Raw genomic sequence first — 216,819 nt, 5'->3', positions numbered from 1 at the left:
GGTGCCTAAAGTACTTGCCCTCTTGCCTAAAGCACAGCAAAGTTAAAGGCAGCAAAAGGAGCTATCACAGAGTCATAGATACATCCTGGGTTGGAAGAGGCTCACAAGGATCATGGAGTCCAGCCCCTGGCCCAAATTCTTCCTGAGCTCTGTCAGGCTGGTGCTGTGCCTATTCCCTGGGGAGCCTGTTCAGTGCCCAACCACCCTCTGGGTGAAGAACCTTTTCCTGATACCCAACCTAAACCTCCCCTGACACAGCTCCAGCCATTCCCTTGGGTCCTGGCACTGGTGACCAGAGAGAAGAGATCAGTACCTGCCCCTCTGCTTTCTTATCTAAGAGGTTTCGTGGCATTGCAGAACACCTCAGTAGTGGTGGCTAAAGCTTTGCAAGGAAAGGGTTGCACAGGCTCATGGAAAACAGCACAAACTGTGCCTGCTCACTGCAGGAGCCATTGGGATACAGCAGCTCCTTCAAAAGACCCTGAACTACTGTGGGCTGGGAGGGTGGGACCACTGTCCTTCCCTTTCCAATACTTGTTTCCAAAGAATTTATTACTGTCTCCTGTCAGAGATGAGGTGCTGATGAGGTCCTGCTTTTTTAAAGATGATAATAGTTATCTCTCTAATTTATACAAGCCCATGAATACAACCTGCAAAACAGAAGCAAGATCTCAACAGTTTCTTGCCACCAATCCTTTGACTAAAGCTGATTTCAGTTCAAAAAAGAATCAGCAGCAACAACAACAACAAAAGAAAAATAAGTTCAAAGTACTTGACAACACTTTCCTCTGTGTTTTAGAGACACAAAGTCCAGGGACCTCTTGCACTAGACCAGGTTGCTGAGACCCCAATCCAGCCTGGCCTTGAGCACTTCCAGGGATGGGGATCAATAACCTCATGTGGCATTAAAAAGGGGGGAGTAGTTACTGGGTTAGCAGGGTGTTAAAATAAAATCTGAGTTTAGTCAGTGAGACTCAAGGCTCAGTCACACTTGGACAGGTTTGCAGTCATAGGAATGGGCCAGATTCCTGTAAGCAGCTGAATCTGCTCCTGGTTTTCACCATTTCTGGTGTTTCAGGAAACCACCTGTATAGCACATCGATACTTGGCCAGTGCTCATTTGCATACTGTGTAAATACAATTGTTTGGAAACAATTCTCTTATTTGGAAACAATTCCTCTCTTGCAGGGATCTGCTCCCTATACCCAACTGTTGAATCTAACCCCAAAGAAAGAAAAACTGTCCATGGAAACTGAGTCCTACATAGCAGAGGAATCCTCTGGTTCTGAAAGAGCCAATGGATTGGAATAGTGGCAGTGCCAGGACGGAGTAGATGCCTACCACTTGAGCTGGCCCTTGAGAGGTGCCTCATTTTAGCTCCTTGAGCAGGGAAAGCACTTGATGCTCTGAGCAGGATCAGGCTGAATGGAATTGGACTCTGTGATCTTGAGGATCTCTTCCAGCCTAGTGATTCTGTGTGAATTTCACATGTCCACATCATTCCTTCCTGCCCTTCACCTACCAGTCATCCCTTCCCATCTCATGTTTGATGAGGAGGAACAAGGTCCCATCTTTGTTTGTTTGAGGATAGTGCCTGGTGCCACAGCCTCCCTGAGGAGCTGGCTCTGCTTCATCATTACCCTGCTGTTTCTGTAGCCATTTACACCCAGATTCCTTCTCACTTGCAATGTGCACGTGTCTCAAGTGTCTGGAGTAGACCAGCATCATGTCTGCTCTGCTTCCTACTGCCTGCTCTTCTCCAGATTGGAAGATTTGGCAGGCATTGCTCTATGAGACTTCCACCTTCTCCCTTACCATCAGGGTGGGGCACTGCAAAAAGATCAACCCAGTCCAGAAAGGGTGACTTCAGCAGTGGGAATGAAGATGGGAGCATCACATACATTCTTTGGGTCATTTTAACCTTTTCCCTCTCATTCTCAGAGGGCAAAGCAAGCTCTGGCCCTCTGTCCTGAAATCTGTGATCTGAGTCATCAAATTCCCTTCTGCTGTAACTGCTGCCTATTTTCTGGGGGTGGAAAGCCCTGCTAGCTCAGACCTACCAGTGCCACTTGGCAGCCATGGTAATTTACAGCAGCAAAGACTCGTCTGCAACCTGTCAAGGCATGATCTCCAACTTCATTTGAAATACTTCTGCTCCTCCAGATGATTTACTGCTCAAGCACAAGGTGGTCATTTTATCTCTCTTCTCTTCCCCCTTGGCCCACGACAGCCTGGATCCCAGGCACAGACTGGATCCCCCTTCCAGGGTGTCGTGGAATGAGGGAGATAAAAGCTACTCCATTTTTCACCAGCCCTCCTGAGCAGTTCTGCTGGGAGGTGACCACGTAGCCAATGGCTGTGTCCATTTTGCTGGCACCTCCAGCATTTTACACCATGTCTGAGTCTCAGCAGGCTCCCCACGCCTGCTAATGGCTTTGCAGCCCAGCCAATCAATTGGTTATTTATGGCAGGCATGTCTCAAAACTGTCGGGTCAAGTTTTCCTACCCTGATGTATTTTGTTCAGAGGAGCACATAAATCCTCTCCTGCCATTTGCAGCTTAAACCTCCTGAGTGTGAAGCCAGCGGGTTAAAGTTTCCAGCAATAGTAGCAAACTGTATTTTAAAGGGTTGTTCTCCTGACTCTTAGGGACTTGGGTTTTGTCTGAGTCATGAATCAGCTCACACTGCAAGATTTATAGGCATTAAACTCTCTCTTTGGTGTCCTTTAGCTCTGGAGTCTGAAGTCATAAGCAAGGAAATTGAGACTTCTCCACTGTTCCAGTGCTTTCCTGTTTAAGGTGCTCTTCTGAATGGTCACGATGACATCTTCATTAGGTGCTCTGAAGTGAGATACAGAATTCCTGCACTTTCAGTCTGGTGCTGCTGCACCAAAATTCACAACCTGGTGAATGGAAGAATGAAGGACTTGTGTAAAGTGAACTCTGCATTTTGTTATCAAGCCTCTAAAGACTGTAATGTTCCCATTTCTTAGAGCTGGGTTAATCTTGGTGCCAGAGTAACATGAGTCACACACAGCCACAAGGTTTCCCAGTCCTCAGGACCTTCCAGTCACAAAGACTTCCCAATTTTGAAGGTTTAAACACCAACCACTGAAGCACAACTATAGCAGCAACTACCATGCACGAAGGGCATCTTGGATAGCATGGGGTAATTCTTGGGCACACTCTTTGCAAGTGGATGAGAAAGGATCACAGTCAACTTTCTGTTCAGCCTACACTGGTATCTTTTCAATACATCTGCATGTTTAGAAATTAAAAAAATGGCTACTGTAAAATGACGTGAGGGAAATTATAATAAACCCAACTTCTGAAGCTGTGCTACATTTCAGGGATTTGGAAAATAATTTGCTTACAAAAAGAAACTAACTTAATGACACAAAGTGAAGGTTTTGGCTGGTCTCATGGCAGAAAATAATTTTCCCTGTCAGGATGTAAGCAGCCTTGGAACTGGTAGCATACTGCAGGCACACCTTCAGCTTTCAACATTTCTAATGTTTGAAAAATATTATCTGACAAATCAAAGCTCCTCACATGGCCTTGCTCACAACACTTAAAATTAAATTTAATTCAACAAATTTGGACTGATACACAAAATTTCATGTGATAAAAGGAGGGGTTCCTCTCTCTGTTTGTGGCTGAGATCCTGTGCAAGACAGCATGGGACTCATCTTCCTTTCCCCAGAGCTCTCAGAAGAACATTGCTGCTGAACACCAGTGAGTGTTGTAAAAGGACAAACATGAACAGGAATCCAAGCTTAAATGGAGGAGGAGGAGCCCTGACTTTTCTGAGCTAGCTTAAAATATACTGAATCTGTGTGGACTACTGGTTGCCACATGATGGTGTTACATATGTTCCTTTAGGTCCGTGTCTGGGAATGATGAAGGCCCATGTCCTTGTTGGCATCAGGAATTACTTCTGCTGACAAAAAAGAACAATTTCCACCCAAGATGACTCAATATTTGCAAGGCTTTGTGGCATTTCTCTGTTTACAAACGGAGACCACTTAAGCTCAGCAAATTTTTAATGCATGGGCATTTGTGAGCACAAACAGAAACTAATAAGAAGATATAAACACCAAAGTGTTAACCCTTGAGTGACCTCTGAAACAGCCGCGTGGGGAATGTGGGGCTTAAAAGACCATCTTTTTGCGGCACTTCAGTGGGTGATTTGAGGAGTATTTTCAAAGATGAACAGGCCCTTGTTAGAGGGTGGCAGTGCACAATGCATGCACACATTGGAAAGCCCTTGGTGAAAGGCAAGGGAGGCACTTGGGGAGGCTGGGAGAAGGAGGTGCCCTGGCTGGGCTGGGGTGTTATCAGCCCCACGGGGAGCGGCGCTGTGGGTGGTGGAAGTTTTTGAAACCATTTTCATCAACACATGATTAAATACTTATTACATGAGTCAGCCATACGGGCTGCATTAAAGCAGTGAACTCAGAGGAGTCTCCTCATCTGTTTATGAAATCCATCTGGAATCACGGATGGCTCAGGAGAAGGAGCGTGAATGCAGCTCAGTGTGACAGAAGCCCGTTCCCCTCCCAGGAGCCTGCCTGCACCAGCACATGCTGCACTCCTCGCTCCACACTCAGGGAAAAGGGCTTTTATTTTTCTTTCTGCACATTCCTGGGCAAAGAACCAAGGCCTGCCATGACTTTGACAGTGAGACTTTAAATATACCCTGTTGGGATGTGACACAGGCACCTTTTTCTGGTGGCAGGATATAACACAGCTTTAAAGAAAAAAAAAAAGTAGATGCAAGCTTTTGCACTGGAGGGAAGTATACCTTGAAAGGAATGGCTTAATGAACTTTAACCAGCCTTCCAAGATCTTTATTAGTTGCCCCTTTATCAAATTAAATTCACACTGTGCTAGGCAGGTTAAGTACTGCAAGTTGATGTCATGTGCTAAGTGCCAAAGTAGGCTTTAATTGGCTGTTTAAATGAGAAAAGAGATCCTGCTGTGCAGCACATGCATGTACACAGACTACACAGAGGAGCTCAGCTCGCACTAAACAAGGTACCAGATTTTTCTTAAACCAGCTGGGAAGGTTTTGCTCCATGTGAGTTTGAGCCTTTTCTCTACCAGGACAAATAAGTAAAGGAAAAGTTGCACAAAGGTCCCTAAGCTCTGTCCTCTGGGTTAAAGGTGACACAAGGTGCCTATGGGTGATGTGCTTCAAAGTAAGCTGGATGAGATGCTCCTTCCAGGAATGTTATCCCATGGAATTACTCAGAATTAGCTCTTTCTGAGGAAGGCCTCCTGCTTAACCCGGCAGGGTTTTAATAAAGGTTTTTTGTACTGGTCACAGCTCAGTTTCATCCATCATGAATTAGTCACAGATGTCACCAAGAGTAGCCAGAACAGTAAAGCCCAGATGGAGACGAGCAGGTCACCTGTCCTGCAGAAGGATTTTCATCTTAAAAACACTTTACAACAGCAGCAGCGGTGACTGCAGAGTTAAGATTACAGAACATGGGGGGTCCTTTACCTTCCCAGTGGGAATCTCTGGCCTCCCAGGAGGAGCAGTTAGTCACACATGGAGAAATCCTGCTGGCATTGCTTGTGTGGGACCGTCCAAGGCAGCTGACTAACAGCTCTGCCCCTTTGTGAGAGGGATGAAAAATGAAGTGGTGGTGGCGTTTCGTACTCCTGTGGCCCAGACAGAACAAGGGTGAAAGTGCTGCTGGAACTTGCTAAATTTGAACAGTTGTTTTCTGTTAACACATGGCCTTAAAAATGTGATTTGAGAAGCTTGTTAGAGAGTTAGTGTTAACATCTAGTCCCAGTGCAATTGGGCCCAGCTGGGCGACAAGCCTCGGGAGCATCCTGCCTTCCCCATCCAGCTGCATCCTCCTGTCCCTCTCATCAGCCTTTACTTGATCTGCCATGGTGGCAAGCTCCAGGGCTGCCTGGGAACACTCTCCCTGCCCATCCTGACCCACGGGGTGAGAAGCTGAACCCTCAGCTTGATCTCCACAAGATCTGGGGCTGGGGAGCAATGGCACTCAAGCACTGGTGGCTGCTGTTTTCTGCTCTCCTGGGCAGTGATGCTGATGGTGCCTGTGGGGCTTTGCAGCAGCATCATGAGCCACAAATCTCTTCCTCCTTTGTTAAGCATGGAAAAAGCAATTTTCCACTGATAGAAAGCCTTGCAGTAGGTCCTGCTCCCTTTCTCTCTCTCCTCTCCTGCCCCTGCCTTCCCTCCAGCCCTTCTCTGGTTTCCTTCCAGCCTCTCTCATGTCCCCATCCCTGAGTTTACCTTGTCCCTCTCTCTTTCCTACTGCTTCCCCCATTAAGCTGGACACTTTGGGGAACTCCTGTCTCCTCTCTGCAGCTTGCAGCTGATTTGCTGTTTCCCCCCAGGGATGGTTTTCCTAGGGCAGCAGCCAGCACAGAGGTGCAGAGGCTTCCGGCACTCGCACTAACCTGCATTCCAACATTAAAGATAATGGATACAATGGAAAATCAATGGAGAATATGTAACTTTATCCCATTCATAGCTTCATATTGCATTACACCATGGCCTTCAGATACATAAAAGTGATATATGGCTGAACTTGGCAGCAGAAAAGAACTCAGGAAACAAATATCTTCGGTAAGAATCACAGTCTAGGTATAACTTATACAGCAAATAGGCCTGAATATCTTCTGGTATCCATGAATTTTTGCTTTGTAATTATTTTTCAGTAATATGCCAGAGTGTAAAAAATAAATCAAGGCTTTGTGCATATTACAGATTTCCCCTGAGTGAGATAAGAGAGGGAAAGAAAATGACTTCTTGACTTTCCAACCTCAGCCATATGCCAAATCTGTCAGAAATGCTGCTTTTTTTACATTATATCAGTGGAGGAAATTATAGCTGCTGTTATCTGCCCTTTGGTCAGGAGCACATTCTGCAGCTTGGCTAATGGGCCTTTGTGGTGCAGCCACCTGCACTTTTTCGGGGAGTTCATCTAATTACAGGGTAGATGAGTCAAGCTGCATTTCCTATGGGCTGTCTACAAACATAGGAAGTTATTAATACTGATTAGCTGAAAAAGTCCAGGTCTTCTCCACGACGTTTCCTGGCTAATATTAGACACACCTTCTGTGCTTGAAGGTGTGATGGCTGATAAGAACCAGTAGTGTGGCCACCGAGGTTTTATGGCCGTGGGTGCAGCATGGGACAGACTGTCCCAAGAGGGATTTTTTCTTACACCTTTGGATACATTTGAGCAGACAGGCTGGAATGAGAATAGGAAACTAAAAGGAGAGGGTACAACCCTGAATAAAGTGATGTGCAAGGCTCTTAGGAAATGGTGAGGGAGTGGCATGATGCTGCCTTGCCTTGGTGCCTGGCAGCAGAAGACAGTTATTGGGAAATTTTCTTTTCACTAGAAAGAAATATGTCCTCAAAGGAGAGCAGAAAGTTCCTAGGCAATGTTGTTGTAAGACTTGAGATCCTTGTTTTGGAAGAAGATGAAAAGAAACTTGGCTGTTTAATGAGAATTAAACAGCTGTAGCCAAGCTCTAACAACAGGCACAATGGAGACCTACTGGGGCAGAGGTCCCTGCACGACCCCTGGGAAAACCAGGGTTTGGAGACAGACAGAAGGCCACGTGGCACAGAAGAAAGAGATGCTGAAAGGTCTATTTTCAGGTCATCCATCAATCTGCAAATCTTTGCTGAGCTGTTTGCTGAGCTCTCTTTCACCCTGGGCTGGCTCCTCCGTGCAACCCCCCAGGGCCAGGGGCTGGTGGTGGAGTGCCAGTTTCACCCTGGGCTTGTGGGGCTCCCCGGGACTCCCACACCAACCTGAGCCATGCCCCTTGTCATCATTCTGTGTGAAGAGAGGGAAAAGGGGATGTCCTATGGCCCAGAGGGTGGAGAGACAGGAGTTTGGTGGTGATGGGAAGCTCAGCTCGTGCCTGTCCCTGCCTGAGCAGTGCCTGTGGCTCAGGGACACCTGGCCCAGCTCTGAGAGGCAGCAAAGGGGTGGAATAACGAGGTAGCACAGCTGGCCCTGCTGTTGGCAATGGGGACTTCACTGGTGTCACATGGGGATGTTCAGATGATAAACCAGAAGGCAGAAAATGAGACAGATGGGTAGAGTTATGGAGATTTTTCCAAGTCGTGCAAAGGGGAATACTGAACACAGCCAGAAAATTCTTGAGATGTAAGTGATTATACCTTGGAAAATAGGTAAAATAATAATGTCCCAGCAACCAGGACTGAGAGCCAGAAGAACAGAGATTAAATGCTTTAAACATTCACTAAACAAATCTTGTATCCCAGATGTCTTGATGTTTTATCTTTTGATTTATTTCACATTTGCAAGCCACAAAAAAATGGTACGTGATGGTTTTTCCTTTTCAGTTCCCACTACTGACCTTACAAAGCTTGCCAAGTGTGGAGAACTTCACAGAAATCAAGAAGAAAAAGCTTCCTGGCTGGCTGGATTTTCCATTGCTTTCTCAGCTGTACCACAGTGGCACCTCTGATTTATTCTGCAACCAGAGGGGACAACTGGGCACAGCATGGGCACAGGGGATGGGGAATAGTGGTGGGCACAGGGGATGGGGAATAGTGGTGGGCACATGGTACCACTGCTCTGGAATCTAAGAAAAATTGATTTTAGGTGGAAGGGCTGTGTTCTCCCTGCTCCCTGGGTAAAGGAGGAATGTGTTTGGCATTGCATAGGCATAATGGTGAAAGGTGAGAAGCAGGCTGCAAAAAACCTTTCCTCCCAAGGTCCCTTGGGTTTATATTCTTAGTCAGAGTGCATCATACAACAGGAAATTATGCTTCCTTTCTCCCTCACTTTCCTGGGTTTGATTTCAGCTCCTCCTGTGTGGCACAGCTAGTACAGGTAAAGTTATTTTACAGTATGAAGTCGGTGCCTCTCCAAGTAATTAAACTAATGTTTATAACATTATCCCCTGTAAAAGGGATAAGTGTTATTCCCCCATTTTACAGGTGTGGAAATCAAGACAATTTGGCCATGGTGTTGAAAGGAAATTATGTTGAGCTCGTGGCATTGAATTCATGTAACTCATCCCACTCCTTGACTGTGGATCAGAGTTCAGAGAGTCATCCTCTATAAATATCTGCCAGCAAGTGTATGTGAAACATAAAAAGCCTACCCTTCCCTCAAACTTTGATTCAGTCTAAATGGATCCTTCTCATACCTGGTTTTACTGTATTCGGTCTAAAAGCCCATAAATAGAGTTACACACAGAAACTTTGGGGAGAAGATTGCCAGAAATAAGGCTTCTGCTGTTGGAGGCTGCTAACCTGTGCTTTTCATGTCTCAGTTGCACATGAGATGGAAAATCTGAGCTGCTTTGGCCAGAAGCTTATCCTGGATTCAGATTCTCTTTTTTTCCTCATCTCAAACAGTATGTACAATTTCTGCACTACTTTGCCATACAGAAAAGCAAGATTCAGGAGTTTGGCTTTGATGATCCTTGTGGATCCCTTTCAGCTCAGGGTATCCTATGGCTCTATAAGGACACTCCCATGTCTGATTGATGGAACTGGGATGGATCTGATTTATGAAATAAAATGACATGTACAAAAGTAGGCAAAAAAAAGAGGCAAAGAAAAAAATCGGTGAGAAGCAACATTCAGGGAACCATTAAAACCCAGAAGACAGATTTTCTTCCTTATTGAATAGTTTTTGCCCAGGAACATTCTAGTCCTAAAGCAAATCCAGAAACTGCTGTGAGTTTGTGACATAATTTGTATCTTGAGAGTTCACAGAAGATTGCAACAGGCTGAGATGACATTTAGGCAGCTGAAGCCACATCCACCAAGCTGTTTTGCAGGAAAAAATACCCTGCCTGGTGGGAATGTTGTGCTGTTGGGTGGCAGAATGCATTATTATTATTAGAGATGGCAAGGATCTATGTGGCCTTTGTGCTTGAAATAAGAAATTTGCAGTTTGCAGCTTACAGGCTGGGCACTCCTTTGTTTGCTGGCTTTTGTATTGCCTGGGTTTCTGTGTGTGCATATTTCTGCTAATGCAAAAATAGAGCCTCTTTTATTGCAACATTTCACAGAATTTTTCCAACATAAATGAGCCAGTTTCCAAATCAAAAGGATAAACCCTGATGAAAAGTTGGCTTCTGAATGTGAGATTGTTCATTGTCCACATTCCGTTGGCTTTTAAAGGAATAAAAAGTATTTCTATAATGAAGAGAACTCATATTTTAAGGGGGTTGTAACCATTCTCTAGCAAATGGTAAAAATTGTGTCAAATTGAGGAGGGTGGGTTTTTTCCACCACTTTTCCACCACTTCTGGTTGCTTTATTCTTGCAGAATGCAAAGACTCCCAGTGAGTAGGATGGAAATGCTCAGGAATGAAAAAGATCTTTGATTTCCAAACTTCTGCTCATCTTTGAGGAGATGCCAGGTCTTGTGTTAGTGGTGACTTTGTGAATGTAAGAGGCATCTTGCTGACCTGGAGGCAGAACCTTTGCTCACACACTGATGGCTCTCATGGGCACAGCCAGGTCCCATCTGCCAGCCCTGCCTGCCCAGGGTGATAGAAATTACCTCTGCAGGTTTGAACCCTGATTCCTCTAAGATTTTGTAAAATGGAGCCAGCAAAACTCTTTAAGGGGTGTTAATTCAAAAGTCCCCACCTGCTTTTGCGCTGATTATATATATATATATATATATATATATATATAATATATATATATATTGATTTCTCATCTGTGGCAGATAGAGGGAGAGTCCCAACACCCTGCAGTGCTTCTACTGGGCCATTTGTTCCCAAAATGAAACCAGCAAAGTCAACAAGGTAAGCAGTGCTTGGATTGTGCCTCAAAGAAAGAAAAGACATGAAAGATGTTTGAGCAAGGTTCTCCATGGAAAAAAATTACTCTAACAGAGAAATCCTTAACTCTGCATGAGGAGAGGCTGAAATCCAGCCTCTTTACCTTTGCAATTCCTGCTTGACCTTGTTGTGGCCCTTCAGTGCCTGAAGGGACCCTACAGGAGAGCTGGAGAAGGACATGGGACAAGGGCATGGAGTAGCAGGACAAGGGGGAATGGCTTCAGACTGACAGACAGCAGGATTGGATTGGATATTGGGGAGAAATTCCTGACTGTGAGGGCAGTCAAGCACTGGGGAAAGTTGTCCAGAGAAACTGTGGAGCCTTTTCAGCCTTTTCCTGGCAGTGTTCAAGGCCAGGCTGGAGGGGATTTGGAGCAACCTGGTCTAGTGGAAGGTGTCCCTGCCTTCCACCTTGGCTCAAGGATTTCTGGCAGCTGGGATGGAGGATGGGAAGCTGCCCTGTGCTCTCACTTTACCACCCATCTCTTCCAACAGCACCCCTGCTGTCAGGACTGACCAGCAGAAGGTGAGTGAAGTTTTTATTTAGTTATTTAGTCTAAAAATAGATTGATGTAACCTGCAAAAGGCTAAAAATACAATCTAGAAAGAGAGACTGATGTCTTGTCTTATATTCCTCCAGTTACATAGTGCTGGGTGATGAAGAAGATGATGATGCAGCAAATTAATTCCTGATTCTGCAAGTGCTTTTGAGGAGCTGAAAAATTGCTTGGCTAAGGTGACAGAAGGGTCACAGGGGACAGTGAAGTCAGCCTTCTTCATGTAGGAGCTGGAAAATTTGGCTAAAGTAAGACATTTGTAGCACTTTTTTGTACCCATCAGTAACTCAGAGGAGTTTGAATAAGGGAAATAATTTGGGTTTTTTTCTAAAATAATGCAAAACTGCACTGGGATGGGAAGGCTTCTCAAAGGTCTTTCTGCTTAGCTCAACATTGCAGTCTAGAAGGCTGACTGGGAAGGATGGACACACATGGGTTTCTGAGTGTGGACCTGAGCAGCCCAGCTTTGATGCTGCTGCAAGATTTACTGCCAGACTGAGGAGAAAAAGAAAAGAAAAAAAAAGCTGAACTATCAAGGTTTGTACAAGTCCTTGATAAATAGTTGGGCACCACACTAACCTAAGCTGTTCTGGGGACAGTCAAAATTTGAAGTGAAGGAAAAGGAAATGCCCTACTTGAAAGGATAGAGAAGCAGAAGAAATTGACTTGAAACATTGTTCAAACCCCATAAAACAAGAAAAAACTGAACTGGCATAAAAAGGATGAGAAGGAGTTCTCTTACAGCCTTTCACTTTGCAATTTAAGAAAGAAAAATTAATCCTGGCTGCAGAAAAAGCCTTTAGCCTTACAAAATAATCTGGAATAGAATTTCAGAAGTTCCCAATACAAACTTCTCCCCCAACAGGTGCTAGAGGAGGTGGCACAGAGCTGAAGAGCCAGATCAGGGAGGAAAGTGCATCATAGTTGAGACCTGCAGAGAGGTTCAGGGAATCTGGGCTTTTGTGGGGCAAGTGTGGATTCCCACTCATTCACTGAGCATTTCTGATAAACAGCAGGATATTACAGAACAATGACTGTGAAACATGGCTTTCAGAGATGTGAGTGTGGAGGGGCAAAGAGCTGTGGAAAAAGCAAGTGAAGTTCTCTAAATTGTCCTTGGACTAGTGGCAGCACAGGGCAGTGCCTCTGAATGGGAAAGCAGCAGTGTAGGACAATTTCTGAAAAGGAACCAGGATCTGTTTTTCAGATCTCATAGAGGCACAGGTGGTAAAACTGATCCAGGTACTGTCAGAAATAAGCTCATTAAACAATCACTCCACTGACTAGGAACAGAAGAAGAGGCTCTATTTACAGCTGAGAAAATGGATTAACTGAGCATAATTAAACCTGAAGGCACAGAATTATTTGGTTTGGAAGGGTCCTTAAAGGTCAGCTGGTTCCTTCCCCCCTGCCATGGGCAGGGACACCTTGGACAAAGTTCAGTCAAGCCCTGACCTTCACCCAATTCATACCATGAAACAGGCTGACAGCACCAGTGAATGCTGGAAAATTAAACTCAATCATTTTAAATGCTGGATGTTGCTTGTATAGAGATGATGTTAAGAACGCTGTAGTGAATTCAGGTGGGCTTTTCTTATTGGATCTGGAAAAATAGTGGTGGATACAAAAGGCAGGAAGATAAAAGCCCTGCCCTTAGAGTATGAAAAAGCTTGTACTCATTTAAAGAGATGGCTTTCAGCTTGAAAATGCACCATCCATTAATAAAGAGGGGCTGGTGGTATGTGTCATTTGTCCAGGGTGTTGTAGCTACTTGAAATCCTGATGCATCCAAAGTCTTTGAAGGGGAAGTCATAAACTTTTTAAAAGTGGTTTGTGATAAGAAATGTGAGGAGCCCTGAAAAAAAAATAAGTTTACCTTTCACATACTGTGTGGGAGAACACCAGGGATGGAAAAGTTATTCAAGTTAAGGCATAGCCACAGAATGAAACAACTGGGCATAAACTGCTCAGGAATAAAATTAAATTGGAAACTGGAAGGAGTTCAGTTCTGGATATGTTTTTATAGGAGAAGTGAGAAAGAGTTTATGAAAGAGACAGCAGATACTAAAGAAAGAATAATATTCCTCAGGGACTGTCTCAAAAGGCAGATGTAACAAAAACAAGCAGGAAGATTCAAATCCCCCCAGGAGGTTTGTACAGGAGAGAGCTTTGACTGAGCTCGTGGTATGAAAGCATCATGACACAAAGTAGAGGCTCCTGACTATGGTTGTGCCATTTCTAACACGCCCACAGTCCTTTCCTCTGCTTGGTGTGGACCCAGCAAGAGGCAGGAGAAGATGGGATGCTGTTCCCCTGGAAAACAGCCTCCAAAGGGTGTGTTTGGTCTCAGGTTAGGGCTGGTCTCAGTGCTCTCTTCCTTCTGTAGTGAAACAGCTCCTTCATTCAGTGGCAACCAAAAAGAAACAAGAAACAGAGCAGAGCACAGGGCAAATAATTAAAAACTGAGTTGAGAGGCTAGAAGGATATAGAGACATTCCCAGGACATTTCTATTTCCTATGATAAAGAGGCTGATGCTATTTGATAGAGAAGAGTGGGCAAGAACAGCAAGGGATAAAGCAAACATGAGGCACATCCTGAAGAAGGACAAAGAACAAAAGGTTTGGGGCAGCGTGGGGGCAGCCTCCTGCTGTTTGATCCCATCACATCCTGGCACAGAGGGATCAGTTTGCATTTCCTAAAAATAAACAGAATGGCACGGAAGTGGCATCTGAGCACAGCTCAGCATATGTGTCCTCCTGGTGGAAACACCCCAAACCATCCGGACCGAGGGAGGTGACAAGACACCCACGTGTGCGCACACTGCAGCTACAGCTCTCCAAACATTGATTATTGAAAAATCACATGCTACAGAACTGTCCTGAACTGCAGCAAAAGCAAAACCCATTTGCTTTGAGCTCCTCTCCAAAGAACTTAAAATCCATCACAAAAAAGGGTGCTAAAATAGGGGTTCCTTTTATGGTACAACAGGTTCTTGGTTGTAAGGCAGGAATATGAACTTCAGATTTGCCAAACAACCTGGAATTCCTTAGGTTTCAATATTCCCACTCTTTCCTTTGAACAGTCATTTCTTTTGATCCTTTTCTGTACCTCTTTGTTGCATTTCAGCTTTTGATACCACTGGAGAACTTCTGTGTAAAAAGTGAATTCTGAAGTAGTCTCAGAATATGCTGAATTTCTTTACCCTAAAATTCACAGGGGGTAATTCTTGTCCTCTGTCCATGCTGGCTCTAAGGGAATCTTCTGCATTTTGAATGACAACTCCCCAGAAAGTATTTTTCTAACCCCTCACCCAGAAACTTGGCCCTGAGCATGTGAAGGAAGACTTTAGATTCTTGGTAAATTTGGGATCACCCTATATTGAATCTTAGCCAATATGTTTTCTGGGTGTGGGAAGGATTGCAATTGTTTCTTGGGATAAACCCCAAGCAGTGCACATGCAATGTTAAGAAATGTATGCATTGATCACGGACTTGTATCTGAGTTTAGAAACCAATAAATCATGTAGCATAAGCCAGTAACCTTATTTCATGTCATATTCCTGAATGTCAAAGCACAGAATGGTGTCATGTCTTTTTTTATTTGTTCCCAGAAATTAGATTTTACTGATAATCCAAGATATAAATGACTGCTTCTCCTTAGAAGCCACTGTGACTCACAAGATTCATATATCTTGAGAATTGCACTTAAAGAGCTGTTGAATAACTTTAATGCAGACATGATAACCCTCAAGTCAGTGGCCTGGAGAAGAAGAATTCAAGCACATTTCATGGGAGTTTGTCACTGGCTAACTAAAATCCCAGAATGTTTTAAAACATCATTGTTCAGGAGGGGGTGACTCCCAGTGGCTGCCTGGCCAGCCTCAGGAAAGAATGTGTTTTGATTTGGTTTTTAAATGCCTGCAAGGTTTAGCTGATGAATGCTTCTCTCATCTGTGAGGAAGTTCCCCCCTTTTTTTAAAGCTGACACGGAGCAAGCTGCTAAAATGAACAGAGGTAAACTTTACAATGACATCAGCTTTTTCCTCCTCTTTTGAAGCAACTCGAAGTTGATAACTGTGGATTAAATTATGGAATCTGGGGGTTTTTTTCAGCACCCAGAACTGCAGCTGAGATGGGAGCAGGATGCAGGATTCCCATGGCTTTTCTTATGTCAGTGCCTCAGGGCTCAGACCACCTGCACAGCACCTGCAGGCAAATTATTCCAGGTAATTAGCCTGAAGATCTCCACTTGCTGTCAGCCTCCTCCCTCATTCATATCAAATGCTGAGCTGTCAGAGGGACTGTGACAAGCATTCACCATGAATGAGAGGGCCTCTTCTTTTCTCCAGAGCTGTACTGGAGGATTTACCCTGTTCCCAAGATGGACAAAAGTCTTTAGAATACCACCAGCAACTACAAATGAAGTATCTCAGGTAACACCAAAGTGCTGATATTTTGAATTGATTTCTGTTGCCCCAGTTTTGGTCTGTTCCCATCTGTGACACCATTCACACTCATGGGACTTGGAAATTGAGGCAGAGGGAGGAAAGTACCTTGGGGTCAGCAAAGATGGGGCACTGGAGGCCACCAGATCCTGGTGCAGGGAAGTGTGGCAGAACATGCTCCTGTGTCTCACAGGTTAAATCCTTCTCTGCTGCAGAAGGAACAACCAGCTCAGAGGGTTGTGTATAGCAGCAGTGCCTGGCAGGGTGCTGAACTCCCATGAAATAATGGATTTTCTTGTGTTGGACGTTGAAATGCTGTGTCCTTCCCTCTGGTACTTTTTCCTCCATTTGAACCCTCTCTCAAGCTCTGGCCTGGAGGGCTCTCATTGTCCCCTGGCTCTGATGCCTCAGGATTTTAGCTTTTATATTTTTAAAATTCTGTACTGCATTACTCTAAACTCCATATGAAGTGTTAATTAACTGTCTTCACATTTTGGTCAGACAAAACAATCCCTCTAGGCCTGAAATCCAAGGACACCCTACTGCCTCAGGCCCCAAAAACTATAAACAAAAGTTTGAATTGAGGGGGAGCAAACTGGGGGTGTTTGACTTCATTACCTGAAGCTGTAATTTGAGGATTAACCCCGATGTGTAAATGGACCAAGCTTAAAATTGTCTGAAAACCTGGTGGCCATCATCCAGCTTGTGTGAGGCCTCTGGAAGGCCTCACTGCCCAGGGTGTTCCTGTTTGAGGGCCTTTAACAAATCCCCACTTTATTCTCTTGATCTTGTCTAGCCTCTGTTCTAGGAACCACCCCAAGGCATCGCTGTGCCAGGGGCAGGTGTTGATCCTGGCACTGTGTGATGGAGGTGACCTCCAGAGGTCCCCATCTGCTCCACCCAAGGAGACACCGAGCTCTTGGGCTGCCTTGGGAGATGCTAAGGCTGTGTCAGGCCACCAGCAGGGACTGCCCCTGGTTGTCAGGGCTGCTGTGACCTGGGACAAGGGCTTTGTAGCCTGGGCCTCATCATTCCAGTGGCCAACAATGCTCGTGGTGTGGGCTGGCAGCTGCTGGCAGGGGTCCCTGTCCCCCAGGCGTGTCCCCTCACACATCCTGTGAGGAGCTGCTGTCTCCTCCTCGGGCTCTCCCCACAGAGGAGTTGGGAGATGCTTTTTTCTGTCCTTTAGAACCTGTTTGTGCATCTCTTTTGGGGAACATCAGGTTTCCCTGTTTTTCAGTCTTGTATCTCTCACCCCTCCCTGACGCCTTTTGGAAGGGAAGGTGTGACAAGGTAGTTTCAGGTAGCTCCAGGGTTTTTCTGCAGTGGCACCATATGGTGATTTTTCTTTTTTTTCAAGAAAAAGAAATGTTTAGAAATATGCCCAAGCCACAGATTTCAGATCAGGATACATATATTTTTTAAAATACCCTAAATTTGGGAAGTGCTTGCCCTAGAGCAACTGTTGGACTGTCTTCAGCCTTCTAAAATAGCCCTGCCCAAAATCCAGACTCTGAACCCCGCCCTTTAGTCTCATGTCTTACTTAAGCAAAAGGGGAAATAGAAATAAAATGTCATTTTCTCTGATATTTTTGCTTCAAAACACTTATACATTTTTTTAGTTTTGCTTTCTTAATGATTCATGTCTGCTAAATAAATGGGTTTTTTTGACCTCTTTGCCTTCTCAACCAGCAGTTTTCCAAGTCTTGGCTCTCAAGGGTTAAGGAAAGGAGGCCTGAGAGAAACTGCCACTCATTAACTGCAACAGCCAAAATCCTTGAAATTGCTATTGAACTTGGAACCTTGTGTGCTATTGTTCTTCTCTCCTCTGCTGGAGTCTTGCATGATGGTGGTTTGGATGGAAACATTTTTGGGCAGGTCCTTGGAAAAACAATGGGAAAAAGCCCTTCTAAACCACCCTGTGAAAGCCAGCAATGGCAACACTGACCAGAGCTCACAGATTTAATTTTGTGCATCTGGAATTGAAAGGAAGCTTTCTCCCAGCTTGATGGCAAAAGTCCACCTGTGTGTCAGGGCTCAGGACCAAACTCTTTCCAGGCATTAAGACTAAGTAATGTTGCAGAACACCTTTCCAGGTGACAGGATTTAACATCAATTTTGGGAGACCGTGTTGTTTTTCAGCCTACCAGTCAATCTGATTATCATTGTGAAAACATAATTTATTACAAGGTGTCTTGAGACACCTCTCAAAAGTATCTTGAGATACTTCTCCACCATTTTTTCTGGTACCTGTAGTGAGCACAGTGGATGCTGTAGAACTCAGCCTGAACTCTGAAATCTTCTGCTGGATGTCTGCCTGTAATTGCTCTGAAGAGGACACAGAGAGAGGAAGAGAACACAGAGAGAAAAAGAGAAGAGAAAATGAGTCAAAACTGTGTTTTCCCTGGTTCTTGGCCACTGGCAAGCAGTAGTGGGTTTGCTTGTGTGTTTTTTCCCTACTTGCATGCAGTGGGGCAGCCTGTGAAATGGCTTTGCCGCATTATTTCAGCTTTAGTAAGGTGTGCAGCTTGTGATCCCTCAAAAGAACTCTACTCTCTTTGTCTTTGTGGAATATTTTTTGAGCAAAGAGGACTTTTGGACGTGGCTCAATATTTTTCTTCTGGGCCAGTTATGGTTTCCTGGCCTTTCCAAAAGAGAATATCATACCCATGTGAGTACTGGTGCCACACAAACCTTGTTTTAATTAAGATGATCACCAGATTCATGTGAATCCAACCAGAAATGTGGGACAATGTCCCATTTCTGCCCTCTGGTTTACACAGGCTTGTTTTCCATAACACAGAATCTCAGGAACCAAGCAGGATGTACCTGCCAGGAGTGGTTTGTGCTGCTGAAAACACTTTTTGGGCAACCTCAAAATACTTCTGTTGGGACCTTTGAAGGCTGCTGTGCTCTAGAGAAGTAATCCCCAGCTCTGTTCCCTATGGAGCAGCACTCCAGCTAGCTCCAGCAGAAATGCACTCCCAGGCATGGGATAGATAGAAATTTCTTCCCTCCCTCTTTTATCAGCCACTGCAACAGGCACAGCTCAGCTACAGAGAGCTCTGGAGTCTCAACTGACCCTGGATGAACCTTGTCATAAAATAATAACAATAAAAACAATACAGGAATATGAATCCTGTAAATCACTGACCTCTTCTGAGAGCAAACTGGATCTCTCTTAACATTTTTAAGATTCATTTAGTGCTGTCTTTATGGCCAGCTTGTATGTCATCATGGCATGGGCAGGTCTTCAGCTGAAATAAATCCCAGAGCCTCCACTAAAACTGTCATTTCACTTTTGATTTACACTCTCCTGAGTGAGACAGTCCCTGTGCTATTTCTATTCAGATAAGGAACTCGAGAAAGTTGTTATCAGAGCATATAACACTCTAATTATTCTGACATTGGAGACAGATTAGAAAGCAGATCTTTGGAAGCCTCTGGAATTGGACTGATGCTCTTTGAATTGTAAATATCTTCTGACTTGCAACTGTGATTGCACTTGCAAATTTATCAGGCTCCTAATGTTATTTCAGCATGCCTGAATAGCTGATTTTATTTGCCTGCTTTGTGATTAATACTAATGGGAGCAGACCACAACTTCATGCTGTGTTTCTATATAGCAGAGTAATTACAGACCAGGCTTTGAAAATACATCTGCAATGCAGGTATTTCTCAGGCAGGTTTTTACTAGGGGATATGGCCACTTTTTTGCATGTATACTGACTTTCCATGTGTTTAGAGCATGCAGGGAGTTTGATTATCCCTTAAAGCATGGCCAGAACACCTGTCAAAATACCACTTCTGTTCTTGGAGATTAAGAAGTAATTTATTTCTTGCCATTTGTCAACTTATTCTTAGCTTGATACCCCTGTCTTGTATTTGATATGGACATATCTGTAGCTGACAAATTCAATTTCATGATAAACCTGACAAGAGCATTTCTGACAGAATACAGCTCTGGCTTGATCATGTGTCTGGACATGAGAGGAATGGTAAGAGGGGAAAAGGCAGCAACCAGAGAAGGATCCAAAGACCTGAGCTGCAGCCAGAGATGTGCTTAGAGCCCAACCTAGAGAGAATAACACAGAAAAGGACAAAGAACATGGGGGAGCAGCTGATTACAGTAAGACCAGGTGTTGTCCCCACATGTTATTCGATTCCTGCTCTGCTCAGAGAAACTAGATTTGGTTAATAAAAAGGATTTGAGTTCATAAAGATGTTTTCATCATTAACTTTGAAAAATAACTAGAGTGAATTTATACTCTTAATGAAAACAGCCAGTGAGACCCCCCCAAACCCACTGAACTGCTGGAAGACAGCACTGCAAGGACCACACAGGGCTTCAGCAGCACGGGGTGACTTCACCCCTGTTCCCTTGGACCTTTCATGGATGAGCAGAACGGCCGAGGAGAGGCTGAAGAAAACCAGCCCCTTCCTTCCCTGGGTGTGCAGCCCCTGCCTGGAGCATCAGGGAGCAGCAGATGGGGTGGGGAGGGGAGCCAAGGAGCTGCTGAGCCTGCTGAGGTGTTCCACAGTGAGACGTGCCTGGCCAGGATCACCCAGGACATGTGTCCCACCACCGAAGCAGGGGGGATAGAGATCCTTGCAGGGACTAGACAGGGAGCTGTCTGAACACATGGAAAAGGAGCATGATCCCTGGCCTGGGGTTGTTGATAATGGCTAGAAATGCTCATTTTAGAAAATGAGGTAAGTGTGATGTTACTAGAAAGTGGAAAGCTTCCAAGGCTGATCCTGCGTCATGGCCCTGCTGCTCTTCAGCTTGAGACCAAACACTTGGGGCAAGCTTTACCCTGCAGCAAATGTTGACTGTGATGCTGTGATCCCTCCCAGGAAAGGAGGGTTTGTGATGGAAATGATGATGGAGTATGAAGTACCATGGTGCTTTATGAGCAACACAGCTACAACAACAACCCCCATACCAGTAAATAGGAAAAAGGTCCTCTCTGTCCAGGTGGGGAGGCAGGAGATATAACCCCACTCTACGTAACACCAGAGACTTTCCAAATCCTACTCCAAAGCTTTTAATCCCTTCAGTCCTAAACTATTCAAAATTACATCATCATTTCCTCCATTTCAGACACAGCTTTGCCCCTTCTGCTTCTTAGCTGCAGTGCAGCTTAATAGGACTCATACTTCTTCATCTTAAATGGAAAAATATATGTCAAGGCAAAACAAAGCACAGTTTCTAGATCTCCACAGGGGGCAAGGGGGGTGTCCCATAAATCTGTGTGTGATTAAAGGCAGCTGCAGATTGACATGGACAGTTTGAGCTTGTCACTCCCTTGATGGATGGCTGTTGGAGCAAGCCAGCAGTGGCAAGCTCATGACAATGAATTTCCTGCACTTCCTAATCTCATTGCTGAGGACTGGGAAATGGATGCCTAATCAGCCCTCTATTGGTAAGGCCCCTAACCCAAACCCCAGCACAAGCACTGCAAGTTTTCAGCCTGGCCATTTATTCTCAACTCTTTCAATCTCTTGTTTCAATAGCAGCAAATGTGGAGAAGGACAATGAATTCCTTTCTGGTAACCTGAGAATACCGGCTAATGGAAAAAACAAAAACTGCTCTGCAACTATATTAAATTTTCAGGGATTTTTCCCTCCTGCCCCCAACTGGCTGATGTTAACATTTTTTCCAGTGTCCTTGAGATTGCAGCAAACAGCTTGCAGGGAAAAGAAAAAGCAAACAGCTTGAACCACATCCTCAGTTGGCACAAACTGATGCAGCTCTCCTTTTTACACCAGCTGAGAAGCCAGGGTACTGCTGCTTTTATATCAGATTCACAACAGAGTTGCCATCATAAAAGTAAGATATTGAGATGAGTTTTGCTCCAAGTGACATCATAAATTTGTGGGGAGCAGGAAATGTCTTGGCAGAGCTGAATGGGGTGCTGTGCACAAAGCCCATTTGGCACCAGCAACTAAACCCAGGATCCATGGGGATGTATCCAAGGACAGAGTCTTGCATTTTGTCTCCTGATTTTATGAACATCAGACTGATCTGTGTGCTTAGAAATGGAAGTAGGAAAAATAATGATGAAACCACACATCCAATATGATGGTTGCAATTCTGGTTATCTAGCATGTTTCACTATAAAAATTGTGTGATTTAAGAAGAATGGAATGGAAGGGAATGGAATGGAATGGAATGGAATGGAATGGAATGGAATAGAATAGAATAGAATAGAATAGAATAGAATAGAATAGAATAGAATAGAATAGAATAGAATAGAATAGAATAGAATAGAATAGAATAGAATAGAATATTTCAGTTGGAATGTACCTACAATGCTCATCTGGTTCAACCATCTGACCTCTTCAGGGCTGACCAGTGAATTAAGGGCAAATGTCCAAATGCCTCCTAAACACTGACAGATTTGGGGAATCAAACACCTCTCTATGAAGCCTGTTCCAGTGTCTGACCATCCCCTTGGTAAAGAAATGCTTCCTAACGTCAAGTCTAAACCTCTCCTGGTGCAGCTTTGAACAATTCCCACATGTCCTGTCACTGGATACCAGGGAGATCAATCAAAATTTTCATACAAAGAATCACAGAATGGTTTGGGCTGGTGATATTGGTGTCCAGCAGCATCTGGAAGGAGGAGGAGGCACCTAATCTGAGGTGTGAATTTAGGAACTTTGCTGCTGGGCACTAGGGATTCTACATAGTTTCAGGGTGTGAAGTTTATGAAGTTTATAGGAGTTTGGGGATTTCAAGTTTGGATTTAGATACAACTTCCACATCTCTCAAAGGTGCTGTAAATACTCATTTTTTCTGGGAGAAGAGATTTGGAGAGCTGCAAGTCTGGGGCTTAAAATGTGCAGAGATCCCAAGTTACCAGGGATGTACTGATGTCAGTAAAAGCTAAAACAAAAGAGCCTTATTAAAGTAAAGAGGACAACTCCAATGTGCTCCAAAATTCAGTATTTGCTAACTGAAGACCTCACAGTTTGCATTTGGGGGACTGAAAGTTACTCCATGGAATTTGGAAGCCATATTTTCAGAGGTGAATTTGAAAGACAAAACAAAGGTAAGAAACCTACAAAACTGCTGTTTTGTATAAACTTTACTAGTAATTGCCTTTTGAGCAGTCTCTCTCTCTCTTCTGTATTTTAACAGAACCACAATACATATTCCAAATGGCTGGAGTATAAAAAAAAAACTTTGGCAAAAAAAATCAGGCTTGGCAGCAACTTGTTTCAGGACTTTGAAAATGAGATTAATGAGGAAGAAGGTGTTGAAAAGGGGGCCAGAGAAGATGGGGATTGATGCTAGTGTAGCACAGACATCCTTGTACCACTTTTCAGGATTTTCTGCTTTAAATTTGTTTTTGCATTATTCACCTGGAAAGGGAAAAACCCTTAAGTTCATGCACTTCATTGGAACACACTGCTCTCAAAGAGATATGTTTGCTGTTTTCACATGGGAATGGTTTTTACTTGGCATCTATTCTAAATTCAAAACTCATTGGGTCAAACTCCTCTGTGTTGCAGCCTTCTCAAATTGCAGGATTTCCAGTCAGGATGCATTTGGCCCAGTGTGCTCTGCCTGTTTTGGCTTCCATACATTATGAGATGGTTAGTTCCATATCCCCTGAAGGATTATATTCTTCCTTGGGCCCAGAGCCCACTCAGGTCTCTGTGTTTCACTAAACCAGACTATAAACAATAGGTGCAAACCCTGCACAGGAACTTCACTCATCCTATCAATACATTCCAGGCTGCCCTAGGAAAGGACAGATTTAGTGATGGGCTTGGTGTGCCCTTCCCAGTCATAAAAGATCTGAGGATGGAGTCCTTCTACACAGCTACCCTTAATTTGGGGGATAAAATCCTGCCAAGCCCTTCAGCACAGTGCCCATTGAGCAGTGCAGTTACAGCACCTGCACTGTTCTGCTGTCTGGGAAACATCCTGCACGTCAGCACCTCCAGCATGCCCAGTGCTCAGCTCCTGCTGGGAATCCTCCAAAGCAAACTCCTCCATTCCTCTTTCCAGGGCCACACATTCCCTGTTCCTGAGCTGCACAGGGCTCAGGCAGTGCTGCCCCCATCCCAGCACAGAGCCACTTACAGACAGATGGGCAGAGGGGAGGAACCTGGGGCAATGGTTGTGACTCAAACATCACCACACCACCATGGAATTCTTTCTGTAGCACAACACTACAGATCCCTGAGGTATAAGGAGGAGAAGAGGACCACAAGCCAGGGCTGTGTGCCTTGCACTCTGTGTACATGACTTTTCTGAGCTCGCCCTGAAGGTTACAGCCCAGAAAGTCTGAAATGAGCCTCTACACTGAACTCCCCCCAAATCTCCCTTGGTCATGCAAGTCTGGAACGGCTCCAAACACTTGGGAAAGGAGAAATAACAAATAAGAGCCTTTCTGTCAGATTTCATCACTGTCTGATGGGAAGTCTTCATCAGGATCAGAAACAGAGCCTGCTGTGACTGGGCTTCTAGACTGGCACTCACAAGAAGTGTGTATGAGGTCTCTGGGCATAGTTTTTCTACAGCCTTGAGTAAATCCTCATTTCTCCTTTGCAGGAAGCATTTGCAGCTTGTTTCTATCTCTCTTACCCTGGCAGACTCGAAGGTGCTTTGTCAAGGCCGTGGTTTGGAAAGTGTTAAGCAAATTTGGCCAAGGCCCATAGATGCTCCTGTAGCTCAAGGCAGGAAGAGCAACAACATTTAATGAGATTTTCCCTCAGGAATGGTGAGGAAGAGAGAACCTTTCTGGAGCTGAACACTGCCATAGTCTGCATTGCTACAAAACTAAACTGAAGTTCAAGGTAAATCTGGTTTCTTTTGTTGTCTTTATTAAAGGCAAAAAATCTGATAACTTCTAATAAGTGCAAATTGTAAATCTAAATGACTTAATCTTCATAAAAAGACTGGCCTCCCATCTGGGAGTAGCCTGTGCAGTTTTCAGTGTAAGAAACAGGCCATAACCTCTCCATAGGCAATACAATTAATAAAATAATACAATTATGCTAAGCCAGTGCTGATGATCATTTCAAGGGATAAGTATAGTTATTCTGGCTTGCAAATAAAAAACAAAAGTAGTTGAAAGTTAGAACATAGAGCAAATGGACGACTCTGAATCCTCCCTCTATTGTTAAACTGTACAAATCTATTGCTTTTCTAATAAATATCCCCAGTGCAGAGCATTTTCTTGCCAATATTTTCAGCAGCAGAAGCCAAGCCAGAAGGTTCTGAAACCAGCATATTGGCATGGGTGGTTTTATTTCTCCTTCTTCTAATATACCATGGAATCTAGTTAAATATTTTTCCACTTCTTACTTCTCTCTGCTTCTTCTGGAGAAAATGTGAGTCCTATTTCCTCATAAAAATATCTTAGCAGTTGACAGGTTGGGTGTCTTTGATCCTGAAATGTTTTTGGATGATTTTTCTCCCCCACTTTGACTTTGTAATATAACGCTCCATAAAAAGTATATGCATATATGCAACTTTAAAAGGGGATCCTTATTTGAAATTAAACTTTTACACCAATTAACCTCCTCCCAGTGCTCTATAAAGTGCAGTAAAAACAGTGCTCTTACAGAGACCCTTGCAATTCTCAGATTGATGCCTCCCTGGCTGTGGAACCCAGAACATCTGCTTTAAATTAGCTCTGATGGAAGGTCTACTTGTAAATGCATGACTTAATCAGCCTTACTAAAGTAAATGGCACATACTGTAGCAGAGGGTGCTTCAGAGTCAGACTCAAACCTGTCTTTCTTTTGAAGCAGAGAGGGGGGAAAAGGGGGGGGGGGGTGCAGAGGGGGCAAACTTTAAACCAAAGGCGATTTCTTTTTTTTTTTTTTTTTTTTTCTTTTACGAGCTGACATGAGCAGACGTGTGGCTGTACCATAGCCAGTGTAACTCCCAGCACCATGTGCAGCTGTGCAGGGCAAGCCTGCCTTGCTCCTCCCCATCCTCACATCCCCAGGCTTTCAGACAGGCCCCATTTAGGTGAAGGCTGCAGAGAATTCCATGGAGGAATTGCTGGGAAAACTCCTCCTTTGCCTGAAGGCTCTGAGCATCCCCAAGAGTGCCCAGTTTGTCTTGAGGGAAATCTAAGGGCAGCTAATCCAGCCAAGTTTGCCCAAGGATGAGTCTCCCTGCATTGCCCAGTCCCTGCTAAGCTTCCCTGAGCAAAAGGAGCCATGGGCTTCCTGTTGGCTTTTAACAGTGGGGTTGTGAAGGGTGAAGAGTTGCAGAAGGTCCTTATGAGGCTGAGTGGCTGGGCAATAAAGTGACAGATGAAATTCAGTGTATATAAACAGAAAGTGGTGCATATGGGGAAAAACAACCCCTAGATTCATTATAAAATGATGGGCTCTGAGCTGACTATTATGACTAAGAAGTGAATCTTGAATGAAAACATCAGTTCAGGGCTCAGAAGACACCAGAATAAAAAAAGGGTGAATTGAATGTTAGGAATGATTAAGAAAGGAATAGAAAACAAAACAAAAATAAGTTCATTACTTTCTGTAGGCATGGGTCATCCACACCTCAAATAATGTATAATTATTTCATAACATAAAAAAAAAAAAAAAAAGCATGTAGTAAACAGGAAAAGTTCTAAAAAAGGGTAAAAAGTGTGGTCAAAGGCTTGGAATAACTTCCATACAAGACATGACTGAATCTGGAAAAGGGACAGTTTGGGAGTGGGGCTATGACAGAGATCTGGAGTACCACAAATGACAAGGAGGTGTTAAGCAGGGAAAAACTGTTCACTGCCTTTTCCCTGGAAGTGTTCAAAACAAGGCTGGATGGGGCCTGGAGCAACCTGGTCTAGTGGAAGGTGTCCCTGCTTATCACAGGGGGGTGGAAATTGATGATATTTGAAGTCCCTTGCAACCCAAACCATTCTGTGGTTTTTCCAGCACAAGAACAAGTGGCCACAATACAGACCTTGTAAAATCCAGGTTAAAAATAACAGGAAGTTTTTCTTCACACAAAGGTAACAGAGCTGTGGAATACCTGCCAGGAGAAGTTATGGATGCAAGAAGTTTAATGATGTCAGGAGAGGATGGTGAGAATTTAGAAGAGGTAAGTAGGGTAGGGGATTAGTAGATAGGACCTAGAGAAACAGAGGAGCAGGACAGCCTGAGCTGTTTGAGTGCCTGTCCATCACTTCCTCCAGCCTTTGGTCAGCATGGTGGTGCACAAAATGCTGAGCAGAGGTAAATCTGGTTGCTCAGATCCAAAGAGATTTGGATCTCAGCATCCAAAACCTGTGAGGATGTTCCCACTCACTTTCTGCACTGCAGACCACACCTCCCACCCCACAGATGGATTCAGAAATCCTTCTGATACACCATGCTACCAAAGGGCTTAGATTTTATTTCTTCTGAAAGGAAAGCTCTGCAAGCTCAGCTTGTGCAAGTTTGGCAAGGCAGCTTTGTCTTCCCTTTCCTCTGTTGAGATGCTTGGGACTCTGAATTACTGAATTTCTCTGGACATTGCAATATAAACACATGGTTTCTGTGAGAAGCCTCCTCTCCCTCTGCTGACTCCACCCAAACCAGGATGAAATCAGAGTTCCATGGGAGCTTTCAAACCCCAGCATTTCCTGGGGGCCTGCTCTCTGCTATCATCCATCATTTCTCTACAGCACATTTTTAGATGCATTTGTTACAAGTTACTCTCTGACTACACCCTTTTGAATGTCATAAATCTCTTGCCTTTGGCCTGCCTGGACACTGCCCAGCCCTCCCAGTGCCATTACTACCAGCCCTCCAAAAATGCAGAAGACTGAGTCATACCTCAGGAAAAGATCTGTAATTGCCCAATTTCATGTTATTTCTTTTCCATTAGAAAGCCAAACTAGAGGTGACCATTTACATTTTTGGGGTAATACATATTCTAAATAAGGCCTTGTTGCTGTTTTCTTTTCATCCTCTTCCACTTCCTTTTTGGTTTATTCATTATATGTGATTCTAAAAACCCATTTATTTAGCATTGGTCTTTTAGTGTTAGAGAATGGGAGACATTGATTGGTAGTTGCTCATGTGAAGTTGTTTAAATAGTACTTTAAAAGACATTAAGCAACATTTCAAATCAAAAACCACTCAGACACATGTATTTGGAAAGATACTGACTAGACTCATATTTCCTGTATTAAAATACTTGTATAAAAATGTGTTCTTTTCTGATTTATCAAACAAGCAAATGACCCTCTGGAGAGTTTCTGGTTCAGACAGGAATACCTAAGCAAAATCTTGGTGAATCATTTGAACATGCTAGAATTTTTCCATATGAAGGCTATTATAAATGTATCAATATTATGGTGTGATCTTATTCAATACATGCCTGAAATCTGTATCACTGCAGTGTTGGCTCTGGAGATTTAAAAGGAAAAATGCAGACAAGAACCTCAAGATGTATGGACAATATCAATTCCTTACACAAATTTGGTTTGTTACATGCTGACAAAATGTTTAGCTGAAGTTACCTCCTTAGCTCAGCACCATAAAATTTAAGCTTTAATTGTAATTTAATTATAATTTAAGCTCTTTTTCCATTTCACATAATTGTTTTGCACATTTAGGAACAAGAAAACACTAGGGTGAGACCCACTGAGCAGATCTCAGCAGATAATTTGACCCATCTGTAGGATTTAGGACTAGGTTGGGAGATGTCAAAATATTTTAAGCTATTTAAAAGTCATGTGTCTAATTCAGCCCTCAGATATAGATGCATTAAAAAACTCTGCCAGATGTTGTAAGAAAGGCAAGGAATTGTGGCAGACATGGGAAAATCAGAGAAAAAAAGAGAGGGAACAACGTAGGGATTTTAGTTTAGACCAAGAATTCAGGTCCTGGTTTGAAACCCAAGGGGATGACAGAAAGATTCCTGTTGTTCTCAAAAGCTTTTGGATAGTATTTCCTAATTTTGCCTAAAAAACATTAGAGGCAGGGAAGCACTGAGATATCACAAGGGCAACATTTGCTGTGCCTGATGCAGATTAAAAGGATTTTAGCTTAAGCCTGAATAAAGCTGAGAGAGAGACTTCTGGATGATAAATATGTGTGTATGTGTGTGCATGAATGTACACACATATTTATAATGGGTTTTATGGAATTTCTGTCTCCCTCTGAAGCCAGAGAGGAGCTTGCTCCAGCCCCAGAAGTGGCCAGCCCAAAGGAAGGGTGATGGGCTGGATGAACTTCTGGTCTCTTACCTGCTCAGAAGGAGGTCAAAATGAATCCATACCAACCTTACAATAAGACTGACAGAGAGAGGAAAAATCCCTCAAAATATAAGTTCCCTGTGCTTCAATTTTTACACTGTTAAAGCACTTCCATAATCCATAATCCATAATCCATAATCCACACATTTGAAACACCAGTAGATTTTAGATACTTTAACAAAATATCTCTTTTAAAAGAGATTTGTTTCAGGACAGTGAACCAGACAGCACAGAAAACATCTCAGAGAGCAGCTGAAGGAGCTGAATTAGAGGAATTGATAGTGCTACCTCCACAGCAGAAGGAATTTCTGAATTCAGGGTGCTGTGCCCCACCATGGATGGAGAGAACCTCTCTTATCCTGTGGGGAGGATTGAGAAATGAGGTGGGAGACTGCACTTCCCACTTGGGTCCTGCTCAGGGCTTTGCATCGTGGTCTGGGCAGCTCTCTAGGAGTCAGGATTGCAAGTTCAGCTGGGTGGTGATGGGGAGAAGGGGTCTGCTGGCCAGGATTTCACAGTTTTTGCTCTCCAGGTAAAGTTTTAACATCAGGGAACACAATTACTTTTAACAGGCACAGTGGAATCGCAGCTAATCCCATGCAGAAGTCAGATGGGATCATTATTTCTCTTCCTTCAGGTTTTTGGGGCAAGCAGCTCCTCCCTTGTAGTGTCAGAGCTGCAATAAACTCAGGGCAATTTGTGGCTGCTAGCAGCAGCAGAACAGCATCACCTCCATCAGTGTCCACAGGGGTCTCTTCCCATGGGATTCACATCTCCTGCTTGTCCATCACAATGGGTTGTTCCAGGGTGGCTTCCTGGGTAGGGACCCTGCTGCTGCTTTTTCAGGTTTGGAGTTCATTTGAGTGTCTACCTTGGGTTAGCCAGGAAAACTGTGCCAGGGATTACATACACTTTTCTAGCCAGCAGTGAAAAATGTTCCTGTATGGATCTTTGGGTTTCTGTGAAGGCAAGGCTGGCTGGCCACTCCTGGAATGAGTGTTAACCACAGGATTTCACTCAGACTGTTCATAGTGGAGAGGCACTGTGGGCCAGATATCAAATGCCTCCCTACAAAAGAGTGTCTCCAGTAATTGTTGGTGCCAGATGTGATGGCTTGGCTGAAATATCCTGAGGTTCTGCATCTGACAGGGGTGTTCCTGGATATCCCTCATCAGTTGATGTCTGGTTATACCCACCTGCACAGTGATCTTTTACTCTGTTACTGAAATATGAGCACATCTAAGTCCATGTGGGTGTGTGTCTATCTATGTGCTTCTGCAAGTGTAAGAATTAACTCCATTGCTGTATTTCCCTTCCTAGGAAGGGCTGATATCCTGCACTTAATGACCATCAGGAATTTATCTTACTCTGCAGCTTGAGAAGTCCAGAATTATGAGGTATAATTTGGGACCTTCAAGGTCTGTAAACCATCAAATATTTCACTGTTGTGTTTGTTGTTCTGCATTTGCCTTCCCTCATAGAACTCCCTGCTTTCTCCTGGTTCAAATCCATGCTCTGGTGTCCTGGGCTAAAGTATGTCAACTGTCTGTGTGTGTGTGGAGTGAGTGGAAGCTACTCCAGAGTTCCCCTTTCAGTGAGAGGGCTTTGAGACAGGAACATAAATCTTTGAAGTATGTGTTGAGCCAGCTGCTGCATCATTTAAAAATAGTCAGGTTGGTGCCAACAAGACAGATTGCTCAACTTGGGGGCCATAAACAGAAATCAAAGGCATACATTAGCAATGCCCCAGAGTTTGTGTGCTTCCATGATGAGCCCTCTGCCCCTTCCAGCACGTATGTGATGGTGTTAGAGGAGAGCCTGCTGTCACTTCTACCACAGATCAATGTCACCCAGCCTGGGAAGGTGCTGTATGTTGAGGGCTGTGGGAAGGGGGAAGATATTTTCTGACTTTTTGGGTTAGATTGCAGCCAGTTTTCTCAGCTTCACAATAAAAGACAGGTTTTAAGAGTCCTAATAGCCGCAGCAGCTCAGGTGACCTGCCATTTGGGTATTAAATACTTGAAAAGGGTCAAAACCTATGAAGTGGTCAAAGGGAACAGAAACAAGGTCAAAAGTTTAAGCCATGATACAGGGTAGGCAGGGAGAACTCATATTTTAAGGAGTCTAGACAGCATATTAGCAGAGAAAGCTTACTGTGTTGTATTCTGTTTAGGGGAGTTTTCCATAAACTGCAAAAATTATTAGGAATGCAGCAGAACCAAAGTTTTGCTTTTCCCTGCTGCTGTGCAGTTTTATGTTCAAAGAGCATGGCACCTACACACACTTAATTCAAGTACAAAGGACACAGGGCCTTAGGGAAAAAGACGAAAAAAAGAGTTTATTTAAGATGGTTTTTCCTGCTAAAAACCCTCCTATATTAATTTATGTATTTGTCTGGAGACAGGTATAACCTAGATGTTGGTGCTTTGTAGCACATTTATGAGGCCAGTGCAGCACTTGGGCACCTGTGTTTTTTATGTTCATGCATATATATATTTTTGTTTTCTGAATGAAAATATGCAGTCCTGATTCATCTGCTTTACTCAGTTTGTTTCAAGCTTTTCTCTTGTTTTCTCGCTGAATAAAAAGCAAAGTATGTGACATTTTCAGTCCATAAATCTTGCCTGCTCTGGGCTAAGTTCTGCCCACAGCTCTTATTCACAGTGAGTTCCTCAGGCCAACACGTGCCCCAGGGCAGAACTTGGACCTCTGAGGCTACCTGGGTAGGTTCAAGGATGCAGGCTTGGCTTGGGACTTGGGCTCAGCTCAGGGACACCAGCTCTGTGATGTCACCTCTGAGATTTTGGGGGAAGCTGCTTTTGGTGTCCCAGGCTCCATGGCTCTGCTCCATGATGGTCCTGGATTGAAACACACCCTTTATTTTCTTCAGTTCCCACCCGTCCCTGCCCCTTTGCATCCCTACAGAAGTGGAAATGATCATTATTTTTGTCTGACATGATTGACAGTTCTTTAAGGCAGGGAACCCTCTTGTTCCTTTGATTCATTTCTACAAGAAAGTAAAATTGTCTCAAATATTCTGTTAAAAGTAGTGGCTTCAAAAAATTGATTATGGTATACCATGCAGTTAACTTTTATTAGCTCTAATCAAGGAGTTCTTCCTCAAAATAATGTGAGAAATACTCTGCTTACCCTCTAGGGTCACTTGCAGGTAGTGAATTAAAAAGGGGGCAGTGAATCAGCTGCCCAGAGGGGTGCACATCTAAAACAAAACTGTCAGGATGGTTTTATGCAAAACACCTCAGCTATTCCAGTTGTGTCTCACTTGGACTGATTCAGGGTCTAAATTGTGAATTCAATGTCCTCATGAAGTGGAACCTCCTTTCTGGGCTCTGGCCTAGAAATCACCAGCATCAATCTCACATTTTGAGAACAGCAGCATTCTTTGGGAAATAATTCTGAACCTTAGATCAGGAGTTTAAGATGTTGCAGTGGGATTTTCAAAAGCCCTCTTTGGAAGCTGTGTGGGCCAGTGCAGAGCAGTTTTGTAAAGCCCAGGGTAAGTTCTGAGCCATGCTGCTCTCCTGCCTGCAGGTGTTCACTGAGGCTGTACTGAGCATCTTGCCTAATCTTGCAAGTAAACACTGTAAAATCAGGTTCAGTCTGATTGTGGCTGGGTATGTGTTTTGTAAAAGTGAGACCATGAGGAGAGAGATCAGGGAGAAATATTGATTGAGAAAGGCAGAAATATTGGGAAAAAACAGAGGAGGGAGCAGTATGAAAGAGCAAAACAAGGATAGAGAAAAACTGTTAATTAACAATATTATCTATATGAAGTAGAAAAGAGTCCAGCCAGCACCAGGGTTACAGGATCCAGATCTTATACAAATGTTATAGAACAGCAAAAGAGTCTTTTGCTGTAATGCAAAATATAAATTTGTATAATATTGCTTATGTGTGGGGGCTTCAAGCATCACTGAACAAAACCCAGCAGCTCTCTGCCAGGAAGATTGCTGGGATCTGAATCCCAAACAGGATTCATTGCAACTGAGCTGAGGTGCTACAGGTCCAGTCACTGGGATGGGCAGGCTGAGTGCCTGCCAGCTCAGAAAGAAAAGTGAATTTTCTTCCCAAGAGAGTCAGGATGTGTGAACTTCTAGCAAGGTAAGCTGAGGAAATTCAGATGGAGCAGAAATCTCCCTGTGAAGATGAGCTGAGGGAGGATTTTTAGCAATGTGCACTGATGAGTCATTGCAACTTCTATTAATATAATTGGCACATATGTGAATAAATTCACATGTGCTCCTCTGGAAAGTTAGCTCATGAGATCAGTCAGCAATAATAAACCAAGAAGAAATGCAGTTTCATAGAAGCAGTGACCCATGGCATTATTTTCCAGGTATTTTGGAAAGAAAAGGAACTACTTGGTCTTTTGCAGTGGAATAAACAGCCAGGTATCTCAGGAATTCTCTTTTAGCTCTTCACAGGTTTTTGCAAGGGTTCCATAGAAAAGTTTGCTGGAGAAATTAATGCATTCTCTGATTTCTTAACCTGTGGTGTGTAGATCCATGGCCAGGTCTGGGAAAGGAAATCAGCACAGCACCCTGGGGGTCAGTGGAGCTTCAGTCCCCATCGAGGACCTGCCCATGCTCACCAGGAGCTGCATGAAGCCCTTCCCTGTCCCAGCTAGTGTTAAACACCAGCACCAAAATGCAGGGCTGCCTTTCCCCCACACTCTTTTAAAAGTGTGAAACCTGCTGCCTATTATGCCCTTAGCCACCCATTCATGGTTCAGACACCCTTGAGTCCAACATTGTACAAGAAGAAACTTGTATTTTCTGAACAAAAGCTGCTGCTGCTCTTAGGGTGGGACTTTCTAGACTTATGGGTTATCCTAATAAAACCCAGGAATGTTTTAAAGGCAGTAGCATTAGAGACCACCAACTATTTTATTGTTCAAGCCTAAAAGAAAAACCTGTTGTACCTGAGACTGACCCTGTAGCTGTTTCTTTGAGCAGGCTCCTCAGAAAAGTAGAAGGGCTGAATTTTTACAAGGGCATTAATGCATTATTTTAGATTGCATGAGTCTGGATATTTACACACAACCACACAGTAAGCACATGAGAAAATCAGCTGGATTTGGCCCCACCACCACCTCCTTTTTAACACAGAATACAGGAGAAACAATATAAACAGAGAGGAGCAAATCTTGCCTGTTCAGCATGGCTATTTTTACTTTTCTAGATGTTTGTCTGTCCTGTCTTCATCAGTGTAACATAGGAGCAAAGCATGTCTAAAATACACCAAAACATGGATCCTTCCTCACACTCTTCCCATGAAACAGACCACAGCTGATAAACAAACAGGGAATTTTGCAGGCTGAAAACTGGGTCACCTAAAACTGAAAACCTGAAACACCTCAAGGTGGCTCAGTGACAATTTCCATTGACTTAAATGGACTGACTGGATCTGGTGGATCTGGGTTCCCTTGCCCAAGACTGTTTGAGAAGGTATCAGGTAATGTGAGAGCCAAATCCCATCATTTATTTCAACACTTCTCCTTCTGAAGGTAATTAAACAGGTGATGTGAAGCAAACTGTGGCCAGTGGCTCTTTGTCCTAAGCATGTGACTTTTAATTTTTGGAAACACTGATGGCAGGTTTGCAGATGGTACCTCAAATTAAATTCAGTGATCCAAATGTCTCATCTGGAGTTCCTGGATGGTCCCATGGCTATGCAGAACTTCCTTCACTAGCCACAGCCTTTGCCATTAATTTTAGTTTGGTGATCACTGTGTTAATATTTAATAATATATTCATAATATTTAATATCTAGAATAATAGTTAATATTAATAATATTAATATTATTATGGATGTTAATAATAATATTAATTATATAATGATTGATATTTTATATTCATATTATACCATGGAATGCTGTCTGTGGAGGATGTGAACATCTAGTGCAGGTTTTTATGGATGGAGATTTCATTCTCCAAGCTCTTGCCCTCTCAAAGCAGCAATGCCCAGGGTTTCTCAGAGCAGGGTGAATATGCAGCTGGGAAGATCTGAGCCTTGCCATGAAACTCGTGTAGCCCTGACACTTGGGATGCTTTTCCAAGGGCCAGGCTTTCCAAGTCCCAGACAAAGAGCTGTTGTTCAAAATACACAGAGGGAACCTGTATCTCCCATGGAACCTCCTTTACACCTCCCAGTCCCCTTCAGTATTTGTCTGAAGTAGCTGTCTGCTGACAGGGGAGGCTCCAGGAACTGCTCTGAAAGAAGGCCTACAGCTGGCTCCTTGCCTTGCTAGTTTAGAGGAAAATTCCTGCCAGTTTGTCTGGTTTTAAGTTATATTTCAAATAAGAGGAAAAAAAAGTTTTGAAAGTGTTGAATACATTTTGGGCTTATCTTAAGTTTGACTTAAATTTAAATGAAATGCTTGACATGGGATTACCTCTTAAATTGTCCCTGCTTGATTCCACCTCCACCTAAGAGGGAAGAAAATCAGACACAAAGAAACAGGGATTGAGATCCAGAGATTTAAAAATCAGCTGCTGTGCTCAGTCCAATATATTCCCTGACCTACCCAATGGTTTCTACTCCTGCTCACACACAGACAGAATTAATTCATCCCAAGATGCAACTGTGCATCTGTTTTATATATTTGACCAGTCACTTCAGAAATATTTTTAACTTGTGGGGAGCATTTACAAGTGTAAGAGCAGGAAAGGTGACAAATAAAGGTGAGAGTATACATTTTCCAGACAAGAATAAGGAGACATAACAGCTATGGACAAAAATCTACTTCTCTGTGATCCATCCTGTAATCCCCAGCAGGGATTCAGTGATTTCACCTGGAAAGTATTGGGAGGTTGTAAGGAAATCCTGCTTGTTACTAGGCATAGGTAGCAGTCAGGTTGTCTGCATCCACAGCTGCAGCAGCACAAATTTCTGCTGCTTGGGCTGAAGGTAATCTCAAGATGTTGTGGAAATCAGGCCAGCTGCTATTAGCTGCACATCCAAACCAGCACATGACAATATGCAGTGGTAGACAGGAATGTACAAGGCAGGATAAATTCTAAATAAAGGACCCTGTGACCTTCCAGACAAGTTTTTGTTTCCCCAGGTGAACCTTTGCCTTCTTTCCTACTAATGAATTCTGAATCTTTCTACTAAAAATCAAAGGTGGTGTCCTCCCTCTGACAGCAAATGGGTCTTAAAAAGTTTCCTGACTTTATTTGCCCTCACATAAATGCAAGTTGAAGGTTTCTGTCTGATCTGAGCCCCTGCTCTTTCCCTGTTCCTTAAGCTGACAGGGATTTCTCTTTCCTTCTAATCCAAGGATCCCCACTGGCAGGGCTGCAGGAGAGGAGAGGAGGCTGGCCACACAATGCTGGAAAGCAAACTACCTCCAGCTTCCTCCAAATCCCCTTCCCAGCCCCAGAGGAATGCACTCAGGAGGCCAAATGTCTCAGGAAGCAGCTGCCACACTAAATACTTCTAGCTGGGGACTAGTCCTGAGAGGGTGGGAAAGTTGAACTGGTTTGGGAAATGTGGTGAAAGCCCCCAAAAAGGGGCTCTCAGCAGAGAGCTGCCCCCCAGCTGGTGTTTCAGGGACAAGGAGGAGATAAGAACCCCCCTCACAGTGCAGAGCCAGGGGGCTTTTAGCACTTGATATGTCAAATCTTGCTTAGGGTAGATAAGCAAAATCACAGTGCTTCCCTTCTTTGGGGCTGGGAGGTTTTTTCCTCCTCCTGAAGGATGACAGTCCATTTCATGCAGTTTATCCAAGGGTGCAATGTCAGGAAAAGATACCTGCAGTCATGCATTTGAGAATTGTGGAGGTGCAGGGGGATTGGAAGCAAGCTGTAGCCTCTGAGGTTGTGCTCTGGTGCTCATCCCAACATGCACAATGTGTGTGTGTTACAAAGAAGAAAAGCTGATTGTAGTCATGGCAGCTATACTTCATTTTTAATGTCCTTGGTTAGTGCCAGTGCAAATGTTGAGCTGAAAAAGGCAATAAAAAACCTTGATTCAGCATAATTATACCAAACCTAGCTTATTCTGCAATTACCAGAATTTTCTTTGGAAATGAGATTTATCCTTTGCTTTTCACATTTCTTTGGATAGATGGTATGACTTGGGAGGATGGTCATCACTTTTATTTTTCTGGAACATAAATTCTTGTAAAAAAACCAGCATCTCCGTTTTAGAGAGAAACATCAACAAATCTTTTTGTGAGGAGGGGATGAAATCTTTGCAAGGTCTAATGCTCCTAATCCCCGAAGTGTTTTAGGAGGAGCAGACCTGCTGCCTGCAGTGTGTTGCAGGCAAGACCGACCTCTGCAGGACAAAGTAGGGCAGGTCTGAAGAAAATTAGGCTGAATGTATCTTGTAATGGTACCATTAAAAACTAAATGTTCTCCCATTTTTTGGAGAAAGTCTTTCCTCCTACCTATTTTCTCGAGTCAAACTCATAGTGTGAGTTTACAGGAAGGGGCAGGTGAAATTTCTGTGTGAGCTCCAGCCCTCCCCAAAGAGGATTTCCTCTGCTCCCACTGATGCACAGAATGACTGTGAAGGGCAATAAAATCTTGCCACTAGCTCTGCTCCGGGTGAGAAACTCCTTGCAAAGTGCTTGTCGGGGCCTAGGACACTCTGCTATGAATTTTAAAAGTTGCACAGTGGTGGAATTCAGCCTAACACTGAAAAGGGGATTAACATTTTTCCAAGACCCCCAGGACCAAACTGAGATGGGGGGACAGGATGTGTGTGATGTGTGTGGCAGATTGGAAAGTTTTACATGCTGAAATTGAGTTTAAATAACTTTTTTTTTCTTTTAGGTGTCCTGGATGAAAAAGTTGCCTTCACTCTTTTAATGGCTGCTCTGGTTCTTTTCCTTCTAATTATTTGCCAGCACCAGAATGTGTTGCTCTTGAACAGTCATCTCTACAGATTCTTTGGAGACCCCAAAACAGCTGGATAAAGGCTCCTAAGCCTAACAATTTGCTCAGTGAGCAGTGGAACTTGTGACTGCAGGCTTCCTGTGCCCCTGCAGTGAGGGTGCTTTGGTGGCCAATAACACCAACATCTCTGAAAGGGGCTGCACACAGCATGGCTGATTAAAAGGCTCTCTGATGGCTGATTAAAAGGTTCTCTGGTGGCTGATTAAAAGGTTCTCTGATGGCTGATAAAAAGGTGAGCTCACACCATGGTTCTCCTCCTCTCAGGAGTCTCTGATGCCTGATGGGAGAAGCAGGAACTCAGTGTTTGAGTCCTCAGCCCTGCTGTGAGGTTGGGTGGGGATTTGGTGGCCAGACAGATTTAGGAGCTGTACAGGGAGAGGACAGCAATGACTGCTGAGCACATGTGCACACATGGAGGGCTTTGGTGGCCCTTTGACTGCCCCTATAAACCCAGCACCCCTCACCCTCTGTGCTCCCTGCAGGAGCATTGCTCCTCTAGCTGTTGGTGGCACAGGTAATTTCATGGCTGGGTGGTGAACTGGTCACACCTGGAAATGTGTGAAGGATTGAGTCTAAGGTTTGGGTGACTAAGACTCCATGGTTTATCTTTTTTTTCACCCAGCACCATTCCCTCCTCTGCTTTGCTGGACAAACCCTTCCTGCAGAGGCAAGGGATGGGGTGAGGGGCTGCAAATATTTTGTTTTCACATTGGCAGCACCTGGTTTAAATGCACACTGAACCACAGGCACAGACAGCAGGAGAACATAACTCTTCTTTCTTAAGAAAATAAACCTAAAAATATCTATTAAAAACCCCACAAAAACTGGTGGGTTTGATACCTAGCAGAGGAAGAATAAACATAAAAGCAAAGGTCAAAACATGAAGATTTGATTTTCCAGTGACTCTGACTTACACACAGAGATATTTCTTTTTGCAAGAACAACAAAGGGAGCAGACAGAGCAAAGAGGTTTTGCAGCTACACCAGATTCTCAAATATAGATCCAGGCATGAGAATTTTAACAAAAATTTCAAATTAGCATGTGAAAATAGCAGTGGGAAAGTCATGGCAAGAAGAGAACAGTCCTGAGGAGATAATCACACCAAAAGCACTGCCTAAGGATGCTTAAACTCCATCAGCTGGTACTGGATGCTGTTCCATGGAGGATGTAGGCTTTCTATGAATATTCAACAGCTTTACTACTGTCTAAATGTCTAATTTTCCATTAGATTTTTGAGCCCTTCTAACTTTTTAAAAGTGACATAATAGCATAACTGAAATTCTGTCTCAGATCTAGGGGGGTTGCATGTCCTGCTTCTGGCTATGGGAATGTCAGGGAAAAGTCCTGTGCTTGTGTAATGCAAGAGATCTAATTTGGTTATCACAATGATTCCTTCTGGCCTAAAAAAACCTGTAAATGTATCACTGCCTGGGCTTTGGATACTGAAAAAAACCCCAGGTTTTTGTTGAAATGGAGTTTGTGAGACTTGTTTTCTAAGTGCTGGAAAGTTCTCAGGTGTATTTTGTATGTGGAAGAGCCTTGGTTGCTGCTTCTTTTTGTGGTGGAGTGGTAACTTTAATTTCTGTTCCAATTCATTGTTTTTCAGAGCTACACCTGGCAACAAAGACAGACTGGTTCTGGTTTTATGTCCTGTTTCTGGAACTCTGCAGAGTTTCAGGACTTGAATCTTGAATCCTGAATGGAATCAGGAAGATCTTAAGTCCTTGCTATTATTTCCTGTTCCCTATCCCTCTTGCTGTCTGTTCTTGTTCTTGCCATTGCTGAAGCTGCACGACCTGGGAGAGGAAGACAAACTCTCTCCCCCAAAGGTCTGCTTGTTTCCACTTCACATTATATTCTTGTTATGACCATCAGCACCCTGCATTTGAGATGCTGAATCTGCACTGTGCCATGGCAGGTGGCTGAGAAAGAACTTGTGCACAAAATACTATTTTGGGAAGAAGTGTTACTTCAGGTAGAACAAAAATGAAACTCTGAGCACAGGGATTTCCCCTTCCAAAGGCATCATTCTGGAGTTGGAAATCAGGAAAGCCAAATCAGGAAAGTGTTGTGGCTGGTGATCATCTGACACCTGCCCTGCCATAACCAATGCAAGGGAGGAACATGGCAGTGCAATGTCCACCATGACCTACAATATTCCTCATATCCCTGCTTTGTCCTTTTACTTAAAATTTAATTACAGTCTTAGCTACTATTCTGTAATCTCTGTGCTGCAGAAACACATTGGAATTGATAAAAATGCCTGTATTTTTTGACTGAGGCAATGTAATTGATTTGGAGCAGGATTTTGTTTGATTATAGCCCAGTCACTGGACTCTTGAGCTGTTTCAGTTCCCTGCTTGCTTCCAGGAGGCTTTCATTTTGAAAAAGGTCAGGCTCTGCTCCCCAGCCATCTGGCTTCAAGCTCTTCAGCATTTTCCTCTTAATCCCCTTCTTATGCAAGCCCAGAATAAAGGAGTTTCTTCCAGCTCCAGATAAGTAGTAGCTGGATTTTTCTCTCCCAGTTGCCAAAACTGCCACAGTTCATCACAGGAAACAGTCCAGCTCCACACTCTGACCTACTGGACCTTGGTTGAGGTATTTGGCCTGCAGGTCCTACTGTGTGGGGGAAAATGAAATTACATCTGCAAAGCTGGTCACAGAAATCAAAGTTTTCTTTGCTGAAGCCACAGCATTTTTGCTATTTCACCAGAAAGTTTAAACCAGCACTAGTGAAACGGGTCCAGGTGAAGTGCCTACAGTGCACTCATCTGTTCTGTGCTAATATTCTGCATTTCTTTACAGTCCATGGAGGGAAAGGCATATGGAGATTGTGATTTGTCTCATCCAAGATGTATGAAGCTCTTCAGGTGAGCTAGACCTGGAAGTGATGAAGCTCATCTTCATTCTCTCCAGTGATTAAAGAGAGCTTTAAGTGGTTACAAAGCAGACCTCTAAGTGCAAAATCCTTTCTGAGTCCTTAGAGAATTAAGATGTCTGAAAGTCTGAACTCTGTTGATTTCAGGGTTGTATTTCTTTCACCAGGTTCAGGCTGAGTTCTGCTTGCCATGAGCATCTTAGGGTGACTGTAAAAATCAGGTGTTGTAGCTGTGACATTATTACCATGAACTGTAGCTCAGAAATGCTCCAGATAAACTGAAATGGGATTTCCATCAACACCAGGCAGGGACAAGTCTCTTTCCTTTCCTCTTTGTCTGCAGGGAGGGCAAAGGGGAGCAAACCATGTCTTTTGCAATTCAGAACTGAACAGCCTCCCCTTGTGTCAGCGTTCCCAAATGATTTCCTTGTAGAACAGTGGGATCTCATGGAGCAGAGGATATTGTTTCCCCCACATCTGTCTTTTTCAAACCCACGTCATCACAACAGCAAGCACTTGGTTTTAGTGACCTCCTGTAGCCACATTTGTGTCTCATTGTGGAGGGAAAGGATTTTCCTCCCTTAGCAGGTGGACATCTAGGTGATGTCTCACATTCCATCTCCTCAGAGGCAAGGACTGCAGAACAGGCATCAGGAAGGCAGCAGACTTCAGGCCTCGGGAGAATCAGCCCATGTTATTAAACCTGTGCTTTTTCCTCCCTCTGCAACACTATTTTTCAGCCTGTGGTCTCTGTGCCTCTGGGAGTCTGTAGAATGCTCCAAGAGGTCCATGAAAAACAGCTAACAGGAGCAAGGCTATTGTCAGGAGGTTTAAATTCCCTATACAAGGATACATACCTCTTTTGGAGGGAAAAAAAGTAAAAATAGGCAGCTTGTAAATTGAAAACTGTTGAAAACTGCAGCTCTGCAATGTTCCAAGGAATAATTTTTCTGAACACTTAGATGCATGAAGGGTCAGAGGGTGAATTATTCCAGCCTGGTGGTTAGCAGTTGCTTTAATAATAATTTAAATATTTTGTTCAAAAAGGAGAGGCTGAAGACTTCCTACCTCTGAACATCCTGTAGTGCAGGAATTAGGAAAATCTCTGGGAAAGTGAGAGGCTTGAATTGGGCAGGGGAAAATGTTGAAAGCTTAGCACATGTGTGGGGAAAATTCCCTTCTCCTCTAAACTGGATACATAAAAGCAACCTTTCCACACATCTCCCTTCCCAGTGTTTTGTGCTGTGTGGACTCTGGTAAATGTTTCCTTGTGGCTGTACATGTGCTCAGTGCTGGGGTGGTGTCCTGGAGGAAGAGGCTGTGAGGGTGGATGTATCTTCTTTTCTCTGCCAAGGTCAGGATTAAATGCCCAAGATGGAATTTCTTGTTGGGACTCAGATGTTTGTTGGTTCTTATCCATGTCACAGTCTCACAAAGCCTGAGTTCTACAGCCCTTCACTCTGACAAACTAAAATGGAGCCCCATCTCTCTCTCTACAAGGTCTTTTAGGGATAAACTGTCCAATTAAGAAATGACACTTCAATTATTTTTACTTTTAATCCAGTAACCAACCACCCTTGCCCTGCAATGTGGACTTTTTTATCCACTTACACAAAACCACCCAAACTCATGAAGGAGAAAGTGAAGAAGAAGGAGCAGCCTCCACCCTAAAACCTCCATCTTGCTTTATATATATTGCTATATTCTAAAACCTTAAAACTCTAAGTTTTCCACCCTGTGATATTACACACTTCTATTCCAACTCCACTCCACAATCCCAGTGCTATCATTCCATTTTGGAAGGTTCTCCACGGCCTCAGGTCAAATGCAGTGTTCTCCTGGGGCTCATTGTGTGTCAGCACAGAAATTCTGGAATTCTCAGCACCCAGGGGTCCAACAGGTGGGAGTGCAGAGGTGCAGCTCCACTGGCACTGCTGGAAGTCTGGGTTTGTGGGCTTAGCACCAAAAAGTCCTTTGAGATTGAGCCTTTTGTGGCTCACTCAAGGCCACAGAGGTTCTTGGCAAAGAAGGGGTGTGAGCTCAAGTTTAGCAAATTTAACACCAGTACCTTGGCCACAGGGCTGTGATGTCTCTGTTAACACAAGAGTAGCAGTGACCAGATTAAGGATGAGCAAGAGATGCTTTTATTCCCCCAGAGAAGTTAAAAAGAGAACCAGCACATGGCAGTGGTACCACCAGGGAAATTGTGCCAAGGGAGGAAAGGGGGAGGACAAAACCCAGTGTTGGATGTGGAAGCAGAGGTGGGGTGCAGAAAGAAATGTAAGGTTGGATTTACAAATCAGGGGTTGGTAAAAAATTGATTTACCAAATCAGGGAAGGGTTACAAAGAGGATCACTGCTGCTCCATGATTTCCACACAAAGTTCAGAGCATCATAACAAGAGGCAAGGATGGGTACATGGCTCTAGTAGAAATGACACTCAGTTTAAAGAAATGGATCAGCTTAAAAGAATGAACAGCTTCTGACTCCTCCAAAGAGCTGCAATTGAAATCAATTACTACTTCCTGAGGGCTTTGTCATACTCTTCAGATATCCTGAGGATCCATAATTTGCTTGTTTATGGATTTTTACCATAAACAAGCATTGAGAAACATGTTTCTTATTGAGGTTGTTCATGTGCTTTTTCCCCTTCCCTCTTAGTCAAGAGAATTTCTGTTCACACAAATGGGAACAGGAAGGGAATCTGTCATGTGGGGAAAGGCAAACTTCCCAAAGTCCACAAAACTCAAGACTATTAACTTATTTTGGGTATTTAGAAAACAAAATGTTTACTCTCACAAACTTGTTTTGCCTGTAATTTAAACTCATTTTCTCTCCCATGCCATTTAAGCAGATTACATTTCAAAACCAAACAGATTTTCTAGGGAGCCTGCTTATGTATTAAAGGAGGCTGACAAAAGCAAAGCAGCCACAGATCAGTCCTACAGAAAGGATTTCTGCATGCCCTGCCCTCATATTTTCTAATATTTCTTCTGTTGGAAAGCATTTCAGATTTTTTGTATTACATTAAATATTAAATTATGCATTAGATAAATTCAATAATACACATTAAATAATTATAAATTTGTATCTGTTGTATTTATTGCTTGCATTTCTTTGTATTTTTTGTTTGTATGTATTAAATCCACTGAAGCTTCTGGTTGTTTCTCTGCCTTTCAGTTTATTGTGTCTCTGTCAACTTCTCCCAGCAGTGCACATCTTAGTGAGAAGTTATGCTCTGCTTAGAAAACATGAATCCAATAATATGGAGAAGGACTTTCAAACCTAATTTGTTGACATTGTCAAAGAATTTGGAAAATCTGGAAAATTTCAAACTTTAAGGTCAAACCAGCTGAGAAAGCAAATATTTAAACATGCTAAATCTTGGAAGATTGTGAGTTATTCTTCAAACTTCCCTTTCTTGCTGGTCTCACTTTGATGCTTAAAACTGATTCAGTTTTGCAGGCAGGGTACTGTGAATGGGAGTGAGATTCCTGTTTGTCTTACAGTGACAACCAAGCAGCTGGTAATGATAAGGGGATTTTCTATTACAAGTCAAGAGGTGCTGGAGGGAAGAGCTGAAGTTGAGCTTTCAGATCCAACTTTCCATGTTCTGACAGTTGTGTATTTGATTTTTCAGTGTTATGGTTTACTGCTAGCCCAGAAAGACTATAATGAGAGTTCAGAAGCACAGTGAGAAAATTGGTTTGTACCAATGGTCCCTGAAAGTAAATAGCATGAAAACAATTTGGCTGCAGTATTTTAATTGAATTTAACTGAATTGAAACACTTTATTTTTTAAAGAACAGCACCATTTGTGTATCTTCTAATTTTTTAACCCACATGCTGTGTTTTTGTGCTTGTTGTGTCTTCTAAGGAGTTACATTTTATTCCTTTATCTATTCAGATAGTTTTTGAACATAGCACTCTCAAAAAGCTCAGGGTGGGGGGTTCTGAATGCAGTGATGAAGAACAAGTCCCATGGAAACCTGTGGGTACATTCCCACCCCATGGAGATGCAAAGTAGGTCTGGATTCCCAGTGGGTCTGAGTCAAAAGCTCACAAAATCATTCTGAGCTTTTCCTGTGACTCCAGTTGTCTTTGGCTCATGTTCAGTGAATGAGGAGTCAGTTGACTTGTAATCCTGACCCCAACTTATTTTTATTTATTATGAGTGGACACCAGCTGTTTCTTTGTTGTCTGGAATATACTGTGTGCCCTTGAACTTTGACATCTTCCTTCCAAGAGGATGATTTAGGCTTTGTCCAGGGTCTGCCAAACCAGCAGGCTACCCCATACTTTTGGACTTCCGACAGACCACGAGGGACCAATCCCCCGCCTCCCTTTGGAGTGCTGCATAAAGTGAAATAAGGAAAACATAAATGAGGCCTCATGGAATGGAACTATTGATGGACAGGGCCACAGCTTGTGTGCTACCTTTGCTGAGATGTTCAATTAACAGTCCTGTCAAGGAGAACCTGGCTTTGGTCACTCAACCTTACTTCATTTGAGTTGATAACCCTCAATATCCAACAGTGGGATAAACCAGATTCCTCAGCTTTGTTTGTTTTGGCCTACCGTGTCTCTTTATGAGGAAAATGGTCAAAGTAAAGTGCTTCCTCTGTGTATTTTGACAGGAAACAGTACTAATATGCTTTCCTTTTGTCGTATGCCTCGCTCTTTTCTCCTGGTGTTGTTTAAATATTTTCAGTGCAATGACATATTTATTAACCCACCACTCTCTGCATGGGGTAAGACTTTGATTGGCCCATCTGTAAAGACTCTCGGTTAAGGTGGTTTTTTCAGCGAGAGTTAATAATATTACTACTATCCACGTAAAACTCTGAGACAATCTCTTTAAAAATGGAGCACATTTATCTAAAACAGCTGGTTAAGAGAGCATGAGGGCCCAGCTAGAGTCGGCAAGGTCGGGGGTCAGGGTTAACACCAATCTCTCTGGAACTTTGAAGCTGACATTTTACAGATTATATGTGTCTCAGTGCACAGTGGGCATGGCATATAAATTGGTCTTAGAGGCCCCTATTTGTTCTCTGCATTTTTATGAGCCTACAGAGTTGTTCTTTGAAGCAGCACACACAGAAAATAAAAACTCATTTTAATGTTGTGGAACTATTTGCAGTAAATCATGTTAACATCCTGGCTTTTCTTTAGAGAGATGCAGGGTGTTTTTCCATGTTCTTGGGTGCTGTGATTGCCTCTGATTTAATCCTGTAATTTTCCTTCTAATCTCACTTCATACATCTTGTCTTCTCTCCTGTCCCCACTCTGGTGTTTGCAGAGTTCTCCTGCGTGCCTGGCTGGTTTTAAGCTCCAAGGACACCTTCATTTTGCTCCATGCAGTGACTTAATTATTGTAAGTGCTTACTCCCTCCTCTATCAAAAATCTCCTGGCACTATAAATCCCTTGCTATTGTATGGCACTGCAGCCTTAAAAGAAAGCATCTGATTTCAAAGAGACCAAGTTCCATTCTGGAACTAATTATATCATTTATTTTATGATTTTTTTTTTAATTGCTAGGTGTTTTAACTGGAAAATGCTGAATTCTGGAGAGCCACAAGGAACAGACACTGTTAACAGAATCTGCTGGAGGTATTTTAGCCACCTAATTAATTTTCAATAAATGCTTCCAATAGGTAATTTGCTTCTGGCCAAATGTAAATCAACTGGAGACAAATAGGGTTAAAATTGGAAATGTGTGATGGGGACAATGTTTATGGACAAAATAACCTGGCACTCCTAGAAATAACTTGCTGACAGTAATAGAAAATTGGACCACACAGATGCTAACAAAACCTGAACACTGTGTGTCACACGGCCCTGGCAGAGTTTCTCCAGCTGGACACACAACTGGCTCCTGTGTGTGGGTCTCACCACACAAGGCCTGTTTATCCTAATCCTCCTTTGGAATGGATTGGGAATGACTCCCCTCAGTCCTCCTGTACCTGGCATCCTTCCTAAGGTGCCTTTTCTCCCTTCTCTTTTGCAAAAATTGAGTTTACCTTTCTCTTGAACCTCCACAAAGCCTCAAAGACACTCCAGACAGTACAAACATCCTCTGCAGAGCTCCAAGGCCCCTAAGAGTCATATTTTCAGAGGTACATAACAGGTGAAACACAGACAATTGATGAATAAAGTTTTCTAATTTTTTAATTAATAATGGTACTAATCTACACCATCTTCTGAGATAAATTTAAAATTGCATATTTGCTTTTTTTAAAAAAGTTTCCTCACCCCTTTCACCTATTTTTCACTGCTTCTAATTCTATGATAAATCCAATTGTCTTCTCCAGAAAATGAAGTCAGTATCTGTCCCTTCCCAAAGGGGCTGGTAAAGAATTATTTTGTACTTCCCAGTATTTCCGTGCAAGGAGGTCCTTGGACAGGGCTGTCCAATGGCCAAGGTTCCCCAAGAAACAACAAACTGCCCAAGTTCCTTCCTGCCATTAAATCCAAACTGGAAAAAGTCTGACCTGGGCAGAGATAGATTCTTTATCCATGGAAACCTTCATCTGAAAAGAGAAGTGTTAAGGTTTGATGCCTTTTTATTATGGATGTCAAGTCACTCACCTTATAATTTAGAACAAATTAGACAATTTGGTTCAGAGACAATGACAGGATTCTTGCTACTTGCTCCTGGTGTGCCTGTGGGTACTGGGAGTGAGTTCAGAGCAGATGCCAGCTGCCCTATGAACAGGGAAATCTCCCAAAGCTGGTGCTCATGGGTGGACCAGCAGCATCCCTAACGAGATGTGGTGGAGCTGCAGTGACATTGCCATCCTGAAAAACAGGCTACAGATAACTCTGTGGCACGAGGTGTGACAAACATGGGCTGCTGCCAAATAAACATAAGGACAAGGAGGTGTTTGGAGCTGTTTGATTGCCCTTCTTGCTTAAATCTTGAGCATCTTCTGAAAGCAAAACTCAACGTGTGGGCTTGCAACTTTTAGGAACTTCTCTAAACATAAAGGTGACAAGGCAAATTATGACAATTATCCTGCAATTTTCCTACTCTCTGTTACTGAAAAGGCACTCAGATGATCTCAGCATTTTCCTAATTTTAATGGATTTAGGTCTGGTCATACCCTATAGGTAGGATCTCTGTCAGCTTCAGGAAAACGGCTTGGCAGCAAGTTTGTTGGTTGATCTAGCAAATCTTTTAACACTGTAGACTCATGAGGGGGTCTGGAAAGTCTTGTTCATCTTTTTGAAGTCCCACAAAGTTTATTTCTGTCACTTTTATTTTGCTGTGATGGCCAGTGTATGGAAAATGGCAACATGTCAGGCTCCATCCCTGTCTCAAGCAGCCCCAAACAAGGCTGTGTGCTGGCTCCCACGCTGCTTTCCTTCTTTTTCTTGGCTGTGCTGGTGCAGGCATTTTGCTGACACTGAGAGAGGAGTATTTATTTAGTTCTATACCAATGGAAAGTTTCTCCATCTGCAGTGCTGCTCATCAGAGATCTGATGAGGGTTGTTTTTTTTTTTTCAAATGGCTCAATGCTGGCAATGTCTTCAGTCAAAGACATTTTCTCAGTGTCCCTTTTGTCTGAGCAGGCAGACGAGTGGGTTTCATGACTGGACAACAGGATGGGCATGTCCAGCCTGCTCCTGCTTCTCTGCAGTCTGGAGAGCTTTGCTGGTTTGTAAGAATGCTGTCACAGGAGCTGCCCAGCAGATTAACCACTGCAAGGCTTTGTGTTTTGGCTGTGGCCACACCTCTCTTTCAACACTGTGCAACTGAGCAGTAATGACAATGTCTGCCAAAATGTCCAGCTCATCCTGTTCCTTCCTCCTTGTAAGACACACTGTTGCTCCATCAAAACCCATCCTAAAGAGCCTCTATGCTTTGGTTCCACCTATCTGTGAGACTGTGTGGTGGGGTGAAATACCTAATGCACAAATCCTTTTATATTGACAAATTGTTCTCATTGAAAGCAGAAAACGCCCAGAGACCTCACCATACAGCTTGAAAATTGTTAAGGAAATACTTTATGATCAAAAAAACCAAACCAGCTGTTCCCATTTTGCTGGGGTAATGCAAGCCCAGCTGGAAAGTGAGCTGGACTGACCCCTGCCCTGAGGAGGCAGCAGCCCACAGCAGAGCAGGGTGGTGGCACCAGTGCTGTAACCATCTTTGCAAGAAATCCTGAATTGTACAAAAACAGAGCACCGTTCCTTGATTTGATAATTCTGCTTTTCCCACATCTAGCTACTCTGAAGGCTTTTGCATTGCTCCAGTTTCCAATGTACCTGTCCAAGCTGGGTGTGTCCTGCACTCAGGGGTGATGAAATCAACGTGAGTTTCTCTCATTTTTGATGAGATAACAAGAAAGGCAGGTAAGAAAATTCATCAGGATTGTGCAGCTTGATGCAGAATCCCAATACAAACAGCTATTTTAGATGTGCTCCCCAGAGCAATATTCTAAAGTAGTTAAAAAACTTGGTAAAGGAAATAACTGGGCACAAATATGTTGTAAAGATGGGGACAGATTCCCAGCTGGCCTAAATTTCTGTAGCTCTGCTGAAAACCAGTGGAGCCTTTTCATACATTTCTATACTGGTGTTTCAGCACACAAAGCTGTCATTTTTTGTCCATCATTAATTATGAGCTGTATTTTTAAAATTCATAGTCAGACAAATAGTTCTGTAATTAACATTGTGCCTAAACATGCATTTAGGGTTGCAGGAAGAGGGACCAGTTAATCTAAAGACCAATAAAAGACCAATTCACATGAGGAAAGAAAAACTGATTCTGCATGGCATTTTAAGAATATTTTCCTTCTGTATCATGAAATAGATTGATTAATTAACCCTGAATCACATTTAATAATCAAGCAATCAATTATGTGTTCCAGGAATTCAGATTTTATGACCCATCTCCCTATAATAGCAAATTACCTTTACTAACTGTGTTTAAGATGGAGTTACCATAAATTTTTTTGACTGCTAGAAGAGCTGATGGTCATAACATCAGACAGATCAATCAGTTTTGTATAATAATCTTGAATTTTGGAGGACAGTTCTACTCCTAGAATTCTATTAAGATAAATGACACAAGTTTTCCTTAAGCCTTGTTCTACCCAGTAGTACAAGCTAGTTAATGAGGGACTTAGAAGTTGCTGGAAATACTTTATTTTTGAGTTTATGGACATTTGATACAGTGCTGAATCCATATATTGCCTTTAAATCTAAAAAGCATAACAAAACTCTACATTTTCTGCATTAATCTAGATGTATTTAATTAGCAGTAAAGCACGAGGCTGGGAGCCAGGAGGTCTGGGCTGTAACTGCTGTGGGGATCCTTTGCAAGCCTTGCCTTTGCCTGTCACCTGGGAATAAAAGTCTCTCCAGGGAGCATTTGCCACAGTGGAACTTAATTTACTGATGTTTTTAAAGAGCTTTAAAGGACTGAAATGGGAGGCACAGGAGAAATGAGAATTGTGAGGATCTATTGTGCATCCCAGGACCCTGGCAGCTGTTAATGATGGACACATGGCAGAAAGTTTACAGAATAGCTTAGATAGCCACATATTTGGGTACTTACCAAACACAAAGCTTGTTCCTGCTGAAATCAATGGAAGTCCTGTGCTAAACCTCATGAAAGCAAGACCAGCCCTTGTTCTCTGGGTCTGTGTCAAAAAAATGGTGCAGACATGTTGGCATAAAATTTTCCCACCGGGACTGCCTTCATCACATTGAACTAGAAAGTGCAAAGGAAGAGGGAAGCAAGATATGTATCTCTTTACATGAAATGGAATTTTATTTTTAATCTCAAGACAGGCTTTTCTTGATTGCTGTGCACAAATTTGTTTTACTTTGCTATTGCCAAATTTCTTGAGCTACTGCCAGTCGTAATTCATCTGAGCTCCCATGTCGTGATTAAACACGTTGAGTGACTGAATGAAGATGGGAAATGCCAGTGCACATAAATCACAACAGGCTGCCAGTTGTTCTCCATTTGTTTCCTCCTGCTCCTCCTCACTGTCTCCCAACTCCCATGATCAGTGCTGTTTCTTGATTGCTTCACTCACATGTGTCCTCATCCTGCCTTTCTTACAGCTTCGTTTACAAAAAGCTTCTCTCTTGTTCTGCCAAGTAATCCTTGTTACTGGGGAAAGCCCCTCTGGAACACTCAGGTGAGTCAAATCCAGTGCCTTCCATTAGCATTGCAGGGATATGTCCACATCAGTGTGAAAAACCACCTGGAAAAACCCATCCAGCCTGGCATTTCAGCCACTGAGAAATGCCACTAATCCACATCTCTGTTCTCATGGTTCTATCTCAGCAATGGCTCCCAGCCCAGCCCAAAGAGTCCTAAACTCACAGCCAGTGGAGGAAAGTGCACAGAAAACTGGGGCTACATTTCAGCCCAGGCTGATGAAGATGAAGAATTGTGCTCTGGGCTCCTGGCAGCTGTTTCTTCCTTTGGCAGAAGGTCACAAAAATGATAAAAGAAAACACCAAAAAAATGGTAAATCACTCAAGGAAAACTACATCTATTATGTTTTGTCCTGAACTGTTTCATTATAATCATAAACTATAAGGTGTTAAAGGGGTTAACAGGCTCTCAACTCATTGTCAACTAATTATCTTTAAGGTGTTGTCATCACATACTAATCGCTGGGTGAATGCCAGTCCCACCACGGGGAGGTGCCCAACCCCAGGGTGACCTTCTCTCACCTAACAGATGCTTACTTCATTAACTTCAACCATCACTTGCACGGAAAAAAGCTTTTAGGGGCTTTCATCTTTTTAAAAGGGCAGGGGAAAAAAACCCTAATAAACTGGTAGCCTGGTTAGCAGTAGGGGACAGCTTTAGCTTCAGGCACCATGGGTGGCTAAGATGTATGAGAAACAGATGTAAGGCCTTTGGTGATAGGTCTGCACTTTCTATTTATTGACAAATGAAACAGGCAATAGAAGGCAATTAAAAGCCAATGATTGCACACAAACAGTGCAAACCACAACAGCAGAGAGGAAAGAAAAGCAACAGCACAGTGCAGCTCAGCTTGTTCAGGGCCAAGTGACATCGATTTGGGAAGCAAAAAATGTGAATTCATTGCAAAGAAAATGTTTTGAGTTTAAAGCTGAAGAGGTTTGATAGTTGTTCTTGCTTTTGTATTCTGTTTTTCCCTAAGGGCTGCCCGGTTACAAGGTACTTCCCAGCTGTGGGACTCTGGTTTTCTTTCTGGGGTTCAAAGAGGAGCTTTAGTATTGGTTTTAATTGATGGAATGGATAAGAAAGATAATCAAATGTGAACAGACAGCAAAGGGACAGTCCTTCATTGCTGTGACTGAGTGTGACTGTTTTGATACCAAACTTCAAGTCTGACAACCTCTCTATATCTTAATGTTTTCTTAACAGGCAGCTGAGACCTGGACATGAAAAGATAAATTCAAATTCCTCTACTCAGGAACTCCAGAGAGATTTATCCCTTTTCATCACAGATCTTCTGTCCTCAGGAAATCAGCTTGCAGGACAGTTTATCTCTGAAAGAAGTCGAGGAGTGTGTGTTCTGCTGACCTCCCTGATCCCAGAGCATTCAGATCGGGAATGCAGGGAAGAGGGGATCTTCTTTGTGGGCATTTTAACAACCAGACCTGGGATAACACCTACTTTTCACTTAATATGATGAAGGTGCAAATCCATAGGCCAAATTTAAGCGAGTCTTTATTCTGCAAACTATAATTTTGCACCAGAGGCAAGGAGAAAACCAGCAAACCCTCCCAGGATGATGTTACGGCCGAGCAGAATCTCATTAAAAATCAATTCCTCATGTCCATAAAACAAGTTTATTTTATCTTGTGGGAGCATGCTGTTAGCACTCACACAGTCCCATTGTGTGGAATTCCTGCCCCTAGTTGTATGCCAAACTGCACAGTGTACCATTAACAAGTTTCAATTTTATGCTAAGCTTTTCAATATTTTTGGTGTCATTAACCGCAGGTTCTTTTGCCAGCATGTGGTGTCTTATAACATATGTTATTAATAGTGATGACATGTTTAGGTTCTGAAGGTTTAAACAAGACCTCCAATATTTACATTTATAAAAGGGGGAAATGATGAGAGCAGGGCTGCCATTGGCCACTGAAGGCTCCAGCTGTGCAGGTATTCATCCTAACCCTCACAGGTCAAGGCTTGCTGGCCAACTGTTACAAAAACATAATGCAAACCACATTTTATGAGCACCACAAGACAAGCCAATACATGTTAATTATCTATTAATCTGCCCTTTTTGCAGAGGGTAACAGGAGGGACATGTGTTTGGCCTGGTGCTTTGCAGAACCCCACCCACCCAAGGCCTGCAGGGATGATGGCACCTGGGTGATATGGGTGCCATGGGCCCAGGTGTCCTAATCACTTACACTGCCTTAACACCACAGGATAGCCAGAGCTGGAAGGGATTCACAAGGATCTTTGAGTCCAGCTCCTGGCCCTGCACAGGACAGCCCCCAAAAGTCACCTGAGAGCGTTGTCCAAACACTGGGTGAACTGTGGCAGAGCTCAAGATGCTCAGCAGCTCTTTTTCTCTGAGACCATGCCATGAAAGCAAGGTAAAATACACTCACATCTCAAAAAGAGAGGTCTGAATTGATGGATTTGATGTCTTACTGCAACAGGTTAAGACTATGCATGTGCTCAGTAAATAGTTCTGCTGACCTGTGGTGATTTAAACTTCTGTAACTTGATTGTGTCTCTGGGCCTTTCATCTACAGGGCTTTTACATCTCTCCCTTTCTGTGATCTGGTTGAAAAATGGCATTTGGGATTTTTTTAGGCAATATTGTAATTAATGAATAATGGTTTCATAATAATTTAGAAATGTCACTTTTGCAAGCTATGAAGAAAACATCCTATGTTCAAAGTATTGCTAATCTTTCATGTGTGTGTTTGGGAAGAGAGGAGGGAATTGCAGTCCTCAGTACCAGACATAATTAGGATGATTAGTCAGGGCTGACTACACTGTAAATTATAGGGAGCAAAGAATGGTGCTTGAGTGATGCTTTGTGGTGCTAGGAAATGATTCATGTCTAGGAAGGATAAACACAGAGTCTTAAATGAATTATCATATACTGTATTTAGTTATAGTGACAGAAGGAGTCTAATTTTCATTTTTTTAATTTATGGTGCACCTAAGATTGCAGGCTTAGGATTTTCAGAAGGACACATCCAGCTCTGTTTAGGCAACCAACTAATTGACTTTGTTTACTTGATTAAATTTCCCTTAGAAATTCCAGGGGCATTGGTTTAGGTTTTTGGTTCCCAAAAAAGTACAGGGATGGAAAAATGCTGCACAAAATGGAATTTCCTGTGAACACAGAGCTGCTGTGTTTGTAACAGGGTAAGTGTAGGCAGCAAGGAAGTGATGGGCACAAATGTGCCTGAACAGAACCAGGCATGGGCAGGGGGCATCCACTTCTCATTCTTTACATGATGATTGTGCTTTTTGCGGCAGTGATGTATTTGCTGTAACCTCAAATGCTTCAATTAAAATACAGGTGATTAAAACTATGACATGACCTCACACTGCTGTCTCTGAAATGAGTGGTCATAGAGCACAGATAAGGACTTGGTGACACATCACTTGTTTGGGTCACCAGGGAGCCCGGGTCTCTGTTCCTCAAACCTGTCTGGGCATAGCAGATGTCATGGTCAGTCAATTTATTTTATTTTCCCATTATTTAAAATCAAAATTTCACAATAAATAAAGTGAGGGATAAAATAGAGCTGAAATTATCCTCATGGTTTTGTATAAGGAAAGAAGCAGAATTACCTGACACATCACATGTTCCCATGCCTGTGCTTTTGGCTTCCATTCATCCAATAAAAGTTGTGTGAAATTTTTAGGGAATTTCAACCAAATCAGACAAACAGAAAGAAGATTTAAAGTAAGGATTCACGGGGGATTCCTGCAGGTTTTATGGAAAGTGATGTCTGTGTAAAATGAAAACTCCTTTCAGTACTTCAAGGGAGCTTATAAAAAATGAGAGTGACTTTATACACAAGCAGATAGAGAAAGGACAAAGGTTTTAAACTAAAAGAGGAGAGGTTTAGATTGAAAGAAATTCTTCCCTGTGAGGGAAGTGAGGACCTGGCACAGGATTCCCAGAGAGGTTGTGGCTGCTCCATCCCTGGAAATATTCAAGGCCAGGTTGGATGGGGCTTGGAGCAACCTGGGATAGTGGAAGGTGCCCATGGCAGGGGAATGAAATGATCTTCAAGGTCCCTTCCAACCCAAGCCATTCTGTGATGATTCTGTAAAAGATGCAAAGAAAAGCTCCCCCAGAGAGAGAGAGGCAGCAGCACAGCTCCTGCTGTACTGACAGAAATGGGAAATACCTGTGAAACAGTCACACTGAGCACCCCAAGAAGTGAAGAAGCCTGTGCTGGAGCTCTGATCCAAGCATGAGACACAGCCACAGGTTTCACAAGTTATGGTGTTTACAGAGCCCCTTGACTTTAGAACCCCATCCCCAAAAATTAAAATTCCTTTTGAATTCAGCATCATAAAATAGCATCTATGAAATGGAATACTTGCAGTATGGTCAGAACACTGAGGAGTGAATTCTACTTTGTTTTAAAGGCTTGTTTTTATGAGTTCTCTCAAAGGTTACACACAGAAGAAATAATTTGTTGTTACAGTTGTTAAAAGTCAAGAAAAATCACCCAAATTTCATTTTATTTCTAGTTAATGAATTTCAAAATAATATTTATTGGAGTTTTTCAAGGCAAATGGGCAAGTTAGGCATGCATCTCCTGCTGGCTTTCAGTGGGGACTCAACAATTCACTGCCATATTTTTTCTTTAAAAATCTCCTCCACCACTATGCAACTATTCATTTAGGCAGGACTGATTTTGTATAGAAGAAATGCCAGAACATTAACACAACTTGTAAATAACAGAGGGCTCTGCTGGGTGGTGAAATAGGTCCTGCCTCACCCTGCTGCAGCCCTCTCACAACAGCTAACCCGGGATTCAGGCATCCAGCACTGGGAGTGCAAATTGAGAAATGCAGCTGGTGACTTTTTGCTTCATTTTTATTTTTCTCCTCCTCTGAGAAGTCTCCAGCTAGAATTCCACAGCAAGGCTCCCTGCAGACAGCAGGAGCAAAGGAGTTGGTGGGGTAGGAAAATTTTGGAGAACCAGAATGATCTGATCTTCAACATTGATCCTCTTGGTTCATATTTATTTCTGGTTTGGGAAGTGTCACTGCCTCTCTACAGCATCTCTTTGAGGTTACCTGTGGAACTCTTTTGAATTTTAAGGGTCTTCAAATTTCTCCATCTGGTGTCACAAAGATGGGATGGCACAGTGCTGAGCCCAGGAAGGCTTGGAAAGAAAGTGTGACCTGGATTTGGGTGTGCCAGCTGCTGCTGGGACCAGGAGTGTGTCCCTGGCACTGAGCTGCTTCTCCCACATCCTTTCATTCACTGGGCTCAGTGGGGGCTCTGCCCTGCTCCCAGCCTCAGCACAGGCTCTTGCCTCTTCCCTGACACAGGGTTTACAGCACAGCAGCTGAACAGCCTCAGGACTGGTGGCTTTCCTCCTCTTTCCCTAAAGATACCCTTTCCAAGGGCTCTGCCCATGCAGGTCACTGTTTTGGAGGAGCACACAGAAATTTGGGTTTTGCAGCAGGTTCTAAATTCAATTATTGCTTTGAAGTCATTACAGTAACCAACACCAAAAGCACAGGGACTCAGATGCACTTCCCTGCTTTCCTCATTTTTGGGAGCTCTTTGGGATCAAGGCAAAGTTCTTACTGGCTCTTTCTCATTCTCACCACATCTTGTCTTCAGGACCTGGGAGCCTTTTCTGCTCCTCTCTTGCACACTCTCCTTATCTCAGCTGGTCCTGAAACCAACATTCTTCAGGAAAAAGCATCTCCTGTTTCCTGCACATGGTGTCTCTCCCAGATCCTACAGTCCCTTTGGTCTCTTCATTTGCAATTCCCTGCCACTGTTTTCTGCTATTCCCTCTCTTTCCAGGTGGCCTCAAGCAGCCTCCAAAGTTATCCAGGCCCCCACCTGATGATCAGCAGCTGACTCTTCTTCCCTCCCAGTCCCTGAGATGTTCATCATACTTAAGCAGTGAGGCAGCAGCTTTCTCCTTGTCCATGGCTGTTGCAGTGGAACAGACTTTTGGCAGCATTGAGTGACCCCTTTTTTTATTAGTCCTGTGAAAAGGCACTAAAGTTTCTCTCATCACCTCCTGTGGATTCTGGGACACTCTAAGCCTAAGGGAGCCAAGAAAGAAAAAGATTCCCTGCTCAGAGTAGGTTTTGTAGCCTCTCAGACATGCAGAGAGAGTCCCAGAGAGCAAGCAGAATTCACAAGCTGTGTGTGGAGAGATTGCCCAACTTGTCACTTAACATGAAATTTTACAGCCTTTCCCTAGGAACGTATATTACTTTAACAAAATAAAAAGACTTTCCCCTTATCAAGCATTATTCTTTTATATTTACAGTTTGCCTGACATACAGGAGTAATATTCCATGGTTTGCTACAACTTGTAAGTTTATGGCCCTTCTGTGGCAGATCAGACTAAACATAATTCATTCACAGCTACTTAGTGTTCTGGGAAATAAACCCCTGAACTTAAATAACTATAGTGTGACCTCTGTAAAATATTATTTATGGGTTAAGAACTGTTATTATGTACATATCAAGATATGCCAAAGGTTATAAAACAAACACTAGTCAGCAAACTGCACTGTTTACTGGCCAAGTCACTCATGGCTTGCTTTCTGGTTATAGTCCTACAAATTCTGTAAATGGAGAAAAAATGACTTGGCTGCCTTGGTAATTAGAATGAAGTTGAAGCTATTGACCACTAAGGATTCGATAACAAATAATTCTCTGTCATAAACAAAATGCCAAAATATAACCAAGCAATCCAATGGAAGCACATGGTGTTTTCCATTAAAAGAACAGTGATTGCCACAAGGGTGCAGCCACTGTCCCAGTCAGCAGGGAATGACAGCCCTTCACCCACCACTCATTTTGTAAATCACTCAGGAGAAAGCTCCAAGCACACATGTGATGTCTCCAGAAGGGAATTTCAGGTTCTGCTTTTGATATCTGCCATCCCACAGGGGCTTGGGGAGCACGTGAGGGTGTACTCATTGCTCTGCCTGTTCCTGTGTAATTCACCTCTGTCAGAGCACATCTTGTGCACAAGGCTCCTGAAATGTTTTACAGGCAGGGCTGTGCAGACACATAGATCAGAAATGTTCATATCAGTCAAAACCACATCATATAATTTTATGTGAGAAATTTGTCATGGGTTATTTCCCCTTCCCCTTACTCCCCCCTTCCCCCCTAGGTAATGGTAATAAAAGAAAAAAAAGACAATAAAGGTTTGAAGGAAAAAATTAACCACTAACTTTACCTGAACAAGTCACATTTAATGTCATAGACAGACCCTTCTATCACTTTTTCAAACAGAGAAGTTCCCCAGGAATGTCAAAGGGATTTTAATAATTTCTGCAGTAAGGACAAAAGTAAGTACCTGCACACAGGTTTTCCTGGCTCTCACAGCAAGTCCAGTAATGCAGCAATGCTCAGCTCACAAAGATCCCTTTCAACCTGATCTTTAGACATCAGGTTTGTTATTAACTTTTTTTGTTTGTTTGTTTGTTTGTTTGTTTGTTATTAACTATTTTCTCTTGTCTTCCTCCAAAACTACCACATAAGAGAGCTGGTACCAAAATAGCCAACAGCCCTGTGGTTAGGACAACCCCTAGAGATGGTGAACACTGAGATTGATGTTCTTTTGCAAATTTTGATTTTGCCCCTTGGTGTGGCGCATCCCATGAGAGAGCCTGCTGACCTTTCTCTGCTGACCAAAATCCCACACTGGGCTGAGCCAGCTTTTCTCCAGGGAGCTGGGTGGGAACCAGCACCTTTCACTGGAATTTTTCAATCCATTTTGTTCAACAGGTCTCTTCTGCCCCACTAGTTCATGCTTTTTCCATAGTGTTTGCACTGAGGGACCTCAGTCTGTTGCATTTCTAACATTTCCTTCCTGACTCAATCCCAGTGGCAGTGACTCTGGGTATTTACATAAACACCATTTTCCTTGGATTGAGGCTGCTGAAAGATCCCAGTTTGGCAGCAAGGAGACAGCAGGTCTTGCACCAATATGATGTAGAATGGGATGAGTGAGTTTGCTGCTATATGGTCACTTCTGGATGGAGTTGCATGAATTCCAGGGTGATGTCCCTAATGTGGGTGGAAAACTGGCTGTGAGCATGTGAGCCAAACTGCTCACTAAATCCCTCTGAGCTTCCCTTAGAACATGGGAAGTGCAGACTTAGCCATCCAGGGATATGGGAGGTGCTGGAACTGGCAGAGTTTGAAGAGCTGGGTGTATTTCCCTTGAAAAAATGAAAAGAGGTGGCATAGCCAAATATTTGGTTCCTTTTGCTAGGTCACAGGTTAATGTTTACTCATGCTCAGTGTGTAAACACCTCCTGAGACCTGCTTTAGTTCAGCTGCAGCAGGACTGGGGGGCCTGGCTTTCAGAAGGGCTGTGCATCCATGTCTGCATCCCAGGAGGAAAAACCCAAACCATGGGGAAAGCAGGGCACTCTGTGAGCACAGAGCACCTGAGACAGTGTGAGCCAAGCACAGGGACCCTGCCAGGGGAACTGGGTGACCTGTGTCCTGGTCCTGGCTCTGTCCCACCTGCAGGGTACTCTCAGGCCACCACTCTTCCTATCTTTGGTCTGCTTTCCTTCTTCCCTTATGCAGTGTCTGTTTTGATGGCAAGCTCTGTGGGACAAGCTGTGTGTTTCTCCCTAGGTGTTCACCCAGTTCCTACCACAGGGCAGTTCTGTGCTTATTTCACTCCCTTAGGGCATCACTAAAAAGCAAATAACATGAGAGATCTGAACATTTTTGCTCTTATGTATATAATAAGATTAAATATGTATTTTACATGTGAGCTCCTGCAGGTCTCCTGGGTTTTTTTCCTTTACACCCCAGAGTAATTTTTGTTTTTGATTGCACAGGAGGCTTTAACATTTATGTCCTTGGAAGAGCTGGAAGTTGAAAGCACAGCCCTGTGCTGCTCAGTGCAGTCCCAGCCTGCCCAGGGGGCTGGTCTAACTAACCAGAATCAAATTAAAGTGCATCATAAAATTACAGCATGCTTTTCTGTAAAGTTTTATTTTCACTTTCCTGGGCCTGGCCTTCAGGTTTCATTAGGAGCAGTGCTCAGCAGAGCTCCCTGTGGGCTGAGGGTACCCTCTAGAGGAACAGGCACTGGCAGCAGTGAAACACAAGGATGCTCTGTCTTCCCAGGGGCTTTTATTAAGGCTGATGAGAAATTAGGGAATATGAAATGCTGAGTCTGGATCCTGCCCATTTGTGCTGCTCACTCATGGCAAGGGTGACAGGGTGCAGGTGGTTTTAGGGGTCACATTTAAAGGGAGATGTGTGCTTCTTCAACCCTCCCAAAATCTGGGGGGTGTGGTTCCCAGGCCTGGTGGGAATAATGCAGTGCAAAGAGGGACACAACACTTGGTGTTTGCTCCTGTGCATAGTGCTGGCAGAGAATCATTTAGGTTGGAAAAGACCTTTTAGGTCATCAAGTCCAACCATTGTCCCAGCACTGTCAAGGCCACCACTGATCCATGTCCCCAAGTGCTACAGCTAAAAGTTTTTGAATGCTTCCAGGGACTGTTATTGTTATTCCACCACTTCCCCAAACAGCCTGTTTAGGGCAGCTTGACCACCCTTTCAGTGAAGAAAGTGTTTCTAATATCCAATCTAAACTTCCTCTGGTGAGGCCATTTCCCCTTGTCCTGTCCCTTGTTCCCTGGGAGCTGAGCCTGGCCCCCACCTGGCTCCACCCTCCTGTCAGGAGTTGTGCAGAGCCAGAAGGTCCCTCCTGAGCCTCCTGTTCTCCAGTCTGAGCCCCTCCAGCTCTCTCAGCTGCTCCTCATCAAACTTGTGCTCCAGACCCTTCCCCATCTCCATCCCCTTCTCTGCACCAGCCCCTCATGTCTTGTTGTGAGGATCCCAAAGCTGACCCCAGGATTTGAGGTGTGGCCGTGGTGGTCCCCTCAAGGATTATTCTCCAGGTTTATGGGATCATGTAGGCTGAGCATGACATTCAGGCTGTCAGTTCTCTTCAGTCTGGCCAGCCCTGCTGGGAAAATTGCTTCCACTATCCATGGAATGGGGTAGGTCTTCCTGAAATGAAATCCCACTTTATAGGAGGAAAAAGCATTCTTTTTTTATTTGAATTTTTGCAGCCCTTCCCTCTTCACAGGGATATTCTTTACATTCAGATCTCAGCTTGATTCACTCTCCAGTTGGATCTGAATCTTCACCCCCCCAAACAACTGGAAGGAGTGACTTTTGTAAGCAAAGGCATTGGCAACACAGCTGGTTTCTCACAGAACTATGGAGAAGCTGACAGTATCTAATGACAGCACAACATGCATGCAAAATAATGCTCCCATTCCATTCTCCCCTTGCAAATGCCTAAATTTTATATTCCCGTTGCCTTGCTTTATTGCAGTACTTCAGAGGCTCTTATTCGGTCTGAAAACAAAAGAGGCAGCTCCATCTAGAGGTCTCTGACCAGGGAAGAAATCCTGATTTTCACAGCTCTGCTCTTAGGAGTTTCTGTTGATGCAGCATTGTGTATGTGGGAGTGCTTTCTCCTGTTCAGTGTGGCTTTTCCTTCTGGTTTCTAAATGTTTTATAAGTTCTAAGATTTTTGGAGCAAGGTCTTGAAGTTTTAGAGCAATCATGAGCTATTCTTATTTCCCCAGCTTATTCAGAGTGAGCTGCAGCTCAGCAAGAGCATCCCTGTGTGTAGCTGGCTGCCTGAGTGCAGAGTTTGGGACAGAAATGGGATGGTCAGGGAGGTCCTGAGCATTGTTTCTCCCTGATTCTTTACAGACATCTGAGAATTTCTCAATGCAGAGTGGGAAAGAGCTCTGTGCTCAAGCCTGCACTGGTATTTTCTGGCTGAGTGCACACCCTGATACCAAAGAAGGGAAGAGTTCCCCTGTGGGAACCACCATGGAGTTACCTGACATGCAGGTAACTTTTACTCATAGGTATGCACCAACAGAAATGTTATTTTAAGTAATTAAGAATCTAACAGTCTGACTCAAAGGGTCCTTGGGATGGCATCTTCACATCCCAGAGCTTTGGGCTTTACTGAGGTTTTAAAGATCTCAGTAAAGGTGCACAGAGAGCTTTTTCTCTTCCTCTCAGTGATAATTAAAGCAAAACCACGGAGATACACCCCCTGCACAGCACCTCCCAGAGTGCAGCCCTGCCACAGCACTGTAATCCTGCACTGGGGGTTGTGTTGGGGTTTGATTCTGAACCAAGAGGACAGTTCTTTGTAATGGACTGAAGAATAAAAATCAATATTCCTTAGATAGAATTCAAAGGTTAATAATGCCCAATACTTCCTACATGCTTCTTTTTCTTCTGATCATCCAGTCCAGGTAATTGCTCCCTTCTACCTCTGAGCATCCTTCATCATCATTATATTTTCCATAGTATATTCTCATCAGAGTAATTTTAACTCCATTATTCCTAACCCTTTCCTGCTGCCTTTTCTACTTCCATCTGTACTATAGGTATTGAAGATGATAGATGTTGTTGTTGCTAGAAAAGGTACAGATAAATAGAAATTACTGGTCAATGCCTGCATTTCAGTAGAACAGAGTTCAGCTCTTGAGAAAGAATATGCAGTTCTTGGCAGATGGGATTTTGTTCTACTGAGAAAAAAGAAATTTTATGAGAGACATGGCAGGAAACTGAAAGATCAGGCTGAGTCTTGACTGAAAAAAGAACTTTGAGACTTGTTGATCCTTTGCCAGTGTTAAAAGAGTCAACTCAGTTAAGTATTCTTAGCTAATATAATGAGTCTACAACATGTAGTCATAATAGCCCCATAACATTATTACATTTATTTTTTTTCTCCTCTTTAGTCTGCTTAGTGTTAAACAATGTCTTCTATTGTTTTAGCTCAGCTCATAGCTCAGTCTTTGGAGGACTTAAAAAAATGCAAAGTTAAATTATTCAAGAAATTAACAACACTCTACTTCTAAAGGAATACCATTAATATTAGATAAACATTGCAGAGAGCAAGGACATCTTTACTAGATCAGGCTGCTCAGAGCCCCAGCCAGCCTGACCTTGAGTGCTTCCAGGGATGGGACATCCACAGCTTCTCTGTGTCAGTGTTTAACCACCCTTGTTGTAAAAAAAGTATTTCTTATATCTGATCTAAATTAACCCTCCCTTAGTTTAAAACCATTACTCTTATTGCAACAGGGTCTACTAAAATTTTGTCCTCCCCATTTGTCTTCCACGCTCCCTTTAAGTATTAAAAAGTCTCCCTGGAGCCTTCTCTTCTCCATGTTAAACACCCCCAACTCCCTCAGCCTTCCCTCACAGCAGAGGAGCTCTGAGCAGCTCCACGGCCTCCTCTGGACCATCTCCAGCAGCTCCACATCCTTCCTGTGCTGGGGATCCCAGAGCTGGATGCTGCACTCCAGGTGGGCAAAGACTCTGGGATCTCTTCAGTCTTTGAAGAGTCCTGCTGTTCCTAATGGAAAATCCCAGGATTTATTACGTTCCTCATGGAAAATCCCAGGATTTGTTATGTTCTGAGCTGACCAGAAGCTGAACGAGGCAGAGATGCTCTTTTATTCTACCCCATTTCCAAAAGGTAAAGAGAATGCACACACCTGCCAGTCTGGGGCCATTCCCAGCAAGCCTCTGCTGCTCCAAGGCATAAAGTGCACATCCCTGGGCTTCTTAAATACTTCTGAACTTCTTGTCCAACTGGTTCTGTTGCACAACATGTTAGCACGTGCTGGCTTGGGAAGGAGGGTGGGAAGGAAGTTGTTATCAGAAGCTGATAGGAGGGAAGCTGTACCCCAAGTGCCTTGTTTATAGACAGGAGCAGATAAGGTGACTCATGTCTCTCAGTCCCCAGCACTACAACATCCCCCTGCTCACACCACGTGAGACACAGGCATGAACATACACAAGAGCCTTTAACCTCTGCCCCAGGGATGACAGAAGCACTTTTTAATCCTTGCTTGTACAAACCAGCAGTGTCTTTAGCCTGTTATTAGCAAAATCTCCCACCTTTTCCCCCTTGATACTGGATCCATTGGCTGCCACAGCATCTGAATGGGCTTGCAGGTAGCACTGGGCTGATGTAATTTGACAAAATTTGAGGTCCATGCTTGTCCTCTGACCACTCTGTGTGTAGTCAAACCATGACAAGATCCCATTTCACAAGCCAAACAGGAACAGGGTTGGTGAGGCACCTCCAGTGCAAGGCATTCAGACACTGCATCGTGAATGACTTTATTTGGAGGAGTGTGACCTCTCCTCTTCAGAGGGTTAAGCATCACATGTGCCACCAATACCCTGTGCTGGTTGTGGCCCTATGTGATTGATCCAAGCCCTTAGTGAGCAGGTTGGATCACCTGCACCAGGGGTGCCTTTGTAGGAGAGAACAACTTCAAAAGTGCCACTAATAACTGCAGTGTGCTAGGAAGAGACCAACAGCTCAGAAATGGAGTTATTTCAATACCATTAAATACACCCAACCACACAGAGGGTAAAGCTCAGTCATCTCACATATCTCCACCTCTGGAGTGCTGATAGCTGTCTTGTAACACCAATTGCACCAGCTGGAGTCCAGGAGGTGGTGTTCCCCAAGAGCACTAAGAACACATTTCTGGGGGTCTCCTCCCTCATTTGGGTGCCATGGCACTGCAGGTTGAAGAGCACTGCTCAGACTGCTCCATGAAAGCCACTTCCATGGCAAGCTGCTGCCAGGCCTCATGGCATTTTGACACTGGTGGTGTTTTCCCATTGCTTTGAACTGCAAAAAGGGGAAGAAAGCAGAGAGAAAAGTGGATCAAGGGCCTTCAGCATTCAAAATGTGGAAGGGAAGGGCTTTGATATCTCAGTAATACTGGGCAATATTCCTCACGTGCAGGTATTTGCAAGATTGTGGCTCTAGGCTTATTTGTCAACCACAAGGCCAGAAGAGAACTGTACAATTATCTGGACTAAATGTTAATGAGGGACAGAAAGCATTCCCCCTTAGTTGACACATCAGTCCCCATGAAGAGGAAGTAAAAGACATTTTTAAACTTGAATGTTTTATTTCAGTAGATTAGAAAGAGAAAACCATGAATGAAGCAGAAGATTTTCCAACCTCCAGTATACAGGCTACTGGATCTTTTACTTAAATCTCATTATTCAGCAGATGGGTAGAAGCTGCTGCCCAAGAAACAAATACAGAAAAATCAGGAAAGCAGAGGGCACTGCAGATACCTGGTGCCTCAGAGCTCTGTGGTTTAGAGGAGAGGTTTGCTGGGCTCAGGGGTAGGGGGCTGGCATGTGAACTGAGTGTCCACATAGATGCCTTGAACCCATCTCTGAGCATGTCTGTCATGTTTGGGAACAAGTGAGAAACTGAATTATAAATAATAGAGCAAGACTGCTGGGAAAGAAATAAACCCCAGTAAACCAGAACAATCAGTTTGTTTTCCAGTGTTTCCTGTACAAGTAATAAAATCTAATAACTGAGTTGCTGTTAACAGTTAATGACCACTGCATTTGTTAATGGACCCAGACAAATGAGAGCAGTTTAATACAACAAACAGGCCATTAGCTGTATTAATGGTTGGCTTGCAGGAGTTAGAGCTCTTATAAACTATATTCTGCAGTTTATAATACCAGCACTTTATAAAATGACCTGGTGTTTTCCAAAAAATAAAAAATAATAAGGATCAGGTGAGCTACAATTTAAAACAATTTAGTTTTCCAGAAAATAAAAAATAATAAGGATCAGGTGAGCTACAGTTTAGAAAATCAGTATTCATGGCAAGTAGGAAAAGCTGATATTAGGCTATGATCTCTTTTTCTCTTTTGCACTGGAATAAATCAGGATGAACAGCAAACCGACAAACCAGGCCTGATTCTTCTCTAGCTTAAATGAGTGGCAGGTTTGCTTTTGACTTCAGTGAGTGTTGGATTGATCCTATAATTATTATTATTATTAGAGAGGAATTTGATTTTTTTTTTTTCTCTTCTTCTCCCTAGACCACAAATGATTCCACATATGGGATATTCAGTCTTCAGCAGCTGTCATTGTTTAAAGGTTTAACAAGCAGTCTTATAGAAAGAACTATAAAAGGGAAGTGGTATAAATAGACTAAAATTAATAGAGGAACAAAATAGAGTTAGTTCCTACTTCAATTGCCTCTACAATTCTCCTAATTTTTGTATTTTTATAGTGTATTTAGCTGCAGTTTCAGTTACAAAAAGTCTCACTGGCACTTTTTGCAATGGTAGTTGTGAAAGACAAAATTCTTCCATTGGTTTACAGACTCACTGCTGAATGTAACCAGTGTCTGGTAGAAATTTAATGTGGAGACATTTAAGACTTTGCCCTTAACTTGCCAAATGAGGATGACACTAAATTGTTACAGAATTATAGGTTACTGGGGAAGGGAATAAGACACAGTTTGGTAGGGGGGAAAAATGGAGATTTTTACAGGGTGCATGAAATTTTTGTATATCTGTAGTGTGAGATGAGGCCAGGCTTAAATCATAATGTTACAACAGGACTTGGTCAAGCTCTTTGGTTTTGTTTGTGGATCTGAACTGGAAGTTTTTCAGACAGATTCCCAAAAACATAAGAGGGAAGTTGCATAAACTTATCCTTAAGGTTACTGAGACCTGAAGGAAGAATGCAGGACTAAACTTTGAGAGTTGTTCCCATCTTTGGCCATTCACCCACCTGCAGGGAATGGTGCCTAAGCCAGCTTAAGGAGGTGTCATTCTTCAATTGCTTACTTAGATATGGAAATTACAGTTCAGAGGAGCATAGCATGCTCACTGTGTCCCTCCTAGATCCATCATACCTCAGCCATGCTGTTCCATGTCCTTCCTGTTGATTCCTTTCAGCTGCCAATTTGTGGTTTAAGACGTGCCCGGACCAGGGTTTATCTCATGGTCAGTAGCCACTATTAAGTCTATCCTCCATTAACACCTACTCCTGGATAAGGCTGTTTATATTTCTGGCCTCCATTTTTTGCAAGGAACTCCAAATTATAACTATGCATTCTGTGAAAAGGCATTTGCTTCTCTATGTTTTTTAACCTCTGACCTCAAAACAATTTTAGGTGTCCTCTAGGTCTTGGCTGGGAAATAATGAAAACCCCTTTCTCATTCATACAGCTCATGTGGTTTATGATTGTACAGATCTTGCTCATATTTTCCTCTTCATTCATTCCTTCCCAGACTTAGAAATATCAAGCTAGGCAGTCTCTTTCCTTCACAACCATATTTTGTGCCTTTCATCACCTTTGTCATCTTTTTCTGTGCTTTTCCTAGATCTATTCTGCATTTTTTGAGATGGAGGGAGCTGCAGGCTTGCACACAATAAATGGTATGAGTGTGTTATTTATACAGTGCCTGAGTGACAGTTTTGACATTGCTGTCAGTTGTTTCAAACAATTACCAATAGTCTACTTGTCTTTTTGATTGTTGGTGAGCTTTAAACTGAGGTTTTTTTTCCAGGGGGTTTTCCACTACTACACTAAAGCCTTTTCCTAGAGTGCCAGGTTAATAAGATTGCCTGGAGCCTGGCTTGTTTATGCTGTAATTTACCCATAATTCAGATTGCACAGCCTTTCTGCTTTATTTTCTGTTTGTTGTCACTGCATGTCTCCCACCACTCTCGTACTCAGGCACATCAGGAGATCTTCTCAGTGGGTTCCTTGAACAGCTCTGTGCCATGGGCTGACTGCTCAGGGAACCATCCAGCTTGGCAGGAAGCACTGGGAAGAGCTCAGCCTCCCTGAGCACTGGAGGGCACAGAATGAATCACCCTGCCATGCCTGGAGCCTGATCCCCAAGGTCCTGCTGAGGAAAGGAAGAGAATCCACACTCCTGCAGACCTGGCTGGCCCCCAGAGCTGTGCAAGGAGGATCAATGCAGCCATCACCAGATGGTGCAGCTGCATTCAGCCTTGCAAGGTCATGGTGTGCAGGGATGTTTTGATTCTTGGACGAAAATACCTAACTGGGGATGTTTTTCCACTGCATGGATGTCAGGAGAGTAGGCAGGGTAGGTTCTGACTTCATGTCACTGCTCAGCTCTCTTTGAGAACAGGACATTTGGGCTTTGGCTGGGAGTTCAGAATAGGGGTGTGTTCAGATGCTGTTTGAGATGATCTGTTCCAGACTGGTTTGAGTGGATAAACAAAATTAATTAGATTCACATCATATGAGTCCACAGGATTGATTTTTTTTCCTGCAGCAGCAAACAGGCTTGCACTGCTGTTCACCAGAAATACTTAAAACTGTGGCTCACCTGCTTTTTTCCATGAGTTTTACAGTACTTGCTAGGATTATTTGAAGTCTGGGTAGAGGAATCACATTATCACATGAGATTCCAATGAACCACTGTATAGAAAAAGGTCTTTAAGTCCTCATTCCTATTATGAATGAAATTCCACCATGGCAAAGTACTTTACCTTGTGTGATTAAGCAGAGGAAAGGAGCCTTTAACCATCAGATTTTTGTCTTCTCCCTGTTTCTGACAGTAAATATGTGAGCCAGCCATTACTTCTAACAAGTAGTGCTTGGGGTGACTTTCATCTCTGCCTGCTCAGGAAACTGAGGAAAAGGTCAAGAGAAATTTTGACAGTACTATGGCAGTCTCTGATTGATTCATGTTTATCTCTTAACTTAGTCTTCTAGTGCCAAGCATTCTTCACTGCTATTGAAACAAGCCCTTTGAAAGGGCTCTAAGGAAAGTAAAATCTATATTTGATGATTTGGAATTTACAGAGTGAGTGCTCCAGCCTTTCTAAGGCCTTCAGCCTTATCCTTTGGGTACCCATGCTGGGCGCTTTAAAGTTTAGGCTGTCTTTAAACCTTGTTTGCAGCCCTGAGTGAGTCCTGGTGAAGTTTTCTAAGAGTTCCAGGTTGCCCATGATGGTCAGCATGGATTCTGCCCTGGCTTCAAGGGACAGCTCGTAACTCAGAAGGACAGAAGTGGTGAAAGTACAAAATGACAGATAGTGATCTTCTTGAAAAGGTAAATAGGGGACTTTTTTATTTTATGGTGTCATAAAGAAGTGGTGAATCCAGACATAAAAGCAGTAGCAGATACACAGCTGATACAAGGAAATCTTTATTTCTGACCAGCTCACTGCTGTGGGGATACCAGAATCCAAGAAGGTACAAAGATTAAAACCAGGGAAAATAAAATCACCTAGAATGAACACAGCTAATGCTAAAATGCATTTCAGAAGGAAATCAACAATCAACACAAAAATCCTAAATCTATAAGTCTTTTATGAGAAGAGAGTACTCTGTGTTTACTTGGCCATACCTGCTGTTAAAAGATCTGGAGCCAGTCACTCCTGGAAACAAAATCCCAGAACCTGGGGTGGCAATTTCTAAAACTGAGCCTGTATTCCTCCTCAGGATGAGCTGTCCTAACCAAGCTCAAAAAAATCTTAAAGACTTGTCTTCTCCAGTTAATAGTGACAGAGCAAGGAACTTAGAAGCCTTGCAAGGAAACCTGTCAGAAGTCTGATTTAAGAGTCTACAAGTTTTTCTGGCAGAACAGTTGCTTCCATGTGAGGAGTGATCACATTACTGAACCTGTTCCACCTGCTCTCTCCAGAGGAGGCGATCAGAGACAACCTGCTCGCTCTGATGCTTGGAGGGAGCCTTGGCTTGGTGCTCCTGCGAAACCTGGGAGTTCTAGAAGAACTCAAGGGGGGCAAGCGAGGAAAGGGGATGGGAGGAAACAGAGACAGTCTGCTAGGGAATGTGAAAGATGGCAGAGCTGAGGTAGGAGAAGTGGTCTGGGAAAGAAAAGGAAAAAAAAAAAGAAAGAAACGCATTAAAAAAAAGGCTGCAAGCTGTCAGCTACACTTGGCACCATCCAGCTGAGGTGGGGTCACTCGAAGGACCGCATCTTAGGGAGTGCAACTTAATTCAGATGATGCCGGCTGAACAATGCCACCGGGAAGGCAGGATTTCATTGTTCCCTACCCAGTTCACACCGCTTTGCTCTGAAATCTACAAAGCAATTAAAACTAATTAAATTCCGACTTTATTAAGTGCGATCAAACCCCCGAAGACAATCCACCCTAAAACCAACCCTGCACGCCGAGTGCCAGGCACGTTAATCACCCGCAATTAACCCCCGAGCACATCCTTGTGTTCTCCGCGCACGTTCTCCCGGCGGAGCGATGCAGGGAGGCGGCGCTGCCCAGGGCGAGGTGCGGGGGCAGCGCTGCTCCGGGTCGCTCCGGTCCCCGTGCAGCCGCCGTGGGGCCGCCGGTCCGAGCGGCGGGCGCAGCCCCAGCCCTTCCAGGGAGGCGCTGAACGGGGAGCCCCGGGGGTTGGAGTCCCTCGGGGGTGTCCCTGATCTTGCCCCCGGGGCTGTGTCCCCTCTCAGGGCAGGGCAGCGGCCGCTCCTCACCCCACGCCGGGGGCTGCGGGCCGCACCTCGGCAGCGCAGCGCCGGGCCGGGCCGGGCCGTGCGCTCCACGCCCGTCCCCGCCCTCACGGCGCGGCCCCGCGGCTCCTCCCCGCCCGCCGCCGCCGCCCCACGCCCAGGTGTCCCCGAGCCGGATCGCGCAGCTCCCCCGCGGCTGGAGCAGCCCGGGCCGGGCGGCGGGGGCGGGCGGGGCGGTTCCGGAGCCCCGGCAGAGGCAGAGCTCGGGGGCGGGCGCGGTGGCGCCGCCCGGCCCCCTGAGGAGGCGCGGCGGGGCTGCGCCGGGCCGGCAGGAGAGGCTGGGTGCCTCGCCCGGCGGGAGCGGGCTCTGGCTCTCCTCCCGGCTCCCGGGCGCCCCGGGGGCGCGGCCATGTCCGGAGCCATGAAGTTCAGCGGGTACCTGAAGGTGCGGATCGGGGAGGCGGTAGGGCTGCAGCCCACCCGCTGGTCCCTCCGGCACTCGCTCTTCCGCAAAGGCTACCAGCTCCTGGACCCCTATGTCACCGTCAGCGTGGACCAGATGCGCGTGGGGCAGACGAGCACCAAGCAGAAGACCAACAAACCCACCTACAACGAGGAGTTCTCGGCCACGGTCACCGACGGCCATCAGATCGAGCTCTCCGTCTTCCACGACACCCCCATCGGCTACGATGACTTCGTGGCCAACTGCACCTTGCACTTCCAGGACCTGCTGCGCTCCGCCGCCCCCAGCGACACCTTCGAGGGCTGGGTGAGTACCCGTCCGGAGGAGAAGCTGGGAGAGCTCCTCTGGGAATGAATGAAGGGCACTCGCGGGGCCGGGGCTTGTCCTTGCATGTCTGTGCCGCAGACACGCAGCCCGGTGTGTGTCTGCAGGTACACAGGTGTGTTCCTTCACGCATCTGTTTGTGTCCCTCTGCCTCGCATATGCTCAGGCTGCTGTTCCTTAGGACCCTGAGGACCCTCAGCTGTCGTAGCTTGAGGGTGAGGACGCTGTAGTGGAGGGCTGTGAAGTCTCTCCTCGTGTTTGTAAATGAACGGAGACAAGACATGTAGTACATAACTTGCAAACGACACCAGCAAATTCACACAAAGGTGTTCCTCCCTCCTTTTGCTCAGCACACAGAGGCGCCCTTGGAGACTCAAATACCTGTGTTGGATGTATTTCTGACCAGCTCTACACATGCTTGCACAATAGTTTGATGTGTGCATGTGGATTTCTTTGACTTCTTAGCAGAATGGCAGGACTAGTCTTGTGTCTGTTATGTACACCGCTGCTCGGGGTCAGTGCAGTTTCACTCTGAGCTAATTCTAGGTTATTTTCAGGTAAATGTCACTTGTATGCAGCTCAGAGAACCTCATTTATGGATTATTCCTGATGGTGTCAGAAACAGTACCGTCTCTAAAGTTGTACCTTTGTTTCCAGTCTTGTAAAGGAGGATGAGGTGACTGCATTGATCCAGACAGTTTGTTGGTAAGAGTTAGTTTAATAAAAAAAGGCATTTATTCTGAGTAGAGAAGGCACAGAAGAGCTGAGAATGTTCAAGGCTGTGACAGGTATAAACTTTTTGAGGCCAAGAAGTTCAGGATATGTGGTCAGATAACCACCACAATAAAACCAGATGTTGAGGCTGACAGTGTAGAGAACAGATAAACATCTTGATCCTATCACAGGGGAGGATGCTGGGACTTTCTGCTCTCAGCCAGTGTCTGTGGCTGAGGTGTGATGCTACACCTTTGGGGTGATAACAGGCAATGATTAATAAATGTATATTGGGGCCATTTAGTTAGGTACCTTATGGATAGGGGTGAGGTTTGTGCAGTGGAGGTGTTCTCTCTCAGACAGTCCCTGATGCATTTTTTGGGTCAGACAGTCCCAGCCTGTCTGAGAGAGAACCAATGGCTTGGCTGAGGTGTTGCTCCTGACAGCCCAGCCAGAGCTGAGGGCACGGGGTTTGCCTGCTTGATGCATGCCCAGCTTCCCAGGCTACCTGTGCCCCTGGAAAGTATCTGCTTTGCTCCTGGGATTTGTGCTAAACCAGGTTGAAACATAGAACAGACCCCCACGGGCAAGGCAGAGGAGTGAGCTATGTGGTTTTGAGGGTTTTTCTTGATGTTTGAGTTGCTATTGAGAGAAGCCCAGTTCTATAAGGAAGCTGGAGTCCTGGTCACATTGGAGCTGGTGACATGTGGGGTGGGACTGCCCTGCTGCAAAGGTGGTGGCCTTATTTACATTACTAAAATACCTCTCATAATACTGCTGCAGGTGTGGATGCACGTACATTTCTTCCACTTAGTCCATCCTGCAGTGCTGATTTTTAGGGCAGATGCAGAATGTGGCCTGAAATACTCATCTGGTGGTGAGGGAAAAGTTTCTAATCCTTGCAGGATAGACACGTGTTTTATGAACTCCTGTACCTGTGAGCTGATGGGTGCAATGGGGTGGGAAATCAGTGAATTCTTTTAACTGAATTGATGTGAACTGATCTTATAACTGGGCATGTAGACAGAGGCTAAGAGCTGCTGCTCTCCCTTTAAATTAATGTCTGAAACTTACAGCTGGGGTGGATTTAGTGGGGAATGAGCAAATGTTTGCCTTCTGTTGCCTTTCTCTCTCCCCTCCCTTCTGATTTGCTTTGTTAGCATCTCGCATAGCGTGCAGCCTGGATCACATGATGACAGGGAACAGCATCTTGCCCTGATAATTTAATATGTCTTGATAAATCCAGCAAGGCTGTCACGGGAGTTTGTGTAATCAGAAGGAGAGGAAATGCTGGTTTGTACTTACCCAAGGTCTATGAGCTGCTGGCATAGTGTGAAACACCACAAGGAAATGTAGATGATTTGAAACACCTCCACTCCAAAGCCCTTCATTTCTGTCCTTTTTCCATCCCCAAAATAAAAGCCCAGATAGGCAACTAAGGAGTGAATTGAGTGAGAGGAAAACCTGGCTTATGCTTACTTGGCTGTGCACAATTTTTCATTTTGATTTGAAATAGAACTTTTATGTTCAGTTTTCAGAGACAGGTAAAACAGTATTTTGGTAAAATCCAAGTGATTAATAACAGGCAAACAGGGAAGTTGGCTGCTTCTGCTCCCTTAGCTCTCCTCCTGAGAGGAAGCTGTCAGGAATTACCATGGCAGTCTTGGTGTCAGCTCTCAGGCTCATGCTGCTCTGTTTATAAAAATGGATTTTTTTCCTGCTGGGAAAAAAAAAAAAAAAAAGAAAAAAGCGATTAGTTGTAACATTGGTCAGCACCTTTTGTGAGAACTGTAGGAAGTTTCAGTGAGAGGCAAGGAGGAGCAGTTGGTGTGTAAGAGTTGGTGCTTCCCAGATGACTGCAGGTACATCACTGCAATTATGACCTGAACACTTATGCAGATGAGTAAGTGTATGGACATGAGCTGTCTCATCAGTAATGCTTATACACCTGAGTCATCCCACTGGGTGCTGGGGCAGTGTTCTCTATTCATGGTTTGCTTTAGAATTCATGTTTCAGAGACTTCGAAACTGACCCTTTTCCTTCTAACCATTTGGGTTGTTCTCCAAAGTCTTTCTAGTAAAGACATTAGCATGGTCCGGATATCTTCTAATTTGCGTGTTAGTTGTTACACACATTTGACTAATTTTCCACTGATCAAATTTACAAGAGCTTATTAACTTCCAAGATCCTTCTTGCTGTTTCCCCTTTCTTATATTGACTTGTCAGGTTTCAGCAAAGTAGTTTTTATTAACATTGTCAATTAAATGCCATCGTGCCTTCAGTGTGCTGTAACGCAGTCACAGCTGAGCACCATCTCCCCAGTGCCATGTTCTGTCTCTGGTAGCCATTTACCTGTGTGGGTGTGAGGTTGTGCAAACCTGAATGGTTGCATTTTACCCAGGTGTGCATGACCAGGTGCAGGGAGGGAGCTGAGCTGCCTGCTCTCTGGAGCTGTTTGCTGAGATTTACATCGGGGTTGAAACTTGCCTCTTGAAAGCATTTCATTTTGCACTAGCCTGTGCTAGGATCTTTTTACTTGACATATGCACCTTTGAAAAGTATTATCTCCTCTTTGACTGTCTCTGAGTGCAGTATAGAAAGCGGTCATATATCAGTGAAAGAAATTGAGTACTCAGTGTAGTTGAAATGGGAGATGTTTACAATACCTAGGATTATTCCTGAGTTTTATGTAGTAGCCAAAGTAATTTTTAACCTTGGGGAAACACTCTTTACAGATACTGAATGACATTGTTACAAGGGAATTATTTAAGCATGATTGTAAAAATTGTTAGTCCCTGGGTGGAGATGCCATAATTTGTAAGACTTTAACAAGGAGTAGACATTTAAACCTTGATCTTGAAGTAGCAGATCATGAGAGTACACCGAAGGAAATCACATAACAGATGGGCTATAAGATTAGTGAGCCAGTCACAACTTCCTGATGAGTTTGTTGCTCGTGTGCAGGAAGAGATTAAGGCAATTCTTGTGTGTTCCTTCACTTCAGCTCTTTTGCCTGTATCCTTCCCCTTTTTTTTTCCTTAATTGTTTTACCCATGGTCACATACAATTGTATTTGTTGAATGTGAAGTCCAAAATTTGAAAGATAAGTCATTTTCTCTCCAGAGCCTCATGGCCATGGCAGAGGCAGGGTGCTGCAGGTCACATATAACATGGTTGCTGCTTCTCTTGGCTCCTGCTCGACTCCAGAGTTCTTCAGGTGGGCAAAAGTTGCTTCAGGAAATCAAAATCCTTTATAGCTCTTGACAGAGAATTTTGTGGTGCAGTATTTTGTGTCTGCCCAACTCTGCAGAGATAAATTAAGCTTGTAGAGGTGGAATAAGTGGTGCCTCCATCCACAGGGCAGGAGCAGGCTGTGGTGAAGTCCGTTTGACTTCTGTTTCCATGCACACAACATGTGCATGGAAACAAAGTGCATGCACATGATATACAAAGTGCAGATCTCTGATCTCTGTGAAGGTCACAATGCATATTATTTAGGCTTGAGTAAACTGAGCTCCTTCCCTAACTTTTTAGAAGCCTTGTTTCTGTAATTGTTATTACTGATATGCAGTTACTGTATTGCATGGGACTCCTGGAGAGAAACACCTACTGCAGAAGGTAAGATAGGTCTGAAAGCTATTGGAATTTCAGCTTTTCTTTCTTTCCTTTAGCATAAATTTGTCCTTTGGCCCTATGAACAGATCCCCTCAAAATGCCAACAGACACCCATGCACCATGACTTACCTGTGAGTGCCCTGCAGCCTAAAACTAAGTGATAACTAAGGGAAAAATTGTTGCTATTTGTCAGGTGTTTAATAGTCTGTGGGGGTGTGATGCTAAAAACAGTTCTGATCGAGTCAGATGAGACAGCTGACTGTCACAAAGAGCTGTACACGTACTGCCCTGTTTCAGCATCAGAACTTGAGGTATTTGGAGTCCTGTTTCTTGCTCCTCCCTAATAAAAGGCCTGGCTGGCAGCTGTGAGAATCCTTGGAGAGCATGGGCACTTTGCTTGAGAGTGTTTGGCTGGGAAGATTTGACCCAAGCATGAGAAGAGCCAGTTTCCAGTGGCTGGGGCCAGTAGGGAGGTGTGGGACTGGAGTTCATGTCCTGGCTTTGAACTGAGTGGCAGCAAGATGTGGGTTTGGCTCTCAAGGTTTTCTGGGGGGCAGCAATATGGGCAGTGAAGTGACAGTGTTCCTGTCACCCTCAAAGATTCTGTCACTGCATTCATCAGGGACTGTGGCTGAGGTGGAGTGGGGGAGATTCTGTGCCTGGGGCAGAGCCAGAATTGCAGGAGTGCAGGACAAGGCAGGACAGAGTCCAGGCAATCAGGTGCTGCAGTGACCTGGAGGGAAATGGTCACATGGGTAGTGAGTACCCTTTGGGTACTCTTGCCACCAAGAGCAGTGGCAGTCACCTTGAGGTGACTGGAATGATGTACTGGAGTACTGCATCCATTTCCCCAATAAAAGAGGAACATGGGCTTTCTGGATGGAGTCCAGAGGAGGCCATGAAGATGCTCAAAGGGCTGGGGCACCTCTGCTATGAGGATAGGCTGAGAGAGTTGGAGTTTTTCAGCTTGGAGAAGGCAAAAGGGAGGCCTTACAGCACCTTCCAGTGCCTAAAGGGGCTAAAATATAGCTGGGGAAGGATTTTTGACAAAGGCATGGAGAGACAGCACAAGAGTAATGGCTTTAAAGTGATAGAAGAGAGATTTAGATTGGATGTAAGGAAGAAGTTTTTGACAATGAGGGTGGCACGGGTTCCCCAGAGAAGCTGTGGATGCCCCATCCTGTTCAGTGTTCAAGACCAGGCTGGATTTGGCTTGGAGCAACCTGGTCTGGTGGAAGGTGCATGGCAGAGGGTATGGAATGAGGTAGTCTTTAAGGTCCCTTGTGTTCTGGGATTCTATCAAGCCTTTGTTGGTGTGGTTGGCTGGAGTGGGGGGCTGACTTGGATGCCAGGGGTACCTTTACATTGCTGCTGATGCTGAACCAGTTGAAAGCCCTGCTTGGAGGGAGAAGAGGCAGCCAAGGGCTGATACCCACATTGCCTTTGGTCATGTTAGAAGCTCTTGAGAAGATGTTTGCAGACCTGCACCCACAGCCCTGGGAGTGCTTTTTGCAGAGAGGCTGTGAGGAGGAGGAGGAGGGGGCAGCAGGGTGACCGCAGCACCAATGAGCCCAGCACCCCAGGAAGCTCTGTCCCCAGCCCAGCACCCTGCTGGCCCCACTTCACCCTGTTGGTGGTTTATATTTATTTTCCCCAGGTCTTTTAGTAAAGCACATTTCACCCAGGCTGTCAGAGGCTTTTTGTTTGGAGTATTTTCTGAGTAATGATTTGGTTTCTGGCTATTTTGAGCTTATAGGCAATAAACTCTGCAGAGCAGATCGTCAAGGGGGCCATTTGAGCTATTGAAATGCCATTAGAAAGTCTACTGATTTACAGGGTAATTCAATATGAAAAACATATCCCTTACTGAAGTGAATAAGACTCCCACCCTTTCTTCACAAACTATCGAGACTCCTTTGATGTTTTAGGCTTTAGCTATTGTGCTTTGCGAATACAGCCAGGAAATTGGGGGCCTTTTGTGTAACCATGGAGAAAAAGATGAACAGCAGAGTTGCCACATGAAATGAGTTACTGGCAGCTTTTATAAGGATTCTGGATCAGCCATTGCACCTTCTTGCCTCCCAGATTTCATCCTATTTAAGCATGCAGTTAAGACATGTCAGACCATGCTGCAAATTTAATTTCTTCTGGAGACAATGAGCAATCTTTGCTCTGATTGCTTGCTCCACCCCTGTGCTATTTGTAGGGCCGTGCTGGACCCAGGCTGGAGTCATGGATAACTAACCTGGCGCCGTGTCCTGGTGGAGATCACCACGTGGCTGTTCCTCTCTCAAGCCATGCCCTTCTGCTGGCTGCTTGTGAGGGAAAGTCCTGCTTTATAATAATGATATCAAAGATAAATGTGTATCTGGAACAAAGAGCATCCAGAAGTGTCCCATTAACATGGCTAAGCCACTTAGGGTAAGCCAGACAAACAACTGTATTTCTGCAATGCCAATGATATTTTTGTATGCTTTGATATCATGAGATGTTCTCATCACTTAGGGAGGTCAATTGCTGAGGAAACCATCCTGCTTTAATTTAGGAGCCAGCACCACAAGCAGATGTGAGCCAGCTTTTGTTGCTTTTGAGCAATGCTGCGTGGGAACAAGCATCCCTCAGCAACTCCTATGCTCTTGATATCCAGTGTCCGTCCTAGGCCCAAGGTGATGGAAAAAATTGCTTTTTCACTGCCCCTGCAAGACCTTTTGTGCCCTTGTTGTGCTAGACCAGAGGCATCCAATCAATGTCAGATCTATCCCGCAGGCTGCCGGAGCCATCTGACCGGCTGATGGCCCCGCTCCCCGCGCTGCTCTGTCCTGGGGCTCCTCCAATGTGGGGCAGGTTGCAGGCAGAAGAGTTTTTCTGGTAACTGCCAGGGTTTTTTTTTTGGCTGGTCTTCCTTGTGAGACCCACTGCATCCCCAGGAAGCCTTGTGCTCTCCAGACCACCGGTGTGCTCTGTCCTGATGGAGAGATGCAGCCCTCAAGACAGAGACAGGATGCCTGTGACCTGTGTGACAAATGGATGTCACACCCTGGGCTGACTCCTCTGAGTGCCACATTGCAAAGCAATTAAGCCCATCCTGGGGAAGATGCTGTCCTGGGCTACAAAGCCACAGAGCTTTTGGGATGTCAGGTCTGGGATAAGGTTTTTGTTTGCTGGCTGGACATCTGTGGCTCTGGCTGGGAATTTCTGTGCTCCATCCTGTGGTGTGGAGCTGCCCTTTGGATCAGCACAGCTCACACAGAACTGAAACCCAGCTGCTGTGACTGTGCTTACCCAGGAGCTTTGCCAGTACAAGAAAATGTTGGCAGGGGAAGAAGGAGGGAGGGAGGTATGAATCTGTTAGATGACATTACATATAAGAGTTTTTTCTTGGTGTTCACCTGCCCAGTTTCGTAAGTTTTGAGTTCTGTGAGTGAGTTGGTTGTATTTGTGTCAGTGATACAATGGCAGCTCTCCAGACTCCTTCCAGGAGGGATCTCCTTTCTGTGGAACAGATAGGAGATGAAGTATTGGTGTAGAAGTACAAGCTGGGCAGCTTTGGTAGCTGACTTCAGTTTGTGAAATGGGAGATGGAATAAATAATCTATTTTTTTAATCAACATGACAACGCTATTTAGGCCTTAGTGAAATTTCTCTCTTATTTTTATTTTTTGACTTTTTTTTTTTTGCAGTACAGATATTTCTGTCCAAATGGGGAGAGGAGGAAAATGCATCCATGCAGGACACATTTCTAAATGTGTGATTTGCTGTATGAGTGTTGCATGTCTGCTGTATGTTTAAAAAAAGATCAGTGCAATCATGTGCAGTGTGAAATCACTTAACAGATCAGTAGAGCCCAGTAATCTCTCAAAATGAGGCAGTAAGGGACAGGATATGAGAAATAGGCTGTGTGTCTCTGCTGTCCTAGGACTTTACATTTAATAGTAAGAATCACAGTGACAGATTGTCTGATAATGTGCATCCAGGGGCTGAGGAGAGGTTTGAGTTGGTACCTCCATATCTGACACTGCAGTGTTTTTCCTGCCTTTCTCTCATATATTCTATGTTAGCCATTCTCAGAGACAGGATTTTGACTTGCCAGCTGGTCGCATTTGGTGTGAAAAAGCAGCTCACACCTCTCTACAGCACCTCTGGTTTCTAGCTCTCTCTCGCTCTCTGGCCCGCTCTGTGGTTTCTGTTTTGCCTTTGCTTGTTTCTTTTTTTTTTTAATTCCTTATCTGCATTTTAGCATAGCACGGTCTTTTGCATTTTTTCTCATGAGTACATTTAATTTTACTCTGTCATGTAAGCAAGACATCCCTTGGAAATTAAATTCTTCATGTACATCTTCACTTGCTAAATTTAGTGTCTTAAGCCTCCTATGATAGCAGTGGCATCTTAGTTTGGGAATCCTTTTGTCATTTTTGGATAGAAAAATGTTTGCCATCCTTCACAGCCTTATAGATGCTGGGGTAGGTTAAGCAGGACCAGTGGTGCTGGGTGCTGTGGGTGTGTCAGAGGGAGAAGAGCACTGTCAGAGGGATCATTTAAGGTTGTGGCAGCTCTCTGGAGCTGGCTGGCTTCACAGCCAGGATGGGAAAGAGGATGACAGTTTAAATATGACAGTAAAAGTCAGCATGGGATGTCTGTGCTCCAAAGTGCTTTTATCTGACAAAATAGTTGCAAATCAATGCTGTCTCTGATAGCATTGGAGCTGGTTTGTCAATGTGTGAGTTAGTTCCTAGAGGCATTTTCTCCACCTAGACTGGTCAGTGTCCTCATCCCATGCTAAATGTATTCAGTTCTGGGCCTTGCTCCTTCAGAATAACAAAGGATGTTTAAATCAGGAATGACTAATGCAAGACTAGCTTGTCCTGTTTGAATTCATACTTTGTCCTGCATTTGCTTTCTTGGTAAACAAGGACATATAGCTTCTTGGCCTTTTCCCCAGGACTGAGGGGCAGAGGAAAAATGGAGTTCCAAGTAGTGAAATGTGGGGTTGATTTACTTCATGATTTCTTCTATCTCATATCCTTCAATTCTTTTAAATTTTGTATGCTTTAAATGTTTCCTTCCCTCACATGTAAACTGGCACATACATGAAGCTCTTCATACCTCGCTTCTTTCTGGCATCAATTTTTAATAACATCAATGTGAAAGTTGCTTCCTTCCTTTCTTGTTTTTGAAAAGTTTGCCTGTGTCTTCTGTGAGATTCCAGCAGAACAGGAGCCTGGTGTTTGCTTCTGCTGTTGCTTGGGAGGTTTACGTCAGTGGATTCCCCATGGCTTCGATGGAGTTACACTGCCAGCTTTGCATTGGCTAATTGGGAGAAGACTGGACACGTTTCCTTCCCCCTTCTTGCATGCAACAAGAGTTGATAATGATGGCTGGGTTGTACATTATTTATTGGGCACAGCAAGTGCCCATGGTGCTCTGAGAAATAGGAAGGAATTGGCTTTCGTCAATGAGTTTATTATCTAGGTCATTCACAGACTGAGGCATCTCACATTAATGTATTCAATGAAAATTTATTCTCTAAGGCAGTTTGCTCATGAGCCTGGAAGAAGATATAACCATGTGAGGAAATGTTCCTGTGCAGTCCAAATCCATGGTGGGATTTCTTGTCAAAGCTGTTCATTGGAACACACTGCTAATACAAAAGCTACAGAGCTCTGTGTGGGGTGAGGTTCCATCTCCTAATAGGGCTTGGTGGGAGTATTGCTGCTGGTAATCAGTTTTCTACATGGAGCCCCATGCTTATTACTTCATTACCTGTTTACTTGGTAGCAGTAAAAAGTCCAGCTTTGTGTACTTCCCAAGAACTGCTCACCAGACTGGTTTATAAGGGGGGATGATTTACTGGAAATGGTTGAAAGTGATCCTGCAATCAGTTTTCTTTTATAGAAGTTTGTCCCTTGTTTCTGGAAGGGACTCCTGATGTGGCAGCCAAGAAGAAATGCTGGTTTATTTAGTTTTCTTTAATGTAATGGGATGTAACTATGGTCATTTAGTAGCTACTCTACAACTAAGCAACTAAGCTGTTCTCAGCTTAGAGTGGAGCAGAACTGGGTGGAAACCCAGCTGTACTAAGATAAGCCATCTTCCTCTCAAAAATTAGCCCCCATTACAATAATCCTATCAACGCCTAATGATAGTAACTAATTTAGACCAGGCTTTCATACAATTAGCTTGAGTAACATCTAGCATGTCTTGCCAGTAGGGATGGTGTTTTCCCCTGTTTCCTTCATTCTAGAAAGAAACATGTCCCACTTTCCTCTTGCTGAATGGTTTATCAAAACCTAGATCTTCAAATTCATGCTCATGTCCAAGAAAGGAGCAAGGTCTAGAGCTGTTCTCATGAGCCCAGATAGTGGAGCTTTATTCTTTCCCTTTGAGGGACAAAAGGGGTATGATGTAGGCAAAATAAATGATAAAGGAATAGATAAAAGTTTCTTTGGCACATTTGCACAGGTTGAGGCTGATTTCTCCAGCACAGTGGAACCCCCACCCCATATTTACTATTAAGGTGCTGTCTTTGGAGGCCAAGACTCACTGTATCCACATCCTTAGGGCTTGCCATCCTCTCAGAGTGACAGTGTTGAAATGAAGACCAGATCCCTGGATTCTGGAGGATCAGGAATAAAGCATCAAAAATCCAGGCTATGCTGCACATCCTCACAGTGCATTTTACAGCCCCTTGTAGACAAAACAGGTTCACGTTCTAGTATGACTCTTTCCATCTGGGCTAATATAATACTTAGGAAGTCATCCAGTGTAGGAATGAGTTTTATGTTTAAATGTGATGGAGCAGGCCTGTGGCTTGTTGGCTCTGGTAGTTTGTCCAGGGCAGATCCAGGAGGGCGCCCAGCAGGTTTTTGCCCTCTTCTGCCCCATGGGCAGTTCCTGTGCAGCAAGAGAGGCAAGGAGCTTCCTGCTTGAGTCTCTGCTTCTCACATACCCCATTTCACAGCTGAGCTTGCTAAAGAAACCATCAGTCAGGCACCAGGCCAGTCAGTGTGGGGGGCTGTTTGCTGTGGTTTTGGAGTCGTGCAAAAGCAACCGTCCATTGTGCTGCCTCTGCACAGGAGTGGTGACGGCCGGAAGAAGAGGCGGGAACGGAATTTTGGGGGAGCTGGGGCCCTTAACCTGGTTTTGATCAAAGCTTGATGCCAGGATGGCTTTTCCCTGTATTTCGTATCTACCAAAGGACTTGGTTAGTGATTTATCAGTTCATTGAATCACAGAACAGGTTTGGGTTGTAAGGGACCTTAAAGCTCATCAATGTTCCAACCCCTGCCATGGGCAGGGACACCTTCCACCAGACCAGGTTGCTCCAAGCCACATCCACCCTGATCTGGAACACTTGCCAGGATGGACCAGCAACAGCTTCTCTGAGCAAATTGTACCAGTGCCTCACACTCTCCTAGGGAAGAATTTCTTCCTAATCTCTAATATTTACACTCCTTCAGCTTGCACCATCATCAAGCCTGTGCTTCCCCAGCAGTTTCTGATGACACTGTTGGACACGTACCAAGCCCTGCTCTGAGGTTACCTGTGGTCCCTTGGAAGGGTGCTGGAAGCCATGGCTGCTCTCCTCTCTGTCTTGGGTGAGAGGTTCTGCATGTGACTGCACATCTGCAGGAGAGCAGGATGTTGGTGCTGTGGTGTGGAGCTGCCTGTGAACGTCTGCGTGCTGTGGCACAGACAGGACACGGCATGCATTCATTTTAGTTCTTGCCTGGTGCTCTGCTGAATAAGGAGAAACCTTTTTGGCTGGTTATGTTCTTTCTGGTTAGCACTATCTTGGTTAAAATTCTTAGAATTGAAAGCTTCAGAAATTCTGAGTAGGAGCTTAGAACAGAGAGTGGAAGCTATATCTAAAATCATCACTTGATTCATTTTAGAATTGCACGATTCTGATTTTGTCAAGAATAACACTGACAGAATAAATCTGAGTGGATTCTTCAAAGAGGAGCAAAAGATCATTCAAGCTGTCACATGTTTTGGCTTATGTGGATGTGATCTCAGAAGGTTTCTGGTGTGCCCTTGCAAGTTTGTCATTTCCCTTTGTCATGGAGAAAGCTGTGTCTGTGATTAATACGAGGTCACTGATGTTATTTCTATATATAAATAAGCTTAGTGCAAAGATACTTGCCTCAGCAATGCATATGCAATACTCATTGTTTTTAAGCAATGCACTTCTTATTTTAGTAACATTTTTGAAGCTCCTGTTCCTGTTTTGGACATGAACATTAGGTGAGGAAAGAGTAACTGACCTTGCAGGTTTTAAGTAGCCTTTGGTGTCCCTGTGTTTGGTTTCTGAAAGATTGCTCTGAAAACATCTTTGTGACCTCAGAAAAGCTCATAAGCATTTTCTCCATATAAGTTTTGTTGTTAATTTTTAGGTTGACTAAACTATCTTTTTATGTTAATAGTTCTGGTCATAGGAAATTTCATTTGCAGAAAAATTCGCAGATCTCTCATCTCTGTAAGTGTTCAAGGCCAGGTTGGATGGGGCTTGGAGCAACCTGGTCTAGGTAAAGTATCCCTGCCTGTGGCAGTGGAGTAGGAATGAGATGATTTTTAAGGTCCATTCCAAACCATTCTGTGGAATTTGGGTTTGCTGGTTTTGTTTGTGGGTTGGTTTGGTTTTTTTTTTTAATTACTCCAGCTGCATAAAAATATGCTGTTTCAGTGCCTGATAATGTTTTTCACTGTCAACAATAAGAAAAGGAATTTGTTATCTTTGAAATATATATACATTTTAGCTAATAAATGGGTAGTTGCAAAATTCTGTACACCTGTAGCATTTCTTCTTACTCTTTCTCTGACAATATTAAGCAAGTGTTTCCACAGGAACAGTGCTCTTTACAATAGACAGTGTTGTGGCTTGCTTCAAAGCCACAGCCAGAACACGTAGGTGTTTGAAGGGTACCAGATCTTTCCATCTCTCGCTGTGAATTTTCCAGTGGGTCAGTACTTGTTCAGACTTTCTATCTCAGTACCCAAAACCACCCCCCTGTTTCATGTTGCTCTGTGTGGTAATGCCCCAGAAGCCTTTCAAACTCTGCTGGGCTGCAAGAGGAGTTTTTCTAGAATCATGAAAAGTTGAAATTTCGGATGCCGTGGTCTAGTCAGCAGCTCCAGTTCAGGATCAATTGTTCAAGGACAGGCTGGATGGGGCTTGGAGCAACGTGATCTAGTGGAAGGTGTCCCTGCCCATGGCATGAGTTGGAGTTGGATGATCTTTGTGATCTCTTCCAAACAAAACTGTTTTATGATTTTTTGTTTTATGGTTCCATCAAACCCCTTGCTGCTGTAATCTTATCTCAGGCTCTTTCAATGTAATGTGGATTAGTTGAACAGTGTTAGGTGTTTTTTTGTCTTTCTCAGGGAAGTGTGTTTGTAATGTTTCCCTTCACTGAATGTGGGTCAGTCATTAAAAGGGACTGGATCTCTTAATTTACTTCCCTCCAAGGTGGTTGCTGAGAGGACAGGAACTGAGTGGCTTCTTGGCTTTATATTACAGGGCTTTGTATATCTTAAAGAAGGAAGTGAATTGACTTTACTTTCAGAGGACATAAATACTGTCCAAGGGATTTCTGTCCTCAGCTGGTGAGAATTAAGGTAGAAGGCTAAAACTGATGTGACTTTTCCCAGAGTGAATAAAATCTTGCTTTGGAAATTACAGGAACATGTCCCCACACACAGCAAGGGCTGTTTGTCTGCAGGAAGAGGAGCATGAGGTCCACATTAGCCGTGCCACCCAGGTGGGGATGTGCTTTTCTCCCGGAGAGAATTTATACTTTAAACACATTAGTGTGCTGGAGTTAAAAGCATGTGTGTTTGTATATAAACACATGCAACACTCTGGCACAGATAAAATGTCGGGCCTTCCATTCAAAAAGAAACAAAACATTAAAACATTTGTCAAGGGGGAAACATGACAACGGTTGTCCTAAATACAACTGGCTTTGTAAGTGAGCCTGTCCTGCTCTTGGCTTACCCAGGATTGCCATGTGCTGGGGCTTGTGGCAGTCCTCAGCAAAAGCTTTGTTTGGAGAGCAGAAGGTTTATCTGCAGGTTTGTGGGTCATGCTGAGTGTTGAATGGGAAATGTGGTCAGCACCCAAGTTATGTTCTTGATTGACCTGTCAGCAAAACCACTCCAACCATGTTCTGACCTTTTCCTCTACATACCCTTTCTGGGTGTCTCAGCCCTCTGGTTTATTTAATCCAAGGTAAATCTTGGTCACATTGGTTCCTCATCTTGAAACCACACTTTGAAAAGGGAAAAATAAATACTAAAAAGGGGAAATATGTGACAGTTGCTGCTGGTAGGTCCCAGCAAGCTGCCTGTCAGCTTCCAGTTGTCCCCAAAACCCTGGAGAGCCTCCTGTCCTTCAGAGGGAGGCAGGTGGCAGCTGGGTCAGCTGAGCAGCACATCCCAGTGACACGGCACCTCGTCACCATCCGGTGGCTGGCGAGGGCTGGAGGCCAGTGCTGTGCAGCTCCTTCCTGGCTCAGCCTCCTTGCTGGAGTCACAGCTCTGACTTTATGGTCACAAGTGGGTAGTGAGATCATCTCTCTCATGAGGTAGATGAGGAAAACTGTAATCACAGACTTGATAGGACTAAAAATTGCTTGGTCTTGGACAGTCTGTCTCTTATTGTAATGCTTGGCCTCAGGATTTCTGGACAATTTTTTTTCCATTTTATTTTTGGTACTGATACCCAACCCACTCTCCTTCCTCATGAAAAACCTCACCACTGCACCCTTTTTTCTGCTGTTTCACAGAAATATTTTGATTGTACTCTTTCATCATCCCCATAAAAAAATAAAAAAAGCCCAAACAGAAATGCAAACACATAAACAAAACCCACTGTACAAATAGGATGTGATTTAACTTGGCAAAGCAAGTGTTGGCAGTGATGTGTCCTTTCTGGGTGTTGTCAGCTGCAACCTACATTCTTTTTGCTGCCTGAAGACTTGATTGTGGCTCCCAGCACTGGACCTCATGGGATTGGAGTAGAGACATGAGCAGTAACATCTGGACAGCCTGAGCAAGCATCATACCTTCAGGAATGCTGGGGGAGTGCATGCCTTGGCACTCCTTTTTTTTTTTTTTTTTTTTTTTTTGTACCTTTGGAAGTATCTAATTGGCTGTGCAGCCAGAAACTGCTGGTACTTTTACGTGATGTTCTGGGGTGTGTGTACCAGGGACATGGGGCAATCCCACAAGTGGCTGGCAGGGAATGGGAGAGGGAGTATGTGGGCTAAAGTACTTTTAAACCTTTCTTTTCATCTTTCCCTGTGTCCCAAGCAGGTTCTCTTTTGTGACATGCCATTCATATTTGATAGTTTGCTTTTCATCCTTTTGTCTCAAATTGTTGGGCAGATCATCTTGCAACATGGAGAGGAGATGTGGCAGATTAATACTAGCTGGGTATAAATGTTAGTCCTTAATTTCAGTGGTAAGAAACTGCCAGGTGAGGAAGTGAGAGGAGGAAGAAAGAAGTCATTGTGATCAATTCCAGATCTGGAAAGAATTATCAGAGCTGTGGTGCTTAAGTTTTCCCATGGTGTTACAGCCCATGCCAAGGTTGAAAGTTGCTGGATTTAATCTCTCCTTTTTGTATCCTCACTAAGGATGAGTAATGGGATTAGCACTGTAAATGGGAATGTGAGCTGTGTTGGGAACTGTACTTCTAAAGACTGGCATGCCCCTGAGACATGCCATTTGAAATCTCAGGATTTGCCAGAAATATTGCTGATAATTTTATCCTGCACATAAATTAATTCATTGTGATGCTGGCAGGGGTGGTGTGTGTCCCTCAATCACTTAGCTCAAGGCTTTAAAGCCATTGAAAAGATTGAGAGTCCTGGTGCTTTGGAGCAATTGACTCTTCTTGATGTCTGGACTTCTGTGGAGTTCAGGTACACGTTGCTTTTGTGGGTTTTGCCGAGTTTCCCTTGCACTTTTCCAAGCAGTGTGGCTGCTGTGCAATGAGCTAGGTCTGTTTTTTGAAGACTCAAATCTCTATTTCTACCTCTGCTCCTGCCATCCCCATACATTGCTTTCCTTTTCTGTGAAACTGATGGTGTAAGATGAGCTCAGCACCCAGAGGGGCTTTGCCGTCTTTGGATGGAAAGGTGGAGATGTGTGGGAAGAGTTTGATGTGGGTGATGTGTTTGGAGTACACGATCTCCTGTGCAGCTCCTTCCCTCTGTCACATTGGTGTCCAGCACCATAGGAATGTGACACCAGCATGGCAGCCTTGGGTGACAGCCAGCACTGTGGGCCTTCCTGAAACTTCTACATCCACTTTTTAGGGTTCCAGCTGTCCCCGGTGCAGTAAAGATCAATAAAGGTCTTTTTAACACTTGGTGTTGAAGGGAAGGAAGAAGAAGGAAGGTGCCTGTAAATCAGACCCTGTGCAGAGCTGTTGGTTTGTGTCTGTGCCTCTGTGTTGTGGATCCCCATCTTCTTGGCATTGAGATGCTGAGCACAGCTCACTCCAGAATCCTTCTTTTTTAGTTTTACAGTGCTCATTATTAGTGATCAAGCATCATAAAAACCTGAACTTTTCCATCAGACTGCCTTTTGCTGCAGCACCAGGACTTAACTTTTAACTGTTGTTAAAAGGATGGTATTTGGCTCTTCAGTATCTGACTGAAATGGTTGGAGTGGGAGAAAGTTGTGACCTTTCCCCTTTCTACCTGAGGTTTTGAGAAATTTGATGGATTATCTTGAGGACTAATGGATTTTAAATGGTTCATGATCTCATCTGCTGTGGCCTGGTTTTAGAAAGAAGAAAGAGCTATTGGACAAAAATGGAAAAGCAGCAGTACACCAAATGAATTACATGTAGTAGGAAGATATTTTAAAAATAGAGACACACCTAATGGAGACTCAAATGAGAATAATTTCTCAGAAGTTTAGGATTATGCAATAAAGCCTATGAATAACGAGAAAATATTTCCCAGCACTGAATAGTGGAGAACAACACAAGTAGGTGAGTGAGCAAAGTTCTGGGGAGACAGCTGCAGAGGGGGTCTTCACATAGTGATGCAGCTGGTTTAGGGGTCCCTGTTCCTTGGGTTGGATCCATGAACAGGGTATTGGGGGCTCTGTCTGATGCTGTACAACCCAGTGGATTGCCCCTAAATTACCCCTAAGTGCTGTCCTGCTGTAGCTGGGAAGTGATGGTCCCTGGGCAACCAACGAGACACAGAACCTCAGTCCATGTGCAGACTGTGCTGCTTAATGTAAAGTCATAAATGATTCATAAAGTCTGCCTCGATTTGTTAGGGAGTTTAATTAAAGCTGAAGGTGAATGCTGTGCCCTGGAAGACTTCTCAAGACTGAGAGAACTGTTGTTGCTTCTCTGCCTGGTGGCTGTTCTGTTTCTCTCTGGGCCAAACCCAGGTCTCTGGTGTGCACTACCTGGGCTTGCTTTTTCATTGCTCTTTCCTTCCTGGGGGCCATTGCCTCTGTTCTAAGCACATTTGTGTCATTGCTTTACTTTGAGGAAGCTCTGCTCAGCATCTCATTGTGGTGGCCCTTGGAATGTTTCCATGTGGGGAGTGCCACCAACTTGCCGACTTGGCACCGGTCAATGAATTTATTTCTTTATAACTGTAAACAGAAAAAGTGGCACAACTTCCTGTGTTTTCTGCCAAGTTATGTTGGGTTCATGTAGGAGACAGAAAATACTCTTGTTGATAATCTCCAGATCTTAGAGATAGAGAAGGGCAATTCCTGTATTGTGTGCTTAGTGATAGACCTCAAATGTGAGCTGTCAGGATCATCCCTTTGCAACTCCAGCTCTACAGCTATTGAAAGATTTTTGTTTTGCTGATAATAACTGGTTATTGAAATTTATTGATATGTTGTCACTGTTAATTGAATGGAAATAGAAGATTTTTTTGTTGTTTGGTTATTGGTCAATGCTTTGAAGTCCCCTCAAGAGCAGAGACCCTGTTCCACTGTCAGCCTCTTTTACCTGCAGTTACACACATAGGTGTCTGCAGGCAGATTTCTGTACCTTGCATATGCAAAGCTGATAGCCTGATAGCAGCTACTGAATGTGAGCATGGGTGTATTTGCTGTAATCAAGTGTTCAGACAGCTGAAAATGAAGCCCTGCATTCGCCATCCTTTAATTTAGTGATCCTGCATTGATGTCAGCATTTGCCTTTGGGAAATTAATCTGAGATTTTTCTTCCCACCCCCTAAAAAAAAAGCTAGCTGTAGGAGGAAGACAAGAGGAGTTGGAAGGAAAATACAGTGATGGACTGGACATGATGGTATTTGGCACGGTGTTACAAAGATGCATGGTGAATAATTAAGGTTTAATTGTGCTCAGCAGAGCTAAAGCTCTGCTTGTATGTGCTTGTGGTAGGGAAAGGCAGCATCCGTCCTGCCCACGCGATTCTGGTTTCACACAGGCTGTGGGAGGGAGCTGGGGGTTCCTGCCCCTTCTCTCTGCTCAGGGAGGCTCAGAGCAGCCTTTTCTCTCTGCCTGGCATCTCCCCTGGCCACCATGTGCTATCACTGGGGGGTTCCAGCAGCTTTGCTGTTCGTGGCAGTTCACAGAGTCATCCCACGCTTGGCATGTTCTGTGCCCTCAGGAAAGGGACCCTCAGTCGTAGGGTCTGGTCATCCTTCACATTTTCTTCTTAGCCCATTGACCAGCCTAGCCATTTCTAGCCCCACACTTGTAGGAGGCTGTGGATGAAAGCTCCCCCCTGTTGCAGACTCCAGTGTGTGCACAACATTCTTAGATTCTCCCACATCCCCCCCATTTTGTTTTGAATTTCACTTAAATTTCTAAAGGAGTGTGTTCTTACCCAGTGATGGAATTGTTGGGATCAGTGCCTTGTCTTCAAGAAACTTCAGTACCGTAGGATTTATAAACAGGCAATTGGATCCTTTCCCCCTGACACATAACTTGGGGAAAAAGGTAAAAAAATCCCTCTGGAGAGTTGATGTTTTTCTTTGAAAATATAAGGAGAACAAAAACATAATTGTCCCTGAACCAGTAGTGTCTGTGTTTCTCTCTTTTTAACTTTATAACATTAATTTTTTTTCAAATATGCTAAAGAGCATTTTCCTGGAACCATTACTTGTAAATCATTCATTGCTTTAGAGGTATTTCTCAAAAGCAATATAAATTGCTGTAACACCATAGGAGCAGGCTCTAGCTCCTGCTTTCAAAAGTTGTTTTTGTTTTTTTAAGATTTGAAACCTCCTTTTTTATCTATATTATATTTGTAGCTCTTCAAGCAGGTTTTCTTGGCAGGAATTTTCTCAGGATAAATAAATCTTGCTCCCACCACAGCAAGTTTCCTGTAGAGGTGGGTGATCTCTTGGATGAAACCAGACTAAAATTGATTAAAGAGTCCAGGATTGGCTAAGAGTCATTAGTTATGCATACTTGTTCATGGCTGATGCACAGCTTGTAATTAGGCAGCTTGAATGAAAACAAAAGTAATATTTTAAGCAGCTGTCCTGAAACAAAAAATTAGAATGACAATATTACAGTAATAGCTGGAATAACTGGTTATAGGAGTTTTGAGAGAGACTGACTTTCCACCCATGTGTGAGTTTAGCTGCAGAGTATTAAACTTTGTTCAGGTGAGCTCTGAGGGCTTTAACACTCAGGGTACATGGACCTGCTGGCTGCAGGTGGGATTGGCAGCTTTTCCCAGTGCTGTCCAGGTCTGCCCCAGCACCTGTGGTGGGAGTTGCTGCCCTGAGCACTTGGCAGCCTTTGCAGCAGTAAGAAGGTACTTGGTACCCTGTTGTGTGTATTTGCTTTTTTTTTCTTTTATTTTTAGGCACCCTAATTTGAGTCTTACAAAGTGCATGCTGTGCATTTGTAGGAAAAACACTTTACTGTGTTGGCCTGGAAATGCAAAATCCCCTTTGTACTAGACAGCCCTGAGGATTTTCAAAGGTGTCTGACTTGATAGACAGGTGTCTGTCAGCCTCAAAAAGTATAAGAGGGACTGATTAATCCAGACACCGTGTATTTGGCTGAGAAAATTGCCATTTGACCTGTCCAAGGAGGTGCTACCTCATTAAAACACAGAAAGATCTGACATTCCATAAGCATGATCTGGTAAGAGCTTAAACAAGAAAGATGACAAGAAATAACTAGAGGCATGTGAAAAACCAGCTTTAGCCTAACCCAAATTTTCAGCTCTTTCGACTGAGCCTTGGGAATTGCCTCTACAAACGACTGATTACATATGCAGTTCTGTTAATTAAAATTAAAAATTATGTAGGAAGTCAAAAGATATAGCTACTTGTTTAATTAAGCTAATGAAGTCCCTAGGTAGCTTTTATATTTGCTTTACTCACTGCAAGTGTCTGGCCTGTTCTGTTTTTGAAGCCATGTCAGCATTGACATGCCTCAGGAAAAGGCTGTACTTCTAGGATGGTTATGGATTGTGCCTGTGGGGAAGGAAGGACAGGGCAGCAATGGCAGAAGGGATGTTCTAGGCTCCAGGGTAAACACAGTCATCTCTTGTGTTTGATCCAAACACAATAAAAAGATTCCCACTGATTCTGATGAGCTTCAGATCAGACTTCCCAGACTGGATTATCTGTTAGGGTATGGGAGGGGGAGGAAAAAAAACCTTGTAAACTTGTGCTTGTGAGATTTAACGCTTTTGCCAGATGCAGTGTTGAAGATGTCTTTTCATTCTGGAGGCCCACCTTATCTACCTCATCTTGATTTTGGAGAGTGAGCAACTTGCAGGCAGGCACCCTTTGCATCTGCCTCTTCCCATCCTTTCCTGAGGCATGCTGGGCTTTCTCGGAGGCCAACTCACTATTCCTGCTCTTCAAGTTCAGTGGATGCTTCAGCTGGGTGTTGATATGTTGCCTGAGAGATTACCCTCCTTCTGAATTTGTTTTCCAAACCTCTTCCATTGATGAATCATGCATGGCCAGTTTTCATTATATGTGTGAAGGCATGTGATTAAGGAGCCCTGTTTTGGTCTCCCTGCATCTGCTCTGCTCCTGAACTGATTTATTTTTTGTAATGCAGAGAAGGGGAGCCAATAACACCTGCCCTGTTATTGGGAAGGATGTCAGCACAGTCACTTTCTGGGGAAGGTGTGTGAGATGGTTCACTGGGGCCCCTCCTTGTGGGAAGCCAGTCCCTGGCAGCTCCCTTTGAAGTCACGTGGAGCAGCAGGATCCCAGCAAGTTCAGGCATGGGGCACCATGTGAGTGGTTTGGGTTAGGAGTGGAGTTCCTAACTCCCAGCACAATGTCCTGGCAGAGGCCTGTGCCTCACAGGGGAGGTGTAATGAAGCCATGGCTGAACTCCTCATCCTCACCTGCCCCTTTCCAGCTTGCCTGCCAAAATCCTCCAGCGCTTGTTTTCCCTGGTTGGGCTGTGAAGTTCAGCAGAAGTTAAATTTTAAGCGTGTGCTTAGCTCTGGGCCAAAATCCTGTGCTGTGCTCACAGGTACAGCTGAGCTCCAGCAGTTGATCTTTTCCACACCTCATGCTGTGGACAAACGTGCTGCCTTCATTTCCTTGAGGGTGACTTCAGGATTTACTACACTGATAAGCACATTTTCCTCTCCCAGTGAGCCAAAACTTGGCCAAGTTACCTCTAAACTAGCTAGAAAATCTGTGTTTTTCCTCCTGGTTCTTCCCTGGGGGACCAGGCTGAGGATGAAAGTGCTGGGGAGGGGGTAAGGTGATGATTGTTTACAGGTCTGCCTGCCAGTGGTATGATGCTACATGCCACCAGTTTAGTTTGATTTATTCTGAGATCACTGCACCTCACAGCATTCACAGTATCAGGCATGCATAGAATTTCATACTTCTCCTTTGCTCCCAATACAACAGGACTTTTCTTTGGCTTTGATACTAAACCTTCCAGGCATAAGCTTGTGATTCCCTAAAATAAATTATCCCATGCCAGATCTTTGGCATTAGGAAACTTTGTACATATTACCCTTTGATGATTGTGTCAAATACATATGGATGGTTACATTCCTGTATCACTTCTCTTATGCTGTGGTGTAGGAGTTCCCCCTGAGCATCACCTGTGCTGCCTTCAGGCTATTGAGCTTCTCTGAGCCTGTCCTGCTTTCTTTAGGAAAGAATATCAGCTGCTTTGTTGGCCCAAACTGATTCCATGGTCTACTTTGGACTTTATTAACTGCGTCAAGATTAATACTGTGACACCCTGTTTCTCTGTAACAATGAAGGGGTTTTGCCTTTAACGCCAATGCTGGGAAATGAAAAACAGAGAAGAAGTGAGGGAGCAAAACTTGGCGTCTGCGTGGTGCTTGTGTTCCACCCCTGCTGCTGTTGGGAGGCTGGATCCTGAGGGTGTTTGCTGGTGCTGGGAGGTACTGGCATCCCTGGAGCTGTGCCAGCATGGCGTCAGGGCTTGGGCTGCCAGCCCAGGTCGGGTTATCCCTTCCATGGCTGGAGGGCCAGTCCTTTGGCAGCTGCTCCCTTTTGAAGTGCTCAGGTCTAATTAAGTAACAGAACACAGTGAGAAGCCCTCTCTGCCTGTGAATGTAGGTGTTGGTACTGGAAGTGCTTTGGTGACTGGAAGGATTGAAGGAGGGTTGAAAAATCAGGAGTTCCTCCTTTTGGGGACACAGTGGGGTGCCAGACTCCTGCTCTGTGGGTTTCTGGTTTCATCTGGTTCAGGGCAATTTCTGCATGCCCAGCTCGGACATGCTGTGTCAGTAGAGTTTCCCACAGCGTGTACATCTGTGGCTGCACTGCAAGGGTGAGAGCGGTGCTGAGGGTGTGAAGGTGGTGCTGAGGGTGTGAAGCAGGGGCAGGAGCACCAGAAGCTGTGCTGCAGAGCTGCCTGAGGTCACCCTCAGGGCCTGAGCAGGGTGCTGCCTGTTCACACCCAGCTCAGCTCGTGGGGCTGCACCAGCACCGTGGGTCCAGCGAGTGTGAGCAGCCCACAGGCGTCAGCTTCTGCCAGCACGGGGCCACTCTGAAGTGTGACCATGGCTCTGGGTGTCCCCATGATGGTGGGAAGCACATCCTGTCAAGCAGGTGGTGGGGAGCTGCTGATGTTTCTCAGGCCAGCTCAGGTCTGTGGTCAGACATTTTCCTTTCAGGTTTTTAGGTCAGGCGTTATTTTCTGTTTCAAGCACGTTCCACATGTCTGAGAGTTATGTCAGGTACTAAGTTGGCTGCTACATAGCTGGTCAAATTCATCCTTAAAGGAGATCACAGCAAGTCCAAAAGCCACTTTTCCCTGTGGTCTGTTATTATTTCATTTCATTGCATGGTATGTTAGCTTTTGTTGTTCTGTTGCTATCAATTTAAAACTAGAGAAACCCTTAAGGCTGTCTGGTTTAAACCCTTGTCTTGGACAAGAATTCCCCTTTGGTCCTGCATCCATCAGCATTGGTGTGCCAAAGTTTCAGCAGCTCCTGGCAGGCTGGGGCTTCAGCCTAATTTTGGAGCCTTTCAGCTGTAATTTTTAATCAGATCTCCCTTATATCTTCTGTAAGAAGATATTGAGTGTAGCTCAAGTCCTCTTGGCTGAGTGCTCTTGGACTGTGGTACAACATGAGCACAGCTGCTTAGTAGGTGTAGGGGATTTGACTGGTCTTTAATCTTGGAGTCTGGAGGGGAGAGAGATTGTTTTATAACCCTCATAAATCTCCTGCTATTGCTTTCTGAGTTAGTTTGTTTCTGTTTTGTAAGACTGCTGTAGGCATAGGACTGTGCTGTGCTAGGGGCAGAGGAATCCTCTTTGCAGAGATGGAGAACGAGGTGTGTCAGGACTTTGGGCCAGATTTTCTCTGTGCCCTGTGTCAAAGGTGGGTGATGCTTTTGTTGGATTCCCTGGCCTCATCCCAAATGCTTGAGTCCTCACAATCCTTTGTGTTTAAGACTGAACAAAGAGTGCAGGATTTATTTCACATCCCACCAGAGATACTGTGTGTCAGAAGAAGGGAGGAAGGATCCTCTTTGTCAGTGTGGAAGCAGAAATCTGACATATTCTGTATGGAGACTGGCAGGAAAATGATAAACACTGAATATTGACTTTGGAAACCTAAGTAAGTAAGGATTTTTTCCATAAAACCTGAATTCTTGGTATCCCATAAATCAATTGCATTATTATATATTATATGTTATTATATATTTTGTATAGGACCATTTCTTTACAAAGCTGCACATCTCTCCAGGGAACTGAAATTTAGGCAAAAATGATGCATGATATTGCTGGAGTTAAAATCTATTTGGGAAATGTCTTCAATATTAATGGAGACAGAGAGCTGTTCAAACACAACTTCCTAAAACCAGTGTAATATGCAGTGCAAACAAGCATAAAAATGAATATTGAGTCAAGACTAAATATTTGCTTTAAAATTTCTCTGTGAGACTGATTTTAATTATTTTTTTTTTTTAGTGGAAAATGTAGTGTCTATAAAATCATAATTTTGGTAGGATTTTCCCAAGCAGGTGTAGCCTCCCTGTTTTGTGTCCCACTGATAGGAGTGTGTGTGTGGCACCTTACAACCATAGCTGGAATCATGTGAATGAGATGCTTGCTCATTCTTTTTCCTGAAAATATTTCTTCTCATCCTAACAAATTCTCACCGGTTTAAATAACAATTTCTCTACTTCTGCAACAAATTGTTGGCTAGGGAAATGTATGTCTGTATGTGCTTCCCCTTCACTTACCCCAGAAGGCTGTTTTTTTTCTGGGCTGTGTCAGCATTCTGTACCTTAACCCTGCAGAGTCAGCCCAGCTCAGGTACCTCCTCCCACCTACAGCTGTGCTTTGCTTCCATTTGTAGCTTGGCTGTTTGGCTTCTCTTTAGGGTTCACCTTTCTGTTTTTTCAGTATCTTAACATTATTGCCTGTTAGGTTTGTGGCAGCAGCGTTTTTTGGGAGGCAGGAGCAAATGCCTGGGTCAGGGGTGGTCCATAGCCCTGGCTTGGGGAGCTCAGGTTGGTGTTGGGGGTGTATTTCAGTGATGTGTGGGTGTTTACACTGGAGAGGAATCAAAGGGCTCACAGGGTACAGGAGGCAGCCTGAGCTCATCATCCTGTGGTTGTATAGGAGGAGCAGGGAGGGTTTGGATCAGCAATCCATTAATTCCCCCAGAGAGCTCCATTTTCAAAATTCCTGTTCTGCACAGGTGATCGGTACCCAGGAGCTGTAAAGCTCCTCTTTGCTAATTTCAACCTTGAAATTTGTGGGAAATTCAGGGTTGCCTTGTTACTTCTTTCTTTGTTTTTGTTTTTTAACTGAGATTTCTGTGTGACAGCCTGACTCAAACGTCAGAAACTCTTAGCTGGTAAATGGAAAAAAAAAAAAAAAAAACAACACCAAAAGCAAGACCTTTATTAAAAATGTATCTCAAAATGAAAAATCTACTCACCAAAAAATAAATGCTTTCTTTCAAGGACAGGCTGACTGATGCTGGGATTGAATCTCTGATCCCTAAAATTATGTTCTGTATCTCTATCTCTAACTAATTTAGATTAAAAGACAAGAAGTCCTTAGGTAACAGCACCAACAGTTTTCTATTTCCTGTGGTTTAAGGCCAAAAGGTGATTTATGTAAGAAATCAGCATTTGCCTCAGTGATGGTGGTATTTTGAGAGACTGAAACAATTTCACTGAGGTAAAATATAATAGAGAGGAAATATCCATGTAATTCTCAAAACAGCTGCACATTGATATTTTCAGAGAATTCAGTGTTAGTCCTGCTTCATTTATCTCACAAATTGGAACACTATTAACTGTATTTATTTTTTTTTAATATTTTCTCTCTAGCAAGGCTGAGTTTGTTCAGCACTTCCAGGAAAAACATAGGACTCAATTTTCTTATTTTTTATGGAGCCCTGAATGCTGAACAATTTGGGCACCAGATGCTTGATTTTATTTTTTTTTTTCAATTAAGGTGTGCATGAGAATATATACATCTTCAAATATTATCAATTTTCTTCTTCAAAGAAACCAATCTTCTAACATTTCCTTTCCTTTTTTTCAGGTGGATTTGGAGCCAGAAGGCAAAGTGTTTGTTGTCATAACTCTTACAGGAAACTTCACAGAAGGTAAGGGAGTTGCTCTGGCTTGTTTCCATTCAGAGCTGGACTGGTCTGTCCCTGCCATCAGTTCCAGAGCAGTGCAGACACTTGGATTCTTCAGGGGCCTCATGCTGTGGTGTGCTTGAGGTTTCCTGAGTGATGGGGGAAATCTGGAAGGGGCTGTTGGTGGCAGCTGGAGCTCTGTGTGCCTTCTGCTCTGATCTCAGACCTGGGGAGCTCACTGGTCGTGCTCTCTCTGCTTTATTTCCTCAAAGTTGTCCTTCAGACGGGTTGTTTTTGTCACTTGTGCTTTTCACCTGGCTGCCTCTCCAAGGGCAAGCTGAGGAGAAAGTAGAGCATGTTTGAAATGGAACATGTTTAAAACATCTGGATGGTTTTTGTTCCATAATGGTTCACATCTACTTCACGACCATTTCTGTTTCCTGGGTTCACTTTGCACAGGAAGCTTGCAAGTTTTTAATGTGACAGCTGCCCTAAAAAAGTATCTGGGCAGACTTTTGTTTTGGTAACTACATTTTATAGTGTGATGGTTTTGATGTCCCTGTTGTTTATTGTGATACCATTTATGAGTGTGGATGCGAGCTGTGCTGCAGCAACCCAGGGAATCTCTGTATTTGTAACCAGAGAACAGGGAGAGTGCCAGGGTGTGCTGGGGAGGCCTGGAGGAATTTCTTGCAGGGATGAAAAAGATGTTGGAAATTGGCTTTAATTTCCTATGATAGAGCCAGTGATGGAAAGAGAAGAAACTGGAGGGCTTTTACTGACTTACATCCCAGTTTGTATCCACATGCAGGAGTGCTTGGCCATTTAAAGCAGGGTTGAGCAGGGATGGTAGGCATGAGCATAAATCCAGAGTGTGTTTCAGACCTGTGCTGGTGGCTGAGCATGTTGCTAACAAGGCCTCAGAGATGAGAAATGCAGAACTCAGATGTTCGTACAGCTACTGCTTTCCGAGGGAAATGAGAAATGTTGGAAATAATTGACTTCTCTTTCCTCTGTTCTTGAGGATGTGTAGACTTACAGAACAGGAACATCAAAGGTGGCTCTTGGGTTTTTTCTTGTCTGGTTGTTCCCATGTATGGTCACATTTAGAGTTTCCAAGAAAAGTCTTTATCCAGGGCAAGCCTGATTGCAGATACTGACTTTTCCCAGTCATTGGGTAAAGGAGGTATTCATGAAGAATCAGGGGTTTCCCTCTGATACACAGAGGTCTTGTTCATAATATTATATTTAATTCTGCTTTTGTCTCTTTTGCTGGAAGTGTGGAAGCTCTGAATGGTATTTGAAATTTTAAGGTTTTTTTGGAAAAAAAAGTCTAAGAATCATTCATGACTTGAAAGCTCAAAAAATGGCTTCCCACTTGTTCTCCTGATCTGGAGGGCAGCCACTGCCACATCCTCCCTGCTCCCTATGACTTCTTGTGCTGAGCTAGTGGTTTTGGTTATGGAAATAGCCAAATTCACAGCGTCTCAAGCACCACTGTCTACCTCCAGTAAAGTGAAAGTCCAAAAAGTGGGCAAAGAGAGGGGGGAGATAAGGGGGATAAGAAGAAAAATTAGCAAAACCCCCCCAAAAAAACCCAACAAAACAATCAAGACTGGGATTTTAGGCCCATGTGAGACTGCCATATTTTCTTTGTCCTGTTTTGCTTACTCCAAACAGGCAGTCCTGGTGGTGCTTGGACTTTACCTTTAGGAGGGGTGGTTTTTTGGTTTGATTAAAAGTTCCTCTGACCAAAACCTTAATTTGGTTCTGCTCTCCTACAGCAGGGATGGGGGAGCAGGGTGTGACTCCTGCGAGTCTGACAGAGGCATTTGGGGACTGTCAGGATGTGAGGGCACTATAGCAAACATGCAGCTGCAAAGGGTTCAGTTCTTTGCAGGTTCCCATATGGCTCTTCTGTCCATCACTGCTACCCTGCTGTTTTGAGGCAGGGAGATCTGCCTGTTTGATGTTTTAAAAATACATGTAGGTTTTCAGAAAAAGAAAGGAACAGAGCAATAGGAAGTGAGGGAGGCCTAGAGAAATTATACCTGCCTCTCTTTATTTTCTCTGCTTGGATATACTTGCTGTGCTAAGCTGTATTTGATTATATTAACTACCCTCATTCAGCTGACATTTCCTGTGTAAAGCAACCAGTGCAAAATTAAAATGAAAATCTCCTTACCTTGGGATGAGATTACCTCTCACAGAAATCACAGAATACTCCGAGTTGGAAGGGACACACAAGGATCAGCAAAGTTCAATTCCTGAACTGCCCAAGGTGACACATCCCTGGTGGCCTTGGCACCCAGCTGGGGTAAAGGGAAGCACACTCATCCCCAACCATCTCCCTCACTGACCCAGAAGCTGTTTCAGTCCAGGCTGTTTTATAGAGAGGGTGAGGACTGACTTCTGCCTGCCGTGCTTGAGGCATTGCTTAGGGATTGATTTCCTGCCTCTTCTCAAATGAATTTATTTACTCTTTTCTGGGTTTTATTTATTTCACCCTTTTAGGATTTTTTTTTCAAGTCACCAAAATTTTTCCAAGTCATACAATTCCTTTTGAAAACTTTCTTATTCCTTTTGCTCTGGATATAAATATGATTTTCCCCCAAGGGTGTCTTTAGCATTTCTTAGCTTTCTCTCTGTGTCTCCTTGCTTCTGCTCTCTTAAAAGCAGTGAGTGTGCCTTCTCTGAGGTGTGTTTTTGCTGTGGATGTGAGGCATGTTGTCAGCTGAGGAGCTGGGAACAGGAGCAGGGTGCAGTGTGTGGGACCACACCAAGCTCTGCCCAGCCCTGGGGACTGCAGGAGCTGTGGTTTAGCAAAACCCAGAGAGTCCTGTTTCCCTCCCTCCCTGTGATCCATGTGTGTGCCAGGAACTCTGAGATAATCCACAAGATCTCAACTCTTGCAAGCCCTCTTTAAAGGGAGGAAATCTGCTGTGTTGCTCTCCTACACACGTAGGGCTCTTGAGGTGCCCCAGAGGGTGTTGCTCAGCTGGTGACATGAATTCAGACCTGCTCTCCAGTGCTTGTTGCTTTTTCCCACTGAATACTGGTTTCAGCTGGGAAAGAACAAACGCTGAGTTAGCTCTTCTCAGGCAGAATATGATTGATTTGAAATCAAAAGCCTTGCAGTGAGTGTGGGTGAACCCCTGCTGTGGTTTGTGCCTCTGGACCCCTGTGAGATGTTAGAAGAGATTCCCAAGAGCTGGTGATGGTGCTTGGGCCAGGCTATTTGGCTGCAGCAAGGTCAGGCTGGACATTGAGAGGCCCCAGGTGTATGCCTGCATGGATTGGACCTCTCCCCTTGCAACCCTGGAGTCCCAGAGCCAGCCCCCTTGCTTTACCTGCCCTCAGTTTGCCACCTCTCTTTCTGTTTGCCCTATTTAATTCTGAGCAAAGCTAATTAAATTAATACAAATGAAGTATTTGACTGAATTAATGAATGAAGCAAGCCCTGTAGGAAACAGAGTGTTTCTATTTTAGTGCTTTCAACTCTTGCAATTTGCCTTTTTTTTTTTCATGTTTTCACTCAAAATGATAATTCTGGCTTGAAGTTCAGTTTTAATTACATTGTTCTAAAATAAGGAATGGTTGTTTCTTTTCTTTCAGCATCAGTAAAGACAATGACAAATTTGAGTTCTGGGCAAGAAATAGAATGACAAGAATATTGAAAAGCCAAGTGAGTCGGTAGAACAGATATAGCACCTGTTACTAAATATTTCATGTTGGTAGGGTTTGCAGCAGCAAGAAATCATAGAATCATATTGGAAGGGACCTTTAGGATCATCTAGTTCCATCTCCCCTCAAGGGGGAAGCTGAACCTGCTTACCTACAGGTAACCTAAGAAGCCGGTTCAGGAAGCCCAAACCTGTTTCTGGACCAGGAAATGCTTCTTTGTTTTGCAGCTGGCACTTTCACATGGTTTGTCCTGAAACACAGAGACTCTTGGCCTTTTGCTGTCTTTTTTCTTAGAATACATTTTTCTAACACAAAGTTTTTTTAAAGAAATAGTGTTTTCTCTGACAGGTACCACTAAAGATCTGCAGACTTAAATTATAAAGTGGAACATAAATATTATGCTAGCAAGATCCCTGCTCCGCACTATAATGTAGCTCCTCAGCCCCATAAAATTTCTATTGACAGATCTGTTATCAGGTTCTTGCATGACAGGGAGGAAAATGAGTTTTACCAATCCTCTGTAACTGCAATAATGACTGCTTTCAGCCCATCTTTTATAGTTAAGGGAATAAATACTGGAAAGTAGGAAGCAGGAACAAAAAAATGCCCTGTTCTCATCCCCTGTGTTTTGGGCCACTCTTCTCTTTTGGTTTACTGGCTCTAGCAGGGTTTTAATGCTTGCAGTAGACACCACCTAGAAAACCTGCTGGTCCAAACTGGACATATCAATGCAGAATAAGATCAAGTTCTGCTGTCGTTGGTTCACAGTCTGAGGACATGGAAGCCTTTAATGTATAGCCCAAAGTCTACTGTGGCAGAGACCAGCAAGAGACATGCACTTCTACACTCTTGTATTTTTTTTCTACTATCTACAAGTTTTTTCAGTGCTTTACACTTGTCACACCTGTGTGCTGAAGGCAAGGGATTTCCAGTTCTACTCCATGTTGGTCCAACTCTGCATTTTCAGATGGAGATAGGTCAGGACAACGTTGAGTCCCATGGGGGAGAAAATACACCCTGAGTGTGCCCTGAGAAAACTGAGCCCTTGCAGGGACCATGAATGTAATCCACAAATGGTGTGCATCTCTGTGTGGCAGGCAGGTGAACTTCAGTGGATCCCCAGCCTTGCTGAAAGATTTCAGTCAAGCTAAAAAATAAATAAAAGGTTTAAAAAATAAAAGGTTTCCAGAGGCTGATCTTGAAGTCCTGAGCAGGTATTGGTCTCCTAGAGGTCACACTCTGCACATCCCAGCAGAGGTTTACCAGCCAAGCAGGGGGAGCAAGAGCAGCTCTGTCCTTGTCCTGAAGTCTCCATGAGTTTCTTTTTTTTCTATTTCAAAGTGAAACTTTCAAAATGTGCACGTTGCATTTCACGTGTAAATATTGCCAAGAGAACCTGAGAGAACTTAAACCCTGGAACTCTGATATCTCACATGTCTTTCTGCCTTCTTTAAAAAAAAAAGGAAACAAAACAAGGCAAGTTTGTTAAAATCTGAATTTTCACAGGGAAAAAATATTTCAACAGGGAAGTAAACAAACAGAGCTGCTTATTCCTGGTAGCAGGAAGAGGCAGACCCTGGGAAATGAAGTGATTTCCTTGGTGGTGGTTTATTTGCCCTTATGGAGGGCCTGTAATGCAGAGGCAGGAGGAGAACAGCACCCCAGCCTGCCACATATCCACAAGGCTTCTTTTATTTCTCAGAAAATGATCCATGTGACCACACAGCTATTGCAGTGTGTCTAAGGCCAAGAGATTTTTGTCAGTAATTTGTGACTTGCCCAGATCTGCCAACTGCAGAGATACCCAGCACTGTAAAAATTCAGCAAACAGCAATATCAGGGTTAACCTCACTTCCTCAGAGGGCTGTGTTTTGTCTGGGCTCTGAAACCTAGAGATAAATATGCAAGCTTGCAATCAGTGGGATTTCAGTGTTCCTGGCTGTAATGTGGAGCAGAGGTTTCTTTGCTTTATTTTCATGTGATTCCTGGAAGAGGTGATGTTAGTTCCCAGGGGAGATGAAATTTCCTTGGCCTTGGAGGACAGGGCTGTGCTGGAGCTGGTGTTTGTGCTGCAGTGTGGGAGGATGGGGGGAGTGTGGGATGGAAGGAGAGGAACATGAAGCTATAGGAGGTGAGTGCTGGGATCCAGGGGTGATGGAACAGCCCTGGTTGCTGCACCCTGATGCTTTCTATGGCCATCCCAGAGTGGTTGAAGTCACCTGGATGATACCCTGGACTGGGATGAAGGGGTTGCCCTGACAGTAGCACACCTCAGGCTCTGCCTGGATTTCTCTAGACCACAGTTTGTGAGGTGCCTGACTGATGGAATAGGTAAATTGCTGTCCAGAAGCCTCAGTGCCTTACCAGGCTCACTCTGTAAATCTGTGCCAGAAACTACAGGGGGAAAAAATGCCAACAAAGCGGTGCAGTTCATTTTTTCATCCATCTGTCTGTCTATCTATCTGTCATGTCTCTCTCTCTCTCTCTCTCTCTATATATATATATATATATATATATATACATACTCACATATATATATGTATATATAACTTCAGCTCCACCAACTCTCAATTAGGCTGTATCCAATTTAATATCTGAGTCTCTCAATTCTGGCTGCTGGAGGGGACTCCTGATTTAGGTGCTGCCACCCCAGTCAAAGGTTTTCCTTGTGTCTGGGTGCCTGGCAGCCCAGCCTGTCCAGCATGCAGAAGTCCTTGTCCCCTGAAGGTAACAAATGGTGTTGTGCTGCAGTGTTTAATTACCTGAGTTTACCTGGAAGGTGTTCAGGCATGGTTGGTGCTCCTGGGGATACCCTAGGGTCCCTCTGGCTCCACAGACATCAGCAGGAGGATCAGCAGCATCAGTCCTGCTGCTTGGTGAGGGGGTGTGCAGTTCAGTCCTGCACCTCACTGCAGGGGGACAACATGTCCCAAATAACCAAGGGCAGAACTGGGTCTTCAGCATTAGGTGAGCTGGCATGGAGCTGCAGGAAGCAGAGCTCATCTTCTAGTGGTGCTTTAGGAGGTGAATACTCACACTTGCAATTTATACACCTCTGTTTTAGGTTGTTCCAGACCATGCCCAGCAGAAAATAATGAGTTTCCTGCTCTTCAGTGCCAGCTGTTTTTGTTTCCTGGAGTGCTTCAGCAGCAATGATTCTGTTTGTTTTCCAGAATGAAAAGCTGAATCAAAATAGAGCTTTGAGCAAAGAGATCCTGATGTTTTTTGGCCAGGGTGACCTCAAGCTTGGCAGAGGCAAGAGAGGGAGGCTTCTGCTTTCCCTGTCTGCTGTCTTTGGGGAATATTTGCTCATTTGTGGTGTGGGATAAACTGCATGCCATCAGCATGGCTCGGGGTGCTGTGGACACCACCTGCACTGAGCCACCTCAGAGGCTGCTGCTCCTGGCACTGCCAGCACTGCTGATGGCTGCAGATGAGGGAATGAGGCAGTTTCATAATTGAGGGTATATCTGTCTGTCTGAAAAGGATGCTCTTGGGTTTCCCTGGGGCTGCCTTGAGTGAGGCCAGTATTGTACGAGCTGTCTGGACTGGGAAATTGGAGCAGGGCTGTGGTTGGTTTTTGGGCCAGAATTCCCCCTGACTGAGCTCAGCCCTGCCCTGGGTGCTGCAGGGAGGCAGGAGGGGGAGCCCCAGCAGTGGTACAGAGGAGGAAGGAAGGCAGGAGGTCTGGCTGACCAGGTGTCCTGTCTCCTTGGCCCATCTGCTGAGACGAGGGACAAGGGCAGTGAATGGGGGAAAACACTGGGGAAAGTTGCTTGGAGAAGTGATAGAGCCGTAAGTGTCTGGAAAAAGGACAGAGATAAGGAATATAAGGAGAGAGAAAGAAGTAGGAGGCTGGTGTGGGGCGTGCTGATAGATGGGTATGGGCAGGAGTAGTCAGGAAGAAGCAGCATAAAAGAAGCCCAAAAGGTTGAAGGAGGTGGAAGAAGGAGAATATGGCCAGAGGGGATTGCAGGGGAGCTGCAGGGGACAGGGAAAGGCTGCAGCAGCAGCATTGCTGTGACCACCAAAGCCAGTTTCTTGCTAGAGCCTGAAACTGTTTTTAATCGCAGAATCTCAGCTCTTTTCTGCCGTCTAGCTGCCAGACTCGTTGAGTGTGTGTGTGTCTGTCACCAGCACTGATCCACACAGTCAGAGTCCTTTCCTGGCAAGTGTGTTCCCTGTTAGTGCTCTCCTTTCTCCCTGGAGCTGTGTGCTCAAAACCACAACCTTGCTGCTGAGCCAGGACTGAGGAGACTGCTGCAGTTCCAGCAGATGAACTTGCTTCCAATAATAACTTTCTTTGTTTATAAAATGTAGGAAATTGCCTTAAAGCCAGAAACCTTTTCATTTGAAGGATATCACTAGAAAATAAAACTCTCAAAAGTCAGGCAATGCTGAATTTTTATGTCTAAAATGTGTCCTTCCTGTATGTTCACAGTACAAACTTGCAGATCACACTTGTGAGTCAGCAAGGATAAAGGCAGAAAAATGTTTTTTGTCCAGCCTGCCCAGAGTTCTTAGGTGTTCAGTGAGGAATCCTTACTAAGTGATGGCCTCCTGTCTGGTCCTCCTCCTGTTTTTACTTGCTTTGACTCTGGTTCTGTATTTCAGTTGTGAATGGGAGGCAAAGTGGGAAAAACAAGCCCTTCAAGGGAAGGGTCCAATTACATCCAAAAGGGCCGATGACAACTTGAGCATGGAAGGCCATGGAAGAGAAATCCCTGTGTCCCAGGGCTGGAAAATGGCTGTGTGGGAAGGCAGTGCTGGAAGGAAAGCAGGGTGCTATGTGGGGGGGGAACTGCTTAAACCTGTGTGAGGGCTGTTGTGACCATCAAACCACAGGCTGGCTTTCATCTCCTGTCATTTGAGCCTCAACAAATTCCCTCCTGAAGTATTCCTTCTCCATTGAAGGACTGGGAAAAAAGATGAAGTGAGGTACAGGTTTTAGTTATCTCTCCCTAAGTTGTTGGGGAAAGTGACTTTCTTCCTGCTCACCCACCTCTGCTTGTTTGTTAATTGAGTGAGATGGGAGAGCCCCTGGGGAGGCAGGCTAGGAATTTACTGCTGTTCTTACACTTGCTGGAAAGGGCCACCTATTTGGGAGAATGAAATTGATGGTGTCACATCATGGAACTGCTGACACCAGACTGCCCAAGCAGTCTGATGGTGAGTCACCATCCCTGGAAGTGTTCAAGAAACAGCTGGACATGGCACTCAGAGCTGTGGTTTTGTTGACAATGTGATGTTTGGTCAAAGGTTGGACTTGATGATCTTGGAGGTCTTTTCCAACCTTTATGATTCTATAAGGCTGAGCTGAGGCAAGCAGCACCCCCTCCATGTGGCAGCCAGCATTTTTAAAGCTGTATTTGCTTGGATTTGGGACATCTGCTTTTGAAATCCCAGAGACATATTTCAGAGTGGAGAAATATGTATTGCAGGGTGAAAACCATGTTTGGGAGGAGATGAGGAAGGGGGGAGAATCAGATCTGGCTGTGTTAGCTGCTGGGAAGTTGTTGGGGCCAACTGCATTTCCTGAAGGCCTTGGGAAATGCCTCTGGGAAATCCCAGTAATCCCCTGGCACTGGGAGGGGCAGAGCACTCATGGTCCCTGCCATCTGCAGAAGTTTCAGGATGGATTGTGCCATCCCATGCCTGAGCACTGAGTACTTCCTTGCTGCATTGCCAAGGAAATTGGGGATGTGTTGATGAGAAGAGGTGCTCCTTCTTGGCAGAGCTCTTCCCAATAAGCTGGGAATACAAGAGGCTGAATTTATTTTTCTTGACAGATGCTTTGCTGTGGCAGTGTCTTACTCAGCCCATGGTGTGTGGGAACCTGCGTGGGAGAGCAACATGGTAAACAACCTGCTTTTTAAGGCTGTGGAAATTGGAGGCCTCATTGGCAAGATGCCACATGGAAATCTCAGAAGTTCCTGGGTCAGCTGTGGGATCAGAGCTGAGATTGTTGCTGGACCACCTTGGGCTCCTCAGCTGTGGGGTGACCAGTCCACCAGGAGAATCCAGGTGTAGCAGGGTGGTGATTCAGGTGTTGATCATCCTGCCCAGTGAGCCCAAGGCCAGTGCAGCTCCAGGGGAAAGCTGAGGCCTCTCATGACAGCAGTCAGTGGCAGAAGAAGGGGAATGTTTAACTTGTCCTGTTGAATTAGCTTTCCCAGGTACTTTGCTCCTGACTAGATTCCAGTTGTGCTTTGGGATTAAATTTGCTTTCTCGTGGAGAAAAGTGCAGTGCCCTTGGTGAGGAAGGTTCAAGATTTCATCCTAGGCATGGCTGCTGTGTTGAGTAAGGGTTACTTATTTATGGAGATGCTGCAAAACTTTGGGACCCTCTGAACACAAGCTGCTTGATATTCCCATCTCAACTGACTTTTTGTTCATCCTGGTTGCTTTGTGTGTTTTGTCTTTGTGTTCCATAAAGAGTATTCTCCTGCTCCTCCTTCTTTTGAGGTTGATGATAAACCTGTGTCTCTAGCAAATTGCACTGTCTGAACATTAAAATGTGAGTTTTCAGCAGATTTAGTTGCTTGTCAGACGTGTGGACACCTTTGTTTCAATACCAAAGCAGCCAGCTTCTGAAGCTGCCCCCTTGCCCCAAAAGGGGATGTCCCCAGAGCATCCACTTTAAAAATAGCTTTAAGCTGCACTTGGTTAAAAATAGGTTTGATTGGATCTCGTGCTTCCCTGTGTGGGCAGGGCCTCCCAGGAGGGAGTTCTGATCCCTTCTGTGAAGCCACCCACAGCATGTGAGCTGCTGCTGGTGGCTGTGACATGCAGGAGCCCCCAGGCAGCAGGAGCAGGAGGGGTTCAGGATCTCCCTGCCTCCAATTCTGCTTTTCTGGAGGATTTTGCACAAGTGATGGGAGCTTTGACTTATAAATGCTGTCACTCTGTTCTTGCTACTTCTGCTCTGCAGCCAGTGTGGTTTGAGATCCTCTAAATCAGAGGGCTTCTGGCACATGAATTAATTATGGCAAAGATCAAAGTTGCTCTGTTAGTTTTATTTTCCTGGTTTTAATGAATAATGTATTAAAATGGTTTCCTTCCCTAGTAAATCACATCTCAACGTTTTTCTCTTGAGTTTAGTAAGTGGGAAGGACCAACAGGAGGTTTTACAATGGAAATTTGCTTGCCTAAGCCCAAGGAGATAGTAATGATTGTAATTGTGAGGGGAGGAGGGAGAGGAATCAGTTTGTTAAGGCTCTAATGAGGCATGCAGTGAGAAGTGGTTTGGGTTTTGTTGGGGTTTTTTGCCTGTTCTTGTGTAGGTCAATGTGACAGGAGTGGGTTATGGAGCAGTTGGATGCAGGTAGGTCTGAGATGGCAGGGAGGGGGCTCCATTGTGAGGAGGGAACAGCAGGGCTGGGGTGAATTTTAGATTCTACTTCTGCAGGAAGACCATGTTCAGCTACAGCCAGAGGGAAGCACCTGTCTGGGATACAATCAGACTAATTTGTTTTGCTTTTTGAAACTTGTCTTGCTGGGTAAGGGACAGATACAAGGTGGCATTCTGATCACAGTGCAAGTCTGGGGCTCTGATGGCCTCAGTTCGGTGCTCAGCTTTCTCTTTTCTCTCAAATCCCTTCTTCTGATTTCTACATAAAATCCTTTTCTCCTGGAGTCTCCTCTCTGCAAACTGAGATGGTTCTTTGCCATCGTTGTCCAAGCCTGGTCTGTCTGGCAAACAAATATATGCTGAGGCTTTGCAAATGAATGCAAAAACTTGCAGAGATGGAATGGTGAAGTTACTCACTGTAGAAATGAGTGGAAAGGCTTTTCCATTGACATTTTTCAGCCTTGTGAAACATACTGTCGTGCTTTTCTTCAGAGCTGTCAACATCTGCAAGCAAATGTCCAAAACCAACTTTTTTTAGGGGAAAAAAAAACTTTTCCAAGAAAAATCATGTAATAGCAAATGTGGAAAAGCTGCTCTGTGCACGTCTGAAAACCTGTGTGGCAGTTGGGATTAAAACTCTATGCAAAAGAACCTGTATGGTGTTCATAACTGGTTGGGAGACTTGAAGAGGCAGAAAAATACTTGTTTTAGAGGTTCTCAAGCTGCCTTCTTCCTGCTCTCTCATGTTCTCACAGAAGTTATGCAAACAGATAAAAAGCAGCTATTCCTGCCTCAGCCCCAGCACTGGGCTGTACCCTTGGCTTTGCAGCCATCTCCCCTCCTGAGGATGAGCATGCTCCCAGCAGCCACACACTTGTCACTCCAGCTCTGCAGAGCTGTCCTGCTCTCCCTGGTGCTGCCACAGACAAGCCCAAGAGGCTGAAGAAAACTGAGCCCCCCAGAAGTTGCTCTTCTGTCTTACCTACTGGTACCACCAGAGCTTTGGCATCCTTGTGTAATTGTAGAAATAAGCCTGTCGTGCTTTTTGTCATGCTCACCAGTATTGTTGTGTGAACCTCACTGATCCTGTTCTCACTGCTGCCACGCTGAAACATCATCCTTCAATCCTCAAATGCTGTTAATCACTGAGAGCTGAAACAAATTTGTCTTAGATCTGGCAAGAAAACGAGGAAGATGGATCTGCCCTACTTCAGCACTTGGACAAGAAACAGAGGTCTTGCCTCCAGTGCACAGTTCTGTGTGATTTGATGCAGGGATGATTACATGTTTGCGTTTCCAAGACTGCTGATAGTGCTGTTTCATACTCCTGAGTGGGGAAAACTTTTTTTGGATTCAGAGCATCATTGTTCCTTCTTTCAGACAACATTGACAGGTTGGCATCTTAAAAGACAAGCTGCCTGTTAACATGGCTTTTCTGTGAAGTCCTGGAAGACAGCAAAGTGCTGCCAGCCCTCTTTGGCTCTTTCTCTGATCTTCACACAAAACTTGATCCAGTTTCAGAGAGCAAAACAGCAGCTGGATCAAACACAGGTCCCAGCCTGTGTTTGATGTGCCACATGTTTGCTTTGCAAGGAGCCTCTCCTGGGGCTGGAACCAGAGTGCACAGACTGGCAAAAGCAGAAGGATCAACTGCTGCTGGGAGAGAAACCCCATGAGGTCAACATGATCTTTGTGGAGGTGGCTGTTTTCCACCTGGCTGATTTGTGCATCCAACTTAACTTTTGAGGAGAACTGAAGGAAAGCTTTGTAATTAAAAAAAAAAAAAAATAGGCTTTCACTCTGCAGCACTAATGTTAGGGAAACAGAATAGGATGTTTAAATCTGTTTCCCTTTTCAGGGTCAGCTGTCAGTTTCTTTAATGGTGTTTTGGTGTTTATAACATTTTAATTAGCAAAGCTTGTCATGGTTTTGACCATCCACAGGATTATGGTGATAAAACTCCTGCTTAAAAGATGCAAAGCCTTAGTAAGGGATTTTTGTCATAACTTACATGTTTTCCAGCCAGAAAAATAAACATACTGGTTTAGCCTCAGTTTATATTCAGTAGATGTGAGGAAGCCCACTGTTAGGTAAATATTGAGAGAACACCTACATACTGATGGCTGGAGGGTGTGTGTGGGGGTGAATTAATTTACTTGATCTGATTTATGTATTCTTTTTCTAAAACACCCACTACTAGTTATTATTAGGGCATGAGCTAGATGAGCATTTAGCATGATCTGAGATTGTTGTTCAGTACTGGGGTGCTTGTAAGAGGCGAAGGATCCCTTAATCTTCTATCTTGATTTTTATACTCCAGTAAAATCAGTGGTTGGTCTTTGCTCTGTGCTTGTGTGTCACTCAGTGCAGGGGAAGCTTGCTTGCAGTGTTCCTAGGGGAGAAAAACGTGCGCACTGCTTCTGGTACTGATAAAAAAAGGCTTAATAAGTTTTTGCCTATTAACATGATTGATTTAAGGCTTTTACATTGCTTATTTTTAAATATCTTCATTTCTTCCAAATTAAAATGCCATGGTGCATATGGGAGGGTAGCACTAGGAACTGTCATGTGTGAGGAGGTCCCTGGCTGACCTTTGCTGTGCTGGAGTTACAGCAGTGGTCAATAGCATCACGGTGAGATTTACTTCCAGCAGATGAGACCTGACTTGAGTCAAACAGTTTCCAACACACCATTTCATCCTGCAGCCCTTCCTCTTGTTTTCCTGCTGTAGTTATACCACACTGTAAGGATTTGCCTGACATAATCCCCTGGAATACGATCTGGGGTAGGGGGGAAAGGAGGGATCTCTGCCCAGGAAGCTCAGGGGGCAGGTGGGGTGGGGAATAGAGGCTGCTGGGTGGGTGAGGATGTGCTGGTGCTTGCGTGTGTCCTCAGATGACTTGGTGGGTTATTTATTCTCCTTTCCCGCTGCATGTATAATTTCCTCTGCCATAAACATATGTTCAGTGTGAGTGCAGGAGGAAAGGGGAAGAGGCTTTTTAGTGTTGAACTTTGTAGTTAAGGTTTGCACATAGGCAGGCACAGTGGATACCCCATAGTTACAGATGTCCCAGTTGAACCACGGATGTGGAAACTCCCTTCACTGAGCAATTACTTGTCTGCTTTTATAGCAGTATTTGGACATTTGAACTGTTCATGGTGGTTGTTGCTTTACCAGAGGTTAGAGGCTTTTAAAAGTTTGGGTTTCTTTAATGGTCTAGAATGGCTTTGTTTTGTAAAACACTCTCTGTGTCCAGAAGGAAAATATGTATCCTATAGGAAAATGGCCAGAATGCAAAACATGAGCTGGGAAAATGTCTCTGATGGCTTTATATCCTCTGACACCAAGGATGGGAGGCATGAGGGGCTGTTGCATTGGCCACCCTGTCACAGAACTACAAACTGGTTTGAGTTGGAAGAGACCTTAAAGATCACCTCATTCCAATCCTCTTCCATGGGCAGGGACACTTTGCACTAGAGCAGGTTGCTGCAAACCCCATCCAGCCTGGCCTGGAACACTGGCCAGGGATGGAGCAGCCACAGCTCCTCTGGGCACCCTGTGCCAGGGCCTCACCACACTCAGAGGGAAGAATTTCTTCTTAATAACTCATCTAAATCTATTCTCTTTCATTTTGGCTCTGTTCTCCCTTGTCTAGCACTACATACCCTTGCAAACAGTCCCTCTTCAGATTCCTGGTAGGCCCCCTTCAGGTACTGAAAGGCTGCATTAAAATCACCCCAGAGCCTCCTCTTCTCCAGGCTGAACAATCCCAATCCTCTCAGCCTTTCCATTAGCAGGCTTCAGTGCTGTGTTGGTGGATGATTTCTGCCCACAGCCTCTCACCCAGTGGCACTGGGACCTGCTGACCAGATGTGCTGGGTGTGAGCTGAGGAACTGCCATCCTGCTGCTTGGGAGGAAGGAGGTTTTGGTAGCCATATGTTTCACCATTTCAAATTCACTTGCAGCTCGTTGGAGGGCTGAACTAGCCAGCTCCGTGGTGTGGTGTGTGGGATGCATGAGCACCAAGCCCTGAGACAGAGGGATTTATTCTGTAGGATGTGGTTGTATATGTAGATCCACTGAATTATGTGATGGATGGTCTCCTGCAGCTACACCTGGGCTCATGGTATAAGGCTGAGGTTGTGCTGGGCTCTCCCTCTCCTTTTCACTTGAGCCAGCACCAGGACATGGGAGGAAGAGTACCCAAAAGAGTTGATGGCATGTGAGAAGTAATCCAGGCCTTCCTGAAGCCTGCTTAGTAACACTCAGATTTGTTATATTGTAAATTGAGGTGAACATAAGGATGGGTGTGAGGATCACCTGAAAGATGTGCAGTATCAGCAGAACATTAGCAGGGTCTGACAGCCAAGTAGTGGGAGAAAGTGTGAAATTTGAGAAGTGTTTTAAATATGAGTTAGCTTTTAGTAAAGAAAATACCCCAACTTGTGGCATGTGCATTAATGACAAGCAGGTCTGCAAGATGGAACTGTTGTGCTGTGAGATTTGGGTGTCTGGAGAATGGGGGATGGAACCAAGTACAGCCCTAGGGAGGAGGCTTCAGGCTGGCCCTGGATGTGATCTACCAGTGTAGGTAGCACGGAGATTCCCTCTGTAGCCCAGGAAGAAGCACGTGCCTGTAATTCTTTGGGCTTTGTGAACTGTTTCAAAATTGCAGTCTGTCTGAAGCTGGGCAAACCACAGGGATACACAGCAGTGTCCCATGGGTGGCTTTGCAGGCTGTCATCGACTGTCCCCTATTCCAGTTGCCAAGGATTGGTTTCCTCTTGCCATGTGTGGTCTGCACTGCGTGGGAGAGCACCAGGGAGGTGATTACCCCATGCTGGTTCTTGATGGGAACCATAAAAAAAAACAGAAGCTGTAGGAGCTAAATTGGGAACATACTCTTTTAAACTCTGCTAAATGGGGGCTTAAAGGGCATCAGCTGTTGAGCTTCTAATGGAGCAGCTGGCCTGGAGCAGGCTGGTAACTAGATTGCTTTTTTAGGTGATTTACTTAGGTGCTCACCACCCACTCAAGCCCTGTGCTTCCCTTTCCATGCCTCAGAAGTTCTCCTCTGCATGCTGAACACCCATACAGGACACTTTGCCAGTTGAGGTGTTTGGCCCTGATCCAGGAAAACCACTTTTGTGTTTGCCTAAACCTAGATCAAAGTGGTGATCTCTTGAATTTGAAGTTGGGCACATTTTGTATTACCATAAGGATTTTGGTTTTTTATTCTAACATGAAGTTGCAGGAGGCTCAGACTCAGCAAAGCAACTGTGTCTTCATCTTCCTTTTAGAGGACCCTTTGGTTGACCTCTTGAGGTTCTTCTTGGGCTTGTTTCCTATGGTAGATAACGAGGCAGTTGAACTTGTGCAATGATGGTTGAATGTTTGAAAGGAATATTAAACCTCCACAAATCAGATCTCACTTCTGGAGATCAAAATGACATCTTGTCATTTGTGGGAAAGACGGAAATTATCTCCCAGCTGCAGAGTTCCTCCAGCTTGCTGTCATGTGTTCCTGGTTGCCCACTGACAGAGGATGCTGAACTAGATGGACCAATGTTCTGATTCAGTCTGGTAATTCCTGTGTTCCCCTGAGTCTTGTTGACCTCAGTGGGAATTAAACACATGTTTAAGCACTTCCCTACAAAGGCAGGCTCTTCTCAGCCAGTCTGTGCCCAGCTGCTTGGAGCTCAGCACTGAAGAAAGCAGGTTTCTGTTAAATGCTTGGATCAGTCTTTTTCTTGGTGTGCTGAAATGGGAAAATCCTAATTTATGGCATGTGCTTCCATTTAAAAAATAAATGCAAGCTGTCCTAAAGTCAAACCATACTCCGTGTCACAGTGATGCCATTGGGTAGGAGGTTTCCATCAGTGCCCTGAGTTCTCCCACCCTTTGTGCACATGTCCCTTCCACTGTGGAAGGGACATGTGCACAAAGGGCTGGGAGAACTCAGCAGACAACCCTTGGGCTTTACGGCTGGCTTTGCTCCTAAACCTGTAGCAAGAGTCCCAGGAGGAATACATCCTGTGGCTTACATCCCCTTGAAGTGGCTGGGCTCCGTTCTGACAGGATGGTTTCCCTTATCTTGACTCCTACAAAGAGGACCAGGAAATATGTCTGTGATGTGGGATTCCTGCATTTTAAGCCTTGATCAGGTTGACAGCTTTTCCTCTATTTCCACCACCCCCATCCCCCCAGTGGTTAATCAGCAAAGCCAGTTGAAAGCAGGGAATTGCTCTGCCCCCTTCTTGTGGCAAGATAAGTGGGAGGGTGACAGCTGTGTTTGGGTCCTGCTGCTAATCCACTGCTCTGGGAGTTCACAGACCTGTCCCTTCCTGTGGAATTACACCCTGCAGAGGGTTTGGCAGGAGCTGGCTTTGGTCTTGCGTCCAGTCCACGCTCCAAACAAGAGTCCTGAACACAGAACATTGTTGCACAGTCACCTCTGGCAGACTCTGGTGTGTTGTCCTCCCCCCAAAAATGCCCTTGTTTTGAGAGCCTTTACTTTGCAAATTAACTAACTTGAAAACTGCAAATTTAATTTCTTTCTTCTGAGGCAAGTGTGCCCCAGATGAGGCTTTGATCTGGGAAGCTCAGCTGAGTCTGACCAGGTCTGTGTGAGGATCCCAGAGACCAGCTGGCTGGGATATGCAGTTTGGACAGCTGCTGCCTAAATGGGAATGGCTCTCTTGATCTGGAGCTCAGTTCATGCCCTTTGAGAGACACTTGTTTTGTGTAAATTGAGCTTTGCTAGGAAATTGTTATGTGGCTGAACTAAACTCAGTAAAAAGATTAGATTATATTGATAGATAATTAAATTGTGCTATTAAATTGTGCCAGAGGAGTTTGGACTGGACATGAGGAAGCATTTTTTTGATGAGAGGTGATTTAGACATGGAAAAAGGCTTCATAGACAGGTGGTGAGTGCCCACAGCCTGTCATATTTAAGAAATGTTTCAGCAGTGCTCTTAAAATACATTAACTTTTGGTCCATTCTGATGTTGTCAGCCAGTTGGACTGGATGATTATTCTAAGTCCCTTTTAACTGAAATAGTCTACTCTGTTCTAAAATTAAATTATATTTTGGGACAATTCATATCTGAATGCCAGCAGTTCTTAGATCCCTGCTTTTTAGAACTATCAAATATTACCTAACCTTTGGAAAATGAACCCTTTAAAGGAAGCTGTGTGGCACATATCAAACAACTAGCCATCACTGAGAAAGTAGCCTGTTTTTTTTTTTTTTTTTACTAACACAGGAAGTATTGGAAGTATGTAAAAATGCTGCAAATAGTGATAAAGAAATGTAGCATGAGAACACCAAAGGTGGATGAGCACTGTTCTCAAAGAAAGGCACTGCTTTCACTCAGCAAGTGTGGTGGTGGTCAGCTGGTTATGTGTAGTTGTGTTTTCAGGAGTTACTGCCCAAAAAAGCTGTGAATTATAACAACTCATTAGCCTTGAGCTTCTGGTCTGTTTGCATCTTGTGAGTTAATAGCTTACTGGCATGTCTCAACATGGGAGAGGAATGGGGGGAAAATAGGAAAAGGCAAATATTTCTAGATAAAAAAAAAAAAAATTGAGCTAAAAGGGACATTGCAATTAAGTTCTGTACCTGCTCCAGATGCCATCCTTATTCTAGACCACAGTCCCCTGACTTCTAGGCCAGGGATATAATTGTGGCTTTTGAAAGCATTTTATCATGGAATGGTTTGTATTGGAAGGGACCTTAAATATCATCTATTCCAACTCTCTGCCATGGGCAGGGACACCTTCCACTAGACCGTGTTTCTCCAAGCCCCATCCAGCCTGGCCTGGGACATTTCCAGGGATGGGGCAGCCACAGCTCCTGTGGGCAACCTCTGCCAGGGCCTCACCTCCCTCACAGTCAAGAATTTCTTCAAAATATCCAATCTAAACCCACTGTCTTTCAGTATGAAGTCATTCTCCCCTATCCTGTCACTCCATGGCCTTGTCAAAAGTCCCTCTCCCGCTCTCTTGTAGCCCTTCAGGCACTGGAAGGAGCTCTAAGGTCTCTCCAGAGCCATCTCTTCTCCAGGCTGAACAGTCCCAGCTCTTCCAGCCTGTCTTCACAGCAGAGGGGCTCCAGCCCTGGCATCATCTCCATGGCCACCTCTGGCCTTCCTTCAGCAGGTCCACATCCTCCTCAGGTTGAGGGCCCAAACTGAATGCTGTAGCAACACCAGAAGCAAGAACTGTGTGTGATGACCTTAATGTTTTGTTGTCCTTTTTTCTCCTCCTCTCCCTGCCCAGGGACCCTGCAGAGGGACCGGATCTTTAAGAACCTCACTCGGAAGCGGCAGCGGGCGATGCGCAGGCGGGTGCACCAGGTGAACGGGCACAAGTTCATGGCCACCTACCTGAGACAGCCCACCTACTGTTCCCACTGCAGGGAGTTCATCTGGTAAGAGCAGCCCAAACACCCTGGCACAGGGCTCCCCAGTCCTTTGTGTTCTGGGGACAAGGCACCCCCAGTCCTGAATGTCACTTAGGACTTTACCCAGGGCCTCTGATGTGATGTCCTTTGGCCATCAGGTTTGGCAGGGTACATTTATGCTGCAGGCTGGAGTCTGCTGCAGAGAGGCCAGAGGTAATGTGTATCTTGGATGCTGGAAGCAAACTGGGTTGGTGTGGGGATGTGGCAGTGTCACTTCCTTGTAACCACAGATTATTCCCCTTATTTCAAGGGAAAAAAAGTATGAAGCAACCTGAAGACCTGACTCACTGGAGTGAAGCGTTGAGATTACACTGAGGGAAAAAACCAGTTGCTTGAAAGTTTAGAGAAAATTCCTGAGAACAGAAAAGCCATCAGAGAGGTGTGAAGTGATGCACGTGGAGGAGTAGGCAGAGCAAGGAGAAAAACGTAGATATGCTTCAAAAGAACATGGAGTGGGAGAAATAATAACAGGGTGTGGGCTGCTGGGATCAGTGTAATATGTGTGGTGTGTGTTGTAATGAAGTGAGGTATCTGAGAAAGGAGAGTGAGGGGGAATATGGGGAATACAGGCATGTTGACAGCCTGCCCTGTGAGCCATGCCTGTGCAGTGCTTTTCTGTGCTCTCACACCCCTGTGCTGGATTGCACCACTACTGCTGGGCAGCTCTGCCGTGGGATCTGATAATTTGGGATCCTCCTGCATTTTGGCTCTGCCCTCTGTAAACAATCTGCAAGACAACCATCCTTCTGCCATTGAATTGTGTCCGTGTTTTCTCTTGGCCAGGGGCGTGTTTGGGAAGCAGGGATACCAGTGCCAAGGTAAGGTGCTCTGCTCCTGTGTAGCGTGTGTGTGGGACGTGCTGCTTTGGGAGTGCTTTCCCATGCTGCTGGGACATCCTGCAGCTGTGAGCTGCTCTGGAGTCCCCACTCTTCTTCCTCCCCAGGCAGCCAGAAAAAGCCTGTGCTTTTGAGTCCCTGTCAGGTTTGCCACCAACATTCCTGCAAACACCTGCATGTCTGGTTGCTGTTTCACCCTTTGCAGGTCCACTCAGTTGCTACATGCAACACCCAGCTGGGCTTGAGGCACCCAGGGTCCCTTCAGGATGTGCTCAGCTGGTATTGGGACACGAAGTACCCTGCTGGAATAGCCTCCCTCCTTTCCCTCCCTATGAACTTCAGCAAAGTAAAATTTGGGAGTTTGCGACTTTGTGGGCTGGCACAGCGCTTCTGCCTGAATGCATGGTTTGATTGACTGGGTGTGGAGATGTATGTGGTGCTTGTTTGCATTTAATTATTGTTCTGCCTTTCCCTTTATTTTGCCTTTCCCTGTTTCTCAGAGCTGCCATGGTCATTCAGTATAGCCTAACACAGCCTGTTCCTGTGCAGTATAATAGGGCACTGGTGTCCTGTGAAAGGAAGCTGCATGTAAACAAAATGAATATTGCTGTGTGAAACACACTTCATTGGATAATTATTTCAACAGCATTTTTTGAGTATTTTAGAAGCTACATAGTTGCTTTTGTGTCAATCACCCATATTTGATGTAGGCAACTGTTTCTAGGCTGTGTCATATAATAATCCAGTGCAGAATTTTTGTTGCAGTAGGTCGAAGATACATCTCCAGATCTGTTGTAAATTCCAAACCACCAATTATTTTTCACTGTGGGCTGATGATGCAGCTGAGCCTTAAGGACCCCAGCTGGTGGATTGATGTGTTCTGAGTCTTCCAAGGGCTCTTTTCAGTTTGCCTCTTTTATTTCAGTGTGCACCTGTGTTGTACACAAGCGCTGCCATCACCTCATTGTCACAGCTTGCACGTGCCAAAACAATGCTAGCAAGAATGATCTCAAGGTAAAGTCATGTTGGTTATTTTGGGTCATCATACTTTGTCTGGGTTGCTGGGGTTGTCCTATAAGAGAATTTACTTCATGTTATCTTTATTCATGGGTTTAAAAGTGGGAAAGAGTGACAGGGACCTGCTTAAAAGCCACGCAATGTCATCCTGTTGTTCTGTCGATACCATTAACTGTTTGGACTAGCACATGGTTTAAAAAGTCAGGATATCTTCACTGGAAGACATCAATAAATAGCAAATCCAGTGTTTTCCTTGGTAATTTTCTTGCATGGTTAACTGTGGTGCAATCAAAATCTGGTGTCCGGTTCTTAATGTGGATTTCTCTGGCCAACCACTGGTCTTTGTTTTGCCTCTTTTTTCTTTTCTGATTGCCTGAAGGGCTCATTTAGTTGTGGCTCCACACCTTTGCTCTGTGAAATCCATTGTAATAAAGAACCCTTGCATAACTTATGTTTCTGAAGGTTTTCCTTCTTGCTGGTTTTGGCTGTGTTTGATGGGAGTAACATCCCCACCTAACACTGCCCTGTGCATCGCGTGTCTCATTTCTGGAACTGGAAATGGTTCAGTAACTGAGGAAAAATCAAATCAAATCTGTTCATTCACAGGGCAGCTCTGTGTTTTGTGTCATGCAATTGCCTTTGTTATTTCTTGCCTCCAAACTGCTGAGCTGAACTCCTTAAAATGACCCCTTGACAAGCCAGATGAAAATGAGTTAAGAAGCCTCAGGGTAGAGTGCAAGTTAAATAGTGAATGTCCTCACCCCTCTCTTGGGATTATGAAGGTTTTATGACACATTTAAACTACTTTAAAAGAAGCCAGAAGAGAGGAGGCATCACTCACCTTGAACTTCTTGTTCCAGTCACACCCCGGACTTTTCTTTAATAGAGTTGTGGGTTCCACCTCAGCTTTCCAGGATCTTCATGCTGAGAAACAAAGTCAAAAGTGATGAATATGCTAAATGGGGACTGCTTTCTTCAGACATTGAAACATTTTTTTAAAGGTGCCCTTGAGATCTGAATGATTTACAATTGGAAAAGAACAGGGTTAAAAAGGGGATTGAGTGCAAGTAATAAAGGGAAATGCATGCCTGAAAGGCTGTTAATTACAAGGAGGGCAAAAAGAGGAATGAGAATTTTAGGAGGAGCTGTGAAAGCAGTTCTATATTAAAATTAATAAAATCAACAGTTTGACCTAAAGTTACATGTTTTTGCACGTAGTATGCAAGTCAATAATTTTGAAACTGTGTGATTAAAAAATGCTGTAACTCACACTGCAGTGGGATTAGTTTGTTTTGAGATATTCCAATTCTGACTTGTCTTTAAGAATTTAGAATTGGCTAGGGAGCCCTTTTTTAAAAATCTGCTTTGCCAGATAATCTGGCCTGGCCAGCAGGGGTAGCAGGGCTGGCTCACAGCAGGTGAGGCTGTTAATTGAGTATTCACTTGCTCTAAACCTCAGTGAGGTGATGGATTGGGACATTTTTCTGTCTTGAAATTATTGTCTTAGATTTGCACTCAAGTGCCTGTATGCAAATGGACACTAGCTTATAAATATGTGTTTGAATTTTAAACCTGTTCTTTTCTTTTGGTGCTGCAGGTGGCTGAACAGAGGTTTGGGATCAACATTCCTCATAAATTTGGCATCCACAACTACAAAGTCCCGACGTTCTGTGACCACTGTGGCTCCTTGCTCTGGGGGATCATGCGACAGGGTCTGCAGTGTAAAAGTGAGCAGCTTCTCTCTGTTGCCTTTTCACAAAATACATTTATTTTTAGACTCTTGATGCACTGTGTGGGCTTGACTTGTGCAACCTGCAGGAGAAAGCTGAGCAATGAATATTTATCTTTGTAAGAGTTAAAAAAGAGACTGATCTTCACTTTAAACTCTGCCTGCCAGAAGGACTCTCCTTTGCACTTTGTTTCACTTGCACTGTTAAAAGTATTCTGCTTCCTGCATTTATATTTTCCCTTTACCTGAAGGTTTTTCCTCAGCTAATGAGGTAAGGCAGTGAAAAGGCATCTGAGGGGAGAAAAAGGTCATTGCTTTAGGCTGACTGCCCTGCCTATTAATTGAAGACTAAGCATGTTCTGATGTTAAGCTTTTGTTTCAGTGATCCAGACTGTAAAATCCTTGCCTTCATCTCCCACAAGAGGGGGTGTGTGTGCCCATGAGTGAGAGCAATAATGATTTTTGTTTCCCACTGAACGCTGTCTTTAAAATTAGAGACAGGAAAATGCAGGGGATGTTTGTTGTGAATTCTGTGGCATTATAAATATTAATTGTTCTTACAGACATAGCTGCAATGGTAGTTATGCACCCCAAAAATATGTGCTTATGAAAAGCTTTAGGCAATAGTGACCATCCTGCTTGGAGAGTTTGGGGTCCGTTCCTGGTTTTCAGGAGTTTATTCTCTTACTAGAGTCCTAATTTTGCTTCTACGTAAATCAGTGGCAAAAATCCCTCTAGTTTAAAGATGCAGGGCAGGCCCAGATGGATGTATTTCCTGAAGCAGAATTAGCAGTAAACCCCTCCAAGTTATTTTAATTGTTCCTTTGCTTTTACTTTCCATTGCCCTGTCAGTCTGTAAAATGAACGTCCACATCCGATGCCACTTAAATGTTGCTCCAAACTGTGGGGTGAACTCAGCAGAGCTTGCCAAAACCTTGGCCTGCATGGGTCTGCAGCCTGGAAGCATTTCCCCAAATTCAGTGAGTATTTATTTTTTTCCTTCTCTATTTAAGGCATTTACAACTGAGTCTTTCTATGGGTGTAGGAGGGGGCAGAGGCTTCCCATAGGAGGTAATGCTGGGTGGGAGAGTGCAGGAGTAGGTCTGTGGCTTGTGGCAAAGGCCTCACCTGGAAAATGGATGTCTGACATCCAGGTTTTAATTTATAGGTGTTGCTTTGCAATGAGCTTATGTTCCACAGTGCTGTGACTCTTCAACACTCTTTCATCTGCTTATCACAAATGAGAGTACAATAAGACCCCCCTGACTAATTAGTGATCAATATGATTCATGCCATGCATTTTTTTTTTTTTTTACTGCAAGTGCAACTGCTACCTGAATGCATGGCTTGTGATAGAGCAAAAGAGCTCAAGAAAAGCCTAGTTCTTTCCCCAACTTTGTTACTTCTTCTGTGTGATTTTGGGGAAACCATTTCACTCTTTGCTACATCCCTGGCCAAAAATCTATGGTCCCTGTCAACACAACAAAAAAAAAAAATTCAAACCCAAACCATAATTTCCAGATGTGGTAAATCTTCTCATACAGTTGGCCAGCTACATTGATCAATCACATCATGCTGTGTCAGCCTAGCAGGCTCATTAGGCTGTGCTGCACCTTTTGATTTCAGTTGGTTTGTAGCAAACTCTTATCTTTGCTTTTCCTCCTGTATCACTTTGAGGGACAGTTATCCTGGGAGTTACAGGGAAATCCCATTCTCCCTTCTCCATTCTGCAAAAATCAGCACTTGTTAACACTTGTTTGCATCATCTGCACATCAAAAGGAGATGAAAACAGCAGCAGCAACAACAACAAAAAAATCTGTGCTTGGTGTTTAATGATCTCTTCTTGTTTTTCATGACAGAAAGGATCTAGGAAAGTGCTCAGACTGTGCTGTAAGGACAGCCCTGAATGGCTTTAAGCTGAATGAGGGTGGGTTTAGATAATACATTAGGAAGAAATTTTTTACTGTGAGCCTGGTCAGACCCTGCCACTGATTGCCCAGAGAAGTTGTGGATGCCCAGTCCCTTGAAGTATTCAAGATGAGGTTTTGAGCAACCTGCTCTGGTGAAAGGTGTCCCTGCCTATGACAGGGATTTGGAACTAAATGATCTTGAAGGTCCCCTCCAACACAAACCTCTCTGTGTTTCTGTGGCTGCTCTTGGTTCTTTGCCCATGGTGATGAGTCTCCTGTGCAGAAGGAACTTTGCTGTACACCAAAGTAGTCACAAGATGGAGCTCACGAAGGCCCTGTGACTTTGTTCAGACCAATAAACTGAATAGAAGTGCTCGTTTGTATGCACATGCATACCTGGAGAGCTGTGAGCAGAGGGCACCGGAGGTTGGCTTGATCTTTTTGTACTTCAAAATTAAGAGCTCTAGAAATGTGTGCTGATCCTGGTACAACTCCTGAATATGCAGCACCTCACTGCTGGCATGGGAATGAACAGCTTTCCATTGAATTTGGAGTGGTGGAGCAAAACAGCAGCCCAAATGTGGAAAAAAGATGTTTTCAAGTTGGAGTCCCACTGAGCTGGGCTTTGAGTAAGAGTCTTAAAATCAAGTAGAAACATAAGAAATTCAAATGAGATCTGCTAGGGTTCTCAATCTCCACAGCACTTTGGCTATTGCAGAAATTATGCAGTCCTCCTTACTTTGCTGGTAGATAGAAGACTTGGATTTCCCCATTTATTCTCTTTATTTTTTTATGGGGAGTAAGGATGGAGAGAGTCAACCTTTCCTCTTGACTCTTGGGATGGTCCTTTGCAGGGCCTGGAGTTGGACTTGATGATCTTTGTGGGTCCCTTCCAAACTCAGCATATTCTGTGATTATCTGGGATGTGCTGGGCAGTGGGTTTACAACCTGAAATGCCATGTCAGGAGCTGGTGTTGACATGTCAGCACAACCCTGAGCAGTGCTGAGTTTGGCTGGTCACATGTGTGATTCTACCAACACAACTTTCTGTCTCTGCGGCCATAAAGTGCCCCTGGAAAGGCCCCAAATGCCCTGGCTGGTGGACCTGTGAGCACCTCTGAAGCAGAAGTACAATTCCTCTGCAGGCTGACACTTCTTTGCTTTCTTCCACAGAAGCTGGTTTCCAGATCTACATTGAAACATCAGGGCAAAGGCAGTCTGAAGGATGGCAACACCATTACTGAAATTTCAGCAAGCAAACTCGGGATCAAAGACTTGACCTTCCTTCGTGTGTTGGGGAAGGGGAGCTTTGGAAAGGTGAGAGTCATTCTTGGCTATTTTGTGAGAAAGCACATTCCTTATTTAAGAAGCCCTAAGGCAGCTGAAGTGATTTCATAACATGCTACCCTGGCTGTCCAGTGGTACTCCAGAGCAAGTACTAAGTGGTACTTGTTTTGTGCAACAAAGTTGGTTACAGAGAGCAGGGAGAAAAAAAAAAGAGAAAGAAAGCTGACAGCAAAGTGAAGAACTGGCTATCACAAAAAAGAAGTTAGCCCCTGAAGGAACATCTGCATGCCAGGGCCTATACCAGGAGCTGCAAGTGTGTGTTAACACCCATTTGGGCAGCATTTCTTGGAGCATGTAAAGACTTCCTTTAAAGGCAACAAGGCAGTGGTTTCAAACGTGGTGAGATGGTGGTTTTGTTTCTCTGCTTTGCCAGGAAGCTGATGTGAAAGAGTGTGTTTGAGTTTATGAGGAGGGAGGTGGAATGAAAGGCCCTGCTCAGGCAGTTTGTGCTGGCACAGTGGGTGACCTTCGACCAGGCATCCCTGTGCCAGACAGGAGCAGCATGTGGGAATGCCAGTACAGAACAGCCTGCTGCAGGCAGTGGTGTGTGTCATTGATTGTACACTGATGCCCCTGCTAACAGGCTGACTCACTTTGGTCCCCAAGCCTGGTCATGAGATGTGACATTTCTAGCCTGGGAAGGTGTGAGAGGCTCTGTGCTGCTCAGAGACAGAGGGCTCAGCCCTTGCCATTCACCCTTGCTTTTGGTTTAGGTGATGCTTGCCAAGATAAAAGAGAGTGGGGAGCTGTATGCAGTGAAGGTGCTGAAGAAGGATGTCATTCTCCAGGATGATGACGTTGAGTGCACCATGATCGAGAAACGCATCCTCTCCTTATCCAGGAACCACCCCTTCCTCACCAAGCTCTACTGCTGCTTCCAGACTCCTGTAAGTACAGCCCAGGCAGTGGCCAGCCTTCCTCCTGACACTGCCATGAGGAACCTTGCTGTGCATTTGGCCTCTGGCCTGTAATCAATGTCCACCTCAAACCCAGGAGAAACGTCTCTGCTCGAGGATAAACAGAGCACTGTGCTACATTGCACCTCTGACACCTGCTGGGCATTTGGCAAACAAAATCCTGGCCTTTTCTGAGCTCCCTAACAAAGCCTTTCTTTGTGTCTTCCCTAGAAACATCTCTGTGCCATTGAACGTTTCCAAGTGCAAATGTCTACACACCTGCAGTGTCCTCTGGTTGCTTTGGGATGTCAGGCTCTGCTCTGTTGCTGCCTGAATTTTTAACAAGGCTGTATTTGCATTGAGTTTTCTGCAAACTTTAAGGTTTGCACTTGGAACTGGAGGTAGCCTCAGGTGTCTGCCAGCCTTTGTAGACTGCTCAGAACTGAACAAAAGACCCTTTTGGGGTTACTGGAAAGGGTCTGCCTGACAGGGGTGGACACTGAGTCAGATCCATGTATGGTTGGTATTTCTTCTTGTGTAGGGCAGACAGATGGCAGCATTGCTGTCCCTTGTGCCCTGTGTACCTAAGTGGAGGACAGGACATGGGCTGAGTGCCTGGCTGGGAGCCTCATCTGGTGTGTGCTGGTGCTGGGAGCCTCTTGATGGTGTGGGTGGTGGAGGGAGGAGTGGCTGAGATGGAGGCAGTGGCCACAGCCATGTATGGCAAGGTGAATTTGGGAATCCCTCAGCTAAGCTGTTATTAGGACCAAAGCATTTTCTGCAGTGTAGCTCTTCAAAACTGCCTGGGCTCCTTTCCAGTTGCATTTTCTTCTTTGCTAAAGGGCAGTGGAGCTTGTTTTCCTCTTACATGAAGTAGGAGAAACTTGCCCTTTTAATTGCAGCTTTGCTCCTCCTACATAAACCCAAAATACCTTAAAAAAACCAAAAAAAGAGCAGACAAATGTATTCAGCCACCCACCCATTTCTGTTTTCACTGGGGTGATGCAACAGCCAGTTATGGAGGTGAAGAACTGTGCTCATTTAGGGTGGAGCCTTTGGGTAGACTCATCTGCTAGAAATGAGTGGTTTGTGCTGGGTTTTATTTAATGCACAGCTCACATGGTTCACAGAGCAGCTGTGTTTTATAGCAGAAACAAAACTTAAAGCTCACTGTTGTCATTAGTAACCAAAGAAACTTCTGTTTCATGATATTTCAACTTGTAATGGCTTTCCTGAAATATCAGGAATGTCCAGTATTGATGTGTTTCTCTTTGAGGTCAAATGTGGACTTTACCACTCGTTGCTATGGCCTTTGCTATGGCTTTGCTCACTAAATTTGCAGTGTGGATGTGAGAACAGCAAGTGTGTTCCTGGGCTGTGCAGTGCTTCTTATGAATTCAGAGAGGATTCAAGGTCACTGTGTGAGCAACTGTTTGTCATGTTCAAAAAAACTGAACACAGTCTGCTGTGGGTGCAGGCAAGCTCTTCTGGGCTGCTGAAGGAGTTGCAGAGTCTTTTGCAAAGAGGAAGAAAAGGGGAGAACTCAGCCTGTTTAGACTAGCAAATTGAAAGCAAAAAGAGGATCTGATTGATGTCTGCAGATGTCAAACCCTGAGGAGGGAAACAAAGCTGTCAAGATGCTGGCTAAGATTAAATTAGTCTAGACTGGCCATGGGTACAGTTAGACTGGAAATTAAAAGGAGGTTGCTAAACAGTTGAGCAGTCTGGAACAGGAGTTTCTGGACCAGCTCGTCATCAGAGGAGCAGAGGGAAGAGCCCCTCAGCCCTTGACACAGAGCTGGTCAGTCCTTGAAATGGTACCAAGGGAGTGGTGCTTGTATAGCAGAACCCTGCTATTTCCAGTCTTTCCTGGGTTCCTCTTTTACTTGCATCCCACTTCCCCTCTGATGATGAATAACACAAAAAAAGGAAGCATTTTTTTACAAAAAATGCAGATTTCAAATAAAGGTGGTTCATGACGTCTTTTGCCCATGGTCTGCACTCAGTCACACCAACTTCAGTCCAAAATAACCAGGTTTAAATTGCTTATAAAAGCACAATTAAACCTCTTTGCTGTTGCAGAGAAATTATTGCAACAGCAGGGTTATTCACTGGTCACAGTCCTTCCAGGAAGGCTTAACCAGGCTGATACAAACTTGGGGTTTCTGTTTATTGTTTGTAGGGCATGGGGATATCCCCTCCATTAACAAGACCTTGGCAGAAAAAGATATCTATCTATATAAACCATTATAGATATAAAAAGAGTAACCACTTATTCAGAATGTCATCCTGCTGCCATATTTAAAAATTTATGGATTTGGGAGCATGGTAGCACAAATACCCAGTTTGCAATTTCGTGGAAACCACATCACATATATCACAGTTACAGCCCAGACACTTAAAATGTGGTATTAATGCTTCATGTTATAAAAAACAAAACACAACTCCAGTCTGCCATGGAGACCCTGGATACATAATGACCTACAGGAACTACCTTTGGGAATTTTTCAAGAACTAGCCATTTTGAGGCTTCTTACCATTTTTCAAGGCCAAATCAAAGCCTGATCCCATAAGATCAGGACAAGCTGGGGCTGACTGGCAGAGGAGTAGCCCCTCTGGGAGGCAGACAGGGCTGATGGTAGGTGCCAGGTTCAGTCTGAGTCAGCAGTGCAGCCCCATGGAATGTGAACTAAATTATGGACCAGGCTGCTTCAGGAAATTGGAAGAGTCATTATCCATTCTGCACCTGACACAGGGGTGTCCAGTTACAGCCTCCCCCATATCAGTTCAAGAGGAAATGATGGAAACTCCAAAGGAAGGCTCTTGGAAGCATCTGAGATGCTGCTGCAGTTTGGGGACAGAGCACTCACAGGATCTGAGAATTTGGCTGGATCCAGAGCCATTTGAATTCTGTTTCTTTTACAATATCCCACCCAAAGCAGCAAACTCTTCCCCTGGCTTAAGCAGCCTGGGGGTGACTTTATCAGCCTGGGACATGTCTGTGCAGCACAGTGTGATGTCTGATGTCGTGTGGTGCCAGGAATGCAGCATTATTCCAAGGATGCCCCATCCCTGGAAGTGTCCAAGGCCAGGCTGGATGAGGCTCTGAGCAACCTGATCTAGTGAAAGGTGTCTCTGTACAGGAGAGGAGGGTTGTGATTAGATTATCTTTAACATCCCTTCCAACCCAAACCATTCTGTGATTCCCTGATTAGCTGAGCAGGCACAAGTACCTGAAACAGTAATGCATCACCTGAGTTCCTCTATACTGCTGCTTCTTCTTCTTGCCTATTTTAGAGCTGGCTGAGGTTTTTCTGAGCTTTCATTAGCCACTGATGGTTTCCAGAAAGGTTTTCTGTTCTCTTGTGCTGCCTCTGTGCTCAGTGTGAGCCTGTTTTAGTCTCAGCTGCTGCTGAAGTGATGCCCTCCAGCAAGGGCAGCTTTATTTGCCCAGGGTGGGCTGAGGCTGCCTGGCCTCCAGGCAGCCTCCTCACTCCATCGGGGCTGAATCCTGCAGCCACTAGGTGGTAGGAGCTGCAAGGGCTGCCTCTGCCTGCTGTGGGTCACAGTTTTCAGAGCATAAAGATGAACTATCAGCAGCTCAGCAGGCTGGCAGAGGTTGGATGTAGCCATCTGTGTGCCCAGCACTGGGCTGGGCAGTTTTGAACTTGCACCTCTGGATTCCTTTCCTATGAAAGGCAAGGAAGGAGTCCAGATGCTCCATTGCAGGGGGGAAGTTTAAATCCTGCTTCAGCTGCATCTGTGGGAATTCTTTCCTGCTCACCACCTCTCTGTTTTTTTAAATTTTAAATTTTTTTAATTGAAGGCCTTGCCCTGGGAGCTTTCCACCTTGCTTAAGCCATTTACCTCTACTTTTTCTAGAGCCTTAGAATAATTCTTTAGTGCCAGAGAGGATTATGCTTCTGCTCCAGTAATCTTTGAGTTGCTGACAGGTGCTGGGACCTGTGGATAATTGGGGATCCTGCATTAGGAGTGACAAGCACCAAAAAGTGTTTGTTTCCATTTACCTGACACTGGTGTCATCCAGCATCTCAACAATACTGTCCTAGGAGGGGTGAAAGAGGCTATAGGTATAATTAGCTAAGTCTGTAATATAATCCTGGGGAATGTGAATCCTGGAATGTTTTAATTAAAATCAGTTTGCAGTAAGTAGGTCCTGTCTTCTTTGGGTTTAGGAGCCATCCTTCCTGCACAGGTGGTTTGCTTTTAAATCCTTTTGTCTCCACTCATATGCATGAGAATGAAGAGGGCTGGGAGAGATCAGCTTCCCATGCCAATAGTGTTGAATAGCTTCTGGGTTTTAGGTTTATTGCCCTTATCCCTTTTCTCATGACCAAAGGGTCCTTCCAGGGGACTGTCCCCCAGGCAATGCTGTTCCCAGCACTGTCCCCATCAGCCAGCCTGATCATTGTATGGATTTGCTTTCCCTCTGGCTCTGCTGACAGTTGCTGAGGCTCAGAGCCTGCCCCTGTTGTTCCAAAAATAGTGAGACAGGAGCACTTGGCAGCAGGCTGTGATTTTCTATAACGAGTGTCCTTCAAGATAATGATGAGCAGGGGTGCTCTTCAAGCCAGGCAGGACTGGCCTGGGACTCCAGGACAGCACAATCATGGAACTGCTCCTGTGTTAAGAGGGCAGCCTGCTGTTGGTCACGCAGCTTTTTGTCCCCATTTCTGGCTGAGGGCTCATGTCATGCTCTCAGCATGGAAGGGGAAGGCTTCTCCACATCTCCACTGGCTCTTGGGGCACTCAGGCAGTTCTGCCAGGGTCAGTGTGGTCATCTTGTCCAGGGTTTAGAGAGATGAGCCTGTATTTCACCTCCTAGAAGTGCTAGAGCTGACCTGGAGCCTTCAACAGGAGCATCATTTTCAAGTGAGGGCCCACAAGCCAAAGTGCCAGACCTGAGAGGTGGCAGCTCACCCACCCCTTGTCCCCAGGTGCCACAAGGGAGGTCTAAGTGTCCTTGCATGTCCAGGGGAGTCCTTGGTCATGGTCCCCCCAGGGGATCTCCACCATCAGCCTGGTTATCCACCAGCCACTCCAGTGTGACCAAATGGGCAGAGCACAGGGCAGAGCCTGGTGTGGTGGAGGTGAGGGAGGCTGGAGAGGCAGTGACAGCCTTCCCAGGGCTCTGGGAGAGGAACAAGTGCCCTGACACAGACTTTGGAGTGTGCTGGTGGGCGTTCAGGAAGCAGTGAAGCCTCTTTGATGTTCTCTTTGAAAGGCACTGGGAGGGAGCCCTTTGGGAGCACAGAGGATGGCTTTGATGCATTCCCAGGCTCTGAGCCCCCAGCATTCCCTCTGTGGTGCATTGTGGAGGCACAACTCCATGTGTGCATTCATGTGACAGCCAAATGCACATCTTGGATGTTTTTCTGCAGGCATTGAGACTTTTTCTCTTATTCTTTAGAGTTGACACCTGTGTTAGCCCCCAGCCACTCTGCTGGAAGGCTCTGCAAGTCAGGCTGGAAGGAGCTGCAGTTGTTCTTTACTGCAGGGGTGCAGGTTGTTTTTTTGGGGGGTTCTTGGATAGGGAGGTACAGAGGAATTTCCTCTCTCCCCCTTCACTCTCTAGTGCTGATCCTGCAGCCATGTACCCTCATGTTGGCTTTGTGACCACAGCAGGGACAGACAATTTCTGCTTTCCTCTGGCTCCTGTCTAGCTCAGGCTGGTCGAAAGTGCATCTTCCTGTGGTTTGACAGTGTCCACATCACCAAACCCCCCTGTTGTGTTTGCTGGAAGGCTGGTTCCAGCTCTCAGTAAGCCTGACCTGCACAGCTGCTCGGAAAGTCTCTGCTTTTTCTGACAGCTGCGGTGCCACCTTGCAGTGGTCACTTGGTTGTAGGAACACTTGAGGCCAGGGTTTTTTTGCAGGCAGGAGGTGAAACAAGATCAGACTGACATTTCTGACTTTAATCTGTGAACTTTGCTGGATGTCCACCCTTGGGGTACACACTGAGGCAGTGAGAGCTGAGGTGAAAACATGAGCTGGAGGGCTGGAAGGGTCAGCTGCCATCGTCCTGTCGTAGTCCCCAGTGTAACTTTCTGACCCCAGATGGTTGAGGGACTTTGGATATTTGCATTTTCATGAAGCTGATATAAATGTCTGTCTCCATCTGCAGTGGCTTAGGGGAGAGACTGTGGCTTGGACAAATCATCAAGCTCACTGCAAGGGTAGGCGAGTGTGTTGCCTATGGTTAGCCACAGTGTGTGAAGCTAATGTTTTTTGTCCTTAAAATAAAGGAAGTTGTGGCATAAAAAGAGATCAGAATGGAAGCAGCTCTCAAGCAGCCCTGAGCAAGCAGGTGCCAGTCAGTATTGAGGAAGAAGGGAAAGAAAAAAACAAAGGCAATCTAAGCTCAGAGAAGAGGTAACTGAGGTGTGAGCTGGTGATGCTTTATGTTTCAGTCTCTTTGAATCCATATTGCTTTCCAGGTGGTATTTAAGGTGAGAAGATGATTCACAAATCCTTACAGCAAGCTGTTTCCAAGTGGCTTTTGGGTGTTTTGGCTCCACTCTTAATTTTTAATGTGAAGACCTTTGGCTGAGCTGGTAGAGGTCTCTAGCCTTCCCTAGCCCTGCCTGAGCCAGCAGATATTGCAGAGCTCAGTATTTTGTAAAATGGGAAGAACTGTTGCAGGTTGGTCACTCTGAATTGAAAAGACCAATTTCAGTAGCCCTTTTGAGCTGAGGGTTGTGAAAAAAGTGTGGTATTTACAAGGCTATTCTCTGCTGAGACACCAAGATGCCAGCAGCCAGCTGAGGGTGCAGATGACCTATAAATCTTTGATTAACAGGTAATGTCTATAGTGTCATACACTCTAGTTCCTTATTTCTCAATTTATTCCCTTCTAAATTCAGTCAGTCCTTTGAATTTTTTTTTAATCTTTCAGGTGGGAAGGAGTTTTCTTTACCATTTTAAAAGGTCTGGGAGGGAAGATTTTGTGTTGCTTTTTATTTCAATTTGTTTTGTATCCTTTTAATATTTCATTTTAATGATGCTCAAAGTGTCTTTTTGTTTTTTAATTTGGATTAAAAAACCAGACTTTTTTAACATAATTGATTGGCTTTTTGAGTTTTGAGGTTTTTTCTTATTTGGGTCTGGTGTAAAATGGAACAGGTACAGGTGAACAGGATAATAATCATTTTGCACATATGGTGTGTAAAAGTTTCTAGTGAAAAGATGAGCTAATAGTGTAACACTGCTGTGAATTAGGCTGTCTTGCAGGGAGGGGATGAGGAGGAAGGATGTGTGTATGCTTCACTTGAATACCCCAGAAGATGCATTGTTCCAGACAAATGACTGAATTTGCCTGTTACAAAATCTCTCCAGTGTATGAGCTTGACATTTCAGCCAAGTGGTTGAGAAAATAGGGGTAGGAATTTGGAGGATGCAGTTAGATTTAGGCTTGTTTGTTTTGTTTTTTTCCCTGATGCAAGTGGGAACCCACAACTGCCCTCAGCCCATCCTAGTTTGTGGTTGTCATCCTTGAGCTCCTGTGGAATGAGCTGGGTGTTGATGCTGCACTGTGCACCCGAGTGCCAGGGCCACCTTCACCCCCAGGGACCCTGCAGAGTTTATTTATGCAAGTGGCAAGAGCCAATTTATGATTCTCTGGGCCCTGTGTATGTGCCTTGCTGCAGTGGACTCACAGGGAGCCTCATGGTGCCCACTGTCAGCAGTGTCAGAGAGCAGAGCGTGGTGGGGTGACAGCCAGTGATAACTGCCTCATTTAGACTGGGGACTCTTTATTAAAGGACCTAAAAACGAGCCTAGTGTGGGGAAGTGACCTGAGATTCTCAGAAATGTGCTCACCAGCTGCCCAGCCTGGAGGAGACACCACATGCACCTTATGCCCATTCTGAGCTGGCTTAATTTCCATTGCACCTCCTTCTAGCTTAAAAAAACCACCCCAAACCAGCAGAAGAAAGAAACCTTCCCTTTCTCAGCCTTTCAGCTGCATCACACAGTGAGCCCTCGTCTGGGTAACCCCGGGCTGTGTGTGCCATCTGTGGCTTGGTTCCCTGAGGCAGAAGTGGTTCCTGGGGCTGGCAGCACTTCTGCAGCCACTGGAGCAGGGAGGAAGCCCAGCTCAGCAGAGCAGCTGGATGTAAAACCTCCTCTGTCCCCTCTGTCTGGGAGTCCTGGGTCACATGGGAATCCTTCTGAGGCAGCATGGGGCAGAGGAGTTCCTTGATGTAGTTGCTGTGTTGTGAAACCAAAGGTCCAAATCTTCACCTGGCATCAGTCACCGCCTTGCTCCGTTGGTGTTGAGCGAGAGCGGCTTCGTCTGGAAATTTGGGGCTGAGCTCATGAGGTTTGCTCTTGTGCTCACACACGTGTTTGTGCAAGGCTTGTTGTGGTGGCTGCTTCGTGGTGGGGCTGTTCACAGGACACCTGGGATGCTCTCTGAGTTTGAAACCATGTGTGACCCCCCTGGGTAGCCTGTTCTCCCTAAGCCTTGGAGCTGGGAGCAGCAGTAGCTCGTGGGGTGCAGGGCTGCCTTGGTCCATGGCTGGGTGTAGAGGGGAGGCATTTCCAACAAGAATTCATAGAATCTGTTTATTCTGTGAAGGGCTGGCTATGGAATCACAGACTCATGGAATAGGCTGAGTTGGAAGGGATCCACCAGCAGCACTGAGTCCAACTCCTGGCCCTGCACAGCACCATCCCCAAGAGTCCCACCCTGTGCCTGCGGGCATTGTCCAAACCCTCCTTGAGCTCTACCAGGCTTGGTGCTGTGACCACTGCCCAGGGGAGCCTGTTCAGTGCCCAAACACCCTCTGGGTGAGGAGACTTTTCCTGATTAAACCTCCAGCTTAAACCTTCCCTGATACAACTTCAGGCCATTCCCTTGGGTTCTGTCACTGGGCACCACAGAGATCAGTGTCTGCCCCTCTGCCTCCTTCATGAGGATATTGAAAAAACACTGTGAGGGAGGGGGAAGCATTTCCAACAGAAATTCATAGAATCTGTGAATGCTTTGGAGACATTCCAGCAGGAATTCATGGGTTGTGTGGAGACCTGGGTATGGAGGATGGGCATTTCCTCAGAGAGCAGCATCTAAGAGTGGGGCATGACTGTGTTAGTCTTACAAAAATAAATATTCAGCTACAAGCCTGTTTCTTATTCCTCCTCCAGATCCTGTGCTTTGCAGTGCTTTGACCCAGATCCAGATGGCCCCTTGCACTGCTGGGGAGTTGGACATGTGGCTTTCTGGAGCCCAGTGCTGAGAAATCATGGTTTATTTGCTTGCTCTCAGCACGACCTAGGGCAGATTTGCTTTGTGTGGGGGTTGTGGACCACGAAGGCAGAACATTGGGAACACTGAGAGAGCCTGCCAGCTCTTGTAATTATCTTGTAATGATTTGCTTGCAAGCTCTCTAAGCCCTGCTACTCTTTTTGGAAACAATAAATTTTCTCTGGGAAGCAGCGACACAGCTGTCTCTGTTTGGGGATGATTTGGAAAACCTCCCTTCTGCTCTGCAAAGCATAAACTACCAAAAGAGGGAAAAATGACTGTTTTCTTGGGGAAGCCCTTTGGCTTCAGTGAACTCAGATTGAGCCCAAAGCTGATTTTCTGAGGAGTTGTGTGCGTGAATTATTTCCAAAAAGATAAAATGCAAACTAAGTGGAATTCCTGAGCCAGGCTGATTTTTTTTTTTTTTTTTTTTTGGTGGGGGAAAACTGGAGCCTTATGATTGGTGATAAGGCCCCAGGAGGTCTTGTGTGGGTTGTAAATGGCCATCAGCTATGACTCTTAAGTAGAAGAGGGTAGAAGTTGGCCATCACACTGTCCTTTTTGGGCACAGGGAGAAAAAGGATGCTTTTTAAATAAAATCTGGATTTTTTTTTTTCTTCCCCTGTGATGACGAAGAGCAAAGGTATGAGGATCCAAAACAGCTTGAAGAGTTAGTGAGGACAAAGGGCTAAAGTGATGCTTGAGATGGATTTTAGTGTTTGCAAGGGGCAGTAACCAGTGTGTGGGTTGTCCTTCTTGGTGGCTCTTGCAGTCAGGGACTTTCTTCAAGCCCCACAAAACCCCCTAAGACAATGAACAAATACAATGGGAGTAGGTAGCTGCTGTCAAGCCCCTGCCCTGCTAATGGGTGAACAGATAGGGATGGAAAACTGAAATGAAAAGAAATAAATTTTTAGAAAAGCCAAGAAAAATGAAAAAGACAGCTCTCTGGCATGAAAATTGACAGGATTAATCTCTACATGTAGGTTGAAATAAACCTGCTTGATCCCATGGATTTTATTTCCTCCAAGTGTTTTTTTAATTTACAGTAACAATTGCTCTGAGAGTTTATTCATCCTGATCCCAGGCCAGGAGTGGTGCAATGTGATTTCCTCCTGTGGCTGCCACTTGCTGTGAAGCCTTTCGTGTCACTGCTTCCTGTTGACTCAAATGCTCCTTTCTTACCACGTCAAACAGAGATACCACATCAGGCAGACTTCTGGGCAAAGCACAATAGAAAAATAGACATGTGAGGCATCCAGCATTGGGCCCTGTCAAAAAACAATCCAGCTTTCAACTCCTCCTAATTGCCACTGATAGTCCCCAAGAAAGGAGGAGACACGTAACTGACTCTTAGGTCAAATTTGCAAGTGTCTGAACTATCTGCTGTTTTAAGATCTACTTTTCCTGGCCCCTTCTTAAGTTATTTACTCAGTCTTACTCTTCTGGCTGCAAATTGTTTTCTTTTTTTCTTCTTTCCTCTTTTTTTCTGTTTGTCTCCCTCCCTCCCTTTTGTCCTTTCTTCCCCCTGCCCTCCCTTCCTCTCTCTTCTCCCCTCTTTCCCCCCTTCCCTCCGGCTCCCTCCTTTTTCCCCCCTTTTCATTTCCTTCCCCCCCTCTTTCCTTCCCCTCCTATTTTTTTTTCAATAGGATACCAGTGTTTATTTTATTTTTTAATGATTCCTGTGAGAATGGTTGGTCTTTGCAGTTTTGCAAGCTGAAGATCTTCCTTAAGAATAAAAATGGAAGGCCTTGCCCAGCTTTTAGATGATTTTCCCCAAAGGATGGTCATTAGTACTGATTTTCCAAATGCCCCTTGCCAGACATGTAGCTGACCAGTGCACAAATGCTGCATTATAAACCAATTGTAAAACCCATCCTGCTCTTTTCTTCAGCAGTCCTGTGGGTTTTCTAAGTGTTAAGAAAGTGGGCAGACAATAAGGTGGACCTCCTTAAAATAAATTTAAGGAAAAAAAAATTTAAAAGATGCAGTAACCCCAAGTTCTGGATCTATGCTTGACCAGTGAAATGAGTCCATGGGTGGGTGTGACCATATAACACGTGCAGTTATACTTGCTCAGGTTTGCAGTCTGTCTGAAGCAAAAGTAGTTTTTAGCAAAAAAGCTGCTAATTCCATGGCAGCAGTGATGTGAATTTTAAAATCAGCTGTTTTGGTGCTTACCTGAACATTTGAGAAAGAAGCAGTGTCTTTCTGTAAGCATCATAGTAAAGCTGAGTACAGCCAGAAGTCTGAAGTGGGCCATAGAGTTTTGCCTGCTCTGGAGAAGCTGGACATACATGTTTTAAAATAGGAAGTGTTAATTTGTTTCCCTGAAGGTCACCTTTAAGGAAAGAGTAGAAAATCCATGATTGTTCCCCTAAGTGGATGCATGTTTATACAGGCAAATGTATCACTTGCATAAATACACACACCGTCCCTCACCAGGCTGCTGGTAAATTAAATTGCTTCCTGTTGGGGATCTGGCAAGAAGGATTCCTTTTTATGTATGGGCTTGAGGAGATGCCTGGACAAGATGAGCTAGATAAGCATGTGTCATGTGGAGAGATCAGCAAGGAAGGAGGTGGGAAAGAATAACAGGCTGGCCTGACAGGAGAGGCAGAGGTGATACCTGTGCTGCAGCCAGAGGAGCAGGCAGGCACAGCACTGCCTGGCTGAGTTTAACCAGCGAAGATGTGGCATTAGAGGGCTGATGTGGGCTGAAGAGCCAAGGCTGGTGATGGGTTTGCCCAGCTCATGCTGCTGTGGCTCAGACTGCTGCCTAGACAAGCCAGCTCGGGTGTCTTTCAGTGCCCTCTCATAAAAACAGAGTGAAACAATGAGGTGGTGTTGTCTCTATGGACTGGAGATAGAATTCAGCACATGGCCTTGGTGCTGCAGTAGTGTTGTGGGAGTGCTGGGAGCAGTGGTGAGGCTGCACCTCAAATTCTGCATTCACTTTGGAACCCTCACTGCAAGAAGGACATTGAGGTGCTGAAGTGTGTCCAGGGAAAGACATAGGAGCTGGGCAGGAGTCTGGAGCACAAGTCTGATGAGAAGGAGCTGGAGGGGCTCAGACTGGAGAAAAGGAGGCTCAGGAGGGACCTTCTGGCTCTGCACAACTCCGTGACAGGAGTTTGGAGCCAGGGGGGAGTCGGGCTCTGCTCCCAGGGAACAAGGGACAGAACAAGAGGAAATGGTCTGAAGCTGCCCCAGGGGAAGTTTAGATTGGATATGGGGAACAATTTATTCACTGAAAGGGTGGCCAGGCTGCCTGGAGCAGTCTGCCCAGGGCAGTGGTGGAGTCACCATCACTGAAGGTTTTTAAAAGATGTGTAGATGTGTGGCACTTGGGGACATGGTTTAGTGGTGGGCTTGGCATAGTTGGGTTAGTGGTTGATGGTCTCTAAAGGTCTTTTCCAACCCAGATGATTCTATGATTTCATGATCTTTACCTTCTGGAAGGAGCCCAGGAGGAGCTGTTGGGCAGAGCCCAGGTTGGTTGTGTGAAGAAGAAGACTGTGCTCATGTGTTACCAACCATTTGCTTTCCTGTTCATGTCCATTGAGAAATGAGGGAATTTCTGGTTGTTTTTCTTCTGCCATGTGCATCTCAAGATGTTAATACCAGTAGTCATTTCAAGCTGGCTGGCTGCCAGAAAGTGGAGCACGACAATGCTTATCCTCTTAAACTTAGAGAGGGTTTAAAAGTAGCTTGTAGATAAGTAGCATCAGACCTTGGAAGAGGCTTGTGGGAAAGAAGGGCAAATATTACCATTAAAAGCCTGGCTGATCTCAGTTGAAATCTATGCCTGTTTTCCAATCTGCTTGTTCCTGATATTCAGAGAAAAACTCTAACAACAAATACTGAAAGTCCTGAAACAATTGCTGAGAGGAATTTTTGAACTGGACGGCAACAATTCCAGGGTTTATTTTTGTGCCAAATCTCTCTGTGTTCTTCCTCTCACAATCAAGTGAAATCATGTGAAACCCCTACTCACTGTGGGGCACGCAGCTTAAGCAAGTGCCTCCCTATCTGTAGGCTTTTGCAAAAGCCAGAACAAAGCCAAAAAAGAAACCTCAAAGACCAACAGCTGTGGTTAATGAACTGAACTTTACCAAACAGGTTGCTTTTCTGCTCAGCAGAAACTTTTATTTATGCTTCATGCTTATCAGTTCCTCTATTCCCCAGAGGTGTCTGCAGGTTAGTCAGAGGAAAGCTGGAACCTGAGGGCCCAAAAAGCTGCTGCCATGCAAGTGTGTGGCAGGAAATCCCATCCTGGAAAACAGCCCACATTCTCCAGAAATAATGTTGGGATATCCTCGAGACAGTGTTGTGCTGTTGTGGTGAAGCTGCAGTCTGGTTATGCACATTGTGTTATGGAGCAGCTTCCCCCTGAGATCTGAGGTGTTTACTAGGGAGTGAGTGATTTTTTTGCAGATTTTTCTTGTGTCACTCAGCTCAGAGAGTACTGATGAAGGGCTATCATTCCCTGCTGGTTGAGGCTAAGGATAAGTCAGAGAAACCCAGTGGGAGCTGATTACTGATGAGCACACACTTACTAACATGCCAAATCCACATGTGAACAGGAATTTATTCATTTATTTCACCATGGAGGTCAAAACTTTTGGGAGGAGTGCAGGGCAGGAGATACTAACAGATCTTCCTGGCATTGATTTGATTTTTCCTAAAAAAATCAAACTTTTCCCCCATTCACGGTCTCACGCTTATTATAGGATTAACATTCTCTGAATCTGAGAGAAGCAAAGAAAAGAATAATCAAAACAATTCTTATCTCATTCACTGCTCCTGTGTGGTGCCAAAGTAGAATGCAATTTATTTTTTTTTTTTACCCAAAGTGATGTTTTGTTTCCTTGGCCTATCAGGGCCAAGCATGTGTGTGTGTGTTGGGACTGTTGGCTGACAATCATGAGATTCTGTGCAGTTAAATAAAGTTGGGTGCTTTGTACAAATTCAGTTTAGATGTAATGTAATATAGTGTAATATAATGTAGAATAATATAGTATAATAAAGTAATTAATTAGTCTACTGATATCAGTGGAGTCCTCCTCAACATTCTCTCCCCCTCGTCGGAGTTGCCCTGCTTTTCCGATAGCTCGCTTAATCTGTTTTTGCTTGGAAGAAAATAGTTTTGCTAAGACTTTTCCAAGCCTGAGCAAGGCTGTGATTAATGCTGTTCATTTTTGTTGTGTCTGCCTGCGTGTAGGATCGCCTGTTCTTCGTGATGGAGTTTGTCAACGGCGGGGATTTGATGTTCCACATCCAGAAGTCGCGGCGCTTCGACGAGGATCGGGCCCGGTTCTACGCTGCAGAAATTATTTCAGCCCTCATGTTTCTCCATAGCAGAGGCATCATTTACAGGTGAGCTCTGCATTCTTGGCTTCCCTGTGTCTGAACCCCACGGCTGAGATGAGAGCTGGAGTTTTCTGCTTGAATAAAGAAGTGTCACTTGCTGCCTACCAGGAACGAGTTGTCAGCCGGGGTCACAGTACCTCCACATTCCCCCTGCACATTGGCCAGGGTGCACCACTTTCCAGGAGGGAGTGAAATTTCTGGGCAGGCATTAAATGAAACCTTTCCAGATTTTCTGCATGGTGAATGTAAGGATCTGCTGCTTTGGCCAGTGTGCCATGTTATTTCAAGGCTAATACACCAAAGGTCACACCAAAGCCTGTGCTTCCCTGCAGTAGCTACTGTCTTTAAACCCTATCTATTTGACATGCCTATTATTCAGTGCCACTCATCTCATCCACTAAAATTGTTTTCATTCCTGCCATGGTCCTACAGCAGGAGTTTTTCCTTCCTGCCCATGTCTGGCATCTTTGTGTTTGCAGAAGGATTGGAGCATTGTTGCCTCCATGCGTCAGCCTCCACTCGAGGTCTCAAGGCTCTTCTCAGGAAGCTGTTCCCCATACGTAGCTCTCCTTTGTTATTTGTCATTTTTCTGTACTCAGGGGGGCAGTTTGGTTGTGTTTTTTCCTTTCTGTGCTGCTAAAGTGCTCCCCTGTCAGTTCAAGCATAAAGACATAGGGCAGCCAGCACGGATCAGGGGCAGGCTGCCGTGCAGGCCAGCAGCACCATTTGACCATCCTCCCTCATGCCCCAGAGACAGAGCAAGGCCTTTTCTGGGATGGAGTAGGACAGCTGGAGCAGGGAGCTGTCAGCACTGAGACAGTCTGGTTGTACAGAAAGGTTTCTTTCTGCCATACTTCACACAACACCTCTGGTATCCTTGTGCCCAGAGCGCTGGAGAGGAGGAACAGGCTGTTGTTTTCTTTGGAATGCTCTTACCTGGAATCCAGCAGCAAAGCACGTATTTTTGAGCATGGCCTGCTGTAGCCCTGCTCAGTCCCACTTGTGGCATGCCAGCACTGCAAAGAATAAAGTCAAGTCTCTCTTTTTTGCTGCTTGGTTACAGTTGTACTGCTGGGATCTAGAGCTGGGTGCAGGATGGGACCAGTTCCAATCCCAGTCCAGCTCTGTTAATGCCATTTCTGTGGGTTGGGCCAAATGTCATCTGATTTGGGACTTCACATGGTTTAACCCAGTGAGTAGGACATCCTCCCATGACAGATAAACTCAGGTTTGAACTCACAAAAACCAGAATAGATGAGAACTAAAGTGGCCAAAGGGCTGGGGGCTGTTCAAGGGACACTTTTCTATCTGATGGGGAGATGATAGGATCAGTCAAGTAAAAGCAGCTTCTCTGTCTCTTCCTAGCTTGAGCTCCAGTAAGAAACAGATGGTCAGGTGAGGACAGAGAATACTAAAATATTTTTAAGTATGAACTCATGTGACATATATGGCACAGTGAAATAGAGAAGGAGTGTCATTTTAATATTCTCCATGTCCTGAGAGCCTGAAGATGAGTAGTGATATATTCCCTATGTATCAAGCTCCTAAAGCACAGTGATTGTCTGTGTAGAATAGCTAATCTCCTTACTCGACAGCTGGATTTCAGTCTAATTCTTCCCTTGTGAATAATGCCAGCCACTGAGGAGAGACCCTGCCAGATAATTACACAAATGACATTTTCCTTAAAATAGTGACATCCAGTAGTTATTGTCAGTCATTCAGCAGCAAAACTGGGTCTGTGCATAATGTAATGCCTTGTGCTTACAGCCAGTCCTGTCTGCCCCAGCCTGCTGCCTGTCACAGGGCTGGAGTAACTGATCCCTCTGGGTTTTGGCACTCTTCAAGTGCTGCTGTAATTCATGATAGAAACTGGAGGAATAATTGGAAAGCTCCTCGAACAACTGCACAGGCTTTGATCTTGTTGAGAAACTGGTTAAGCTGTGGAGTCAGGTAGCTTCAGCTTCGTGGGGCAGGTCTGCAGGGAGGTGGGTGACTTAGTTTCTTACAATTAGTTGGGGTTCTGGAAGATGTAAGGGTAGAGAGCTGCTGGCTGGGGCTGTACTGAGCTGAGGTTGCTTCTGTCAGGTCACAAATGCCAGGCTCTGGGAGGGAGTGTGCAGGATAGAAGGGGATATTCAGAATGGAATCACTGCACTTGTGTAAGAGAGTTTGGATCAGATTTTATGATAAGAATGTGAGTGCTTGCCTAGGGAGCAGGGGGCAGAGACACCAGAAATAGCCTTACCAGAAAGGGTTTTACCACAAGCTCTGCAAGGTGTCTTCTTTCTGGGTTTCCAGGATCAGTGGAGGAAGAGGGTTGCTGGCCTAGAATACTCTGTGTCATTTATTTTTCTTCTGGGCTTAATTTAATAATACTGTATTTTTCTTTTCCCCCTTCAAGACTGAGCAGTTCAGGAAAGAATCTGCATTTACCAGTGCAGTGAGTGTTCCCCTGCTAAGTCAAGTTGCATTTGTCACAAGTGCTGGCAAAAGCTGGGTTTTCTCTTCTTTGAAATGCTAGAGAGGTTTGAGAGACAGCACTGAAAGTTCATCAAGAAGTAGCTGAAACTTGTCATTGTGGCCTGGCAGGATGGTGCTGGTGGCTGCTAAAATTAGGTGTTCATTGATTCCTTTTTCAGACACACACAAGCAATTTGAAATAGCTGTAGAGCAATATTTTTGCAATTGCTACTGTAAGTCCCTGAGAATGGGCTTTTGAGGCAGATGATGCATTTTGGCTAGATGTGATTTTTAATTTTAAAATTGGGCTTACAGCTGGGTTGGTTCTCTCATGAGATGGTTTTCATGTTTCAGCTGAAATTTTCAGTGAGTTTGCTCCTCATTTTGAAGAAACTCCCTTTTTGTTACTAAGCTGTGTAATAGGGGTCCCATAAACATACATTGTCTGTATTTGGGGCTCTTTAAAAGAAAGCTTTCAGTTTCAAAAACCTTTACTTTTCTCTCTTCATTTGCACCATTACAAAGGAGATGTGGCTCTCTGGCCTTATCAAGGAAAGGTCTCTGTCTTGCCCTGAGCTGAGGTTTAGCTGTCAACTTAGCAGCACCTATTTATAGTCACTTCCTGGAAAAAAAATTTAGCAAGTACAGTAGGGTTCCTTAGCCCATCATACAGGGGAATGCATCCAGACATGAAAACAATCTTTTTATGTGTCACATAATAGTGTATTGTGCACCCCTAACCACAGAGGGCAAGGACATGTTTGGGATCAGCTCATGCTAGATGCTGCCAGGAAAATGTTAGGTAATAATCATGCTTATTGTAAATAAAATCTTCGCTCACAGGGCAATATTTGTGCACTGCTGCTTTCTCTAAGATTATTTCTAAAGGAAATTACTGTGCTGGGCTCTGTTGAAGATAGGTAGGTTGGTTTGTCATTTTTCTAATGGCTGGATGTGCTGTTTTTCTTGAGGCAGCTTTTGCCGACTTTCACTTTCCAGTTCAGCAGTTCCCAGGGTAGGGAAAGCATATTTTGGCTTCTGTGCTTGCCAGAAACAAAACAAAGCAGTGTATCTGAGCAGAATTGGGTTGCACAGTGGCTTACTCAGCACGAGGAGCTGGTCCACTCACAGTCTGCTGCAAAGCACAGAGACAGTGGATGACTGTAAGAGTTTATTTTAAAAGCAGGACATTTCCTTCAGTGTAGCACTACTGTGAAAATGGCTGGTCTGCCCTGCTGCCCTCAAATTCAGGCCTTGGCATGGGCTGAGGTACAGCTTTGGGAGGGGTGGATCCACATGCCAAGGTCACCTGAGTATTGAGGGCAGGTGCAAGTATTTCCTTAAATTTGATTGCGGTAGGGTTGGATTTTTTGAAGGAAGGGGGCTTTGAGATTTACAATAAAATACAGTAAGACCTTTCTAAAGGCAACATAAAGCAGTCAGCCCAGCCTAGTGGCAAAGCCTGAATTTCTGTGACAAACCTTTCTCTCTCTCTGCAAATGTCTCACTAGCAGTATGTCTGGGCTGAGAGGGTCTCTTCAGAACACACCTCCACTGCCTGCAGAGGTGATGCAGCATGTAGCTGTACCTGCCTGCAGAGGTGATACAGGTGATCCTGCTTAGTGTAGCATGCAGGACACAATGTCAGCTGTGCACCCTGTCCTTTAGTGGTGGTTTTGCAAGCCTGAGGTGTAGAGTTGGACACCTCCATATCCCAGCTCACAGCTTTGCACAGCACAGGGGCAGATCCATCCTTAAGGCTACAGGTGGTGTAGCATGGGGGTAATGCAGCTGGCCAGGAGCCAGAGGAGATAAAACACTGCTGAGAAGGACTGGGGCTGGCTGAAGAACCTTGTTTTTATCCTGAGGGGTCAGCTCATGTCACTGCCTTTGTGTCTCTGTTGGTGTTTCTAATGCAGCTGACCCCTCTGGAGAGGCCCTATCACACCTCTGGGTGTGGGAGGGTGTGCAGAGAATCCCTGTGCTCTGCTGTGTTGGTCCTGTGACTCAAAGGTCTTTAATAGGATGCATGGTCCTTTTGGAGGGCAAAAGATAATTATGCAATTATCCAGATGAGAGCATGGTCTGGCCTTGGGGCTGAACTCCAGCTCTTGGGGAAAATAAGATAAGAATATTAACTGGCAGTGTTTACTCCTCTGTGTGTTACCTGAGAGCATCTCCTTACTGTGGGAGGGACTTCTTCTGACAGGGAAAAACTTTCTCCTCTGGGATCTGGAAAGATTGCTGGATACTGGCCAGGCCTCTGAATTCATCACCTTTCCTTGGTGGAGGAGACCCATCAGGTCTGCAGCTGTGTGTCTCATGACTGTTGGCTTTTATAGGGAATGGGCTTTTTGCAACAGGTAATCCCCTGCCAATTCAAACAATGAGCCTGTGACACTTGAAGGAAGCTTTACATAAGCCTTTTATGGAGACCAGTTTTGCTGGAAAGACTGCTGTTAACTGAAACAACACTAAGGTTTCTTTCAGCAAAATCAATTAAAAATTACATGCTGAAAACAGAAGCTGAATGCCTTTCCTAATTACATACAGCCACTGTTAACAGAGCAACTTTTATTAGTGTGCTGTTTGCTTTTTCCATGGGTCAAGACAGCGTAGACATGGGATTCCTCATGTTCACTCTTTCCTTTGTTTTTTGGCTGTTGGTTTTTTGTTTGGTGTTTGTTTTTCAGCTGGTGATTTTGTTTATTCTGATGCCCTTTTTCACATCTGGAGCCAGATCTTGTTTCCCCTGAAGTCAAGGGGCTTTCCCCAGGGAGGCAAATGAGCAGTGGAACTGGATCTGTGACTGATAGCAGCAGTGCTCTGCAAGGCAAACTGCCTGGCTGGGGGGCTGTCCAGGGATTACTGGTGGTTTGCTTAGGTGCTGTGCATAGCTTTGTTTTCTTGGTAAACAAAGATAAGCCTTTGGTTCAATCAGGTGTTTTTAAGCTTTTCTGAAAGACCTTATATGAAAGACCTCCAGGCTGCTGCCTGGAGACCTGATAACAGCCTTCTAATATCTAAGAGGGGTCTACAAGAAGGCTGGAGAGAGACTTTTCGCAAGGGTATGCAGTGATAAGACAAGGGGGAATGGCCGTAAGCTGAAGAAGGGTAGATTGAGGTTAGATATAAAAAAGAAATTCTTTACTGTGAGGGTGTGAGGCCCTGGCACAGGCTGCCTAGAGAAGCTGTGGATGCCTCATCCCTGGAAGTGTTCAAGAGCAGGTTGGACAGGGAAGGTGTTCCTTCCCATGGCAGTGGGGGTCGGAATGAGATGATCTTTAAGGTGCCTTCCAACCCAAACTGTTTTATTGCTCAGTGAAAGTTTTTCCTTGATTGTGCTACAGTCGATGCCTCTGTAGGTAATCTTTGCTGATTTGATATATTTTATGCCTCTTTTCCCCATGGATTTGGCTATGTGGGCAGAGTTGTTTGCATCTGAGGAAAGGGTGGGAACAGCTCAACCAGTGCCAAAATGGGTGTGAGTCTCCATAACCTCCGCTGTGGGATCTGCTCTCTGTCGCTTCAAGAACTCTGTTTGGGAGAGCTCCGAGGCTCAGTGCAGTGTGGGATTGGGGCCCCAAAGACCAGAGTGAATATAAATGTAAGCTGGGCAGAATGAAGGATGTGCTGTTTTCTGAGAGCAGCAGAAGGGATGAAATATAAGCTGATTATCTGGTGAATGAGTGAAGCAAATCAGCTAAAAGCTGCAAACTGGCACAGAAAACCCCACCAGCAATCCCATCCCTACAACAACTGCTTAGTGTAGAAGAGGAATTTTCATGCTGGAGTCTCTGGAAACACTTCATTCATCTTTAGGAAACATAAAGGGATGGGTGTGAGGGTCAGGAGTGTAGTGATGTCTGTGGCTATCTTATCTGACAGTCAGCAGCTCGTGTAGACTGATTTGTGCTTCTAGACAGTGCATCTTCCAGAGTTTTCCCCTCTGATGTGGTTGTTGCATGCCTGTGAGATGGGCTCTTTTACAGCCTCTGGCATGCAGTGCTTAAAGGATTGTTTCTCTGCACTTGATCAGATGGAAAGTGCAGAGAGGAAAAGAAACCCAGCCTCTCACGTTTCTGTGTCATGTTCAATCAGTCAGAGTGCAGGACAGCTCAGGCCTGATTTACAGTTGTGCTTAGCAAGAGCAGTCCTGTTTGGAGATCCACAGATCAGATCTCTGTGCCCCATTGACTCCACTGTATATCGTCTGTGAACTTTGGTGGAACTTTCCACATGACTAAGGACTACTGAATAGCCCACAGAAGTTGTTGGCTCTGCTAGTGTCTACTTTTCCTTTATGGTTATTTAAAGGGACTGATTTTAAAACCTGCAAACCCTGCACATAATGAGTTTGTATAAATCATTAAAAATCCCAGCTCGAAAGGGCCTCAAGAGTTTGTGTAGTTCATCCACCTGCCCCAAGGCTGGAGAACCTTTGCAGAATGCCAATCTCTCATCCTTTCACTTTTTCTTGGTGTAGCTGCTGCATTTGCATATTAAAACATGTGAACTCTTACAGGCACAGAGTGATTTAGGGAATGCTTCCAATGAGAGCTTGGTGTTTGAGCATTCTGGAGCTGGTGCAATAAAAACATAAAAATAAAAGTAAAAAAATCCCCTCCTCTGTGGAGGGGATAGGTGATTAGATGTGAGTTGTGTTCTGGCATTCCTTTTGTGACTAATACATCCTCATGCAGGCATTTCACAATGAAAGAGCATGCAGATGCAATTAAGAAATAGCTATGTGCAACAATTACAGACAAGTTTGCAAAGAATGGAGACTTGGAAACCAGAATTAGGCTCAGTCTTTAAGTCCTAGAGCACCAGGGAATATTTAGATTAGAGCTTTTGAATCTAAGAAACTTTTCTACAAAAATACTGGTTTTCTGTCTTTCCTGCTCTCTTCTTTCTATTTTAAAGGCATAAAGGTTCACCAGAAGGAGAAAACGTAAAAATTTAAATATAATTTATGTTACTTACTAAAATTTGTTTTTAAAAACTGCCCCTAAATATTACTGTTATGTTTTTAGCCAGAACTGTTAATCTGACTTTTAGCATGTTCCCTGATACAAGGACATTCAGGTGTATGATTTCACAAATTTTGAAAACATTTGCTCTGAGCTCTCCAGAACTGCCCAGCATTAATCCAGTAATTTTATTGATCTTTGTACCCATCTCAAAACGAGGAAGCTTTCAGTGTCACTCTCTGAGAACATGAGCCCTGGGTTGGCATTAGGGAGGCTGATATATATAGCTGGGGAAAAGGTCTCTCTGTCAACCTTAATAAATGTTTCGTACAACTTCTTGAAAGAAGGATTATGCTGACAAAATGGTGTTGCATCTGCTCCTCTGACTTGCTGAAATGGAAGATTTCTTGCATCACAACGTGTTGCAGTGAGTGAAGTTGCTGTATTTGTGAGAGACACAACGAGAGACTCTGTGTTGAAATATTTGGCCTGCAGCAATAGCTGTAGTTAGCCAGGGAGAATTTGACTTACTCTTTTAGCTGCAGCAAGAATGGCACCTGGTGTTTCCTTGGTCAATAATCCCAATGTTTAGATCTTGTTCTTTATGCCAGGGAGCAGGTGGGTTACTCTGCTTTTATGCAAGCAGAGGAATTTTGTAAAGCCATCCAGCAACTTTTAATACCAGTGGTGCATCGCTGTCACACCTTGTCTATTTCAGAGCTGCCTGTAGTGATACAGATATAAACTAAAAATAATAACACAATGGAAAATTTCAACTATGACAGGGTAGTGCTGCACTAATAAGTGCTTTACAATTCAGAATGTCTGGGAGAGATTTCCCTCTCCTGCCAGTGGTACCCTGGGCAGGATGGTGGGCACAGCTTTGTGTGCCAGCTGAACTGCTGCTGGGGCTTGTCCTTAGCTGCTGGTGCAGGCCAGGCTGCTGTTTATGGGGCCTATTCTCATGGAGCAAGGGGAAAGCATTGCTCATCATTTGGCCTCTGAGTCAGGGCACCTTTGCTGTTAATAGGTTGGAGGACCTCCCCTTTTATGAGGCTGTGCCTGAGGGCACAATTTAATCTTGGAATTGTATTACCTGGTTATTATTCCACTGCAGAAGCTGTGGCAGTATTCCAGCTGACAACAATGGAAAGGGGAGCAAGCCTTCAAGTCTCAACTGTGTACAAATGTGATGTTTTCAGAACCACAGAGATCCTCCGTGCTCTGAGCTGATTCCTTCTGAATCAATTAAAGTTTCACAAGCACAATTTATTATTAACATCCAGAGCTGCTTTCACAAATCTCTCAGCAGCGTGGTAGAGGAGTGCTCATGAATCAAGAAAATGAATTCCAAGTAGGGGAGGTTATTTACTAGCTAAATCCCTGATCCAGGCATTCTGCCATGGCTAAGTCTGTCCAATAGGATGTGTGCATCCACATCTGAAGCATTTCTGATCTGAAGCAATTTTTGTCATGGTGCTTGGCCAGAGTGGGTCATGCCATCTTTGGCTGTTGTGCTGAAAAAGGAAGGGGGATGGAGGAGGGGGTGAATAGGGGAAAGCAGGGTTAGGTGTGCAAGGGAGCAGGGGGGCATTATGCCATGTGCAAACCTGTCTGGCAGCAGGGGCAGGAGGAAGTGCTCCCTTCAGACTCTCCAAGGACATTCCAGTCAGCCAGCGTGGGCTGTGGCAGTGAGGCTGCCCTGTGTCTCTGTGTCCAGACTCTGTGGCACTTGTGCTGGGAGTCTGAGCTGGTGTGTGACATTTAGCAAGCAGGCTTTGGGTTTTCTCCTCCCTTCTCTGGATCTTGTTACATTCCTTTTGACATTTACCTGAGCATGAAAATGTAGCAGGGTCCCACGTCCTTGTTGACTCGTGCCTAAAACCTGAATTAGTGTGCTTTGTATTTCTGTTTGTCAGTGTCTCTCAGCCATAAGTTGAGGAATTGTATGCTTATCTGTGCTTTGAGGATTTTGACACAATCTTATCAGCTTTGTAACCTTTGACATTTCCTGCACCTTCTCTTTTTTTTCCTTTTGCTTTATAACTATTCTTCCTAGCTGGAGCTCCCCATTCCAGTATTACTCATTTAATTTCTCATATATTTTGAGCAGTAGCTTGAAACTTGGTCCACAAACAGCAGCTTTACAGCCAGAATTTCTACCTTCAGACCCTGTTGAGCACAGAAGGAGCAAAAACCTTGGCAGCTGACTCCTGCTTCTTGCTACTCTGTCCAGCCTTGATAAATGAGAAAGCCAAGGAGAAGCTGTGACTGCTGCCAGCTGGCCAAGCTCCCAGAGAGACAGTCCATCCCCTGGGAAGGGCAGAGGGCAGCACTGCCCAGCCACTCCACCCTGCAGCAGCACAGAGCCTGGAGCCAGAGCTGGGCTGCTCCTGCTGGGGTCTCTTTGGGGTCAGGGCCAGCCCCCACAGGAGGGTGACAGCTCTTGGTGTCCTTTGTGCTGCTTGGGATGCAGCAAGCCAGGACAAATTCAGGCAGTCAGCTCATGCCTGACACTGCAGAGGTAATTTTGACCCATGGATGGCAGCTGATCTGCTGGTGGTAGGTTTGAGATAGGGCTGGTGTAACTCCAACCTGAATTAATGTTTTTTTCTCCTCTATCCTTACACAAAGAAAAAATGCCCAAATAAGCCTTTGTGGCACCGTATCTGTTAAATAAATATCCTTTATCAGTGACTGAGTCATTAGAAACACAGTTCCCTGTCTGCTGTCAGAAAAGGCAATGCTAAACTGTGCTGCTTCCTGGAACTCATGAGGTTTTGGAAATGAGCCAGAGCAAAGGGAAACCAGCCTTCAAACCCCTAAAGCCACAGGTCATCTGTGGCTTGAGTGGGCTGAAGTTGGGTTCATGCGTGGAAAGTCTCTATGTCACAGATTCCCCTAGACTCTTTTGATCTTGTGAAATTGCTCTGCTCACTCAAACTGGTGATTGCCCTGACAGGGATAGCCCCAGGGGAAGGACAGCTATTTGGGGTGATAAAATTAATGGGAAACTATCTTGCAGCATGCTCTCTTTACTGCCCCTCATCATCTCCACTCAGAGCTGCCTTGGTGTTCTTCAGGACTGACAGTTTGCCCAAGCCACAGGACAGTCAGAAGTTGCTGCCAGGACTGTTGGATGCTGCTTCCCAGCATCAGCCTGTGGCACCTCTGGATCCCTGCTGGCCAGGAAGCAAGGCAGCAAATGCCAAATATTGCCAGTAAGCTGGCATTGGAATGGGGACACATGGAAGAGAGAGGATGGTCTTTGGAGGCCAGGCTGTTGCCTGTGCATGAGTTAAATGTGGCATGGAGTATTGGCTATTTCACATTCTGTCATGTCTAGCACAGAGCAATTGAAATCACTGATTGTCTAAGAGCCTTCCCTACTTTCTCCTCACTTTCTTACAACCAGGCTCATGCTGAAAATTTCCACCTCTTCTCCAGGGAAGCTCCTAATATTTCCAAGTCTGCTCTGCCTGTGCCTTCCTTGGGACCTTGCTGTGGTTTGGGGCAGTTCAGGCTGTTGTCCTGTTCCTTGGGGATGCAGTTAAAAGACAACTGTCCTTCAGCAGAGCTGGGTTATAGAAATAGGCACATCATTCCCAGACAATCCCTATTTCCCTGAAGCCCACAGCATGCAAGGGTGGCTGGAGCCTCTGGGTGTAGCACAGGCACTGCTTGCTCCCAGGCTTTCTCTGGGCTGTGCTGGCACAGCCCTGCACAGCACTGGCCAAGTGAGTGTCTGTCCCAGTGCTGTTATGTAAGGAGGAATTTCAACATCAATTACCTGTCTTGGCTTTGGGTTTCTTTCTGTCTCTGCTAGAGACACCAGAATGAGTCTCAGAAGACTCAGCTGGCTTCCTCAAACAAAACAAACTTTATTTCACAGGCTCTGGGCTTTGCTGATTTCTGCCAGGAGCATCCACTTTTCTGGGATGTTTTCCTTTTGTTTCCCTGCCACTGAGGAGGGACAGCAGTTTTTCTGGAGATGCTGCTGAGCATAGCTAACATGCTTAAGTATTTGAGCTGCAGGGAGGCTGGCACTTCCAGTCAGGCCAATTAAAAGGGAAAAAATTAACATTTCCCTTTGCTCTCAGCCACCTTCCTGCATTCTGAAGGGCTGGAGGAGGGAGGGGTGCCATCAGGGCTGTAGAGGTTGGCTGGGCCAGAAGTGTGTGCTGGGCCAGAGGTATCTGTGTGGATCGTGTTCTCCCTAATGGCTTTCCTCCCCCCATCTGAAGTCATTAATGCTCGTTAAGCCAGGATGGAAACAAACCCAAACAACAACAGTCTACAAAATAATTCCATCACTCCAGACTAGTTCTTTTTTTTCCTCCAGTGAAGCAATTAGTCTCCTGTGATCCCATTTTTAGCCAGGCTGGAAACAAGCAGCCGGACAATAGTGAATTCCTCTTCTGGCAGAGCAGTCATTGGATCTGTTCCCTGATGGGAAACGTGAGGTGAGTCCCCTTGCCTGTCTCTAGGGGAAGAATCTCCCTGTACAAATCCCTGTGGGCCTTGCTGAAAGCCCTATTTTTGTGCAGCCTCTCCCAGTGAGTCACAGCCTCTGGCTCTCTGGCTACTCTGAGAGCTCTCAGTACCTTGGCTTTTCTGCCAGCCCACTGCAGGGTTTAATTCTCTGTGGTTTTGCTCTCATGGGTGTACAGCCCATCCCACTCACTGGCTGATGATGCCAGTTGTGGCTGCCAGAAAGTCATGAAGTAACTTGTGGCTTATACCAGCAGCAGACCCACGTAGGACTCGTGTGGAGGCAGGGGAGACTTTCCAGTCTCACTCATTTGAGTAGTACTTGGTCCTGGGAATGGCTCAGCTGGGTCCTGGGAATGGCTCAGCTTGGTCCTGGGAATGGCTCAGCTTGGTCTTGGGAATGGCTCAGCTTGGTCCTGGGAATGGCTCAGCTTGGTCCTGGGAATGGCTCAGCTTGGTCCTGGGAATGGCTCAGCTTGGTCTTGGGAATGGCTCAGTTTGGTCCTGGGAATGGCTCAGCCCATGCTAGGGGACAGTGCTGTGGAGCAGTGGAGTGTGATATGAGCAGGGTCTGGCAAAATTCGGGGTGTGTGATAAGGAAGAGAGGGGCTGGCTGAAGTCACTGAGGCAGCCCAGAGAAGCTGTGGATGCCCCATCCCTGAAAGTGTTCAAGGCCAGGCTGGAGAGGACTTGGAGCAACCTGCTTCAGGGGAAGGTGTCCCTGCCCATGGCTACTGGGTTGGAATGAGATAATCTTTAGGGTCCCTTCTAAACACAGCCATTCTGTGATTCTCCTCTATGGTTCCCTGAAGTCCTGCGTAGCACCACACAGAGCTGGGGAGGGGGGGGAGCTTGGCCAGAGCCACCCGGGAAATGACTCCATTCCTGTAACTGCTTGTAACATGAGTAAGATGAAGTGCTGTCCTCTGCCCAGGGCAGAGCCTGCAGCTGTGCCACACACAGGGCCTTCCTCTTGCCTTTGAGGTTTTTGTAGGGTGTGGGGAAGCACTGGGTTCCCCCTCCATCGCTGCAGCACCCTCACTTCCCTGAAAAGCATGGGTGGGACAGGGTATGACAGGGCAGGTACAGCTGGAGAACGCTGTGGCTGTGCTGCTGGAGGAGGAGACTTAAATTTTAAATCACCAGCAAAAGGGATCTTGCTGTCTCTAGGTTCTGAAAAGCAGCCCCAATACCACCTTAGCAGCTGGACAGTGCTAAACCCCAACACTTCCCTTTCAGGATGCAGGAAGGCTCTAAGCCCAAATCCACGTTTTACCTCATGCACACGAGGTGAAAGCCACAGGGTTTCTAGTCAGGTGCCAGGAAAAGCTGCAGCTGCCCAGAAAAGGGCAGCTGAGGACAGAGGGGAGCTCTGCTGGCTGGCTGCTGGGATTAAGAGCAGCTCACGGCGTGTTTGAGTCATGTGTCACCAGCTCTGACTCCTCTGGAATGAAGGTGCCGTGTGGGCACCGGGGCTGTGCAGAGCTTCTGCTCCACGTGGAAAGCCAGGGTGGAGAAACACTTGCCAAAAAAGTCTGCCAGGCAGGCTCATCTGGGGATGTGCAGAAAAAGTGTTTCTGCCTGATCCCTACAGCTTGGGTCAACTCTGGGACCCAGCCTGCTGCATCCAAGCATCACCCTGGGTGTCAGCTCCATGCCTGGGCAGAGCTGCCCTGGTTGCTGTGGAGGGATGAGAGGCTGTTGATAAACATTATCATCCTGTTGGGTGTTCTGTGGTTTGAGTCATTCCAGCCTTGGTGATGGTTGCTGGTGGTGCCAGGAGTGCCAGCAGGCTCTTGGGGTGGGGCCAGCAAACCAAATGCCCCAGGGTTGAGTTCCAGGTGGCTGTGGGGATGCCCATGTGTGCAAGGGAAACTCAGGGATTCCAGACCTGCAGCGCCAAATTAAGGGATTGGCTGGAGAGGAAGCAGGGTGGGTTTGCATTTGTATCACTGTGGTGCTTCCCAAACCACAGGGACAATGGGAGGTGGGAACTGAAGTAACCCAGTGTTCAAAAGCTGATTCCAGGTGCCCTTGCACATAACCTTGATGGGAAAGCAGCTGCTGTGTCATAGTGTTGTTGCTTTCCTGTTAACAGCCCAGGACAAAGCACACTGCAGCACCCACAGGACCACCCCCAAACAGTGTCCTGTGCTCTCACAGCCATGGGATCATTTCAGGTACTGTGGAATCATTCCTCAAGTAAAACTATGGGGATGTTTGCAAACCATTTGTGAAGTAAAGCATCGTGGAGTGTGTTTGAGAACAGAGATGGAGGACAGGTAACCTTACAAATGAAGTCCCCAAAGTGCAGAGATGACATGGGCCATCTATTGCTCTATGTCTGCAAATCCATCTAGAAAAGCTCCAAGGGTTCATTAGCTTTGATGTGTCAGTTGTGGGTGATGCATTTCAGCATGTTGGTATTAAAATATTGCCCTTTTTATTCCTTTTTCTCAGGACAGTACAGTCATTCTGCTTTCCCTGAGCCTCCATGGTTTTCCATTAGTCCTCAATCAATTATTTATTCATGGGAGACTATTTGAGAGCAGCAGTCCAGTCTGAGAGCAGCAGTACTTGACTGTGGAGATGAGTTTGAAGTACTTGATGGCTGAACCCACTGGAATTGTCAATAACATTAAGAAGTACTTTCCTGCCACAAAATAAAAATGTGGCTTTGTAGGTGGAGAGTGCTAAACTTTGATGAGGACATGAGCTAAAAAATGGTGCACTTTAGATGCCACCTGGGTGTGACTTTAGTGAGCACAGACAAGGAGCTTTTTGAGAATCACCTTGCCTTCAAGTTGACCAACTTTTGTATTGTGATAGAAAACCTGTATTTTTGTGCAATTCTGGCCTGTGTTGTAAACATGGGAGGTCTAGGTAGAAAATCTCTTATTCTGAGTTTTGATCTGATGTGGTGCCTTAGCAAGAGGCACCAAGGTTTTTGCCTGAAGTTTCTTTTCTTCCTAGACTAGAAATAAGTTTTGGTGAGAATTTGTGGTGTCTTCTTACTGACCAAAGGGATTTATAAGCAAGACATATAATTTGAGCCTGTGTAAGCAAGAGGGACCTGATGGCTTCAGATCTTCCACAGCTGAAATAGTAAAATCTGAATATGTCAGGAGGCATATTTCCAGCTAGACACACACAGCACCCTAGGCATCCTTCTCCATGGTCACACGTGTCAGAGGCCAAAGGGACTTGCAGGGATTTGATGTGTGAATGTGCTAAAAATTCAAGGTTTGAGCAGTGTAAAGAGAGACTTTCCTCACTCATGTCCCATTTCTATTTTTTTCCTTGATGGGGTCATTGGAGACAGTGCTTATTTCATTTGGTGATTAATTTGTTTCATACATAACAGGAGCAAGGCAGCTGGCAGCTCCTTGTGCCTGGCAGCAATGTCAGGTGAGCATCACTTGACTCCTGCTCTGGGTTACTGCTGCTTTACCAACAATCAGGGAGCCATCTAAGGCACCTAATTTGGGAACTTTGGTAGCCTTGTCAGCTGGTGAGTCAAATTTAGAGGGCCTGAAGTGGCTTGGGAAAGCATCTGTTCCCCTGTGCCAGCTGAAGAGGGAGCCCAGCCCAACGAGACTTGAGGATTAAGTGCTTGATGTGCCATGGGATAACACCAGCCAGCATTGTTGGTGGGCACTCTGGGGTCTGTTTGATGCTGTGTGGCATTTGGGGTGACACATGGGATCTGGTCTGTCCCTGCTGGCCTGGCACAAAGGTCAGTGTCACTGCTTCCTGCATGCAGGCAGCCTGGGAGGAGTCAGAGTGGGACTGCAGAGAGCTGAGCATGTCCAGCCAGGAATTGCACCTGGCTCTGCCTTGCTTATCCAGGATCCTTGGGCTTCACACAGCTCTGGGTGAATCACCTGTAATGAGTGAATAGCAACACTAATTCACATGAAATGAGAAACTAAATCTTGGGATAATGACCCATCTTCTAGGCTCCTAGAAAAACTTCTTCCATTTTTTATTTAAGTGATTGCTGTGGTCAGAAGCAGAGAGATCAGAGCAGTCAGAAAAGCTCTGTGTTTGCCCAAAGATTCCCTGGAGTCTTAGGAAAAAAAAGAGCCAATTATATCAGTGATGGTGTCAGTTTATTTTTTTAAGAAACAGCTCTCAGGACAGCATTTCCTGGGAAATTCATTCATTTCTTCCAAGGGGAACCAGGCAGAGCCCCCTCCTGTGCAGCAGTGGGGTGGCTGTGTGCTTTGTGCCCACAATGTGTCACTAGCAGGGAGACTGTTCTTTTGCTCTGTGCATAAAAATTCAGTGCAGATGGTGAGATTTTCAAAAGCAGTCATGCTGGGCCAGCATGGATGCTCCCTCAAAAGTTAACGGGAAGTTTGGCAGTGGAAATCTACAGGCCAAAGGAAGGTGCTTTTAAAAATCCTGTCTAAAAATACAGTACTTCTGCCTTCAGCTTTGTTTATTCCATTATAGAAAGGAGATTAGCACCTCTAGCCTTAGCTTTATAAATCTGGATCTGTAATTCAGAGCCTTAATAAGGTTAAGTTTTTTGGTTTTTTTTCTCAGGGCAGGGCCTATTTCAGAATTGAGTGAACTTTACAGGAGTTGTTTTTTTCACTGATTTCCCTGGATTTAGTCAGGCTCAGAGTACAGTGAACCTTACCTGTATCAGATGAATGTGGAGAAGTCTGCCTGACCAGATTTACAGGTTCCAGGCAGGAGTGTCCTTCCCACAGAGCCCTGCTGCCATTCCCAGTACCAGCACAGGCTGGTTTGCTGCCCAAGCCAGTGCCAGAGGCAGTCTGCACTATCATCCTGATGGATAGGGACACCTTTATTTTTATTTTCTTTGATATTTCTAGGAGTGAAATATTCCTCCTAAAACTGGAGTGTGAGGAGGGGGGGTTCCATGGCAGCTGTGGGATGAGTAGGAGAGTCCCTTTGGTGTGGGCTGCTGGCTCATTCCCTCAGGGCAGGTTTAGTGGCACACAGTGGGGACCTGTCCTGTGTGCTGGGGGAAGGAGGAGCCTTTTCAGCAGCACAGGCCAACCCTGATGCTACCAGGACAGTTTGGAGCCTTCAGCAGCCCTGTGGTGGGCTGTGGGCAGCTGGTGATGACTAATCCTGGATAACTCTCACTCCATCTTGTAGTGCTGAGACCATGCTGTGCTGCGGGCACAAACCTGATTTAATTTTAATTTCCATATCAGGCTTTGAATTAACATTGATCTATTTTTGTCAAAGTGACACAACAGGCTTGTGCTTTTTAACCTCTCCTAGCTCCATCAGTCCCCTGATTCTTGTTCCTGCACTTGGGTCTTGAGTCTGTTGTGTGCCTCTTCTGAAGACTTCAGGCAAAGGGATGCACAAAAAGAAACATTGTGGTTGGTGGGTTTTTTTTCTTCTTCTTCTTTTTTTTCCTTTTTCCCTCTTTTTCTGGCAACAGTAAAATAAGAGCTCTGTTGGGAGTAACTCAGCAAGTAATGTTTCAGGGCCAGCAAATTCCAGCATTGCTGCCCAGTGGGACTGAGGAGTCTATCACAGGACTAGGCTGGCAGCTCGTCCAGAGAGAGAGCGTGGCATCCATACCAAAAGCTGGACACGAAGCCTTTTTCCATCCACCTCTCCCCTTCCTGCAGTAAATGGGAGGACAAATGCTCTGGGATTCAGGGAAACACTTCAAGGGCAGCTCCTCTTTCCTGAGTAGAGTCCCACATAAAAGTGCAGCAAATAATACGTAGATTATATATAAGCATCTATAAAAATTGCACGCACACCAATTTGGATGTATAAATAAATTACAGGGGTTGTGCCATCTCTGGGATTACTCCAGTGTGGCAACCTCCAGCACGCCTGTGTTTCACCAGTAATGGCTCTGTCTCGTGGCTGCCCCATTTCACATGTCCCCCATGGCTTTTTGCCCTTGTAAAGCTGCCTTTGGACACTGTCATCAGCCCTCTTAGAGCTGCTGTGGGTGTAGTAAGGGGGAAGTTTGTGGGTGTGCCTGACCCCAGAGGGACTCAGTGAGATCCCACTGGGTCTGTAGCACCAGCTTGGGGGAAGCTCTGTGATCATCTCTGGTGGTGTGCTCAGGGTTTTGTGTCTCTGCCTTTATACTTGAGCCTACCACTCTTGTTTTAACTGGAGGATGAATCACGCCTGCTCATCTCAGCAGCAGTGAAATCCTGTGAGTAATTGTGTTAATCTTCCACAGGTGCCCTTCTGAAGTGCTCAGAGGGAAGGGAGGTGGGAGTGCTGGTGCTTCAAACCACCAGAGAGGTCTTGGATGCTGGGTAATGCCATCTCCTGTGCTGTAAGAGAAGTCAGTGCCTTGGGCAGTGCTTTGTTTCCAGAGCAGCAGCCCAGGGTTTAGCAGGAGAGGGCCAGTGCTCTGGTGTGGGCTGGGAGCTGCTTCCAGGGAGCCCCTGCAGGCAGAAAGGGGTCAGGCAGATGGACAGCCAGCAGCACTGGGTGCCAGCCCATCTCTGCCAAAAACCCTATGGTGCTGCCTTAATACAGGCAGAATGCTTGTGGAAACTTGTCCTTGTGCTCGAAGGGCTGCTTGACTTTAAAATAATAATGACAGAGCACTTCTGGATGCAGTGCTTGCCAGTCTGTTTAGTCTGAACAACAACTGAGCAAGAATCAGACTTACCCCATGAGTGTGCAGTACTGATACTGAGTGCCTTTGGACATCCTGAAGAGCACAGACGCAGGTGTGAGGATCTGTCTTGGGCTTATTCACCCGCTCCTGACCTTGCCCTCAGGCAGTCCTTGGCCATGTGCTGTGGTGAGAGCTTCCAGCATGTTTCAGTGCTGTGTCTGACCCTGGACTTGAGTCCATATTGCATCAGGCTGTAACATCTTGTGTTGCAAGAGAGGTGGAGCCTGCTTTGGAGGCTGAGTATCCCTAATCCATCACACCTTTATCCCAACACATGGCTGCAGAGCATTTCCAAAGGTCTGTGCTCTGAGTGCCAGCAGGGTGGGTTGGGTGAAGCAGAGACAAGGCAGGAGGCTCTTGTTGTTCTCTGCCACATTCCCCTCCCAGCTGTCTGTGGAGTCTGCAGGATGTGCTGTGGTGGGATGGGGCTGTAAAAGCCCCAGGAATGGTGCTGGGCTCCTGGCTGGAGCACTGCTCACGTGCTGAGGTGGCTGTAGGATGGAGCTTTCCCACGAGCCTCCTCTGGCTCCCATGGCACCTGTCAACTGTTCAATGGCCCAGCAGTGAGTGTGGATTTCAGTGGGGTTTCACTTACTTGTACCACTTACCCTGAGTCTGAGTCGGATCCTTGAATCATTATATCACATTTCTGCTATTGCTTTGTTTGTGAGAAATGAGAAGGTCAGCCTGGAGCCGTGGTGGCTTTATTTACAGTCCCTAAACACTGAAGTCTGGTCAGATTTTGAAAACAACTTTTGGCTGTTAGGCCAGTGTAGAAGGGCACTTGCTATGTTTCATTCCTACTTTCTGGTAATTATGAATTACAAATATCTGGAGAGATCTTCCCCTCATTTCTGTTCTGTTACACTGCAGTGCAGGTTGCAGTTTTCTGTAGCCAGGCTGTCTGTGTGGCTGACAGTGGACTGGGTGGGTTTCACCTCAGAGGTTGTTTGGAAACCAAAATAAATGTTTTCTTTACCCAAAGGAATGTTTTTCAAGGAAACAAAGAGTTGAAGTTATGTTTTGCAGTCCCTGTGTATTTTGACATTACTTTGTGCAGTGCTGGGGAGGATGGGGCACACAGACAGAATCCCCTGGGATTTTGGGAATTGTGCTGGGAAGCTGCAGGTGTGTAAAGCAACACTTTCCATCTCAGCCTGCCATGCCCACACAGTGGTGTGTGTAAATGCCTACACACTGCTTATATGCTGGGTAACAGCAGTGTCCTACCTCTTTTTATTCGGCAGCAAAACTCAGGATTTCAACTCTCTTTCTCCAGTTTGGTGCAGCTTGATCCTTTTCTGATCTCACTTTGTGGCTCCCTTTATCAAAGGCCAGTAACCTGGTGTTTCATTTGTGATTTCAGTGTTCCCTCCTGCCCGAAAGATGTGCCTAAGCAAATACCAGCAGCTCAGCCTGGGATTTTATGTCTTAGCTCTGGTAGAAGATGTTGCAGGTGTCAGCTTCAGCCTGTATTTCCTGCTGCCTCAGCTTTACCACTGCCTAGGACATGCTTATCTCTTCCTCGGGGCTATGAGAGTGTGAATTTTTGGTTGTAAAATCTTACTTCATCATAGAAATAGATAATGTTTGGTTGTTATTAGAAAGATGTGGGAGATGTGAACCACTTTCTGTGAGGGAATTTATAATCAAGTTCTCTACAACCCAAGACTTACAGTAGAACCTGCCTCGATTCCAAAAGCTGTATAAAATCTTGGGGACAAAATGTGGAGATCCCTAGTCCAAAGCTGATGGGAATAAATTCATGAAAATATTTTCTTTGAGTTTCCTAACTGAGTCTCCAAGATTTAGTATGGAAAGAAAGGTAAAAAATAGTTTTGTGGGTTCAAAATAAATGTTAAGGCTTTTTAAAAGCATTTTTTTTTTTAACAAGTCAAGACAGCATTGGTTTCAGGTAAAAGGAAGTATTTTAGTTTGGATGTTCCTTATGAATGCAAAGGAAAATGGGAAACATTATCAGCTTCACAGGAGTATTTAGGGCTTTACATAAAACTGAGACCTCCATCTGTTCTCCTCCTTATTTAATCAAAGTATGGGTTTAAATCTCTTGTCCACTGTATTTGGAGCAAAGCCTCCAACTTGAAAACTACTGCCTTTCCCTTAACTATCTTACCAACTGTTCTAATTCTGCAGGTTGCACATCTTTCATTCTCCTCTGTTGAAGTTGCTTCATTTAAAAAAAAATTACAATGTTTTTGGATCAGGAGTTAGAAATGTGTATTACTTTGGCTACCAGAGCAGGCAATAGAAATGCATTTTTCTGCATCATGATGAAGATTGCAGTATTTTTGTGAAGTAAAATGACTTCAACAGAAGAGGTGGAGAAAAATTAAAATTTCATCCCTGCTTGCAAGGGAACTTGAATGCACATTTGCTCACCCAAACGTGTTTCCAAGGAGTGTCTAAAGGGAAAGTTTTTCCCTTCAGAAAAGCCAGAGTTACTCATTTAGCTAATTTCAGGTTTGGGGATTTTGTTTTTCATTGTGTGTTTTTTGAAAACCATTTGTTGGCTGGAGTTTTATGTTAGCCATACTCACCTTTGTGGCTGGCACCACTGAGTGATTTGCATTGGGATGGGAGCACCAGGCTGTAAACTGGACCTTTGAGATCAGCAAACCTGAGATAACCTTGAGGGGAGGCAGGAAGCCAGTGCCTGCCACCCTTACACCTCTGGATCCTTACTACATGTACAGCCTTTACCAAAACAGGGTGTTGAAACCAAAATAAGGGAGATACCCTCCAAACTTCATCCTTTCAAATACAGTTTCTACATCAAGAGGGAGATGGCAGGTACGTGTATCACACACATTCCCTGGCAAAAGTCCCTGGTGCAGGGAAATTGCATTTGACAGATGCTTTGGAAAAGGACCAGATCATCTGCAATTGTAATTTTGGGTTTTTTACAAACGTCAAACTCGAGCAGCAGATGTGCAAAGAACACCTCTCCCAGTGAGTGACACTGAAGCAGCTCATTTTGTCATTTCTTCTGGGTCTAGACTAAACAAGGCCATTAAGCCAGTGTGCCATAGCTGAGGGTGAGGACAAAGACAGCCTTTTCTGAGTCAGGATGGAGCCTGTTTTCCAGGGAGGCTTTGCCAGTGAAAGGCAGAACCTCAGCCGGACCTTAGAAACGCAGCCTCAGAAAACCTCTCTGCCGTTACTGCTTCATGGAACTGCTAAAAATATTGGATGGAAAATGCAAGTATTAAGGAAATGAGGTAGATTTGGCCTTTCTGAGCTGGATGGCTTCCAGTTTCATCAGCTTCCCGGAATCCTTGCTGTGAAAATGAAGAGCTCCTTGTAAATCTCAGAGAACTGTCAGTGTTTTTCCTCTCATGTGGCCGTGCTGGCTTATGGGGAGACCTGTCAACATCAAGCAGTGAGTTCAGAGCTCACAACTGCTGGGATGGCTTGGGACAAATGCTCAAACCACAGCTTTCCCAGGGATTTATCTTATGGGGCAGCCAGAGAGAGCAGGCTCCAGAGGAGCCTGTGGCTGAGGCTGCCACTGTGCTGGCCCACGAGACCTCTGAGAGGGAAGTGTAGGATGATCTCCTGTCACTTTGCTGAGGAGAGAGCATTGAGCAGCCTTCTGTGGTCATGGGAGGTCCTCTTCTGAAATGATCTGCACGTAGCCAAGGGCCTGAGCAAGTGAGAGCCAGAGCAACGTCACATTGCAGGTTATGTGAAAATAGAAAATGTGAGTGTTGGGTTTCACACTGCTGGACAGAAGTCAGGAGGAGACAACAGACACTGTTAATGGTTTTAACGTGCAGTGTGGAGGAGCCAAGGGCTGGAGCTCTGCCTCATGTGGTTAGAGCTACGTTTACCCAGTGAGAGGCAGACAGTTTAAATTTAATGGCAATTACAGAGATAGAGGCTCTCTGGGAGGACGCAGCCAGCGCAGCGCTCTCACACCTGCAGGACTCCTGCCATCCCAGAGCTGGGGTGAGCATGGTGCCCTGTGCAGCTAACAGGGATTTGGGACATCCTGCAGCATGTCCTGTGGGGCAGAGGCTGGGAAGTGGCAGCGTGCCCTGCTGACGTGGTCAGCAGAGCTGGCCCAGCCCCACAGCTGTCTCTTGCCTCTGCTCTTCCACATTTGTGACTGTGTTTCTGCTGGCTCAGTTGCAAGGATGGTGTATTTTGAGGTATGCCCGAAGTGTTCCAGGACATGGTGAATGTTTCAGGGAACAGAAGGAGGTTTGCTAGGGAGATCTCCAAGCGAGTTCACCAAAATTCCCCTTCCAGCTGTATCTTTAGGGGTGCACCACAACAGTCAGCAGTGCTCAGGACTGAGAAGGTGTTTGCTGCATTTAAACCCAAGCCAAGAATAAACTGTGCATTTCAGCCACATTGTGGCAGATTCCTGAAAACAAGGCCTGCCTTCATGCTTGGAGGGCTTCCTTGCCCTGCCAAGAACCACAGGGAAGAGCAACAGGAGCTTTGGCTGTAAACTACTGCTGAAGATGGGCTGTCGTGGGCAACCACGCACAAACCTCTCCCTGTGCTCCCCTAAAGCCTTTCCAGGACAAGCCTTTGCCCACATTCCTCAGCCATCATTTGTGATTCTCAGAAGGGAAAAAATAAGTGTCTCCTGCTGAGCATCCCGCCCAGAGCAAACACTGCAGCATGAAACAGGCGTGGGCACTGTCCTTGGCATCCATATTTCACTGGGCAGCTTGTGGACCTGCTGGGAAGGGCAGCCGTGTTGCAGAAGGCTTTTTGGTTGCTGGCTTTTGTTGCCAAGCCATCCTAAAGTTGAAGAGAGGATGTGTGATCTTGTGCTTAAGATCCGAGGTGGAATTCAGGAAGTTGGTGTTCAGCCTTGTCTCTGGGGGACACGGGCAAATTTCTTAACTTCTGTCCTTTGCTTTCTCATCCATTCAAAAGAGGCTAAGAATACTTTTCCTTATCTCTTTAGGAGAGGATGTGGCTCTGATTGTCTTACACAATGTGTCCTTGATCTTTCCAGTGCAGCAGTGTAGCTGAGGGAGGGCTGTCTGGAGTCCCTTGGGCTGTGGAAATGCCAATGCACAGCAGAGCCATCAACCCCCTGATTCTCACTTGAGGATCATAGATGGAGGATGAACAGGATCAAGCTGGATTCGGATTTCAGCTCAGCCATAGGTTTTTATATTGATGTGGAGATGTCACCACTGATGTTACCACCCTTCCTAGGGAAATAATATCCAACCAAAGGGCAAAATGGATCAAGAGCCAGCATGAAGGGGTTCTGAGACCCTAGAATGTATTTAGTTTTTTGATCCTGATGTGGGCATCAGAATGACTTTGAAGATGGGTTTGTCAAGCCACCCCATCATGGTGCTGCTGTGATGGCTCTTGGGCCAACACCTGAGACAGTTCAAGAAATGGGCTGTGACCTGTTTGTGCTGCACAGAGCTGCCATCAGAGCTCCTCTCCTGCATCTGCAGTGGTGCCTGGAGCTTGTCTGGCAGCTGCAAAGCAGAGGTGCTACGAGCTGGTGTATATTTAGGCAGGCATTGCCTAAGTCTGCAGATGACCCCATGGTGTTCCTGGCAGTGCTTCTGGCTGCAGGTTATTCCCCTGGGCAATCTCAAGGTCAGGCAAGCTGATAAGCTTTGTTAGGGCTCTGTCATTTTGGCAGCTCTGCTTTCCATGAGGAGCTGCCAGGCTGTTACAGGTGATGTACTGGAAGAAGTGTGCCCCTGCAGCTTGTTGGGCTGCAGCTCTCTTGTGACAGTGACAAGGAGGTCCCTACTCCAGTGAGGACTATGGGGGATACTCATTGCTTATATCAGTGCACTTCTGGAATTAATACAGCTGGGAGGACTTAAAGAGTTTGCCTTATCATGGAGGCATCCTGAAGATTCCCCCTGCCCATGTGGTGCGATGTCAGTAAGGAGTTTCTTCTCTTCTCAGCTTGGATGATGCTGCAGATGTGGTTTATCAGTCAGGCTGATAACAAGGAGATCTGGGACCGAAGCCCCAAGACCTCAGGAGAGCAGGGAAGGTTCTTGCCCTCTGCAGAGGCCTTGCTGGGCTCCCCAGCTCCAATCTCTGCTCCAGTGCAGCTTTGCTGAATCAGAGTGCAGCCTGTGTGCAGCATTCTGCTGCATCATAACATCCTTACACAATCTGACAGCTCTGGCAACCTCTGCTCCAGTGAGTCCCAGAGCTAAACGAGCAGGAGCCCTGCTAGCCAGGTTTGTGGTGTGTTTGGAAACCCATGTGGGCAAACTCCTGCAGCACCTGCCCACATTAAATGGCACTGGCAGAATGATGCTTCTTCCTCCCTCCCTTTTGTAAGAGATGAAGCAAAAGAAAACCTCTCTTGCATTACTTTTGTTAATTTCTTTATGATGGTGAGGTTTGTCCAGGTTGCAGGTTGAGCTTCTGAGGCCTGGGAGGGTGCCTGCATCTGTGTGGGGCTGCTCCAAGCACACAGTGACTCTGAATATTCTCATTTTAGGGACTTGAAGCTGGACAATGTGCTGCTGGACTACGAGGGGCACTGCAAGCTGGCAGACTTTGGAATGTGCAAAGAGGGCATTCGTGATGGCATCACCACAGCCACCTTCTGTGGCACACCAGACTACATTGCTCCAGAGGTAAGGAAACCTTTCCTTGGTCACCATGTGAAAAGTGTAGGTGAGCTTTGGAACTGCCAGTGCCTTTGGCTTTGCCTTATTTGATTGCTGTGCTCAGGGTTTTCTCCTTAGATGTATTATCAACCACTTGTGAAGCAAAGCAAGAGTAAATCTTCAGGCTGCTGTGTGTGCCAAAATAAGCCTGTATTTTTCTCTAGAAAATCTGAGGTGAAAAATGGAAATAAGGCTGCAAAAATCTTGAGAGGCACATACAGATGCTGTCCCAGCTTGATTTGAAAGGAGATTAAATTCTCCTTCGTTACACAGTTCCTTTTTCTACCTCTTCACACTCCCTGTCATTCCCCAGTCTCACTACAAAATTAATAAACACCTCTTTAAGCAGCAGCTGCCCTCCAGATGCTGTCAGATGTTCTGACAAGGTTTCACATCCTTCAGCACAATAGAATTTCTGTCTGTGGCTGATGTTTGCACCATTCCCCCACACTCACACTGCTTCCCCTCTCCAGCTGAAAGCCTTGCTGTAGGAGCCAGGTAGGTGTTTTCTTCCCAAGGGCAAGGGAGGGGGGATGTCAGCTCACACACGTGGCTGCTCAGCTGCTTCTGAGGTTCAGCCAGTTTGGCTGGAGTGCCCCTTCTCCTCCAGCAAAGCCCCAGCATCATTCTAAAGCCTTGCTTCCCAGGTGACCCAGCCAAGCTAATTCATCCCTTGCTTAAAGCACCTGATGAACCTTAGTGCTGATCTGGGGGTTCCCAGAGTGAGATCACTTCATGTTTGGGGACGTCCTAACAGAGAGCGCTGTTAGCGAGAACTTCTGTGCTACCATTTCCAAATCCTTCTTTCCTCCCCTGCTCTGATAGGAAGCTCCAGGGTTGGTGTTTCTTTCTCCCTGTGCTGCAGATCCTGCAGGAGATGCTGTATGGCCCTGATGTGGACTGGTGGGCCATGGGAGTGCTGCTGTACGAGATGCTGTGCGGCCACGCGCCCTTCGAGGCCGAGAACGAGGACGACCTCTTCGAGGCCATTCTGAATGATGAAGTTGTCTACCCAACGTGGCTGCAGCAGGATGCAGTGGCAATCCTCAAAGCAGTGAGTTCCTTTGGCAGTTTGCTCTCTGTCCTAGCTTTCTCCAGCCTAATTCCAGCAAAAGAGAGCAGGGCCGGGGTATTGGCACGTAGAAATCACGTGAGATCCTGACCCTGACCCTCCTCTTATCTGGGATTGAAGGGTAAACAGAAAGAATATCCTGCCACACTTAGGTGTGTTTGCATAGTTATATGGTTTAGTAGCCAGCTTGGCAAGCAGAGTGTGAGCCTGTCTGTGTGTCTGGGCATTCCCCTGCTTCCTTAATGATTGACAGTGTGTGGTCATCTCCCAGAACAGAAGCAGCAGGTAAATAAAGGGTTTAATCAGCAGCAACCATATGGCCAAGAAGTGAAGGCTTCCTGGTAATCCTCTCTGGTAATGCCAGCATCCCCCAGGGTTGCTGCCTATCTGCATGCAAAGACAGGGGTTTGATTTTTATGTGTTTGGGAGGAAAAGAAACAGCAAAAAGTTTGAGGAGAGCTGTTGCTGGCGATGCTCTGTCCTTGTCCTGCCATGTATTCCCAGCTTTTTCCAGGAGTTCTTTTATCCACGTGCCTCACATCTTTGCCTGTGACATGGGAATTAAGCTTTTAAGATTTTGGGCTCTATGTGAGCCTAATGCATTGGAGCTGCCTGGCTTTTCTGTAAGGAATCAAAAGGTGATTTATGACAAGAGTGTTAAACTACCAACTGGGAGACCTAACTTGACTGTTCTGCTACTGACTTCTTCCTGGCCCTCATCACATCACTGAATATCTCTAAGAACCTTTTAGAAAGAGAAGGATCAGAGTATTCCCATTTCTTGAGAAAGCACTGTGGACAAAGATGCATTTAAGAGTGGATACCAGTAAATATTATGGTAAGAGAGGATCTAAGAATAATTGGATAAGGTAGTAATTCATAGAAACTCATGGAGCACTGGCCCAGAGAAATGGGGTAGTGAATGATGGGACCATTTGAGGGAAAGAGGAGAGTTTTTAGTTGCAAAAATGTGGAAATTTTCTGCTGAAGGGTTTCTGTTGTACATGAGTGAAGCAACTGCTTCCTATAGCTGAAAATACATCTGATAAATTTCACCAAAGTCAACTGACAATAAAATCCACTCCTGGAGGAGTAAGAGGAGTTTTGAAATCACAGGCTGTGCTCAGAATTGATTGATTGTGATGCTGGAGGCCCTCTTGGGTTTTGGAAATAACTCACTAGGTATTTTAAATATAAACATGAACTTCAGACTCATTGCAGCTTCTGGATCTGTGTTTATGTGGTTGAACTGGGACTCTAAGTACCTCTTAAGTACCAATTCCTCTCCTGCAGTGACAAGTACTAGAGAAATAGATTTGTTGCAGGTATATTGCATAATTATGAGACAGAGGTAAAACATGGTTGTGTAGATGCTTGTCATAACAGGAATCTCAGGGTGTAATAAAATGTGATTTGTGTTTTAGCCTCTTGATGAAATGAGTGTTTTCCTCATGCTGATAGGGCCTCCCAGAAACAGCCAGTGCAAGCTGCAGTCACCCCAGGCTGCTCTAGTTGGTGTTCAGAGCCCAGATTTTAACAGCTTAAGGTCCCTTCTGTGATTAATAGACAAGGAACTTGATGAGGGGCACTGGAGGAAGAGGGCCAGAATTGAGCAGGGAGCTGGGCATTTAAACAGAAAGCATTGAGCATCTCCAAAACCCAGCCAGCTCAGTGACTGCTGGTTCCTTGCCTGAAGAACAGTCTCCTCCCCAGCCCCTCTGCTTGTCTGCTGCATTATGTATTGCTGGTGACAAACAAATGGAATCAAAGCTGCCTCTCTGAAATGCACATGCCCTGCTCAAAAAAAAAGCACTACACTGTGTCTGCTCTGGGGAAAAGGCTGAATTTTGGGGCATTCACCAGGAGTCTTGGGATTAACTAGTGGGAATTGACAGCTGAGATGTTCACTGGACCTTCAGCTCCTCGGTGTTTCTGCTTCCTGGGTGGCTGCTGCCTGGAGGTGGTTGTTGCATCTTATTACACAGCACTGGTGATAGCTGCCTGCAGGCTGAATTTCTGCAGCTTCCCAGTAGCTGCTTTAGGGCCAAGAGCTGTTCACTGGAAGAGCTCCTTCTTTCCTCCTTTCCTTCTTACACCGAGTTCTAAAGAAGCATCAGAGCATGTTGGCTTTAATGGGAAGGAAACATCCTGTCAAGAGATTGTCTGGGGCTCTAGATTAAAATGGAAGCCACACACACAGACACTTTGATCTCTTTTTGAATGCTAAAAAATGTTATCACTGCTGAGGCATTACATTTTTCATTATATTTTTGATAATGTTTGGTCAGTATTTTTAGAGGTTAGTATAGCACAGAGTGGTAAACCTAGGGTTTTTTTGAGAAAAACAGTAAATTTTCTAGCTGCCAAGTGTGTAGATTTTCTTTTATACACACTTTTGATGCTAATATTTCTCTTAGATGCAGCATTATGACTAAATGAGCATCTTCTAATTGCTATTTGGTTTTTCTCCAACGAAAAATGCACTTGAGCTCTCTGATTTAGAGCTGTGACAGCTTTCTAACCACGATTCTAAGAGCTCTGGAAAATCAGCATCCAGCTACTTCAGTGACATAAATGATTGTAAGTAATTACATGGCATGGGAAGCCCATGGAAGATCAGGGAATTAAACCTGGATTCTCTTGTATTGCAGGCTAAGGCCTTAGTAGCCTTAATAACTGGATTATCCCCTCACTAAAAGTTCTGGTCTCTAACCTTGAACAGGACTAGTGAGAATTCTCTTGAGTTTGAATGGTAGAAAGCTCTGACATGAAAATCAAATTGTTAGGTGTACTTGGGTACAGGTACTTAGATATTCTCTACAAATAGATATATCTAGGTTTAGAAAGCACTGGATCCATTTGCCTTTGTGAAGAGCTTCATTTTAAACAAGGCTAGGAAGTTTTAGTACTCATTTCACAGATGCTCTTGCCTTGTTTGGCTTTCATTTTGCGTAATTGCATTTCACCAATTTCCCCTCATCACAAACCACATGATTTCTGAAGATTGCACCCTGCTCATCTTTGCAGTTTCTTGATAATAACAAAACTTTGTTTTAGGGCCTCATTTACGTCACTGGGTGTTCCTGGAGGGTTTGTGAACACTGGTACCAAGGAAAACAAAACTAACCTCAGTGCCCTGGGACTTTGTATAGAATTGAAAGTGGAAATATTTGTGCTCCAGAAAAAAAATCCTTTTTATCTGTTTCCCTTTCTAATGTTTTTTTGGGGTTTTTTGGTTTTTTTTTTTTTTTTTTTTTGTCCTTGAAATTTCCCCTGGAGGGCTGGGGAGGGAGTAGGACAGAGGTAAATCAGCAAGGTTTGATGGAGTCAATATTCTCAGAGGAGGAAAGTTGAACATCTCACTTGTGTACCCTGTCCTGTCTGAATGTGTCACTGGGGAATTCAGGTACTGATGCTTCAAGCCAGGAGGAGAGGACTCAGACAGAGCTCTCCTCTGCTTGTGTGAGCAAGTCAAACTGGGCATGGATTTGCTTGTAGGAGTAATAAAAGTGCAAAAGAGGAGAATTGCTGCTGAATGGATTCAGACCACTTCAGCTTATTCCAGACATAAGTTTCACTTTGATTTTAATTCTTAATTTCTCCATTTCCCTACCTGAATGCAGTTACAAGGAGTTCATGGCAGTTACAAGAAGCTATTGGGTTTCTGTGTGTCAAATAAATTATTTCAAATACTCTTTGCCATCAGCTGACAGAGCAGTCACCAGGGTCTGATCATGGAGAAACTGTGTGAGCATGCAGAGAGCAGAGACTGCTGCACCAAATCTCTTACAGGGAGAGTGCAGCTAGAGATTACTTTGTTACAGCATATCAATATTCTGAATTTGTTAATTGTCACCACCAAAAAGTGCTGGAGCAGAGAGGGGAGCTTTCCAGGCAGGCTGAAGCTTTGGGATTCAGCTGAGTGAGCTGCAAAATGAAATACAATCCTCTTGCTTCCCATAAGCGGGGTGGGTTTTTGGCAATGTGTTTCACTCACTTTGTGCATGCCTTTCTCAAATGCAGTTCAGCTACCCTGCCTGGCTCACAGGCAGCTGAGTTTGAGGAGAGAATGGAGGGACACACTGAAAATCAGGTCTCAGAAGTCGATGGTGTAATGGGAAGTAAATTCCCTGGGAAAGCTGCAGGGATTTTCCTTTCTGAGCATGGTTTCAGATGAGGAGAGAAGGGCTCAGCCTATGGAGTCACTCCATGGACTGGTGATCTCAAGTAGCAATGCTTGGCCCAAAAGTTTGGAAATTTGGATGAGAGATTGCAGCTTAGATGTTTTCACCCTCAGAGCCTGGTAACAGTAGGGCCTGGAAAGCAGCATCTCCCTAGGGAAGTGCTAGTACTGCTCTGCCTTCTGCACCCTGGATTTCCTAACTCCTGTCACAGCTGAGTTTGCTAAAGCTAAGGATGTCTCTTGGCATTTTTATGCTAACCCCCAGTCTTAATGAGAGCTCTGAAACACTTCTGGCCTAGCTGAAATGCTCCTTCCAAAAGTGAGGCTTAGGCAGCCTTGCCTGTAGCTTTATATTTTGGGGACACAAATGAGACTAAAGCTTATTCTTCCTCCAGCTGGGTAAAGACATGTATTTTGAGAAAAACGCTGCTGGAGTTAAGAGAGTGGGCAGAAATGTATATATCCACCTCCAAGTGGGTTTTGTGTGAAAAATAAACAATAGACAAGAAAAGAAGAAGGTGCAGAGGAAACTGGCTGTGGTTTTAGCAGCCTGTGCTCTCTCTCAGCACAGGTGGAATGGCACCAGGGAGCCCAAATGCACCTGGATTAGTGTAAAGAATGAGAGGGCTGGGAAAGTGAGGGAGCTTGGCTGAGGGCAAGCATGAGAAAAATTGCATCAGCACTACAGTGCCAAGGATGCAAAAGTAAAACTTGAGCTGTGTTTCTAGAGAACAGCAGCCTGGAAGTGACTCAAAAGGCAAATGGTCTGGTTGAGTGAACTCTCTCCTGCTTTGTGTCACTGAGTTCTTTCTCCAGACACCGCTGAGGCTTTGTTCTTGCAGAATTGTGTAAAATCCCCTTTGCACTGTCAGGTTAACTCCAAGAGGCTGTTTCTGTCTGGGAGTGGTGCTTCAGACTCAGCTGCAGCAATAATGGTGCTCTGTGGATCTGCAGGAGCAGGGTCCTGCTCTGATGATCTGTGTTTCATGGACTTGTTTCTGACTGTCAGACCACAAGGTGAAGAAGCTGGGATTTCCTGTGTGTACCCATGTGCATACATAGAAATGAGTTTGGTGGAAGTTAGGAAAGTATGTCTATGTGTATGATTTTCTTCTTCCCTAAACTTGCAGCTGACACTAGGTGAGCAAAAACTGTATTTGAAGGGTACTTTCCTCTGTTCCTCCTTGTCATGAAAAGGAGCAGTGATTCCCATCATTTGTCAGGGGTGATAAATTGAGATAAATTTTATTACTATGTGTGTGTGTATGAGTTGAATCCAGGACTCCCTGGGGAGTACAAGTTGTCATTCCAAAGAAATCCTGAGGAGTGAATACCTGAATACCTGTGTCCCACATGGCCAGTGCACAGGGCAGCCCAGTTTGGCTGGATGCAGGATAAAAGCTCCAGCAGAGCCCCTGGAGATTCAGGCTCTGCAGGCACCTACCATAATGGGGACTGAGAAGAGAACAGTGGAGGGATCACAGATTTGTTTGGGTAGGAAGGGACTTTAAACACCATCCAGTTCCAACCCCCTGCCATGGGCAGGAACACCTTCCACCAGACCAGGGTGCTCCAAGCCCCACCCAACCTGGCCTTGAACACTTCAGGGATAATCCACAGCTTCTCTGGGCATCCTGTGCCAGTGCCTCACCACCCCATGGCCAAGAATTTCTTCCTTATATCTCATCTATATCTCCTCTCTCAGTTTCCCCTTGTCACTGTCTGCCTGTGTAAAAAGTCCCCCTCTCTCTTTTTTATTAGCTCCCTTTTAATACTGGAAGTGTCCACATACAGATAAAAAAGAAAATTCCCTGGGACACTTCATCCAGGGCTTACTAAGGGAGAGAAAGCAAAGTGAACTGCCCATCTAAGGGTGCCACCCTGAGTGCCCAAATCCCTTATTTTCAGAAAGGCTTTGTGGATGGTGAATGCTTTGTGCTGAGCCAGACTTGCCCCACCACTGTGGGCAAATGGAAAATGCCTTGATGAGGAGAGGAGGCAAAGGTATGGAGCTCTTACTTAAGACTTAAAGATAAATGTTTTAATGTAATCAAAGCAGTCTGCTGTGACAGAGGAGTGGAGGGGGAAGGGCTGTTTCCAAACTGCTGATGAGCATGTCTGAATTCAGGAGAGGTGTGGATGAGCCCAGCTGCCTGCTTGCTGCAGCTGCTCACCCCTGACATCAGCAGGAGGGTGAGGTTCTCTGGACTTTGGAGAGGTTTATTCTGTTCATATTCTGCAGTTGTTTGGGCTTGAGCACCTCTGGGTAGGGGGAGGTCAGATGTAGCTGTCAGCAGCTCAGATACCACAGGGGTGTCTGCCTCCTCCCGCAGCAATCACTCATTCTAACATCTGTGCTTTCTGCTGCCTTCATGCCTCACCTTTTCCCTAAGTCCTGGGCAGTCACTTTGGCCCTTGTGTAAACTCAACCAAACCCCACTGTTTGTGCTTTCCAGCTCTCTCCTGAACACCTCCAATGAGTGAAAAGAGGCAGCCAGATGCTGATGGTGCCCTTGTGTCACCCTGCTCAAGTTTTGTCTCCCCTTTGCATTTGTATCCTGCAGATCTGGGCCAGGTTCTTCCTTTCCAAGTGACAGAAAAAGGCAGAGAATCTGTTTCCCATTCAGCTGGAACAGACAGAATGAACTTGTTTCTGAATGAACCAGATGTATTTTTTAGGCAAAGTTCAAAAGGAAAAAGATGATGGTGGACCCACTGAAATCAAAGAGGGAGCTGGATGAGCTCATTGCTTTATCCTCAGAGCTGAGGAGCCTGCTAAAAAAGGCAGATAGATATTACAAGTGCCTTCAAATGCCAATAAATTATTCTCCTTGGCATCTCTTCAGAGTTGGCAGCCTCCATAAATTCCCTTGCACAATTTGATTAAGCTTTGGCTTTCAGCATGAGGCTGATATTTAAATCTCTCTGTGAAGCTTCATGCTGGATCTGTGTACACATTTTTCCTTTATTTTGTTTTTCAGAAATGCTTTCATCTTGCATTTCCTGGTTGGCTCCACAGCCACTGCTGCAAAAGCAGGGGAGCTGCTCTGCAGCTGGGGAGGAGGTCTGCAGTTTTAAATGACCATTTCTGCCATAAACACACTGTGGTGAGGTGACAGGGCACCACAGGCTGCCTTCTTACCTCTTCTGCCTTGCACTTCCATATCTGTAACCTGCTGTCTCTTTCTCTCCTAATTCTTAAAAAGCAAACAGCTTTCCCCAGTAATTTTAATCTCTTCTGTTGACTGATCACACCTTTTTCTCAAGTGCTCCTCTTCCCCACAGTGATAGTCCAAGCTCCTGAATAATTCACTTGGAAAGGAAACTACAGAAATCTGTATAGAGCTTGCCAAGGCCAAATTCATCTTGAAGTAGCCATTAGGTCTTTTACCATTCCTTTTCCAACGGGCTGAAATTAGCTTCTCATTAAAGTCTGCAGTGTGCACTCTCAGATTTCCCTCAGAAAAAGCTCCCAAAGTTGCCTGGTGTGACTCATCCTCCTCTTTCCTGCCAGGGATGGGGCAAGGTGAAGGTGTATTCATAGTGCCAACATTGTCTTCTCTGTCTTTTTTTCCTCCTTACTCCCTGGTGCTCAGGAAGGAGCAATTCCCATGTCCGAGCCTAAGACTTGTGGCCCAGGCTCCTTCCTCAGCTCTGCCATATTTAAACTGATCTTCAAGACCCACAAAAGGGGTTTGGTGAAGTCCATTAAAATCCAGTTTTGGGGCAAATCCTAAGGATTCCTTTGAGAACCTGAGTCCAACCTGGGTTTGGGAATGATTGCTGTAGGATGCTCTGGCTGTGCAACCCCTGGCAGAAGGGGCCAGTCCATCTAACTGGGAGGTCTTCACACTGTGATAGAGGTAACAAAACTCTGACTGACTGAACTGTCCAGGGCTTTAGGTCTTACTCATCCCTCCAGCTTTGAACTTTATGACATGCTGTGTCTTCTCAGGAACTTTAAAATTAAAAGAATTTAAATATAACCAGGACTACAATTAAAAAAAAAAAAAAAAGCTCCTTTGAAGTATTTTTTTTTTCTTTATTGGACTTTACAGGTTTGTTCAGGGCACTTTAGTCCCCTTTGTACTTGACCCTATGTAAATAGACCACCCAGGGTTGTGTAACAGATTCCCAGTTCCTCTTGACAGGACTATCAGAAAAGGATTAATTGTTTTCCCCTGCAACGCAAGGGAGATTTTACTCCTGCTTAAAATGAGAGTGGGATCATGCTCCCAGTCTGTTAATAAGTGTGGTGCTCATTTTGCCTTCATGTTTGTGCTACTCTGATTGATGTATTGATTTAGTAATGGACCTGCATATCCCCATGCTGTACCTGTAGCCTGACTGTGGTAATTGAAAACCAGCAGCAGGATTTTGATATTGTCTGAGCAGCCCTGCAGCTGGTGACCCCTGTGGGGGTGACTGCTCAGTTCTGAAAGCACAGCTTTTTGGGGTGTCATCCTGACTAAAACCTTTGTCAAATATTCCATACAGCCAATGACTGAAGTTAGTGTCTACTTATTATTACTTATTACAGAAGTACCAAAAGCAGAAGTGTCAAAAATCAGTAGTTATCCTCAGGAGCCAATGCACTTGATACTTGTTGCCTTTTTATTCTACATTAGCGTTGCTGAGTGGGGAGAGGCAAGGAAACAGGTAGATTTTAGCACAGTGGGGAAGTTTGTAGCTGTTCAGACAGCATTTCATTGCAATAGTCAGCAAAGTCTCATCAGTTTACACGTGTCACTGGGAGATCTGGAGCCAGATGTGTCTGTCCCACATGGGAGTTGCTCTATCCACCTGGGTTTATTTTGCTAGTCAGTCCACTTTGGTTTATTTATTGTTCTCTTGCTCAGCACTGTTTGCAATCCAGTTAATCCTCCTTGTTCCCTCGAGCTCTGTCTGGGCAGCATTGAGCAGCCATTTCTGCACCAGGGGAAAGTGAGATCAAATTTATCTGCTTAATACCCACTGCACTGACATTTTGTCCTTCTTGCCTGGGGCTGGCACACTGGACACGTGACTTCTGTCATGCTTATTGTTAAATTCTTCTGGCTTTTAGGGAGCTGGGCTGAAGACTTATTTTTACCTCTCTTCTCCTTTTTATCTGGAAAAGGAGATAACAGATATTTCACACTCTGTCTCTTCCTCCCCCCTTCTCCTTTAAATGCTTTCAGGGCAGTCTTGTACTTCTGAACCTTGGCACTGTGCTTGCTGGACCTTCTCTGCACTGGAGGATTTCACCTGCTCCCAGTTTTGGGTAGGCAGGACTGCAGCAGAGGGGTACCCACACCCTGTGGGGTCACATCATGCCTCAGCACCACTGAATTGCACTGGTAGCAATCAGGGCTTCCAGCAACTGATCCCTCTGTGTGCAGGAGAGAAGCAGAAACACCACATGGCCTCTGATGTTTGCAGTCAGAGCAAATCCCCAGATGAGACAGAGGTGGCTTTTGAGAGAGCCCCAGTGACTCCAGGCCTGCTCTCAGCAGCACAGTGCTCAGGGAAGGTCAGGGAAGGAGGGTTCCAGCTTCCAAGAGCCTGGCTCACAGCCACAGCCAGGCACTGGCTGAGTTGCCCTAAGCACAAGGACTTCATGGGACAGACCCACTTGTGTGTCCAAGCCCTGGATTGCTCTCACATGGGGAGATGAGGCACATTTGTGAGCATCACCTGGCAGGACTGGGATGGAAGCTAATGGGAGCTTTGCCCAGGAGAGCGAAAGACAATTCTGGCTCAAAATGAGCAGCTTTTTATTAAAAAAAAAATTCTTGGCTTTCAGTCATTAAAAATAATAGAGGCATTAACAGACAGAACCATAGAACCATCTTTCTTCTTTGTTTGAGGGCTAATGACACCCCAGACCATGGGTTTGTTTGCCTTACATAATAGGCTGCCAAACTGTTTTCAGCAACTGCAGCATTCAGTCAAGAGATTCATGTAGGGAAGCCTTAATTAGAGTAATTGCTCTATTTATATAATGATTCCCTTTTGTCTCAGATCAAATGGATCTTTGAGAAATCTTATTTCCTTTCCAGTTAATTTCTGCCCTGTTAGTTTAGCTCATGAATCTTAATGAAGAGAAGCACCTTGGGTATCTCCTGATCTCCTGCTCTCCCTCATTACTGGAGGGGAGACTGTGGGGCATTAATCTCCTGTGCTGCTGCTGCTGCTCTTTACTTTGGTACCAACATGAGAGAAGCACCAACAGGCAAATTTTAAAACCATGAACAGGGAAATCTTCCATTCCTTTAACAGTCTGACTTGACTATTACAGTGCCACAATTTGAGTAGGGGCCCTGTGAGCATGGGGTGTGATGCAGAGGAGGTGACAATGAGGTACTGCCATCCTCCCTGTGACAGGCTGCCCTTGGGCTCCTTGCAAAATAAAATGATGAATTTTCCTTGTTTCCCTGGCTGTATGATTTGGAATATCCTCCCTCTCTGCTGTGTGCTTGTGTTTGAAGGATGAGCTGCTGGGACACAGGATTTCTCTTACAGGGTAAATACACCAGTGACCTGGAGGGAACTTGTGCCTGAAAGGTTCTTTGGTACAAGAAAGAATGATTTCTTTCTTGTCCAGATGGCTGACAGTGTGAAGGGACTGGCTGAGCAGAAAGTTGTATTTCTCTTCCTGAAGTGCAGCACTTGGGGGACAGGATTGAGCCTTGTTAATGTTTTCCTAGAATGTGATGCAATTTCACGTAATCTGTGATACTACTCATGAAATTAATTGCTCTGATGCAAATAACACATACATCAGTTATGTAAAACCAATCAGGGATTCCAGAATTGAGGAAGGAGACTTGTAATTCAAGGAAATAAATGCAAGGAAATGGCTGATTTGTGCAAACATCCCTGCAGTGACTCCCAGGCCATTGGACTGATTTGCAGACTCAGCCTCTTGAGACAGAAGTTGCAATGCTGCATGTGAGCAGCACTGCAAGAGTCCACCAAAGTCTTGCCCAGTGTCCTAGGAGTCCTGGAGCTCTTCCCAGCATGGTCTGAGCTGTGGGTGAAGGGGAGGACCAGCACAGATCCCCTCACCTGCTGCAGGCTGAGCTCCCAGGACTGACACAGATTTTCCCCAATGGTTGGCACTGCTATGGCAGCATTTTTTCCTTCTAACTTCATGAGCTCTCTGTGGACTAATCCCCAGCTTTTAATTTCTTGTCATGGCTTGCTGCATTTTCTCTCAGTAAAGGTTTTCAAATGATCTCGTGAAGTCATGGTTTTGGCTCTTGCCAGCTGCTGGTTTTGGCTGCAGTGCTGCTGGGAGGGTGAGCTGAGGTCAGGGAGAGCCTTGCTCCAGTTTGCTGCTCAGCAAACTGGTGTAGCCCAAAGGATCTCAGTCTGAGGATGCTCCCAAGGGGCTCCTTACCCTGGGAATGGGGTAATTTCCCATGGCTGGATGTGGTCACAGAGAAAGGGCTTGACAGCCTGGTTCAGGTTTGAGCTTGATAGTGTTGGTATTGGTTTTGCTGGGAGGCATCTTGGATTTGGGTTTCTTTTTGCTCAGGAACATCTCTGGTTTGCCTTGTTGTTGTTACTGTTAATTTTTTTTTCCTTTGTGTTTCTTCTTTTCTTCATCTGTTTGCCAGAGGCTGAGGTTTGTGCTGCATTCATGGTTATTGTGGAAAAATAGAGATAATTAAGGATTAGGAGATGACATCTTTCCACAGAAAAAACTTTCTGCTGAACATCTCTCACCACCTGCACTGGAGGGTTGTCCTTGGAAGGACATTGAGGGCTATCAAAACTGTGAAGCAAGTGTCAACCTCTGGCCTTCCCAGGAATGCCAGGAACAGCAAACACTTCGTAAGACATTTTCCAGCTGTTTCTGAGTGCAGCCAAGGGGATCACGGGGAAGAGGAGCTACACTTCTGAAAAGCTTTCCCCTCTCAGCACTTCACCCCTCCTGCTGCACAAGAGCCTCTCAGGACAGGGGCATGGGCTGCAGGTGCTCATTTCAGAGATGGAGGCTGAGCTTGTAATTAAGTTTTACAGAAATCTTGAGCTCTTTGCTTTGCTGTTAGTGCCATCAGACAGCAGAGGCAGCATGTGATGGTCTGCCAGATGCTGCCCTGCTGCAGCAGAGAAATGTCAGTGCTGCCTCAGGCAGGGAGGAAGCAGATTCATGGGTTTTGGAGCCTTTGAGAGGTCATTGGAGTCTTTCGGGTTTTTCTGCCTACTGGGCAACACAAACTGAAAATTTTATCATTTCTGTGTCAGTGCAATAATTCCTGGTGAATTCAAATAGTGTTTGAGAGACTTTGTTATTCATTTTAGTGCAAGCAGGCTTCAAAAATTTCATTCTGTCATTTTATATACCTCTTATAGCAAAGCAGGCAACTGTTCCAGTGCAGAACATCTGTGTGTCTCTGTTGGAGTCATCATTTGCACTCCTGCAAATGATAAAAGACTGTGATAAAGACTGGAGCCTCCTGCCAGAGAAACACACCCCCTTCACCAGACTGTGATGGATCTGCCACCTCCAAAATTCACCAGGAGATGTTATGTAAGGGAGGAGCAGCCATGGCCAGCCTGTGCTTTTCCATCACAGCCCCTGGGTGCAGAGGTGTGTGTGCACCCACAGCCTGGGTAGCCTGGCACGGTGCTGCACTGCCCAGACTGCAGGGCTGTGTTCCACATGCCATGTTGGTCAGAACCCCATCCAACCTGGCCTTGAGTTCTCCCAGGGATGAGGCATTCTCTGGGCTACCTGTGCCACACTTTTGCTGAAGCAGACCAGTGTGAGTGTGACTGCCATGGAAGGGGAGCCTCTTCACCTTGTGTTCATACTCTTGGTAGAGTGCATGGTCTGTAACTCACTTCCAAGGTCCTGCTAGTTTGCATTGGGTGCTTCCAGCACCTTGGAAAAAGGCTTAGAGAGTGCTCTCCAGAGTGGTTCATGATGCTGAGGGGTCACTGCAGCCCCTTGTGCTTCTCAGCCCTGTTTTTACAAGCCAGAGGCAGCAGCACTGACCATAGGTCAGCTCGCTCCTGTTGGAGGCAAGGAATAATTCAGAGGGGTTTTGTGGAAACCTGGCATGGGTTTCAGGAGCCAACCAGGGAAATGTGCTCCAGCAGCAGATGAATTTGAATCCTTCACTCTTCTCCTGCCTCCTTTGTGAGGTGGATGGTGCCTAGAGTTACCCAGCTGAGGCTTCCCAGTCTCTGGGTCCAATGGAAATGGTGGAGCTGGCCACTCAAATTTGAACAGTTTTGGTTTGAATGTTGTGTTACCTTAAGGGATGGCCTTTGCCTAATCCTCATTGTCCTAACAAGATGGGTGTTTTAAGCAGCCAGGAATGAATTTATGTTGGCTCCTTGCTTGTTGCATTGGATTTCTTTGCTTGGTGCAGTTTTGGCATCACATGGAATACATCAAGCAGACTGGAATATAAACACACTTTTATATCCCAGGACTCTGAACTGGTCTGGAAATGGGCAGTTGGGTTCAGGTTTTGGTCTTATATGGTTGGGCATGAATGGGAACCCAAGCAAAGGTTGTTGCCAGCTCTTTTCAGAGTTTATTTACTTTCATGATTATTTTTTCCCTATCCATAATTAACTGAAGGTTCCTGGTGTAATGGAGGTGGCAGTAGAGCAGGAGCCAGGAGACATGTGATGTATTCCCAGATCTTTTCTCCAGCTTTTCCTTGTCTTTTTGGAATGTTTCAGTCTATACCACTCCCAGCACCAGCAAGCTCTGGTCTTGTTTGAGCTTTCTAGGTGTTCCAGCAATGCAAATCAGAGCTGGTGAGGTGCAGATATCCATCTGTGGGGACAAAGAATGAATCTCTAGAGAAAGACAGGGCTGCCAGGAGGTTTCTGGTCTGTTTTGCAAAACAAAGAAGCCTAGTTCAAGGCTTGCAAAGGCTTGTCTGAACCAGATCTCTCAGAGATTTTGGCTTGACCCATTTCTTGTTTGAAAATCAAGCTGTTTCTGAGGATATCACTATCCTACAGAAATGTTGGGGCAGTCTCTTGGAAAAGAAATTGTATTGAAGTTCTGCTGGTAGAAAGGGTGAAGAGCAGGCTGGAAGGGTTGGGAGACGGAGAAGTTCTGCCTGTCCTTGGGCCTGACCCTGGAAATGCTGCACCCCAAGAGCCCAGAGGAGCATGGGGAGAGCCCAGCTGCAGCAGCCACCTCAGCTTTGTCCCTGTCCTGGTAACTCCTACAAATCTGGGGGCACCTGGCAGCTCTTTCTACTGATGTTTTGGGTAGAATGCTGGAAAATGGTTCTGCTCTGGCGAATCCTGTGGCAGCACATAACCTCAAAGTGTTCAGGGGGTCGGGGTAGAGCTGGGGGGTTTGTGCTGATGCCAGCAGAGTCTGGGGTCCTGCAAGGTGTCAGCTAAAGATGCCCCATCTGCTTCCCTGCAGCCCCCTCAGAATGGGGTGTTGGGGAGAATTCTATAAATCAGGCAGTCATCTTTCTCCTCCCCACCTTCTCACTAGACAGGGAATGACTAGACCCTTTATCCTCTTGTCCTAGGAGAGTTTGTACCTTGTGAAAGGCTCCTGCAGGCAGAATGAAGCTGGTCTCTCACCACACCTCCCCTTCTTTTCATTCCCCCATTGCTGAGATGCAGCAGACTTGGCCATTCCCAAAACAGTGACTGATTGTCTGCTTTGGCTGCTTCAGCTGTTTGCTAAACATAATGCTCTTTCATCTTCCAGGAAATCGTCTGGACACCTCCACCGGAGTGCAGCTTGCTTTATGCTGCTGTTTCAATAGGCAAATAAAAGCAGCTATTTTCCCAGTTTAAACATAACCTGATTTCTCCAGTGAATTGAGGGAGGGGGAAAGATTGTTTATTACTGAATTTTGAAGAACTGTAATTCTAAATTGACAAGCCAACCAGCTCTTTTCCTTCAAGGGGAAAGTATTCTCCTCCTCCCCTTTAAGAATATCCACGGCACTCACACTTCATCATTTTCATCAGGACCCAAAGTGCACCCACTGGGGCCCTCTCACACCATCTGTGTGATGTATGCCTTTCCTCATTGCTCCCTGGCAAGTCAGGGCACTTTGGCTGAGATTTGAGATTTCTTTTTGCTGCCAGCAGAAGAAAAATGTTACAAAATGAAATCCTTTATTGGTGTTTCAGCAGCAAGAGAGAGGAGACGGTCACCTGTCTGCTCCCATCAGCTCAAGGTCAGAGGGCTCTAAAGGCAGAGCCTTGCCCATTTTCCTCTGTTTCCTGAGATGACAGGAAGGAAAGCATAGGCATCTGGCAGGGCTTCAGCAGGGAGAGGTTCAGGAAAGAGGCACAGCTCAGGATTGAGTCCAGGCCAAAGCCTGGCTGGCTGCTGGGCAGCGTTTGAGAGCAAGCTTGTGCTCCTGAGACACTAATACAGAAACAAATAATGTCCAAACACACTGGGCAGTATTTGTCATATTGTAAATGATGCAACTCATCTTTCTTTTCTTACTGTGGTAATCAAGGATTTCACCAAAAGCAAAAGCACCAGGGAGAAATACACCCTGACTTCTTCCTTTGGGGAGCGAGTCAAGTTCCTCGCACGCGGGTCGAGGAGTCCGGCCAGCAGCCGAGTTCAACAGGAAAGCCGAGGACAAGCTTTTGTGTGGCTGCTGCCGGGTCCCTGTGCCGTGGCCCTGCCGGATGGGAGGGAACAAACAGCCCTTTCTGTTTTGCAGTTCATGACCAAGAACCCCGCGATGCGGCTGGGCAGCGCCGGGCTGGGCGGCGAGGGCGCGATCCTGCGGCACCCCTACTTCAAGGAGCTGGACTGGGAGCTGCTGAACCGGCGGCAGATGGAGCCCCCCTTCAGGCCCCGCATCGTACGTGGGGAGGGGGCTGGGGGAGGGCATCCCTCGGGGGTTTTCCTCTTTTTGCCTCTGCAAGCAGATTTATTCCCGTGAGACAGGAAAGAGGTGAAGGAAGGGAAGTGAGGCCTCTGACCCTGGCTTGGCTGCTGGTTGGCCACCTGGTGAGCTGCCTCTTTTCCCTTCCTTGCTGGATTTTCAAAGGCAGCTCAGTGAAAAGATGCAGATTTGTAAAAGCAGCTGCAGCAGGTTAGGCACTCAGGTGCCCTTTGGCTTGCCCCAAAGATAAAATAGGGTAAGTAATCCTCATCCTGCTCACTCCACCTACCCCTCCACAGCAGAGCTGTCTCTCCCTTGCCTCTCTGGGTCTGTTCAGCACCCAGCATGGTGCTCCCTGCTCAGGCCACTGTTAGTGAGGGTTTCAAACGGCAGAGAGGCTGCACAGGACACAGTGCTGCTCCTGTCCCCAGTGGTGCCACACAGCCCTGAGGATGCTGTGTGAGAGAAGAGTGCTGCTCTTCATGGCCAGCCTTTCTGGGGTTGTCACTGTGGCTTCCTTGTCTTTCAAATCATTGCCTGGAGTGGCTTGTCTCATGCTGTGGTCACTCTGTGAGATGTCAGTGGCAATGATCCACCCAGTCCTGCTCCCTGAACACTGGGTGCAGGATCAGGTACCTGGGGAGGTGTGACAGCTCAAAAGCAGAATCTCGAGTTGCCCCTTAACCTAAATCAAAGGCTAAGGCAGCCTGCTCAGTCTGCCACAAACTGGGCAGGATCTAGGAATGTTAGACTTCGATGTCAATAAATTTTATTGACCTCAATGTCAATAAAATATCTTGTTTAGGGTGCAGTAAAAACACATGCCTCATGAAAATGTGCCACAAACCCAGTCTGTGTGTGTGCATTCTAAACAGCCCCACTCTGTGGCACACAGCAAGGAATCCAACACCTGGAGGCCAGCCATTTGTCTTCCCACAGCCCAATAATTCAGTATTGTGCAAGTTTAATGGCTGGCACTAAGAGGAGTGCCCTCCACCCCCTCCCCAAAACTCAGCTGAGACACTCTGCAGATGAGGAGGGACTGTGTAGAGTCAGCCAGTTGGGAGCACAGCTGATAACTGCTGCCACTTGAGAGGAGGGACTGATTTATGTGCCCTGCCATGTCTGGCCAGGGAAGCCCCCAGAGCTGCTGTCAGTTAAATTTGAGAGGGGGTCCCCTGTCAAAACCTTCAGAGGTTGGAAAAGGCTTTGCTCTGTGAGAGGCAAGCCCAGAAAAAGCTCTCAGTCAGCTCAGCCTGGGTTATGGAAGTGATGGTTCAGTGCACTCAGATACAGAGCAAGGGTCAAGCAGATGATACATACCTCTGACGTGTCTTTCCTTTCTGTTTTCCATTTGACAGAAATCCAAAGATGATGTGAGCAACTTTGATCCAGATTTTATAAAAGAGGAGCCCATCCTGACCCCCATTGAAGAAGGAATCCTTGCAATGATAAACCAGGATGAATTTAGACACTTTTCATTCACCAACCCAGACCTGCTGGAATAGCTGTGGCTCTGGAGAAAGGCTGATGAGAGGACTGGGAGGAAATTAAATGAAAACCAAGTTTACCAGTAATTTCATTCTCAAGGAGTAGCAGTGCACTGACTGGCACGATACAGCAGCACCACTGTCAGTGTTACCTTAATGTGAAATTGAAACCTTCCTGTGTTTGTAGGGCTTCTGCAGCTCTTGGATCAAATATTGACAGGGGTGGAACAAACCTGATATTGTAAATAGCTGATGCAGACAGAGCATTGGATGCTGAGCTGGTTGGCTCAGCCTGAATGTCCCCGCTTGCAGTGGATTCCAGGAGTTGGCTTGAGCATGGAACAAGTGTCTTGCAGCCCTGAGCCAAACAGACTTGTTACAATGCTGATTGTTTGCAAGACTCTTTTGAGGAGTCCCAGCAATGTCCAGCATTTTGGAGACATCCAACATCCCGTGGCCTGACTGAACCAGATGTTCCCACTGACTTTACCTGTTTCCTGCAGTATTTATTTCTTTCCGAAGCACAAATGGCTCTTTTTGACACTGTTTGGGTTCCCATGTGAAATATTTCATTGTGCTGACTAGAAGAAGGAAAAAAAAAAACAAATGCCCTGTGCCCCACACAGATTCTTCCAAATCAAAGGGAAGTCATGTGCTCGTAGTGTTTTACTCTTTGTGCGTGTTGAAAAGTTTTAGTGTTTGCATTCTGTGAAATGCCTTTTTACATCATGCATCTTCAATGCTCCTTTCTTTGCCTCCCAGCTGTTTTCAACTATAATGTAACTTGTTGTACTGTTTATTTAGGCCCTTTCTATTTAATTATGTTACACAGAGCCCCTTTTGTGGGTTTAGTGCCTCATTAAAATTTTGATCCAAAGTGGTAGCACTTAAATTATTTGTAGCATTATTGCAATGGGAGCCACAGAGCTGGCAAGCTGCTTGAAGGCAGAGTTGTCAGCCAGCAGGTAACACAAAAGGACAGCTTTTCTCCCATCAGAATGATAAACCTTATCTAAAGATACAGAGTGACTTGGTTTGGTTTGGATTTAAGAGCTCATTACTCACAGGGCACTTCTTATCTGTTGCATCCTCAAGCTTCTGCCACAGGCAGTCTGAGATGATTTTTCAGTGCAGATTTTGGAACCCAGATGCTCTGGGAGATGGTTCTTTGCTTTTCCCATTCTCCTGGAAGCTGGATGATTTTTCTGAAGCTCCTTGGCACACCTTTGCACTCCTTGCTGGGCTTGAAGCTGTATGACAGGTTTATAGCCTCTTCCTTGGGCAGATACGAATTTCTGGAGAAGGAAAAGGATTTCTAACCTCTTGCAAAACTGATGATGTTTGTATTGGGCTCCTCACATGCTTTAACTTGAGAGAAGGGCGAGGTGCAGCAGAGAGGGGCAGCTCTGCACAGACCTCACCCCACTGCAGCTGTGGAAGTTGTGTAGGGGAGCGGGAGCCTTGGGCATGGAAATTAGAGAGGTACAACCCCCATGACAGCACAGACCCACTGCTCTGTACGTGCTCACCTGCTGTGAAGAGGAAATCTGAGTTGAAGAAACTGAGATGTACATGCAAGAATTATTCCTTCCCACTCCAGTCCCCTCTGCTTGACTGAGTCACTTCTACCTCTAAAGCATCTCTGAATTGTCTGACAGGTGGGGCAGAGGCTCAGGTACCCTTGGACTCTTCTTGTCTTTGTGCCTGTGTGTTCTACCAGTTCTTCCTCTTTCTTTCCTGTGTCTCCTCTTTCAGAAGGCACAGCTTCATCCTCTGATATCCCTTTCCTTCCATGGGCACCTTCTGGCCACATTGCAGCCCATCCCTTTGCTGCTGTGCAGATACCCAGCTCCTCCAAAGTGGGGAAAGAGAGGAAGGAGGGACAGGTTGAGATCTATAAACAGGAGAAAAAGGGCAGATTTCCAGAAAAATGCTCCCAGAACCAGCCATGCAGACTGGCTTGGGTTGTTTTCCCATATAGGAAGAAGCAGTACAGGATGGATGCATTTGCATGAGGGGGCCACTGTGGCACCTCATTCCCTTGTGGATGACACGTGGTGTTCACCCATCTGGTGCAGGTGTGACCCAAGGCAATTCCTCAATCCAATTCCTTCTCAGTTTTGTGGGGTTACAACTGCAGCAATGCTTGCTTGGCAAGGTGTAAGTGCAGCTCAGTTGGCCACCAAGAGTGGGAGTCCCAAAACTCTGAATTTTGTTTTGGTAGCTTTTTGACTCTCTTACTCTCAAGTCTCCTACTTTTAACTCTGCTGTGAGCAGCCTCTCCTTCCCTGGTGGTCAGTGCTGGAGAACAGTAAGTGATACACCTTTTTTTGCCAGCACAGTGGCATCATCCCAGGGTTTCATTGGTTGTGATATTCTTTGGGCCTCAGGAGACCTTATGGAATAGTTCCTGAAGCTCCTGCCACAGTGTTGCCTTCAGCATAAAAATGTGATACCATTTCCACGGCCCCAGGATCTGAGAGTTTTCATCACTAACAGCATGAAGAATGTGCAGTAGGCACCTTTGGAGAGCTTTATTGGTGTGCCAGTATTACATCATACCATATTTCATATCAGTACTCACCAATCTGTGTCCTACAAGCTTGGAGAGTGGGAACTGAGTCACCTCTGGTGGTGGTCTGTTAGGATTGTTGTGAACTGCAAACCAGAAAGCTTGTGAATCTCTGGAGGCTATAAGATGGTATTTTGGGGAGCAGGAAAGCTCTCACTGTGACCAGCCCATACCTGCTTGGTGGCTTAATGGGGCAGGGTTCAAGTGACAAAGGGAGTTTTTCCCCCAGCTTCACTTTTCATTGATTTGAAGTGGTCACATCACCCTTGGTGCAAGTTCATTGGCAATTCTGTGATTGGACTTGGAAGCTTAAGGTTCTGCTTTATGGGAATTTTCTTGATTTTCACAGTTTTCACCTGGATTCTGATTTGTAATTTAGGGCAGCCCTTCCCCTCCATTGCCTGCCTGGAGCTCACGTGTCTGGGTAATGCTTTCAGCCACTGGAGTCAGCAGATCCTGAGTCAGCCACATTTGGCCAAGGTCCCTGAACTCTCCCATACTTTTTATGAGGAGCTGCCATTTCAGTTGAGTTCCCTGAGACTCTGTCAGCAGTATGGATGAGATCAGCTCAATAAAAAGTACCAATGCAATGGCTTTGCTTTTGAAAAAGCTGGATTAGTGTTTGCCCTGCCATTGAATATGTAAATAAATATTGATTTATTAAAGAAAGAAGAAATCAAGCAAGAGGATAAAACTCAGGAGTTTTCCAGCAGCTACCCTGGCAACTTTTTTGGCTTCATTGCTTGCCTCAGTGGATGCAAGATGGTTTTAGTCTGTTAATTTGCTTCTGGCTTTAGAAGTATATTAAGCTGGCAGCCACAAGTTTGTAAGGTTTAAAGCATAAAATGCTTGTATTCACTCCAGTGTGAAAACTGGCAATTGAGCAAATTGTAATTAGTTCCCTTTGCACTGCTTTTAGTGCTTGCATGAAAAAAGAAGATCCCTTTGATGTCTGTAAATTTGTGTTCAGTGCAATCCTTTCATTTTCAAAGAGGTTCATGAAGTCTAGCTATAAAATTCAGTGGCCTACGTCTCCTTCAAGGCCTTTGAAAGTTGATGGTAAGAAGCAGATGGTCTGGGATGAAGAGATGAAAATCATCTTGCAACTACTCTATGCTGGCTGTGCTGCCAAAGACATCATTTTAAATACCGCTGCTTGATAGGCAATGGAAAAAAATCTCACAGACTTCCAGTGCCCAAGGGATTTTAAGGTAAAAATTCAATTCTAACTGCTGGCTGAGGATGCTTTGAATGCACTCCCAAGCACTGGCACAGGTTCCTCACTCCTTGTGAAGTCCTGAATGGTTTGCAGCAGTAGTTTTTCCCTTGGAGCTGCGTGCTCCTCCTACAGAAGCTGCTCTTTCTCCAGTCAGATTTGAGAGCAGCTCCCGTGGCTGTGGTATGGCAATGGACTTGGTTTGCAAAGCCCAGAGCCAGGAGCAGAGAAATGAAAACATGTCTGGGATCATCTGCTCTGTGCCTTGGCCAGAGAGGGAAGAGCTGTTCAGTGCTGCCTGCTCTCCCTCGGTTTGTTCAGCTGCTCAAGCATAGCCAGAAGGTTTCTGCTCCTCCCCAGGGAGACCATTTCACAGCTTTTACAACTCTTCCCGCTAAGTAAATGTCCTGATATTTGGAAATGACGTGAATGAGATGAAAATCTGTCTTATCATGCCATTAGGATTCTCATTGGAAGCTGCAAGTCAGGGTTTGTATTACTAAATATATACAGGGCTGCCAAACCAAAGCATTCAGAAATGATGAGTCAGGTTGTCTGAAAATCACAGCTCACACAGAAATGAAGAGCTTTCCAAAGTAATAAATGTCTCCTTTTCTTTCTTTTTTTCTTCCCTTTTCTTTTTTTTTTTTTGAACATCTGCATTACGAATATTTTAGTTCCTGACTTTCACTTCTCCACATCAATAGGAGCAGGAATGTCATGCAATTATAATTTTTTTAGATGAAAGCTGAGGTTTGAGAATTGATGTGAAGCCAGGCATTGGAGCATGGAGAAAAATGCCAAACACCAAGAGGTGGATGATAAAACTTTGAGCAGGCATAGGGTTTGTGTATTTTTCCATCTTTTCCTATTGTTTATGTACAGTCACCAGAGTGTGCTCCCTTGCATCCTCATCTCCAAACCCACAGAGCAGGGCTCCCAGAAGGCACAGGAGTGAGGAAGGAGAAGGGAGGAAGGCTGGGGGAGGCATTATTGTGCTATGTAGTCACTGTGTGTAGGGCTTGTCCAGCAGCATTTTTGAACATGTGCATCAGCCCTTGCACAAGCTGTCACCTTCTGCATCCCATCCTGCCTTCCCCTGGACACAGTGCTCAGCATCATCCCTCAGGCTGGAAGTGTCCTGCTGGTGGAGCCAGGCCTGAAGGAAGAGCAGGAGGTCAAAAAGCATGGAGAAAAGGAGCAGTGTTGGTGTTTGGCAGCCTTGGTGTCTTCTCATGGGGACTTTGGTGTCAGTGATGTCCATACACATGGTTGGCAGCTGAGGGAAAAGGCCAGGCTGTCTCCCCTCTCATGCCTTTAACAGAAGCTAAAAAAGAGAGGAGAGAGGGCAGTGTCCTCAAGAAATGGGGTCACAGCTCTGGGTTGTGACTGAGAAGATTCCCTGTGTTTTAGAGGTGCCTCAGGCCCCTGCAGGCAGTGAATGCACACAAGAATGATCATTTCTGCCCCATCCATGCTGGGAAGACTTCCATGAGGGCAGCTGGAGTGAAGAGACTTGTGGACCTCAGATCTCAGGGATGTGGGAGTCAGTGCTGTGGCAAGAGGCTGTGGGACAGAATTGCAAAGGAACGTCCCCAAACCCTTTCATCTTAAGAAGGAAGCTTGAAAGGAGCTTGGGTCAGACAAAGACAAAGTCTTCCCTGTGTGGGCTCCCCCAGGTAACGTGTCAGTGTGAAGTTAGCCCTGAAACAGTTTTAACTTGCCCATGGTGTCAGTTCTGCTCCAGCTCTGAGCTCCCACAGCTGCTGTTGGCAGCAGTTCTTATAAAAGTGGAGTTGAGAGATTTTAGCAGTGAGTTCAGGATTGCTCAAAACTGGTGACTCAGTTCCTCCTGTGCCTCCTTCCCCCTCCTTCAAATGAGGGGTTTATTCATCACCTGGCTTCTCATTTCCAACCATTTAATGTGAACTGGGGTCAGGGCCTCAGTTTTTCTACAGCAGTGACAACTAAAACTCCATTTCTTCTTAAACAGAACCTCACAGGATTCCAGGAGCAGGATCTCCAGATCTTCAAACCACTGCAACGACTTCAACACCTCCACTGTAAGCACCACGTCTTCCAGGAGAGGAGCATTGCAGCAGCTGTTAATGAGCCTTTTTTGGAGACTGGCCAAGGTGTGCTGTAGTTCAGCTGGGAGTGAGAGGCAATTTCGTGTATCTCCACCTTATCTGCTGTTAGACCCAGACAGGAAGCAGTTCCAGACCTCCCAGTCATTACAGGCCTGTCTGCTGCCCTGCTCAAAAGTCTGGCTTTCTTTTCCCAAATGCTGTCTGGAAGAAACAGGGTATCAAGAGCTTTGTTAGGGGTTGGTGCTAAGCACAGTTTTCCTCTGAACTGAGGCACAGTGTCATGCCAAGAACGGGGTTGTTGGGTTTGCAGGTTACTCTGGCCAGTGTCTCCTCCAGCCCCTGGGGCGCTGCTGTCTCCACACTTTGGGACAATGGCAGCACCATCAGTAGCTCAAACCTGACTGAGGCAGCAGGGCAGCATTACAGGTGAGTATTTCACCTGGAATTGAGCCACCATTATTTTTAAGCTCTGTGAAGAGCTTGAGCTGAGGTATTGTTATCTGACAGACACATCTGGACATGTTGCTCTCCTTGGGGCAGCCTTTCTGCTTGTCTCTTCTCAGGCCCTTTATTCTCACTCATCACCAGCCCTTTCTCCAAAGGGAAGGCTGGGTGGTGGTTTTGAACAGCTTGGTGCTTCTGCCATTTCCCTGGACAGTGGGGAAAATCTGCCTCCAGCTGCCTGAGGAAACGGGTCAGGTGAGCCCTATGTCACAGGACAGTATTCCCTCTCAAATGCTAATCTCAGTAGTTTAAAACCCAATTTTAACTGGAGAAAAACAAGTCAAGTGGGACTTTAAGCACTTTCAGCTAGGCCTGGACTTCAGCAAAATCCCTGCACTTGTGGGAATCTTCATCCCAAAGTTTCACCATGGAAATTGCCACATAGAGCCTGTGTCTAAATTAGACCCTGGCAACCAAAGGCTCTTTTGTTTCTCCTTACCATGAGCACGAGTTTCCTCTGCCAGTTTGGGATGTCTTCCCTCATCTGTTACCCTGACTCCTTTAATTTTTCTTCCAGGGCACCAATTTGCCATGGCCCCAAGACTCCTGCACACACAATGGATGGTGCCCATCTGGTGGAGATGCTGTAACCCAAAATGGGGCTTTCTCTCAGCTGTTTTGGTGGAGTCTGGTAATTTGTCTGACATGGACAATCCCCAAGCTGCAATCAGTGCCTGGGATAAGTGGAAAATGACAAAATTATAACATAGTTCATCTCCCCGTGGTCAATTACTCTGTCCCTACACATAGTCTGCAGCCAGGGTGACTGTAAAGGTGTCCAGCCTTTGTTTTTGTTCCATGGCTTCTGTATTTGGTTAAACATAGGGCAAACAGAGCACCCATGGCCTGGGTGCTATGCCTACAATTGTTAGAGGTGGGTGGTCCTCAGTTCCTCTGGGAGCATCTTGGGCAAAGAGCCATCAACCTCCTCTTCAGCCAGGCCTGGGCAGAGGGATGGATGCATTGATGGATGGATGCATTGATGGATGGATGGATGGATGGATGGATGGATGGATGGATGGATGGATGGATGGATGGATAGATGGGTGCCCTCTCCTGTGTGTCTCCTGGGACGTAGAGAGGTACCAGGGAGCTAGGAGGTGGTGGCCAAATTTTCAGGGTGATTTGATAGAAGTGTCTCACAGTTTTGGTGGAGCATGAGTGTATCCCAAGGACTCCTCCAGAGCTGATTCAGGGCCCTAACAAATGGGTTTGGAGTTCCACACCGGGCATGTGGCCCACAGTGTCCTGCCTTGGAGATAGTTCCCAGGCAGAGACAAGGCATGAGCAAGGAGTTGCCTGGAGCTACCCAGGCCTGGAGTGAAAGCCTTAATGCAGGAAGCTTATTAGTGCTCAGCTGGGCTGGAAGAGGCACTTGAGGCCACTCAGGGACTTTGCCTTAGTCCTCCACCCACCTGTGCACTCGGGCTGGGGCCATGGTGAGCAGCTCCTGGGGGAGTGGAGCCTGCCTGGTGTGCAGGACTTGGGCTTGGGCAGTGCATGAAAAGGCACCTGAGATTGGAACCAGGAAGCTTCTTTTAAGCACAGCATCACAGAATACCCTGAGTTTTTGGGACCCACAAGGATCATTGAGTCCAACCCCTGGCCCTGCACAGGACCACCCTCATTTAGGCAATATTTAAATGAGCATTTTAGTTGAGAAAGGGTGATTGAACCCTGAACTGCTGGAGGTGCCTAGACCCTCCTCTGTTCCTTGCTCCCAGCCTTTCCCCCCTGGGCACTGCTGTCCCTGAGAGTTGTTCATGGAGTGATGACCACAGGCAGCAGGAGCCCTGTGCTGATTTGGGGACATTGGGAAAAGGTCACACAGACCACATCTAAGTTTCTAAATCTTGGTGTCCACCAAGATAGAAAGCAGTGTTCTGCAGCTTGTTTTTACGACCATCATAAACTAAATCCAGCATCTTCCTGAGACAGGGTACAAGATAAGCCTGCAACAAACCCAAGCAGAGAAGTGATTTCCTTTTAATTGCTGTTGTAGGAGAGTAGAGATGAAAAACCAAGTGTCCAAGGGTATAGGAGCCCTCATCCCCTGATTAGAAACATATCATGAGATGGAAAGCTAATCTATCATATTTAGAATCAGTCAATTAGAGGGCTGGGGTTATAGATGCATTTAGCTTTAGCGTTAGGGAGATATTTAAACCACATACTGTACTTAGTCATTACCATGCTAAGTGATAGTAGATGCAGGTCACCCTATATATGGGCCATGGTAATCAGCTTGAAGTGTTACTAATTAAGCCTTTTCACCTTTGGGCTCCATTCCATGCCACCACACATGAAATGAGCCACTGAGGTCACAGTGAGATGCTCCTTAAAACCCAATACCCAGTGTTTATGGTGAAGTGGGGGGTGATTTGGCTTTCTGGTTCTGTCTCTGCTGTGTGGAGAGAGCTGTAAGCACACAGCTCTTGCTTTAATAATGTATTTTACCTCTGAGTCTCGAGATGCCAGCTGGGCACTTCCAGCCCTCCACTTGCCCAGCTGCCTGCCTGGCATGATTTGAAGCCCACGAAGTATCCAGGTAAATAAAACCACATCAAAGTGAGCGTGGCTCTGGCATCTCCCTCCTGGCAATCCTCAGTCATGTTTTCAGAGGAAGTCAATAAAGGCTGCAAAGGCTGTAGTTGCTCTGGAAAGCAGCTTATGTGATTAGGCAGAAGGTCAAAAATAGCCACAAAGGAAGGGCTGAAAAATTGTGGGTGGGATGCAGTGATGCCCAGTGATGCCCTCCCTCCCTCCCTCCCCATGCCCTGAGCCACGGGTGGGTGCCCAGGGTCCTCAGCTGGCTCTGGCACCAGCCCCTGCTCTTCAGATTTCCTGGATCCATCAGGCCAAGAGCTCTGGATGACTTTATGTTAATGTGCAGTTGCATCTGCTTTTAGGGCTTTGCTGTGTCAGGATGGTGGCAGAGCCACCCTGCTGCAGAGGGCCAGAGAGCAGGGAGCTTTCCAGTGCCTCCCAGCCCAGGAGGAAGGCTGGGGTAGCTGTGGAAATGGGGTGCAATGACTCTGGTTGCTCTCCAGCCCAAGGGGAGCAACTGTTCTGGAGCAGCTTTTCTCTGACAGTGTTGCTGAGACATTCCTGGGAGCACTCAGGCCCCACTTTCATAGAAGCATAGAAAATCCTGACTTGGGAACGACCCACAAGGATCATCCAAGTCCAGCTCCTGGCCCTGCACAGGACAACCCCAAGAATCCCACCATGTTCCTGAGAGCCTTGTCCAAATGTTTCTTGAGCTCTGTCAAGCTTGGGGCTGAGAAACAACCACCCTGCCTTGAACCTTTCCCTCTCCATCCTTTCCTCAGAGGCTAATTGCTCCATTTCTGCCTTCACTTCTGGTCTCCTGGGAATCTGAGTAAGATCCTCCTGCTTGTGGTGGGTAAAGCTGAATCCCTGCCCATTGCAGCCCTTTCCAGGCACCTCCAAACCCTTCAACCCCATCCCTCTGGGGCAAGTCTTTGCAAGCTGGCAGGAACTGGCACAGAGGGCTTGGAGCAGGGATTCTGGTATTCTGTCTCAGGAGAACACCAGGAAATGGTGCTGCTCACCAGGTACTGGAAAAGTCTTAATTTTGGCATGCCCTGTGACAGGAAATGATTTGAAATATTGGGTATTTTCTGGGACATGGGGCAAGCACTGGCTGGAGCCAGCTGGTGAAGATCCCCCAGGGAAAGCTGGCAGGTTTGGGGCTGATGGAGAGCTGGCCCAGGGAGGTGGAGTGGGGATGATGCAATGAGCCACAGCTCTTGCACTGCCAGAGCTGGGGTGTGGGCAGGGAAAGTGTCCGTGCTGTCTGGGTGGTCAGGGTGCTGGGACATGGCAGCAGCTCTTCACCAGCCTCTGCAGGGGCAGCCAGAGCTGCTGGGTTTCTTGGCAGGTCCCTGGTGCTTTGCTACCTGTGTTCCCAAGGGCCAGGGACACTGCAGGTGGAGCACTGAACCTTGATGTGGAGTTAAATTAGCAGCAAGTGCCCGTGGCATGAAGCCTGTGAGAAACATTTCATGTTTTCATGGAATCACAGAATGGTTTGGGTTGGAAGGGACCCTGAGGATCATTTGTTCCAAACCCCCTGCCATGGGCAAGGACACCTTCTGCTAGATCAGGTTGTTCCAACCCCATCCAACCCCAGTGATATTTCCCTTATGCTGATGGAGAAGCATTTTTGTCCCATGCACTGTGCTCTCCAGCAGCACTAAAATCTTCTGTTTCTTTTTTCCCCTCCTAATTCCTAGCCAATAATGCAGGTCTTTGAGGGATTTCCATCTGGCCTTGTTAGCAGGTCATGTTCAGCTGCACCTTGGCACTTGCAGGTTGGTCAATCACTGGACAAGTCTTTGCAAATCCATGTTCAGCCAGGCCAGCCCACAGACACACCTCTCTCTGTACCTGTAGGAGCTGTGCATTGTCTTATTCATCCTCCCCCTTTTGTCTTTCTGCCCATCTGTGATCCTCCACTGCACTTTCTGCTCCTATTTGGGGAGGAGAGGCATTGTACCAAGGAAAAATCATCCATGTGACCTCTGAAAAGTTGATTTTATCACTCTTTGAGCCCATGTTTTGTTTTGGGGGGTTATTTGTTGTTCATTCAGCCAGCTTGCAGAGCTGCTCCAGTGCTCAGTCAGCACTTGGAGATGGTGGAAACAAGCACAGCTCTTCCCAGCAGGGCAGGGATGGCTTTGCTGTGGTGTGAGCAGTGTTGCCATTGGTTTGAATGTCAGTTTTGGGGTGGCATGGCCACCTCCCCATCACTGCTGGGAAGGGAGGACAGTGCTTCCACTTGCTCAGCACAATCCTGGGGCCAGACACTCTCTCCTTTTCCATGGAGAGGGACACTCTGAGCACAGGGACTTGTTCCTCCTCTTCCCCATAGGATCCACCACTATTTTTGTTGCCTGTTTTTCCCATTAACTTTGCCAGTTTTCCACAGGTACCAGAGGTGTCCAGCCAGCCTTCCTCTGAGCCATGACTCATCTGTGAGAGCCAGGGAAAAAGGGCTGAAACCATGGGGGTCCTGCATGCCAGACACCCCCAGCTGGCATCTGGCTCTGCTTGGAAGGTGAGGATCTGTCTCCCAGCTGGGTATTGTGGAAGAACAGCCATGCCCAGGGGGAGAGGTGGAGCCAGCAGGAAGCACACCTGTGGTTTAGATATGGGGTGAGAGCCTGGATTTTCAGAAGTAAACTTTGGGTCATGTTTTTGGGAGGTGCTGGGGTTGGGTTGGTATTTCCCTATTTGTTTTCTTACATTGCTGAATTTCTGAAGGTGGGTGCTCAGCCTGGACTCCAGGCCTGTATTCCTGGTGATGGAATGGAAATCCTGTCTGTGACCTGAAACACCCTCAGCTTTCCAAAGCCTGAGCACATTGTGTGACCCCTCCCAGTGGGAAGAGAGTGAGTGAGCCCTCTCCTGATTACCTGCTGCAGGGATTTAGGGGATAAGAAAGGCAAGAGCCATGCTGGGCCCTGACCCAGCAGCCAAGCCCAGGGCTGAGGTGGTGTGAACATTGTGGGGGTGGATCCTGGCTCTGTGAAAGGAGGGCTAAAGGCAGACCTGCTCTCCAGCACAAGTAGCACAGGCTGTGGGGACATTTAATTGCCTCTTGGCAAGGCATTGGCTGGGAGGGGACTGTGGTTCTTGCAGCATCCCTGGTGCAGGGACATGGGCTGTGGCAGGGTTTGTCCACCGTGGGCACACACAGCAAACTCGGCTGTGAGTCCTGGCCACCTGCCTGGCAGCTGGTGCCAAGGGCTGATGCCATCCCTGTGGGATGGGGACCCAAGCCTAGCACAGGAAGAGGAATCTTTTCAGCTGAGAGAAGCCCAGAGATGTTTTTTGGGGCCCAACTTCAGAGTCCAAGCAGGTGCTGCCCTGAGGAGGAGCCACCCACTTGCTGCCAGTGCCACTTCTCCTGTCTGGGCTGGCACCATCCCAGTGACAAGTCACACATGGCAAGGAGTGCCCTTTACTCCCTCCTGGCTCAGCTGCTGCTAAATCACTCAATATTTGTTCTGGTTACATGGCCCTTCTAATCAGAGCTGTTTCTACTTCACCCTTCCACTTCCTGGCACACCAGGGCTCATCTCCTGCCCCACTGGGCATTTCCAGGCTCTGTTTCCCTCTGGGGTTTCCATCCTGGCCTGTGAGAGAGGCAGGCTCAGCATCCCCACTGCCTTCCCAGGCATTCCTCAGGGCTGACTAAGGGCTCTGTTTCACTGTCCCAGGGGATAGAGCTGCAGCACCCAGCACATTTCTGGGTTAAATCTGTCTGGGGATGTTCTGGCCCTCCCCAGCATGCTGGATGCTCCCCAGGGTGCTCTGGGGCCTGGGGTGTGAGGTGAGGGTATCCCAGAGGCTCATTCCATCCTGAAATGAGCCTCAGCACCATGCACTTGGGCATGCCCAGTGCCTCATTTTCCTCCCCTCTGCAGATCAGGAGGGATGGGGTCTCCAGGAGCACAATTCATGCCTGCCCTCCTCAGGTTCCCAGGCCATCCCAGCTGGAGCATGCCCAAATTCTGGATGTGGCCCTAAACCAGGTGATCCCACACAGGGAGCTTCCAGCTGGGTGGGTGCAGCCATTGCCCTGAGATGCCAAGGTTGGAGTGTGGAGCAGATGTTTCCAGGGCTGTGCCCACACCCCTGCAGCACCCACAAACTGCCATGGGGGCCTGGATGTGAGAAGGGGTCCCCACTCTCCCCCCTGCCCCACACTAAAGTGTTGGCTGCCCTACACAGCCCTCAGGGAGCCTGAGCAGGGTGAGGCTCCCTCCCTGTGGCATCAGTCACTGCACCCCTGTGCTTGTGCTGGGGCTCATTAAAGCTCTGAGCCAGGCAATCCTGGGATGCAGGGAGCATAAAGAGGAGCTGCTGGGGACATGAGCTCCTCTGCCCTCTTGGAGAGAATCTGGGGGTGCTTTTGTGGCTCATTCCTGCCTTCCCTGCACTGCCTGAGCCTCTGGATCACCTTCATGGTGATTTCCAGCAGTGGTTTGTGGTGGTCAGCAGTGGCCTGGAGGGGTTTGTCCTGTCCCTGGCTTGTCCCTGGTGCCTTCCCTCCCTGGCAGGGATGACAGAAGCAGCTGCAGAGCCTGGCCCTACATGTCCAGGCAAAAGCAAACCCTGCAGAGCCACAGACAAGTGAGGTTGCTCTTAGAGGTCACTCCAGTTTCATTTTCAAGGACTTCTCTCAATTTGTAATTTGAACTAATAAGAGAGAATCTCTAAAAACAAAAGACAAATCCAGCACTGCATCACTAAACATCTTTCTTTTTTTTTTTTTTTTTTTTTTACTTTCTTTTTTTGACATTGGAGTTTTCATAGAATTGTTTGGGTTGGAAGGGACCTTACAGACCATTTCATTTCAACTCTTTGCCAGGGACAGGGACATCCCATGGTGCTCAGACCCCCATCCAGCCTGACCCTGAGCACTTCCAGGGATGAGGCATCCACAGCTTCTGTGGGGAACTTGTGCCAGTGCCTCAGCACCCTAAGAATTTCTTTTTGATTTTCTTTTCTTTCTTTTCTTTGTTTTCTTGAGCGTAGTGGCGTGTACTTGGCTGTGTAGGGCGGTGATGTGCGGGCTTTAGTTTGCAGTGACTGTCGTGTCTGATTCTTCTTTTCGTTTCTATGGAGTTTCTGTTCGGTTCATGTGAGTTTTTTCTTTCGTTCTCTCTTATCTCTCGCTCTTTTTCGCTTTATATCTTCTCTCTCCTTTTCCTTGCCGTTTCCTGTTCCTTTTCTTTTCATTTTACCTGTTCACTTTTCCTTTTCATTTCCTTTTCCTTTCCTTTCAGTTTCCGTTTCCGTTTCCTTTTCTTTCCCTTTTCCCTTTCCCTTTCCCTTTCCCTTTTCTTTCCCCCTCAGAAGCCAGCTGTCTGTGCTGTCTGGATGAATCCAGCTTTTCTGACTGCTGCCCCACCTTCCCACCTCCTGGAGCTTCCCAGCAGCTGAGCCATGGTATTCATGTGCATCTCCATGTTGTAAATTGAGAGATCCTCTGTTCATCTCACACACTCTTTGATCAGAAAAGCAATGACTGCCTGGCATTAATTACTTCACAAATTTTGCTTTTGTGGAGAGAAGCTCCTTGGCTTGAGCTTTTCCATCCTGATAGGAACAAGTTATAGCTGATGAACAGACCTTGCTGCTTTCATTCACAGAGCAGTAATTTACTCTCCAAGCAGCAGCAGCAGCATCCCAGCTTATCATCCCTGCAGCACCTGCATTTATTCAGCAGTGCAGTCAGCCAGGAGGAGAAGGTGGGGTGCAAACCATGGGGTTCCTGTCTGCCCTGCACCATCTGGCATGGCTTTCCCCTTCTTGGCATATTTCAGGACACATAAACCAGGCAGGGAAGTGGTTTTTTCTTCATGGGAGGAAATTCACATCACCACATAACCAAATTTATCCTGCAGAGTGGCAGCTACAGCTCCCAGCAGATCCAGTGGAAAACAGTCGCAGCCCAGCAAATTCCACTTCAGCCCATACAGCTGCAAAGCCATAAAAGATTTGGATCTTTCCCTGCACAAAGGTCCTATAAAGGCTTCCTGCAGCCTTGACTCCTTGCCAGCTCAGCCTCCCAGGCCACCTCAGCCCAGCCACGACTTTCCAAAGAAAATCCTCTCAAAACATCCCCAGTTTCTTTGGTTTGTGTTTTGTGCAGCTCTCTGATGTGAAAATATTGATTCTGGACTTTAAAGCAGCTGCTTTGTGTATTTGACCAATTCATTGGTACCAAAGTTTGGCCTGAACTTTCCTTGTCCTTGTCTGGATCCCTTTTTATATTTTTAATGCAGCCTTAAAAGCACAGGGGGTATTGACATAAGGAAGAGCCAAATGTAAAAATGATTCAGCACAAATCCTCTATACTGGCAATTAAGTCTGTTTTGGCTACATATAGCTTTTTTTTTTAATTTTTTTTTTTACCCATCAGATTTTATTCAAAATGGAAAATTTTAAAAGGCCATTTCAGAAGAATGTTAAGCATTTATGCAGAAACAGAGACAATCAGGCAGGTGGAAAAAAATACATAAACCCAAGCCTTTAGCTGAAGAAGAGTAGGTTTAGGTGGGATATTAGGAAGATATTCTTCCCTGTGAGGGTGGTGAGGCCCTGGCACAGGTTGCCCAGAGCAGCTGTGGCTGCCCCATCCCTGGCAGTGTTCCAGGCCAGGCTGGATGGGGCTCTGAGCAACCTGGGATAGTGGAAGCTGTCTCTGCCCATGGCAGGGAATGAAACAAGATGATCCCTAAAGTCTCTTCCAACCCAACCCAATCTAGGATTCCACACTGGTCACATGGATCTGCCCAGAGATTTCTGTGCCTGGGGCTTTTCAGCAGTTTCTGTGAGCACAAACCTTTCCACAGGGTTGAAGCTGATAAGGTTTGTCACAAGGAGCTGGAGTGCACCCTGTGCTTGCCTCTCACTAGACCCCCGTCAAAACTCCTTTTCATTTGGTGAACAGGGCTCAGCTCATGCCTGTGCCTGCTCCAGCTGGGATTTGGCCTGGAGCAGTGTTTGGAGGAGCTCTGGCCCTGCTCTGGCACCCCACACTCAGCACGGGGCTGCTCCTGCTAAGCAGTCCTGAGAGGGGCTCTGGTGATGAACCCTTTGGGCAGAGCAGCAAATGATCCCAGTGGCAGCCCCAAAGCCCTGCACCAGGGATCTGTGCCCTGGAAAATGCTCTGCCCTCACTCAGCACTGTCCCAGTGAGCTGGTGTCATGCTGAGCCAGTCTAGAAATTTAACCCTTGGATGAAGGAGCATCAAAGATATATTTGCTCTAACTGAGAAGTAGTTTTGTATCTCTGAATCAAAGCCTTTCCATGGCTTGGTCCCACACCTGGGCACATTGTGCCAGTCTTCCTGGGTGCCTGAGCTGAGCCCTGGGCATCTCCCACCATGGCATCTCCCACCCTTGCAGGTCCCGCTGCTGCTGTGCTGGTATCAGGGCTGTGATCCAGGAGGGCATTTGAAGAGCCAGGGGTGTTTCATTTTCCAGCTCTCCCCATGCCCTGCCAGCACAAGCCAGCCCATAATTCTGCAGCCACCACAGTGTCCAGGTGAGGACTGGCTGTCACCTGTCCCAGGAGCAGGGCTGCCTGTGCCTGGGCAGTGTGGGAAGGCAGCCTGAGCTGCCCTCCAGCCCCATGTCCTGTCCCCTTACTTAGTCCAAGTCTTCTTAAAAGGCCAAAAGGTAAAGCAGGAGGATAAAGGGTGGGGAATTTCCTCCTGGGCATGGCTCTGTGACCCCGTGGGTTAAGCATGGGGCTATTTTGAAACAAAGCAGGCAGGGTGAGAGGTGTGGGGTCTCTGCTGCCAGCAGTGGGGTCCATGAGCACGAGCTGGGGTTGGGGCAGGGGCTGTGCTTTCCCCCTCATCAATTTTAGATTGGCAAAATCCCAGAACTTTCCAGATCACATCCTGGTGTCTTATGCAGGTCTGTAGGATGGCAGGACTGAGGAGGTATCCAAGGCTTCCACTGAGCCCAGTGGGAGAGGCTGGTGGGTCTTGTGGGGCTGCAGCTCACCTCTGCAGCTGGGAGAGAAGGAGGGGAAAAAGACCCAACTTTTTGTTTCCAGGGTCTTTGTCTTTCTCACAGAGCTGGAAAATAATGGAAAGAAAGTGTGTGGGACAGGGAAGGAAGCTCTTGTGTGAGTGAGACACACTCAGAAGCTGAGAGCTGCTGTCTTGGTCACAGAAGGCAGATGGGACTGCAGTGGGACTGGGTTTGATGTGCACAGAGCCACTTGGCAGAAGTGTCCTCAGGAGCATGGTGGGGCAGCCTCACTCTCTGCAGCTTGTTTTACAAGGTGAGGAGCTGAGAGGAGCCTGCCTAGCCCAGCTTTTCAAGCAGCAGGACAATGTGTGGCTGCCACCCAGGGCAGCTATCACACCACCTTCTCACACAGGGCCAGCAGGGGAGAGCTGAACTTCAGATAACCTGCTAAGGCTGAAGCAAGATCAGCTGGCCCTGGCTTTGCACTGCTGCCAGGACCAGCAGAAGCCGGAGATGGAGCAGTCCTGGCTCAGACTAAACAAAAAGCTCGCTGGGATTTGTTGGCAGCTTTTGTCTGCGGGCGGCTTTCCGCAAGGCTGGATCCCCACTCCCTGCAGAGCTGTGCAAAACCTGCACATCGCCAAAAACAGGGCAGGGTGAGCTGAGAGCCAGAGCTCACAGGGCACTTCAACTCAGCTCAAAGCAAAGGTGAGGCTTGTTCCTGTCCCCACGTGGGGATTTGCCCTCCTGGGTCTCACATGGGAGCCCTGAAGTGAGGAGAGCAGGGAAAAAAAGCCATCACATTGAAATGGAGCTTGTGGAGAAGCCACAGGTACTCCAGGGTACTTGATCAGGATAGAGCATCAGGAGAAGGCCTGGGGGGATTTACCTTCAGAAGAGAGACAAAAAATAAAACTCCTCAGAGTCTCTGAAGTTATTTGTGCCCTGAGTTAGTGCTCTTGATGGATTCTCCTCAGAGCATTTGGTGAAAGTGAGTCTGAAGGTTGTTTAGCAGCAGTTTATTTTTAGCTGAGCTGACTTGTGACAGCACAATGGTGTTGCAATACCACGGTTCTTGTCTGTGGCTTCCCTGTGCTTTGGTAGAGGAGCAAGTGAAGGCTCCTGACAGGGGCTCATTGTGCTGCAGAGGTGTTGCAAGAGCTGGTTCCCCCAAGGAGGCAGAGAGCAGCCCTGCAGAAGCAGAAAGAAGGAAGTGGAGCTGGCCTGGTGGGCAACCTGTGGGTCCATGTCATAGCCCCACTGTGGCCTGAGCCACCTGCCCTGACCCCAGCCCAGCCAAGGCTGCACAGCCCCCTGGGCCTTCTTCCCTGAGGGGATGGGGATGGGAGGCTCCTGCCCCAGGAGCTCCTTCCAGCTCTCCTTCCAGCCCTGCTGCTTCTTGCACAGCTGCTTTGCTTTCCCCTCCATCACCTCCTCCACGAGCATGGACCACACTGCTCCTAAGGAGCTGTTCCAACTCCAGCAACGCCACTGCAGCTGTGGGAAGTGACAGAACTGGAAACCAGTATGGGCCAGGGAGGAGACTGGGGACCAAAAGGAAATCTAACCCCACAGCCCATCACTGTAACTAAACCTGTCTGCCAGAGGCAGCCTCCTCAGATCAGCTTCTTACCTGGTGTAAGGGAGGAGACATCAAAGGCAGGAGGATCTGGTTTCCTCAGCTCCTGTCCTTTCACTTGTGCCTGTGTAAATCCATTAACTCTTGCCCAAGGTAACAGCCCAGAATGAGGTACCTGATCTGCCTCTTTTCAGGCAACACAACCTGAGATGAAAGCTGTGCAAGCTTGGCATGCCACTCTGTAAATCCCTACGTGTTGATTCCCTGTCTCCTCCTCAAGTTTTACAGGATGCCGACAGCTTTCTGCCTGTTTTATGGTTTCATGGCAGAGGCTCGACACATCAATATGAGAATTAATTAATCTTGGCTACAGGGTAGGCAGCAGCTCAGGCAGCCCAAGAGCAAACAAGGTCAGGATTTCAGCAGCAGCCCATTTAGAGAACTTGCTGGGGCTCCAGCAGAGCAGCCTCGTCTCTGCAATTTTTATTTGGATCACTGCTCTCTTGCCTTGTTTGCAAGTTCTGTCCTGTTGGCAGGGCTGCTGTGAAGCCAAACCCAGAAGACTGCAGCAGATGACTCTGCTCCACACAGGGAGCAAGGATTAGGGCAGGGATACTGTTTGGCTCACAAATAGAGTTGCTATAAAACAATTATTGACTTAAAATCTCTTTACCGATGTCCCAACTTTCATTTGGTGATGTTAAAAGGTCAGAGGGAAAATTAAAGTTTTTTCTGCCCTAATCTCTTCAAGTGCTAAATTCATGGAAAGCAATGGAATCAACAATTTAGATTAAGGCAATAGCTGCAGATGATGGAGAAACTCTCAAGGCTCCTCAAAGGATGCCTGAATAAAAAATGAAATGCAGCTTTTCAGAATGGGATTGGAATTGCCCTTGGCCTTCTGTTACAAAGATCCTCCTTGGTAAGTGAGTAATCCAGGACAACCATGCTCATTGCAGTGCTCAACCCTGCAACCTGCCCACAGACCACAGGGAAAGACTGAGCACAGCAATAAATACAGGGGAAAAGAAAGATCTACATCAGACTGGCCCTAAATTAATCTGTTTCCTGAAAATAATCATTAAATCATTATTGTTACTAGTGAGCAGTATTCATCAAGTTGATGCTCTTTACTGTCCTTGGTAGGTATGAAATATTTAATTTTTTTTTTTCATTTTTCTTCTCCTTGTGTGGCCAAACTTTCTCTGGATCACCAGAGTGCAGAGTGAGGATGCCCTGCTGGAGAGGAGGGATGTTCTCTCTCCCTGGGAAGGAGCACAGTGAGTTCAAAGCACAGTGGCAGAACAAAGGCAAACCCAAAGGAGGGCTGGAGGGTGATGTGACTCCTCGAGTCCTGGTCACAGACCCTGCTCCAGCTGAATGCCCTCAGCTCAAGCAGGCAGCAATCCCCCAGGCTGTGAGCTGGTGGATTGGGGCTTGCATGGTTTAGTTGGGATGCAGCCAGCTGGTTTCCTTGGTGCCTGTTGACAGAAGGGCTTTTGCTGCACACACAAGCCTCAGCAGACACAAAACTCATGTCTCCCCTTCTAACAGGAGAATGGAGAGATGTGACTCTGTCAGCAAAATGTATTTCTCATGTGAGTGGGTTGGGTTGGAAGGGAGGGAGAGATCACCCAGCTCCAGCCCCTGTCATAGGCAGGGACATCTCCCACTCGACCAGGTTGCTCCAAGCCCCACCCAGCCTGACCTTGAGCAATTCCAGGGACTGTGCACCACAGCTTCTCTGGGCAACCAGGAAACTCATCCTGGACTTTCTCATCGAGCTGGAAAGCTGATGAATATTGCTGTGTGGATTTGCATGGCCCAGCCCCTGTGAACTGATAGTTTTATTCCAATGTGAGATGACCCTTTGTAATCTAAACCACAACAGTTGGCCATCCTGGTGAAGCAGGAAAATCCTCTTATTAGGAGTAGAAATGCATTAAATTCCCATCCCATTTATCATTCTTAAACAGTGGTTCCAGCCATCCCTCTATCCCAAATCCTTGGCTTCAATTTTCCCTTCTTTTTTTTTGTTTTGTTTTTTGGGGGTTTTTTGGGGTTTTTTTTGGTTTTTTTTTTTTTGGTTTTTTTTTTAGATTTGCCTAGGAAATTTCTTGTCCTGACAAACATGTTTCCCATGACTGGTTCCTTCCGAAATGTTATTACTGGCTTGGGAGAATTCTTGTACAATAAGATTAAGTTTCTCTTACTGGAAAAAATTCAGACACTACAAATTTTTAATGTCAAAAAACCAAACAAGTGAAAACATGTAATTTCCTAAGAACATACACAATCTGGTGCTGGTAGTTTTTCATGGGAAAATGCTTCACTCCAGTGTGTGTGCCTGTTCCTAAGGAAACTCATGGCAGATGGGGTGAGAGGAAAAACACACAGGATAATCACAAAGCCCCACTTATCAACCTGCTCCTAACTGTTCTTTGGAGTGGTAGGCAAACATGCAAAACACTGAACCACTCTGTTATTTTTATGATGCTTTGAAGTGGGAGTTCCAAAGAAATTTCAACTCACATCACTTCAGCATTTCCATAGCTGGGTAGTGCTGGTGTCTTGGGGCAACAGCCACCATCTGGCTTTCCAGAAAGAAATCCAGAACAGAGGGTCCAGTTGGAGATACTGTGTCCTTAATCAAGAGGTGGGCAAAGGAGGGAGCTTGGGAAGTCTCGATGGAGAAGTCCCACCGTGATCCTTCTCATGTCCTAAGGGATATTCCCACCATGCGACCTTCAGGGCTCCAGGGTGGCATCTTTGAAGCTCAAACAGGTCTGAAATTTCAGAGGTGATTTTTCAGGGGTCCTTTAGTGGGGTGCACTCCCTCTTTCAGCCAAGTATGTGTGAATCCCACTTTTCTTGTTTTGCTCTCCAGAGTGGAGTGGCAAGGAGAGGTGCTGAGTGCCAGCCCTGGGGAGCCTCTGCCATCAGCAGATGCAGGTGTTGGCAAGTGCAGGCAGGCTGCTAAAAATATCCTGCCTGCTTTATTCTTGCTTCAAAGGCCATTAAGTATTTCTATGAGAGTCTTTTTCATCTTCAGCATGGAGATCTGCCTAGTACTCCCACGCATCCTTTATAATCCCTGGAATCTCAGGTTCTTCCAAACAGGAATATCTGGGCTGCAGATCTGAGCAACAAAACCTTTAGTGCTGTGTGGCAGCACTGGGAAATACAGGCAGTGAAGCTGAATTTCTTCCCCTTTTAGCCATCCTTGCAACACTAATTCTACTGAGTGCAGGCTGTGGGTTTACTTCCTGTATCTGCAAAGGGCACAATCAAATCCAGTTACGCTTCACATGAGCATAACCCACATATGTGACTTTTTAATGCAGACTGTTTAGGTCTGCCTCATAAATAGCAGAGAGGTGCAGCGAGGAAGTGTCGTTGTCTCACCCACAGGCACCTCACAGAACCCAGCACCCCCATGCCTTAAAAACAAAAGCACATTGCTTTCCTCTCAGCCAACAGCATTCCCAGTGTGTGCTCTGTGATTCCTAGCAGCCCTGGGATTCCTAGCAGCCCGGGTGTTTTTAGTCATCCTAATGTGTTTGCTTAGGCACCAACATTAGTGTCAAAAGCACTTAATGCAAAGGAAACTCCCCAGGAGAGCTCTGCTCCCTGCCAGATCCCTCAGCCCTGCAAGTGCAGTGTTTGGTACTGAGGGCTGGGCAGTGAATTACCCTCTGATTCTGAGGGCTGCTTCCCACTTGGCCATATGGGGAAAAACCTGCTGGGCCCCATACTGACAGGCTGAGAGGGTGGGGGTTTTTCAGCCTGGGAAACAGAAGGTGTTGGGGAGACCTTATTGCACAGTATGTAAAGGGGGCTGGCAAGAGAGCTGGAGAGGGACTTTGGACAAGGGCATGGAGTGACAGGACAAAGGGGAATGGCTTTAAGACTGGAGGAGGGCAGGGTGAGATTAGATGTTAGGAGGGAATTCTTGGCTGTGAGGGTGGTGAGGCACAGGGTGCCCAAACAGGTTGTGGATTCCTCATCTCTAGAAGTGCTCCAGGCCAGGCTGGAGCTGGGGCTTGGAGCAAGCTGGGATAGTGGAATGTGTCCCTGCCTGTGGCAGGGGGCTGGAACCAGATGACCTTTCAGGTCCCTTCTAATCCAAACCATTCTGGGATTCTGTGATCCTGTGCTGGGTGGCCGTGGGTCCTCCTGCACTCACATCAGCCTCCAGTGACAATAAATCTGAGATGAGGATGGAAATATTTATTCTTGACTGATGCTGTGATCTCGTTTTGAGCAGATGATTCCAGCCTGTGACACAGTGACATCCTCCCACCCTGGAGTCTGTTCCTGAGAACTCTTATTTCCCATCAGGCTAACTGGGGCTGGGTAACTGTGGCTGAGCTTCAGCCCCTGGGAAGCCCTGGCAAGGTGCCTGACCCCTTTCCCAGCCCCTGGCAATGACTCCAGGTTTTCTCTGTGCCCCCAGCTGCTTTTCAGTGCAAACAGCCTGGTTTGGAAGCAAGGCTTTAAACCAGGCTTACCTGAGCCTAGATGTGGGTTTTGGGGCAGAGGATTTAGCCAAGAGCCTTCCCATGTGACCCCATCTCTTAGTAAGCAACTGCAAGGCTCTGTCTGCGGGCTCTCCTTAGGCAAATGGAGGCCTGGCTCACTCACTGCTTTTAGAAGCCCTTTTCCCTTCATGATTTGTTTGCTGCTTTGATTTTTTTTTTCTTCAAGTTTCTGTGTCTTTGATGTAAAGGAAACAGTTAGGAGGAGTTTGAGCTGAGCTGGGGAGGTGAAGAAATAGTCAGAGATTACATTTCAATCTGCTGCTGAAGTTTTGAGGGCAACTCTTAGAGTAATTTTTCTTTTCTAATCTCTTCTTTCTTCCCCCTTTGCAGCAGAAAATGAGCTTTCCAGGGATTCCTGGCTATCACATCGTGCTGGAGGTGGGTAAATCCTCTCTGTGCCCACCAGGAGTTGCTGCTTTGCTGTCATTCACCTTCTGCAGATCAGCTCTGCCTGTGGAGGTGCCTCCAGCCTTCCTGCCATGCATGCTGTCTTCCCTGGAGCTGTAACAAGGAAAACACAATAATAATATTAATAGAAGAATCCCCACAATTGCTTTAATTCAAGTGCTTTTTTTCCCCTAGGGTTTCCAGTGCCAAACTCTTATGCCTGGAAATATCCAGAGCTAATCCATCTTTGTAAATGCTGGAGTCACCCCAAGAGCAGCTGAACCCAAACGAGGCTTCCCTGCCCCTGTACCTTTACATCCTGTGCTTCAGAGCCTGGCAGGGATGGCTCTGACTTGCAGGACACTGTTCCAGTCCCTTGGAGATGGAGGGTGGAGGATCCCAGCCTGCACAGGAGCTTTCCAGAGGGAGCTGGGAAGTGGCAAGGCTGGTTTGTTCTTCCCACATGCCAATTTACTGTAATGCAAGGCAAGTCACCTCCTAGCTATCATCAAAGTGCTAGTGTGTATTCCAGGGGATTTTTGGGGTGGATTTGCCTAGGGCTGGTGCCTGAGCTGGTGAGGCCATTAATTAGAGCAAACAATATTGACTTTCAGCCTCTTTTGAGAAACTGAGGATCATTTTAAAGAGACAGATCCCTAAAAGGGCCTTGTGCCAATCCCTCACCATTCCAGGAAGGTTGGTGCCAGCCTGGCTCATCCCATCCTGTGCCTCCTGCTCTAACAAGGATTTAACAACCCCACTACAAATCCAGAGAGGAACTGACCCTCTTTCCATACATGTCTCTGAGAGAGAGTGAGATCACTACAAACAGTGCAACTCTGAACAATTCATTGCTTGCAATGTAAATATTACAAAGTGTTTTCACCCTGTCCCCAAATCCCAGAGTTTCTCAGCCTGTGGAGAAGGGGTGTGAGCTCCTGCTCCTCCAGCCAGCTGCCTGGCTTGAAGCCAATGTTTTTACAGTGCCAGGGAGCAGAATTTGGAATATTTGGGTGCAGACACAGTGGCTGTGTCCTTGTCACCATGTGCCTTGGCAGCTGGAATGTGGAGCTCCTCAAAGGGCACGCCATCTGATTTCCTGGCACGCTGCAATTCCCTGGACCCTTGGCATTTTACAGCCCTCAGAAAAGGTTTCTTGCTCAGGGCTTTGTGAGTGTTTGATGTTTTAAGAACACTAAGCAGACACCACTCTCCTAATCCTGTCAGACTTGCAAAGAAGCAGATATGTAATCCTTCATGGGTATTAAATTTAATAGCAATAAAGTCTATTTAAGAATTACACTGTCAAATGCCTGCCTAAGCAGAGGAAAATATTCTTAATTTAGACTTCATCAGAAATCTATTTTCAGTTTTTATTGTGGAAGTCTCCTCTGCATGTGTGGGAGTAAAGATGAGAAAAATCAGCAACAGGTAGTCCCAGATTGCTCTTTTCTGGACACTTTTTAGAGAAACAATTCCCTGTAATACATGACCATATTCACATGAGTGCACATACATCTGTGTACAACTTCTTTTAAATCCATAAGAGCAGATGTGGGTGCACTCAGGGGCACCCCTGTGTTTAAGGAAAAGCCCCAAGCTGCATAATGCATATTCATGCTAGGGGCAGGATTTTGGGGGGTGGGAGGGGAGATGTGCTGGGGGCTGAGAGAGAGGAGCTGGAAGCTGTGCCTCGGGCAGGATCAGCAGCTCTGGGAGGGATGAGCAGCAGGTGGGGCTGAACAAGGAATGGGGGGCACAGCCCTGGGGAGGGGAGCAGTGAGGAGAAGTCCTGAGCCTCTGGTTTTGGTGCCCCTCCTAACTGGGGAGCTGTAGCTTGGTTTTGCTTGGGCTCAGCCCAAGAACTGGGGGAAGCAGGTTCATTTCACAGATGGAAAGCAGGTTTCTCAGCTGAGTAAACAGCTGAGTTAGCTACCTAATTAAACAAGAATTTTAGTGTCTAAAAATTTTAACTCAGCCTCTACTTTTGGTGTGAAATGGATAAGAGGTCCTTATCTGACCCTCGGTGTCCCAGTGTAGTGGCTGGGAGCCCTGGTGCAGGCAGGAGGATGAGGAGGAGCTGCCAGGGTGCTGGTACCTGAGACACAGCTCACAGCAGAGGAGAAAGTCTTGCAGAAAAAGGTTTTTGTGAGACTTCTGGTTGAGAAAAAAGAGGGAAACTCCGTCTTCAATGGCTGTGAGCTGTGCAGCTCGATGTGGTGGGCAAAACATGGAATGGTGGTTTCAGATGCTGAGGAGCTTTTCTCTGAGAAGAATTCTCATCCTCCTCCTCCCACCAGCCGTGGCACAGGGAGCTGGGAGCAGAGAATGCTTCGGAGGTGAGACCTGCAGAAATCCAGCTCGTCCCTGTCAGGACATCACACAAACAAATCCTGTGTGACATGGGAGCCCCTCTCCACCTCCCCTCTGCCCCCATCCCACCGGGTAGTCAGACAAACACCTGGGTTTGCTGTGGTTTACATGAAAATTTCTTCCATGTGACAGAACCAAGGCTGTGGTGTCGCCCAGACCCAGCCAGCACCTGGCACAGGAATGCCTGATACCACCGGCTAATTAGGAGCTTTTCAATCGTTTCCGCCAGCGACGTGATAAAGTGCTGACTCTCCTCGTGGGGAAGCCTTGAGAAAGGTGACAGGGCTTTCCATGCCACCCCTCCTGTCCTACCAGGAGCTACCGGCAGCTGCCTTCCCTGGAAGGGGGTGTGATGGGAGATGGGAGATGGGAGATGGGAGGTGGGAGGTGGGAGATGGGAGATGGGAGATGATGGGAGATGCTCCTTCCCTTTTGGACGCACGGATCATCCCCACCACGGGCTCTGGATGCTGGGCAGGGCTGGGGGGACCTGTCTGGGCTGGGAGGCAGCTCAGCTGGCTTTGCTTAGTGTCACAGCCCGGTGCCCTCCCTCCCAAGAGGGTTTTTTCACATCCATCCAGGGCGGGCATCCATCTCCATCTCCTCGGCTCCAGGCTGCCGGCTGTCCCAGGCTGAGCCTGCTCCAACACGAACCCGAGGGAGCCGGGCAGAGCCGGAGCTCGCAGATGTCTCCCCTTAAAAACCCCTTAAACACCCGGCAAAGCGGGTGGAAATCCCCCGCCCGGGGCTGGAACAGGGGTGGGGGGGATGAGTTTTGGTTTGATCCTGATTAAGAGAGGGCAGGAGGAGCCGGAGCCAGCGTGGCCCCGCTGCTCTCAGCCCCGGATGACCCCGGGGAGAGTCCGAGCTGCTGGCAGCGCTCCCTGCGGCTCTCGCTGCCCACCGGGGATGCACGGCAAGCATCACTTCTCCCTTTGCTGAGAAGGGAGACTTCGTGGGGATAAATCTTTGCAGAATTTACAAGCCCCTCATCGTTTTTCATGCGTGTGCTGGGAAGCCATTGCCTAAATCACACTGCGGGGTCTGTTTTACAGCCACACGGGCATTGTATTTCACACGGAAAATCTATATGCTTGGAAAACATCTAGTCCATGCAGTTTGACATTGGCTAAAACCTCTGAGATAAACATCTTTCAGACTGAGAATCTGAGCTGTGGAATAAGCAGGCTGGAGTCCCCTAAACTTGTTTTCTTACAGAATTAGAAATGTGTGATAAAAAGCACATATTTCTGTGGCTGAGTCACCCCCTTGTAAACAGAGTGTAGCAAGAATGCTTTCCTTGAAACACCTTCTCTTGGAGCAGCCAAGCCTTGACCCTTCCAGACAGCATGAAAATATCTATATAAATAATATATATATATATATAGTTCCAGTAGATTTTCATACTGTCTGACCAGCTGCCAGCAGCTGCTTAGGAGTTGCCTTCCCTGGAGGCAAGGACACAAACAGGAATCTGTGTTATGGCTTCAGTTTTCTCTTAAAATGTAGAATTGAATTTTAAACAAGTCAGAGATGTTGGCTGTTCTGTGATGGATGCTCTGTACCTGCTGACTGATGGAGGCTGTAAACCTGCTCTCAATGGAGGAACACTGATTTACATGGGCTGAGGATTGAGACCACTGGATTTGTGTTAGACATTGTGGCTTTTGACTTCTGGTTGTGTCCCAGGCAGGGCAGGAGAGGAAAAGCTCACCCAAGTAAAAGGCAGCTGCTTGCCTCCATGTCTGTGGCAGAACAATATTGGCCTCTTAATTTCCTACTGATTAAACTGTAGGAAAACAAAATCTGCTTTGCCTGGAGCGATTTGGCTTCAGCTCAAAAGCTTTCTCATCAAAATGAAATATCATTTGCTGTGAAACCGTTAGCAGGAGGATAAATGTAGTTATAAAAGCAGCTATTTGTAAAACCCAAGTGGGGAGCAGCAAAATGCTGTAATTTAGGAGAAAATCTCCACAAGGGCTCTGGAGGGCAAAACTCCATGTATAGCCCAAGTTTCATCAGGATTGTGTGATGAAACAGAGAATTGTTCAGCTGCCCATCACTCAGATACAGAAGCATTTTCTTTCCTAACATCTCTCTTGGCTTGTCTGAAAGATGAGCTGGTTGGCACAGGGCTGGTGGGACCCTCCAGTCTGGTATTGATGTCCCCAAGCTCAGAAGAGGGGTTGGAGACAATTTGTTTGGGAAGCATGGAGTTGGAAATGGTGGTGCAGCCCCTGGAACACCCACATGCTGTGATCAGCAGGGCTCAGGGCTGGAAAATGAAGTATAACCTATATAATCCTACATAATGCCTGGAAAATAGCAGGTCATTTTAGTCCTGGGAAATAGCCACAAGAGGGAGATGTGATTGGATGTGCCAGATGTATGTCTTTAATAGGCAGGAATCTTGAGAAATTGAGTATTAGTTTAGAGCTTACTAGAAATCCAGGAAAAAATTTCACCACAGGAGCCTGCAGTTTTGGGGTGACCAATCATCTGAGCTGAATTTTGGAAGTACTTTTACAATGACAAAATTTTCCATGATGCATTTTTGCCTTAAAATGTCCTTAGTCCTAATGAAAAATTGTGTTTTTCTTGAGCACTGCCTGAATTGCATTAACAATTTTAAGTGAAAAGAGGGGAAATGCTGAGCTCCCCAAACTCCTAACAAAAACAGGAAATCAGACTTTCATTTCAGGTTGATTCAAAGAAAATTTCTGATCAGTGAACCAAAAATTCCCTCATTCAGACAGCACAGCTGTAATTATCTTGCCCTTAAGGGCCGACTGACCGGGTGATGCTGCAGCATTTTGGAGCATGCAGTGGAGATGGCTTGAATCTGCTTCCTGCATTCTGTGCTTTCAGTTTAAACAAAACATTTCTTGAAAGCCATCAGTCTGTCACCTTTCCCTTGTATGAGAATCATTTCTGCTAAAAATAAACCTCCTTCTTTCTCCCCTCTCTCTTTTTCCCCCGTGTCCTCCACAAACCCAGGCTCTGATACCAAGAGCTCTGTGGGGCTGAGGGTTTAGGAAGCATAGCCAGAGCTGTGGATACTCCCTTTAAAACCATCTCTATGCCCTTTAAATCATCTGACTCTCGACTGTCATTGTAACAATGGAGGAAAAACTTTTATTCCTCCTCTTAGAGCTGCTCCTGTTACATAACTGCTAATACAGTGACTGTCTGCTCTTGCCCATCCTCCTTGGGGCTTTCAGACCTATTTACACACAAACAGACTAACACCCATCTGAAAGTCATCTCAGGCACAGAGAAAGGATCCTTTTGCCTCCCCAAAATAACAATCCTTCTCAGCAGGGCACTGTTGGACAAAGTGAGTGCCAGGTTGGTGCTTAGGTTAATCTGCTTAGGTCGACTAACACAGTTGTGCAAGGGTAGAAAATATCCAGTCAAGTAAATTACATCATCCAGGGAAAAGCTATTCTAAAGAAAGCTCACGCTGTATAAGCCTGAGCAAAATCCTGCTCAGGTAAACATTTGCATATATTTACAAGCAGAAGCTCATTGCTTTCCTTGTGGAAAAAAAGAAAAAAGAAAAAAAAAGAGAAAAATGAAATCTTTGAAGTTTTTTGGCTAGTAGAAAAACATCTAACTAAATTAATTAACTGGTCAAGATCCAGAATTAATTAAAAACCCATTACAATTTTTCTCACATTAGTAGTACTAAGTAGGTAAAGTCCCCAATCCAGAAGAAAGCAGATCAAGGTGTTGCTTAGCACTGTGTATAAGCAATGGCACTTCCCTGGCTCTTTGGGTCTATCTTTGAAATGCTGCAATTCCTTCTACTGTCAGACCATATATTAACAATCTTCATCACTTGATGCTTCACTAAAATATTTTGTTCTCTCTGCAGTCTTAAATGCAATATGAGAAGGGGAAAAAATGAAATTAGGGTGGATAGGGAATTTAGAGACTGTAAGCACATCTGGATTAAAATATTTAACCCCTGCTAACTTGTTTTTTACTGTCCTGTTCAGAAATATTTTCAGTGTAAGATCTGTTGTCAGTGGTGAGGCCTGAAAAGGGCTGATGCTGATGTGCCTGGCTGCCAGCAGCTTTCTGGCTCATCTTTCCCCAGAGCAAGTGCTTGAACTTCAGCAAAATGAAGGATGGGATCAAAAGCTAGAGAAGGGTTGATCCTGTCACAAAGCCTGAGCTGTTGCCATCATCCTGGGTCACATCCTTGGGAATTACAGCCCAGAGAGCAAGCACCACAAGAGCCTCAAGAAGAGTTAAATGCCCCTACAGAGGTGTGGAAAGGGAGCAGAGGGTGTTGGAGACAGACCAGACCTTGGGGTTTCTGTTATATTCCCTGGCCCAGAGCCTGTTCCAGCTGCCTTACACCCCTGGCTGATGGAAGTGGCTGTGCAGTGACACCTGAACAGAGCACACAGGGCTCAAGCTCAGTGCACAGACCCCTGAACCCAGCCTTGGCTGCAGCAGCATCCTTCCCTCTGTGCTGGTTTTGCTTTAGCAGAAAGCTCTGCATCATGCCAAGAGCTCTTCAGCTTTCTGTGGCTGCACTGAAAGCTCTCCTCTAGCAAAGCTCCTTGTCATGGTTTGAGCCTTAGATTACAGTTTGGGCCCAAATATCCAAGTGTGTCACATTGGGAATTACCACAGAATAGAGTAAAAGTAATGCAGTTGGACTAAGTTCATATTTAAGTGCATATTTAAGATTTTTTTTCCTGAGTCTTTGTAAGCTTCACATTGATATAAAATTATATTTGGGTTTAAACTAATATTTTTCCCTCTTCTTCCTCCGAAATTCATCTGATCAAGCCCTTGTCAGTTCTAAGAACACCTAGCTAATCCATTTATATTAATTACCCTTTGGAATAACCTTGTCTTATTACCTTTTCCTCCCATCCCTTTTCATCCTCTTTTTCCTGTGGTCTAGATTCACTGTGGCTTAAAGTCCCATGAAATGAGAGCAGCCACATCAGTAACAATAAAAGGATAAGGTTTCTGCAAGGGTAATTGAGCCTTTTAGGATTTTATCTGCCTGACCATGCTAGCAAAAGGACTATTAAGCAAATGTGAAATTTAAAACTAGGTATTGTGTATGATATATTGGCTTCTGCAGGGCACCCATGTGATCAGCTGGATGGGTGATTCATCATTACAAGGCTTAGTAGTGCTCAAGAGCTGGACAAGGCAGCATTAATCAGTTCTCCACACTGACTGCCCTGCCCTGGACTGCTCCAACCCAGCTCTCCTCTGCCTCTCCCTTCCCACTTATTCACCAGTCTGATCTCCCAGATCTGCCTTCAGAGCATCACTGCAGATAAACTCATCTATCCAAGGGGTAAATACAGAGACATGTTGTGGCAGGGTGAGGGTCATAATGTCTGTCCATACAATTCTGTGAGTCACACTGAGTCCTTGTGTTCATAAGAATGAGGAAAATCCTTAATAAGCATTATTACTGTTGGTATTTAGTGACAGTCTTGTCACTGGCATAGGTGTTCCCATGTAAGCACATATTAAATGCCCATTTAAAATGCTCAATTTATTTTTTTTTTTCTATGCTACAAATGAACTGATAAATGATTCCAGCCTTTTAGGATTATAACATGAATTGACATTCAAAAAAAAAAAAAGTTCCAGCTCCATCTGTTTAGGTTACATAACTCATGATCTCAAGCAATCTCAGGGGCAGGATTTTCTGCATAAATAGTACAATTTCCAGTAAGGAGATTAAGGCTTCTTTGCTGGGAAAGGAAGAAATTACCAAAAAAGCTGTCATGTCAATGGACACAAATAAATCATGTTCCAAAATACACAGGAAGACAAATTTATGTCATTTAGTCCTTCTGCCTCAGATGCTCCCTCCCCACCTGTCAGAAAAAAGCATTTTGCCACAAAATACCATTCATCCTTTAAACATTAACTAAATGTGGTCAGCTCTATTTTCCACATGTTAACTCCTTAAAAAATCAGTGCTGCTATGAACATTGTACATTTTTACAGTTTTAATCCAAGTGCTTTTTTTAAAAAAAATATCTGGTGGCTTTCTGGAACTGCTGGACTTCAGTAAATGCAAGTGCTGGGAAGCATAAAATATATTCCACCAGGATAAAGAGAGGCACTCAGAGCAGCTACTCTAGGGCAGCCTGGCAGCTGATCCTGCTGTGTGTGATGGAGAGAAAAGCACATCTGAGAGTGCTGTGCTCGTGTTCCATGAAAGCACGTGAGTTTTAGGTTAAAAACACCATTTTGGTGTGTGTGAATAAGGAGAAAACTCCTGCTTTGGCCTCTTTCTGCACACAGACAGGCAAGTGTTTCTGCAGACAGACTGTAACCACACGCCACATCCTCCTGAGGCCAAGCTCCCATTAAAAAGCTGCTGGCACAGAGTGTTTATTAAAGAAACTCACAGCCATGGCAGTGCTGCCCCACAGCCAGCACTGCACAGGATCCTGCCCCAGCCAAAATTCCCTTTGCTGGAGGGGAAAAAAAAAGCAGAGCCCACTTGGGAAAGCCCCAGCTCAGGCTGGAGGTGTGTGCTGAGCCCCAGCTCAGGGCTGGTGGGTTGTTGCCCAGCATTGCCCTGCCTTCTGCCAGGCTGTGGGCTCTCTCCAGGGCTCACCCTGCTTATGCCCCTGGTTTTTTTCATTTCCTGCTGCAGCTCTTATGTGCATCAAAGCCCCTCTTATCTACTGTGTCTAAGGTTTTAGCATGGACCAAGCCATGGCTACTCAGCAGATCCCTGTTTCCCCTTCCTGGTGTCTTTTCCTTGGAAAGGCAAGTGAGTCTGGTGTGTGGTTAGCAGGAAATGTTGTGCTGGTGGCTCCCATCTTGCTGCTCGTGCATTACCATCCCTCTGCTGAAACCACTTCATGCCTGAGTCATGTGTTCACCATCCCTGTGCTCCAGGGCCACTGCCATTCTTTTACTCATTCCCTGTGGGCTTCAGGAGCTCAGGGACTTCCAAGGATGTCCTGGGAAATCCTCTCTCTTCCTAGGCTTGGCTATTTGCTTCTCCAACAAAATGGCATGAAAAAAGATGAGGAGGCCCTCATGCTGCTCTCACACGGGTCCCCAGGACTCTAAAATAACTCTTTATCTCCTTGTTTCACCACAGGGAAGTGAAATTGCCCATGCTGATATGCAGAAGGAGCAGAGCAGCAAAGGGGGTACAGCTTTCCTGGAAGTCCCTGTGCTCAGCAGCATCAGCAAACTGAGTCAAGCTCAAAGTGCTTTGGAGCACTGTCCCATTTAATTCCTGGGAAAGTGCTGCTTATGACCTACCACAGCAAAGCATCACAGAGAGGACTCAGGAAAATTGAGATTATTTTGTGTATGGGGGAAATACAGAGTCAGTGCCTTCCTGCTGCCTGTCTTCCCCTCTTCCATGCACATCCCCTCAATTTGGCAGTGAGAGAGTCCCCATCTCCAGGGGCTATCACACCTGCTTCCCTCCCCAGACAATGGTTTCCCATCAAAACCCCTTTGCCTCAGCTTCACAAAACCCCATCCCAGCTCCCCTGCTCTTCCATCAGGGTAAATGGAGACATGGATTTCCCGGGCTGGTCCCCATGTTCCTGGAAATAAGCTGAATATTGCAGGGGAAAGCCCTGGGTTTCCCTGTCCTGTGGCTCTGGGGGAAACTGTCAGTGCTACAGAAAGAAGTGACTGAAGAGTTGCAAAATGTCATTGCATGTATGACTGACTATGAACATTTCCCATCATCTGAAAAGAGAAAGGACAACTTCTGGCCTGGCCAAGTGGAGAATAGAGCAGTTGCTGGAGCAGGAGCTGCCTGGGAGCAGGG

The 216,819-nt window shown here is 45.7% G+C and overlaps 1 protein-coding gene and 2 long non-coding RNA genes across 3 annotated transcripts; all 3 read left to right on the top strand.

Annotated features, from left to right (window-relative positions):
* The first annotated feature begins 24,423 nt into the window (after nt 1–24,423).
* Nucleotides 24,424–38,008, top strand: LOC115485409 (uncharacterized). The gene is made up of 3 exons (XR_003946166.2): nt 24,424–24,662; nt 26,840–26,928; nt 37,876–38,008. It is a non-coding gene; the product is annotated as an uncharacterized LOC115485409 (long non-coding RNA).
* An 11,180-nt stretch (nt 38,009–49,188) lies between these two features.
* On the top strand, nt 49,189–51,244 carry LOC127059725 (uncharacterized). The gene is made up of 3 exons (XR_007777818.1): nt 49,189–49,233; nt 50,956–51,032; nt 51,182–51,244. It is a non-coding gene; the product is annotated as an uncharacterized LOC127059725 (long non-coding RNA).
* Nucleotides 51,245–70,701: 19,457 nt separating this feature from the next.
* PRKCH (protein kinase C eta) lies at nt 70,702–184,124 on the top strand. The gene is made up of 14 exons (XM_009102315.4): nt 70,702–71,157; nt 97,511–97,574; nt 116,871–117,021; nt 117,838–117,872; nt 118,816–118,904; nt 120,505–120,634; nt 121,489–121,616; nt 123,721–123,864; nt 124,608–124,781; nt 139,279–139,433; nt 164,476–164,614; nt 165,513–165,701; nt 181,575–181,718; nt 183,104–184,124. Exons 1-14 carry the CDS (start codon nt 70,798–70,800, stop codon nt 183,248–183,250), a joined length of 2,049 nt encoding a protein of 682 aa, XP_009100563.2. The 5' UTR covers nt 70,702–70,797; the 3' UTR covers nt 183,251–184,124.
* Nucleotides 184,125–216,819: the final 32,695 nt, after the last annotated feature.

This window comes from Serinus canaria, chromosome 5 (genome assembly GCF_022539315.1).
Source record: "Serinus canaria isolate serCan28SL12 chromosome 5, serCan2020, whole genome shotgun sequence".
Classification (NCBI taxonomy): Eukaryota; Metazoa; Chordata; class Aves; order Passeriformes; family Fringillidae; genus Serinus; species Serinus canaria.
This window is presented reverse-complemented; position numbering and strand designations above follow the sequence as displayed.

Excerpts from the sequence above, each read along its gene's own strand:
- PRKCH (XM_009102315.4), top strand. The coding sequence starts at position 70,798 with ATGTCCGGAGCCATGAAGTTCAGCGGGTACCTGAAGGTGCGGATCGGG. Across the intron at positions 71,158-97,510 it reads GCGACACCTTCGAGGGCTGG|GTGGATTTGGAGCCAGAAGG; the intron begins GTGAGTACCCGT and ends CCTTTTTTTCAG. Across the intron at positions 123,865-124,607 it reads GGAAGGGGAGCTTTGGAAAG|GTGATGCTTGCCAAGATAAA; the intron begins GTGAGAGTCATT and ends CTTTTGGTTTAG.